Below are 288,358 nucleotides of genomic sequence, written 5' to 3' on the forward strand. Positions count from 1 at the left end.
AAATTTTATCTCTGCATTTCGTCCTGAAGTGAAATGTTCCCAGTCAATATGGGGATAATTGAAATCCCCCACTATTATTGGGTTCTTAATTTTGATAGCCTCTCTATCAAGTTTGCTGAATTTTGTGAATTATGTTCTTAGGCATCAAATAATCCCCAGGCATTGTATAGGGAGCCTGGGTGCCTAACTCAGGCCTGTGGATTCCACTAGGCAACAGGGTATCATATATGCATCCGAAGAAGTGGGTTGTAGCCCACGAAAGCTTATGCTCTAATAAATTTGTTAGTCTCTAAGGTGCCACAAGTACTCCTGTTATTTTTGAGGGTATCTAAAGTTAGGCATTGAACCTTTAAGTCCCCTTTGTGGATCTAGTCTTAAGGTGCCTAACTCCTATTGAAATCAATGGAACTTAGGCACTTTTGAAAATCCCACTAAGCACTCCTATCTGCATCTTTAGGTACTGAAATACCTTTAAAAATCTGGTTCTAAAGCTATACCTATTTGCTGTCACCTACTTTCTTGAGGCAGAGGCTGATATCCTGGGCCCACTGAAGTCAATAAGAGTGTGTTGCTTGCACTAATAAATCAAACTGGTTTACTAAGGCTTATAATTAGTGTAAGACCTAAGAACAATTTCCATGGCAATGGTAGAAACAATTGGATTTCAGTCCCCGGGGTGGTCTGCCCAAGCCTGCATTTGTCAAGTTTCAGACACTAGGCAATACTCATTAATTTGGTTGTTCATTTACATGATAGATTTTTTTCTTGTATCACTAATACTTGGTCTGTGTTGATAGTAGTTATTTTGGTGGCGGTGTTTGTACCACCATGTTAGCTACACTATGTATTTGTGACATTATTGGTGGGACTTAGCCTCATTTACTCCTAATGACCAGATGCCCCGTCTCAAAACAAGCATCACAATAATTCTAGTGCTTTTTCCCAATACATGTGTGGTTGTATTATTTTATTTACAGTGCCCAAAAGTGTACTGTGAACTTTAGACTAAATGGAAAGTGCACTGAAGAGTTTAGACTATAATTTCAAATATGACACAAGAAGTGAGAATAACAACCAAATTGGGATGATGGGGTGAGGAAGAATGGATTAACATGGGCTCTGAGACATGTAGCGTATGTTTCTTGAATGGCGGAATGGAATACTGTGGGAAGGAAGACTCAAATCATTGGCTAGTGCCTTGATGTTAAAGGCTACAGTCAGAGTTAGTGTAAATGGTGGTACAATTCACCATGTTGGTGGGGCAGAAGTGTAAAATGTCTGCATGGAATTAAGAGCTGTCATAAATTAATGGAGCCGGAATCATGCTAGGTATGGTAAAAGGGTGGAGTAGAAGGTAACAAGAGGGCATGGTATAAATAAAAGGGGGCATGTCAAGGGTGGAACAGAGAGGGTAATTCTGTGCTGATGAGCCAATGTTTAAAGGGTACTATAAAATAAAACTTCCCCAGGCTAATTTAATACAAGCAGAGATTGTACCAAGTACTCAGAAAATAGCATACAGTTATTATATCTGACATGCCTAACACCATATTACACCATGAGTTTGAGAATTAAAATACCTAACCCCCACTGTGTAAGGCAGAGTCAGTGGCATAATCCTCGAAGCCTCTGCCAAGCAAATCAGTCAAGTTGAGACCTCTAAATATTGATCTGCACCAAGAAATAAGAGCTGAATGGCTGAAGTCAGAAAAATAGTGCAAAAAAGTTGTGTACTCAGATAAGTCCATTGTGTTAGATCCACATAGGTTGTCACATTCCGCACAACTTACTAAAAATAATACTTTGAACATGTATAGCAACTGCCAACTGAGAATCCCAATTGATCAATTTAACTTCTCTATCCCCGTAAAAAAATGTTCTACAGGATGTCAAACAGAAGATTTAGGTATACTGGGCTTCTGTAGGACTTGCTGCTCTGCTAATCTCTAGGACGAGCACTGTGGCACTATTAATTCTGCCCCTTACTCTTTGTATCTCAGTTGTTTCATGAGAAGGCATGTAAACGCCATGGTAAAATCAACATTAATAGTCTAGTAGCACTGAGTTAATAGACTGTGAGACCTTCAACCTTAGCAGAAATTGTGGAAGATGCCTGAGCTGAAGTAACAAAAACTGATCTTATGTCAAGCATGACACCTTCATAACTGGTCTTGATTTAACAGATAGTACTGAACTATGCACAATGGTACTCAGGTAACTTGAAGCTCTGATTGCAACATATTTTGCTATGCCTCCCTTAGATCATTATCACTACAAAACACTTAGGATGGTTCAGAAATGGATTCCCCGTTCACTTCGCCTTGCTAATGTTAAACTGAAATGCAAAACAATACTGTAGCAAAATTCACTAAAAGAATTTATTTTTCTTTTAATCAGCTCAGTCTGGCTCCTCCATTAATTTCAGCGTGAGCATTACAGTTGCTAAAGTCACATGGACTATGATGCTCCACTAATACTGCAGGTCAAACCCAAATTCACAATTTTACAGTTTGATTCCAGTTTGTCAATCATGGTTATGTCTCTTACAGCTGAGGTTGTATTTCTGGCTAAACCATTCTCCAGGCTTATTTTCAGTATCTGATTTTTATCCCAAACATAAATAAAATACTGTTGTCCTACCACCCTTCCAATCAAATATCAGTATCAAATTTTGATTAAACCAACTCAACAAGTATCTCACAGAAAAATGGTTTCGAACTCTCTCTTCCTTTTTTGACTCCGTTCTGAATCATTGCCACAGCTTGTTTGGGATGCTGTCTTTTAATGCGACTTAACTCAAGGTTCTGATCAATTGTTATTAGAAATCCAATTATATGTTTAGTTCAAATAAAGCTGTTTACCTTGGTGTTTTGGCTAAATTCCAGTTTTGGTGATTATTCTGCCAACTAACATTTCTGTTCCAAGTGGATATTGTAATAAACTGTGGTGGACTGTTATGAAGGTGTATGGGCCTTCAGCACACTTGCTAGTATCAGACTACAGTCTACAATGTTGCAAGGATGACAAATGGAGCAGTCGTGTCAATAATGTGAATCGAGACTACCTGAAGACATTGGCTATGTCTATTTCTCTCTTTTAATGCCAGCTTGTAATCAATAGCAGTCACTGGTATGAGTGAATTCTTAAGGCCTGTTTTTTTATTCAAACCCTGGAAATTTAACTACTTTGTCACTTATTTGGTAAATAACATCTGCATGACTCAAGGAAGTGATGTAATAGAACTATAACTCTTAATTTAAATTAAAACTGTTACTATATTTGCCTTCTCATGGTAATTTTTATTTAGGTTTTTAAGTAGCCACCAAATTCTGTCATTCTTTCTAGCCTACATACCATGAGCCTTTTGTGGGAGGGGAAGCTGTGGTCTCTGGAGCTGATGCCAAGGGTGGGCCAAAGGGTCATTCAAAGAAGTGGTGCCAAGAGAGCCTTCTTTCTATGTCTTCTCATAGATCCTCTATGTCCTAATTGCTGACCTGCACCTTTACAACCCCATTGATCTCACCAGTTACATAGGTGGAACGGAGGACAGATTTTCTCATTTTAATGCCCTTCATGTCTGAATCTCAAAGCATTTTACAAATATGAAGGAAAAAATCACTGTGAAGTCTGACATGTGGGAATTAATTTGTCCATAACTGAAATAATAATACCTAGCTCTTATATAGTGCTGTTCTTCAGTAGATCTCAAAATGCTTTAAAAAGGAGGAAAAAATCATTATCCTCATTTTACAGACAGGGAAACTGAGGTAGTGAAACAGCTTGCCCCTGTGACTACTGAGCTGTTCAGCTCTGCACAGCAACCATAAAAAAGAATTTAGTTCAGAAGGTGAAGAAAAACAATAATCAACAGAAACAAACATTTAGCTTGGCAGCGAGCAAAGTTGGAATTTGATCAGGACACTGTGATTAACAGAGATTAGAGTAAACTGAAGGTGAAGGCAGAATGTGACCCTGCAACTACCATTGCTAATATCTTTTTTAGAGAAGACTGAATTTGTGATGTTTTGGGTGTATTAATTACTGTGTCCATCAGCCATCTCAATTCAGTGTGTTGTACTGCTCCTAACTGTAAAGATAATTAAGCAGATCAATGTCATTATCTGCCACAACACCAGCTTACTTTATGTACCATACCAAGGGTTAAAAGAACTATATTGTGTGTGTTCAAATTGCAGCTGTCTCTCCTCTTTTCTCCATAATTCTGTTGCATTCCATAATAATTAAAGAGGGATGGTTTTAAAATCCTACAGTGTATAATGTGTCAGGTATAGATTTCCAATGAGTTCCAGTCTGGTTGACAGCAGTCTTAGGAATGTATTGCTGCAGTAGATAAATACAAGAATATTTTAGTTAACAACCATCTGATGAGAAATCTTTAAGGCTCATTAGTAAGCAATATTTATAACAAGCAGGAAACATTCACCCATGAATGGTTCCCAAAGGAAGATGTTTCATTACCCAGATTGTGTATCCTATCTGCAAATTTTCATTTTAAACGTTCATTTTAATCTTGCAAGGGATTGGAAATCTATCCATTGATGCACTGGTAAAAGATTTAATTGCAGTTCACATTCACTCTTAGTAGATAGGCTAATCATTTATTCACTCACTACTTTTATTCCCAGTATAGTGCTTTAATTATTGTTGTGATTGGTCTATTTTACTTTGTAATCTTATTTATTTGCAAAATACAAAAGCATCAGAGAAAATGCTATAATCAAATGCATAACATGCATTGAAAGGCAAGGCCTACATGCATAGTTAATCAAATGGGATCTTTGAAGCTTCAGTTTGCAATAATATTGTAGTTGCCATAGCCATATTATTCAGCGTGGAGTACTTCCATCTGTGTATAGATAAGAGAAGGCTTACTCATTATAATTCCAGTAGGAAATTCAAAAATCTGGAAAGTAACCAAAGATACGCCAGCTGGAAGAAGAGACCATCTTTTTTAACTGTCAAATTATGCCTTTTAGATGCCAAACCCTCTTTCAAGTTAAAATAATCTTTGAAAATTATTTAAAGCCATTTTAAAACCATAATTCTGTTTTATATCTATATTAGAAGAAGGAAACAGAAACATGGGATGTCAGTGGAGTTATGCCTGTAGAGATTTTCCTTCCATTATGTTTTGCAGTGAACATGGATAGCTGTGTATCCAATATTAAGTCTTTTACAGTTGTTTCAGGTGACTGTAATACTCAGGCGGGGAGCCAAACTGACATTCCTGGAGACTGAGGCTTATCCACAGAAAAGGAACAGTATGGGCAATGGCAGTGAATGCTTCCACATGCTGCTCAGCCAATCCGTCTTCACTCTCTCCTGGAGGAACCAGCTCTAGGGAATGAAGGGTATTTATTTCACTCTTCATGCCTATTCTGTGCTTGGCTTCTTAATTAACTTGGAAGGTGTGGGGCGGGGTGTTCTATCCTTGGGCAGTGGTCTGAGACCACCAAATAGCCATCAGGTGATAACACTTTTCTGTCACTACTAACCTGGGTTGGATTTGACAAGTGAGAGGTGAAAGGCTCTGTCCTAGAGACAGCTAAATGATATATTGCAGAGGTTCAGATCCTCAGCTAGAGTAAATAAACACTGAAGTCCAAGAAGCTATGCTGATTTACTCCAGCTGAAAATCTGGCCAGAATATGAAACTCATAGCATCAACTATCTGTTCTGAGAATGCAAACTCATGTTTTACATACACAACTGAGGCACATGTTTTTAGAAAATTTAGCCTTCTGACCCAGTTCTCCTGAAATATTCCACACCACTAACACCTGCTCTAGCATGTTTTAACCTATACATTTGTAAGTTTTCAACATGCCACAATGTGCTATGCAGTTTCAATACCTTGAGTAGTTTTCTTAAGTACCAAACCAATATTTATGGAGAAATAAAGATATAAGTGCTGAGGAAACATATTCTTAAGCCCACAGTTGTGTAATGCAAAGTGACTGTCTTAGTACAAAGTTTGACATAGCACAGTGCATCTAAATGATACTTACGTAGTGTGAACATGAAGGAAAAACCAAGCAGTTTTCTCAAGCAGTTGCCTAAAGTAGCTTTGAGAGAAACACAGCATTTCAAGGGTTTTGTAAGCACCTAATGCCAAAACAAAACAAACATTTGAGTTCTCCTCTTGAGACTATTTCAAGTGTAAAATCTTCCTCTTGGTTCTGTGGTTTAACAGTATGACAGAACTTTATATGCTCAGACATGCTATTTATTTATTCAAGTATCAGAGGGGTAGCTGTGTTAGTCTGAATCTGTAAAAAGCAACAGAGGGTCCTGTGGCACCTTTAAGACTAACAGAATTATTGGGAGCATAAGCTTTCGTGGGTAAGAACCTGACTTGTATCTGAAGAAGTGAGGTTCTTACCCACGAAAGCTTATGCTCCCAATACTTCTGTTAGTCTTAAAGGTGCCACAGGACCCTTTGTTATTTATTTATTGTGATTTGCCTAAAGACTGCCTCTTCTGGTGATGATAGTTCAAGCTTCTATGAAAAGTGGCATTTTGAATATGCTGCTGGAGAAGGCTGGCTGCATAAGGTAGTAGCTATGCCAGAAAATACTCTCATTCCTCACCTGGATGACTGTCTCAAACCTTTTCTCCTCCCCTCACTCCAATGAGTCTCAATCTCCCCTCTCAAATGCCAATTAACCAGCTCCCTCCCAGTGACAAGCCAAAACACACTGCAACTGAACTAGCCTCCCCATTCCCACTGGGATACCCCATCCTCAATGACAAGATCCTTAGATCCATTTGCAGTTTCACTAGTTTGCTTCAATATCAAATAGCTTGACTCTCTTTCCCTAAATGCCAAACCTGCTCTCCCTCCACAGAGTGAAGCAATTCCATAGAGCTGTTCAGTCACATTCATTCAGTTAGGCACAGTGAGAGAACTGGATGCCATCTTTGAAATACAAATGGGAAGTGAGGGACAGTTGCAGGCAGTGGCTGCCCAAAGGCTATTCTCAGCAAGCTCCTAGGTGGAGAGCAGGTAGGAGCAGAGGGTTGGCCATATGGTGAAGGAGGCAGCTATATGATGGTTCCAAGAGGTCACCCGGAAGCATTTTAGGAATATAGATCTCCCCATGGTTGTTGAGTTAATGCTACTAGGTGTAACGTGCCTCTGTAATTCTTACTGGTATTGTAGGAGTGGTCAAATACTGTAATACAAATGTTTGTGTGTTTTTTAAAAAGATGCAGTACTATGGAATGAAATGTAAAATCATTACCATGAGAGTACCATCTTCCATGACAGATACTTGAACTGTATCCCCCTTTCTCCCCTTCATTTAATCATTCTCTATTATTTTAGTGCTATTAAACATTGATTTCTACCAATTTTCAAAAGTGTTTTTTTTTCCCGTGGTCTAGATTTTTCTCAAAATAGCAGAACTTCAATCAGAACTCAAACATCTCTGGTTTCTACACTTATTAATGTATAGAGTGGTATTATTTAAAATGCTAGTAGTATTCCTTTTTTCTCTGGGGAAAGCATAGTTGGCTGAAAGCAGATTCTTGGATTGATATTAACTATATGCAACTCTCCTGACACTTCGATATTCTCCAGTAAATCCTCCCATTCATTTTCCTCTGAAGTACAGAGATTAAGGGTTTTTTTTTTTTTTTTTCCCCAGGTTGTTTTAGGCTTATACTGTTTTAGTTCTCAAATCAATTTCATTGTCCTTTTTAAGTGCAGTTGCCTTCTAGTTTTATTCCTTTATTCTGTGATGGTTAGAACAAATATTCTACTGCAAGGATAGCTTTAGTGTAGAAATCTCTAATCTTTTGAAAGCTTCAATCCTGGGTTTTTTATTCCCCCACAGTTATAGATCCCATCATCCTGTGAGGTTTTTCAAACAGCTCTTTCTTTAAAACTTTTTATATAATTAGCATAGTATGTCCCAAGTTATCCATCAAGTCAGTTAAGATAAAATGTTAGTGAGAGCCTACAGTAAGCCACAAACGGCCCCTACTTTCAATATAGGGGAAACCTGGTTTGCTGTGCTTTTGTGATAATGGGTAAATGACATAGTCAGTGTGTCATCAATAATATGGACAGTGTAGTTTGTATTCTGTTTTAAAATCTCCATACCCTTCCATCACTCATCACATGGTACCAAACACCAAAAAAAAACATGTAACCATAACAAAAGCCCAGACTGTGAAATCTTGAGTGCCTCAGCTAGGTGTACGCCTATACCTAAGACCCCAAGCTCTGGGATCACATGGTAACATATCAGTGTGGAACCCACGGTGATTAGGATAGGGGCCCCCAAACACTGGTTCCACCGGTGTGCAGGGTTGGGGAATGAGCGGGGGGCCCTGTCTGCTGGTTCCCATGCTCTTTTTATGGCCAAGGGGCCATCCTTCCTAGATGCTTTTCCCACAGCTTTCTGGTGGGCCATGGTCAAAGAGCACCTGCAGTCTGTCACTGCCGTTTCTCAGTTCCCCGCTGAAGACCAGAGTAAAGAGTCCTGCATGTGGAGAGGTCCCCAGAATCCCAGTCTCTGGAGTAGAGGTCAAGTATGACCACGCTGTTCCACAGAGGGCTCTATATGTTTGGTCTGCATCCTGTTGCTGCTGTTCCAGCAGAGGGCTTTCTCTGGGGCCAGGAATGAGAAGTGTTGCTATCTCAGTAGCATCCTTTGTTAGGCTGCCAATAGGGTCCTGCTGGCTTTATTTTCTTCTTCTAGTTTCCAACTTTAGTTTGTTTTAGGATGACCTAAACTAGAAGAAAGCTGTATGCCAACAATAGCTATCATTAAGGCCCTTAGCTCTCCTGAAATCAGGGTAGCTTTGTAGTCTTATTGCCACCTCAGATGTCATACCAGGGCCACAGAATATCATGATGCTGTTTACACACCCAAAGCCATCACATACACTGCTCCCATTCTCACAGGCCACCCCTAGTTACAGTTTTTGTCTTAAGAAAGAACCCAGTCCAATGCCTCCGAGTTTTTCTGTGTGGCGGAAGGAGAAAGCAGATAAGGGCCACTGTACTTAAAATCCACAGCAACCATGCAATAACAACTGTGGGACTTCACTCTGATTGAGAGCTATCGGTTGCCAGCTCCAAGGTGCCAGCTGCAGTTGGAGAGTCTTTTCCCCTCTTCGTCTGCTACATGCTGGAGATGGGCCCTCGTAGTATTTGTCTTGCCCCAAAGAACATTTGAATGCAGGAGCAGCAACTCATAATGTACAACCTGCACTCTAACTCCTAAAACTTCAAGAGGGGAGTTCCCATCAGAGCCCCAAGTGGTGAAGTACATTAGGCTCCTGGAAGAACAAATATAAACAATTGTCCAGGACATCTAGATGGCATGTAAGATAATATTGTGGGTTGGTCTGAGAGAAGATTTTTGGAGGTTTATATTCTGTAGGCACTACCCCCTGTTAGTGCAACCTACAAGATCATATTTGTAAAACCCACACATAAACCTTCATGGGTTGTTCACCCGTACCCACAGCATCTTTTGTTAATAAAATTACAGGTATTAAAGTAATATCTATAAGGCCAGATTCTGGTCTGAGTCCAAATGAGTTGCACTTAGGACCAGCATGGTTCCTGTACTAAGGCACTTTTCTGCTCCCCTCATCCTTGGCTGGACTGGGATCCAGCCTGTTCCATGCCATACTTAGAGTAACTTTAAAAGCTGTTCTAAATTACACAGACTGTTTTAATACTGTAGGGATCCTTGTGCCAGCCAATACTCACTGGAGTTTATTGCACTCCAGCTCAGCCCCCTCTGACCTCTTGTCCAACTCAGTATTTGAATGGTGGGGTGGGTGGCACTGGCTTTGTCAGATGAATTCCCTGCTGCTCCATCCCTTTTGCATTGCTAGAGTAGTGCAAGGACAGAGGTGGGGGCCAAGAATTGCTCTTCTTATGATCTTACAATGGAATCTGCATCCAAAAGAGACTTACAAAAATGCCTGATCCTAAAAATTAAATGCAGATATCAGAGGGTTTCTTTTTAAAAAAATGTTTTCTCCACAATAAGATTCTGCCTTTCTATGCTAGAATCAAACCTAATTACCTATTGTAGTTCCAAGTGCAACTTTGGTCTATTTCATTCAATCAATAACATTTATCATCTACAAGTTGCACTAAGTGGTTGTAGAATTAACTTATCTGTTTGATAGTGATGCACTAGCTAATGTGGTTCAAGTAAAAGAAATCAGTATAAACAAATCAAGTATAGGGTGAAAACTCCGGAATCTTATCTTAGTTAGAACCAGATTACTTTCCACTTGGAAGAAAGCTTTACCCGTCAGAATGAGCATGCCAATAGTGTGAACTTCATCTCCACTGTATGAATGAAAACAGCATATTTTTATGGTTGGCTGTTTATAAAGATGTGTTCTTGTAGAAAAGGGAATGTGAAGGTGTCAGAAGAATGGAAATATGTGCAAATAAAGATGAGCCCACAACTTAGAGCTGGATCTGGAAACTCTTAATATTGGGTTTTTAGGATTTAGGATTTCATAGAGTTTATAGAGGTAAACAAATATCAGAAATTGAACTCTGATCTCAAGCTCCCCATCCTCAATGTTTCTGAGCTGTTCTTCACAGCCAGAGGCTTGATTCAGGCCCATCTCTACATGCAATGTTTTTTTGGCAGTATTGCTCAATCTTTGTGTAACATTCCATCAAAAAGTCTATGTTAAGAAGACAGTAAGATTGCACTTTTAAGAACTCAGGAAATGCAACTTTGACTCTCCCTCTCCCTTATCTCAGTGTATGTTACATAACTCCTAATATGCTAAACTATAATCTCAAATATTATACACTATTAAAAACATTGTGTGCCAGTTAAACTAATGGAATATTAGTGTGATAGACTTCAGGCCCAATTCTGTTCTCATTTTCCCAGTTTCACGCTAAAGTGACTCCACTCCCTTCACTGAAGTTAATCATGATTTATGCTAGTGCAAGATCATAATCAAGTCATTAAGGCTGCGTAGGTTCCTCTGAGCCAAACAAAACTCTGTTATATTAACTGAAGCATCCTTACGATGTATGCATTCATTTGCATCAAGATTCTGTCGTCTCCAAAGTAGCCTGCCAATGGAACAATTTCCCCCCCTTTCCACTTATGTTGAGATCTCAAAAATGTATTTAGTTTTTTTAAGATTTTTTTTAAAAGCTGTAAAAAAAAAAAAATCTGAATGAAAATGAAACCCCAAACTTTAAGGAAACTTAGTCAAAAGGATAAAATGCCTTCCTTAATGTGCTCCGTAGTGAAAAAGACTAGGGATAGGTGTAGGCTGTAGGCAAACCAGACATTTGTATTCACGTTTTTTTAATCCAACCAACTTTCTTATTTATTCATACATGGAAACATCATATTTATAAAAATAGCATAAAATCCCTAAAAGTAATCAAGTAAAATGGCAATAGTACAGTGTGGTGCTTTAATTAATGTTAAAATAATCTGAGGATACAGGGAATGGCAAAATCCATTGGCTACATTAAAGATGAGCCTGGCGTTGTAGGCCACAGGTGTGTGCAGGCCAGTAAAAAGTGATCATGATCAGAAAAAATTAAAATGGGGCACTTCCTACTCACCCAAATATAGCAGCTGTTTATGACAAAAGTTATTTTGCTGTTTCAGACATGAGATTGATCTGTGAAAGTCAGTGACAGGTTAATTTCCACTAGCGTACTTGACAACACTTGTGTTTGAAGCTTTGTGACCCTTGTAAAACTTTTTTTTTTTTTGAAGCATCCTGTGGGTATGATATACCCCAGGGGCTTCCCAGCAACCTGTATCACCAGCTGGAGGTTGTCAACTTGTGGATGTACAGTGCTGGGTTAAGTCTGTGTCTCCCACAAAGCAGCTACAGCTCCTGGACATCCAGTGCCAACTCACAGTCTTCCACTACTGAGAGCAGCTCCAACGCAACAGCAGACAGTTCTCATCTGGGCCACATGTAGTTCTCATGGTACTTCTGTGTGCAAGGGTGAATATACACAGCTTGCAAAGCATGCAATTGCAAACTGGAAGTGAACTTTGCAAACCGATCCGTCCCTTAAAATATGCCCTCAAAATTTTTCAAAAATCTAAATCTGCAGATCCCAAGTACCACATAAAATGAACTGGCCAAAAAAAGTTTCTTTCATGGCCCTGCAAGTGTACTTCCTTCCATGCCCTCTCGTGTTCTTTGTCTATTACTCAGACCACATTAGTTCAATGTATGTACCATCTTCATGTATATCTGGTTTATTAATTCATTCTACAGAGTGTTCTACATTCTACAGAGTGTCCTTTAGTTACTCAAGTTCATGTCCACTCTGGGCCCTGGTAGGTTTTCTTTCCCTCATTCAGGAGCCCTCCTAGTCCCCAACCCCCTTCGTGGGGCTGGGCTTGTACTTTAACAAACTCTCTCTCAAAACAGGAGGCTCAGTCCTCCTCTTTGGAGCTGAGTTGTAATTTAGCCAGTTGTTGGGCCTTAGCCACCATCTCCCTTAACTGGACCCTTTTCCCCAATTAGTCCTCAGGCTTGGAGGAGCCAGCAGGCAGCCTCCTCCTGCTGGTGTCTGCCCTGCTATGACAGAGGAAGCAGCATATATGCTAGTCTCCTGGCCTCATCTCCTCCCCAGTTGGCTGGGTGAGAGGGGAGCCTTGCCCCACCATCTCTGTAAGGCTCCTGGCCCTGGAGCCCAGAAAGAAACAATGATGGGATTTGCTTCCAAACACTACTTATCTCCAGGACTGCTTCCTCTCTGTCAATATCTCCTAGGTCCTTGTCAATACCTCAGACCTTTCAAAATCTTAAAGGGCCACATTACCTGATGGGGGTGAACTGATCCCTAGGCACTACTACCCCATCACAATTGCATTCAACTTTATGAAAACATCATCAGTTTCTTCTAGCTGTTTTATATGTGCTGCTCACACATGCCATTATATATTTGAAAGTAGGAGACAGCAGGCCTGCTCTCATGAGGCGCTGACTGTAGAACTAGTTGGACATTTTTGGATGAAATTTTGTTTTGCTGGCAAATGCCAATTCAGAAGAACAAAATGTTCTCCTGAAAAGGCATACTTTGCTTCTCTTCCCCCTCTTCCCCCCGTGCAGCTCCTGGGAACCCATAGGAAAGTACTGAAGTGCTCTGTCTCCCCCCATCCCTCCTCCCCACCCCCAGTTGGAAGGATGGAGAGTCAAAACATTCTGCCTCCCCACTTTGCAATAGGGAGCTTGCCACCTGGAGTCGGATCTCTCAGGGCTGTTAGGTTCCATGGCAGGGAGCCTGCTAGCCCCACAAGCCTGAACTGGAGCCAGGTCCCTGGGGACTGGTGGGCTGTGTGCTCTGTGGCAGGGAGCTTGCCAATCCCCCTGTCCCAAGTCTCAGCTGGAATAGCAGCCGTGAAATGGACAAGAATGTCAATTTCATTTCAAGAACACTACATTTTGGAGTTTCTGAAATGAAATTTTGGAGGTTCTTTGATTTGCTGGAACATTGCAGTTAATTTGTTTTTGTTCTGAACTGGAGCAAAAGCAAATTTAAAAAAAAACAACCCTGAAACATCTGAGAAACTGAAATCCCCAAGTTTCATCCAGCTCTAATACTGAGCACCTCCTGGGGCACTTCAGTGGGAAGTAAGGATGCTTTGGATCTTGCAGGAACAAACTCAGAGTTAGTACACAGGAGCTCCTGCATCACCTAAGGAGGCTGTAAGAGGTGAGTCACTCATTTGTAATTTCTTTGTTTAAAAAATTAGTGTTGCCACTTTTTGTTTGCGTGTTGTATTTTTACTTAGGCACATCTGGGCACCTAAAAGATGGTATTTCAGCACTTTACCTTCCTTTTTTGGGGGGTTGTTAGACTTTTACATTGTGCCTATCTAAGCTCTCTTAGGGTTCTATATTGCCACCCATCACCATAGTATCTAAGCACCTTCCAAATGAAATCAATGGCCATAGCAAATCCAGTGCTGAACACCTACTGCCAGATGCTGAGTGTCCTCAGTTCCCATTGGTTTCAATGGAAATTAAGGGCACTTAGCACCTTTCAGGATCAAGTATTTATTTTTTATCAAGCATTACATATCCATGTGATCAGTGTTTCATGATAATATGTATATAGAAAAAAACCATACACTAGCTATGTTTCCCTTAAGACCCATTATCAAGCATTCTTCTCTACTATAGAGTGCAGCTAAGCAGTTGAGAACCAGTGGGAAGAACAAGAAGGATTTTAAAAGATTACTGTAAATTAAATTTGTTCTAGCCTTTAAAATATAGTACCAGATAATTTAATTTGAGTCCAGGAAGGTAGCCCCTTTTATTGGAACATTATAGTGGCTGGGGAGAGGTTACAGAAGGATGTCTTTGAATTAGATCAATGCTACACTCTGGAAAAACAATAAAGAATGCAGTAGTTGGCAATGTGCATCTTTATGTATGTTTCAGTGGTAAGCACCCTAAGAGCCTGTTCCTCTCAGATGCTGAATGCCCCCATCCATATTAAGTTCAGTTGGAACTGATGCTGCTCATCAGTTCAGGGGAGCTAAGAGAGAGGTATAGAAAACTTCATTGCTTCCGAAGAGACCCTTCTTCTGAACGATATGACCTCTGTTAAAGCAGCTGATATACAATAGAGAGAAATGTGGCACATTGGCTCTTAAAATTTATGAGCAAGCAAAAAAGAGCAATGCTACCACAGTTTGCTGTTTTCTTTATCTAACTGTCATAATTTGATTACCTTATTTCGGAACCAAATTCTAGCCTCGATACATGAACAACCCCCCTCCATTAAAATAAATGTAAATTGCATACAATGAACATTATCTGAGAGTACAATTAATCCCTGCTTTTATATTCTTCCTAGAGTGTTATTCGTGGATACATTATAAACAACATTGTGACCATAAAAGTTGTGAAGTCCTATGACAAATCTTACTCAAAATGCTATGTAGTAGCAGCCATCGTAGTCAAGAGTTACTATATAGCAGGGGTCTCAAACACATGGCCCGCGGAGTTATTTCCTGCGGCCCGCCATAGGCACCGACTCCATGGGTGCTCCGGGGCTGGAGCATTCACAGGGAAAAATTAGTGGTTACTCTGCACCCACCGGCAGCCAAGCTCCCCGCCCCGCCCCCCGAGCGCACCGCATCCCCGCTCCTCTGCCTACCACCCAGCACTTCCCGCCGCCAAACAGCTGTTTGGCGACGCTTAAGACTTTCCAAGGGAGGAGGCAGAGAAGGACTGGGGCAGAGATTTGGGAAAGGGGTTGGAATAGGGGCAGGGAGGGGGCGGAGTTGGGGCGGGGACTTTGGGGAAGGGGTTGGAATAGGGGAGGGGTGGGAATAGGTGGGGCAGGGCCTCATGGAAGGGGTGGAGTGGGGGCGGGGCCAAGGGCAGAGTGGGGGACATTTATGCTCTCATTATAACAGGAGAAGGCGCTTGTTTGACAGCAGAGTTGGGTGAACTATTCAGTCATTATAGCCTTCTTCCTGTTTGTGAATTGTCTGCAAACATACTAAGATTTTTATTAATTGAACTTAAATTTATGCATTGGCTTAACTTCAGCGTCTTAAATAAGATACGTTCAAATTCAGGTACTCTATTGTACATACTTACATAGAAATCCTATAGGCTATAAAGGTCTTCCGGTTGTTGTTTTTTTTAAATACTGACCATATATCAGATCCTGAGATTCAGGATTTTTACTCAGGAAAAACTTCACTTGTGCAACATCCTGCAATACACCAAGTACCAGCTGAACATCCTAAATTCCAGTTGGGCATGCTCAGCTCCTCAAAGGATCTGTCTCAACAGGAGTTTGCCAGATTTGTCCCTAATTATTTAGAGTGAAATCCTGGCTCCACTGAAGTCAATGTATGGACAGTGAATATGGGGAACTTCTGTATCACACTGAAGTTAGATGGCTGAGTCATGGAAATGTTTTGGAGCTTTTTTTTGCACTTAGAGAAGAGATTGATTGTTTCATGAAAATGAAAAACAAGGAGGTTCCACAGCTTGCTGATTCCACTTTTATCTGCAACCTTGCTTTTCTAACAGATAAAAATAACAGGAGTACTTGTGGCACCTTAGAGACTAACAAATTTATTAGAGCATAAGCTTTCGTGGGCTACAACCCACTTCTTCGGATGCATCCGAAGAAGTGGGTTGTAGCCCACGGAAGCTTATGCTCTAATAAATTTGTTAGTCTCTAAGGTGCCACAAGTACTCCTGTTATTTTTGCGGATACAGACTAACATGGCTGCTACTCTGAAACCTTTCTAACAGATGTAACTGATCACCTGAATGCACTGAACTTGAAGCTTCAGGGTAGAAAACAGGTGATAATATAGATGTATGACAGTGTTAAGTCATTCAAAGTCAAGCTTACTTTGTGGGGGAAACAGCTGACTGCTGGCAATTTGGTCCATTTCTGGACTCTGAATTCCTTAGGAAAAGTTGAACCCAAATCCTTGAAAGAATATGCAGAGATCATTTCTAACTTACACAAACAGTTTGATGTGCGGTTCAACTTTTTTCCACACCATTTGCTGTGGAAATTGACAATGTTGCAGAGGAAATGTAGATGGAATTAGTGGAGCTTCAGTGTGATACCATTTTGTAGCAGAAGTATACAGATGTTGGAATTCAGGAATTCTACCGTTTTTCTTCCACAAGAAAGATTTCCCATGTTATTCTCTGCTTCCACAAGGGTAATGGCAATGTTTGGAAGTACATATATATGTGAACAGATTTTCTCTTCTATGAAGATTAACAAATCTGTGTTAAGGTCAAGGCTTACTGATGAACATTTGCAAGCAACACTGAGATTGGTTTCATCTCAGGATATCAAACCTAATATTGATGCTCTGGTTAATGCAAAACGCTGCCAGCTAAGTGGCCAAAAATGAAATGACTGTCAAAATTAGCACTGACTTTTCACATTACAGTTTTTAAAAAGTTAATACATTGACTTTTAATAGCATACTATATTACTCTTCATTTTTGTCTATACTTTTGTATCATTGTATGAAAAGGTTTCAGTGATGCAGCCCTTGGGCCAATGTACTAGTCCTCATGTGGCCCTCGTGGTGATTTGAGTTTGAGATCCCTGCTATATAGTGTTAGCTATGATAACATAGTATTTTCTTTGTGCTTAAACCAGGAGAATTGTTTTATCTCAAATGCTGCTGTCAGGTAATTGTCAATAAAAGCTTTGTTAGAGGTCAGCAAATCAGTAGAAATATTTTTTTAATGATTACATCTTGTTTAGTTGAAGCCCTCTGCAATTCCACATACGTTCTTTGGTTTGATTCCTAACCTGTTGTGTAATGCAACAGCATGCTGTTCAGAACACCAGATGTTACACCCCAGGGATGCTGCTCTTCATTTGTGAACAATATGATGCCTGTGCATATAATGACAAATTATGCCTTCTGTCACACCATGAAACTCCAGTACAGTCCTATTGATGTAAAAGTGATGTCAGTGTGCCATGGGAGTGAATGAGAGCCAGAATTTGGCCCTCATTTTGTACAATGTTGTTGAGATTTGGAAAGCATTTTGTATTCATGCACTGTTGTTCTAATGATTGCAACTGGCATAATAAATATTGATACTATATTAGAGACAAAATAAGTCAGAGTTGAATATTTGTAATTTAGCTTTGAGAGCATTACAGATGTCTTATGCTGGGAGCTACTGTCATGTGAAGTTATATGCAACTTGGATAGGTTTTAATTTGACTGCTCATACGATCTGCCATATGGCCATTCTGTCCTTGATTATGATCTTTTGGCACAGAAAACATGTCATACACCAGCTTTTCAAAGGAAACTTTCTCTGAGTGGGAGGAAGGGCAGTGGGTACTGTAAATTAAAATGGCTAATGATTTGTTTTTAAAATGGAAGTAGCTCTCATAAATCACTTAGATTTCTATGTTGGAATATATAGCAAACAATCTCAAAGGTTTTTTTACTTGTTTTATCACTGGAATCAAAATTTGCATTTTTGTTCACTTCTAATTTTAGATAGTATCTAACTTAGTTAAATCTAAAGAGTTCTCCATTCTTGGCCTGTTTTCTCACTCTGACAGAGTTGAACTTTCCTTATGCCTTGGATTTTTCTCCTCTCTTGGCTTAGATGACTGTACTCCCCTGGTTTTTCATCGTTCTCCCAATGTCTCCTTTGGTGGCTTCTCATACTCCCTTCTTCCCTTCTCTGTTGCTTTCATTCAAGGTGCTGTCCTTGGTCACCTGCTCTCGTGACATTCTCTCTCACATCTATCACCTGTGTCTTCAAGCAGAAATTCTGTGAGCTTGATTCCCATATCCTCTCCTGAACTCTTGTCCTCTATGCAGTCTGACATCATGTGTCTCTTGCATGTCCTGTTGCCATTCAAAACTCAGTCTTTCCATAATGAAACTTATCTTTCTCCTGATTGGCTGTTGTCTGTCTCCCTTCTCTAGCACTATTGTCAGTTCCCATGCTTCCCTTAAAATTTCCACTCTTTCTCTTACTCTCCTCCCTATTCAGTCTGTCAATGAGTCCAATCACTTCTTCTTTAATATCACCAAAATCAGGCAATTTCATTGCTATCCGCATTAGTGTTTTTTTTTCCCTTCTGAGACACTGAATCAAATATTTAAGGTTTGAAAATACCTGGAGAAGGAATCCCCATTTCTCCTTCAATAAGAAATCCTTTTCCTTTCCTGTTCCCTGCACAATTTTATCTGCTATGGCAGGTTGTCTGGGGAGTGGGAGGTCGGCCTACTAGATTGCCTTTCTCCTGTGTCTTTAGGTATTAGTTGGCACACCCATGCCCCTCCAATTCCTCTCCGAAGGATGACTTGCTGATCCATTTCCTAGGCTGATGTTCTTGGAAGGCCAGCTGATAAGCCCGCTTCATGTTCTAGGTAAAGCTGCCCTGATCTTACCTCCAGCTTCTTCAGTGAGAAACAGAGTCCTAGTGCAATTATTCCTCTTCCAAATTCCTTCTGCTGCTATTAGCTTCTAGAGGTGATTGGCCTGCTTCTTAACCTGTTCTAGAGCAGTTGGGTTCAGAAACTCCTCTGATGATCTTATTACTTTGGCCTTAATTTTACAAGCACTGTGTTGTTTAGTATGCCCTGAAGTGCAACTCCCAGCTGCCTCCCTTTTAAATAATAAGAAAAATATAAGCCACTGAGGGAATTGTCATTTGGTTGCCTTGAAGAGGAGACCAGATGCCAGAAGTAGAAAAAGGACACAGTTCAACCCTGAAAAGACCTGCCATTAGGTGGTGAGTTGCTAGTGAAGGAAATGATCATTTTAAATAATCTTCAGGTAAACATCCAAATATGTATGAACCAACTCTGAACCTGAGAGGTTTAACAATCACTAAACTAAACCTAGAAATATTAATACTGTACTGTTATATCCCAAGAACCTATGATGTCAGATTGTAAGTCACTTTCTGAACTTTTGATAGTTAGAAATAATATTGTTCTAAAGAAAGTCTGACACCTTCAGAGACAAATGAAAGCCAATGTATGAATCAGAAATCAAGGCTGGAGGCAGGAGCACAGAAACATGCACACACACAGAGAGAAACAGTTATGGCAGGACAGAGTCTGAAGAAAAAAGTACAGTGGCACTAAAACCAAGCAGAAGTAACTCAAAGGCCTACTGACAACCAATGGAAAATTTAATGTCAGAAGATGTAGGATTCAACATCTGTTTAGGGGGAAAAGAGCTTGTGTCCCTTATATCCTTCCTGTAAAACTTGAAGGTCTGTGTTTAAAAGGTCTTCTGTGTTATACTCAAGTAATGTAGATTCCTTTCCTTTCATATTGTTTCCTGTGGTAATGCAAAGAATTTCCTTTCTAGGTATCACTCTTTCATATGGAAACAATAGCTTCTGATTACTTTGGAGTGGCATGTCCTGGAAGGCAAATATCTGTTACTTTTAGCTAAGATCTCTAACAAGTGTCACGCTGTGGTGTATTGTATGTGTATCACATAACATTGAAGTACGGGTGCTCATTGTTGAATTATTTTTAGCATTTAGGCTCATAGACATAAGGCCAGAATGGACCATCATGATCATCTAGTCTAACCTCCTGCACATTGCAGGCCACAGAACCTCACCCACTCAGAAAAGTGACATCATGGACAACCTTTCTTTATTGAGGGAACATGTTGATTTCAACAAAACTTCAGACAGAAACCAGGCAGGTTTTCTGCCAGCCTACTGAACTCCCAGGCTGCTGGGCAGCTCACCAGGTAGACTGCCAAAGAGCCACTGCTCCCAGGAAAGCCTGAAAGTCTGAGAATATTGTTTCTGTAGAAAAATATTGAGGAATTTCAATTCCATGAAAAATGGTGAGGTTTGGGAATTTTGTCCTGATTCAGGATGAAAATTTGTCCAAAACCTCAAAATTATTCATAAAATTGAAATTCAATTTTCTGGCTTGCTCTAGTAAGCAAATTTTAAAATCGATAGAAGGAAATACCATTATACACTGTGCACAAGTAGCCTGTGGAACTCATTTCCAACAGGTCTTGCTCAGCCCAAGAGCATGGTGGGATTAAAAATGGATTAGATATTTATCTGGATAATCATAAGATCCACAATTATACTAGAGAGAATTAAAAACAAATTAGAAGGGATATCTCACGGGATCACAAGCCAAACTATACTGAAAGAAGTTACGAAGAACATTCCCCTGTGAGCATATTATTCCATAATTGCCCACTGTAGTTATGGGCTCCCATTCCAATAAACTACACCACTAAAAAGGCTAAGTACTAAACTACAATCTTCAAAAAAGTTATATGCAGAAATGAAGTTCATCCTTTATCTTTTGTGCCCAATAATTGTGGCAAACTGGTTAAATAAAATCACTCTTCAGAGTCCCTAGCAATAAAAGGCAGATTGACAAGTTTCAGCATGTAATAGTTATTTCCTGCTGTTGTTTTTTGGCTTTTGTTCCTTTGAGACAGCTGTTGTTTTTAATGTAATGTACCTATAATTTATCATATGAAATGTATCTTGACTCAATTACAAGCTCATAAATTCATAAAGCACAAAGTGAACTTTGAAATGTTATATTCTCTGCTCAAAATTTTTTCTTGATTGTTAGGATACACAGATCCAACAAATTTGGCTTTATTTCTGTTCTGTTTCATTGCCTGCAGTTCACTTTTAAGCACACTCATATTGAACTGTCTCTTCACAGTAGTTCATTTTCTTGATGCCTTTCAACATTTTCCCGGCACTTCAGTAGGTAGATACAATGAAACAAACTTAATTTTGGAGAAAATATTCTCTTAAAAGTATGAAAACATTCAGGCATCTTCAGCATTAGAAATATGGATTCCAAAGTGTTTTCCTATATGCTAGGCCACTTAAAGATTCTTACATCCTGTAGGTCAAAAGTTTATTTAACACTAGTATTGCTATAACTTGGATTTTAAATACCTTTTCAAAAGTAAAATGCAATGCACTGCTGTTGAATAATATTGTTTTAAATAGCCATAGTTTATTCATAATGTTGCAATATTTTCCAATCTATTGCTGCAGATCCAGCCAGCAGAGGGCACACAATTAACTGGTGGAGTAAGACAGGCCAATTTGGGTGTACATTCTGAGAGATGTGCTGATAACTAATGATATGGATGTGGCAAATTTATATCAGGCAAGGCAAAGTTATAATGACTTGTGCTTCATGAGGGAGAACAAATGCTCTTATTCCTAACTACTTAGTTAAAAATTGTGGGAGCAATTCAAATATAGAAACAACAAAGACTACCCAGGAGTAACTCACTAAAAAACTGTTGTATTTTTTAATGTTTACTCAAACTCTCAAAATTAGTTGTTCCTGCCAGAGCCTAAATTGGTATTATCACTTCAAGTGTACTATGCTGAAGTTTAATATTAGATTAAAAACCAATTCCACATGTAATTTACTTTATCTTTTTTTTTTTGTTAGAGGAGAAGTGTCTAGTTAATCAGCTTCTTTTGCAATCTGTTGGGCTGTAGGGGAGATAAAGTAGTTTTTTTCAAGTTTACTGCAAGCCTGTATTTTATGATTACCCATAAACTGAATTATAACTAGAGCCAAGATTATACAGAATGCCATTGTGATAGCTCACAGTGAAGACTGTGATTTTTAAAACCTTGTACTCTCCTATTTCAGGTCCTAAAGTGCTCAGAGGGGAAGGATTAGAAAAGATCTGTAGCACTGGATTAACAAATACAAAATATGGAGGTAAAGGGTGTCTGGAAAAGATGATTTTCTAAGTATTGACATGGCACATGGATTTTGATATTTAATATTGTTAGGAAATGAATATGCATAGGTTACTTGGTATTTTAGCATTAATGGTATACAAAATCATTCTAAACAACACTCTCCCCTTGTGTAGTAAATGGTTTTGTATGACTAAGAAATCTCTTGGATCATGTACTCTAGCTTATTCAGGAAGGACAGGCAGGGAAAAAAGGGAGGAGGTGTTTCATTGTACATCAAAAATATATACACTTTTTCTGAGGTACAGAAGGAGATAAGAGGTAGATCAGCTGAAAGTCTCCGGATGAAGAAAAAGGGGAAGATAGGGGTCATGCCATGGTAGGGATCACTATAGACCACCAAATCAGGAGGAGATGGATGAGGCATTTCTAGAACAAAAAACAAATATCCAAAATGCAAAACCTGGTAATAATGGGGACTTAAACTATCCACATATTTGTTGGAAAAGTAATATAGCAAAACACACAATCTCCAATAAGTTCTTGGAATGTATTGGGGATAACTTTTTGTTTCAGAAGGTGGATGAAGTAACCAGGGGGACAGCCATTTTAGACTTGATTCTGATTAACAGGGAGGATTTGGTTGCAAATCTGAAGGTTGAAGGCAATTTGGGTAAAAGTGATCATGAAATGATAGGTTTCATGATTCTAAGGAAAGGGAGAAGTGAGAGCTGAAGAATAAGGACAATGGACTTCAAAAAATCAAACTAACCAATTCAGAAAACTGGTAGCTAAGGTCTTATGGGAAGAAAATATAAGGGAAAAGGAGTTCAGGAGAACTGGCAGTTTCTCAAAGAGACAATATTAAAGATTAAACAGCAAACTAATCCCTATGTGAAGGAAAGATATGAAGGACAGTAAGAGGCCAATATGGCTCCAGCAGAAGCTCTTTTAAGGACCTGAAAATCAAAAAGAAATCCTACAAAAAGTGGAAACATGGATAAATTGCTAAGGATGAGTACAAAAGAATAGCACAAGCACGGAGGGACACAGAAATGCTAAGACACAAAATGAGTTACAGCTAATAAGGGACATAAAAGGCAATAAGAAGAGGTTCTATAAGTACATTGGAACCAAGAGAAAGACAAAGGAAAATGTAGGTCCACTACTTAGTAGGGAAGGAGAGCTAATAATGGACAACATCAAGAAGGCTGACGTGTTTAATGCCTATATTGCTTCAGTTTTCACTACAAAGGTAACTTGTGACCAGCTACTTAACACAATTAATATTAATAACAAGAGGGAAGGAACACAAGCCAAAATAGGGAAAGGAAAGCTTAAAAAAATTTAGATGAACTAGATGTATTCAAATGAGCAGGGCCTGAAGAAATTCATGCTAGGGTACTTAAGGAACTAGCTGAAGCAATCTTGGAACCGTTAGCAATTATCTTTGAGAACTCTTGGGGGATGAGTGGGTTCCCAGATGACTGGAGAAGGCCAAACATAATACCTATCTTTGAAAAAGGGGAACAAGAGGACCCTAGAAATTATAGACTAGTCATCCTAACTTCAATACCTGGAAAGATACTGGAACAAATTACTAATCTGTTTGCAAGTGCCTAGAGGATAAGTTTATAAATAATAGCTAGCATGGATTTGTCAAGAACAAATCATGCCAAACCAGCCATCATTCCTTCTTTGACAGGTTTACTGACCTAGTAGTTAGGGAGAAAGTTGTAGATATGATATATCGTGATTTTAGTAGGGCTTTTGACCAGTCCCACAGGACATTCTCATAAACAAACTAGGGAAATGGAGTCTAGAATAAATTATTATGATGTGGGTGTAATATTGGTTAAAAGTCCATACACAAAAAAATCAGCCAAACTTCAATTTGCATAAAGTACACCCTTCTGCCTAAGCACTGGCCAGGCCTTCCTCCCCTCCTCCCAGGGAAGGGGATTTACACTACAGAATTGAACTCTCATGCATGCTAAATGGAGACAGTCAATTTGAATTCTAGTCTTTTTTTTTCAAACAATGAATTAAATCATTTCAGGTACTCCACTTGCTCGTGGGTCCCCTTGCCAAGTGTTGTTCTTTTATAGTCACATTTCCTATATTTTTAAATGTTTTCTCTCCTGTATGAAAGACCCCCACAAATAGGACTGACTGACTATTGCAGGGGAAAGAGTGGCACTGACCTAGCATGTGGGAGACTGGGGTTCAGACCGCTACTTTGCCATGGACTTCCTGTGTGATCTTAGGTGTGCCACTTAGCCTCTCTGGGTATGTTTACACTGCAGCTAGGTGGTGTGATTCCTAGCATGGGTAGGCAGACTTGAGCTAACTTGCTGCCTGTGCTCAGACCCAGGAGGTCATGTGGACTTTGACGCCGGGAGCTAGCCTGAGCCAGTGTTGCAATGTCTATTATGCTATATTTAGTGTGCTAGCTCAGGCTTGGCTAGTGTAAGTCTGTCTATGTGCGTTGGGAATCAGACTTCCCATATTTAGTGTAGACATACTTCTGTGCATGAGTTTCCCATTTGTAAAGTTGGGATAATAATGCATCCCTTCCTCACAGGGCTGTTATGAGGATAAATCCATTAAAAAGATTGGGGAGCACTTTGAGATCTATTGATGACAAGTGTTATATAGGGAATAGGCTTTATTATTACCTGGCTATTCAAAGTACTGCCAAGTGCACAAAGTAAACAAACTGAAAAAATAAAGAAAAGTCACTATTAGTCTGTAATCTTTCAGTATTAGTAATCTTAGGTGTTGCTTGTAACAATAATAGGTATACAACTTTATCCACAAGTTTGTGAGCTTTTAATCTCCTATCACATTTTCACACCAAGTGACTATTTTGTCTCTTACTCTTTACGTGGCTAATGAATTGAGTCTTATATGTCCAAAAAGTAAAACATATATTTTGTAAACTAGGCAACAGAGGCCCCTTGAGAAATAAAAACTCCACTAGGTTTAGTTAATCAACTCAGTGTAAAATATTTGTTCTTTGACAACAGATTTTCTCATAAGGTTGCAAAGCGGTTCTCCTCCAGAATCCCTAATTTGCATATAAAAGCTAATCCTCCTTGTTGCAGAATACACACAATATGCATCATTTTACTGTTCACTTGTAGTATCTGTAGAAAGGTCTATTTAAAACATGATTATCCTCTTTCCCGCTGCTGAACCAGAACATATGCATGTAAGATTATAAAAAAGATACAGCTTTTGTAACAATGACAACATTATCAAGACTGCTGTTTACATCTGAATGCCTTTCACTTCCTGCCTTAAGAGTCTGGATGTGAATTTCCCTCCTGGAGAACACTCTGCTGCTAGCTCCCTCCTGTATAGTTATCCCAAGGGATTCCGGCTCCAACTGCTTTGTTGAAACCAAGTCTGGAAGAGACAGTATGTCTTTCAAATAGGCAAATCCCCTGCTTAATAGAGCTTTTAAAGTCAAAATCAACACCTTTAATTTCTACATGGAAGCCAACCAGTAACCAGTGTGGATCACGAAGCACTACTGTCATGTGCTTCAAGCAAAGTACCTCACTCACCAGGTAGGCAGCTACATTCTGCATCCATTTCAGCTTTGGAATAAATTGAAGATATAGCTCCATGGAGAGCTCATTGCAGACGTTTAATTTTGAAGAGGCTAAGACATGCTTGACAGTAGCAAAGATGAGGATTTGAAAGAAAAATCTGTCATCTGGATGACCTTCCTGCTCAAATATAGATTTTTTTTTTAAAAGGCCATCCTAGCCACAGATGGTATTGGATGAACAGGTGCTTTTAGATAACCAGGCTTTCTCACAATTTATGAAGGTATGTAACAAATGGTAGGTACATAACCTAAAGCAAGAGAGCAGATATAACGTCCAGTAGTCTCAAATCTGCCACTATCAGCTCTATTTTACCTGGATTGAGCCTCATCTAGTTTCTTTTCAGCCATGCCCCAACCACCATCAGACAATGTCTAAGTAGGGTGACCAGATGTCCTGATTTTATAGGGACAGTCCCAATTTTTGGGTCTTTTTCTTATATAGGCTCCTATTACCCCCCACCCCCGTCCCGATTTTTCACATTTGCTGTCTGATCACCCTATGTCTAAGAAACTCATCCCTACCTTGCTGCATCAGTCAAGATGTAGACCTAGAGCTGAGTGTCATCAGCATATTGAAAGCCATAGCCCATCCCTCCACTCTGATCCCCCTAACGGTTCTATATATGCATTCATCAGTGGGGGTAATAAGCTTGCCACATTACACACAAAAGAGCCCTCTGGGTCTATCAGCAATTTCCTAATACAGCCCTCTTGGATTTCTCAGCCAGGTAGGAATAGAGGCACTAAAGAGCAAGCATTCACTCCTTCATATAATTCAGGCAACTCAACAGCACCTCAGCAACAAGAGTATACACGGAAGCTGACCTAATTAATACCAGCATGAGCACCTAAACATTAAGAGGAAATCTCCAACAGCACAAGTGCAGTTTCTACAGCATATTCAGGTCTCTAACAGGATGACAAGAGTCAAGGAGAAATATGGCATTTAACCTTGCAAAAATAGGAAAGATTCAAAAGAGGTCAACATTTGGTCAGATTGCTGACATTAAGCAATGGTTTCTTCAGCAAAGGTTGCACACAAGTTTCCACCAAAGCCATCAGCATCTTGTTCTTCGCACTAGAAGTACTGACAATATCCATCAATAATGGATCCAGTATTTTCCTAATGGCCATCGCTAACTTGATGGACATATGAGCCTAAAGCACAAGCTGTGATATGTTACATGAGTGATTGTAGTGAGTCGGTGTGGCTCCCCTCCTGCCCAGCAGAGGGAGCACCCTTGCAGGCACCCAAGTGGGCGGAGCCACCGCCGCCTGTTCCCGCCCCCCGGAAGTCAAGGGGCGGGACAGGAAGTATAAAAGCCGGCCGCCGGAGCTCAGTCAGAGCCCGGCCACCGCAGGGAGCAGACGTGCTGCCGGGAGCTCGCGGCCGGGAGACCTCTGAGACCCGAGACCGTTGCCCTAACTGGCCGGACCTGCCCCGAGCCCACTATGAGGAGGAGCCGCAGGAGCCCTCCCGCACCCATTATTGGGAGGAGCCGTTGGGCCTGCCCCGCGCCAACTACGAAGGCGAGGAGCCCCCAGAGCCCCTCCGCCCCTGCTGTTATCCGGAGGAGCCGCCCAATCCAGCCGCCCAGTGGCTGGATTTCCCCGAAGAGCTGCCGGACCTGCCCCCAAGCCCCGGACCAGAGGAACCGATGCTGCTGGACTGGCCCGAACCTGGCGTCACCAACGAGGTAGGCCCTGAGGGGGAACACGGAAGTAGCCTGGAGGTAGCCGACCCCGGTCAGGCTGTAGACACATGTGAGCCGATGTCAGTGTGTTTCGGTCAGGACACCACACTGACCAGCAGCGACACGAGCCGCTGCTAGGGCCCCGGGCTGGGACGCAGTGGAGTGGGTGGGCCTGCGTCCCCCCCTGCCACCCCGCTCTCGGGTGGCAGGTTTCCCCCTCACCCAACGCTCAGGTGTAGGAACCGGAGTCTACCTACTTCACTGAGTGTTGCTCCGCCCTGCACCAAAGGGCCTGAGCTCCTTGTACTCTAAACTGTGTGTTGCTCAGCCCCTGTACCAGAGGGCCTGAGCTGTGACTGTTTGTGCCCTGCCCTGACCCAGGGCTTGGGCCCACTTTAAACTGTTGTATTGTTGCTCAGCCCCTGCACCAGAGGGCCTGAGCCCCCTAACTGAGTGTTGCTCAGCCCCTGCACCCAAGGGCCTGAGCTGTGACTGTTTCTGCCCCGCCCTGATCCAGGGCCTGGGCCTACCAAACAAACTAACTGTTGCTCAGCCCCTGCACCAGAGGGCCTGAGCCCCTTCACTGACTGTTGCTCAGCCCCTGCCTGAGGGCCTGAGCCCTGAAGTAACTGTTTATTTGCTCAGCCCCTACCTGAGGGCCTGAGCCCTGAACTAGCTGATTGTTTGCTCAGCCCTGCCTGAGGGCCTGAGCTCCCTGAACTGTGGGCCACTCAGCCCTGTACCAAAGGGTCTGGGCGTTGACTATCTGTGCTTGTAGTGAGTCGGTGTGGCTCCCCTCCGCCCAGGAGGGTCGAGCCCCGGCACGAACCTACTACAGTGATGCAGGACAAAAATCAAGAAAAGAACTATTATTTCCCTTGATATTTGGCTCTGCTGCCACAGAAGCAGATAATTTGACCAGTCTGAACAACATATTTTTAAAAAATCAGTGAACTGGTAAAGGCTCATTCTTACCCATTGGCCCCTGTAAAGGAAAATGTAAAATTCCATTTGATAAAAAGTGAATTTGCAGAACTATTAACTGTACAATGTAACCTATTACTGAAACAAGACTCTGTACCAACTGACTGGAGGGTAGCTAATGTAATGCCAATTTATAAAAGGCTCCAGTGGCGAGCCTGGCAATTATGGGCTCGTGAGCCTAACGTCGGTACCAGGCAAATTGATAGAAACTACAGTAAAGAACAGAATTATTAGACTTCTAGATAAACATGATTTGTTGGGGGAAGAGTCAACATAGCTGTTGTAAAGGGAAGTCATGCCTCATCGATCTATTGGAATTCTTTGAAGGGGTCAACAAGCATGTGGACAAGGATGATCCAGTTGATATAGTGTACTTGGATTTTCAGAAAGCCTTTGGAAAGCTCCTCACTAAAGACTCTTAAGGAAACTAAGTAGTCATGGGATAATAGGGAAGGTTCTCACATGGATCAGTAACTAAGATAGTTTAAAAGATATGAAACAAAGTGTAGGTACAAATGGTCAGTTTTCACAATGGAGAGAGATAAATAGTGAGGTCATCAAAGATCTGTACTGGACCTGTGCTGTTCAACATAGTCACTAATGATTTGGAAAAGGGAGTGAACAGTTAAGTAGCAAAATTTGCAGATGATACTAAATTACTCAAGATAAAGTCCAAAGCTGACTGTGAAGAGTTACAAAGGGATCTCACCAAACTGGGTGACTGGGCAACAAAATGGCAGATAAAATTCAACATTGATAAGTGCAAAGTAATGTTAATTGTGGGGGGGAAATAATTTCTCTCAATGATGATTTCCCATTTGGAATTCTATTTGGAGACATATCAGTTTGTAATTAATTGAATGTGTTCAATGTTAATTTTATATCATTCTAATTTATTAATCAAAATGCTATGAGGTACCAAGTCAAACCCCTTTCAGAAGTCTAAGTACATTACATTAATGCTATTACCATTATCAACCAAACTTGTAATCTGATTAAAACAAGATATCAAGTTTGTTTGACAGGCCCTATTTTCCATATACACATGTTGACTGACATTAATTATATTGTCCTCTTTTAATTCTTTATTTTTCATTATCTTGCCCAAGTCATCCCATTTACCCTTGTTAAATATTGGTACAATATCAGCTTTCTCTCAGTCTTCTGGAACTTCTCCAGTGTTCTAAGCCTTATTGTAAATCAATATTAGCTGTCCACTTAGCACTTCAGCCAGCTCTTTTAAAATTATTGGATGCAAGTTATCTGGACCTGCTGATATAAAAATGTCTAACTTCAGTAGCTGCTGTTTAACATCCTCCCGCGATACTAGTAGAATGGTAATAGTGTTATCATATTCTGTGACTACATTATCTGTTTTTCTCAACAAAAATTCCCCCTCCTCTTTGTTTGTAATTAAAATCATATGATTTAATTCTATTGTAAAATGCACACATCATCTGTGAATTAGGACAGATTGACTGGAAGATTGGAAAAGGGGGGGCAGGACAAGTTGGCACATGTAGGATAGGGGTAGGTTGGCTGATAGAGAGGTGGTGCTGGGACAGAGAGGGTAAGGAGCAGGGAGCATGCTCAGGCTAGAGGCCCCTGAAGAAATCCCACCTTGGAGCACCCAGGTGAGAGGGAGTCAGAGGAAGCCTTCTGGGGAGGGCAATAGCAATGGCCAGAAAAGGAGAGGTGTCCCCAAGGAAGCCTCCAGGCTGGGCAGCCTGAAATATCTCCTGGGGATTCTGAGGAATATCCAAGCTAGGGACAGAAATCAAAAGAACTATGAGGCAGGAAGGATACTGGCCTCTTCCTCCAAAACCTCAACCTCAAATATCCCATTCCACACCCACAACCACTCTTATGCCTAACTCATATCTCACTAGGTTGACTAGGGAGATGGTTTTTCAGTGATAAGCAAATCTAAAGTCTTGGCAGGGCCTCCCACAGACTCAGCTCAGTTTCTCACACTCTCTGCCTTCCTATGGGGGGCATTCCCCTCATGGTTCCTGTTCTCTGTGAAGTAGTCTTAAAATGAACTGAATGAATGAGTGGAGATCATAATCAATGATCTATTCTATAGATTAAGAATACTGTGCTGTTTGAGTGTAAGATGAGTGTAATAATAAATATCTAAATGATAAATACTTTGTAACTTGGAGCAGCAGGGACAGTGGCGTAGTCGGCAGGATACTGTGATACTGTGACACCCCTTACACACTGTCCTTTGTTCCAGTTTCTTTCAAGTATCCTGGGGGGTGGAGAGGCTCTCTCTTTAACCAGTTGAAGACCAAAATGGAGGGGGTCTCCCACGGGCTTAAATAGACTTTCTCCTGTGGGTGAAGACCCCCTCCTCTCTCCTATGCAAAGTCCAGCTTCAAGATGGAGTTCTGGAGTCACCTGGGCAAGAATTTCAGAATTCGATAATATTTTCCTTAAAATTTTAACTTTCTGTGTCTAAAATAACCAAGCTAGAGCAGCCCAGTCTGCTGGAATTTACTCCTTCCTGCACATAGTAGTTCCTGTGCATAATAAATTAAAATGAAAAATGTTAAACTTGCTGAAAACAATTCAAGATTAACAGTGGTATAAAAATAAACTATAACAAGACTTCCAAGATTTCAGCTTGCCACTGAAATATATTTATCTCCTGAAGGTTAGTGGGAGGGAAAGTTCACCTTGAAAATTAGACAATGGGGAGAAGCTGAAACACACCTTCTTCGGCAGAAATTACTTAGCAGCCTTGATTTAAGGGAAACAAACTAATCTATTACCATCAGTAGCATTTAGTACTGTATGTGTTGCAATGCACTGTCAGGTAATGAAATGAATCACCTTGTCATGAACCCCTCAGAGCTTAGCTTATCAGGAGCCAAGAGTGGTGCAGCTGACATCAAAGCTGCTGACTGAGAGTAAGAATCTAATGATGGGAATTTAAACGCAATTTGCTGTCCTGTGCTTGCCCAATGAATAGAGTGGGCTTGCTGCTGGATGAAACAGGACCACCCTTTGGTGCCTATGAATCCTGGGCTTCTGGTCCACAAAAGTTTGATTTTCTTTAATGTTGTGACATTACTTTTAGCCCCCCTTCTGCAAATAATGCACAGAATGCTGATTTTATATTCAATTTTACAAAGAAAAAAGTTTCTAGTCCCCATTCCCCAGGCTTATTGATAAACTAGCCTTGAAAACTGTATATTGATCACTAGGATGAAAAATTTACCACATTGTCATCTCATACCAATACAGCTTTATTGACTTGAACTGTGCAGGAAGGTTAGAGGAAAAAGGATATTGTATATTCAACTTAAAAAACACACTCCAAAAAACCGTGGAATTAGCAAGAACTGTATGTATCACTAACCTGATCACTATGCTTTTATGTTTTATCTCTTTCCTCCCGCCCTTCATCTGCCTTTGTCTTTAAACTGTATTCTCTCTGGGCAGGAATAGGTCATCTTCCACATTTGGAACACCAACTCCTAGTCACATAGTGGGTTTTTCTGCAATATACATTGTTGGTAGTCCATTGCTGACGATTATGACAATAGTGTTAATGAGATGAGTGTTGCAATAAAACCCATGTGGGAAATTTTTGAGTGAGACAGCCATTACACAGGGGCAGTCCCACTCTCTCAGCTGTGGAAGCCAGATTCCAGTGGCACAAAGAATCATAATAACTGTGGACTTTCTTAGCTGCAGTAGGTGACCATTGGTTACCCTCACCTGGTTTAGCCCGCTCATCAAAGAGGTTTACTGGGGTGTGGCCACTGTAGCATGCAAACAGCTACTTGGAACCACAGGTGAGAGCTGGGTGCAGGTAGGGACCAAAGCGGATGAACTACTCCCTAAGGAGCACAATGTGTTCCTGCAACAGAGGTACTAACTCTCCCTAATATCCCCCATACACCTCAATAATAGGGTTAGTGCTGCCACTACCAATTTTTAGTAGCAGTTATCTGCACAGGGGGTTCTGTGTGGGAATACAGTTAGAGCAGAATATGGACCTACATTTGATGTATTCCTGTCTACGGTGCAAAATTAAATAAGGGTATAACTTGGCTCTGTAAGTGGTTAACTATTACCAGAATTGTGTAATTTGACTTTCATTCTAACCAACTCACTGTAAGCAGGTTCCACTCTATGCTCTGCTCTAAATCCACTTCATTTGGGGACATTCTGCATATAATTCTGAAGATGGGGATTTCTCTACTGTAATTTGCAGATGACCTTTAAGGGAAAAGTCAAGACATTGTGAGTCAGTTTGCTGGCATTACTTTTTAAGGAAAAGTACTTTTTGTTTCTTACATTCATGTTTATATAACATCTATATTCTTTTTTCACTACTGATCTTTTTATCTTCAAGACCACTTCAAAGATACATAATAGAGAGAAAGGAGAAATCTATTAGGGCTTGTCTACACTACAAAATTAGGTCGGATTTATAGAAGCCGGATTTATAGAAGCCGGTTTTATGCAGCCGACTGTGTGTGTCCCCACATAAAATGCTCTAAGTGCATGAAGTCGGCGGACCGCGTCCACAGTACCGAGGCTAGCGTCGACTTCCTGCGCATTGCACTATGGGTGCCTATGGGTACCTATCCCACAGTTCCCGGAGTCTCCAGCGCCCATTGGAATTATGGGTTGAGATCGCAATGCCCGAATGATGCAAAGCAGTGCCGCGGGGGGTTCTGGGTACATTGCGTCACGCACCTCCCCCGCCGTCACAGCAATGGCAGACAATAGATTCGCGCCTTTTTACCTGGGTTACCTGTGCAGACAACATACCACGCCAAGCATGGAGCCCGCTCAGCTCAGCTCAGCTCACCCTCACCATATGTCTTCCGGGTGCCGGCAAACGTGTGACTGCATTGCTAAACAGCAGCAGCAGATTACTGCCTTTTGGCGGTAGACGGTGCAGCATGAGTAGTAGCCTTCATCGGCGCTCGGGATGCTGGTAGCTGTGGGGCTGGCAGCCGTAGGGCTGCATTGCACCAGCCCCTTGCCTTTTGGCAGTAGATAGTTTATTATGACTGGTAACCGTCCTGTCAGTATTGTCTGCTGAGCATCCAGAAGAGGCCGAGGGCAATCTGGGTGCTCAGCAGATCTGAAAGAAGAGCTTTCCTCAGGTCTGAAAGCAAGTAAATTTAGAGGTTGCCTGAAATGCTCATAGATTATTGTAGCCTGAGCGCCTTTACCGAGCCTTCTGGCTACTGTACAGCAGCAACCCCTTGCCTTTAACCGTCCTCGTTGGACAATGATGGTTACCAGTCGTAGTATACTATTTGCTGCCAAGTATTGTCTGCTAAGCACCCAGAAAAGGCCGAGGGCGATCTGGGTGCTGGCAGACATGTGGCTGGCACACGTGGGGCTACATTGCTACACAGCAGCAACCCCTTGCCTTTAACCGTCCTCGTTGGACAATGATGGTTACCAGTCATAGTATACTATTTGCTGCCAAGTATTGGCTGCCAAGCACCCAGAAAATGCCGAGGGCTATCAGTCATGCTGCACTGTCGTCTTAAGATGTAAAAAATAGATTTGTGTTTTATTCATTTCCTTCCCCCCTCCCTCCGTCAAATCAACAGCCCGCTAAACCCAGGCTTAGGAGTTCAATCTCTGGGGGAAGGGGAGCATTCTGTGTGACAGTTGTTTGTATTTCTCCCTGATGCACAGCCACCTTTCTTGATTTTAATTCCCTGTACCTGTACGCCATGTCGTCAGTCGCCCGCACCTCCCTCCCTCCCTCCCTCCCTCCCTTCTTCCCCTGGTCTTTAGATACTAGTTTCACGCCTTTTTTCAGACCAGACGCCATAGCTAGCACTGGGATCATGGAGCCCGCTCAGATCACCGCGGCAATTATGAGCACTATGAACACCACGCGCATTGTCCTGGAGTATATGCAGAGCCTGGACATGCCAAAGCAAAACCAGGAGGACCAGCTGAGGAGGAGGAGGCGATTGCAGCGCGGCGACGATAGTGATGAGGAAATTGACATGGACCTCTCACAAGGCACAGGCCCCAGCAATGTGGAAATCATGGTGTTACTGGGGCAGGTTCATGCCATGGAACGCCGATTCTGGGCCCGGGAAACAAGCACAGACTGGTGGGACCGCATCGTGTTGCAGGTCTGGGACGATTCCCAGTGGCTGCGAAACTTTCGCATGCGTAAGGGCACTTTCATGGAACTTTGTGACTTGCTTTCCCCTGCCCTGAAGCGCCAGAATACCAAGATGAGAGCAGCCCTCACAGTTGAGAAGCGAGTGGCAATAGCCCTGTGGAAGCTTGCAACGCCAGACAGCTACCGGTCAGTCGGGAATCAATTTGGAGTGGGCAAATCTACTGTGGGGGCTGCTGTGATCCAAGTTGCCAGGGCAATGAGAGGCCTGGTGATATCAAGGGTAGTGACTCTGGGAAACGTGCAGGACATAGTGGATGGCTTTGCTGCAATGGGATTCCCAAACTGTGGTGGGGCGATAGACGGAACCCATATCCCTATCTTGGCACCGGCGCACCAAGCCACCGAGTACATAAACCGCAAGGGGTACTTTTCAATGCTGCTGCAAGCCCTGGTGGATCACAAGGGACGTTTCACCGACATCAACGTGGGCTGGCCGGGAAGGGTACATGATGCTCGCGTCTTCAGGCACTCTCTTCTGTTTCGAAAGCTGGAGGAAGGGACTTTCTTCCCGGACCAGAAAATAACCATTGGGGATGTTGAAATGCCTATCGTGATCCTTGGGGACCCAGCCTACCCCTTAATGCCATGGCTCATGAAGCCATACACAGGCAGCCTGGACAGGAGTCAGGACCTGTTCAACTACAGGCTGAGCAAGTGCCGAATGGTGGTGGAATGTGCATTTGGGCGCTTAAAAGCGCGCTGGCGCAGCTTACTGACTCGCTGTGACCTCAGCGAAAAGAATATCCCCATTGTTATTGCTACTTGCTGTGTGCTCCACAATATCTGTGAGAGTAAGGGGGAGACATTTATGGCGGGGTGGGAGGTAGAGGCAAATCGCCTGGCCGCTGATTACGCGCAGCCAGACACCAGGTCGGTTAGAGCAGCACAGCAGGGCGCGGTGCGCATCAGAGAGGCTTTGAAAACTAGTTTTGTGACTGGGCAGGCTTTGGTGTGAAACTTCTGTTTGTTTCTCCTTGATGAAATCGCAGCCCCCCCCCCCACGCACCCGGTTAACTCTACTACCCTGTAAACCAAGCACCCCAACCTCCCCTACCCTCCCCTCTTCAAGCACCACTTGCAGAGGCAATAAAGTCATTGTTACTTCACATTCATGCATTCTTTATTAATTGAGCACACAACTAGGGGGATAATTGCAAAGGTAGCCCAGGATGGGTGGGGGAGGAGGGAAGGAAAAGGACACACTGCACTTTAAAACTTTAAAACTTATTGCTGTGGAAATCATCTAGGGTGGAGTGATTGGGTGGCCGGAGGCCCCCCACCGTGTTCTTGGGCGTCTGGGTGAGGAGGCAATGGGACTTGGGGAGGAGGGCTGGTGGTTACAGAGGGGCTGTAGCGGCGGTCTCTGCTCCTGCTGTTGGTTACAGAGGGGCTGTAGCGGCGGTCTCTGCTCCTGCTGTTGGTTACAGAGGGGCTGTAGCGGCGGTCTCTGCTCATGCTGTTGGTTACAGAGGGGCTGTAGCGGCGGTCTCTGCTCCTGCTGCCTTTCCTGCAGCTCAACCATACGCAGGAGCATATCACTTTGATGCTCCAGCAGCCGGAGCATCGACTCTTGCTTTATGAGTAAAAGTTGACGCCACTTCTGCTCTTCAGCCCGCGTTTCAGCACGCAACTTCTCCTCTTGAGCACGCGATTTCTCCTCTTCAGCCCGCGATTCAGCACGCCACCTCTCCTCTCGCTCATATTGGGCTTTTTTAAAATCAGTCATTGACTGCCTCCACGCATTCTGCTGTGCTCTGTCAGCGTTGGAGGCAGTCTGTAGTTCAGTGAACATTTCGTCACGCGTCCTTCGCTTCCTTCTTCGAATATTCACTAGCCTCTGTGAAGGTGAAACATTTGCAGCTGGTGGAGGAGAAGGGAGAGTTGTTTAAAAAAGATACATTTTGGAGAACAATGGGTACACTCTTTCACGTTAGATTTTGCTGTTCACATCACACAGCACATGTGCTTTCGTTACAAGGTCGCATTTTTACTCTTATATTGAGGGCCTGCCGGTTTGGTATGAGAGATCACTCACGCAGTGCCAGGCCACAGATTTCAGCTTGTAGGCAGCCATGGTAAGACACAGTCTTTTGGCTTTTTTAACCTTGTTAACAAGTGGGGATGGTTTAAAACAGTACTGCTCTCATTAACCATACCAAGCACCCGTTGGGTTGGCCATTTAAAATGGGTTTGCAATGTAAAAGGAGGGCCTGCGGTTTCAGGTTTAACATGCAGCACAAACCCAACTAACTCCCCTCCCCCACACACCCAATTCTCTGGGATGGTCACTTCACCCCTCCCCCCCACCGCGTGGTTAACAGCGGGGAATATTTCTGTTCAGCAGAGCAGGAAGGGGCACCTCTGAATGTCCCCTTAATAAAATCGCCCCATTTCAACCAGGTGACCGTGAATGATATCACTCTCCTGAGGATAACAAAGAGCGATAAGGAATGGATGTTGTCTGCATGCCAGCAAACACCGGGACCATACGCTGCCATGCTTTGTTATGCAATGATTCCAGACTACGTGCTACTGGCCTGGCGTGGTAAAGTGTCCTACCATGGCGGACGGGATAAGGCAGCCCTCCCCAGAAACCTTTTGCAAAGGCTTTGGGAGTACATGAAGGAGAGCTTTCTGGAGATGTCCCTGGAGGATTTCCGCTCCATCCCCATACACGTTAACAGACTTTTCCAGTAGCTGTACTGGCCGCGATTGCCAGGGCAAATTAATCATTAATCATTAAACACGCTTGTTTTTAAACCATGTGTAATATTTACAAAGGTACACTCACCAGAGGTCCCCTGTGTGCCCACAGGGTCTTGGGTGAGTTCGGGGGTTACTGGTTCCAGGTCCAGGGTGACAAACATATCCTGGCTGTTGGGGAAACTGGTTTCTCCGCTTCCTTGCTGCTGTGAGCTATCTATGATGTTCTCTCCATCCTCATCTTCCTCGTCCGCCGAACCCGCTTCCCTGTCTCCAGTGAGGGACTCATAGCACACGCTTGGGCTACTGGTGGCTGCACCCCCTAGAATGGCATGCAGCTCCTCGTAGTAGCGGCATGTTTGCGGCTCAGCCCCGGACCTTCCGTTTGCATCTCTGGCTTTGTGGTAGGCTTGCCTTAGCTCCTTAATTTTCACGCGGCACTGCTGTGCGTCCCTGTTATGGCCTCTGTCCTTCATGGCCTTGGAGATCTTTTCTAATGTTTTGCCATTTCTTTTACTGTTTCGGAGTTCGGCCAGCACTGCTTCATCTCCCCAGATGGCGATCAGATCCCGTACCTCCCGTTCGGTCCAGGCTGTAGCTCTTTTGCGATCCTGAGACTGGGACTGGGACTCCATCACGGTTACCTGTGCTGATGAGCTCTGCATGGTCACCTGTGCTCTCCACGCTGAGCAAACAGGAAATGAAATTCAAACGTTCGCGGGGCTTTTCCTGTCTACCTGGCCAGTGCATCTGAGATGAGAGTGCTGTCCAGAGCGGTCACAATGAAGCACTGTGGGATAGCTCCCGGAGGCCACTAATGTCGAATTCCGTCCTCACTACCCAATTCCGACCCCCATAAGGCCGATTTTATCGCTAATCCCCTCGTCGAGGTGGTGTAAAGAAACCGGTTTAAAGGGCCCTTTAAGTCGAAAGAAAGGGCTTCGTCGTGTAAACGTGTCCAGGCTTAAGTCGACTTAACGCAGCTAAAGTCGACCTAAACTCGTAGTGTAGACCTAGAAAGTGTTTGCTTTGCTCAAACATTATCTTATACTGAGGTTATTGCTGAAACTTAGTTCTTGAAGTCCTGTGGGAAATCTTGTAACAATTCAATTAGGAAATGCAAATGAGGTACTTTTTCTGAAGGATTCTCCCAAAGGAATGGAAGACAATTAATGACATTATTGAAACAGTATTATGTAGCTGACTTTGGACTTGCAAACGGAAACCTTGTATAGTATGGCTTCAACAAATAGATTTCCTTGTAATAGCATGGTTATAATTGAATCCTAAAAGTGATGATGATATTCGCTGCTATATTATCTAAATTTAATTCATGCATCATGACTTTGTCAAAATAATGAGAATGCAGTGACCAGAAAGTCTTAAGAAAATTAATGGAAATTGATCAAACACAGGTCTCCTCAGAGCCTATATGTGTGTTACCGTAGGATTTTGCAGCCTCAAATTTAACAAGTTCTCTGTTATGTAAACTAGAGGTAGCTGTTATGTTTCACAACTGGCTGGAAAAGTATACTTAAAGTAATTTTTTATTATGTATATCATGCCATAGCTATGCTTGGCACTTTAAGATATGTAAGAAGACCACTGCTAACCGGAAGAATTTAGGGCCTGATTCCTTATTCCCTTGCATCTTGTGTAGTCTTTTACATGTAAAATTCTACCATTCTAATTTAGTAGAATGCCACACTTACTTTGCACAAATGTAAATGACCACACCTATTGCCAGGCACCCAGAGAATCAGGCCCTTATCTAAATTAAATGGCAAACGCAAGTCAATGGACCACAAAGGAACTGGGAGAGAAGGGATCACACCACAAAGGAAAGGGAAATCATCTCTTCGGATAGTTATTTCCAAGGTGCAGATTGCTAAAAACTGTTTCAATTCCAAACTTTTTAAATTGTAACTGACTTATGATCAGGCACAAGAATGGGAGCAGACGAATGCCAGAATGGAGATTAAAGATGAAAAGCTAACTGCAAAAAGTAGTGTTTTATATAATCGTAGAAATTAGAGGGACTAGATCTATTAGGTCATCTAGTCTTTTTTTCCCTGTGACAAAGAGTGTTAAGTAGGGATTTGGAGGAGAAGAGAGGATGTATTTTTTCCATGTATCTAGATTATGTCACACTGAGAGCTGAAAAGCTCAGCACACACATAATGATTTAAACTTCAACCCTCTATGCAGCTAATAAGTATTGTGCTTGCATGAGGAAAAATAAGCAATTTTGCCAAGAATTTTAGGAAAATATATTATGCAGTGCTCATTTCAATGGAAATAACAAGTGGAGAGAAGTATATAGGAAAGACGAAATAATAGTGGCACTTTTTTCCAAAATTGTTAGGACCATTCTCACAGGTGATATACCCAGTGACATAAATTACAGATAAGTAAATAGGAACAGCGGAGTCTAAATTGGTATAATTCACACACTGAGCTGTAAATAGTGAGCGGGTGGGACTATTACTTTAACTCAATTTCTTACATCTGCCTGTTAATTACTTTTCCTGCTATTAGGTCTCTTCCCTTCTTTTCATGTGAGAGTTGCGCCAGTGTAGACTTCCAGTGCTTTAAATCCTCTGAGAAGCTTAGGAGAAAATTACTAAAAGCCATATATGTATTCCCCAAATAGAGCAGGAACCAAGTAATACAGGTAAATTCATGCACCAAACTATAAAAAAGTAGCTGGTACTTTTCCATTGAAGTATATATCATCCCACAGATCAACTTTGAACTTTAAAGACACTGTGTGCTGTAATCTCCAAATTGTATCTTTCTTTTTCATGTGCTGCCATAGGACAGTGTTTCTCAAACTGGGGTCGCCACTTGTGTAGGGAAAGCCCCTGGCGGGCCGGGCTGGTTTGTTTACCTGCCCCGTCCACAGGTCCAGACGATCGCGGCTCCCACTGGCCGCGGTTCGCCGCTGCAGGCCAATGGGGGCTGCTGGAAGCAGCGGCCAGTAAGTCCCTCGGCCCGCGCCGCTTCCAACAGCCCCCATTGGCCTGCAGCGGCGAACCGCGGCCAGTGGAAGCCGCGATTGGCCGGACCTGCGGACGGGGCAGGTAAACAAACCGGCCCGCCAGGGGCTTTCCCTACACAGGCGGCGACCCCAGTTTGAGAAACACTGCCATAGGAGGTAAGGTTGACAGATCACTTACTGTACCTTTATTAAATGAATTAATGAATCTACTATCCACATTTGCTCAGCACCTCTGAAAATCCATTAACTCCTCTTACTAAGTGCCTAACTTTAGTCACTCAATGTTGTCACTATTGACCATGTTGTCTTAGCAACTGAACCAGCAGGAAAACATCAGCATAGCTCTTTGCCCTAGATTTAAGCGACAAAACAAAATTAAATGCTTTTTTGTACTCTAAAATTCTGAATAAGCTATAAAGGAATTTTGAGGCAAACAAAAAGGATTTTACCTTCTCACTTCTCCACGAGATTGCAGCTCTAAGAATTTCCATGCAAAGAATGTATGTATTAGTCGCTCAATTTTCAAATGTGGGTATCTGATTAGGTTGTTAAAATCCTGTATTTTGAGGGTTTAAATCTGTACTAAGGCTTGTAAAACTGGAATTTGTTTTTATTTTCTGTGACTGCTAAAAGGTAGAATTCAGATGTTCTAGTCAGGTGCCTGTATTTACCCTGTGAACTTTTTAGTTGTTCATATTTGATTATTCCCCATTTAAACTATACTGCAAACACAGATATATGGGCAAAGAGGTGCTTTTCATTTTTTTTCACTCTATTACATTCACAACATACATACCACAGTATTTTAAAACAAAACAGCCAACATTTAATACACTGACTATAAATATTTGGACACTGTGAAGATCACATGCAGATGCATGCTCCAAGTAATTATTTAAGGTATCTTAATTTCAGAGATTTTCATTAAACTGCAACAGATCAATTTCACAGTATTCTAATAAAGAACAGAACAGGTCATTTCTACCGGTGCTTTTATGTAAGTTGTAGGCTGTACACAGTTTAGAATGGGTTTGCTAACAAGTTTTATATTCAGATCAAATACTAAATTGAATACATTGAATGCTGACTTAGACATTCAGAATTGGTTCTATATTCACCACAATGACTTTCATAAAAATGACACGTCTGAATAACCCTGCTTGGTAATCCTTATTACAGTGCAATACTTATTGTACTTTAATGAGAGCTTCAAATTAACCTGTATTCATCTGAAAAATACTCTAAAGCTGGATAACTTTGAAAATCAAGATCTCATTTAAATTCACAAAACATCAGCATCCGAAGACTCTTTACCTAAAATCTGAACATTTGCTCTCAATACTAGTCAAGAACTTTTAACATTACCAATATCATTCCTGTTTCTAGTTTTTAATCTCTTCTTGTTCACCTACTGCCAACACAGATTCTCCTCTGATCTGTTCCTAATATCAATCCTATTCCCTTCAAATTCACTCCGTCTAGTTCCACTCATCATCTAATCTATCATATACCAAACACTCATATTTTGCTCTGCAGATATCTCTAAATATTTCTTTCTTTCCCAAATAGTCTAGTATTCTTGCTCTTCTCCACATACCCACCTCCACCATGACAGTTTGGTAGATATATGAAATATTGCTGTGTATAAGGTTAAGAACTTAACACAATGGGGTCTGTTTCCAAAGATCCAGACCAGAGCAGTAATGTATTTAAACAAGAGAGATAAAGTTAGATGACTGCACCCTTCACAACTCATCATCATCATTATCATGGCAAATCCCAAAGGGACGTAGCCTCCTTGCAGATCACGCACCATCCAGATGGATCTCTAGCTAGATCCTTAAGGGTATGTCTACACTGCAAGGAAACACTTGTGGCTGGCCCATGTCAGTTGACTTGGGCTCACAGGGCTTGGGCTGTGGGGCTATAAAGTTGCAGTATAGCCATTCGGGCTCAGGCTAGAAACTGGGCTCTGGGGCCCCAGGAGGCCCAAGCCCAAGTGTCTACAGTGCAATTCTATAGCCCTGCAGCCCTGGCCCCGTGAGGCCAAGTCAGCTGCCATGGACCTGCTGGTGGGTGTTTTATTGCAGTGTAGAAATACACCACTGGGCCTTCACAGGTAGGACTGTGTAAAAGCTCTGATTCAGAAGTACTTAATTAAATAAGACAAAGATTTGGACATATACTTTAAAGCTGGGATTGCTCACACCACATGAAATTACTTTCTGTGAAGATAAAGAGACGACACTGAGGTAAAATCTGACCCTAACCTATGACATTATACTAGCCTAATTTTCCTAATGACAATGTAAAGTCCTGACTTCAGTGGCCCAGAAAGAAAAAGGCTAATGTCCTAAATATTCTCTAATTTTCCTGGCCTACCTCCTCCTAGCTCCAAAAACTGCTCCTACACTTACTGTGAGAATCAAATGACCCAATTAAGTGTTCATGACCCATTAGTGTACAATAAATTCATTCAATTATGGAACAGAAACAACTAACATAACCAGTTACACAGTGAGAGTATTGAAGACCTAATACAGTAGGACCTCAAAGTTATTAACACCTCAGGAGTGGAGGTTGTTTGTACTTTGAAATGTTCGTAACTCTGAATAGAACGTTATGGTTGTTCTTTTAAAAGTTTACAACTGAACTGTGACTTAATACAGCTTTGAAACTTTACAACGCAGAAGAAAAATGCTGCTTTTAACCATATTAATTTAAATAAAACAAGCACAGAAACAGTTTCCTTACCTTGTCAAATGTTTTTTTTAAACATTCCCTTAATTTTTTTTTTAGTAGTTTACATTTAACACAGTACTGTACTGTACACTATTTGCTGCTTCTTTTTTTTTTTTTTTTTTAATCTCTGCTGCCTGATTGCATGCTTCTGGTTCCAAATGAGGTGTGTGGTTGACCTGTCCGTTCGTAACTCTGGTGTTCACAATTCTGAGGTGCTACTGTACCAAATACACACTATGAACATTCTGCAAACAACTCATATGTTGAAAAATATTAAGCATTTCTGAATAATAGTCTAATCAATCTGTCTGCAAGCAATGTACAGGCAGAAGTGGGTCAACATTCATCCAAGAAAATGTTTACAAATAACAGTTCCTTCCCAGCTTTTCTGTTCAGTTTGCGGACAACTGGAAATTCCTTTAAGAAACCAACAAAAGTAAAATAAAGTGCTCTCCCACTTGTCAGAAGTTGTGTTCATGTTTCATCTGGGATTTGCTATTTATGATATATCAACTTTGCATATTAGCATAAAAGTTTTTGGAACCCTCACAGTATCTACAGTTTCTAGATAAGAGACCTGGTACGACTGTTACTCAGAGGAAATTCTTTTTTTAACAAACATCTAAACCTAACTCTCAGGATGGAAAATGTAATTTTTCTAATAAAATTTTGTTCCAGCTCAGAAATCAACGTTTTCTCCTACATCCTTTATTTTAAAAAGCTGTCCCTTGAGAAAAGTTTGAGGATGTGGAATGAGACCACAGATCAACACATAAACAAGAAGGGAAGAGAGAAATTATTGAGTGGGATTTTCAGAAGTGCTTGCTGTTGGCCTAACACAGTCCCCATTTACTATATATGTTTTCATGCAGTGTTCAGAGCAATGGGCCTCTGATCTATAAGAGGCCTTCAGGTGCTACCACAACACAAATAATAATAAACTAAAGTCAAAATTCCTGTTGACATCAGTGGGAGCAGAATAAGGCCAATGCTGAGTGCTTGTAAAGATCCAACCCAATGAAGAGATAATGAGATACAGTACTTGGGTGAAACTAGCAATATAGATTTGAGTTTGAGCAAGATGGCAGAATGAGGGCAGCCTTGATAGAGTGAGGCACGAGTGTTGCTTTCTTCTTCTTCTTCGTCATCATACTTTACATAGAACACAGCAAGTGCACTGGAATATTAATTTTTTTAAACGTTTTTATAGTGCCATGCACATTTCAGAGGATTTCATTACATTGCAAAGAATAAGTTACAGGATAACTTACATTTACCTAAATTAACTTCTAAAAACAAAGCTATTGTATGAGATGTCCAGTGGTTGTGATCTTTAGCAAAAACTTAGGAAAATATACTTTATAACAAAGATGCTGCACTTTGTAGGTTACTAAGATGGCTGTTCAAAATGTTTGACCTGAACTGTAAAACTAACTTTTGTTTGCATTCCAGCTGCATTAGCAAGAGCAGCAGTTTGTTGGAACTTACATTTTATAAACTATGCAGAGTTTTGGGGAAGATTTTTTTTCCCCTCTGGGTACCCGTGAACTTTTTGAGACTGCTGTCCCCTGTGCATTTCACATTAGATCTGGATTTAAGACAGACCACATGGGACAAATCCATAATTATTTCTCAAATGCACATCTGAAATTGCATATTTATGTGTATCAGAGTATTACAATTAGGGACACCTACAGGTAAAGAAAATATCATCCTAAATTACTATTAAGATGTCAGAGTCTATCTTTGTTCTTTTTGTAAATAACCTACTGATATAAATGGGGGGTTCTGTTCATAGAATCATAGAATATCAGGGTTGGAAGGGGCCTCAGGAGCAGGGCTCTGGAGCGGAGCCCAGAGCTGGAGGGCGGAGCAGCTCCAGAGCAGTGGAGCTGCAGGTTTTTGCTGGAGCTGGAGTGGAGCCGGAGCACAGCTCCAAAGCCCTGTTCAGGAGGTCATCTAGTCCAACCCCCTGCTGAAAGCAGGACCAATCCCCAACTAAATCATCCCAACCAGGACTTTGTCAAGCCTGACCTTAAAAACCTCTAAGGAAGGAGAGTCCACCACCTCCCTAGGTAACCCATTCCAGTGCTTCACCACCCTCCTAGTGAAAAAGTTTTTCCTAATATCCAACCTAAACCTCCCCCACTGCAACTTGAGACCACTACTCCTTGTTCTGTCATCTGGTACCACTGAGAACAGTCTATATCCATCCTCTTTGGAACCCCTTTTCAGGTAGTTGAAAGCAGCTATCAAATCCTCCCCTCCCCCCCATTCTTCTCTTCCACAGACTAAATAATCCCAGTTCCCTTAGTCTCTCCTCATAAATCACGTTCTCCAGCCACCTAATCATTTTTGTTGCCCTATGCTGGACTCTTCAATTTTTCCACATCCTTGTAGTGTGGAGCCCAAAACTGGACACAGTACTCCAGATGAGACCTCATCAATGCCGAATAGAGGGGAATGATCACGTCCCTCCATCTGCTGGCAATGCTCCTACTTATACAGCCCAAAATGCCATTAGCCTTCTTGGCAACAAGGGCACACTGTTGACTCATATCTAGCTTCTCGTCCACTGTAACCCATAGATCCTTTTTCTGCAGAACTGCTGCCTAGACACTCAGTCCCTAGTCTGTAGCAGTGCATGGAATTCTTCCGTCCTAAGTGCAGGACTCTGCACTTGTTCTTGTTGAACCTCATCAGATTTCTTTTGGCCCAATCCTCTAATTTGTCTAGGTCCCTCTGTATCCTATCCCGACCCGCCAGCGTATCTACCTCTTCCCCCAGCTTAGTGTCATCTGCAAACTTGCTGAGGGTGCAATCCACATCATCCTCCAGATCATTAATGAAGGTATTGAATAAAACCAGCCCCAGGACTGACCCTTGGGGCACTCCGCTTGATACTGGCTGCCAACTAACATGGAGTCATTGATCACTACCTGTTGTAGATTTGGGGGAGTATAGGTTCATAAACTTACATTCCTTCCCGTGGAATACCTAAAAATGGAATTGAAACCCCGGTTATTTACTGAATTTTGGGTAATGTATCCATATCTCAGTTTTACAAAGGAAAAATGTATTTCCTAGAACTCAAAATTCTCTGCTTATATCTGAAGCCTAGTCCCATTTGGAGTTCTGATAATCCAGTGAACTTAACCTCGCTTGTAGGTTCACAGTGGGAGCTGACTGTAGAAAACCGCTCTAACACACACAAATTACATAATATTTGGGAATTCATTTCCTGTTAAACTTGGAAGAGGTTAGCACACCTCTGATTACCAGACAAGGGCGAATAGTTACTTTGTTCCAGAAGAAAGAGACTTTGAACTATTAAAGCTGCTCATATGAAAGCAATATGTCGTGGGATGTCAAAAGGAGCATTATACTATCCAACCTTTTCTTTTCTTTTATCCTGTTGAAAGCCAGTCCCCAAGACAGGTCCACAGGCAAAGGTTGGATGCTTTTAAAATACATATATAAAAACTGTTGGACATGAGCTGGGAGGAAACTAACAAGACTGAATGAGAGAGATGCTTTCATGCAGTAACTGACAGTATTAAAGTCAGCAAATTATAACAGTGATGGCCTCTATGCCATATGACTAGAGACAAATACCAAGCTTTACTTTCCACAGTGTGCATTCAGCATTGCTGGAGGAGAGAAGCTACAAGTAGGGCTTATTTGCAATGTAGATATTTTTAACCCACCTGTTGGTATCTGACAGCTAGTGGCAATAAAATATACATTTCAGCTGTGGGAGCAGATTAATCTGTAAAGACGGCATAGTTTAAAGTTCAAGAGTCTGCAGTTTCATTTCATTCTTAATTCAATAATCTCAGTTACTTACAGTGATAACGTTACATTGACAGAATTTAGAAAAAAAATGTTCTGGCTTCTGAAATGACTCATGGATGCTCTTGCAAAGGTTGCAAGTTACATTGCATGTTTTTTAATCCCTGACTAAAACTTCCCTATGTCTGTTGGTTTGGAATGGTTCACAGTCTATTTCAGAATCAGTCTGCATGGCTTTGCAGGCTTTCAGATTTAAACATATTGTAATCAATTATGAATGTTAATGCTACCCGCTCTTGAGAATGTAGGTAGGGCTGGATCCTCAAGAAGATGAACAGCTTAAATTCCCGTTGAAAGTCACCCATGGTTGAGAGTATTCAGCACCTCACAGGAGGCACTTGTCAGATCAGACCCCAAAATATGCTCCCTTTTTGCAGTTGTCACCATTTAAAATCTTTATTTTTTTCTGTGCAATCAGAAAACCAATGCCATATCAACTTTTAGTTACTTGTGAAGGCAAACTTGCAAAGATTTTAATGGATACCGTCTGTATAATTCACCACCTTTTCTAGAATGGGTTTGAGCTGCAATGATTAAATTTGGATTCTAATCTGAATAAAAAAATTCCTGAAATATGGGAGCATTTATATTCAGGATTTGAGTTCAGTCACATAAGCCAAAGACAGATTTTAAAGATGGGGGTTCAGTCTTCAAATAAACTTGCGGTACAGAGGTGAAGGTGGGAACGGAGGCAATGGTAAAATGTAGGATGGCTCTGAGACACCTCCAATGTAAATATTGCCTTCTCCTCTCCCTGTATTGCATCTCTTGCTCTCTGTTCCAATGCATTCATCAAGTTGCAGCTAAACATATCACCTTTGCTGGTTTTCCCATTTCTAACACACACACATACATGTCCCCCACTAGATTCCTGTTTCATTCTAAATTAAATTCACTCCTTATTTTCATTTTGAAGGCCCTGCACAATGCCGCCCCTACATACATCTCTGCTCTTTTACCCTATCACACATCCCTAACTTGCCAGCTCTGCTGTGACAAGGAGGCTTGAAATGTCTCTGGCCTAAAAAACTTAGAATTTAGTTATTTGTCTTACAGGTTTTCCTCTTTGGGAGGTGAGCAGGCAGAATGGCGGGTGCACACTCTAGTTGTGTTGTGTCATTTCCTTTTCTTATGTTTTCTTTCTCTTTTGTGTTAAAACAACACACAAACACATTCTTTTATACTGTCTCACCTTTCTTTGTTGGTGCCTCTCAAATTCTCTTATCCTTCTCTAGGCCCCACTGACTCTCTTCCCCTCTATTTTTCAGCATCCCTGTGGGACTTGCCCTTCCCTCCCCTCCCTCTCTTACTTAGATTGTTCTCACTTTCTGGGGTACAAAATTGTCTTGATACCATCTGTCTCTTACCCTCTGTGATCTCCCCCCATGCCCAATTCTCTCCCATCCTCTGTAACCTGGTGTGAGGAACAGCTGCTAGGTAGGGGAACTACCAAGAGGAGTCTAAATGGGGTGTTGAGAAGGGGTCAGCACAGTGAGGCACTGGACTCAGTAGAGGGAGGAAGTTTCGATATAGTAGGAATTAGAAGGGAATGTAGAGCATGCCCTTGCTACTACTCTTCAAGCCATGTGGCCCCTGTGACATCCTCTAGATCCCACTGTTGGTCAGCTATAAGCTCTATAAACAGGGTGGCTACCACATTGCAAGTCACCTCACATGGCTCTTCCATATTATTTGGGAGCAAGATTTCAAGGATGCCAGCTTTGTGCACCTCTATAAACATAAAGGTGATAGGGCAAACTGTGATAATCAGCATGGCATTTCCCTTCTCTGTTGCTGGGAAAATTCTTGCACAGGTCATACTGAATAGACTTAACATCTATCTTGTGGTAATCATCCTCCCCTAGTCTCAGTGTGGATTTTGGTCTGGACATGGCACTACAGACGTGATCTTCACAGCCCACTAGCTTCAGTAAAAGTGCTTGAAACTTTTGTTCATTTTTGGAATCCCAGCAAAGTTGATTTCTGTCACTCTGTCCTTCTATGATGGGGTAATGGCCAGAATGGTGGAAAATGGTGAGATACTGGACCCCTTTCAGGTCACCAGTGGCACCAATCAAGGTTGTGTGCAGGTTCCCACACTCTTGTCCATCCTTTTCTTTGGCTGTGCTTATGGATGCATTTCTATATGTTGACAGAGGAGTATCTATCGAGTTTTGCATGATGGGAAGTTGTACAATTTGCAGTGCTTCTGTTCTTACATAAAAGTGGCAGATTAACTCCATAAGGAACTTTTATTTGCTGATGACTGTGCACTGGTTGCTCAGTCGATGACATTCAATGTATAACTGTTCACTTCACTCATGCAGTCATTTGCTTTGGTTTCACAATCAGTCTAATGAAAAGTGAAGTACCGTATCAATCTATGACGGGGATGCGTGTGTCTACCCAGTTAGTAAGATCAGCAATGCTCCTCTCAAGTCTGTGGAGCAATTCTGCTTCTTAGGGAGTAACCTGTCACAGAATGCCATAATTGATTGAGATAAGCTGTGGCATAACCAAGGCCAGCTCTGCATTTGGAATGCTGCCACACCACCTATGGAATGATAGGGATGTCAAAATAAGTACTAACCTAATTGTCTATCAGGTTGTCCTGCTCATAACGCTTCTGTATGGTTGTGAGATATGGACAACATATCACTCCCCATTTGGAAACTTGATCAGTTCCCTATATGTTTTCTTCAGTCTGTTAAATTGTGGGACAAAATTGTCAGTATCAAAATCCTCAATGTTTGTCAGATGTCTGGTATTCAAAATATGCTCCGAAAAACTCAGGTCATTTGTCTGGGCATCTCATTTACATGGCTGAATCAAGAATACACAAGGCATCTGTTTGCATGTTCACCAGTACAAACAGTATAAAGCAGAGGATCCCAAACTGTGGGGTGCCCCCCTGTGGGGGCATGCAGAGGAACATTTGGGGTGTGTGGCTGGGGACCTGGCCAGTCCCTGTGCGAAGAGTAGGGCGGGAAAGGCCACCACCCAGTTCCGTTCCTGGCCCCAGCCCCAGCTGCCGGCCCCATGCCTGGGGCCCCGCTTCCGGCCATGGGTCCCAGCTGTCGGACCTGCACTCCTCTGTCTGCCCCGTGCCCGCCCCCCATTGTGGCCCCAGCCTCAGCCCCATACACGCATCCATGCACACACACCCCCGGAGTCACGGCCCCACTCCCGGCTCCGGGGGTGTGGGGTACAGACAAGGGTAAAGGGGGGCATGAGGTAAAAAGTTTGAGGACCATTGGTATAAAGACACTGAAGTCAAACTTGAAAGCATGTCAGTTGACCCCAGCAACTGGGAAGCAACAGCCCATGACAGAGCAAGGTGATGGCAGATTTGTCATGTTGCCCTCAACCACTTTGAAGCAAGAAACAGCACGTTATGTGAAAAACATGAATAGTGCAAAGCAAGGACACAGCAGCCTGCATTGTTCATGGACAACTTTGTGTGTCCTACATATAACTGGGTTTGCAATTCTTGCATTAGTCTGACCTCGCATATATATGTTTATTTATAGTGTTTGCTGAATCCTCATATGTCAGCATGAATATGAGACTCCATTGTATCCCACTGTTGATGAGCTGTGGAGACTCCCTCCTCTATTCATGGAACCAGAAGGTCACTGTGTGTGGAGAAAGCCTCCCCGACTTCATTTCCGAGGGACTGGAGCGGGGAACACAGGTTCCACCCCTTGCAGAGAGGGTGGGTTTGGCAGGGTTGTCTTTCAGGAGATATATATGTAGTGCTTCACAGCTGTGGGGTCATGTCAGGGCACAGACCTCCAGCTAGCTCTGCACTGCACAGAACAAAAGAGCCAAGACAAGGACCATACGAGCCATAGAGTCAAGCCCATTGTATATTATAAATATGGCGATAATTACCCTTGAGAACCTAAAAAATAAATGGAAATTTGTCAGCTTCCTTGCAGCTGTAAGCAAGAAAGTACTGATGTTGGTTTGAAATCGAAAAATTATTATACTTTTTTTTCTGGATACCTGAACTAGAGCAGATGCTAAAGGAAGGTTAACTTTTTATTAGATTGTCTGAAGCCACAATATATTTGAAATGCAATTAAACACAGTTTTAGCTACATTTTACAGGGCACCGGTAGGTATTGAGTCTCACAGAATTCTTATTTCAGTGTGGGTGTTAGAGTGTTTAATAATGGCAGTGCAATACAAAGGATTTTTTTCATGCAGCACAGAGAGGTGATAAAGCAGTTATGTGAACAGCTAAACACACCGTGCCACTAACAGACTGAGTATACTATGTTACTGTCTCTGTCCAGCCAGACCCACTAGGGCTACATTAGTGCATTTTATGAGAATGCATAGAAGAGGACAGTACACGGACAGAAGTAATTTATCTTTACATTGTGATATATTCAAATATTTATATTTACACTAAAACCACTGTTTCAGGGGAAGCTTCCTCGCCTGAAGATTAGAATGTTGGAATGTGAAAGCCATTTCACAGTCTATTCTAAGTAACATTTCTAAAGATTTCATCATCCGTAATCTCACTTACTAATCTTCCTCTTAATTCCCTTTTCAATAGAGCACAGTAAAACTAAAAACCTCTATGGATTTCTGATTTACCAAGAACTGAATGGGGCTCAACGTTGCTTCTATTTAATTTTATTTGTGTTCATCCCAGTCAGGGCTGGCTCCAGGCACCAGCCCAGCAAGCAGGTGCTTGGGGCGGCCAAGGGGAAGGGGCGGCACGTCGGGCTGTTTGGCGGCAATTTGGCGGCGGGTCCCTCTCGGAGGGAAGCATCTGCCGCCAAATTCCCACCGAAGAAGAAAGCAGCGTGGTGGAGCTGCCGCTGGAGTGCCGCCGATCACAATTGCGATCGCGGCTTTTTTTTTTTCTGCCGCTTGGGGCGGCAAAAACCCAGGAGCCGGTCCTGATCCCAGTGACACTTAGTACCATAGTACAGATGTATTATTTATTATTTGTATTAGAGGAGCTCTAGAGGCCACAGGCAATATACTGTATATATTCGTTCATTAGCCCGTTCATTTATAAGCTGACCCCTCAAAATGGATAGGTAAAAATAGCAAAAACTGTATGACCTTTTCATAAGCTGACCCTATATTTCAGGGGTTGGAAAACTTTGGCTCCTGGCTTGTCAGGGTAAGCCACTGGCGGGTCGGGACATTTTGTTTATTTGGCGCGTCTGCAGGCATGGAGCCCCTCAGCTCCCTGTGGCTGAGGTTCGCTGTTCCAAGCCAATGGGAGCTGCAGGAAGTGGCACTTCCCGCAGCTTCCATTGGCTGGGAATGGCGAACCGCAGCCACAGGGAGCTGAGGGGCTCCATGCCTGTAGACACTCCAGGTAAACAAACCACAATGTATTAGATCAGGGATCGGCAACCTTTGGCATGCGGTCCGCCAGGGTGCTTACCCTGGCGGGCCAGGCCGTTTGTTTACCTGCCGCGTCCGCAGGTTCAGCCGATTGTGCCTCCCACTGGCTAAGGTTTGCTGTTCCAGGCCAATGGGGGCGGCGGGAATCGGCAGCCAGCACATCCCTCGGCCCACACTGCTTCCCGCCGCCGCCATTGGCCTGGAGCGGCGAACCGCGGCCAGTGGGAGCCGCGATCGGCCAAACCTGCAGACACAGCAGGTAAACAAACTGTCCCGGTCCACCAGGGTGCTTACCCTGGCGGGCTGCGGGCCAAAGGTTGTCGATCCCTGTATTAGATATTCAATTCAATGATTCCATAGAGATTAAAATCATCAAATTTTGGTGTAGACCCGTTTATAAGCCAACCCCCACTCTTTGATGCGTCACTTTTTTACCAAAAATATTTGGCTTATGAACGAGTATATACGGTAATACATAGACCAATTAAAAGACTTCATAAAGTAGCCCTTCCTGCATCACTGTCTTTTATAATGTCTTTCTCTAATGTTACCATTCACAGATAGTTGTGCCATTCAGTGTTTTCAGATCAAAGTGTATCTTATATTGTTCAGTGTTGACGGTGTAACTGACCATTCCTATTATTTTAAAATGTTCATTTCAATGTCCCTGATGTTCCATTTCCAGAGACCTGAAGAATTTAAGATATGCTTTCAAGACCATCTTTTTCAGTTTCAGATACATTTTGAGTTCAAGTATATTCATGTGTGGCCTGTACCTCAAAGGTCAACTCCTTAAATCATGGGAACTGATTTGTTCCCCAGCTGCCTTCTTACATTACTGAACTGTGGGAAACCTTGCAGTCAATATAAGGTAAAAATGTAGGTGGTGGAACTAACTGATGGACACTAGGGCCTTGTCTACACTACTACGGTAAGTCAACCTAAGTTACACTACTCCAACTATGTGAATAATGTAGCTGGAGTCGACATAGCTTAGGTCAACTTACTGCAGTGTCTACACCGTGTTGCATCAATGAGAGAGGCTATACCATCAATTTACCTTAATCATCTCATTCCAGTGGAGTACCAGTCGAGAGTGCTCTGCGGTCGATTTAGCGGGTCTTCACTAGACCCACTAAATTGACTCCCACTGCATTATCGCAGAAGCGTCAATCCCCGGTAAGTGTAGACATGGCCCAAATGACTTGTAGCTGAGCCTTAAGCAAAAATGCTTTTGATAGTGCCCTTTGCCATGTTTTGCTATGACCTTATGGCACAGCAAGTGAGACTGCTAACCTTGGGTTACTTTTATACACTTTACTACCTACTGTATTTAACTAACTGAGATCAGTCAATCTATTAGACTTATTAGCTGAGGAAATGATATATTAATGTCATCAGGAATTTGGAAAGATGAAGCAATGGACTCTCCATTGGATTGTTCCATTGTTATAACTACAGAGATGCTGTTTAATGTTTAAAATACTAATATAACTAATTAATACAAATATTTGAAAATAATTTTCAAATGTATTTACGCGTGCTGAAACAGCTGATCATGAGCTCACTAATCTCATTCCAGCCTGTTCCTAAAAGGACATTCTAATTATTAGTCAACAACCATCACAGTGTTCTGTTGATTATATTTTCAATACAGGGAAGATTTTCTTTGTTGTATTAGCTATTTCCAGCATACTGTGTTTGTCACCACCAATAAACAACATGTGCCAAACATGAAATATAAAAGTGCATTTAAATTGTAAATTTTTCAGGATAAGGGTTTGGTCATTTGTGAGTTTGTATAAAGCACCCGGAACATTTTGTGTGTTATATACAACCCAAACTACAAGAATAATATATATTTTATCTTGTGCTGCCCAGCCAAAGTGGTCCACAGATTAAAAAAATGTTAAAGAACCACCATCTTTAAGGCAGGGGTGAATACTCAGAGACTAAAGTTACCAGTAGCAGTGGGTCAATTCTTCTATTCTTTGTACAAAATAATTGAATACAATGCAAATTAACCCCTCAGCCATGCACCAGACAGCTGCAGCACTTTGTTTACATTCCAGCCAAAGAAATAGTCCAGATTGCCATCTAATTTTTCCATTTCAGCCATAAAAAAAACTTCTAGCATGTACATCCTGTGAGTTCCTTGACAATTGGGATATGGTCAGTGACCAGCACAGCGTTCTATGACACACAGCCATAAAACATTACACCACCAACTGATGCAAATAAAAATAGTTGGTGGCAGTTTAAGTAGCCAATTGTGTTTTGTGGAATTTTTAAAATATATTTTTAAATGTTCTGCAAAACTTTTGCAGTTTCTCAACTAACAACTAGAAACTGAATAGTGTTCCAAACCCAAAGGTTTTTTTGATTTTCAGTTTTTCATAAATAAACCCCAGAAAATTTCACATGAAATTAACATTTTGCCCAACCTTTCATTTTGGTCAAAAATTTCTGTCAAAAAAAAAAAGTTTAAATGGAAATTTTTCAACTAGTTCCATTTCTCACCTCTTTCAAATCATCCTTCAAGTCATTGTTGAGTAGAGTTAGGGGGAAAAAATTGGCAAAGAGTAAATTTTGCCAAAAATGCATTTTTCTGGGCATGGGCATTCAGGTTGAATTCAGCAAGTAGTTTTGGCCAATTTTTTTTAAGTCACAACTGTTTTGACTATTATAAAATGTTTTGATTTTTCATTTTAAAACAATGTTTTGTTTTGGAATTTAGCCATATTTATTGGGGTGGGGGAGGGGGAAGGCTAAAATAAAATCACCATGCAAAACAAAAAAAATGAATTTTTATTCCATTTCTGCTCTTTATTACACTTTGGGTGCTTTTCAATGCAAAATTATATGTTTTGTTTGGTTGGTTTGGTAAGAAACTGAAAAGAATCCCTTGTGGTTTGAAATTAATATTTTTTTTCCAGTTTGGCCTTGACCCCCAAAATCAATTATTCATTTAGCTCTAATGTTGAGGAACATTGACTGGATTGTGTGAGGAAGCCCATGCTGCTGCTGCCTGTGCCGTTAGCTGTTCTTCCAATAAATGGGACTCTGATAAAAGGGCAGGTGGACTTATTTATGAAACCCTGATAACTAAGGCGGGAATGGATTTTGAAATGGGTGAGCCAAGTGAACAGTTTCCTTAATTTTGGGCTGAATCAATTACATTCCCCCTGTAAGGATTTGATTTAATACTCTGTGGTGAGGCCCAAGTGTTTCTGGAGCACATAATGAGGAAAAACGGAGAGATGGTGGTGTCTGAAGACTTGAGAGGTGTAGTGTGTAAAAGCAAAGATACAACAGGAAGGAAGAGTGCCCACTCAGACAGTTCTTGTTTCAAAATTCTGCCTTCCTGGTAGGATGAAATTTACTGAATTATATTGAGTTTTTACAAAAGATAATCCCTTCCTGAAAGCAAGGGAGAACTTTAAAGAGGAGGAATGAGCAATGCTTTACTGAATATAATTTATATTATATTCATTATATTAATGAATATAATGCTCAACTAGAATTGATACGAGATTTCTTTTTACAGATGTCAAAACTGAAAGAAAAGTTAAGTGACTTGCTCAAGATCATATAAGCATTTGGTGTCAGAATTAAAACACAGGAGTTCCTGGTTCCTGGACCTAGTCACATACCATGGTTACTGCCGATATATCCTGTTTTCTTGTGTGATATTACAGTAGTTCAGATCAGCTATGGCACTTGAGCTAATACCCCTAATTTAATCAGAGGGGTCTGGAGGCAAGGACATTTTCAGTGAAGAGGTCTTAGACTCTGAAATGGGTTCACCAGAGCTTGACTTTGTTGACCTTCAGGTTATGCTGCAAGACCTATCTGTTCTCCAAGGTTGCTTCTGGAAAAAAGGGGATGAGTAGTGGGGTAGAGGAGTTGGCAGTTGTTCCTAATTTTTAAAACTTCACAAAAAGAATAATAAAAATTTACATGTGTCTAGTGCACTAGATATATTTTAATAAAATAAAACTAATTAAGAAATATAAATATGACCAACTAAAACAAATCTAACATAGCTCAGCTGTTCACAAACCTTTCCCTCCTTTCCCCAACACTCAATAAATAGCTTATAAAATGAGCAGTTAAACTCACTTCATGTCTTAAAAAAAGTCTTGTGTTCAAAACCGAAAGGGAAGACAAGAGGATAGTATATAATGACAAGGCAGCCTCTGCCTTTCCTGTAAATAGCTAACAATCACTGTTACATGCACACAAATTATTACCATTTTACTTGGTATAGCTCCACTTCTATCCCTTCTTGTTTATTTTATTGTATTATACTACTACATATTTTTCTGTGGAAAGAGTTGCCATTTAGTTTTGACATTTGAAGACCCTATTTTTGATGGCAGTTGTCTTACTGCAAATAACATTGGTTGTCTTCAAATCTAAAAATCCATGTACCAAAGCTGTTCCAACCTGCAGAGTGTATGCTTAATTAGATCAATAAAAGTCTTTCCAGATGAAACAGTGAGAGATGGAAAGGTTGAAACATAATTCCTAAGAATAACATTCTGACTCCTCACTGGGATTCATATTAATGTAGCATCACATCTACAATTTCTGATTTGCGTGGTGTTGGAGGTCTTCAACATAATCAGTGCCTACAATTCAACAGAAAGAACAGCTTTTAATATGCATTAGTATATATACTATAGATTTAATCTGTATTCCAAATATGTCCATACCCTTTATCCTTGATGGCAAGAAACCTACTCAGTTAGAACATACCTACTCATCCATTCCTCTTTTCTGTTGTTGGAGTCCAGGGGGAAAAATCTATATCATAATGTCTGCCATCTCCACCCCCTGGTCCTGAGAGGTACAGCACAGTATCTGGCTGCTGGATTCTATTTCCACATCTGTTGTTGACTAGCTCTTTGACCTTGGGCAAATCAGTTCACCTCTCTGCCTTACTTTCTCCCTTTGTGAAGTAGGAATAGTGATATTTACCTCGCTTTAAGATATATGAATGAAAAGCACTGTGTAAATGCTAAGTATTACTGTATATGATTTAAAAAATTGAGTCCTTGTGTATTCTTGTACAAAAAAATCACCAGGATTCCAAAAGGCAAAGGGACAAGTGTATTATTGCAAATGAAACAGAACTGTGTACTGCATCAATAAATATTGTAGCTCTCAAGGATGCATTTTAAAGGGAAAATTGTTGCAAGACCATACTTTTTTTGCCTTTTTCTAATGATCAAACAGAGAAGGAAGGGTCAGTTTGGAATTACAATGTGTTATAGTACTAGGTTAATGTTTTAACACCTAACATAGTATTGCATCCCTAGAAATTTCAGAAAATAATTCCCTAAATTCTACAGTGTCTGCTGTTTTAAAGTACTGCAGAGAGGGAAGCTCAAATTGCTATGGCTGTTAACTGCAATGCCAGAGCTCTCCCAGGAGTATTTCTTGCACAGATACTTAACTCTGCTTTGTAATAAAGAAATTAAAAATCTAGTTCTCATCAGTGTAATCTGAAATCCAAATTTAAAATAGAAGGTCAAGAATGTTCAGTTATTTCAACTCCTTTCCAGTAAAGATGTAATGCAACATTTAAAAGACAAGCCAGCTGCTATGTCTTTTCCCCCCAGAAATAGACAAAGGCAAAAGCAAACTATGCAGGAGTTCTCCACAATGGCACTTTTCTCATCTTTCCTGGGTATCTTTGACAGTGGCCATTTCACTTAGACTGAATAATGCAGCATTGAGGAATAGAAAATCCATCTCTGGCAGTCTGTAATATAGCCACAGTTATTACATGAGGTAGAGCACTATACAATCGGCTAAGTGCATTATGGTTTTTTCCAACTTCTTCTGAAGCATCATTTGTTGACCACTGAGAAAGCGGGATAAACATCTTCATAGAACAATGGTGTGAACTAGTTCAGAAAATATGTTCCTATGTATTTCAATGCTCTTCTAAGACCTTTTTCTTCCAGCTCTACAATCTATTATCTTTAGGGATGTTTCTTTCTGTTTAGCTGCAGGAACAAATCTCCCCATAAAATATCTCAGTTTGTGATACACTGTCTGCCACTGAAAAGAGTCCCATTCATGCAGACTGCCGCTCATTACAGAGCTTCCATCAGAACAAATAGTTCCATTTTGGAAAATGTGTCTCAGAAAATGTTCATATGTGCCTTATTCAATTTCTTCTGACACTGTTATAAATTGCACAGTATTCCTTATGAACTGCAGATGAAATACTGGAAGAAAGTTTTCCTCTGCTAGGTCACTGTTTTTGCTATGTTGTTCTGTATAGTAAGGGGAACAATTTCTCAGTACTGTGTTAATTTCTCAGTGCTAATTGTTTTGTCTTGAATTTCTTCCTGCTATACCTCCAAATTCAACTCTAAATTTCTGAGATTATGGCTCCAATGTATCTTCAGTTATTACAGATTCACTAGGCACAAGCTCCTATAGCCTGAAAACAGGGGTTGGTGATATAGCTCCTACTCAAGCAAAACTTTGAGCAATTTTGTTCAAGTAAATATTATTGGATCAGGTCCGAAAACTGATGCATTCTTTCTAATATAGTGTATCAGATTCTTCATATGTTAGAACCTGTGTTAAAATCTTGGTCTCGTGGAAGGTAATGGGAGATTTGTCACTTACTTCAATGGAACCAGGATTTTGCCACTGATGTTTTGGGTATGTGTTAGGGGTTTGGGGGAAAGCATTATGCTCATGTTATGTATAATGTTCCTTTCCTCTTTCCTGTACCTCAGCTTCTCTCTCTGCTGGCACAGACCAGAGTTTAGTCTTCTCAGGACTTTGATATATATCTTTATATATTATACAGAGTCAAATCTCTAATGGAAGGAGTGACACAATCTCTAAAGGAAAACATTTGCTAAAACTCTATATGTGCCTAACCATACAACAGTTTATTTATGCCACTTGACACAACTGTGAATATTGTCAATAACTTCTCTTGTTTACAAACAACACTTTCAGGTGAGTATCCCAAAGTTTTAGTACATGTTATCACAAGTTCAAATGCAAAATATAATTATGTGCATGTGTAATGCCAACAGACCCTGGTCATTGGCAGGCAGGATCAAACCTGGGACCTCTGAAGCTTAGTGCATGAGCTAAAAGTCACGTGGCTCTTAGCTAAGACTGTGGCAGACTCATTCCTCTCTAGATGGTCTAGGTCTAGAAGGGGGACAGAGCACCACACCCAGGAGGCATGGGTTAAACACGTGCTCACATACACTTTCCTACGGCTCTTCTTTGGGTTTCTTCTTAGTCTCTGTGGAATGGTGTTCAAACTCTCTGTAAGGCATGCCAGCTCCTTAAAGCTGAGAAACAAGTTCCACAGTCTCCTTCAAACTCCACTTGACTCTTTGCAACAACAGCCTGCAGCAAATTGTAGTTGTGTTCTTCTTCCCACTGGGGTGAGAGAGCCTGTAGTCTATAATCCAGCAAAAAATGATGAAGTCCCTGAAACCAATCCTTACAACAGACCCTATTGGTCCTTGTGCTGTTCCACCACTGAGTCCTCCAGTGTGGCTTCCACTTGTTCTACTTATGAAAACTGCCTCCTTCCCTTGAGTTCCCATTGGTTCCACTCTCAGAGAGTGGCCCTGGATGTGTCATGCCAGGCTGCATGTCTACAGACACAAGTAGTTTTGAACAACTAATGAGTATGCCTAGTACCTCCCATACCCAGTTCCTAGCTGGTCCATCCAGCAGAGTCACCCCATCTGGCTCTGGCAAATCTATAAGTACAGAGTCTCCAAACCAAAGATAAGAAACTTTGTATGCTCCTCACTGTTCCTTCCCTTATTTACACCACCAAATTCTGCAGTGCAAACATGTGAGTTACATACATAGAACAGCTGAATATGTATGTTTTTTATATATGCATAGCTTGAGCTGTGAGAATTACACATGCAGTTAAAGAGAGTTGAACGTTTTAGCAGCTATCCAAACATATCTTGAGTTGCCTATTTGTGACATTAAAATGTTTTATAGCTGTTTTCTGTTAAATCTCAAGACAAACTTTATTTCACATAATTTAATTGCAACCCCTTAACAAAATAAAACATTCCCTTTTCATAACTCTGTTCACAGTGTTTTTTGCTGGAAAGTTTTACACACAGCAATTATTTTGGTAGAAAAAAAATCCATTAGGCATGTCTAATGATGCAAGACTATCAAGATACCGATACCCCCAAGTGTAATATAGCACTTTAAGAAAGCAGAAGCTGTGTTTAATAGCCTTCTGAAATACACTAGAGAACTCATTGTTGAGAGAGCTAGAAAGCTGAAAATGAAGGCTTTGAGTCACTTCTTTCTGCTTTTCACTGTTATGAAATGGAGAACAACAAAGATATTTTTTCTGAAGGACTGAGGTAAAAACTTGCACATTATGCTCAAGAGCTGTTTCTTTCATGTGTCTGCAGGAACATGTAAGAATTGACCAGAATATATTATGTTATGGGGTCAAAGGCAGGGATTAAGATGTGGTTGCTTTTGGTTCCCCTGCCCTTTGACTGTGCACTCTTCTCTGAGAGGGAACAATGCTATTGTGGGGGGAGTTAATTAGTGTTGTTCATTTCAGCATTCCCATCTGGATTTCTGCTTCAAAACCTACCAAACTTCCGTGATTGAGCTGAGTGGGAACCAGTTTTCCCATCCCATGAAAATTTAAGATTTTATAATATTTCCTATTTGGCCAACCTGGAGATCTTTTGAAATTTTTCACAAAAATGAGACAGCTGTCCCCCACCATAGGATACTCACCTGGGATGTGTGAGATACACATTGAAGCCCAGGTCTGCCTGATTCAGCACAGAGAGTCAAATCTGGGTCTCCTCCATCCCAGGTGAGTACCCAAACAACCAAGCTATAGAGTCATTCTCTCTCTGCTCTGATGTATATTTAATTATTTATACCAAATAGAACGGCTCCAACAAGAGAAATTGAGAGAGACCTGCCCCAGAATAGCCAATATCTTCATTATTAAGATATTTACCTTATTCTTTGATTCAGACAGAGCAGGGTCTTGAAGCTGGGTCTGTCACATCCCAGATAAGTACTTTAACCACTGAACTGACTCTCTCTCTCTCTCTCTCTCTCTCTCTCTTTGGCCCCATTGTCCAAAAGTCCATCTTGAACCTTTGCCAACAAAAGTTTAGTGAAAACTTTCCTGCAGAAAGCTTTGTTTTCAACAAATTGGCATTTTCTGACAAAAAAATGTTTTGTCAAAAAATTCCTAACCAGCTCTGTTCAGGAGATCATATGGATAGGGAATAGTCTCTTCCCTGGTTCTACTCTTTTTTTTTTTTCTTTTCTTTTTTTTGCTTTCATTTCCCCATAGCATACCACACTCATGGAGCCTCACAAATGAGGGGAACATTTGAACTGAAGAGCTACAAGGAACAATGCTGACTTCTATCACCTGACCCTAAATCTTTACAGTTAAAGGTTGGGTCATTGTGATCAGAGACTCCAAGAAAACAATACAGGCTTAGGCTCTGACCCAGAAAGCATATAAAGTTATGATTTAACTTTAAGCATCTATGTAGGCTGACTGCAGTGAAAGGACTTGATTCAGTGGGGCCTTTCCATTAAGTTCAACAGTCAATACAATATTTAACGTTCAGCATATGTTTAAATGTCTGTTTTGCTGACGTGAGGCTTCCCTTTTTTTAGTTTTAACAGAAAGAAAGACCAATCAGCTAAAATATATATATACTTATCTCCTGGAGCAAAAGCTCCTTAAACAACGGGATTTATTTTTCACATGGATCCAGTTCTGAATAAGGTAAATTCCTTATTTATGAGTTGGTAATTAAATAGCTGAAAAACAATAGGTACTTTTTATAAAAAATAAAAATAAAAATTATTTTAGCTAGATAGCTTGGGGAATATCAAACTATGAAAAGAGAGATTTCTCAGAGTAGAAATATTACAAAAACAAGGTGAGGGCTACATTGGGTGATAAATGAACTCTAGTATTGCTTTGTTTTTTGAAACCTGTGCAATAAATATGGCTTTATAAAAATTGTAAAGGATCTCATTCAATTTTGGTGAAATCAATAATAATTCCTATAGGCAGTCTTTGCAAGAAGGTGAAATAAGCAAAGGTTATTACTATATAATAATTCCTTTTTTTTCTTACTTCCATGTCAGAAGTGAACTTTGCAAAAATTAACTTATCTGTCTCCATATGTACTATATAATTATATTAATTCATTTACTCTTAATATTTGGAGGAAAATGGCTTTCTTTGGAATGCTCTTTGAGAGCAGGTATCCTATACAGACCAGCTGGCTGAAATTTCCCCTAAACGGTGGTTATTTGACAGCAGTCTACTACAGAGTTTCTTACACCTTCCAGCACCTTGTACTAGACTTCATCAGAGACAGGATTCTGAACTATATGGAACGCCTCTTTTGCTGCAATATGGCAATTCTTGTATTCCTAAAAACTATGGATTACACACTCTCCTTGAGTGATTACCCCAAACTCACCCTGCAATGTTTAATGCAGGACAGATGGGCCAATTAACCCATTAGGCAGCTGATTAAGGAGGGTCAGCTGGGCAGGAATAGGCAAGGCCCATAAAGCCCAGGAACTGAAAGCAGAAGAGGCTGTTGGGGAAAGGCAAATACTCCCAGGAGAGAGGGAAGCGTGAATGGAGACTATAGCCCCTCTCTGGGAAGAGGGAGGAGGCTTTTGAAAACTAGTAGGCCTAGGAAGAAAAGGGGAATCAGTAGAAGGAAACAGCCCAGGGATAGAGCAGTGAGGCCAGAGAGAGAAGGCCCAGATTGCTGAGCTAAGGGAACCTGTGCTAGCGCCTGGAGACTAGGGTGGGCCCAGGTTCTCCTAACACTCACTGGGTGAGTGGCACAGAGACAGTGATAGTGCAGGCCAAGGTATGTGTGTGTAATTTTAGCTTTTTGTTTGTGAACCAACCATTGCTCCCAGTCCTCCAATGCACTAAATCTGTTTCGTATTACTCCTCCAGAACTGTTGTGATAACTGGGCCTACAAATTTACTCTATTTGTGAGCTGAATTGTAAAAAGTATATGAAAGTTCATATGATGTTACAAAACTTTCTATCAATTGTCGATAGACAGTAAGTCATTTTCAATAATGAATTATATAAGTGGGTGCAAGAGAACCAGACAGACTAAATTAGTTCAAACAAAAAAGGCCACTTCAATATGATTCAAGGACTATATTGAAATTATGCTTGTGGGGGGGGGGAACAGAATATGTGGAACCAGACATTAATAACAAAATTGATGTGTCTGATTTTAGGCCTAATTGGTGGACAAAATAATGAGGGGACCTTTTTGGGTTGTTAAAAAAAGAGACTTGGGGAAAAAATAAGGAAGAACAGACAAAGGCTGCTGAAGCAAGTTTCACCAGCATGGCTGCCACCCCTTGGGACCCTGAGTCTTTGTCATCCTGATCCTGAGATGTCATGACCAGACTAGTCCAGAGAGAGGGATCCAGATGACATCGCCACCCCTATCCAGCTGTGATAAAATGGAATTGGAGTTTAACAGCAGCAGCAACAACAGCTCCAGCCCATTTCAACTAACTCCTTCTCTTTTACCCAAAAGGATGGTTCTACCCATCTTCGATACCCTCTAAGACTGCCAAGCAAGGGTTTTTTCCTTCTAAAAATGGTCTTCATCTAAAGAGAACAAGAAATGTTGGTAAAATGAAAGCCTTACATTTCAAATGTCTTTATTGTTCCTTTATATTTTTAATAACAGGTTCGAAGGATTTCTAATGATGTTTGCCATAGTACTAAAGCAGGCTGTCTCTTATGCTAAACCTCAGACTTTAATACTGTTTAATGTTGGGCAGTGATTGGATTATGTTAACACCTTTGACTCCTTTGGGCCCATTTATTCAATCTAAATTTATACAGCAGAGCCAATGTAGTGCTGCTACACACCACCACTAGCCCTGTTGCAGGACACATGGGCACGGGAAAGGGGCTGTAGCCCTGAGGGCCATGGGCAGCCAGCCTAATGTTAGTGTCACCTTTTGGTGTTGGATTGGGTGTCTACAGACCAGACTTACAAATACACACATTTTGCACGTCCAGCTTCTGCTCACCTTACTAAATCAGTCCCATAATACTTCCAGATGTCTTCCCTGAGGTGTCAGGTCTTTTAATATTTACAAATAGTCATAGCTTTAGGTAGAATAAATAAAAGGAAAATATACTATATTTATTACTATACTAAACAAGAGATTCACTAAACATACTATAACAAGAGTTGTTCTGGGCCAAGACATCAAAAGCTATCTTGATTTTCCCAGGACTGAGGCAAACATATGTATCAGTATGAACATATCTCTGTAACCATAAGCTGAAGCTATACTAAACTCAAATTAGGAGCTATACTTTCCTGACAATATTATATTTGAGCTCATAAAAGGGATTGATGACTGAGCTGTGTGTGTTCATTGTAAGGAATTATATGGCATTATATTATATGGAATAAGGCACAGACAGAAAAATCTGTGCAAGTCCAACCTGCATCTCACAACCAAAAATAATATCCCTGAGGTCTGGGATACCTTTAATACATATTATTCTGATAATGGCTAAATTGCAGTTGTACATCATCCTGAGCATTAAATAACTGGAGATCAAGTTCAATGAGTAGTGTTCAATGGCAGCATTAGCTGCTAAATGGGACAAGTATAGGTAGCCAGAAAAACCTGATTCAGTCCCTCCCGGCCATTAAATAAATAAGGGGAAGATGCTTAAGTTCATTTTGTAGTTGTATTAGTAGATGTTAGGCCACCAATTAAAATGGTTAAAATACATCTATAAAGAAAAGATGCCTTTTCTTTTCCGCTTCCAGTCAGATCTGAAGGGGGGAGTGCCATTAGCTGAAAGAAGCAGTTCCTTGAAGAAATTGATGTCAGAGTTTCATTCTCATCACAGCTCTAGGTCATTCTCCGTACATACTGAAAACATGATGGCAGTATCCGGATGATTTTTATTTTGGATTAAGAATGACAAAGAACAAAAGCAAAGTCTCCACAGGAGGGTGCACTATGTGTATCTCCTATGTTAAGACTGATACTTCTGCCTGTGTGCAGAGACCTTTGGTATTTAACTTTAGAACACAGAAAAGAACATACTGTCATAGCTCCATATGCTACAGTACCCTTCCCCTGCTGGCTCACAGTAAGATAGGGTATACCCAGGAGTCAGTATGTTACAACTCCATAGAGCACCTTTCAAAGGACAGAGTCCAGCTGGGTTCCAAGACACACAGGCCTTCAAGCTAGCTGTCCCACCACCAACTGTCAGACATTTTAAATGCCCATTCAGAGAACCTGAAGTGTTTCACATAAACATCTCTGGTTCTAACTTTTAGTGATTCAAAGGCAGGTCTCTGTGGTGTATTAAAAACTCTGTTAAAATTGTAGGTTGTCACATTAAATTTCAGAGGATTTTCTTGTTCCTTCTTGAGGTCTAGGAGGATCTGTAGGTAAGTGTGCGATCTTGGCCTAGCACTGCAGTAGTTGGCAGACAGCCTACCTACAGCAAGGTTGGGTGAGGGACCAGCCTGCTTGTTCTGTCTCTGTGTTTGTGTTCTTATGTGTTATTGTTTGAATTCTGAGAAATAATGTAGTTTTATGTTGCAAACCTTTCAGCAAAGAGTTTGTTTTTATCTGACTTTCTGTGTGTATGCCAGTTTCATTTAGCTGACTGACTTCAGGCATTGAGACTCAATCTTGAAAATTTTGGACTGACATTTCTTATAAAAAAAGATATACAAAATCTGAAGATTATATAAACAAGGTACTTACAAATGACCTGGGACAGTTTGACTTGGGAATTTATAATCTATTAAACTATATTATAATTCATTCAAATAAATCCTGCATCACAAGCTCCTTCATATATGTATATACACACACACACACCAGGGGTCGGCAACCTTTCAGAAGTGGTGTGCCGAGTTTTCATTTATTCACTCTAATTTAAGGTTTCGCGTGCCAGTAATACATTTTAACATTTTTTAGAAGGTCTCTTTCTATAAGTCTATAATATATAACTAAACTATTGTTGTATGTATGTAAAGTAAATAAGGTTTTTAAAATGTTCAAGAAGCTTAATTTAAAATTAAATTAAAATGCAGAGGCCCCTGGACCAGTGGCCAAGACCCAGGCAGTGTGAGTGCCACTGAAAATCAGCTCGCGTGCCGCAGGTTGCAACCCCTGATATATATACACACATACATACACCCTTTTGGTAAAAGTATTCTACATCGAGACACATAACACAAAATGTAAGTATAGAAATACAACGAATTATTGAATGTGTAATATTAACTAAAAGGCTTTTTAGCATCTTATTGGCATTCATACGTGGATTTCTTTTCCCCAAGGTTACAGCAGGCACCTCCTTTATTCTTACTGCCTATGTTAAAGGATTACACATTCAGATTAGTTGCTGGAAAATGAGAACAGGATCAATATCTTCTATACTGTGACAGTCTCATTTTTAAACTAGGAAGGCTATTTGTTTAAGTTAATGTTTATAAACAGATTCTTTGGAATACATGTGACTTTAATGTATGTTTTAAAATAGCTGTCAATTTCACTCAGGCTTGAAGGTTTTTTAATCACACTTCATCAGTTTACAAAGCCCAATATTTAATTTCCTTCTATTTCCTGCTATAGTGTTCACCACACTATTAACATTGTAATTTCAACTAAAATATTATTTTGCACAATAAAAATAATGTAAGACTAGGATTACAAGCGGGATTGGTTGATAAAGGTCTGACAAATTATAACTGGCTCCAAAATTTATACTTCTGCTACATTTAGAGTCAGTCCATAGCAGGTCAGCTCAGCTTTGATTTTCATTAGGGATGAACACGTCAAATGTTTTTGGCTTGGTTGATACTCAGTTTTGCAATATCCAATCTATAATGACCTGAAGTAACACTGAACCTTGTCACCTTGAAGAAACATCAACAAGGGCAGTGATATGTAATAAACAAATATAATGATGATTGGGTAAACCTGGAGGCATCCAACTCTGGATTAGATACAGTCCTCCTACAGTTTAACAGGTGTACCTCCACATTGGTTTTGGATCATGACTGGATAGACCACTATTAAAACACTTTCTTGTTCAGACATTTTAGGCATTTTCATGTTATGCAATAATCTTTACTTACTGTATTTGTGATGGTTGGAACTATGCATTGTGTGTGTGTGTGTGTGTATATATATATATATATATATATATATATACACACAATTCCAGAATTTAGCCTGAAGTTTAGTGTGTGTGTGTGTGTGTGTGTGTGTGTGTGTGTGTGATATCTCTCTCTCTCACACACACACACACACACACACACACACACACACACACACACACACTAAACTTCAGGCTAAATTCTGGAATTGTACACAGTTGCATAATGACAGCACAAACAGGTGCTCAGTTATTCAAACTTTTCTGGGTATGTTTAAGTTGAGTGCTGTGCTTTTATCTGCATGTTCTTAAACAGTGGCTATTGTCCAGGAAAATGACCATGTGTAAGTGACACCTTGTTAATTAAAGGAACAGCTCCATGTGTGTATTTGGAGTCTCATCTCCAAACTTTACTAACTAAAAGTATTATTTTAGTCATTTTAATTCTGATGAACTATACATCTACATCTATTTGGTCATCTTGATGGAGATAGTTTTTTCTCCCATGGGACAAGCCGGCATGCCAGCAGTTAGTTTTATAGTGGAGTCAAACTTGACTTCTTTCCCTAATCCTATTGCAGTGTTAGATGGGCTTGCGAGATGCTGCTGCAAGCATGAGTGTGCAGAGTACATACACAGTTTGTTTTTGTTTTAACCAAGGCAGATCTCAAAATTGTCACACACAAAGGTGGTGTATAATAACTCATGTGCATCCCTTTTGAACCAGTGTTTGTGCTTGCCTCAGCGTGTGCACGCTTTCTTTTTAATTAACAATCCATATCAACATCCCTTTCTAGTATTACATTTTTGTATAAGAACTATTGTGCATCTGTCTCCATGACTCTTTGAAAATCTGGTCCTTGAGTTTTGGCTTCCCATAAACCCTTTCCTCCATGTTATAGGGTTACAACTCTGTACATGTTTGGTGTACAGAGTCATTTGGCCTCTAGTTCATATGCTTAAAAGTCAAAGTTACTCAGGAAATGCTCATTTGCAACATGTCTATCCTGATGTAACCGTCATTAGCACTGATATTGTAGAATAAACTGTTCCCAGCATAAGCAGTATATATGTTTCTTCAGTAGTATGGGTTAATAAAGCAACCAACTAGAATTAGGGTTTAAAAGCTTGTATAGATTAAGGAGCAACTTATGCTGATGTGTTTATGGAGAGGAAGAAGGCTGAGTTGTACTAGAATCAGATCATCAATCAAGAGATGAATCAAAGAATCACCTTGGACAAGCATCCAAACTGTTCCCCAACAAACTTTATTTTAGATAACATTTTTCATACAATTTTCCAAAATACTCTGTGGAACTAAATTATACATTTACAGTGTTAACACTAAAAATAGCAGTGAGCATGAGCAATTAAGCCCAGTCCTAGTGTAAGCAAGGGAGAAAACATCCTCTCTACTTCCCACTGAGATACGAAAGTATAGGCAGAGCTCATTAGGAAAATAGAAAGAGAGAGGCTTTTCCAGATGTCAAGAGCAGCTGGATATAAGGCCTCTTCACGAACGGGGCTAAGACTGAAGGGAAGGAGAGGAAGCCAGTTCTAGCCAAACATGCAGCAGGAAGTGGAGTAGAGAGAGACACGGACTATGAAGTTTTCTGGTGCGCCTCTGTGGAGTCTTTTAGAAACAGTGAAGCCAACTTTGAAATAGGGAAGATATCACCTGTGTATGTGTGAGAATGCAGGTATTATATACAGGATTTTCTTTCCACCTGGTTGTATTTATTACCCAAAAGATAGCTTCTGTTTGTTTACACCATCTAATGTAGGTCCACCCTCCTAAATTCAAGAGCAAACCTCACCACTTCATAAGTCCCAGTGTTTTCCTTTTTTTTTTTTTTTTTTTACTTTGGGATGCATTCCATGAAAACAGCACAAATCATTTGCCTTCTAAATAACAGAAACAGTTAGCTCAATGAACCTTTACAATGTTTTGTATCTCATTTATCCCAGCGTACACTGTTACTGGAGTTCCTTTCCAATGTACAGCACATGTGGCATTGAAAGTATTTCAGAATAGAAGGGTCAGCTTGCCAGTTTCATGACATTTAATGCAGGTCTTGACCAAAAAGTGATGTCACATGTAAAACATATACAAATGAGAGACTCATGAAGGCTCAATCCTGAAAGAAAAAAAAAAGATGTTTCAAAAAGAGATTATGTAAAATCTATCGGCCAGTATATTTCATATATTTTGTATTTTCCTTCTATTTCCTCCTTTCCCCCACGCCCCAGCAGCAGGTCTCTTCCTTCTGCAATGAGCGAGGGGGAATGGGGATCCAGACCTTAATTTAGAGGAGAGAAGATGGGTAGGGGGCTCCCAGCTAGTGCACTCCTCCTCTCAGTTGGTGCCGCTGTTCCATCTACTAACAGGGAGGCTGGGACTTCTAGAAACAAGCACCAGCTCCTCGGCCTTTCTCGCATCAAATTATCCTGTCTGGTGCCTCCTCATCTCATCAACCAAGTAGAAGGCCAACCCCATCTCCCAAGTGAGGGAGAGACAGGGGAGGGGCTTTAGCAGAGATTCTTATGCTTCCCTTTATTTGTATCCCCTGAGACTGATTCTTCACTAATGGTGGACCAGAGCTACAAAGTCCTTTCTGAACTTTCCCCTCAGTTCAGTGGGTGTTCAGATCTGAAGTTCTGGTTTGAACTAATCTCTGTTCTTCACATTCTGTTCTCTAATCTCATGTTTTGGGACCTATTTCCAGGCTCTCTGTGGCAATCTCTCTTTCCATCACTTATGTGTTAAAAAGTTTGAGCATACCCACATCGTAGACCATATGTTAGATGACTCCCATCTTTTGAGGAATTCAAAAGCATTGGATAAATACATGCAAAGATTTTTTTTATATATATAAATGGAGGTAGCCTATCTCCTAGAACTGGAAGGGACTTGAAAGGTCATTGAGTCCAGCCCTCCGCCTTCACTAGCAGGACCAAGTACTGATTTTGCCCCAAATCCGTAAGTGGCCCCTGCAAGGACTGAACTCCCAACCCTGGGTTTAGCAGGCCAATGCTCAAACCACTGAGCTATCCCTCCCCCATGTGCAATATGGGGAAGCTTGCACAAAAACCTGTCAGCCGTTACATATGTCTTTAGCTAGTATTACTAATGTCACTTTTTGTTCTCTCAACAATGAAACATAATGTCTAGCCGTGACTGAATTAAACAAACAAACAAAAAATCAACAGTGTTGTAAATACGACCAAAAAAAATCTTAATGTTGTAACAGTACAGGACAAAGCAAAACTAGTTTGCTTTTACTATTGCATAGACCTGTATATAAACTGCCTGTTCTCCCTTTCCCTAACCTCTGTCTGTCCATCTTTGAATTGTGAGCCCCCTGGAGCAATGTAACGTAATGTAATGTAATGTGTAATCGTCATAGACAAGATTCTCAGAAGTGACTGATTTTGGGTGTCCCACTTGAGACATCTGAAAGGGGGAGCCTCATTTTCCAAGACGGGTTCTAGTGAGGTTCTTGTACTGCCATCAACACTGTAGTAGCTGAGTGCCTTCCGGTCGTGACAAGATATGTCATGAGAAGTTTGTTGTTTCTCTCATCCCCTTCCCAGAAGTGCAGTGTAGGGTGTTTGGGGGAGAGGGGAGAGTTAAATGTACACACTGCTCTGTGTTTATATTTGAAAAGGCAAGGTTAAAGAAATGCATCTTGGAGCAGAAAGTGGTGACGTTTGTGATGGTCCTTGGTTCCTCTGGGATTTTGTTCCATAGCCTTTGACTGATCCTTGAGGAAGCTCTGTCTCCTGCACAGCCGAGTTTTATCCTTATGGTAGAAAGTATCATTGCACCTGAAGAGCAGAGTTATTGACCATGGTCTTCATCCCAGAGTTTTAGGCAATCCTTTAGATATCCTGGGTCCAGGCCATTGACCATCTTGAACTTGACTCAATATTCTATAGGAACCAGGTATAGAAAGGGTAGAACAGGTATGATTAGCTTGTGATGGCCCATGTTATGGGAAGATATGCTGCAGCATTCTATACTAGTTGGTGTCTCTTAAGGGCTGATGGCTTCATGCCCAGGTATATTGCACTGCTATAGCCCAGATAAGAGGCAACAAAGGCATGTATAACTGAGGCCAGGTCATCATCCCCCAAGAGGGGACGGAGTCTCCTAGCCAGGTGGAAATGGTAGAATGTGGATGCTACTATGTGAGAGCTTAGCATCAGTGAGGAATCCAGAAATAGGGCTGGCCTTAGGGAAAATGGCACCGTGGACAAACTTGTATTTTGATCCCCCTGGCTGCTGTCTCCCCCCATTGCCCCAAGCTCCCTTCCGCAGCCTTGCACCCCAGGCCTTCTCCTTGCCTCTTGACCACAGTGTCCCCCTGACCCAGGATGGTCACCCACATCGCCTACCCATAAGGCCAGCCCTGTCCAGAAACACTGCTAAACTATGGATTGAATTGACCAATTGTGGGTGTGTGCCTTCAACCAAAGGGGACTACTTAGCTGCAAACTCTTTTTTGCCTATTCTGTCTGGTTCAGCTTCAATCAGCTGTTCTTCAACCATAAGCTGAACTTGTCCAAACACTGGGATATCTTGATGGTTGTCGTGTGGTCATATGTGATGAAAGATAGGTAGAGCTGTGTGTCATCTTCTTAGAGCTGGCACTTAAGTCTATGTTGTTTTACCAGATTGCACACTGCTATCACATTGGTGTTGAATAGGACTGGACAGATAATTGATCTTTGTGGGACTCCACAAGTGAGGGGTCTTGTGACATAGGTGCACTCTCCTGTCATTATTCTGGGTATGTGCCTCCAAGAGGGACTTCAAACATTTTATTGCATTCCCCTGAACCTCCACCATTTTCTCAAGTGGGGCAGTAGTATCTCATGGTCGACAATGTCAAGTGTTGCAGAGAGATCCAGGAGGATAAGAATAAATGTCTGCCTCACCTCCCATCCCATGGCAAAAGGAGATCACCCATCAGTGCCATTAAAGCTGCTTTATTCATCCTTTTCTGTAAATAATGCCTCTGTTTGTGGACCACAAGCTAAATATGAGTCAACAGTGTGATGCTGTTGCAAAAAAAGCAAACATGATTCTGGGATGTATTAACAGGTGTGTTGTGAGCAAGACACGAGAAGTCATTCTTCCGCTCTACTCTGCTCTGGTTAGGCCTCAGCTGGAGTATTGTGTCCAGTTCTGGGCACCGCATTTCAAGAAAGATGTGGAGAAATTGGAGAGGGTCCAGAGAAGAGCAACAAGAATGATTAAAGGTCTTGAGAACATGGCCTATGAAGGAAGGCTGAAAGAATTGTGTTTGTTTAGTTTGGAAAAGAGAAGACTGAGAGGGGACATGATAGCAGTTTTCAGGTATCTAAAAGGGTGTCATAAGGAGGAGGGAGAAAACTTGTTCACCTTAGCCTCTAAGGATAGAACAAGAAGCAATGGGCTTAAACTGCAGCAAGGGAGGTCTAGATTGGACATTAGGAAAAAGTTCCTAACTGTCAGGGTGGTTAAACACTGGAATAAATTGCCTAGGCCTAGGGAGGTTGTGGAATCTCCATCTCTTGAAATATTTAAGAGTAGGTTAGATAAATGTCTATCAGGAATGGTCTAGACAGTATTTGGTCCTGCCATGCAGGCAGGGGACTGGACTCGATGACCTCTCGAGGTCCCTTCCAGTCCTAGAATCTGTGAATCTATAAAATGTCTTAAATTGGGCACCCCAAAACTGAGATACCAGTCACTCCTGGAAATCTTGTAAGTATCAGATTATAGAATCATTGGATAATTTGTTCACATCTACAAGTGTATGCTACAGTCACTGAGGCTTTGGGACAACTATGGCATCATTCTTGCTTATCTCATTCATTATGGTTGAGGTTAAGATTTTGTCATGGTTATTTTTAGTAAAAGTCATGGACAGATCACAGGCAATGAACAAGACTTCACGGAAGCCACAACCTGTCTGTGACTTTTACTAAAAATAATGGGGGTGGGGAGTTGGCAGGGGGATGACTGAAACCTGAGCCCCAGGCAGGGGGATGAGAGCCAGAACTCCACTGTGAGAGGTGGCGTACTCCAGCACCTGCTGCCCGGACTGGCTGACAGCTGCGGGGAACTTGGCTGAAGCTGAAAATGTTAGAGATCTCTGAAAGTCATGGAATCCATAATCATGGTCCTGATGCAAAAAAGCACTTAGCTTTGTGTGCTTAACTTTTAAGCATATGACTAGTCCCGATTGAATAATAGGACCAGTCATCCTTAAGATTCTTTTTTTCCTTTTCCTCCTTATCAGTATGGATGACAGAGTGTTTCCTGATGAACACATTAAGAACAAACATACGTGTTTGTGTTCCCTCCGTTTCTCCTGTTTCAGGGACAAAAAATATTTCCTCATTACCTTCCAAACACTAAATTAGAGTTGTTCTATTGCCAAAGAACAATTAATGTATAATCTCTCTGCAACATACTCTGCCAATGCCAGTTGTTTCTGCTCTTTCAAGGATGTTACTGTTTGACCCTTTCGCTATGTCTACACTTTGAGCTATGAGTGGGATTCCCAGCTCACGTGCACATATTCACACTAGCCCTCATGTGAATTCACACAATAAAAATAGTAGTGTAGCTGAAGCAGCACAGGCAGAGGCAGCACAGGCTAGCCACCCCAAGTACAAACCTGCCTGACCCCATAGTTGCTGGAACTAAGGATTTGGGGAGTACTACCGCACCCCTGGCTTGAAGTCATTCCCATTATATAGAGGCTTTACAGTTTGGTTCAATGGCTCTCAGCACCCCCACTATAAAAATTGTTCCAGCACCCCTGCTTGAATCCCATAGGTATGTACTCAGAGTGGCTTGCCAATACCACTGCCACTGCTACGCATGCTACCTTGGCTACACTCATATATTTAAATATGCTAGCTTAGATGAGCAGAAGAAAATCTACCTCTCACTGGTGGCAGGGCAATGTAACTCTCAGTCCTGGGTAGCCAAGCACTGTCTCAAACCCATATTACAATTTTTCAGTTAGTCCAATCATCATAACATATCTACCTTTCAGCTAACTGTCTAAGCAATTAGCTGCAAACTACAATTAGGAAGGGCAAAAAAGAATCTGAGGAACAGTTAGCCAACGACTCAAAAAGTAATAGCAATTTTTTTTTAAGTATATCAGAAATAGGAAGCCTGCTAAACAACCAGTGGGGCCACTGGCTGATTGAGGTGCTAAATGAGCACTCAAGGACAATAAGGCCATTGCAGAGAAACTAAATGAATTCTTTGCATCGGTCTTCATGGCTGAGGATGTGAGGGAGATTCCCAAACCTGAGCCATTCTTTTTAGATGACAGATCTGAGGAACTGTCCCAGATTGAGGTAGCATTAGAGAAGGTTTTGGAACAAATTGATAAATTAAACAACAATACGTCACCAGGACCAGATGGTATTCACCCAAGAGTTGTGAAGGAACTCAAATGTGAAATTGCAGAACTACTAACTGTAGTCTGTAACATATCATTTAAATCAGCTTCTGTACCAGATGACTGGAGGATAGCTAATGTGATGACAATTTTTAAAAAGGGCTCCAGAGGTGATCCCAGCAATTACAGGCCTGTAAGCCTGACTTCAGTACCGGGCAAACTGGTCAGATATATAGATGAATATAATTTGTTGAGGAAGAGTCAACATGGTTTTAGTAAAGGGAAATCATACCTCACCAATCTACTAGAATTCTCTGAGGGGGTCAACAAGCATGTCAATCAAGGGGCTATAGTGTACTTAGATTTTCAGAAAGCCTTTGACAAGGCCCTCACCAAAGGCTCTTACGCAAAGTAAGCTGCCATGGGATAAGAGGGAAGGTGCTCTCATTGATTGGTAACTGGTTAAAAGATAGGCAACAAAGGATAGGTATAAATGGTCAGTTTTCAGAATGGAGAGAAGTAAATAGTGGTGTCCCCCAGGGGTCTGTTCTGGAACCAGTCCTATTCAACATATTCATAAATGATCTGGAAAAAGGGGTAAACAGTGTGGTGGAAAAATTTGCAGATGATGCAAAATTACTAAAGATAGTTAAGACCCAAGCAGACTGCGAAGAGGTACAAAAGGATCTCTCAAAACTGGGTGACTGGGCAACAAAATGGCAGATGACATTTAATGTTGATAAATGCAAAGTAATGCACATTGGAAAGCATAATCCCAACTATACATATAAAACAATGGTTCTAAATTAGCTGTTACCAGTCAAGAAAGAGATCATGGAGCCATTATGGATAGTTCTCTGAAAACATCCACTCAATGTGCCGCGGCAGTCAAAAAAGCAAACAGAATGCTGGGAATAATTAAGAAAGGGATAGCTAATAGGACAGAAAATATCATGTTGCCTTTATATAAATCCATGGTATGCCCACATCTTGAATACTGTGTGCAGATGTGGTCGCCCCATCTCAAAAATATATATATATATTGGAATTGGAAAAGGTTCAGAAAAGGGCAACAAAAATGATTAGGGGTATGGAACAGCTTCTGTATGAGAAGAGATTAATAAGACTGGGGCTTTTCAGCTTGGAAAAGAGATGGCTAAGTGCAGATATGATTGAGGTCTATAAAATCATGACTGGTGTAGAGAAAGTAGATAAGGAAGTGTTGTTTACTCCTTCTCATAACACAGGAACTAGGGGTCACCAAATGAAATTAATAGGCAACAGGTTTAAAACAAAGAAAAGGAAGTATTTCTTCACACAATGCACAGTCAACCTGTGGGACTCCCTGCCAGAGGATGTTGTGAAGGCCAAGACCATAACAGGGTTCAAAAAAGAACTAGATAAATTCATGGAGGATAAGTCCACCAATGGCTATTAGCCAGGATGGGCAGGAATGGTGTCCCTAGCCTCTCTTTGCCAGAAGCTGGGAATGAGCAACAGGGGATGGATCACGTGATGATTACCTGTTCTATTTACACCCTCTGGGACACCTGGCACTGGCCACTGTTGGAAGACAGGATATTGGGCTAGATGGACCTTTGGTCTGACCCAGTAGGACCATTCTTATGTTTGTATGTAGGCAGTTACATTTTCATTATGCCATAATACACTCCAAATTTCCAGCATAGAAAAGGTCACAACAGCTTTGACCTGCTTTAATGTATGTTATATTCCGCAATCTGCCTTTTTCATTGTTGTTTTCCTTTTTATAATGGTTTTTATCTATTTATCCTTTCTTGTGGTTTCCATTACAATCTATAATCAGGACTCTGAGGTGGCACCAATAATTTTCTCTTTCAGGTGTTTGGCTGGTTCTTGCTCACATGCTCAGGGTCTAACTGATCACCATGTATAGGGTCGAGAAGAAATTTTCCTCAGGTCAGATTGGGGGGATTTTCGTCTTGCTCTGCAGCATGTGGGTGATCTGAGTATCTCTCACTTGATCATTTCCCTGCTTTTGCAGGAGCCTTGGGAAAGGGGTGCACCTGGTCCCTCCTATTCTCTGTCTTTGGTGCATAATTTACTCTCCTGTGGGCTGTAATACTTCATCTAATTTCATTGTTTGGTATAAAGTGTGGGGGATGGATGGTGTTGGCGGCGCGTGTTATATTGAGGAGGTCAGACTAGGTGATCCCTTCTGTCTTTAAACGCTAACTCTAAGTTGCTTAGCCAATCATATTTTACCTAGCAATCACATATGCAATTAAAAACAGTCTTATGAAGCTATTACAAAAGGTTGTGCTCTTTAACATATTTCCACTTAATAAGCAGTTTAGCTCTTATTTGCTAATAATTCTATATCATCCTTTTAATGTTGCTTTTTGCAAAGCTTTCTGGGAATTCTTTAGGATAGTCATGATAAATGCTAAGGCTTTCATGTGCCAGCACTATTATCTGAACAAGTAACTGCTGTTGCTAGCTGAGTAATTATTTATGACTTACAAGATAAGGCATGTCAAAATTGCCTTGGCAAAAATTATTATAAAGTATAATTAGATCTTCTATTATTGACGTTTGATGCTGTAAATGGTGGAGAGCATAGAACATAATTTTCCCACCCAAAGTGTGTATCAATTAGTCAACTGAATTGTCATGAACAATATGCTATAGACCATCAGTAGTAAAAAAAAAAAAAAAGGAGACACAATGTTTATATTGAATGTTCATGAATTTATGTAATGTTCATGAAAATCCATCAATTTTTTTGTTATATCGACAGAGCTCCCTTTTCTTTGCAACAATATCTTGCTTTTAAAACATTAATCTCACGTAATGATTGTGTTCCCACAGTATGCTGCTTATGTCATCCTACACATGGGTTCCTTAAGACTTCTCTGTTGGTGACAGTATGTAATTTTAGATTTTTTTTTCTGATATAAAACAAAAATTAAAAAGAAAAGACAAAGGCTAGTAACCCTTGTGTGGGCGACAGATTGCTAGTTGTCTGCCTATACTGAAAGAAGGACAGGAGACACTTGATACTGATTTTATCAGGCCGCAACTTTATTATTAGATGTCTGGGACTACCCGGCAGATAAAAGTGTATACAGTGCAGGCAACTCCATGTTCATTCAAAAACTGTGCGGGTGCTTCCTCCAGCCCCCTTCATTTTCCATCCAGGTCCCCCAGCCAACCCATGGCTGTGACCTTAGCATCCACCTCCACTTGTAGGAGGATTAAGGTGTGCTATAAGAAAGGGCGCTCCCTGCTGTACCAATCATAGGAGCCCCAACTCTCACTCCCATTCTGTTCCTTTAACCAGCATCTCCTTTCAAGTCCTTTACCAAACCATTTACACAGTCACTGTATCCCTTCCCTATGGAGTACCTGCACTGGACATCTGCCCTCACACTTACAAAATAAGTTGCGACCTATAGACTAACCCCTTTCCTCCGCACACTAATAAGTCCTCTCTGAAACCCGCTGTGGGGAAGGTGAAAAAACCCCATTCCACTTCCTAAGCCAATGTGGTGGTGAGGGAAATATTCCTTCCCAGCCCCCCTAGAAAGGAGCGACTAGCAAAATGCTCACAGCAAGTCCTAACCAAACCTGGTATTCAACACCTCAAGAGGAGGAATGATGGGTGCTGCTTTGCCTGCTGTATGAAGAAAGGGCTTCTAACACCCAGGTGTGCCCCTTTTAAAGCCTTCTGCACCTATGTTTCTAGGGGATGTCAGCATTGCCACACTGACCCCCACCCACCTTTTTGCATCAGCTTCTGACCTCCTTCTCCCACCCGCCCGTAAATCACTGTTACCTTCCTCCAGCAAGCCCGGACAATGTGCCTCCTGCTTAAGGTACAGTGCGGTCACTCTTTTGGCAGTTTACCGTCAAACCTTATATGAAAAGAAAAGTAGAATCTTATCTGAGAACTGCACTAAGATGTAACATCAGTTTCAAATCCTCTATCCCATTTGGAATGAGCTACATAAATCAGCACCGATTTATTTTAATGGAGAGAATGCTTATGCTTCACCGGTTCTGAGCTCAGACATTTTAATTAATATATTCATAGAATCACAGAGTCATAGATTACAAGGTCAGAAGGAACCATTGAGATCATCTGATTTGACCTGTATAACACAGGCCACAGAATTTCCCCAAAATAATTCCTAGAACATGTCTTTTAGAAAAAGACAATCTTGATTTCAAAATGTTCCGTGACAGAGAATGTGCCATGACCATTGGCAAGTTGTTCCAATAGTTAATTATACTCACTGTTAAAAAATTTACACCTTATTTCTAGTCTGAATTTGTCTAGATTCAACTTCCAGCCATCAGATTGTGTTATATCTTTTTCTGGTAGATTGAAGAACTGGTTATTAAATATTATTTCTCTATGTCGGTACCTATAGACTGTATAAAAAGTTACCCTTAATATTCTTATTGTTAAACTAAATGGACTCAAGGAGCTCAGTCTATCATATAAGGCATGTTTTCTAATCCTTTAACAATTTTCTTCGTACTTCTCTGAACTCTCTCCAATTTAATCAAAATCCTTCTTGAATTGTGGACACCAGACCTGACTGGACATTATATTCCAGCAGCAGTCACACCAGTGTCAAATACAGAAGTAAAATAACCTCTTAACTCCTATTCAAAATTTCCCTGTTTAGGCAGCCAAGGATTGCATAACGTTTTTTTCCACAGGAAATCAGCTGAAAGCTCATGTTCAGCTGATTTTCCACCATGACCCCCAAATCTTTTTCAGGGTCACTGCATCCCAGAACACAGTTCCCCCATCATGTAAGTATGGCCTACGTTCTTTGTTCTTAAATGTACACAGTCACATTTAGACATATTAAAACCCTGCTGTTTACTTGAGCCCACTTTACCAAGCAATCCAGAACATTCTGTATGACCTATCCTCTTCGTTATTTACTAGTGCCTCAATCTTTGTGTCATCTGCAAACTTTGTCAACAATGATTTTGTTTTTTCCAGGTCATTAATAAAAATGTTAAATAGCATAAATATTAAGATAGGATAATAAAATGGATTTTTTCCTATTATCCTTCCTAAATAAGTTATAACCATTGGTTAAACATTCCAAATACATGAATTATCCCACTACATTTCAGTAATACCAACCAGATGAAAATAATGCTAATAAATGAGCAATTCAAATACTTTGTGTGTGTTACCCAGGCTCCTAGCATTGGTGCAGAGGCAATTATAGCTTTTCTCTTCATGTCCCTTGGTTCCTTGATTAATTTTGGTCTCAACATCTTGATTTTGTGTTCATTGAATGCTCATATTTTCCCTCTTCTTACCCCCCCTTTTGTTGTTAGTTTAATGCCCTCCTGACTACTCTAGCCAGTCTGTCTCCAAGAAGAATGGTCCCTCTTCTAGTGAGGTGGAGGCCATCCAAATTATGTACCCACACTTCTCAGAGAAGGTGAGCCAATGTTCCACAAAACCAAAACCTTTCACTCTACAGAAACTTTCCTAGCCAGTGGCTCACTTCCAGACTCATCTGCTTTCTGGAGGGAGGAGGGATAGCTCAGTGGTTTGAGCATTGGCCTGCTAAACCCAGGGTTGTGAGTTCAATCCTTGAGGGGGCCACTTAGGGATCTGGGGCAAAATCAGTACTTGGTCCTGCTAGTGAAGGCAGGGGGCTGGACTCAATGACCTTTCAAGGTCCCTTCCAGTTCTAGGAGATAGGATATCTCTATTAATTTAATTTAATTTAATTTATTCTTTTGATTGTGGGATAGGAAGGATTTCAGAGAAGGTGGCTTGGACATTTTTCTTCTTCAGCACATTTCCAAGTTCCTAGAAGCCATCTTCTATCTGCAAGATATCCCGCAACACATTGCCTTTAGTGCGAATATGAACCATCAACCTCAAAAGCCTATCCAGCCTTAAGGTGAGGTCTCGTGTCTTGGCTGTGGGAAGACAGCACCCTGTCCTGTTGTCTGCTTGTCCCTTGCAAAATGTTCTTTCGAGTTTTCTATGTACTGAATTCCCAACAAGGATCGTCTATCTTCCTGGGATAGTTGCAGAACTCTTGGTGGACAAGCTTGAATTTCTTACAAGTTGGGACCGGGTGTCATCCACAGGTGTGCCCCATACATCTCTCCATTCCCTGGGACCAGCTTGCTCTTGAGCAGTATCTTCCACAGTTTCCACATAGAGGTATCTCTGGTATTAATTGATTGCAAACTTCTAGCTGTGTGGAATTCCTCCCGGTCCTTTTCTCTCTGGTGGCCAGAGCCTTGTCTATCTCCAACCATGTGGAATGCAACCATGACCTCCTGCCTTTGGTGGTTATGAACTGCCAGACTCTCCCTTTCTTTCTCTCTCAATCTGACTTTTTGATAGCCAGCTCCTTTCTTCCTTGAACCTTGAGTATTGAGATTTCCTGAATCTGGCTGTCTACAGATTCTCTCTCTCTCTCAACAAGTTTGTTGCTAAAGATATGTCTTTATAACTAATTATTTTTATGCTGAAATTCTTATTTCAAAAGATTTGTCTTTCCAGCATATGATTTACAACTATAGCAGTTCAATAAATATCACTGTGGGCACAGTGGTAAATAATGAAGAGGCCAGGTCACAGACAGTGATCTGGATCACTTGGTAAGCTGGGAAGAGGCAAGCAATATGCATTTTAATAAGGCCAAATGTAAAGTTATACGTGTAGGAATAGAAAATGTAGGCCTTACTTCCAGGATGGGGATGCTATCCTGGAAAGCAGTGGCTCTGAAAGAGACTTGAAGGTCATGGTGGATAATCAGTTGAATATGAGCTCCAAGTGCAATGCTGAGACTAAAAGGGCTAAATGTGATCCTTATATGTATAAAGAGGTGACTATCTAGTACGAGGTTATATTACCTTTGTATTTAGCATTGCTGTCATCATTACTGGAGTAGTCTGTCCCATTGCAGTGTCAACACTTCAAGAATGATGCTGATAAATTGGAGAAGGTTCAGAAAAGGATTAGAAGGATTAAAGGATTGCAAAAATGGTAGACACTTAAGTTGCTAAATCTATTTAGCTTATCAACCAAAAAAAGGTGACTTGATCACATTGTCTAAGTACCTACACGGGGAACAGAAATTTCATAAGAGGACTCTTCAATCTAGCAGAGAAAGGTATAAGACGATCCAATGACTGGAAGTTTGAAGCTAGATCAATTCAGACTGAAAATAAAGTGCAAATTTTTAAGTGAGGGTATTATGGCACTACTCTATCAGTTCCCGGGAAAGTTTTTGGTTGTGTTTTGTTAGTCCCAGCTGCTGCTACCTTAAGGAGCAAGAAAAGCCACAACAAGCTAGCTTAACTCCTGGCAGTTCCATGACAGAGAAGATCTTCAGAGTGCGACATCTTATCAAGAAGACGCAAAAATTCAGAAGGCCTGATCTCATTCCATTTGTTAATATTGAGGTTGCATTTGACTCTGTTGACAGGCAATCACTTTGGCTGATCTTAAAACTCACAGGGCTCCCTGACAAGCTCCATGACAAAGTCTTCTATGTGATGACTCCTCAAGCTGCATTCTTGTAAATTGGGGGAGAAAAAGTCATCTTCTGAATTCGGTTGGGGTTTGATAAGGATGTGTTACCACTCCAGAATTTTTCAATGCCATCATAAACCTTGTGCTTCACCAGACATTACGTAAATGCATTTTAGGCACATACATTGCGGATAATGTCACCAATGTCTGCTGATGACCTAGAATTAGCTGTTGAATCAATGGACACGCCAGTTGTAGCATTTGAAGCCCTGAAAAGCTCAGAGGCAAAAGTGAGCCTGAAGATTAATTGGGGTACAACAAAATTCTCCCAGTTGGTGATTTAGAACATGCTGCAGGCTCTAGCATCTTACTGGGCACCCATCCAGTCAAGATTGTATTCACTTACCTTCACTCTGTTGTTGAGAACATGGGTGACATCAAGAAAGAACTTGAGGTCTGCACAGCAAAAGTGTTGTCAGTAATGGGGTGCCTCATCAAGAATGTCTTTTGCAAACCAAACACCTTAATAAAAAACATGAGGGCTACTGTAGGCCTTCACTTGGTAAAATATTTCAAAGGAAACTTCAATATACTTAGATAAGTTGGCCATTCGGTGGTTTTTTTCCCCCTTTCCTTCTTCATGTTTCTTTTCTATTACCCTATGGTGATATGCTGATAATATTATCTTGGTCAGAATGTATGGTCCTCTGTGAACTAACTGTACTTTCAAGTGGGCTATTGTGGAGAATTGTGTGTCTGAGTCTTCTGTTTAATTTCTCTCTTGATGTATTGCTAGATGTTGGTGGGAAAATATACTGTGATATTCTGTGTTTAACACACAATTAACTTTTGAAAAATGAACCCGTCTTTTACAGCCTGTCAGATTCTCTCTGAATCTGTAGTTAGATGTGCTTTAAGTGTGTAGGGTGTATAGCTATGTAAGTATATATCTTTTGTAGATGATAAATATATACAAGAAGGCCCACTGATGGGGGGGCAATTGCCCAGGGGCCCGGACGATTTAAAAGGGCCCGGGCGCCCCCGGCCGCCACTGCCAGCAGCACAGTGGGGCTAAGGTAGTGAGGGTGGGGGAGAGCGAGCGACAGAGGGAGGGGGGGATGAAGTGAGCAGGGGACGGGGCCTTGGAAAAGGGGCGGGACAGGGCATGGCCTCAGGGAAGGGACAGGGCAGGACAAGAGTCTTTGGGTTTGCCCAATTAGACAGTTGGCAACCCTGCCAGGTGGGCATGTGGAATCCCTGGCCATGCCGGAAGAGTGCACCCAGCAGCGTAGCCGGCAGCTCGCTGAGCACCAGCCAGCGCAGGTGCACCACCACCCAAATGTCAGGTGGACCGTGTCTGCACAGGGGCGGATTGTGCGTGCATGGGGGCACATTGACTATTCTGCCCCGGGGCCTGCAGTTGCAGTCGGCGGGCCTGTATACAAGTATAAAACAACAATGTAAAAAGCAGTTGCTAATGGAAAATCATGCCATATTTAAACCGGGAAGAGCAGAATAAAGCCATATGCCTACATCATCATTTTCTCATGCAAGCACAACTGACACTCTCAAAAAATGCACACCATCCATTCCCCTAGTAACAGGGCCGGCTCCAGGCACCAGCTTAACAAGCAGGTGCTTGGGGCGGCCAAGGGAGAGGGGCAGCATGTGCGGCAATTGGGGGGCGGCAGGTCCCTCACTCCCTCTAGGAGCGAAGGACCTGCCGCCGAACTGCTGCCGCCGATCGCGGCTTTTCCCCCCCCCCCCAATTGCCGCCGCCAATCGCAATTGCGATCGTGGCTTTTTTTTTTTTTTTTTTTTGCTTGGGGCGGCAGAAATGCTGGAGCCGGCCCTGCCTAGTAAACCAGCCCTATTCAACCACGGTCATTGCTCTGACAATCTTACCTCTGACCACTGTTTTGATGCCAGTGTTCCTATGGGATTAATTTTTAATTCCCCATTGTTCATGATTTTGAGGCTGGTATTATTTCTCCTTAGGAATCTTAACAAATGTGCGTGTGCAGTATTAGCACTGTGAGCTCTAATACGTTGTTGTTAGTAATAGCTTACCACTGAGCTGCCTTTGGCTGTGTGTTACTGGCAGTGTGGGGGTAGTGTTCTCTGGTGGGAATGTTATTGGATAGTATTTATTTTTCAGTAAGTTTGCTTGATTTTTTTTATAGCAGTCAGTAAAAGTCTTCTATAGCCTGGGAGTTTCTTCAACCCACCACCTTCCCTGGGTTCAGGCAGTGCTGGGAACCAGAGCAGATGCTGTAAAGTGTGTACTCATTCATGGCTGTCTGTCAGTACATAGAATCACTCCCAGCCCTATAAGAGGTGGAAGGGAGAAGAAAGTACTGGGGTCTACACATGCTGAGGGACCAGGCTCAGTGAGCTGCATGGACTGGCTGTCCTTCTCTGGGAGATGGAGTTTGTGCACAGGTTGGTAAATTTGAACACATTTTGCAAGGCTGTTTGGTTTCCTGTGTATAATGAGTTTGACAAGGTGGGTGAGGTAATTTTATTTATTTTTTTTTTTTACTGGGTCAGAGTCTGATCACATTTGTCAGAGCTGAAGAAGAGCTCTGTGGAGCTTGAAAGTTTGTCTTTCACCAACAGAAGATGTTCCAATAAAAGATATGACCTCATCCACCTTGTGTGTCTCATACCTTGGGACCAACATGGCTACACCAACACTGCAACCATATAATGAGTTAGTCAGTTTCCTCTTGTGTTTTGTGAGTCACACTAACAGGAGAGAGAAAAACACTTTAAAAACTAGGTAAGTGTGATTGTAAAATCCCAGCAATTGGCAAGGGGCTCTGGGATAAATGTAGTAAAACTGCTTATAACTCAATTTTAAAAACTGAGTTAGATTCAGTTTATGTCCCTTTAAATTTGTGTTTGAGCAATGTGGATTTTTCCATGGACTCCAGAAGGAGCTCAAAAGACTTCTGAAACTGGCTCAGTAACAGGAGTGAAGAGCATCTCTGTGACTCTAACATTAACCAGATGATATGGGACAGTCTGAATGATCAGCCGAGTGCATTGGTCATCTTAGGTTGCCAGTGTCTTCCAGAAGGCTTTGTCAAGGCTGAATTATGTTAAACCCTACTTCACTGAAGCAGGGTTTAAGTCTCTCACTTATTATGCCTTCACTGTAACATACTGAAACTTTTCCCCTATCTAGTTTATTGCTTTCAATTTGGCAAGTGTGGAATTTGTTTGTTTAGCTTAAATTTAACAAACAGGAGCAAGACTTGGTTTTGGTTGATCTTCATTTTATTTCTTGTGAATAGCCCTGGATATGGCATTTCATACCATTTGTTAGTTATTTACTGCTGCAGAGACAGAGAAAGAAGCTCACAGAACGGACCATGTTGTGCCATCCGTTTTTAAGCAGCACTCCCCATTGAGTGATCAAATATTTGGATATTTGTATCCAACTAAAATGGTGGCTATATGGGGTTTTGCGGGGGGAGGGGTCGTCACTGCCAAAGGAGTGAATTTTTTAAACTAAATAGAATTCCTTATTTAATACAGAGCTCTCCTTGAGACCCCATACAGTGTTCTTTCAGCACTCACGCACATGTGACGACCTGAACCTCTATGATACGGTCAATTTTTCAATGTGGTGGTATCTCCCTAGTTAGGTTTGCAATGACATACCCATTGACACAAGAGCAAAACATCTCCATAATGGGCTAGTTTGAATTCAGTTAATATGCCTCAGATACTGTGAGTAGGTAAATATGGTATAGACTTTAAGGCCAAAAGGGACCACTGTAATCATCTAGTCTGACCTCCTGCACATTGCACAGGACACAGAACCTCAACCACCCACTCCTGTAATAGACACACAACCTCTGCCTGAGTTACTGAAGTCATCAAATCATGATTTACAGACTTCAGATTACAGAGAATCTACCATTTACACTAGTTTAAACCTGCAAGTGACCTATGCCTCAAGCTGCAGAGGAAGGTGAAAAAGCCCCAGGGTCTCTGCCAATCTGACCCAGGGAAAATTCCTTCCTAACCCTAAATATGGCGATCAGTTAGACCATGAGCCTGTGGGCAAGACCCAACAACCAGACACCAGGAAAGATTTCTCTGTAGTAACTCAGAGCCCTCCCCACCTAGTGTCTTATCACTGGCCCACTGGGGATATTTACTACTAGCAGTTGGAGATCAGCTACATACCATGGTAGGCGGTCACATCAGACCATCCCTCCATAAACGTATCAAGGTCAGTCTTGAAGCCAGTTAAGTTTTTGGTCCCACTACTCCCCTATGAGTAAGTATGACTATGATATAATAAAAGAGAATTATAATTGTACCATTTATTCACACAATTTTCAAAGCTAAAAATCATATGAGAGACTAAATAGAAAATACAATAAATCTCATTACTAAAGTCCATCAGATTTCTTCATAGTGTTGAAAAGCTTTGTATGTAAAAATAAAGATAATAATAAGGAAATTTATTAAACTCCTATTACAAATTATGGCCTAATTTCTTTCTTTGGAGCTGCTAGCCAAGTTTAATGTGTATATGTGGTGGGAACACCCTAAAGAGCTAAACTATCCCCAATTTCGCAAAAAGCTCCATGCCGCTTGTCCAGGTGGTTTTATTATGTCTGCGTAGCAGGAGAGTTAAATCGGTGGAAGGAACATTGCAATGTGTCCACCTCCATTGTTTTGTTGACAAAAGCTGGCTTTTTTTTTTTTTTACTTAATGGCCTTAATTTCAGTGCTAGATTACACAAAAAGGTAGCACTGGGAAAAGGTAGCTAGATCCTACAGACAAATAGGTTTGGGTACATAATTATTTATGCAGTTTCTTGCACCTTCTTCTGTAGCATTTGGCAATAGCCAATATTGAGGGTAGTATATTTGACTCATTGGACCAATGATCACATCCTGCATGATGGACATATCTAGGTTATAAAGATAGTATTAACAATGAAGTTTTAGCAGCTGTCCTGAGATACAGAGAGTGGTCTTGGAAACATTACAAATAATGAAGACTAAGAGAAGCTTGTAGCAATGACTAGCAGATTGAGAAGCAGTTGATGGTTTTGAGAAATATTGCCCAATGCTAGAATGTAAATGACAGGTTTTGTGAAGCTTTCTTCCCCCCTCCCCCCCCCCCCCAGGTAGCTAAGAAACAAATATCAGAGTAGCAGCCGTGTTAGTCTGTATCCGCAAAAATAACAGGAGTACTTGTGGCACCTTAGATTTTGTTAGTCTCTAAGGTGCCACAAGTACTCCTGTTATTTTTTTTGAAGAAACAAATAGTGTCTTGATTGTCATATCTTAGTTGTATAATATTAGCAATTAGATTTTGATTACATTAATATATTACTCTTTAATAAAATGTATTTGAATTAATTGAATGATATTAATTTCACAATTTCCTCTTTAAATGAGCTAATTCATAATTATACTACTGTCCTTCCAGTTTATTGTACATTCTATCCATTTTATCAACTCTGATTTTATTGAAGAATTTGAGCATCCCTAGAGTCCTCTGTAAAAGCATGTATGTTTATAGAGTGCCTCAGATAAATTAAAGGGATTTGGGGACTTGGAAGGGGGGCGGGAAATTTCTAGTTACAGCCTATACATTGTAATATTGTCTCTGACTCTGAGAAAATGATCAGATACAGAAACCAAGAGAAGAAACAAAGCAGCAAATAAGTGGATGGAAGAAAATACAGATAAATATTCTGAGTCAAACAGGAAAATCCAGTTGACCATTTTGGTCACTGTGTACAACGAGAATGAAATCTGACATGGTAGTCTACTGCAGCAGGGTTTTTTTAACCTCTCCAGGTATGTTTAGCTATATTCTGCATGTTGTACAAGTTAGAGTGAGAGAGGACGGAGGTTAACACATAGCGAAAGCACAGCAGCACAGTACACTAGCAAAAATGTACACTAGCAAAAGAAGCATATGCTAAGAAATGTATCTCCTAGGATCCTCTGCGTAAAGTTGCTATCTGGAATAAATAACACTACAAGTGAAAATAGCTCATAAGCATGTGATCAGAAAACTGATTCTGCTTTGAAAGAGGGCTCGGATTAGGTCTGTCAAAAGCAATACAATTGCAGTCCTATGTCAGTAGTTTGAATTTCTTTGCCAACTTGTGACAGGATCAGAAATGCATAGAAGAGTGGCAACAAATGCATTAACTGCCTTCATGAATGGCTGTAAAGCACCATGTACTCTAATGGCCTTATGTACAAATGCATGTTAATGAAATGATATACCATGTATGCAAGTTAAGTGAAAAGAGAAAAGGATCTTCCTGTTTAACAGCACTGTGGAAAGCAAGAGATGGGGACAGAAGAATAAATTAAATTTACTAAAGTACACAGATCAAAATCCTATACAGCTCAGGGTGCCATTCAATTCAAAAAGAATGTCATCTGTAATATCAGAGAACAGTTTGGGTTTTATAAATTGATAAATACCTTAGTCAAGATTATTGAATAGTACAGAGGGGAGAGTACTGAGCAACAGGCTATGGAGTCATTCTCACTCTGACCCAATCTCCTTTATTTATCCACAGGCAGAGGGGGGAATTGAACCTTTGTCTCCCCCATGCCAGGTAGTGCTCTAACCACAGACCTCATTCCACCCCACAAGAAATAACTTAGATGCCTAAGTTTTCCGACTCTGGGAGAGGCGTTCTCTACTGTGTATTGCAAGTAGAGATAGGCTCCTCCCTATCCAGCCCATACTCTGCACTTAACTCTGTGAGAGGAATGGGGCTTGAGAGAGACACCTCTCATCAGTGTCTCCTATTGGCTAGATTGAGCAGCTCCCTGCCTAGTGTGCTAGCTTTTGTGGACTCCATTCTTAGGTGCCCGTCTCTCCCCATTATTTGTATATGGAGCCTAGGTGCCTAATTCAGGTTTTGTGGATCCCAGTGTCATTTCATTGGTTTCCTAAGTGCCTAAAAGTTAGGCATCACAACACTCAACAAGTCTCTTTGTGGTTTTGGACTGAAGAGGCGTTGTCTATTCTAGGAAAAACTAGACATCATTCAGTACTGGCAGGAACAGCCTGAAAACACCAGGGTAGCCAGTGGTCAGGTACTTTTCATAGTATTGTTGATTAATTCTACATAGAGTTAGATAACATGATATTACATCTTCCTGCAGTGGAGAACTTATGGGTCTGATTTTTGCCAGTTCAGATGCAGCTATTGATAAAAGTTTATAGAGAGGTAGCAGATAAACAGGATTAGAGATTATAAAAAAATTATCCACACTTCGCTTGGGACATATTAACATAAAACTTCAATAAGAACATGTTTGCAAGGTTTCCAGTAATGACAGAGAAATATTTCCAAAATAAATGAATTCAGTAATTTAAGTCCCTTTTATGCACACGCACATATCTTATTAGAGCTTCTAAAATGCTAAGGAATGATTTATTAACCTTGAACATAGAAACATGGCCCCATTAACTTGATCTTTGAAGAATTTAATCTGTGTGGATGCAGATTTTCAGAAATAGAAGTCCCTGTCCCCCCCAAATACATATCCTTCTAAGCATTCATTTGGCTGGCAGTCTTTAAAATGTCAGTGCTCTCTAAGGACTAGAATGGACACAAGATATATAAACAGCCAAACCACTACAGGGGGAATAAAACCAGAAAGGAAAGACGCCACAGGTACTTATACAAAGGCATGAAGACCACTCGTGTTTCAGATATTGGATACCAGCTCGCAACAACTTTATTCATAAAATCTCGCTCCATCTGTTCTTAGACTATCCTCTTCCAGAATATGTACTGGAGTGCTAACTGAGGAGCAAATAGTGTGGTGTTATATCTAGAGATACCACTTCCTGCAGACTATAACCCAAGCAATTAAATCAAAGCACAGCAGGTTTGTGGCTACATGGATAATGTGCGAATTAATGTCCACCTATTGCAGTGGTTCTCAAACTTCTGTACTGGTGATCCCTTTCACATAGCAAGCCTCTGAGTGTGACCCCCCTTATAAATTAAAAACACTTTTTAATTTACTTAACACCATTATAAATGCTGGCAGTGAAGCAGGGTTTGGGGTGGAGGTTGACAGCTCACAACCTCCCATGTAATAACCTTGTGACCCGCTGAGGGGTCCCGACCCCCAGTTTGAGAACCCCTGACCTATTGCTAATATACAATAAGGAGCAACGGTGGCAAATTAATTGATAGTTATGTATGATCGGATCAAGACCTAACTTAAAGTGCCTGATTTCACAAAGGTAAATTCTATGTGGCACGATATCATTTCAAATGCAGATACAGAGTGTATATGTGTATTTTATATATATGTATTGTGTTTTCATTTTAAAAACTAGATTACATCACAAGTTTTTTCTTTTTCCCATTAATTCCTGAAAGAGTGTTTATGTTTAATTGTTGCTCTAAAAGGTTACTTGCTGTCTGATGGAAAGACTCTAATACCATATTTGTTTTGAATAGAGCAAGATGGTTCTTTAACTTACAATTAAGTAACTATGAATAAAGTTGACTATGAATCATCACCTTCCCTAAATTCTAAAAATGAACTGTACACCTTAGCCAAATATATCTTTCTAAATATTCAGAATTCATAATTGGTTTTAAAAGAAGGACTAAATTACCTATCAAACTACAGTTCTGTTCACATAGAAATGCCTTTCAAAGCTGAGCTTTTCTGGTGATTCTGTGTATGGATAATTTGCAATTTGATATATTTATACTATTAAAAATACATGGGGAGGAGAAATGTCTTGTGTTGATTGAACTAGTGAAAATTAGCAAAGTTCTACTAGAGCTAGGTGAATACTGCAATATTCAGATATGCCTTCAGATATAAAGCACATTTGCTTTCCATGAAAATTGTTTGCAAAAATATTTCTGGGAACAAACAATATTTGTGTAAATATTTGCACATGGATACTCATGTGAATGTGAAGTGATCATGTGGCTATTCTGAAATCTTTGTCAACTTGGGAGTCAGCCAGTCAGGGGACAGAAACAATACTATGTAATTTAGGCAAACAATTGAATAAAGAATTACAAACAGAGACTAATCGAATCAATAGTCACAACTAATAGTGTGTGAGCAACCTATAGTCTGATACAAGTGTGCAAATTATCGGATAAATTAGAATTACATACTTGTAAAAACTGATGATTGTTCACAGCTAATTCACATTCATAAAAAGGGGCTAAGCTCATGGAATAAATGTTTTGCTACACGTAGTTTGCTCATTACTAAATGCTACACAGTAGTTTAGGCCAGAAAATGAAGAAGAACATAGTTTTCCCATTGAAAGTGCAGGGAGAATTCAGGTAAGTGTTATATGCTTTTGATAATGAACAAAGGCTCTTAAAGATGGGCATATTATTTAAACTTCGCATTGGACAAGCTAGGAAAATGGAGTTCAAAGGGTCAAAAAGAGATTTTTCCCCCTCAGTAAAGGATTGCTTTGGTGCTAGAGTCATTTAACAATCTAAAACTGGGAGCAAAGAAAATGTGTGACATATCATATAGCATAGATCACAGAGGGTATATTTGATCATTCTATTTTGAGATGAGAGAGAGGCTGATATCATGCAGTAGACAAGGTATGAAATGATTTTGTGGTTCTTCAAGAAAATAGTTACAATCACTGCCAGATAAAATGTGCTGAGCTACCCAGAGGCAGCTTAAGCAGACAGCTAGCAGGTATATGCACCAGATATATACACACACCTTACAAAAGAAATAGTGATGAAATAATTGCTGAAAACAAGCAGCTTTTTGTAATCTTGAATTGATGGTCAGTTGGATTTCCTGAGAGATCACACACAGGTAAAGAATGTTATCAGCATGAGACTTTGACAGAAAGGACAAAGCAATGAATATTTTCCTATTTTAGACAAAGTACAAGGAAGTGGCGGGGATGAGGAATGTACCACTCTTCGTGTTTTGCTTTGTGTCTACAATGAATTTTAATATAGCATGAAGCAATGGTAAATATACAACCTCTCCCCATCTGGCTTCCGTTCCCCTCTCCCCTTTCCTCCTCCTTTACTCTTCCCCCGCCTTCCATCAGGGTCCCTCTCCTTCTCCTTTGTCTCTCTAACTACAGGACCTTCTCCTAACAAAACCCCATTCAACTCTTTTTTTTTTTTAAAGTATCATGGCACTTATATGACATTTTCAAACTATCATTCTGTTCTCTTTGCTTGTTATTATAGGCCTTTTCCCCTACCCTGTGTCTGTCTCGACTGTTTAAATTGTAAACTGTTTAGGGCAGAGACTTTCTTTGTTCTGCCGTCTGTACAGAGCTTAGCACAATGGTGTCCATTACTAGGGCTCCTAGTCAGTATGTCAATACAAATAATCATAATGGTAATAATATGTTAGCAGCTTGCTCTCAAACTGGGAGGGTGCATCTCATAGGGTCCCACGGGGTTCAGTCTTAGATCCCGTACTATTCAGTATTTTTATTAATGACTTGGCTAATGGAGTGGAGAGTATGCTTATAAAATTTGCAGATGACACTGAGGTGGAAGGGGTTGCAAGCACTTTGGAGGACATGATTAGAATTCAAAATGTCCTTGATAAACTGGGGAATTTCTTTGAAATCAACAAGATGAAATTCAATAAACACAAGTGCAAAATACTTCACTTAGGAAGAAAAAAAAATCAAATGCACAATGGTCCAGTTTCGGACACTGACTTAAAGAAAGATGTTGACATACTAAAGAGTTTTTAGAGAAGAGCAACAAAAATGATAAAAGGTATAGAAAACCTGACCTATGAGGAAAGCTTAAAAAAAGCTGGACATGTTTAGTCCCAAGGAAAAAAAGATTGAGGGGGGATCTGATAACTGCATACAAATATGCTAAGGGCTATTATAAAGAGGACAGTGATCAATTGTTTTCTATGTCCAAGGAAGGTAGAACAAGAAGTAATTGGCTTAATCGGCAGCAAAGGAGATTAAATTAGATATTAGGAAAAATTTTCTGACTGTAAAGATAGTTAAATACTGGAAGAGGTTACCAAAGGAGGTTGTGGAATCCCTGTCATTGGAGGTTTTTAAGAACAGGTTAGATGAACACCAGTCAGGGATTGTTTAGGTTTACTTAGTCCTGCCTCAGTGTCTGGGGGATGGCCTATATGACCTTCCAAGGTCCCTTCCAGCCGTACATTTTTACAATTCTATGATTATGAATACTCTGTATTTATACAGTACCTAGCACAATGGGAATGCCAATCTCAATCTGTCCCTGGGTACTACCATAATGACTGTGTTTTGCTTATTTCTTTTATATACAGAACAGAGTAGGAACATTAGCAATTTTTTTTAACTCTAAAGTCTAGTTGTGCTAATGGAAACTTTCAGACAAAAGTACATTTTCTAAATGATGATCTATGTGGGAAAGAAGAAACCTGTCTTTTAGACCTAGGTGTCTGTTTAGCAAAAAGTTACCTCTGTGCAGCCATGAAGGCTGTACCCTATTCTAAAAGGTTCTCTCTTCCTTGGAATACTTTGCCATAGACTTCCAACATATGGGAATGATGACAGGGAAATTGTTTGCCAAGCCCTAAGAGAAACATTACCATTTTGAATACACTGACACTATGCGTGCAATATATATGATTTTGTAAAATGGGCTGATAAAAGGGAGTAACCAAGGTCCAGATCTATGCTAACATGAGGCAAGAAATTGACAGGTCAGCCATTGTTAGCCACAAACGTCTCCTAGACTTAAAAATAACAACTGCAGCACTTTCCACCTTCAGATTCCTAGATATTAAGGCCAGAAGAGACTGTGCTACTAAGCTTGTGCTCCCCACTTACCTACAAATTCTCAACTTTCATTATAATCCAAAGTAGAACAAATAAAACTAATTTCTTTACCTGCTAATTGTTTTCTGTGACTTGGCAGCACTAATACACATGCCATAGTCTTGATTGTCTATTGGAGCCTGAAAACTTCTCACTGGTGCTCTGTAGCTCTTCCTAAAAGCCTCCTGAGTCCAACAGAGAGACTCTCTCATGATGTCATTCCAGGACTGGGACTCACGAGAGGGCCCTGGTGTAGGTTAACTTCTGTCTGTCACCCCATAAGACCTCAATTCACAGGAAGAAGAACTGTACTGGACACAAAAGATTTCTCTTCAATTGACTCATTGACAGGATTAAGAAAACACTTAGAGCTGAGTGAATAACTGGGAAAAATCCTTGAATACCAATTTAAATTTAAAACAAACGCACTGCAAATTGCGTACCTGACTGTAATATTTATAACCTAAGTTGTCTGGGTGGCTGACGCAAATTACACCGTTAAATGCAAATTATACATTTACTTTTGATAATCATAATTCCAACGATTTACAGGGCAAGAAGTACTTGAAGAAATTAGTGAATATCTTTGAACAGGGAAGACATTTGAAAAGTTTACAATCTCTGCCTTCACTCTGCAAATGAAACAAACAAAGGTGACATTTATTAAATGAACCGCTCATTGGAAATTATTTGCTCGTTTCCTGGAAATGCCCATCATTTGAAACAGGGATGGCTATATCACAGAAATAAATGGAGTGGTACACAAAACTTGAGACTTTTGAAACCATTCCATGTACCCTGGGGTTAGACAGGTATGTGTGTTTGGGGGGAGGGGGAGTAGTGGTATTTTTCCTACTTCCATTCAAAAGTATAAGTTCTGCCTCTAATGGTTCTCTGTGTACCTGGAGCTGAGAGTCACCTTGTTACCTCCTGCCACCAGCGTGACGGAGTCTTACTTGTGCTTAGCTGGGTGTCAACTCCCTAGCACCACCAGACTCTCAGCTATCTCAAGCACTCTCCTCTGGGCTATGCTAGCTCTATCTTTGCCTTGCAGGTTGACAATAGCTGCACCCCAGTCCCTGAGTCCCACTGAAGTGTTGCCCAGTGACATCCAGCCCCTGAAACTGGCTACTCACAGAAATACCAGGTCTGCTGTCCCCAAAGGAACAGTGTAAGATTCAACTCAGGGACAGCACAAAACTACAGCACAGATATATTTACAGTGAAAACAAGAATAATTGTATTCTTATATTCACGGTCACTTTGGAAACAAACTTATCAAACAAAATCATAAAACACTTTCTAGAGACTAAATTTAACTGTCAGGCTAAACTCCTGTTTTAAGTTTATCTCATCCAAAATTGTTTTCAGCGTTTTCAACCAACGCTTACTGAGATCTCATTTTCGTGAATATAAACGTGCTGTCCACTTACATCATAGATGAACAATGAGGGCTTCTTTGCTGCTACATATACCTCCCAAAGTTGTCATACTCAGACAGGATAACCACCGATGGCTTGTTTTTCCTGTGTGCCACTTCCCTGTTGACTTCACATCTCTTCATTAACATTTGACTTTGTAGGTAAATGAGATTCTATCATGTTAGCTTACAATGCTTAATTTACATTCTGCCAGAGAAAGACACATTTCTTACATCCTGTCTGGAGGAAAGCCTGTTTTACCTCTGCCTTGATACAGACTTTAAAAAACATATTTTATGTATAACTACCAAATTCTTTACTAATACCTGTACACACATTTCACAATGTTATTAAGGACCAGTGTGACACTGGCTTTCATTAGACACCTCACATGACATTCTTTGGCGAGCTAGAATGTACTCACCAGAATCAGAATATTCCTGTAACCCCTTTGCCAGTTGGCAGTAAGGGATTCTTGGGTCACACTGCCCATATGAGATGCCATTTTCCATAGTTTCTGCAGATGTTTCAAAATCTGATCACACAAGCTCTCTAGCCTCCCCAGTCAGCTCCAATTCAATAGAATCCAAATACACTCTCAGGCTGTGCTGGGTTCCTTGTGCTTGGTTTCACCTAATGAGGCTTGTATGCCCCACTGGGCTTCTTGAACTTAGCTCCTCCTTGGTGCAGAGGGGCTCAAATTCCCCACTCAGCTCTCCTAGATTCCTGGTACTTGGCTCCTTCTTGATTGGGGATGATAAAAAAAGTGACAGTACTCTCCTAAGTCATGTCAAAATGAGCTTTTGTTCACAGTAGATTGTGCAGATCTTTATAATTTGATCTTCCCTCTCCTTTCAGCAGTACTTTCAAGGGTAATGAAATTGTTAATAATTTTGTCATTTGAAGTATTAGCACAGAGTATCTGAATTAGCCTCCACTGAACTAAATGGGTCTTCTCAGACCTTTCAGAACTATTGTTTAAGATTCTGCAAACTCCAGCAGGCATTACTATAATAGTTACAGTCAGTTCTTGTTTTCAAGGCTCTCTCAGCAACTGTAACTACTAGGGAGTTACCATTTTAATGAAAGCTTATTTTTTAGAGAACAAGAAGTTGGTGTGAAAGAGGTGCTGTTACACCATACCCCCATGTACCAGTAGAATATAAGCCCTGCTTGTACCTTTTAGAAGATATGACTCGTCTCAGGGCCAGAATAGCCCTTTTCAGATGTAATAGAACAAAATGGAGAAGACCAAAGCAATCTACATCTGAGTCCTTGTACTCAATCTATTATCTATTTCTGACTCTGCATCTCTTCATGTCAGAAGTTGTTCTGTCTGTCTCAGCTGTCCCATCAGTAACTGCTGCAGCTGACGGTTTCCAGTTCAGGTAGTCTTAACCACAAGAAAATTTTACTGGCAATTTTATAGAAATAGTAAAGTATGGTATTTAAGGGCCTCATCCAAAGCCAGCTGAAGTGAGTTGAAAGATTCCATTAAATTAAATGGGCTTTGCATTAGGCCCATGAGTAATCTTGTGGAGGTCAAGGGGACTACTCATGATTAGTTAGACGTATGCTAGGAAACTTGCTGAATCAGGGCTATACAGAGAAAATAATAAAACAGAAGATATTTCATACATAGTGATGTTCGATTGCCAAATTTGTACAATGAAATACTAAAAAGTCTGGAAATGCTAACATTAAGGTTTCCTTAACTCTATCCTCTGTACATATGCATTGTGATACAATCTTTGATTACATTATGACATTTTTGTGTAGAACTTCTGCTTCATTCGGGGTGCAATTTGGACAGGTGTGCAGTAAATGAGGAAGCTATTCATTATTTATTTTGAATGGGTTACGGTGTTCCTCATATAAGCCTCTATGGTTTATATTTTTATCATTTAAAATTTGTAAACTACAGTACTCTTTTTGAGCAGGTGTTTCTGTCTTTTTATACATTTGTTGCTGTAGAGTGTATAAACAAAATTATTTTTGTTCAGAAATGAATGTCTATTCTTCAGCAGCTGATTTGAGTAAGTTTCTTTTATTTAGCTACTGTACAGGGTTTTTGAACAAAATACTGTTACCATAGTTACCACATTTGCAACATAACTAGATAAAATCACAACACTACGACTTTTTTTTACTGAAAATTACAAATAAACTCCAAACAAGTTCATAATTTTAAAATGTAACTAACTGTTCTCAAATACTTTCCATGTCATCAGATTAGGGTGCTTTGGTCTACAGTTAAAAATCCCAGTGTGTGTGATGCTACATGCTGCTGTTGGTGAAAATGCCAACATTTTTGCCTTCCAGTAGGAGCCCTGCAGATGGTGTTTTGCAACACTATTGCTTCCATCACAGGCAGGTCACCAAATAAATTATGTTCATAATTTTAAAAGCATAACAGTTGCCAGCTGCTACATTGATCCCTATAACTTCTAAAATCTTTCTATGTTAAAACAAAAAATGAGAGAGAGACCTAACAACATTCAGATTGGCATCAAACCAAACACTAGAGATTGACTACCTCTAAATTCTGCAGTATTTAAAATTAGATGGGACAAACTACTCAAGAATATGATGTAACAAACCCACCGTTCTAGTAAGAATAACAAGATCTTAAAATATCTTTTCCATCTTTAATTTCTGATTTGTTCAAAGCCATATTCTGGTTGGTTGGTTGGGCTTTTCCCTTGCTGATTACAGTTTACAGATTACAGCTGTGAACCAATTCCTAGTAGTGGGTAGCAGGGACCTCATCACTGAAACACATGCAAAATCCCAGTGAAAATTGTATTAAATAACTCACTCATGCTAGTAGTTCCACTGTGTTCAGTGGGACTATACAAGTGAGGTAAGTTACTCACATTCATGTGTGTTTGCAGGATCAAACAAGTATCTATGAAAACTACAGAAAATAAAGGGAATAGATTATGCTGAATTTTTACTTCAATGTCTTGCATGATTTTTTTTGTACTTATAAATGTATCACATTTATTTTTGAAATTTAACAATAGCTTCTAAAAGTATTTTGATTTTCTCTTTAATTTTATTGTAATATAGAGTAGAATTCTTCACGTCTCCAACTGTTGTCATACACTGCCATTTTGTATAAATGTATAGTTAAAGTTAAAATAATCCAAGATAAATAGGAAAGAAAGAAACATTTCAGTATTATAGGCAGATACAAATGTATTTATTAAATTACTTTAGAAGTTCTTAAATATGATCACATTTCACTGAAATATTTAGGCATCATTATTCTTTTGATTTGGATGATGATAGGATTGTCTTTTTTGTTCTGTGTCTGAACAGTGCCTAGTACAATGGGATCATAGGCTGTGACTGGAGATCCTAGGTATTATTGCAATACAAATCAATAATAATCAATGAGTAGTACTGTTTTTTGCTATTTCAGGGTTTCAAAAGCTCCATCAGCTGAGCACATTTATCCACCTGTAATGCTCCAGACTAAATGATTTTTCCTAACATTTCCCAGATGACAAGGGTGAACTAACAGTGCCTAGAACATACATATTGTTTGCCCATGAATAAAGCCTATTTGCTTACCTTCTCCTGAGAAAATGAAAAATTCTTATTGTAGATCTGCTGGGATAAAGGGTACTCCAGAGCTAGGGGAGAGGGTCTCATACCACACATATCTTTAATTAGGCAAAATCCAAGAGGATATTGTGACAGACCCAGACCAGTGGGGTACAGGAGTCGGGTAGAGGGCAAATATACTGGTCACTGGATGAGTAGTTTTCTGTTCCCTGAGTGACCAGAGCAGGGGCTGCACTAGAGTAATCAGGAACCTGCTAGAACCAGTTAAGGCAGGCAAGCTAATTAGGACACCTGGAGCCAATTAAGAAGAAGCTGCTAGAATCAATTAAGGCAGGCTAATCAGGGCACCTGGGTTTTAAAAAGGAGCTCACTTCAGTTTGTAGTGCGAGAGTGTGAGGAGCTGAGAGCAAGAGTCTCAAGGAGCTGAGAATGAGAGGTTGTGCTGCTGGAGGACTGAGGAGCACAAGCGTTATCAGACACCAGGAGGAAGGTCCTGTGGTGAGACTAAGGAAGGTGTTTGGAGGAGGCCATGGGGAAGTAGCCCAGGGAGTTGTAGTTGTCATGCAGCTGTTACAGGAGGCACTATAGACAGCTGCAGTCCACAGGGCCCTAGGCTGGAACCCGGAGTAGAGGGCGGGCCCGGGTTCCCCCCAAACCTCCCAATTGACCTGGACTGTGGGTTCTTCCAGAGGGGAAAGTCTCTGGGCTGTTCCCCAACCCACATGGTGAATCTCTGAGGAAAGAAAATCCGCCGATAAGCGCAGGACCCACCAAGCTAGAGGAGGAACTTTGTCACACTGGTGTCAGAGTGGGATCTTGGGGCGCACAGCGCGGTGGAAGAAGGAGGGTGATTTAAAAAAAAACAACCAACAACAACAAAAAAGGGAGAGGGTTTATTTTTTTTTTCACCACAATGGATGATGTAGTGCAGGCACTGATACAAGCTATTGCGGCCTAGCAGGAGGCTACCCGTGTCCAGGCAGCCGCCTAACAGGAGGCAGTGTGGCTGCAGCAAGAGACTAATTGCCTGCTGATGGACCAGGCTGCCCAAGACCGAGCTATGTTGCGGGAACTGGTAAACCAGGTAAAGTCCCTTACAGAGCTGAATCGCGGCCATGATGGGATGCGGCTCATACGGGCCAGCCATTGGCTGCAGAAAATGACATGGGAGAATAATGTAGAGGCATACCTTCTGGCCTTTGAGAGGACAGCCCTACGGGAGGCCTGGCCTCGAGATCAGTGGTCTGGCATCCTTGCCCCATTTCTGTGTGGGGAGGCCCAGAAGGCCTACCATGATCTGCCTGAAGAGGCTGCGGCAGACTACCCCCAGCTGAAAGCAGAGATCCTGGCCAGATCTGGGGTAACGACAGCAGCGCGGGCCCAGCAGTATCACGGTTGGAGGTTTCAGGAAGACAAAACCCTGCAGTCCCAATTGTATGACCTCATCCATCTCGCACGAAAGTGGTTGCAAACAGAGTCCTGGAGTCCGGAAGAGATACTAGCGGTTCTGGTCATCGACTGATACATGAGGGGACTACCACCAGACCTTCGTGCCTGGGTAAGCCAGAACGAACCTTCCACCTATGACGAGGTTGTCGCCCTGGTAGAGAGGCGAAGGACAGCGAGGGAGCTGACCCGACCAGTTAAGGAAGAGGCACCCCGGGTTAAACTAGCAGCACCAAGCCCTAAAGTTCGGGTGACTGGGCCACCAAGAGGGCCCAGGTGGAAAAAGAGAGGGGCTGAAGGCCCACTAGAGGCCACAAAGAGTCGGAGCACTGAGGGAGACGAGGTTCGGGATGTTAGACTGCCCAAACCAAGAGACCTGGGAATGCCGAGGGCTCCATACAGATGTTATGCCTGCGGGGAGTGGGGACACATAGCTGCACAGTGTCCCAATGCTGAGGAGCCTATGCCGTGTAACCTGGGGAACTGGGCAGACCCATGCTCCCTAATCCACCTTGTGGGGGTCTCACTAACCCCACATATGTATACCAGACCAGTGAAACTAAATGGGGTAGAGACCACAGCACTGGTTGATTCGGGGAGTGCTATCACGCTTGTCTCGGGGAAGCTCGTGAAGCATAGTCAGCTGCTGCAGGCTAAATGTACGGGGATAACATGTGTCCATGGGACAGTTAGTTACTACCCGACCATCCCAGTAAAAATCCAGATCCAAGGGAACACTACTGAGGTAGCAGCAGGTGTAGTCCCTAAACTCCCATACCCGGTGCTCATAAGGAGGGACTTCCCAGGGTTTGGAAACTTACTCCCAGTAGGGGGACTGGAGAAAGATGGGGACCCTAAAATTGATGAGGCATCCACAGCAGACTGTCAACCCCCAATCTTCTCTGAAATATCCCCAGATTTGTTCTCCACTCCCAGACAGGGTAGAAAGACAAAAAGGGAAAGAAGGGCAGCTAAGGCCTTGGGAACCCGAATACTGACCCAAAGCCAGAGGGTCACTCTTGTAGGTAGGCGGATCCGAGCAGCTGAAAAGGAGGCCACCCAGGAGGGAGAAGCACCCGAGTCTGACCCCCACCCTAATGCTTCTGAACCAGTAGAGGCAACAGAGACTGGGCCCCTAGATCTTGGACAGTTTAGCCCCAGGAGAGGAAAATTTGGATGGGACCAGGCAGAAGACCCAAGGTATGACAACATTAGGAAGGAGGTGACTGAAATAGATGGGGTCCCCGTGGAAGGGAAAACCCAGGGACCAGGACCCTACTTCATAATGAAGAAGGATCTCTTATACCGGGTTGCACCAGTACAGGGGCAAAAGGTACAGCAGATCCTAGTACCTCAGAAACACCAGAACGCTGTATTAAGTCTTGCTCATAGTCATCTTTTTGGGGGGCATTTGGGGGTAAAGAAGACTTTGGCACAAGTCCTACGACGGTTCTTCTGGCCCAGAGTACATGAAGAAGTGCGGAGGTACTGTGCCTCCTGCCCGGAGTGTCAGCTGCACAGTCCCCGTCCCCACTTGAGGGCACCTTTAGTTCCCCTTCCCATTATAGAGGTCCCCTTCGAGCGAATAGCCATGGACCTAGTGGGACCCCTGGAGAAGACGGCTTGGGGCGACCAATATATACTTCTTGTTTTGGACTATGCTACTCGCTACCCAGAAGCCATCCCCCTGCGGAACACGGCCTCTAAAACTATATCCAAAGAGCTGGTGGGGATCTTTGCCCTAATGGGGCTACCGAAGGAGATATTAACCGACCAAGGAACCCCATTTATGTCGAAGCTAATGAAGGACCTCTGTACGCTGCTCCATATACATACCCTGAGAACTTCGGTCTACCATCCGCAGACTGATGGGTTGGTAGAAAGGTTTAACCGAACCCTCAAGGCTATGATAAGGAAGGTGGTGAGTCGGGATGGGAAGGATTGGGACACCCTGCTACCCTACCTTATGTTCGCTATCCGGGAGGTACCACAGGCCTCAACTGGGTTTTCCCCCTTGGAGTTATTATACGGACGTCACCCCCGTGGCATACTAGATATCGCCAAAGAGATCTGGGAAGAGGAACCCAATGAGGGGAGAAATATAATAGAGCATGTAATGCAGATGCGAGACCGGATAGCCCGGGTTACCCCTATTGTACGGGAACATTTGGAGAAGGCACAGGAGGCCCAGCGAACCCATTACAATCGCCAGGCAAAAGTGCGACAGTTCCAACCAGGGGATCGGGTTATGGTGTTGGTACCCACGGCAGAAAGCAAGCTTCTGGCCCAATGGCAGGGGCCCTATGAGGTGGTTGAACCCGTGGGGGAAGTAACCTACAAGGTGCGGCAGCTAGGATGCAGAAAAAAAGAACAGATTTATCACGTTAACCTTCTGAAACCCTGGCATGCACAAGAGGCATGCACAAAGGTCCAAAAAGACCTAACCCAGGAAAACAAGCCTTCCAAACAGGTGAGAGTGTCTCCTGATTTAACACGAGACCAGAAGAATGAGGTGTCTGAGATGATCTTCCGGAACCAAGATGTGTTCTCGACAAAACCGGGTCGAACAACCGAGACATATCACCACATTGTCACGAATCCTGGGGCCAGAGTAACAATGAGGCCCTATCGGGTGCCAGCAGCAAAAAGGGAGGAAATAAAAGCAGAAGTAAAAAAAATGCTGGAGTTGGGGATCATCAAAGAATCCCACAGTCAGTGGTCCAGCCCAATCGTGCTAGTGCCCAAAACCTGATGGCACCACAAGATTTTGCAATGACTTCCGGCGACTAAACGAAGTATCCCAGTTCGACGCGTACCCCATACCTCGCATAGATGAGCTAGTGGACCGTCTGGGTAATGCCCGGTACTTGACTACCCTAGACTTGACAAAGGGGTACTGGCAGATTCCCCTTGCGGAAGACGCAAAGGAAAAGACTGTGTTCTCTACACCAGAGGGTCTTTTTTCAATATACTGTCCTTCCTTTTGGACTACATGGGGCCCCAGCTACCTTCCAGCGCCTCATGGACAAGCTATTACGTCCGCATAACAGTTATGCTGCTGCCTACTTGGACAATGTGGTCATTCATACCCCAGACTGGGAAACCCACCTGGAGAAGGTGGAGGCAGTCCTCGATACCTTCAGGCGAGCTGGCCTTACAGCAAACCCTGCCAAGTGCGCTGTAGGGTTTACAGAGGCCAGATAACTTGGCTACATTGTGGGAAAAGGTCTGGTAAAACCCCAAGTGAACAAGTTAGAGGCCATCCAAAATTGGCCCCGACCAAGTCGCAAGAAACAAGTCCGGGCGTTCCTAGGTGTGGTGGGGTATTACCGAAGATTTATCCCCCACTTTGCCACAAGGGCAAGCCCCCTGACAGACCTAGTGAAAGCCCGTGGACCTGATCTGGTGAGATGGTCTGACGCAGCAGAGGAAGCATTCACAGACCTACGGACTGCCCTCTGCAGTAACCCCGTACTGATAGCCCCTGATTTCACCAAGGAGTTTATCCTGCAGACGGATGCATCGGAAGTAGGGTTGGGGGCCGTTCTATCACAGATGGTCGGGGAGGAGGAACACCCAATTCTATACCTCAGTCGGAAACTCCTTCTAAGGGAACAAAAATATGCAGTGGTGGAGAGAGAATGCCTCGCTGTAAAATGGGCCATGGAAACATTGCGCTACTACCTGCTCGGGCGCAGATTTGTCCTCGTGACCGACCATGCCCCTCTTCAATGGATGCAGCGGAACAAGGAGAAGAACGCAAGGGTGACCAGAGGGTTCTTATCCCTCCAACCTTTCCAGTTCCGTGTGCAACACAGAGCAGGGAGCCGTCATGGCAACGCCGATGGCTTGTCACGTGTGCACTGTCTGGCGTCCCAAGCTGCCCAACCCCTTGGCGTTGAGCAGGGGGGAGGGATATGTGACAGACCCAGACCAGTGGGGTACAGGAGTCTGGTAGAGGGCAAATATACTGGTCACTGGATGAGTAGTTTTCTGTTCCCTGAGTGACCAGAGCAGGGGCTGCACTAGAGTAATCAGGAACCTGCTAGAACCAGTTAAGGCAGGCAAGCTAATTAGGACACCTGGAGCCAATTAAGAAGAAGCTGCTAGAATCAATTAAGGCAGGCTAATCAGGGCACCTGGGTTTTAAAAAGGAGCTCACTTCAGTTTGTAGTGCGAGAGTGTGAGGAGCTGGGAGCAAGAGACGCAAGGAGCTGAGAGTTAGAGGGTGTGCTGCTGGAGGACTGAGGAGCACAAGCGTTATCGGACACCAGGAGGAAGGTCCTGTGGTGAGAATAAGGAAGGTGTTTGGAGGAGGCCATGGGGAAGTAGCCCAGGGAGTTGTAGCTGTCATGCAGCTGTTACAGGAGGCACTATAGACAGCTGCAGTCCACAGGGCCCTGGGCTGGAACCCGGAGTAGAGGGCGGGCCTGGGTTCCCCCCAAACCTCCCAATTGACCTGGACTGTGGGTTCTTCCAGAGGGGAAAGTCTCTGGGCTGTTCCCCAACCCACATGGTGAATCTCTGAGGAAAGAAAATCCGCCGATAAGCGCAGGACCCACCAAGGTAGAGGAGGAACTTTGTCACAATATATTTAGCTGTGTAACTGTTATTCCTTTGTTTTCTCCACACTGCTCTTTTAAATCTCTAAGGATTCTCACAATTGTAGAGAGAGGCAACTATTTTTAATTCGGTTTAGTGCTGTCAGAGGTGAGACAGGTACTTTTGTGCTCTCACATGGAGCATTTACTTGTTCACTATATCTAAAATAAAGGTCATTCTGACAGAATAGTATCTGTTTGCTCTGTGTATGAATAATTCAGAAAGATGTACTATATGCTATATTGAATTCCATCATATTCCAACTATTCCATGAAGGAACTATTTCCTCTGCATATTTTAGTCACATTTTACATTGAGTATATTTGTAAATGGCTTATTAAGGGTTAATGATTAATGGATGTTATAAAGATGTGAGTAGTATGTGTGATAAATGGTTATAAGCACTGGTGTTTGATTTCCACCAGAATACTCCAGGATGCCTTTCTGGCACTTTTTTTAGGAGCCAGAATGCTGTCTTCTGGTACTTTTCAAGGATAGCACTCACCCACTGTTACGCACATCCATAAAACATGTTATAGATGGCAATAAGCTACATATTTACCTGCTGGACACTATAACAATCTGTAATTATAGATGTTTTAATAAATGGTAAATCAGTTAATCAGTTGGTAACTACCATTAACTCTTTATAATTGCACTCTTACTATAAAGGGGTTACCATCCTTTCATAGCACAACACAAAATCAGAACTGTTATGATTTTAATTAGACGTATGCCAACACCATAGCAATTCCATGATCCTTCTGTACTTATCAAAGTGCAGTATAACACTGTGCTAAAATTATTTGTTTGCCAATGAGAAATTGTGGATAATGGGAGTAGGATTGAGCCCAAAGAATTTTAGTTCATTAAAGCCTCCAGATAAAATGACTTTCTAGTGTGATAGTTTACATTAAGTTCTTTTAGATATAAAAATCAACATCTGCTTTTATTGTGTCACTTCTAAGTACCTGCAAAAAGACTGTGGTTGAATCTTTGTGACTTGTGTTTCATCCTTCTCCAAACATGTTCTGACAAGTTACTCCATTTTTCTTCATTTGATTTTTATAAGGGGCTAGAAAATATTCTCTCCCCTACTGATTTTTGACATTCTCCATTTGATGAGAAGTGATTTTCATTTTTGTTTGTGTTTTATATAGAACTCAAAAGAAGATGGCTATTTTTATTCAAGAGTATCAGCCTGTACCCAGCCTTACTCACACAGCTAAACTTCTTTCTTTTGAAAACCAGCAAAAGAACCTAGAAAGCCATTGAGATAGTGCATATTTGATAATGGGGTAGGGAAAACATTGTATGTAAGTTGTGTAAAACAGTGTCCATTTAATTATTTGTCTGTGATGTAAAGATTAGATTATAAATGTATTTAGTCCCCACAGCTTTTCCAAATGGATTTTAACCACTTCTGGTTTTTTTGTTTGTTTGAAAAAAGCAACTCTAAGATCTGAATTTGGGTTAAAATATTTAGCAGTCAGAACATGACTATACTTTTTGCAGATGGGCAACTCTGGCATATGCATGGGCATTGGGTGTTTTGCAGGCATTTAAAATGCTGAGCCTTTTCAGTGCCTTCCTGGGAATTGGCTTCATAATTATAAGTACCATTTTTAATAGATTTAATTTTCTAAACTCTTGATCTGTTTTTAGCTGGATTTTATTTATGAGTCAGTCTTGTTGTATAGAACAGCACAGGGCCTGTCCATAAATCTGTCTGTGTCACTGTGCATAAATGTCAGTAGTATTGTTCTTTAGAAAATCCTTAGATGGTGCATAACAGCAATTAATCATGCCTAAAGTGGTCATTTAAATAGAAAGAATAGCATTATTGTCTGCTGCTAGTGGGGAAAATGCACTCCATATTAAGGAAAAAACTTATCCCTGTGCAAAAAGTGTCCTTCAACTTCTATCTAAAAAATCATAAGTGGTTTAGACTGAATGAAACCTTATGAGAAAGAGAGGAACTCAGCACCACTTGTCTGAATAACTCCCATCTGTCCTCAAACAACAACATATTGCAGCCCTGACATTGGCATTCATAAGAGGCTATCCTTCACTCTTGGCAGATGCTGTATCATTTTGGAATTGCCCAAAATGGGGTCATCCACAGTGCAATAATAACCCGCCATATATTTTGGGTCTTTTAAAATGTCTTTTAAGATATACTTTTCTTCTGCCAGTTATACTAATTGATGCTTTCCTTAGTAGCATGTAATGAAATAGAAATGTGACTGCAATCTATTCTGTTCAGTTTCTTGTAACCCACCCATCATTCTGGTATCTGAGAACCTACACTATGTCAATGCAAAGACACTGACAGCATGTATAGTCCTTGTGATGTAGGTGGAGAGCTGAAACATCAGGGGAATGGATTTAGAAAGATGGCATTGTCCATTTTCTTTTCTTTTGGGAGACAGAGGGTGGTAACTGTAGAACAAGATGATCTAGCCTTGAGACCATTTTTATATTAAACTTGTATAGTAGGGTGAGTTGTAAACCAGTCTTGGCTGTTTAGGGAGAATAAAAGACAAAAGGACTTGCAGCTAGAAAAAACAGGAGGAAGGCGAGAGAATCACACCATCACCAGGAAAAGGCAGGTCCATGTGATTGGAGACTCCCTACTAAGAAGAACAGACAGGCCTGTCACCAGAACTGATCCGGAGAACAGAAAGGTGTGCTGTCTGCCAGAAGCTAAGATAGGGAATGTGGACTGAGGCTGAAGAGAATCCTAATGGGAGCAGGAAAGAATCCACTGATTGTCCTTCATGTGGGAACAAATGATGCAACTAGACGCTTAAGGAAATGGAGGCCCAGGTGATCTTCAGTGGGCTTCTACATATCTCTAGAAAAGGAGAATGAGGGTGAGACAAGATTATGATGATCAACAGATGGCTCAGGCAGTGGTGGTATAAGGAGGGCTTTGGGATGTTGACCACTAGGAGGCATTCATTCATGGACAGAAGACATTCTCATGGGATGGACTTCACCTGAGTACAGAGGGAAAAAGACTTCTGGGATGGAGGCTGGCAGAACTGATTTAAAAATCTTTAAATTAGAAACTATGGGGAGATGGTAGGGGGATGCTCATGTAATTTTCATGCCTTATTTTAACATGGAGAGGGAGGAAAAAGAAACAGCAGCAGGGAGGAGAATGGACATTAAGAGGAAAGATTAGTGCTGATACCAATAAAGCTAAGAGTAAGGTAGGCAATACTGGCAGAAGAATGGCCGTATCCAATCAGACGAGGAATGTGGACAAAGCCAAGCAGCAACAATTAAGATGTTTGTATACCGATGCAAGGAGCTTGGATAACAAAATGGAGGAACTAGAATGACTTGTGCAGGAAGTGAAACCAGATATTATAGGGATAACAGAAACATAGTGGAATAGTAGTCATGACTGGAGTACAAGTATTGAAGGGCACATGCTGTTCTGGTAAGACGGCTATAAAGGCAAAGGTGGTGGAGTAGCAGTGTATATTAATGATGAGGGAGACTGTAAAAAACTTACAAGTGATGGAATGGATAAGACCTAGTCTGTTTGGGCCAAAATCACTTTGGGGAAGAAAGCTACTAGAGGTTCCCCTGGGTAAGAGCTTGAGGTATGCTACAGACCACCAGGATCCAATTTGGATATGGATAGAGACCTCGTTAATGTTTTTAATGAAATAACTACTACTTGGAATTGTGTGATTATGGGAGACTTCTAACTTCCCAGATGTAGGTTGGAGGACAAGTGCTACTAATAACAGTAGAGCCCAGATTTTCCTGGATGTGATAGCTGACAGATTTCTTCACCAAATAGTCACTGAACCAACAAGAGGTAATGCCATTTTAGATTTGGTATTGCTGAGTAGTGAGGACGTCCTAGAAGAAGTGATTGTAGAGGATAACCTTGGTTCAAGAGATCATGAGCCAATTCAGTTTAAACTAAATGGAAAGATAAACAAAAATAGATCTGATACTAGAATCCTTGAATTCAAAGGGGCTAACTTTAAAAAAAAAAATTAAGGGAATTAGTTAGGGAAGTGGACTGGACTGAGGAACTCAAAGATCTCAGTGTGGAGTAGGCTTGGAATTACTTTAAGTCAAAGTTGCAGAAACTATCTGAAGCCTGCATCCCAAGCAAGTGGATAAAATTCATAGGGAAGTTTGCAGACCAAACTGGATGAGCAAGCATCTCAGACAGGTAATTAAGAGACAGCAGAAAGCCTACAAGGAATGGAAGATGGGAGGGATCAGCAAGGAAAACTACATAGACTCATAGACTTTAAGGTCAGAAGGGACCATTACGATCGTCTAGTCTGACCTCTTGCACAACGCAGGCCACAGAATCTCACCCACCCACTCCTCTAATAAACCCCTAACCTATCTCTGAGCTATTGAAGTCTTCAAATCATGGTTTAAAGACTTCAAGGTGCAGATAATCCTCCAGCAAGTGACCCATGCCCCATGCTGCAGAGGAAGGCAAAAAAAACCCAGGGCCTCTGCCAATCTGCCCTGGGGGAAAATTCCTTCCCGACCCCAAATATGGCGATCAGCTAAACCCTGAGCATGTGGGCAAGACTTACCAGCCAGACACCCAGGAAAGAATTCTCTGTAGTAACTCAGATCCCACCCCATCTAACATCCCATCACAGGCCATTGGGCATATTTACCGCTAATAGTCAAGGATCAATTAATTGCCAAAATTAGGCTATCCCATCATACCATCCCCTCCATAAACTTATCAAGCTTAGTCTTGAAGCCAGATATGTCTTTTGCCCCCACTGCTCCCCTTGGAAGGCTGTTCCAGAATTTCACTCCTCTGATGGTTGGAAACCTTAATCTAATTTCAAGTCTAAACTTCCTGATGGCCAGTTTATTTCCATTTGTTCTTGTGTCCACATTGGTAATGAGCTTAAATAATTCCTCTCCCTCCCTGGTATTTATCCCTCTGATATATTTATAGAGAGCAATCATATCTCCCCTCAGCCTTCTTTTGGTTAGGCTAAACAAGCCAAGCTCTTTGAGTCTCCTATCATAAGACAGGTTTTCCATTCCTCAGATCATCCTAGTAGCCCTTCTCTGTACCTGTTCCAGTTTGAATTCATCCTTCTTAAACATGGGAGACCAGAACTGCACACAGTATTCCAGATGAGGTCTCACCAGTGCCTTGTATAACAATACTAACACCTCCTTACCTTTACTGGAAATACTTCGCCTGATGCAGCCCAAGACCGCATTACCTTTTTTCACAGCCATATCACATTGGCGGCTCATAGTCATCCTGTGATCAACCAATACTCTGAGGTCCTTCTTCTCCTCTCTTACTTCCAACTGATGAGTCCCCAGCTTATAACAAAAATTCTTGTTATTAATCCGTAAATGCATGACCTTGCACTTTTCACTATTAAATTTCATCCTATTACTATTACTCCAGATTACAAGGTCATCCAGATCTTCCTGTATGATATCCCGGTCCTTTTCTGTATTGGCAATACCTCCCAGCTTCGTGTCATCCACAAACTTTATTAGCACACTCCCACTTTTTGTGCCAAGGTCAGTAATAAAAGATTAAATAAATTTGGTCCCAAAACCAATCCCTGAGGAAAACTCCACTAGTAACCTCCCTCCACCCTGACACTTCACCTTTCAGTATGACCCATTGTAGTCTCTCCTTTAACCAGTTTCTTATCCACCTTTCAGTTTTCATATTGATCCCCATCTTTTCCAATATAACTAATAATTCCCCATGTAGAACCATATCAAATGCCTTACTGAAATCGAGGTAAATTAGATCCACTACGTTTCCTTTGTCTAAAAAATCTGTTACCTTCTCAAAGAAGGAGATCAAGTTGGTTTGGCATAATCTACCTTTTGTAAAACCATGTTGTATTTTGTCCCAATTACTATTGACCTCAATGTCCTTAACTACTTTCTCCTTCAAAAATTTTTCTAAGACCTTGCATACTACAGATGTCAAACTAAAAGGTCTGTACTTACCCGGATCACCTTTTTTCCCTTTCTTAAAAATAGGAACTATGTTAGCAATTCTCCAGCCATACGGTACAACCCCTGAGTTTACAGATTCATTAAAAATTCTTGCTAATGGGCTTGCAATTTCATGTTCCAGTTCCTTTAATATTCTTGGATGAAGATTATCTGGGCCCTCTGCTTTAGTCCCATTAAGCTGTTCGAGTTTGGCTTCTACCTCGGATATGGTAATATCTACCTCCATATCCTCATTCCCATTTGCCATCCTGCCATTATCCCTAAGCGCCTCATTAGTCTCATTAAAGACTGAGGCAAAGTATTTGTTTAGATATTGGGCCATGCCTAGATTATCCTTAACCTCCACTCAATCCTCAGTATTTAGCGGTCCCACTTCTTCTTTCTTTGTTTTCTTATTTATATGGCTATAGAACCTTTTACTATTGGTTCTAATTCCCTTTGCAAGGTCCAACTCTACATGGCTTTTTGCCTTTCTCACTTTATCCCTACATGTTCTGACCTCAATAAGGTAGCTTTCCTTGCTGATCCCTCCCATCTTCCACTCCTTGTAGGCTTTCTGCTTTTTCTTAATCACCAGGGGAGGGATAGCTCAGTCGTTTGAGCATTGGCCTGCTAAACCCAGGGTTGTAAGTTCAGTCCTTGAGGGAGCCATTTAGGGATCTGGGGCAAAAATCTGACTGGGGATTGGCCCTGCTTTGAGCAGAGGGTTGGACTAGATGACCTCCTGAGGTCCCTTCCAACCCTGACATTCAATGATTCTCATCCAGCTTGGTCTACAACTCCTGCCTATGAATTTTTCCCCTTTCTTGGGATAGTTTCTGCAACTTTGACTTGAAGTAATTCCAGGCCTCCTCCGCCTTTAGATTCACAAGTTCTTCAGTCCAATCCACTTCCCTAACTAATTTCCTTAATTTTCCTTAAAATTCCTTAATTTCCTTAATTTCTACTCACCAAAACCAAATCTAAAATGGCATCCCCTCTTGTTGGTTCAGCAACTACTTCTTGGAGATCAGAAAGTGTCGGGATAAAGTGAGAACTACCAAAAGCCAAGAAGAGTTGGACCTTGCAAAGTGAATTAAAATCAATATTAAAAGGTTCTATAGCCATATAAATAAGAAGAAAACAAGGAAACAAGAAGTTGGACAACTAACCACTGAGGATGAGGTAGAGATTAAAGATTATCTAGGCATGGCCCAACATCTAAATAAATACTTTGCCTCAGTTTTTAATATGGCTACTGAACAGCTTAGAGGTAGTGGCACTGTGGTTAATGGCAACGACAATATGGAAGTAGAAATTACCACATCTGAGGTGGAAGTCAAACTCAAACAGCTAAATGGGACTAAATCAGGGAGTCCAGATAACCTCCATCCAAGAATACAAAAGGCACAAGTCGTGTTCTCATCCATCCTCCCTGTTGAAGGAAAAGGCCCAGGTAAGGACCATCGAATTGTGGAAGTAAATGCATGGTTGTGCAGGTGGTGTCGGAGAGAGGGCTTTAGATTCTTCAACCATGGGATGTTCTTCTGGGAAGAAGGATTGCTATGAAGAGATGAGATCTACCTAACGAAGAGAGGGAAAAGCATTTTCTCAGGCATGCTTTCTAATCTAGTGAGGAGGGCTTTAAACTAGGTTCACTGGGGGATGGAGACCTAAGCCCTGAGGCAAGTGGGATACCGGGAGGAAACACAAGGAGGGGGGTGCAACATGGGAGGCCTCCTGATTCATACTGACAAAGTAGGGCAATCAGCTAGTTATCTTAGGTGCCTGTACATGAATGCAAAAAGCCTGGGAAACAAGCAGGAAGAATTTGAAGTCCTGGCACAGTCAAGAAACTATGATGTGATTGGAATAACAAAGACTTGGTGGGGTAACTCACATGACTGGAGCACTGTCATGGATGGGTATAAACTGTTCAGGAAGGCCAGGCAGGGGAGAAAAGATGGAGGAGTTGCACTGTATGTAAGAGAGCAGTCTGATTGCTCAGAGCTCCAGTATGAAACTGGAGAAAAGCTTGTTGAGAGTCTTTGGGTTAAGTTTAGAGGCGAGAGCAACAAGGGTGATGTCGTGGTGGGCGTCTGCTATAGACCACCGGACCAGGAGGATGAGGTAGATGAGGCTTTCTTCGGACGACTAACAGAAGTTTTCAGATCACAGGCCCTGGTTGTCATGGGGAACTTCAATCACCCTGACATCTGCTGGGAGAGCAATACAGCAATGCACAGACAATCAATGAAGTTTTTGAAGATTGTTGGAAACAACTTTCTGGTGCAAGTGCTGGAGAAACCAACTAGGGGTCATTCTCCTCTTGACCTTCTGCTCACAAACAGGGAAGAATTGGTAGGGAAAATAGAAGTGGGTGGCAACCTGGGCAGCAATGACCATAGGATGGTCAAGTTCAGGATCCTGACAAAAGGAAGAAAGGAGAGCAGCAGAATATGGACCCTGGACTTCAGAAAAGCAGACTTTAACTCCCTCAGTGAACTGATGGGCAGGTTTCCCTGGGAGGCTAATATGAGGGGGAAAGGAGTCCAGGAGAGCTGGCTGTATTTTAAAGAAGCCTTATTGAGGGCTCAGGAACACACCATCCCGATGTGCAGAAAGAATAGCAAATAGGGCAGGCGACCAGCTTGGCTTAACAGAGAAATCTGTTGAGCTTAAACACAAAAAGGAAGTTTACAAGAAATATTACAAGACAGATGACTAGGGAAGAATATAAAAATATTGCTCGAGCATGCAGGGGTGTAATCAGAAAGGCCAAAGCACAATTGGAGTTGCAGCTAGCAAGGGATGTGAAGGGTAACAAGAAGGGTTTCTACAGGTATGTTAGCAACAAGAGAAGGTCAGGGAAAGTGTAGGACCCTTACAGCAGTCCTGATTCTATCCAGTAAAGGGCAGTAGTACATAAATACAGTCAGTTCATTGTTCTATATATATTTCTGTTTTAATGCCTCTGTCTGTTTTGTTCTTTCTTCTAAGTCCTAAGAAGCACCACTACCTTATGCTTATAACAAGCAGGAATCTCCTCCTGCCCTTTCCTCTTAATGGCTGTACAAAGATCCAGCTGCCACCATAGATTAGAGAGACTCATTACTGCTATGCAGTCAATAGGGATCATGGGATCTCAGAAGTCATTAGATCAGTTTTGTCTAATTTTAGATGCTGTCACTTTTCTGCAACACAGTGTCCAAACTGTTACAAAGTGTTTGTGATGTTTTTGTTGTTGCATCTTCCCACCTCCTCAGCAGACATCTAAATGTTGTTGTGCAAATACTGACTAATGAAACAGTGATTTTAAACATGTAAAGTACTATATAAGTGCTAAGTTATCCTTGACTCATAGGAAAGAAATCGAATGCCATCAGTTTCTGCCAAAGGAGGGTAATGAAATGAGGAAATCAACAGGAGACTCCACTTACTGTACTCACACACAGGCAAGGTTTACAAAGTAACCAGTCTGTCTAGCCAGTAAAGCAATCCACATCAGCAGTTGCTCCCTGGCTGACTGATTTAAAATGCTAATGCCACTTGTGATATCTATAAATCATGAACTGTTGATGGGTGTATACAGAAAGCATTTGTGGGAAACTTTTTACACAGAAAAATAAAGGATTCTGCAAATCAATTCATAAAGGATCAAAACAGGTAACAGATTAGCATTACAAGGAGTTATTTTCATAAATCCCATTGCATTTGGTAATAGGATAGAATGTATCTACAATTCCTTTATATCTGTCTAGAAACACCTAGAACACAGTGGGCTTAGTATTATTAGTAAGTACTCACCAAAAATCCAATCTATAAATTCACTAAGGCAACTAGTTTAAGAAAAGATGGATAGAGAATATTCCTTCTTTGACCCAGTAGATCATAATCCAGTCCACTTGGAGCTACAATTTCCCACAAATGTGCTTCTGTAAGCATGCATTTCCATGATATTTTCAGAAATATGTATTTGCAAATAATCCCTGCTCATTTTACAACAAGTATATTCCTCACAGACAATACAAAGAGCAAATAGGAATAAGTATGACAACATTTAACTACTAATAGAATAAAGCAAGGCAAAACAATTTAAAATTACTTGTGACATTGGGCCAAATTCAATCCTATACAAACTCTATTGACATCAATGGAGTTGGAACAGGGATGAATTTGGTCCACTGTTTTCTTTATGCCTTGCTAGAGGCAGTTTTTCTAAACCATGTAAAAAGAATGTCTACAGGTATGTTTCACCTTAGGCTATAACAGTAGCTCTCAGAATAATACATAATGGGTTATGTTTGAGTCAGCTAGCATCATCATTTCTTTTACCAGCATGTTTATTATTTGCAAGTCTGGAAATCTTTTCGTAAATCCCTGTAAGGAAATCTGTCTATTTGTTTAGTTAACAATTTTCTGTAGTGCCCATCACTGTAGCATCTAAGCATTTACCAGATACCTTTACATGGGCAAATCTGCACTTCTTACTTTCTTGGAAGAGGCGGCTCAGTTTGAGAAGTAAGGCTATGATTTTCAAAGGTGCATAAGGGAGTTGTCTTCCATTGAAATCAGTGGGAGTAAGACACCTAAGTGCTTTTGAAGATCCCACTAGACGCCTATATGCATTGTTAGACACCTAAATACCTTTAACAGACTGGCCCTAATGTTGCAAATCCCAGTTTAAAAAAATGATACCTTTTTACTTTTGTCTGTTGGTCATAATATTAATGTTCCTTAAATATACTTTTATCAGTTTAATGTATATTTTTAGAAGGACCTACCACAAGAAAGTCTGACACAATAACATCTCAAAAAGAGCCTTTATGAGATACTATGTCAGTCTGTGGCATGGAGCTATTGTGATATTCATGATGGCTTAAAGTTATTAAAAAATATAAAGATCTTGTAGCTACTTGGAAATCCTTCAGTTGATAGCCAAGATTTTCAAAAATGTTTGCATAAACTTCAGTTCCTAAATTCTTATTTAGGCTACTAATTAAGTGGCCTGACTTTCAAAAGTCCTGAGCCCCTGGCAGCTCACAGTAGTCAATAGGAACTGTCCAATGTCCAGAACTTTTGAAAATAAGGCATTTATTTAAATGCCTAACTATAGCCATAAGATCCCACTCCAGGAACCCATTTTTGAAAATCACGGTCAATTTCTTTAAAGCTCAAACTATATTTAATTTTAGGTATTTCATTTTGACTTTTAAATCCTCATTTTTTGACAAACATTAAGATACATGCTGATCAAGACTGCATTATATGGCATGCATGCATTTTCATTTCACAATGCTTCCTCTAAAATGTTACAATATCTATTATTATAAAAGTACAATAGTATCTAAACCAGTGAAATTATAATTATCCTTTTCCAAATAATATATGCCTAAACAATATTTTCAGCTTATGAAAAGTCACACTATTCCTGGGAATATGCAATATGAAATTTTATTCCACAACAACATTTTTAGTTAGTGATATGACTAGAGCTGGTCAAAAGAAGGAAGGGGATTAGGGAGAAATCATGAAAATTTCCATTATACCCCTTCTACAGGTTCTGAAAAGAAACCATTTTACACCCCTCCAAATTTTATTGGAACATTTTTGTTTAAAGTCTTCATTTTTACATTTTTTCCCCTCCCTCCCACACATTTCCCCCCTTTTTACCTCTTTTTTTTTTTCTTCGGTCCCCTTTTTCTACTTTGCCAGTGAGAAAGGGGGAGCAGGAAAAACAATACTCAAAGCCCGCCAAAACTAAAAACTGAACACACACTCAATTTTTCATTTTCTGGTTTCATCCCAGAAATGGAAAATTAAAAAAAAAAATTTTTGCTTAGAAAAAACTTTTTTATTTCAAATATGGTCTAACTCTTCAACCAGACTAAATACAGCTGTATGAAACAGTGTGAATCATATGTTCCATCCACTTGCACAACATGGAAAGAAGAACAGCCCTTGTTGCACAGAGGAGATACTGGGATCAGGGAGTTGTGCAAAGCAGATTGGTTGCTACACATCACGTTTCCTTCTACTGTGTAACCATCTCTCTTCCTATCTGTGGTCGCTGTATGGGAGACCTGCTCAGCAAAGGAGGGTTGTATCTGGTAGACTCCCTTCAATGGCTGTATGACACTTGTGAAAACCACCATACCATTGATCCAAAGGATGACTGGAGGACCCTGTTTATCACTGGAGATTCTTGAGAACTTTCCTGTGTATTTCCAGAAGCCTAAGGGCTAGACTCACAAAAAGGTCTTAGGCAACTAACTGCCACTTTTGGCACCTAAATTCCATACTCAGCCCCCTAGGATTCACAAACCCCCTGATCAGCTGCTGCTGAACCCGATAGGCTCCTAAACTTGCTCAGGGCCTACATTTTTCACTGTAAAAGGTCCCTTGGTGTCTATGTTTCTGCATTTGCTCATGTGCACTGCAGCCTCACTTCAGGTGTCTGGATACCTAAGCGATGCACAAACAGGGAGAAGATAGACATTCCTCCACCTAACTCACTGGCAGCACCCAATCCAGCAAGCAGGCTCTGAGTGTCAGCATCTCACACCGAAGTTCCTTGGTGAATCTATCCCTTTTGAAAATTGCATTTTTGAAAATTGTTATATTTAGTGCTATTGTGTTATTAGTGAATCCCATGTTTTATAAAATACTCCTGGGCTAAAGGTTTTTATTGAATAAAGCAGGTAATTTGTTCTATTTAATACTTTAGATGAGAAAAAAAGTTAAAATTGTGCATTTTCCACACATTAATATTCAATATCATATTTTGATGCTTCCCTACACTATAAAGACAATGAGAGAAGAATTTGACTAGAAATGCTTCTGGATATTTTCATCTTAAATTTTGTAATGAAGCAATCACTCTTGTACTGTCATAGCTTCTTGAACTATCTAATGTGTAGTTTATGGCCATGTAAAAATAACACCCTCTCATGCAATAGTTATGATCTCTGTATATAGTCTGAGTCATATCTGATTACTTAAAAATAAGCTTTCACAACTTTTTACACCCATCAGTTCAGAGCCCAACCAGGTAACGTGAGGGATCCATGTTCTTTTCTCACTTATGCATCACCATCAGAATCTACCTTGTTAAGGGTTCAACTGAGTTTCCATTTTGAGCCTGATTTTGGTTCCCTTTCTAAAAGCCTTACACAAAGGAATGTTGGCATTAAGGTATGTGTATACTGAAATTAAAAATCCATCACAGCCCCATGCTCATTGGGCTTGGCCTAAGGGGCTGTTTAATTGCAGCGTAGACATCCTGCAAGCTGGGAGGGTCCTAGAGCACAGGCTGCAGCCTGAGCCCAAATGTCTACACTATAATTAAACAGCCCCTTAGCCTGAGCCCCACAAGCCCAAGCCAGCTGGCACAGGCTAGCTGCAGGTGTCTAATTCCAGTGTAGACATACTCTAAGTCAAGGGTCAAACTCAATTTTTTCTACAGATCTAAAGTGGCTTATCAAAGGGATCCCTGAATTACGACTACATAGAAACAGAGGTGTTCACCACAGTGCCAAAAGTTTAACATATTTTAAACTTTCAGAGTTAAGATTTTAAATATTAACATCAGAATGACCTTTTGGATGCTGTGACCTAAAAATAGGAGGGAAAATAACTGATGGAGGCATAAACTTTCATTAAAAACTGTAAATCTGTAGCCCTTTTCCAAACAGGGAGACTTCTTAGTATCAACTCATAGCTAGAGAGGCTTCTCAGTGGAGAAAGGAGATTTTCCCACCAAAATTGAAGTTAAACACATAAACCATTATTATATTGAAAATGTCTAAGTGACCACCAGTAATGCAATTTTTGTCTAGAACTTTTTTGCCAGATCCTAGCTTGAGAATTAAGAGTATAGTGGGGACACAATCACAGTTATGTTTATTAGGTCCATCTATTCTATGGGGATGGGTGAAGAGAAGGACTTCTGTGGTCCTAATCCTTGAAGTCATTTGGTAGGCTCTTAACCCCTCTGTCTTGTGGAACTCACTTGTTGTGGGTGTTAGGAGGTGTGGTGTAGCTGGACTGGGAAGAACATAGAGTTTGGCATGGTAGCAGCAAGTGTTCTTGGGAAATGCCACCATAGCTGGGGCAAAGAGGGGTTGCAGTGGGGAAGAGGAAGCAAAATGGGGAGCACTGAAGAAGGGAAATATGGGGGTCAGGGGGAAAATGGGGCATTCTACCCCTCCTGCAGACCTTAAGAGGCTCACTAGTCACCCAACATGTATACTCCGCTGCAAGCCTTTGGATGCTTGTTGCCTTTACCCCATGCAAGCCTCTCTAGGCTCTGTAGGACCCACACTGTCCACAAAACCAACAGCCTCATTGGAGTTCCTTATAATCACCCCACTCACTGGAAGCTTTTCTACACTTAGCAGATCCTGACTAGGAGACTGATGTTCCTGTTTAGGCTTGTTAAGTGACCAATGATTCAGTTTTAGCTTGCTGTGGATAATAAATACATTTTCTATGGTCTGCAGGGGGAAAGAAGTGGTGTGTTTTAGTTTGGCCCTGAAGATTATCTTAAGGTTCACTGGTGGATGAGTTTTGGACCCTCCAACCCTGAAAGCTTGCAAGGCATGGGGGCTATGTCAGAACTAACCAGTCTCCTAATGACCATGGGAGCTGGAGGTGCCGCCAATGGCCACAAGTATTCTTTGAGAGACTTAAGTTACCCTGATGGAGCCCTGCTTCTGTGCATCTCCAGACAACTGGGCTTCCTCATTTGAATCTCAGGAGATCCACCAGAAGGGAGTGGGGGGAAGGCCCAAGATGTGCTGCACACCCCCATGATCCCTCTGAAATTTTTATAAGTTGCCTCCAGACAGGAATTTCATTCCCTGTGCTTCTTGAGGCCCCCTCCCTGTGATTCTTAGGGGATATACAAGAGTGGGGCACCCTTCCTGCAGCCCTCAAGATGGCAGCTCCATAAAAAGCTTCTTGCAGGATAGAAGCCTAATAGTCTGATCTTGTGAAATGCTAGAGAAGCTCAGTGACTTTCAGGATCAGGGACTAAGATTCCAAAGGCCAGCTAGTTATCCACATGAAATTAGACATTGAGCTAGTTTATCTCCCATATACAAATGTTCTAAGCCCAGATCATGAAATTATAACCATTATGAGATGAGAGCAAAGCTTAGAGTAGTGAAAAAAGCATCAGCCTTAGTATGAATGTAACCAATGCTCTCCTAGGTATGCTTTTGATAGTTCACTCACAAAGAAGATGCGGGCTAGGAGAAAATTTAAGGTAATTTGGATTAACTGTGAATGTCCATACGTTCAAATGATTTGGTTTCTTTAAGCTTAAACTAACTAATTTTTTTAGCTTTTTAATGGCTGTTACTATTACTCAGTACAGCTTTCTTGTAAGGAACTTTAGATTTTTGTTGTTGATACAGTACGTACTCTTAACCTTGGTGTCACCTTAACAAAGGTTTTGACCGGGAATTTTTAACTAAGTTCCAGTTGCAAAAAATGTTACTTGTGGTAACGTGGGAGCTAGAAATAAATGTAGGTTGACTTTCAGATCCCAGGCTGAGCTTGCAGGGTTGGTAGTTAGGAAAGCTAACGTTTTACTCATAAACTGTGCAAATATGATATGAGAACCATACAGAAACAACAAACACGGAGCCCTCAGGTGCTATTTTCATAGTAACTTTTCAGTATAACCACAATTTAAAGGGGTTACTATGAGAAGTTAAGAGGATCAAATGTATATACAGCAGCCTCACTTTTTACTTTTGTTACTGTTTATGTTAAAAACAAGGTTTGCAAAATAGCAAACAATAATACTGTAATATTGAGAATGTTTCCCAAGAGTGCAGTTACTTACCTTAGTGGACATGCCATAGTGAAATTTTTCTGTAAATGGCTTTTGTTTTACCTTTCCCATTGAAATTATTATGATTTGAGACCACTTTGGCAACTGGATTTATGTCTCAGCTGTTCATTTTGCTGGGAGAGAGTTTAATTGAGCTGTAAAACATTCAGCATAAAGCACAATAGGAAATGACTTTAGCCATGCCAATTGCAAAGGGAAATTGAAAAGTGGTACTTCAATTAGCAGGATGACTCTCATTGAGTTCAAAGTTGCAATTCTATTAGTGCAATTTGTTTACATAACTATTATATTCTTACTATATGAGGTTTAATTAGCACGTACAAATCTTTTTCTAACCCTCCTGGGAAAGGCATTTATGAAGAGCTTATTACCCAATGAAGAGAATAAGATATGGAGGACAGGTCCATCAGTGTCTATTAGCCAAGATGGTCAGAGATGCAACCACATTCTCTGGGTGTCCCTAAACCTGACTGCCAGATGCTGGGACTGGACAACAGAGGGTAAATGTTCATTCCGTTTGAAGTATCTGGTGTTGAGAAGACAGGATACTGGGCTAGATGGACCATTGGTCTGACCCAATGCGATGGGGTGTTTTCATCCCACACTAATCTTGAAAGGGTTAATGTAGGCTAAGAAGGGGGCCAATTAATCTGATAGGCCAGATCTGAGAGGAATCAGGTGGTTTAGTTTATCCCCTGACTGAATGAGGGAGTCCAGCTGAGGGGGAACGATCTGGGATGGGTTTATAGAGGTAGGAAGCTCATAGCAGAGGGGGCTGCAGGAAAGCAGTGTTTGGTGCTACAGAGACAAATAGCCCACAGTTACTCCCTAGGGAGGAGGGAGTTCTGAGGCTGGCAAACCCAAAGAGTGGGGAGAGCCAGAAGACAAGGAAAGGGCTCAGGGATAGGCAGTAAAGTCCAGGAGGAAACAAACTTTGGCTGATGATTAGAAGGATCCTGAGTTGGAACCCAGAGTATGGGCCAAAGTTCCCTTGCCACTTGCTGAGGAAATGGTACCGTGGGGCAGTGAATGGGAATACTGCCAGAGATTGCTAGTAAAGAAAGACTTTGATACCCCAGAATTGGAAAACACATATAGTGACCCGGCTAGAGGGCCACGTCCTGAAGAAAGAGCATCTGGAGTCACAGAGAGGAGAGTGGCAGTAGGGATTGTAGTGAGCAGCAGATGGCATCCCCAGATCCAGAAGGACCTAATCCCTAGAGCAGCTAGGAGGAGGTGCCCCTAGTGATGAGTAGACCCCATGACACCCAGTATGGCCATTCCTATGTTCTTGAGAGGATTTAGCCCCTTTAGCGTAAAATCTGCTCTTAGAAAATTGTTGATATTATGATTAGGAATGTGCAGAAGAGTTGGGATAAAATAAGAGAGACACCTGACCATGAGTGGTTTGAACTAGTTTGGAAAAGATTTTTTGTGGTTGTTTTGTTTGCTTTTCTGTTTTGGTGGGTGGTGCTGTGTTTTTGTTTTTTGTTTTTGTTTTTTAAATGTTCTCTGCACTGCATGGTTTCAGCCAGCACCAGAGGCAAAAGAACTACAATTCTTGGCATTTCTGACCTGGCTAGGATCATGGCATAGTATACAATTAAATTTGAACAATAAACCTGTTCTTTTGATTTCCAGTTCTGATTACTAGACCAAGGTAAATTGAATAAACATTCAAAAGGTAATGAATGGGTCAAGTCAAAAAGTATGAGCACTCTACCAATCGCCAAACTTGATACTTACCCATCTGTGACTCTGTGCTTGTACACTGTATACAGTATATAGTGGGGCTAAAGACTGCAAAAAATATATATATATACAGATTCAAGCACCACTGCAGAACCATTACTCACTGTTGGGAAATATAAACATTATCTGAAATCTCAAGGGCAAAAGTCAGCATCCAGCATGTGTTGCTTATATAACCTGCTCTTCTATGGCAGCCACTCATAGCTGACACTTGCACAATTCCTTGTGAAATCCATTTGTGAGGTGGGACTTTTATTGTAACTTTCCTCAAACCCCTAAGACCTGGAGAACAAGATGACAAATGAGTCTGGAAAGATCTCTGGTAACTGCTTAAAAGGAACGCTTCATAAGCAATGGATCGGTGGAGCAGAAAGACAATGCTGACCCACTGAAGAAGTGGTTTGGTTCCTGCTTAGAAGGGCTGTGGCTGTCTGAGACAACCCCCCACTCCTTCCCCTCCCCCACTTCACATGAGCAATGGATAGCATAAGGACAGGTTTCTCAGTGAAATCATTGACCAAGAGTAAGATGCATGATGCAAGCCATGGTCAGTGGGGAAAACCCAAACATCAGCGCTCAAAGTGAACTAGACTGTGTAGTTTGCTCTTTATACCAGGGGACTTGGATTTATGTAGGTAGTGAAGTCATGAAATCTAAGAATGTGAGTCTCTTAAATGAATGAATTCTCCTATGATTAACTGTATGTATCTCATGGCTTCTACGGGCTCTAGCCATGCAATAAAAGCAAATGGGTGGAGGAAATATATATTTTCATATTTTCAAAATGATTTAACTCCGTTGTGGAATTGGTTATGTTCCAAAGGTCTCTGATCACTTCGCTATTTCTCCAATTTAAGTTTAAATTCATGCCAGAACCAGAAGCAGCCAACAGAATCAAGTGAGTGGGTAAATGGGAGGGGAGAACTGCTAGCTGCCTGCTTGTAGGTACACAAAGCCAAGGGTAATGGTTTTAGTCTCTGCTGAGGGCAACAAAATGGATTAATCTGTCTTTGCCTGTACTATGGAAATAGGACTGCTTGGCTACTAAGACTATGAGTTAACATAGAACTGCTTTTGTTTGTTGTACTAAAAAAAATGCTGTTACTGGGCACAGTAGCTTAGAAAATCCTGCCTGCCATGTCCCAATGTAGTTGTGCCAATATTAAATCTAGTGAATCATAGCAGCTGCTGTAACAGCAGTGCAGTAACTATGGCAACCCTTAAATCTGGTTGTACAGCAGCACATAAACTGCATACCATATTACACTTCAGATTCTTTCTTTCCACCTCCCCTTCCCAAAGCACATCTGGCTGGCAGCTTCTTTTTGAATGGATATTTCCTACATTTCTTGTTCAATTGCTGTGTTTGTCAGTGGTTGCTCTATCACTGGAGGACTTGGGTATAGTAAAGAGAGAGAGCCTGGAGCACAAGGACTGATGTGAGGCCTGAAGGCCGTGTATTAGAGTAGATGCTTGCAAGTTCACTGTCCAACATATGACTTTGGCAAAGGTACTGCTAGTGTTGCTAAAACACAGGCACTCATAAGATGCAACTGATACTGGGTATGTGTGTACACATTCCAGAAGATTAGCCCAGGTACATCCTGACATAACACCAGATAAGAGGGTTTGAAAGGAGTGATAAATAGGGATGTTTTGCCTGAGAGAGCTGGAGCAAGGTACAAGGGGAGGTAACAAGCAGATGTCATGACTGAAACACATTAGGTGGTACGTACGTTATTTATCTCAATCTATAAATGTTGAGGTACCTTGCCTTAACCCTTTGTCCAGCCTAGGGGGCAGTGGAGAGTCCCGTCGCTGACTGACTGGTCTATTGTAATGGGCGTACGTGTGTTAGTGTATGTGTAGAATCTATGGGACACTAGTACCATGCTTTGTTGACAATAAACCCAGCCAAGTGCCTTCACTACTGAACTGAGTCTGGTCTTCCTAGGCAGTTCTATCGAAGTCTTCTGAGCCAGCTCGCTGTGCAGAGCTGGGACAGCACACAGAGAGCACATACATGCACACCAACTGACAGCACTGGGGTACGGCCTCATTCAGAAAAATGAAATCAAAGTTAGAACAAATGTGCTTTCATGCTGTAGGCAAGCGTGGCCATCCCTCCTGGTCTATCTCTGAGGGATGCTATACCTCGTCACTGTCACCCCCTTAGCATGGCAATCAATCTTCCATATGAAAGATACAGGCAGGACATTCAGATACCATGTTTTTGAGTGCAATATAAATACCTAGACAGAGTAGCTGCTCTAATGTGCCAGGCTTGTAGTGCACATTCCTGTAGGAGGACCTATAGCAGCAGAATTTTTGAGAAGTCCCTGCACTTTAGGAAACAGATCAGAAACTACAAGATACTAGGGTGGCTGGAGCAAGGCTTTTTAAAAGAGGCCCTAATGTATGCATGTAGCTAAAGTAAAAAGGGGGAGAGTGGCCTACTACATATTTGAGCAAGAGTTGTCACTTCCCCTACTTATGTTTGAAATCAGCTAATGGAGAATTTTAAAAGGTTTTAATTATTTACATGCTACCTAATTTATTTTAAGTGAAGTTCTTACATTAGGCTGGATTCTGCCATGCCTACTCATGGTGCCTATGGCCTTACTCCATGAGTACCCCATTTAAATCAATGGGATTACTGGTGAAGTAAGGCATTACTCAGCATGAGGAAGGATGGCAGGATCTGGGCAATAGCATAGTTCCCAATATGTTTCATAGCCATTGACTAATTCTCAACCCACCAACAGGTCTCCATGTGGGAAAATTACAGGATTAGACACAGTGTACAATATTTGGAACTGTATTCTTTAATAGATACATTGAGTTTCCTGAAGATACAGAAACTGGTGAAAGGATACTTGGTAGACATTCCAATACACTTCTTTGGGAGGGAACAACATGCATAATGAAAAGAACGTGACAGGACTAGCCATTTTCCTATCAAAAAATACTTGTGCTATATTTCAAAATGATAGCTTGCTTAAGACACTTGTTCCTTCAAAAGCAACAGAGGGTCCTGTGGCACCTTTAAGACTAACAGAAGTATTGGGAGCATAAGCTTTCGTGGGTAAGAACCTCACTTCTTCAGATGCAAGTAATGGAAATCCATTACTTGCATCTGAAGAAGTGAGGTTCTTACCCACGAAAGCTTATGTTCCCAATACTTCTGTTAGTCTTAAAGGTGCCACAGGACCCTCTGTTGCTTTTTACAGATTCAGACTAACACGGCTACCCCTCTGATACTTGTTCCTTCAACTAATTTTAACTTCAAAGGTCAATTAATTTTACTCTAGCTCCAACAGACATTGTAACCACTTACCAAGATTTATTTTCATGAGAAATAATGGTAGTAGATACTGCTTGAATACGTTAGATAAAATTCACCCTCACTTCCACCAAAAAAGCTGACTAAAGCACCTTTGTGCAGGCACCTAAGCATCTGGGTAGAACTCAGCCATGCCACAGGACTGTATCATTATGGCCTCCTGCCTTCAAAGAGGTCCCCACCCACAGCAATGATCTCTCCACACCACCCTGAAGTGGGATAGAGCGCTTTGTAAGTGCCAGCTGAGGTGAAGTTACGTTTAAATGGAGGGCCCCACTACACAATTCTTATTCAGGCAATATTCCCATTCACTTTAATAGGAGCTTGAAGGATGTTCACAAAGTACATTAATAACATACATATATTAATATGTGTGTGTGACCTGTCACATGCACTTACTAAAGTTAAATACTCTGGGAGGTCTGTGCAGTAATCTAATACAATTGGGTTAAACCAAATATCCACTTAAGAGGCTTGTGAAATGTCACTTTATGCTGAACCAACTACTGAAGATTGTAAACAAATGGTGCAGGCACTTTGTTGTTCTGAAAATATGCTTTTAGGACCATATTCTGGGAAGACGCTGCATGGGGGCAGAAAGATTAGGGCAAAAGGAACTTTTCTCCCACCGGACAGCTCTCTTGAAGAAGCTATATAGAATGACATTGCATTCCTCAAAATCTGCTCCATCCCCACCCCTCCCAAGGGTGTTACCTGTCTGAAAAGGGTTATGCTGAGAACAGGGCCTTGATCCTGTGCTTCCTAAGCATCAGGTATCTGGAAGCCCCCAAAAGGATTTCTGAGTGACACCACCTGAATTCCTTCCAGGAGGTTGGGAGGGAATTCAGCCACAGTGTGGCCTCTTCACTTTACAGTGCAGAATCTTGCCTTTAATCTTGAGTTAATAAAACAGTTACTATGTATTCATAGACTAGAGCCTGATCCAGCTCCAACTGAAGTCAATAGCAAAGTTCTCAATGGAAAAAGGCTTAGATATGGAGTTATTAAAAACATATTCGTTCAAGTTAAACAAGTATGAAATATACAGAAAAGTATTGCATCATATTAGTTAATTCTCAAGCCTTGCTAACTTAGTCTCAGTATTTTCTCCTGATGAAATGGAATTTCTTTAGGTATTAATGTATTAGTAGTTAAACACTATAGCTATTATCATATTATGTCAAACATATTTAGAAGCCTTAATAAAAATAATTAAGACCACTAAAATTCTATACACTAAAAGTTACATAGTTAAACAATTTAAAATATATTTGCTTCTAATTTCAAATTCTTTTAAAAGGCTATTACTAACAATAAGTGTAAAAACTAATAATCCACTAGCAGGGTTTGATTATCTTCCCCATGCAAATTCATTGTGTCCTTCCGGGAAGGCGTAAGTAGCAGTCCCTCAGGTAAATAACAGTGGAGTGGTTGAATTAATTAAGTAATAAGGGATAAAGTTTTTATGAACTAATTCTACCTCAGAGGGCTCTAGGACTAAAAGAAAACCTGAGTGTCCCCAATTCCTGAATGATTATCTTATATCATTTCATTACATCTCTAGATTTGCTTATTGGCAATCAAATACTTTCCCCAGTAAATATATTTATCTTCACATTAAGCAAAGGAAATGGCAATTAAACTAAATGTATTAGATTATCTTGTATTCTGTCTGCTCACTCATAGCCAGATGTAAGAGCGAACAACCAAGTGACAGTGTGCAAATGCTGCACACAACCACAGCTGAGTCTCAATCTACAGTGATTCCATGCCCCTTCCCCCACCCCCCAAAAAGGAACCATCTTTGGCTAACCCAGGAGATGTATTACTTGTGTCTCAATTGAAAGCTGCCTCTTGTATGTCCTCCAATTTGATTGGCTAGAAGAGTGCCAAACCTCAGTGTTCCACTTAAATTGTGATAGAATTCCTTTAAAAAAAAATCTCATCCATAGAGTCTTCAGTTTGCTTCAAGTCAAAGCATGAGATGCTAACGTTTTAAAACAGAGGAACAACCATCAATATGCTCCTCCTCTTCAGAGATCCTTTAGCCTGTCTTGGCCAGAGAGGACTCCCTAAGATCCTGTGACTGATCACAGGTTGAGGCACGTGTGGTATTTAGTATCTCAGCTGTTCTTAATTCCATATACTATAAGCAGAGCTGTTATTGACACCTGTAGCTAAGTTTCCCCAACACTTCCCATTATAAGATCCAATTTTCACTAGCACCCCATTCTCTCTCCCTGCCCCATCTTTAGAGCACTGGAAATTTGTCCTTCCTCTACTAGAGCACAGTCCTTTGCTGTCCCTCCTCCTGACGTGCAATCCGTCCTCCCTCTATGGTGCATGATCTGTCCTCCTCCTGCGGCACATGATCCTACACAGTCATTCCTTGTCCTCCTGATATACGATCCCTCGTGTTCCCTCCTCCTCTTCCAGTGTGCAATCTCTTGCAGTCCTGCTCAGTACATCCTCCTCAGGCACATGATTCCTCATGGTCCCTTCTCTTCTGGCACATGATCCCTTGCAGACCCTCCTCCTTTCGCGTGTGAATCCCTCTCCCTCTGATGAATGATCCCACGCAGTCCCTCCTCTGCATCCTCCACAAGCATGTGATCCATGATGATCCCTACTCCTCTTGATCTGGCATGCAATCCGTTGGTGTCTTGTCTTCCTCCTTCTTTCTCATGTTATCCATCAAAGTTCTTCTTCCTCCAGCACACATGACTTCCTGCTCTGGCTCATGATCCCTCAGTGTCCCTCATCTTCATGCTCTGGCACCCAATCCCTCAGGGTCCCCCCATATCCTCCAGTTCACAATTTCTCATGGTTCCTTCTGCATGCAATCCCTTGTGATTCCTCTTTCTCCTACATGATTCTCTGTGGCAATTACTTTATTCTTCTCCCTTGATGCTTCTTTCTCTGCTGTTCATCTGGGTCCCTTTCCTCTTTCCATAACTTTGTCTGATGACCCTGATCCAGTTCTTTCAACAGCTTTACCTGCCTATGCTGCTCTTGGAGATGAGAATGTTATAGGACTGCCAAGCAGCAACTGGACATAAGCTACTGACGTCATAGCCTTATTGTGTCATCTCCTGTGATGAAGTATGTCAGAGATACAGGAGGGTCCCAAATAGTCTTGATAACCGTTTTCCTCCATAGTACCCTGCCTCAATCAGTGCACAGGATGGAGGTGGTCAGTAAATGAGGCATCTGTTCAATATTACTTTTTATCCTCATGTTTCACATAGCACAGATAGAAACTGAGTAGACTTGAAAGTGTGGCTTCCAGGCCTTATTTATTGCATACCATACAAGACCTGCATGTAATGCAGAATTTGGGGAGCATTCTACAGCTCAGACATTCTTTTCTTTCTCTCCCTCCTCTCTCAGCTGAGGGGAGAACATTTCCCTCCCACCACAGGCACTTAAACAATGGCAGCCGAAGGCATCAAGGTTAGTTTGAACTCCCAGTTAGTTATCTTTCTGATGTAGCTGGTGTATCTCCTACAGAACTCTGTACCTTCTCCAGAGGGACTTCAGTACTGAGAGAGACTTTATGTTCCCTCCTGTGTCAACAGATATGTTTATTTTTTCACATGATTTGAAAGACTAGTTGAAAAGGCTATTAAAACTAGTGGGGTTTTTTTAAGCAAAGGTCATTTTCTTCCCTTCTAAACAATTGTCAGATGGGGCAGGGGGGTTGGGGGGCAAAGGTGGTGCAACTCTCCCAAACTCTACTCATAAAATAACCTTTGACCATGTGAGCTCTGAAAATAGTGTAGATACTCAAACTATGATTGCATGCCGTTCTTCCCTAGCATTTACCTCAAACAACTAACATGGGTTAAAACTACAGCAGCCTCATCTTTAGTAGGACTTGAACATGAGCTAGTTTTCACAGGTTTGCTCAAAACATATTTAAATTCACTTTTTTTCCTTGTGAAGACAAGGCTATGGGGATTGTCTACACTCAAGTTCATTTATTAACAGTTAATTTGAGGGAATTAACATGTGTCTAAAGACTCTCCCCAAACATTTGTTGCAGGTTGAGCCCTGTGACCATATAAGGGGAGACGAAAAGCAGGGAGGCAAAGGGACCTATGACCTGGTGAGGGGAAGAAGACAGGGAGCAGAGGAGAGCTGCTAGATCAGTTTCAGGAAGAGCAGATGAACTACGGTGGAAGTTAGCAGAAGAGCTAATTTGGGAGAGGAGAATGTATTTGTTGAGGGAAGAGAAAGACTCCACACTATTTAATTGTCTGATTTTATTTGGGAGATCAGAAATTATTTCTCACTTCCCCATCCCATAAATCATTTGCTGGTTGCTGTTATCTAATTGTGAGCCCCAGATCTACCCCTTATTTTGGGCACCAGCTGCCAATGTTGCAAAGGTGCCTGATACACAGTATGGTCCTGTGGAAAAAACATTGTGTGACTAAAGATTATCATAATGCAGATGCACAAGCAGGCTGAATTAAGGTTGCACAATTATTGTGATTCTTTTAATGTAGTTTTGAATATAATTGAGTCTGCATATTTATTGGTGGAAAAAGAGGATTTCATGTTGTGTAGTGCAGTGCATGGCTCATACTCCTTTAAGGAAGTTAGGCAATTTATAAACCTCACTTAATAAAGTGGTATTTTGTTTGAAAACAGGCAGACTTTGTTGATGCTTTTAGTAAGAAATGTGAAATACAGAAAGAAAGATTAAATTCTCTGCAGACCCTAACTCAAACTTTAACCAACACAATACTCATCAGGGAGAATACAAACCTAGAACATCTTATTAAATAATAACTTGAGAATTTTGCTCTTCCGTAATCATAATGTGATTGATTCCCAAGTTACTTTCAAATATATATGGTAAGTAGCTTTGATTTGACCAAAGAGAATTAGTCATTAGTATCCCAGGCTTATTTTCCTCCAGATACACTATCTTCTTTGAGTGACTTAATCCTTAATTCTCTTGGTTAACAGCACTGTGCGTTTCTATTCAGTGTTAAATGTTGGAAGTGCTAACAAAAATGGAGTATTTTTCCCTGGGACACTATTTCCTCTGGACTGTGACTAGGTTTTAAATTTATGTATGCAAGACAGAAATAAAATCACTGAGGACCAGCTCATTTTAATTCCCTGCAGTGTCTTGCCACACACAGTTTCACCTGCATGAGTTTTTACTTTGCAAACAGGAAATTTCGCCTCTTCAGCTTGATTTCTCCATATTGTTCTCCTGAAAGTCTAGAGTCAAATTTCACAGTAATGCTTAAGACTTTTTAATTAGGCACATTCAACTTTCTACAGTTATTGAGGAAAAATCATGCCAAGTTTCTTAAAATTGTCTGCCAGGAAACTGGATTACTAAGGAGATGCATTAGTGGGTCCGTAGCTCAGGTTGTGATTTTTCTATTTTTATTTCCTGTGATGAGATCTTTACAGCTTCTATACTTATTTTGGAAAAAATCAAAAACAAATTATTTCATACTTTGTGAATTTTTGGGGAACTCTTTTTAAGTAAGGTTTCCAGTTTTTATTGGGTGGTATTTTCTGGATGGGGGCATCTCTGTTCTCCGCTCACTTGCCTCCATTAATCCATATTCACTAAGGGGGGACTGGTGGTTCTCCCTCTAGGTTAATAAACCGACTGTGGTGAGGCACCGATTCCCTTCAAAACTGCTCTGTCTCCCTTGATCAACTGAAAGGTGGATGGAGCCAGGATTCCCAGAGGCAGGGAAGCTCCTGCCTCAAATCCACAAAGAAGCCTACCCATTGTTCTGGCTTCCTCCCTGAACCTGAGGTGGTTGGAGAAGGCAGGCTAGGGGAGCATAATAAGCCGGCCTTGTGGAGGCACCAACTCAGCTACTAAAACCACTGATGATCCACAACAGAATCAATACATGCAGGACCCTTGTGAGCAGTGAAGTTCATATCTCCACTTTATAAACAGGTCCAGCAGTTGTGCTTCCTCTTTCCCTGCCGCTGGGTGCACAGCAGGTGGACAGAACCTGTATTAATAATTTACCTAATTACAGTAACTCCCCACTTAACGTTGTAGTTATGTTCCTGAAAAATGTGACTTTAAGGGAAATGATGTTAAGCAAATCCAATTTCCCCATAAGAATTAATGTAAATGAGGGGATTAGGTTCCAGGGAAATTTTTTTCACCAGACAAAAGACTATATTATATATATATATATATATATACACACACACACTATAAGTTTTAAACAAAAAAATTAATACTGGTACACAGTGATGATGATTGTGAAGCTTGGTTGAGGTGGAGGAGTCAGAGGGTGGGATTTTTCCCAGGGAATGTCTTACTGCTAAATGATGAACTAGCAATTGGCTGAGCCCTCAAGGGTTAACTCTCACACTCTACAAGGCAGCAGGAATGGAGGGAAGGGAGACAGCATCGCAGACAGAGACACATACCATGCGTGTGTGAGAGAGAGAGGTGCATTTCCCCTTTAAATATGCTGACCCTACTCTTAAGAACACTGCCTTGTTAATTAGATCAGCTTGCTGAGACCGCAGCAGCTGCCAGGAAGCTCCCTCCATCCTGAGTCCTGTCGTGTGTCCCCCCTGCTCTATGGAAGATGGGGTAAGCAGGGTGCAGGAGCAGGAGGGAAGCGGACACCCTGACAGACCCCCTCTTCCTCCCCTCCTCCCCGCACAGCAAGCAGGAGTCTCAGGGAGCAGCTCCAAGGCAGAGGGCAGGAGCAGCACATGGCAGTGGGGGGAGGGACAGCTGAACTGCCAGCAATTGATAGCCTGCTGGGCAGCTGTTGCATACGGAACTTAGGGGAGCAGGGAGCTGATAGGGGGAGCTGATAGGCAGGGCTGCTGGTCCACCCTGGTTCCAAGCCCCCACCAGCCAGCTGCAACGGGCTGCTCTTCCTGCAAGCAGTGGACAAAGCAGGCAGCTGCTAAATGACGTTAGAAGGGAGCATTGCACAACTTTAAATGAGCATGTTCCCTAATTGATCAGCAATGTAACAATGAAACAACGTTAACCAGGACAACTTTAAGTGAGGAGTTACTGTAGTTCCTTATGGTTTGAGGGTAAGAATAACAAATATCCTTGTGGCCCTTCCTCCATTGTGATCTTACTCCCTTCAACTCCCCCTCTATGATGAAAGAGGGAAATCTGCCTGTGCCATCTTCAGGATGTGCTCCACAAGTGGCTCTTTGTGGAATAACCAGATCCCCCAATTTTCACTAAGTAATAATCTCACAAGAATGTCAGGCTTTGGTTCAGAGCGAGGACAGAGATATCCCAACATAGGCTGAGAGAACTGATCAAACAGATCACACATTATTCCAGAAAATGTACCATTCTGGTTGGACAATAAAAAATTCTGTCAATTTCTGCTCTCACTTACACTGATATAAATCTGAAGAAAGTCCCCTGAAGTCAGTCTGGATTTCTACTGGTGTAACTGAGCAAAAAATGGCCCTAATTAATCAGTCATGTAAAGAATTAATATATTAACAGCGTATATCCAACATCTAGTTTTGCACCAACAATTATCTGTGGGTATAAAATTCAGGACACAGTGAATTTGGGGTATTAATGATTGGCTTCAGATGTGTGCCTGATTTCTGAGCACAATCAGGTAGGTTCAAGTTTAAATCCTCTCCAGATTTTTAGCTCTAGATGAGGTTTTTGCAGGAAAGACTAGTGCCTAGCACAGTGGCACCTCAGCCCTCAATTTGTGCACGAGGTAATACCTCAATACAACAAATAATAGTAATAGAGTCACTCTTTAAATATTTGGTCTTAATTTGTTTTTTTTTTTTATAAAATCAGAACAGTCCCATGTTAGACTGACTCTCAACTACTTAATGTTTTAAAAGTCAGCTTTTTTTTTTTACCTGAAATAGCAACGAGTGCTCTCCAAAGCCTTTATTCAATGTTTTCCTGTATTTAAAACAAAATCTTGGTATATAATTTCTCAACCTAAATCTCATCCCAGAGACAACCGTTATTGTAGATCTAAACTTTGAAAATTGGTGACACAAGCTGAGCTATATTTTTCTAACTATGAATGAACCAATGGGCCTGATTATCTTTTCACTCCCATTAGTTTTACACTGGTTTTTCGCCATTGACTTCTGTAGACTAACTCCCGATATACACTGGTGTAACTGAGACGAGAATCATGGCTTTTATATGTACTTGGAACTGTTCAAAACTCAGTGGTTTTGCTTTGCAAGGTTTCTTCCACTGGAGTTCTATGCTATAAGAACCCCCTAAATGTGTGGTTCCAGGGACAGCCATAGGTTGGAAATGTTGTCAGCATGATTTCAACGCAGACACCTCTGTCTTTAGCAGTAGTGAGAGATCCACTGAATTTGAAGTCTGAACTTGTTCTGTTCTGTGGAGTGTGGGGAAGGGTATCGTGTTAGTGATCCTCACAAAGTTCTCCATCCTGACAGGGTGTGTTTTTAATTTTGGTTGGGGGTTTTTTTGGTTTGTTTGTTTGTTTTGTTTGCAAGACACAATCTGGCCTGTTAATTGAGATGTTAAGATTTGTCTTGAAGAATTAGAAAGTGAGGTTTGTCATCTTTGGGAAGAATGCAATTCTGGTTGGGTGAAGTAAAACAAGTTCTAAAATGCTGCATTTGTTTGCTTAATGGCAATGTATTTATTCATTTATTTATTTATATGGAAATGCCATCATTAGTCCCAGAGTTGGCTTAATTCTATAAGTGATTAATTAACTTTGTACTCTGGTCCATTAGCAAGAAATCTGATAGCCCCTAGAGAATGCTGGTCACTGTGTGACCCAGAAAATGTTACAGTATGAACAGCTCTAAATGTTAATTACTTGGTTAGAATTATTTTCATTCCCATTAACTCTTCCTTTAAACTGTATTAGAGCACTGCTTTGTCGATAGAAGAGGATGGCCACAGAGTACTGCTGAATATGTTAAATGTCAGAGGATGTGTTCGATCACATTCATTAACAAAACCATCATTAAAAACAAAAATTCAAGCTCACCAAATGTCCATAAAACAATCCAACACACCCCCTCCAAAAAGTAACATTCTCCTATCCACCTTACTTATCACACCAATGCCAGAAGAAAAACCACTGCCTACGTTTAGTTAATTGGTATTGTCATCCCTTATGCAAACTATCCTGTCATAAAGAGTAAGTAGCTGAAGCCAAAGCCTACTGTATTCACTAGAGGGACTCCCATTGACTTAAATAGCTTTTGGGTCAGGTGAGTGGATTTTATAAATGTTTACAGCTGTTAATCTGAAACTTCCCTTGTAAGAAAAAAAATGTAATAACTGTTACATACTTGTCATCTATGAATAATAAAGCACAGGACAGCCCACTTGCTACATTTATCAGTCTCTCATGGAACAAGTATTCATCTATCACTCATTTTTCTAACAGACATCTCCCAGCCACCCGCCTCAGGTGGTGGTACCACAGGGTCTGGTTTTCAGAAAAGATGGATGCTTCTGTTGAATTCATTGGGAGTTGTGGGTGCTGGCTGATGTGTGAATAAGGTTTGCAATAAATTTGTAATCGTTATATTGAATTATTTGAGCAATAAGTGATCGTATAATTGAAAAGTATATTTTAATACATAGGCCACATGGAGGCAAAAATAAGTTTTATGTGCAACTTTAACTGTTACATTTTCTGTATTCTGAATGCTTAATAGTATGAGCCCTTAATTTCACAAGCTATATTAAATATAGTTAAATTTTAACTGGGCCCATCTTCCTCCTTTCTTTAACATTTTTAAATGAATGAAGAAGCAGATATGTGCAAGGAATACCATTTGGTAATATTAACTTCTGCTCACTTTTCAGCTCTGGTGCCATAATTGAAGATCTTTTAATGTCTAAATCAAATTATTATTTTTTAAGAATATTGGCTATACTATTTCATCTAATAGTACATGAGTTAAATTGTAGCACCTTAGCATGCACTTATATGATAGTACTAATAGAGAGAGCAATAATGATATCTCTCTCTCGTACACACACACACACACACAATGGGGTGTCTGTCCCACACAAGGCCTGGAGGAGTTAAGGTGACTAGGGGGGACCTATTAACTGCCTAGGCTACACCTGGAGGAGCATCCAGTGAGCAAGGACTAATTAGAGATGAGGATCAGCTGGACAGGAACAGGAGAGACCTGTATAAAGCCCATCAGCTGAGAGCAGAAAGTGGCTGCAGTGAGGAAAAACAGCAATCATTCTCAAGGCAAGAGAAGATAAGGTAGGAAGTAGCCCACAGATACAGCAGTCTAACGAAGTCTAACAATATTCTCTACTTTACATTTTTTTAATATCATTGTTGTTTGACCTTTGAAACCAACACAGATATAATACTGTGCAAATAAGACTCTTAATTTACCTTTTGAACTTAGCAAGAATACCCCACAGCTCATGCCAATATTGACTTTTAAAATATCCAAGATCAATATTGTGACACATCAAATCACCAATCATATGAAATACACCATTGTAATTTTTTTATTATTATTCATCAATAAGTAAACAGCAGAGTTAACTTTTTATAATCACAAATTACCTCTCTGTGGATCCTGGAGGATAGTTCTGAAATAAATTTAATGCTTCAGGGATGCTGTAATTGGCTTCTGATAAAGTCCTTCATTATCAATTATCTAGGTCAGCTGCAAAGGTAAAACAACTAGATTGTATTTGCCTCAGTAAGCATACTTACACCTGCTATTGTGATTACTTTGGCACTTCATACCACATTCATTGGCATTACATGTTTTTAGAGAATAGGGTATCTAAGGCCCACTAAAGGGAAGAAATGTTACTTTATTGTAGCAACTTTTTCCCAGAACATAAGAATGGCCATACTGGATCATTTAGTCTAGTATCCTGTCTCTGACAGTGGCCAATGCCATATACATCAGAGGGAACGAACAGAACAGGGCAATTTTTAGTGGGCCATCCCCTTTCATTCAGTCTTAGCTTCTGGCAGTTGGAGGCTTAGGGACACCTGGTGCATAGCAGCATGTAGCTTTTATATTTGTATTACAATAGCAGTCAGAAGCCCAATTCAGGATTGTGGGCCCATTGTTTTAGGTGCTGTACATACATATATGAAACCATGATCCTAGCCCCAATGAGATTAGCATGAGGGGCACAAGGAAAGTTACTATCAAACATGCACAGCTTCTATATATACTTGCAAAATCAAAGCATATTAAAAATAATGTGCCAACTATCCTTATCCTGGGCTTTTAAACTAGCCTTTTTATAAACATTGCAGCAAGGGTAAGTCCTGAAGAGAGATTTGAAGAAAGAGGGGAATGACCTTATGGATCAGTTCAGAAAGGGAGTTTCAAGCTTCAGGGGCATCACTAGGTATCCAGACTAGACAGGAAGGTTAGGATGACCTCACTGATTGAATGCACACCATCCCTGTCAAGGCAGGTAACTCTGACCGGCCAGTGTTAAATAGCTAGATAAAGCACACTGTGTCTCCATCCTAAACTGCCATAATATTGAATATTCTCTTAGTAGGGGAAGAGCTGCCCCTCCCTACTCATCACATACATCCTATTTTGATGAAAGAAGGAACTTCCCCATATCATTTTGCAGGAAGAGCTGTCTTTGGAGCCTCCTTGCAGGCCAGTTTTGTCAAGGAGGTATGTATGCTAAATGTTGGGCGAGGGGTAATCTGTCTGTGAGTTATACAACCAATAACATTGTTAACAGTTGAGGGAGTGATTTACTCTATTCAGGCATTTACCTATCACTGACAGAATGGCTGATTGTGCTTTCTGGGGGTCTATTTCTGCATGCAACCACAGGTAGATGAGGTTGAGTGTCCTAAGTGCATATTTGGCAGCATGAACAGTTTATTCTCCTAGGTCATTAAATCTTGGGCATTTTGAACTTGATGTGACACACACAAAACCCCAATGCTTTGCAAAGACTGATTTTTTGCAAGAGTATTTGGACATCTTTCTTAAAAACTCTTACTAAGGAATTTCATGTCTTGCAAAAAAAGATTTCAGATGATAAATATCCAGAATGGCAGGAGTTTGGGGCTTTCCAAAAAAATCACCACATTTCTCAGTTTGCAATATTGCAAGGGAAAAGTAGAAATTAAAGATTCCTTAAGTTAGTATTTCTCTGACAAGTGATCTCCTGCATAAACAGTGTGTGTGCTTAGAAAATGTTTTGGTAAAATGCCAGCTTGTGACAGAATCCTCTTGGAAACCAACACAGCTATGGGGGGAGGAAGGGAGAGGTATTGTGTTCCATTAACAAGTTGTAATCTTGGTACTCTGCTACCTACAGTACATTCTATTGGTTTTTCAATTTTATTCCAGCAAAACATGATCCACATTTATTCTGAACACCCCAAAATTAAAATATTTAAAGCAAGCAGCAGCTAAATCTAGGACACACCTTTTCATCACCTATTCAAAAACCAAGTTCACCTTTGATTTAGTACTGGACCTGTGTTGTATTATATTTCGTTGTTCTAAAGGACACAGACTTAGGCAGCTTTCCTTATCTATGACTTCATGAGAAACTTGCAGAGTGTAAACCCCTAACATTGTTTGAGATGTTTAGGGGAAAAATGACTCTCCTTTTGCTAGTGCCAACTTCATGCTATCTGGTGGATGTTCCCTTCAACATGGTTACAAAAAATGCATATTTTCACTATTGATCCCTTCCCCGACTTCTTATTTTAAGTAATTGGATCTACAGGCCTGCAATGAAACTCCAGACATCTCCACAGGGAAGCAAGCATACTTTCTTCAAGATTTGCAATGTCCTTATTCACCAAGGGAAAAATCTTTAAAAGATTAGTTTTGGTAGAGTTTAGAACAGCATGCACCTGTCAGACTGTGCTTTTGAACCTCCTAGCCAAACCCAGTTTCATGTATAAAAAGACCTGGTTATTTTGCATTTTAGACATCCAAGTACAGCTCTCAATCCTTAACCTGAGGCCAAGTTTATTCAGTTCTGTTGCAGTGTATGTACAGCCCTCTTTTCTACATCTTTCACTTTTTATTTTAATCATGCTGTAAACTAACCATTTTCCATGTGTTTCACACAAATGCTGGTCTTCTGAGAGAAACAAGCCATTGTTTGTGTCATCATGATGAAAAGCTGAAGAAATTCACATTTCAGATCATTACATGTACACTCAAGAGATAGTACAAGTGCAGCACTAATGATTTAGCTTTCTGTTTCTCATGCAAAAGGAGCTATACAGTTTTTGGCAATATGTCTTAAGCCATCAATAAAACCAGTGGATTCTTTTGGACAACCTGGTCCATGGCAGTAATTTCTAGGGGTCTGATCTTTCTCTTCTACTGAAATTAATGGGCTTTTTGGTATTCAATTCTGACTTCATTGGTAACAGGCTAGACCTGAGGCTTTAATCTGCACAGAAAAAAACACTGTATAGTATCTGTAAAATGGGGGCTCTAGAATGGATTTACTGTAAAAATTTCTTACACTGCAAACAAGATTCTGGATTACATTCAGGGCCACTCGAAACTATGGCATCAAGAGGCTTACATGTATTAGATATTAGAGGCTTACATGAAAACTCCATGTAGTAATTTATTTTGAAACATTTTGTAGTATAATCTATTTTCCATAAACAAATGAAATGATGTAAAATTTATATTAATATGTATTATACTTGTATTAAATATTATCAAGAAAAGGAAAAGATATATGAAACAGCTATTTGTCAAAATATAGGTCTGATTCATATCATTTCTATATTGCGCCCACAAACAGACGTTCAGAGTTCCATTTTACATTAGCTGGCTCCTGTATATGCTATTGGCCACTTCAATGTTGTCTGCTATGGTGTGAGTATAGCTAAAGTGGTGGAGTGGATGCTATTTTAATTTACTGTCTCCTATCAGCTACTTTTTATCTGATTGAGCACTGCAAGATAAGCTTAGTGAGACTTCTGCTTGGTACATCCACACTTCATCATTTGTACGCCCTCCCTCCCCAAGCACCTTGGGCCCCAATCTTGCAAAGAATTAAGCACATGATTAACTTTATGCAGTCTCATTGCAAACTGTTTGCAGGATTAATACTTTGATGTAGAAGTGGAATGAAAGTTTTTGGAGAATGCCAGTTCTGTCCAATTTAAAGTAGCTTGCCAATGAAAGCCAAGATCCTGAAAACACATGATATCGATGTGATAATTCACATGCTTAAAGTTAAAGCATTTTCAGGATCAGTAGCATAACGTTTTCTGGCCAACTTGCACAAAGGGTGGTATTTTCAAAAGTGTTTAAAGTAGGAGAATATTATGTAAGAACAGGAAGAATTTTACATAGTAAACCCTACTATTTCTAGTCTCAGACAACATTTCTCCATTTAGACAATGAATGAGTTCGTGCATTCAAACAAATTTCCATAAAGGTAAAATATTTTTCTTTTTAAATTACTGGAGTGGAAAATTGCAAGCATTTAAACATTTATGAGTAAAGATGTAAGGCCCCACAGTCTCATATAACATTCATGATATGAAACCATATTTACTCTACTTGTTAAATTTGCTTTACGTGCCCACTATGATCTATTTGGCAGAATGTATGTACTTATTTCCACACGCCCCCTCCAAAAAAAGTCCTTTCAATGCCTCAGTGTTGACATACCAAGGAAAGATAAGATTTCTGAATATTATTTTCTTATCCTTACCAGTATAGCATAAAATCTGATTGTGTGTTTCAGGAAAGCACTTTCAGTTATTCAAGCCAGTTTAAATTTGTAGAACACCAATTAAACACATAGTAATAATGTGTTGACTTGTATTAATTGCAGCTGACACCTTAAGATGAGATTTTTGTGTCAAGATGTAAGAACACAGGAGCAAAGATATTTATTCAATTTAATTATAAGGTCATTTGAAATCAATTTTGAATGATTAATGCTTGATTTTGTTGGGGGGCGGGGACAGTGTGGGAATTAAAGGATTTTCAATACGAAATATCAGTCAAAGAAATCTTACCTCTCTCTGGCGTGGAGTACAAAATATTTTATATTAATATATTAACTTCAGCCTTATAGTAATCATTTTGTGTAGCATTCAGTCTGACATTATTAATATTCAGCACAGTGCTCAAAAGAAAAGTCAAAGGAAGGAAAACAAACTTTAAAAGCCAAATCATTTTTTAAAAGAAATGACATTCTACTTTGAAAAAGTCAGAGCAATTATGATATTAATTTCATTTTACCATGAAGTTATTCATTTCAACCTTTTATCTAGCACAGTAGAATAATCTGAAGTGAATGAGTCTTTAAAGTGGACAACATTGTTCTGTTAAATGATATAACCCATTTCCTGCACATTATATTGTTTCAACTAAAGGATCAAGAATCAAATTTAATTTCCTGTTAAGAGGTCCATATTTCTGAAGTGACAGAAGAGATGAGTGTTTGTTCATTGAATGGGCAAATGTGCTTTATTTCAGACCAACCTTACCTTCTGCACTGGTGACATTGTAATTCTATTTTAGAGAGCTTTAATCATATTTTTCTATTTAAGAAAATTTACTGCTCAAAAAAAAATAGTAGATTGACAACCCTGGTCATTGTTGCCAGTTTCTTGGATCTCTTGGAGAATCTTTTAAAGGAGTATGCTAAATTTCACCTGGTCTTGCATTAAGACATTCTCATAGATTCCATGCCATACCTGAAGTCAAACCACATGTGCTTAAAAAGTTCATAGCCTTTCATTTTAAACCCTTTTGACAAAACTGAGCTGAGTTTCAAGTTAGTAACAACATCAAGAGATCTGTGTGGCTTCTGCTTAACATTTAAATTACAGAGATTTGTGGTAGGCACTACACACACACACACACACACACACACACACGGTAAACAGAACCTCTGCCCCCAAAACCTTGTAATTTAAGGCCCTAGTCCTGCACTTGCACAAATTTAACTTTACACACTGTGTACTCCCAGCCTCGTTAAATTTTGTGCAGCTCCAGATCATGAGTTGTAAAATTATTATTGTATCTGATATTCATATAGCATCATTCATCCATAGAACCCAAAGCACTTTTCAGATTGTCAAAATGATTTTTCTATATTCTCATAAAATGTACAGATTGAAATGATTTCATAGTCTGGGCTCTTGGGGGTTTGCTTGGCGTAGCTGTAGAAATATAAATATTATCTGAATTTTGTTCCTTATTTTTTCCAGTAATTATGGAGATCAAATGCACTATTCCCAAATATACCAAAACATTATGTATATATGTGATGTCTAGAAAGCCATGAAGATGAGATTCCCAAAAATATTGATACTGTATGCACATTTTTTTCTCCTACCCATGTTGGAAGACTGTTTTCATCACTGTGTACACTGTATATTGTGGATGAAGCCATAACGTCTAGATACATTGTTTTCATCCAGGTGCTCTGTCAGTGACAAGATTAATGTTTCTGAACTTTGTTTGTGTTTAAAATTTAAGGTATCCTGTCATAATATTAAGGCCCTGGAAAAAACAATGTTTTTTCCTGATCAGTAATTACCAAACCATTATTTATAGGAATTGTTACAGCTGGTAAGTGCCAACACACAAGCTTTCAGCAGCATGGCTACACATTAGTAAAATTTTGTTCCCTTTGACTATTATGACACCAATCCATATGCTTTACATTATATCATCCCACTGCAGTAACATACCCTACAATATGTTCTGCTACCACAATCCTCTTTCAATAATCATTGTTCTGCAGATGTTTTCCTCTGAAATATGGAGTAAAATGGGACTCAGAACCTCAAAGGGTTTAGTGGCTTGGGTGAAGTCAGATTAGAGTTGCAGCACAGCAATTAAGCCATCTTTATGCTTCTTCGATTGTGGGCTACTATAGAGGTCACAATGGTTCTCCAGCCTAAATAAATTAGTTCTAACCTATGCTCTAATTTATACCACTTACCCACCAGCAGCATAAGGCACTATCAGGCATAAGCTATGGGCAAGCCCACAACATGCATGCTAGGGCTTGAGAGGGGTACTCAGAAGTCAGCCTGTGGCCATCTTTCTCAGTTCATGCACCAGAGATTTGTCCCCTGGCTGAAACCAGGGTTTTTAGATCCCCTTTACACCACTCCACCCCCTTTACCTGATAAAGGGACCAAAGAGTACATGAAAATCTCTCCAATAATAATAGCAAGTAGGCAATGCTTCGTTTAGCTGATGATACTTCCTTTAGGACTAGGTAGGACAGAGTTGTTGGACTAGTAAATTGTGCAGTCAATCATTTTGAGTAAATATCAGTAGGAATGTAACTAGGGCTTTTTGAAAAATGTCCACTGAAAGTGTTTTAATGGAAAATTGGGGTTTTGACTACATACTTTTTGGGGAAAGTGTCTGCTCTCTGTGGAGAACTTTGACTTTTTGTCAAACCAAACACCACTTCTTGTTTTAGAACATTTCCAGTTTGCATTAGTACATAAAATTAAATCTGCTGTGCTGTCCCATTTCTGCTTTCTGAAAGGAATCCCATTAAGAGCCTTGGAAACCTCTTTCTATTCACAATCCTTGGATTTTATTGAGCCTATCAGAGGTGCCAACTAGAGTTTTATTTCTCCCTCCCCCCATATGCCCAAATAAGCATGGCTATAGGGTTGTTTCATTTATGTATTTTTTGCCCATACAGTTTCTCACATACTGTACTTGGTGTGCATTTGGGGAAGGGTACTCCATAGTAACACGGGAACTCACAACAGTGAAGCAATTAATACACTATGCTTATACATCAGAGCTAAGGAGTAATTAAATCTTCTAAGACTGACACGCTGAAGACCCAAGTACCATTAAATCACCTGCCAGCATCCACGTTTAAAGGTGACAATTTGTTAGGCATTGTTAAATATAATTAGGCTTAGATGGATTCCCTGGAAGATGTCATGATTAACTTAATCTCCTGACGATGAAGCACTTTACAACTAAGTAGAATGTAACATGTTAATAAAAATTAGCATGCCGAATAGTCAAGAAAGCCAAACTTTTTTGAGAGTCATCATTTGGCATTTCTGTACTGTACTTCAGTGAAGAGGAGAAATTATAGAGGACACTGGATGATCAGAGACCCAAGGAAAAGCTCTTCCTTGTAAGCATGTTACTATCTGACTAGTGCCATATGCAGCTTTCAATCACATCTATTTTTCCTCATTCTTGGAATCTAGTGGTAGCTTGTGGTCCCCATTTTCACTCTGGCTGCTTCCCACTCTGGCTCAGGTTACAGGAGTCAAAATGAAAAGGAGAGCCCCAAGCAAGTTTTGGAGTTCCAGCAATGAGGATGGATGGATAGATAGACTGATATGACTGAAGACTGCCACCCAGCTCACAACTTCCCTCCCCCCTGCTGAGCCCTTCAATTGGTTTTCTCCTCTCCTCCACTTAAAAAGCATCCCACACTTGATTCTATAAACTTGAAAAATTGTCACAAACGTACCAAACTAGGTACAAAATCTACATGCTTGTCCTTAGTCATGATGACTGATACCAAAATGCTACTTGCCAGTTGAACAAAAAATTAGTGTGGTCTAATATGTAACTAGTATTCTGCAGGTATGTTTCCGTTGGCACATGTCTTGTCTTATTGGTTTCTTCTACCTGAGATTTTTCCCAATGTATAATCCTATAATTTATAGCTGAATCACTGACTGTCAGAGCCAACTCTCAAGATGGATTAAGTTCTGTGTGGTTGATTACTTCAGCTAGAAACAATTTTGTCCTCGTGAAAAGCCAGGAAGTCACATCTGTCACAAGCAGCTAACTACTGTACCTGAAGTACAACACTTTCCTATTCCCGCTGCAAATTCTGAGATGATATAAACAGTCCAGTCACACTTCTCTCCCTGTGCTTTTTCTGGCATAAAAACCCAGACTGTAGTAAATGAGGATTAATAAATCGGTATGGGGCTTTCATCTGAATACTTCGGTAGCATTTTGTGTTGTAAACAGATTTTTCTTGCTTTACTCTTTAGGATTACTTAAATAAATATATTTTCCTTGCATTTTTTTTAAAAAAAACCCTCATTCCCACAACCATTCTACAGCACTGAATTCTCTTAACAAAAGGGAGGAAACTGTAAAAGAGGATCAAAGAAACCAATATGATGACTTTAGCTCAGGTTTTAGGTGCTCTAATACCATGGTATTAACATGATAGAAATGCTTAGATAAATACTTATTTCTTTGATATATTACAATGTTGTTGTTTTTTAACCACAGGCATTTATGTTGTCATACTAATTATGTATTTATGAGGAAAACATTTCAGTTAACCCTGACTCCAGGATCTGCATTTGCTTTCACCTGCATAGATTGTGGAGACAGTTCCCAGTGGCAGACTATCTGGGAAAGAGCAATGTAAAGTGCTTGCAAACTCCTCTGGTAGGAAATCTACATCTAGTCAAAGCCCTGACACTGGCCCAGGGTGAACAAGGCTGCTATTTCCAATTACATCTGAAATTGTGAAAAGATTTTTCCTTTTTTATATTAAATACGATTTCCAAGTCCCAAGTTTTTTTTAAAGAACTGATTTGCTTCTTTACAGCCTTACTTTGCATGTGCGCACTGTGTGTGTGTGTGTGTGTGTGTGTGTGTGTGTGTGTGTGTGTGTCAGATTCTGCCACTCTTATTCATACTGAGTAGTACTGTACTTCACAAGTAGTCTCATTGGGCTAGATAGTGAACCCTTTACTCATAGTGGTAAACAGTTATTCCCCAAAATAGCCCCACTGCAGTCAATGGGATTATCTATGGGATATGCTCTACTCTTACATGCAGGAAGTGGACAATAAACATTAGCACAATTAAGTTTCTCAGAGTCCTGCAGAAGAAAGATAATTGTAACCGTACTGTGTGGTTCTTTCACTGCAATTTTTTGAAAAGTATTTACAAAAATTTACTGGTAGTGTGTGTGAAAAGCTTGAAGGAATAAAACATGAGCAAGTATCATAGTGCAATCTTAACACTGATGTTCTGTATCTAAATACCTACAAGCAGTGAACCATAATTCAGAATGAAAAATTAGTTGTGATACAGCACACATGCTGATTAAGACAATATATTACAACATTAAGCAGCACAGTGGTTGACTCCTCTTACTCTAGTCTCCATTATGATTTATATCACCAATGTGATTTAAAGCACCTAATTTATATCAGGCTCTTAATCTAGGCGGTGATCTTCATCTCTTTCCTCACCAAGACTTTGGCAAAATCCTGCCACTTTATACTCTTCATCACCCATAAAGTTCTCCCCTTTCTTACTGCACTTTATAGCCAAATAGCTAGTCCATATCTAATCTGCTGCCACTACTGCAACTGCTTCCTTGTGAGTCTTGTTGATACTAGCCTCCTTTTATGCTACTGCCAAAATCATTTTTATCACCTTTTGCTTTGACTATATTCATATGCAGAACAACAGAAAGCCTCAACCCTTTCTCCTCTGAGTCACTCACTGGCTCCCTATTGTACTGTATATCAAGTTCAGACTTCTTGTCTTTGCCTTCAAGGCCCTATGCCATGCAAAACTACTCACATCTCTTGACTTGGTAGCCTTTCATAAGAACGGCCATACTGGGTCAGACCAAAGGTCCATCTAGCCCAGTATCCTGTCTTTCAACAGTGGCCAATGGCAGGTACCTCAGAGGGAATGAACAGAATAGGTAATCATCAAGTGATCCATTCCCAGCTTCTAGCAAACAGAAGCTAGGGACACCATTCTTCCCATCCTGGCTAATAGCCATTGATGGACCTATCCTCCATGAACTTATCTAGTTCTTTTTTGAACCCTGTTATAGTCTTGGCCTTCACAACATCCTCTGGCATGTTACACCCAACTGCTCTGCTCTGCCAGCAATGCTAACTTCAATACAGCCTTCATCTCCTTCTCCCAGGGGATCTCTGCTCCTTTTGCCATGCTTTTCCTCACTATTGAAACACCATTCTCTAATCAGTTCAATAAGGGTGCATCTACACTGCACGCTTTTTTCAGTGGTGTGTAGCATATGTAACTGTGTATCCCCCCACCACAGGTATAAATAGTAGTATAGATGGCTGGTGAGCTATGGCTTAGGTGAGTAAAGACACACCTGAAGGGTGAGGGTACATACTTGAATACGTACCTTAAGTGACTCTCCACCCCAAGCCCTGCCTCCCTGTCTACACTGCTATTTTTAGCAATGTGGTGTCCTGCTGCCTCCTCACTGCTGGAGCCACTCCATGCCACAGAAAAGAACTCCAGCAGTGGGAAAAAAGCTTCATCCATTCCCCGTTGCCTTTCCTGTGTTGAAGGGAAAGGCTCAGCAAGAGCTCCCACTCTGCCAGTGCCTTTTACTGACACCCGCAGCAGTGTGGACATGGTGTGCTTTTCACTACAGTATTTAGCTACACCTATGCTACAGGCTGCTGCCAGTGGTGTGTAGTGTAGACAAAACCTTAGTTATCTCCCTCATTCATTCATATGCTCCCTCAAAGCTAATGCCTGCCACCAAGTTTACTACAAGTGAGGATGATTAAAGTATTTTTAAAAATGCAGTCATCAAAATGAACAATAGTGTGGGTACTTATGAGTACAACTATCTTCACGGCTAGTTCTAATGGTGGGCAAGGAGGGTGGTGCCAACTTCCAGGGAGAGTCAAACAGCTTTGCCACTTGGCATTTTTTGTGTGCTCTGCTCCCCATTGGGCTGGTCTCTCTCTTTTTTCGTGGCACAGGGATTCAGCTGTTTGGGGGCAGAGCACCAAACATTTTCCATCCTGGCCTACAAAATGTGTAGGACTGCTCCTGACAATATTCTTATTACGACCCTTCAGTCCCAGCACCTACCCATGTTTTGGTTGCTTGTGAGCTTTCAGAGCAAGGATTGTGCCAATATTTATTGCTGTGGGGCCCCTAGGATATTTTTGCCTTCTCTAGTAAATAATATAAATAATGGGACCGAACTCCAAGTCGCCACATTCAAGGGGTTCAGATCTGGGTTCCAGTTTCAATCTACTGCAAAGATAAGCCTCAGACACAGAGTTTGGATCTGGAATGGAATTTACCTAAGTCCAGATATCTGGGTTCAGATTTGGAGTTCTGGTCCTTCTGCATCATTTACTTTATCATGAAATTGATTTTTGGCAATAAATTTGGCACTACAGAAATAACTTGTGCTCCTCATTATGATTCCACTAATTATAATTATATATATATATAATGAAACAGTTTCATATTACTGTGATTAAAAACACATATACATAATGTTGCAGAGATGGTTTTTAATCACAGTAATATGAAACTGTTTCCTTTATACTGATACTCATTTTGGCTACAGTTGGCACATAATGCAGTAGTAAAATTTGGGTCTTCTCCAAGACCAGTAAGGTTCTCGAGTTCAATATCCATATATTCCTCATTCCTGTCTTTCTTCAAGAAACCTAATGCATGTCAAAGCTTGATCCAACATTGATAATCCTTATCTACTAAAGAAAGGAGACAAAGCCCAACCCAAACCTATTTTTGGGGAATAAACTATTCATCCAAAAATCTTCACCCTGCTCTACTTGCTAATCACTGATTCTTGACTTCATATCTTACATTTGTAAGTGTAAATCAGAGGGGAAAGAAAGCATGTATTGCTTTATTTAGCTGATCAAATGCCACATTATACATATATAAGTTACCACAGCTGAAGGAAATATGCAAAAACAAATGATTTTTCCATATGATTTGTCAAATGTTTACTTGCTGGACATTTTGACATTTCATTTTAGATTGAAGGAAATATTTTGTTTAATCTAAAACATTTTTCCCAAACTTTTTGATTCAGAAAAAAGTCATTTTCAGGTTGACCCAAACTGAGTTTTTTGTTCTGATTTTTGTGGAACTTCCAGCAAGGTGACAAATCAGTTATTTGCCCAGGACTAGTAGCAATAATGAGAGAGAAAAAAATTCAGTATACAAAATATTGAGGCAAATGTCAATTGTTAGGAGACATCCTCTCAGACTTTCAATCTCAGCTGATGGGAATATAATCAAGCAATTGAGCCTCCAGCATAATCAAAGCCAATGGCATTTTATGGTGATCAATATACTCTTATGGCTCCTGAGTCAGTCCTGCTATTAAATGCTCAGTGAATGACAGATGTGCTACTATCATATCCCTTTCTCTGCAATGCCATTGACTCAATATGCTGCTCCTGGAACCTGTTTTCCAGATGTAGAGTCATGATCTTGGATGTGATTCATCCTTTCATAATAAACATTAACTGACAGGAGATTTTCTAGTGTGTCTTACTTTTAAAAAGGGGAAATGGCACTACAACATCATACAAAATCCATTTATTTTTACTTTACAGATGTGAGGAGGGAGTGTTCTGATCAGGATTATGGTGGAGCTTTACACTGAAAATATTTTGTGCTAGCACTTCAGTGAAAATCTATTAAAGTTTACAACAACATGGAACTGAATCCTACAGTGTTCACAGGTTGGTATGGTCCCAGCTTGAAATGGTCATAGCAGACTTTGAACATTCTATGATGAATTCTGTAGTGCTATTTGGAGCTGGGCAAGCCTACCCCACTAACTGTGGGAAAGTGGATAGAAGTTTATGAAATGTTATAACCACCTATGACAAACGTTAATGGGAAAAGGTGCAAAAGGGAGACAAAAAAACTGAATTAGTCCATACAAGACTACTGATGTAAGTGTGTTAAAATTATGCCTGGTAAACAAAAGACATGTGTGGAACTAGAAATTAATGGACCAAAATTGGTGAACAAAATAACGAGATGGACTATTGCACCCATCACTCACTTTTGGGGTCCTTAAAAAAAATGGCAGAGGACTTGAACACAACAATTACTGACTAAAAGAAAGGGAAGAAGCAAGCTTTGCCATCCTAGGTGCCATTTCGATTGGTCTCCTGGGATCCACTGTAATACTGCTGAGCCTTTATTGCTCTAATCTGAAATTGTCCCAACCACCACACACACATTTCTTCATTCCCATTTCTCCTTTTTCTTTCTGTCTAATAGGAGTTTGGCTTAGCCAGCCAAGACTATGTATTTTGCAACACTGCTGTAAGCCTGTTACCAGAGAGGCAGGAAATAGCAATGCCCTTAATAGCTAAATACTGGTACAAGTTTGCCATATCTCAGAGTGGCTAATAAGTATAAGACACGTTCTGTGCCTGTGTTTTTCCATTAGTGAGACTGCAAGTGAAAGTCAACACCAGAAAGAGGCTGAAATTTCTATCTTTGGGGTTTTTTATTCCCATCTCATTTTATTTTGTCTTGTCAGAAATGGGATCACACTTTAACAACAGAAACAGCGACAGTTCCAGCCCAGTTCAACTAACTTTTTCTCTTTTTCCCAAAAGGACAGTTAACCATCTTTAATATCAGCTAAAAGATTGTCAAATAGGGGCTGTTTCCTCTTAAAAGCTCTCTCCAGCTAAAGGGAACAAAATAAAAACCTTAACTTTCCGTATTTAATACTTCACATTTCAAATGCTTTAGCTGTTTTGCCTTTTCAGGGCAGCCCTTTCCCGTATAGTTCAGAGAGCCTGAACAAACTAAAGCTACAGCCAGAGTTACACATTTCTGCCTCCATCTAACTCATATCACAAAAGAAACAATCTCACCAGCAAACAAGAACGCCTCATTTGTTAGTGTCACTGAGAACTTGCAGGTATTTAAAGAAATAGATATGGTAAAACAAAAGACTCAGTATGATTTGGGGTCACGAGAGCTTCTACCACTTCATGAAAATGATGCTGTGTGGCTCTATGGAATGTGAAACCATGGTCGCAAACAGCAGTGGAGTCCCAAGTAGCAGCCCCCCATCATGTGAGGTAGTCACCCCAGAGACAGTCTAAAAAAATAGGCAACACCTTCTCCAGATCCCAGAAGGGAAGAAGATAAGGGGCACTAAGTCTGCCATTCTGTTTGAGAAGGGTTCAATGAAGCCCCAGGACCTGGAACAACCAGAACAAGTGGACTTATCTCCTCACAGCAATAAATCTGATGTTCCAAGGGAGCACACCGTTCCAAGTCACAGTGCACTGCAGAGACTAAAAAAAACGTAGTAAGTTTAGTTAGATTGGTTATAAGTTTTTGTATTTGGGTGGCATATTAATGTTAGCTTTTTAGGTATTTTTGTTATTAAGCTTTGGCTTGGAAGGGAAGATGTGGTATTGGGGACTGTGCTTTTAAAGGCTGAGCTTCCCAGATGGAGAGTCTGGATAGGGCACTGTGAAGCTCTTCTTGTTAAGCCCAGCCAGCTGGAAATGGACACAGAATAGAGCAAAACTCTTTCAAGCATGGAATGATTGTTGAACACCACAGAATCCAAATGCTGATTCCAATGTGCTCTCACCGTGCTGAGGCTGGGCAGTTCATGTAGTGCCCCTAGCTTTGGGTCTTTAGGCATGCCTTTCAGGTGTAGACCTCAGGTCTGACACACCTCCCAGCAGCAAGGACCCCACATGGTCCAATTGCCTAGAGCCTGAAACAAGTATGGCCATCCCCAAAATCCCACCAAAGAGTTTACCTTTTCAGTGGCACAAGACAATGAAAACCAACAAACACACAGACAGCCAGTACAGGATTCTAATCCCCATTGCTCTTAACTTAGCTTGTGATACACAGATCTACACAAAATAATGAACACACCTATACACATTTTCCCTGCCTGAGTTTCCTCACCACTCTTGAGTTCTCAGGTTTAGATCAGAGACATCTAAGAAATCCAGGATACTTCCTCTCCTCTTGCACTCCTGCACATGGCGGCTTAGCCAAAACATGGAATTATTTTTTCTTCCCCTCTCTCTAAAATGGCTGCTGAGAGATGGCTCTTTTATAACCTTCAGCCTCCTTTATCAGGTGACCACCTGGTCAGCCTCATCAGGTGATCAAAATCCTCTACCAGATGATATGTTGCTTAGTTACCAGCCCAGATGAACAGACTACTACTTCTAGGTAGGAGCCAGCCTATTGTGTAGGGTGGTTTCATTGGTAGGAGAGCACGTAAGTTAACAACACTTTATCATTAGCCCTATGCTGCTACCCCTTGGAATTCCAGTCCAACATGGAGGTAAAAGGACAACAGACAAGGGAAACAAACCCTATATTCAACATGAGGCTGCAGTCTGACAGATGCACAGAAAGAGCTCCTTCCTCCCCCACCAAAACAGAATTTCATAAGATGTACATAGCTTCACCAAATTGTCACACCATGGATTCATAATATTGTCTACCTACATTACTACAATTCCACATTACCCATCAATGTCTTTGATGTAGTCATAAGGCACGATATATGTAGGGGCGGGAGGGTTGTTTTGTTTTTAATGCACAGTAATGACACAGATGTGACTGCATAGAAAGAGCTTGGCAGTGAAGATACTAATTTCAAGAAAACCAAATTTTCAAGCAGGTGCTGGAGCTCTTCCTTCTCAGACTATTATAGCCTAGTTTTCCAGCAGATGTCACACTGAAGGCTTGACCACACAATCAAATAGTTACCATGTTGATCCATGATCCACAGATTAACACTTTGAACAGGTCCCATTCGTTGATGTTGGTCCTTTCTCATCTTTATGCTAGTAAAGGTATAAGAGGAGAAGGGCAGACTACAGCTGCTGGAAATATTTCAGTCATTAGGAGGAAAAGCAGAAACTGACACTAATCTTGAGAAAAAGCAACCAGTGATATAGTAAAACACCAAATACCTGAATAACTGCTCTGGGATACATGCAATAGAAGCAGCAACATCACTTCCTCTACCATTGTCCAAGAACACTTTGTCTTGGCATATTTTACTAATGGCCGAATGAATGTGCTGGAAGGTCAAGATTCAGGTGCCTGTCCAAGGTTCTTTGGGTCACCTGAAACTCAGAATATTGCAGATGCAAGACTTTCTCCGTCTTCTTCAGTACATACTCCTTTTTTTGGTACCTGAGAGAAGTTTGTTGGCGTTTCCAGTTGCAAGACATGCAGACTGAGTGTAGCTGCTTTTAGGGGAGTTCTTGTGGTAGGAATTAATTAATGACCAAAATAAAGTGGTATAAATGAGAAAAAGTGGAACTAGTTATTTCCAGATTGCCTTGGAAATGTACTTCAAATTATTTCATCCCATGGTAGAGAAATTGGTCTAAGGAAAAATATGCAGTCACATACCTTGCTAGGACATGTAGGCATTGAGTATAAACTTTAAATTGGCTGTATTTAAATATTTTTATTTATAAGTAGCTTTGAAGCAGCTTAACTTTAAGCCTTGATAGCCCACTATCCCAGATGTGGTGACAATGCCACAAATTCTTATTTTATGTATGAGGTCTTGTCTGCCTTGAGGAAGTATAGGCATAAGATGCGTGAAAGGGTAAGTAACTACTTTTGTATTTTTGTACTTTTGTAAGTCAAAGGGCAATGGGTCATAAGTTATGACCAGGAAGACAACAGGCACTAATAGTCAAGAGGCTATTAAAGAGTCTCAATTGTTCACCTAAATACAAAGGGTTGAGATCATCTCACTAGAGTCATCACCTCCTGTTATTCACTCAGTGCTATTTATCTGGGAAAAACAGACTCGTGGCCATGACTCAGAAGCAGTACCCTAAAAGGAGAACCCCAAAATTGGACCAAGGGTCAGAATGACATTGCCTAATCATGACTGGCCAATGCAGTTGGGATGAGAAATGTGTGATCGCTTTATTTGATCAGAAGGTCACAAGAGGAGGTCTTGTGGGCTGATACCACCCTGAGTTTCACCCAAAAAGTAAATGAGGAAGAGATGTGCTCTTCTCGAGGTCACCATATGACAACAACTTGATGGCTGATACTGCTACTTCTCATTCCAAGGAAAGTAGAGACAAAGACATTGCAGACCAGCCAACCAACCTGAGAATGACACCCACTAGCATGATGGTACCTGAGCCAGAAGACATTATACAGTTCCTAACTGACTCTGAAGCTCTACAGACAACCCAACTAAAGAACATACTTTTTTCCTAAATAATTATTTGTTTTGTCTTCTTAACAGGATATTTGAACTCCTGTGCAGGGATGTATGCCAGGAAAAGACCTGTCCTAGCCTTTTTTAGATATGGATGTGTGTGGCCATTAATAGTAATAACACATTCATATACACCAAACTGTGAGCTATCATTGGATAGTAAATAACCTAGGTTCAAAGCAAATCTTATTATAGACCTCTAAAAGTCACCTGGGATACATAAGCGTTTAAAACTTTAAACATATTAAACCACAGGGGAAAGTATGAACTGCTACGTAAACCACATAGGGATAGAAAGATTAAATAAGTCACGTAATCATTGGTGTTATGTTAACTTTGTGATTTGATTACTGGTTGCACTCATGTAATAACTTGATCAATTGTTGGTCTTAAATTATGCTTTTTGTAGTTATCCAATTTTAAGTTGTATTATTGTTAACGCCTCAATTTGACTAACTCAATTGTGATTGTAATGCCAATATTAATTATCATATTGCTTAATACATTAGGGAAGTATAAGAAATTATCTAATGCTGTAGTTATTAGTGTTCTTGAATAAAAATTGTAATCAAACGCCAAACTGGTTTTTGCTGATCAACTGGTAACAAGGTTAAAAATAACCATAAATTAAAGTGACTTTACAGGTCCTAAGAAAACCCTTATCATCATTACACCTTTATCTTGCATATTTGCAAAACCTGTTAAATTCTGATAAAACTGGTATCTTGAGGGCTACGTCAGTGACAAACAAAATGTCTTTAATCAGAAATATTTAATTTTTTGAAAATCTATATCTGATACATCAGTTCTAATGAGCTTAGACTTTTGTTTTGCAGTGTACACACACCCTGAAAATAGTTACCATATTAGGCTGTTCAGTGACCTGTATGAATTGTGGGGGAGGGATAGCTCAGTGGTTTGAGCATTGGCCTGCTAAACCCAGGGTTGTGAGTTCAATCTTTGAGGGGGCCACTTAGGGATCTGGGGCAAAAATCAGTACTTGGTCCTGCTAGTGAAGGCAGGGGGCTGGACTCAATGACCTTTCGAGGTCCCTTCCAGTTCTATGAGATAGGTATATCTCCATATGATGCCGCTCTCAGTCCAGTGTTTGCTGAAAAAGTCTCCATTTCAAACTTCCATTGGATACTAATTAGTACCTTTGCTCTAAGTTTCAAAAACTCAGTGGAGCTGGAGAATGAACAAACTTCCCCCTTAATGGTGACCTGCAAATGGATGGAAAAAATTGGGCTTATGCCCATTTTGCATTCTCTATGATGTATAAAAAACACCTGACTTCTCCAAGGTTTAAAAAAAATGCAGCTAAGGAAACAAATTTATAAAAACAAACAAAGCCATTTTTGTATGAAGGCCCTATTGTAAAATAATTATTTTAGTCTTGTAGACATTAACAGCAACCTGTAAATTCATTTAATCTAGTACAAGGTATTTTTTTATATGTGTGTGTGTGTGTATATATAATACAAGTAGAATACATTAACAGGACAAAACAACAGAGAGTCCTGTGGCACCTTTAAGACTAACAGATGCATTGGAGCATAAGCTTTCTTGGGTATATCCCATGAAAGCTTATGCTCCAATGCATCTGTTAGTCTTAAAGGTGCCACAGGACTCTCTGTTGCTTTTTACAGATCCAGACTAACACGGCTACCCCTCTGCACTGCTCTAAATCCAAAATGCTTCTGAAATAAATGTAGTCAAACTTTACTAATTCTGGGTCACTGAGAACGAAAATGATGCTTAAAATTGTTGATTGGCTCTAGTTTTCAAGATATGCTATTGGGTCAGTATATACGACCCTTGACTTGGGAATGGCGGAGGATAAGTGAGTTATAAAGGGAAGGGATTTCAATTTAAACCAGAAATGACTAAAATACATCTTTGACTGGATCTATGAATAAATCTATGACTGGGTTTGGACAGTACTTGCTTTTTAGGCAAAACAATGAATGATGCAATCTGAAGCTGGTATTGCGTCATACATGATATGAATTGCATCATGTTATTCCTAGAAGTCATGGATGATGCAATCATAACGAAGCTTACATCACTGTGCTGAACAAATTGCCCTATATCAGCTCTAGAAATCATACAGTGTTGTGCTCTCTTATTTGTCAGTGTTTGATTTTTGCAAAGGGACACATTTCTGTTTAGCCAAAGTGATCAGAAACGCCTCGTACTTGTGTGAGCAGTGCAGATAACTTCTGCTATGTTTGTGGTGAAGTGACTTTTGCATCACAAAAGCGCAGTATAACCACTCTGGTTAAGAAAGCCTATCACCTTTATTTTGGCTGCAAAATTGGAGATCAGGACAAGAGGTGGGCCCCACACATATGCTGCAACACTTGTGCAACAAATCTTCACCAGTGGTTGAACAGGAAAAGGAAATCTATGCCTTTTGCAGTGCCAATGATTTGGAGAGAGCCAACAGATCATACCAGCATTTGTTACTTCTGCATGGTGCCTCCAGTTGGGAAAGGTGTGTCAAAGAAGAAAAAGTGGACTGTGCATTATCCAAACATTCCATCAGCTATACGCCCAGTACCCCACGGAGAAGGACTGCCGGTTCCTGATGCACTTGAGTCAGATGAGGAAGAGGATGAAACTTCTGGTCCTGAACCATCAATGTCACAGGACCCACATTTTTTCCCATCCTCCTCCTCTGAGCCACACCTCATAACACAAGGTGAACTGAATGACCTTGTCAGGGATTTGGAACTATCCAAGAGTAAGGCAGAGCTGTTGGGCTCCAGACTACAGCAGTGGAATCTCCTGGCAGGTGATGTTAGGGTTTCCATGTTCCGTGACTTGTCCCATTCTTCTTCATGGAAGGTGATCTTGTAGCCTGCAACAACATCGATGGTGTGATGGCAGCCCTCAACATCGTTCACGATCCAGATGAGTGGAGACTGTTCATTGATTCATCGAAGACGAGTCTTAAAGCTGTTTTACTGCATAATGGCAATGTTTTGCCATCAATTCCAGTTGGTCATGCAGTCCATATGAAGGAAACCTATGACAACATGAAACAACTTTTGAGGTGCATAAACTATGACCAACATCAGTGGCAGCTTTGTGGCGATTTGAAGGTTGTTGCTCTCTTGCTTGGTCTGCAGACTGGATACACAAAGTACTGCTGTTTTCTCTGCGAATGGGATAGTCGTGCAAGAGATTCCCACTACATCAAGAAAGATTGGCCACTCCGACCGTCATTGGAGCCTGGGAGGAAAAGTGTTCAGCATCCACCACTTGTTGAATCAAGGAAGATTTTGTTACTACCCTTACACATCAAGCTGGGTCTGATGAAGAACTTTGTCAAGGCCATTGACAAAACACAAGCAGCTTTCAAGTACCTCCATGGAAAATTTCCAAGCTTAAGTGAAGCTAAGATAAAGGAAGGTGTCTTTGTTGGTCCTCAGATTCGTGAACTTCTTCGAGATGATGCATTTGACCATGTACTGCATGGCAAGGAAAAGACGGCCTGGAAAGCCTTCCAGTTAGTGGCAATAAATTTTCTCGGAAACAACAAGGCAGACAACTACAGGTTGTTGGTCGAAAACCTCCTCAAGGCATACAAAAGCCTTGGTTGCAACATGTCACTAAAGATACATTTTTTGCACTCTCATCTAGATTTTTTTCCACCGAACTGCGGAGCAGTGAGCGACGAGCACGGCGAGCGATTTCACCAGGACATTGCAACAATGGAGAAACGCTATCAGGGCAAATGGAGCCCATCAATGCTTGCAGACTATTGCTGGACAGTGACAAGAGATGCTCCATTTAATGAATACAAGAGACAAGCCAAGAAGCGCCGAGTAGACACTGAATAGGACTAAACTATGTACAGAATAGTTTTTTGCCTTTTGTTTCATAATAAATTTTATTTATATAACCCTTTTGCTGATTTTTAAAGGGTTACATAAACAGGACAGGTGAAATATTCTCATGTAAAGCAACCATAAACACATGAAAAGACCTAGGTTTACAATTTATGATTAAAACTCTACTATCTACACAATATACATAGACATAAAATGTAAAAACTTAAATATCTTAGAAACAGTAGCCAATCAGTTGTTTTTAATTGTCATATTTGAATTCAGCACATCAAAATACATAATAAATAGCACATTTTATCTCTGAAGCAGACGACTTCTCAAAAATTGTAGACCAGTTAATTAATTAACAGGACAATTGACCTACAGAAGTAAAGGTCTGTATAGTCAGAAGCTAGTAATTTGTATTATTTCATAGAAAGTTCTTTAGAATAATTCTACTAAGCTTTCAAAACGAGATTGTAACCTTAGAATTTACCATATGTAAGAGGGGAGCTGTGACAGGGCGTGACTCACCACTGCAGCGCTCCTACTGGCTGTTTTAAGAATTAGCTCTGAGCTCTCTTCTGGTGGTGTCCTGCCCATCATCACCTCTGCTCCTGGACACATGTCACTCCCAGGACCGCAGCATCCTCTTCATGACACTGCCCTCTGGCTGTGCCCCACACTGTGTTCTCCCCTTCTGGGGGACCTGCAATCTCCACCCAACCACTTCTCTCAGTGGCAATTGCAGTCCATTGTCCTGGGGCCGCTTCCCATGCAGCTCCAGCACCCTCTTCTGCCCTTACCTCAGGGGCTCAGCCTGCAGCTCTCTCTTGCTCCCCAGTCCCTGATTGCAGCACTGAATTGTCCCAGGTGCTGGGGCTTCTTCCCCCTGCTAGGAGCCTGGTCTTCTCCCCTCAAGTTCCAATCAGCTACCAAACTCTGCTCTGCCTCTTAGCCCCTTTCTAATCGTCTGCCTACAGTGCAGCCTCCGTAGGGCTGCTTTTCTGCCAGTGAGTGGGAGTCACCCTATCATAGGAGCATATAGCTGCACCAAAGCAGGAGCAAATAATGAATTGTGATTCAAAGTCACAATTCCACTGATGTGTCCCTTTGTAGTGGGGAATAAGGGTTTCTTTACACAGTAATTGTAGAGGCTGGCCTGGGTCAGCTGACTTGTGCTTGCAGGGCGTGGGATGCAGAGCATAGGTGCTGGAACTGGGGGTGTTGCCACACCCCATGGCTTGAAGTGGTTTCCATCATATACAGGGTTTACAGTTTTGTTCAATGGCTTGCAGCAACCCCACTATACACACTGTTCCAGCACTCCTGCTGCAAGGCTGTAAAATCGCTGTGTAGATGTTCTAGCCCAGACATTAGCCCAAGCTCTGGGAATCCAAGCAGGGAGGGTCCCGGACCTGAATGTCAACAGAGCAATTTTTATCCCCACTGCCTGAGCCAACTGACCTGGGCCAGCTGCGGCCATGCTGCAGGTCTTTTATTCCAGGGTAGACATACCCTAAGTTACTTCACTCCTTTTTGCGCCACCCAGTACACCGATACAGACAGCTTCTCTGGCAGGCAAGTAGGAAGGCCATAGCCAAGGCTCCCCCCACTCTCCTCCCTGGCCACTTGCTCATAGTGGAGAATAGCAGAGAAGTAGCCCCTTCTCTTCCCACTGCACACAGCATCGCAATCTAAGCAGCTCTAAGCAGAGGAATATCGTGTTCCTATGCTGTCCAGTTCCAGTTGTGACAATCTAAATGTCAGTTCTGATGTTTCTCATCATTAATGAAGCATACACTAGAAAAGAACATTCAAATCTTGACAATTCTGCTCGAATGGCTTTCATTTAGTCTCCTACTTTACTGAGCCCCCCCCTCCTCAATTTCCAAAAAGGTACCTTTGGGCTGTAGATAAAATAATTCAGTAATTAAAAATCATGAACCAGGCCCAGTGGCTCAGCTGCACACCCCCAAGCATACATCTGTACAGAAGGCTACATGGACATGGGTAATTAAAGGATCATGGATAAAATTAGCCCAACACGAAAAACTTACAACACCCTTTAAAAAAGCTGTGAGGACAGACAGTCTCAGGGAAGAAGTTCCTATACAGTCTAATCCTGGCTCAATCCAAACTGAATTTTAGGAGCGTAAACGAGGTCACTTGAGGTTCTCATTTGCTTGTCCAGAGCATATGGTGGAAAAAATGGGCCAGTAAGGAACATTTTTGGTATCTAAGGGTTTTTACCAGAGTTCAGTGGCAAACAATTAAAAAAAATTAAACTCCTCTGCCCTTTTCATTTACCCAAGTCTCGGGTCTAACACAGTAAGTCCAATAGCTTGGAGTTTTTGGGAAGGTCAGAGAAATGTAAATTTGTTTACTTGCTCTTGTCAATCACTAACATAGGATGAACAAAGAGAAATGAAATTTTAATTTAAAAATAGCCATTATTATATAGCAATACACAACGTTATGTGTCTTAATATCCATTTATTGTTTTGTTCAGAAGAAAGGGGTTCTGTCTCCTTCAAATTGCTGCTTTAATACTTTAAATTTAGTAAAATATGTATCCTTGAGTATGCCTAAATGTCATCTAACCCTCCACATTTCAGACCAGTCCAGCCTCGGTCCAGGAGCCATGCAATCCCAAAACTTTCAGGTCTTTATTGTGAAGCAATATTCTAAGCTATATTGTCTAAGGGAAGCAGCACCTGGATGCAGATTGCCCATGATAAAAGTGGGGCACATCTGTAAGTGGCAGGAGATAATGTATATGATGGGCATTCAGGTCTTTGTGCACCCTTTGGATGGGAACCCCAAAGTCTTACAGCACCCCTCCCTACTCTAGTTGGTCCCTTAGGAAAAAGCATCACTGAGTCAGATCATGGCCTGAAATTTCAGGGTTAATTTCAGAGGAAGTTCAGGGAAGTATGCCCAGCTGGAAGCTAATTGGGTGCAGCTGAGCCTATTTAGGTTCAACATTTTAAATGTCTGTTACTCTAAAAGGGGAAAGGCTCAACTGAGTTGTGGTGACCAAAAGTGAGGGCAGTAGAGAAACCATAGCACTACTTTTACCTTTCACATTGTGACTACTTAGGCCTGGTCTAGCTCTAAAACATAGGTCAAACTAACTAAGTCACTCAGGAACATGAAAAAGTCACACCCTTGACAGACATAGTTAAGCTGACCTAACCCCTGGTATAGACACTGCTAGGTCAATGGAAGAATTTTTCCATCAACCTAGCTACCACCTCTTGAGGGCATAGATTTACTTCAGATAGAAAAAACCCTTCCATTGCTGTAGCAATGATGTAGCTGCAACACTGCAGTTGTACCTCTGTATTGCTTAGGGTTGTCAGGTGTCCGGTTTTCGACCAGAATGCCTGGTTGAAAAGGCACTCTGGTGGCTCCGGTCAGCACCAGTGATCGGGCCATTAAAAATCTGGTTGATGCAGGGCTGGCAGGCTCCCTACCTGGCTCTGTACGGCTCCCTAGAAGCAACAACATGTCCCTTGGCTCCTAGGTGGAGGAATGGCCATGGGCCTGTGGGCTGCCCCTTCCCTGAGCGCCAGCTCCGTAGCTCCCATTGGATGGGAACCATGGCCAATGGGAGCTGTGGGGACAGCACCTGTGGGTGAAGGCAGCGCGCAGAGCCCCCTCCCACACCCATACTTCCTTCCAGAGCCTGCACCCTGCACCCCCTCCTATGCCCCAACCCCGTGCCCCAGCTCAGAACCTCCTCCTGCACTCCAAACCCCTCATCCCTGACCCCACCATTAGCAAGCCTTTAAAAAAAATAGGTTAAACATATGCTGCCTTCTAATATTATAACTGATTTTTATGGGGTTATATTTTTTGTTGACATCCTAGCCACTTCATTCTTCGATTCCTTCAAAAATCTTGGATGAATGCCATTGGGTCCTGATGACTTGCTGATATTTAATTTGTAGGTTTTCATGTTGCTATTTAATTTATTAGTAGCGATTAGCTATTTTAGTTTATTCATGTAATTCATAAAAATGTCATCAATATATATAAGAGCCAGCCTGAGGGGTGGGAGCTCCTCTACATAGAGCTGGTCAAAACATTTTAATAAAAAAGAAAAACAAAGAAAAAGTTGGTGAAGTATTTTTCCCTTTCCTGATCACCTCTGTGTTCTATAGGGGAAATTTTCAATCAGCACCCATCTAATTACCTAAGGACTTCTCTACAGAAAGAATTCATGGGGAACATTAGTGCAGAATAGGTAGGGTGTCAATTTAAATCTCAATAGCTATTCTACATTAACTCCCCATAAGGACATTCTTATTCTATGTAATGAGTAGCTTTTTGTGGTTTTAGGTTAATCCACTTCCAAAAGCTCAATAACCATTCTGCACTAGTTATCACAGACTTTTTTTCCATGTAGACAAACTCTTAGGTCTTGATCCGTCAAAGACTTACTTGTGTGCCTAACTTTATGCACTGTAATCACAAAAGATAAAGTTAAGCACATTAGCAAGTCTTTGCATGATCAGGGCCCTAGGGATTTGTACAGGTGGTGGTGATTATCACCATACTATCTGATGTCCACTTAGATCACTGGCTCTTGTTTTGAGGTATGATGTCGCAGCACATACTAATTGGTTAAGTCATATAACTCTCAAAAGCCAATTGGAGCATGTGTATTTGTGGAGGTGTCAGGAGACTTTCTTTACAATATATTCAGGAGCACTGGACCTATGGGTTTTGGGGTGCAGCAGCACCCCCTGGAGTGAAGTACTAATAGCAACTAAAGGCCTGGCTTTGAACATATACAGAGTCTACAGTTTTGTTCAATGTTCTTCAAAATCCCCACTCTAAAAGTTGTTCTAGCATCCGAGTGTATTGTATAATTTTGCAAAGTATTAAGATATTGAATCCTTTGTGAGATGATCTAATGCATTTGTTTGATACAGTTTAAAAATGTTACCAACCTTGTAAGCTATTACTTGTTTAGCACAGATAATATGCTATACTATGCACAAAGATGAAGTCAGCTCCTAATAGTTTACCATCTTTCCCACATAGGCCTGACAAGTGCAGGGTTCCATGAAATTCTGCTCTGTTCAGGTTCTCATACTATGGCCATCATTGTGATATCTGAGAGTGCCTTCCAACAGTGCAATAAGCATCATGAGAATCTATCACATGAGGCTTCTTCCTCTCCCCAGGAGGAAAATTGTGTATGGACTATTACTATTTATTTTGTAATGTATGCTTACAGTATATTATTAATTAAAGCAAAGTTAAAGAAGTGCACTTGGATTGGAAAATGGTGAGTTTTGCGGTGGTTCTTAGATCCAATGGCAGTTGGCCACTGAGACACAACCAGCTCATGTTTGGTATTCCAATACAGCAGGCACCAGGTATCACAGTGAGGCTGAATGTTAGGCACAACCCAAGTGGGTGGGGGAGGGGGAGAAGTGAGTTTTAAACTACTGACTTTCTTAAGGCTGGTCTACACTACCGCGGTAAACCGATCTAACTTACGCAACTTCAGTTACGTTACTCACGTAACTGAAGTTGACATTGTTGGATCCACTTACCGCAGTGGCTACACTGCGCTGTGTCGATGAGAGAGCGCCTCCCGTCAACTTCTCTTACGCTTCTCGGGGAGGTGGAGTACACAAATCGATTGCAGCAGTGCAAATTTACCAGCAAGTGTAGACATACCCTTAGCCTGCCTGCTCTGAGAATTCACCTCATGTTGCTCATGGCAAATGAGCATGTTGCCAGTGGATTAGCATCTTCTCTTTTGTAAGGATAAATAAATAAGATGAAGGTTTCTAACCATCAGAGGAGTGAAATTCTGGAATAGCCTTCGAAAGGAAGCAGTGGAGGGAAAAGACATATCTGGCTTCAAGACTAAGCTTGATACGTTTATGGAAGAGATGGTATAATGGGATAGCCTAACTTTGGCAATTAATTGATCTTTGACTATTAGCGGTAAATATGCCCAATGGCCTGTGATGGGACACTAGATAGGGTGGGATCTGAGTTACTACAGAGAATTCTTTCTGGGTGTCTGGCTGGTGAGTCTTGCCCACATGCTCAGGGTTTAGCTGATCGCCATATTTGGGGTCGGGAAGGAATTTTCCTCCAGGGCAGATTGGCAGAAGCCCTGGGGTTTTTTCACCTTCCTCTGCAGCATGGGGCATGGGTAACTTGCTGGAGGATTCTCTGCACCTTGAAGTCTTTAAACCACAAGTTGAGGACTTCAATAGCTTAGACATAGGTCAAGGATTTGTTACAGGAGTGGGTGGGTGAGATTCTGTGGCCTGCACTGTGAAGGAGGTCAGACAGGAAGATCATAATTGTCCCTTCTGACCTTAAAGTCTATGAGTCTATAAGGGCCTGATAATAGCCCACATATTTTTCTGGACTCAGTGCTAGCAAATACTGTTATGTGTATTTTAAATCACAGGCATATGCTATTCTTTCTGGTAATACATTAACAAAATGCTAAGCATGAAATATATTTGATTGTTTAAGGATGATATTAGAAAAAAAATAAAGTTGAATTTCTGTCTTCTTTAGTGTGAATTCTATTTAGTCTATGCTGACATAGCATCAAATGTAAGGCCAAAAAAATGAGTATTACATAAATCAGCCTCCATTCGCTATTAATGAGTAATTGTTGCCTTTTGGTTCTTCTCGGCTCACTACAAGAAATTAACTGCATGCAGTTCATGTTTCAGGGCAAAGGAGAGTTTCTCCTTATCCAGTACATAATCTGAAGCAATTACTCTGTCAATGATCCCAGCAGGGCCATTTGTTTTATATGCCTAGTCCTATTCAGCCACACCAAGGCAGTATGGGAGTGATATACTAAATTTGAAGTGGTGAGCTGAGGAGTTCTGATGGGTGGGGTGATGTCTTGACAGAATTCTAATCAACAGTAAAATAAATGGAAGGCTGGGGAGCCTTTCTGAAGTACAGTCATGAGTCAATGAAAAAGCAGCCTCCAAATTTCTCTGAACACAAGAGCAGCAGATGTGGAATGCATGGATGCTATTAAAATCATTGTGAGAACTGGTAGTGGATTTGGTTCTTTCATGAATATTTAAAGACATTATTATGTCATTCCTGATCCTGACCTTTCAGCTGGTATTTTGCCTACCAACACTTTGGAAAACATATAAAGCTAACCTTAACATAACCTCAGCAATGACATGCAATCATGTAGATAGCTGATTAGATTTTACCTTAGTTGGATTATGAAGTAATTTATCCCTGATGCTGCCACTGCTTCAAAGTGCTGCTAACAAATGCTAATGTAATTAACTATATAACTCCATGATATGCAAGTGATTTGTACGCAGGCTATTGGAATAACATGTCTGCTCTGTATTCTAGTACCATACTTCCTCTTAGATTTATTCTCTATCCAGCAAGCCCTATTCATTTTTTGGGTTTTTTTAAGTATGCACTTTGTCTCTAGTGTAAGCTCTTACTTACTGCCTTGATCTTCTCCAACACTAACTCTGACATTAATGTAAAATATTTCTAGTGTGGCACAGTGACTTGAATGTCCTGGCAGCTAAAAAGCATGTAACAATTTGGAGAAGGGGGACCTCAGACAAATCTGAAAAGATTTGATCTAACTTAGAAATCTTTGATTAATTCTAGCAGATGGAAACTGGGACATTGCTCTCCTTTTCCCTCCCTTTCCATTCCTTTCCCCCCCTTTTGTTGTTGTTGTTCCCTTATTTTTTTGGAAGGGAGAGGGGAATCAATAAAATATAAATTTAATAAAATTATACCTAGAATTTGGTTTTTAAAAGCCAAAACGAAGCTCCAAGTCTCACTTTATGGAGCAGAGGTTGACTGTTTAATACTGAAAATTGAGGTTTCTCAGGCTTTATGCTGCAGACAAGATTTTGGCCTATATATTCCAAATGCACATCCTGTCTTGAGTCGCTTTGCTGACTTCACTTCTGTTTCCATGTCAAATTCAAACTGTTCATCCTCCCTTTAAAGACTCTGCACAACAACTTTGTCCCTGCCTCACCTTTTGCCTTATTTCCAACCACTTACAAATTTGGCCTGACTCTCTGCCACATTCTCTTTGTAGTCTTCTAGAAATACACTCAAGCTTTTGCTTATGCTGCTCGGAATATCACCAGGGATTTAGTAGTGATATGGACAGCAAATTGGACATCAGTTTGCAAAGTGATATGGTAGCATAAAAGGCCAATAAAGTTTTGGAATACAACATGACTTTTGCCATTTCTGGGCATTTAGGGTAAACTCAGTTCACATTTTCTCCATAACCAAGAGAGCAGAAAAGTTACTTTTTAATGAAAGTTGAGATTGAGTTATTCACTTTAAGAAAAAATAGCTAGTATAGCAAGACTCATGGTAAAAATCACAGGAGTTGGCAACACTGGATATATATAGTTTGGATAAGCAGCAACTAAGATGATATGTGGCAATAGTCTATAAGGATATAAACACTAGATCTAGTCCGGATATTATTTTTGTTTGAAAGTTTTAGATTTTCATTGAAAAAAATTAATTATTTCCCCCTGTTTTAAACTGAAAAAATTGTTGCCCCAAAACTGAAAATTTATGTTTTCAGCATTTTGGTTTTTTGACAAAGACTTTTGATGAAATTTTTCTTGAAAATTTCCATTTAGTCAAAAAAGGCAGTTTCTATCTAGAAACCATTTAGATAAAAAACTGTGACCCACTCTAGTAAACAGCATAGGGGGAGATCAACTATTTAGCATAACAAACGCATCTATAACTTGGAACAATGAGAAAATTATGAAAGAGAACATTTATGCAGACTATAAGGGAAAACATGAATTTGCTCCATAGAGTTTAAGGCCAGGAGACACCATTAGATTATCTAGTCTGGTCTCCTGAATATTGTAAGCCATTAAATTTTACCCAGAGACCCCGGTATTGAGCCCAATAACATGTGTTTAGGTAAAGCATATCTTCTTAATCTGAAAATATTCAGAGATGGAGAATCCACCACTTCCCTTGGTAGTTTGTTCCACCTTCAATATTTGTGCCTAATTTCTAATTTAAATTTGTCAGGTTTCAGCTTTCAGCCACCGGGTCTTGTTATGGCTTACACTGTTAAATTAAAGAGCCCTTTAGTACCTGCTATTTCCTCCCAGGAAAGGCATTTATATACTAATCAAGTCACTTTTCAATCTTCTATTTGCTAAAGAGCTTGATCTTTTTATTTTAAGTCTCTCACTCTAAGGTAGCTTCTCCAGCCTTTAAATAATTTTGGGTTTGTTTTTTTTCCTGCACCCTCTCCAATTATTCAACATCCCTTTAAAACTGTGGAGAGCAGAACTGGACACAGTATTCTAGTATTGGTCTCACCATTCCCATATACAGAGGTAAAATTACCCTCTTATTCCTGCTCCCCACTTCCCTATTTATACATCCAAAGAGAAGTTAAGCCTTTTTTGTCACAGCATTGCATTAGGAGCTCATGTTGAGTTCCTGTCTCCTAAATGACTCCTAAATCCTCTTCAAAGTCACTGCTTTCCAAGCTACAATCCTCCATTGTGTACGTATGACCTGCATTCCTTCTTCCTAGATGTAAGAGTTTGCATTTGACTGTATTAAAACATATTCTATTTGAATGGGCCCATTTTATCAAACAATCCAAATTGTGGTGTGTGACTGCCCTCTGACCATCATTACTCCACTAATGTTTGTCATTTGCAAAATATTATCAGCAGTGATTTTATATTTACTTCCAGATCAATGATGAAAATGTTTAACGGCAGCTGGCCTCCTTTGGAAATCCTGAGAGCTGGAGCCTGGAGGCCCTTCTCATAACTACCGCTGTAGAAATTGAATGGGTGGCAGTATCAGTAGCATCAAGGGAGGCTTGCAAAGATGTTCTGGTGAGCAGCTGGCCTTCTACAAAAATTGCCTGGAATTGCTATGTTCTGCTTATAGATGCTCAATAAATGATTCAGCTTGGTATAATTTGTATGATTGTATTTCACCACTAAAGCCTAGTAAATGGTGATTCTGAATTATACAGTAGCAGATGAATACAATTTTCTACCAAACAGGTCAAGGCTCTTATGATCCTTGTCACAGGGTGTGGATTTAGCATGGGCATTTGTTAACCACATCGACCACCAAAGAATTAGGAGAAGAGAATAAAAATTCAGAGTCCTTAGATGGTACATAATATTCTTATATCCTCTCTTGCATGTAGGCGGAATTGTGGCCAGGATGTGTCAGATAATCTTTGCAGGGTCCAGTAGACCCTCATTAACACACAAGGTAATACAGGCAGATGAAACTCTATGAAGAATGTCTAGCAGATTATGATGCAGTTCTTTGACTTCAAGAGGGATCTGTAAATAATCTACAATTCTCTTGCCAAGGCCCTGAAACTGCTTGAAACCATCATCAATCATAACTGCTTCATCCAGGGATAAGGAAAAGATGTTGGCTGATGAAACTAGGGCTGATGAAGACATCTCTCCTTGTTCCTCAAAGGTTTTTTCCTGAGGTTCTGGTATTCTACAAAGGAAGGGTGATGAAGGCTGTCTATCTCTGTGATTGGTGGTGCTCGAAGCCCTAGAGAATTGCTGGTGACATGACACCCAAGGGTCCCAGTATGGCAAAGGAGGTGATGCATATGGTATGGGTGGAGGCATCCATGGTTGTTCATACTAGTGAGATGGTGTTTGTGGTCATCTCTTATGAGTGACACCAATCTCCTTTGAGACTTCTGGAAAATAGCCTCTATAGGAATGGAGAAGAGAGCCTTGCACTGATATTCGGGAGACTGATTCATCATCAGAATCCTCCTCTTCCAAATCACTCTGTAGCAGTGGCGCACTGGAAGAAACATGAGGTGAAACCATTGGTACTGGGTGATTATCCAGAGACCTAGAAGTCCTTGGTTCCAAGAGTATACTGGAGCCGAGCAATGGTGAGTCAGGCATCTTGGACACATCAAAGTCTTGGGGGAAAACAAAACTCCTGTGGTACAGAGAGTGTTGTTGGTATTGTGTCCATGGCCTACACTGAAGTGATAATGGATGAGGGAGCTGATGGCGCCGTGAATCTTGCTGCACCAAGGAGAGTCCAGCTGGAGCCCAAGCAAACTTCTTCAAAACTGGATGAGAAGAGGTAATGCTTTTCTTGCCACCTTGCTCTGTTAATGGTAAGATGAGCTCTTGGAGCCTGGATCTTTACAGTCTTTAGGTTTGGCAGTGGCCTCAGTATCTGAGGAACCTGCAACCTCATGGAGGTTGGAGACCAGTGAGTGCCAAAGTGGCTGGAGGCATTGGAGACCACAACTTCTTTGAAGTAGATTCCCTACCTAGACAACTCAAGGGATATTCTTTGGGAGTCTTATGAGAGGAATCTTGGTCTGCTTCTTAGATGCCCTTGAGGAGTGCATTTCAGAGACCATGGAGGTAGTGGACTTACTGGGAGCCCAGTGTATGGGGATGGGTCCCCCAGTCCAAGGTCAGAGGCCAGGCACAGCGAGCTATCCATGAGAAAGGCTACGTTTTAGTATTTTTAGTAAAAGTCACAGACAGTAAACAAAAATGGGAAGTAAACAAAAATTCATGGCCTGTGACACATCCATGTCCATGACTTTTACTAAAACTACCAGTGAATAAAACTTGGGAGCCCCATGTGTACTTGGGGAGGGTGGCGTGGCTGCTTGGGTGGGGTGGCAGAGCACGGCCCGAAACTGCCCAAGCAGCGGCTGGTGTGCCTGGTGCAAGGGCTGCCTGAGCTGCCCCTGAACCAGGCACACTGGCCGCTGCAGAAGTCACGGATCTCACGTAAAGTCACAGAATCCATGACTTCCATGACAAACTCGCAGCCTTAATCATGAGGAGTCAGAGCTTGATCTCCCTGTCTTTTCTGGCTCTAGATTTTAATATAAGACAGAAGCTGCACTTTTGGGAAATGTGAGATCTCCCAAGGCTACGGATGGACCGGGAGTGTATGTCACTCACAAGGATTGCTTCCCAGCATGACAGGCAATGTTAAAACTGGAAGAACTGGGCATGCCCTCCCAGTAAAGTAAGAACTCCCAGGAGGGGAGAAATTATCTATCTAAAAGATATATATATTATAATAAGCTAACTACTAAAAGAGCTAAAGGGACACAGTTGATGTAAAACTCAATGAGGGAAGCTGCTACTGCTCTGTCTCAGACTAAGGCAGTTGAGAAGAAACTGAGGGTGGTTCGCCTACACGGTGCTTCATAACAATGGCATGGAGCATGAGACTGAGTAACATTCAAGTACGGGACGAATGGACATGGCCATGAGAAATCTCCTATCAAAGGCACAGGAGGCTCAAGCACACCAAGAGTGGAGCACTCACAGGGACACTACTGGAAGAAGAACCCTTGTTGCTGCTGTGTAGTTTTATCCCATGGAATTTAAAACTTGGATTAACATATTCTAGATACTGACAAACCACAACATATTAAAATATCTCATTTTATATTCTAGGTAATACAGTAATCTTTCTATTCCTTTTAAAAGTTACACTGAAGGGTAAATTCATCTCTAATATAATCCTGCAAAAGACTTGGAGTTACACCAGGGATTAATTTAGCCCCATGTTATTGCTTTATTTTTAAGCAATCTGTAAGTAATTTTGAAGACAAATACGTTCTTAGAAGCAACGGGCACCAAAGGATTGACTCTTGTTGTGGTCTCTCTCAAAATCTTCTCTCTCAATTCTGCAAAGGAGGATTAATCATCATGTAAAATATCTCATCAATAATGAAAGTTTCTGGTAGCATCAATACCAGAAACTTTCATTATTTATTTAAATTCACTAACAGGCAAACTAAAAATTCAAATATTCTGTGTTCTGTTAAAATAATGTGTATACACACACACACACACACACACACACACACACACACCACACCACACCGATCATTAATTTAGAATTAAGGTTGCTCAAGTGCATTTTGTATCAAAGTAATCACTGAAAATCAAGGAAATCACTAGTTGGAGCAATATTAAAATTCATATCAGCCTCAAGTCACCTGCTTTACCACTCAGACATTATAATGTTCACAGACACTTCTGCTCCACAGTTCCTTCTCTGTTCTAGGATATAATCACTATGCACATGCCTAATCATTTCCAGTACCTCAAATCTGACCTCATCTAGATTAAAATGAATTCCTTATATCTATAACGTGTTACTGTACATGGTGAAAAGTGAGAGACCAGACTGTTCATTTGAATGTGACTGAAAAGCTAGGTTCCTGCAGTGTAGGTATGACCAAAGGGAATTTGTTGTGGAGCTGAGGAGTTAGTGAGTGCACACGAGTATCATGGTATCTGTGTTATAAGGTATATTAAGTAAGATTGGTATGGATGATAATGTTGTCCTAACTAGTGATTTCATGAACTATTATTGATTGCATTGATAGAAATGTACTTGAGCAACCTTAACTCTAAATTAATTGTGTGTCTGTGTGAGAGGGATGGAATTTCCTTTTTTCATTTAATCCCCAGTAAAATGAAGTCTTTCCCACCTACAACATACCCTCAATCCCCTCCCATTTCTGTGCTCCATTCTGTTCTCTACAGTGTATTTCTCTAGGCCCAAGGTTCCATTCCTTCCCTTCAGTTTTTCCTCCCTCTCCCTTGAGGTCTCCTTGTCCCCTTGTATTTTTCCTTCATGTTCCCTTGATGGCATACACCCCTCTTCCATGCCCCTTCAATGGCTCCTGTTTATGCTCGCTCACTCTTGTTCACTTTTGAAAGTTATGCCACATATGTGGCACCTGTGAATGGAGCCTAACCTTAGGCAGCCATCTTGGCCTGCCTTCCTTGTGATGATAACATCAATCAAGAGAGCCAGTCAGTGAGTTCTAGGCTTTAATGGAAGATCCACCTTACAGACTTCAGTACAGATAAGATAGTATTACATCCTCCTCCCAAAATCATCCATAAAACCATAAATAATTTTTAAACCCTCAATTGACCTGTCTTCTTCCCTGAACTACATTCACTGGCAGGAAAGGTCAGTTTATACAATCTAGATGCTAGGAGAGCCCTTAACTACTACATGAATATAACAAAAACATTCTGTAGATCCCTGAAATCATTTGTGATTTATCATGGTTAGGTTAGAGGATAGGCTATTTCTTAGTTCTGAACTCTTGTCAAAGTGGATTAAAACCTGTCTGAAAACATGCTGTGAGCTAAAGGACCCAGTCCTACAAGCCAGAGAGCACACTTGACTAGTCCCAAGGAGCCCTTGAAGGCATGAATTTGGAGTGCCCCACTCGTGGAAATATATAAGGTCACTTCTCTGACCTCAGATCATATCTTTACACAATTCAAATATCTTTGAACTGGCCTTGAGATCTGATACCCAGTTCAGTAAACCATTTATACAATCCCGGCTGGTAGGGATTGAAATAGTTAACATTGGTGGTCTAACTACGCTTGGAAGTAGTACTGACTCATCCGAATCACTTCCAGGTTATCTTTAATAAAGTACCTTCCCCTATCAAAACTCCTTGCTCCTTGCTCCTGCCTGCATCCATGATATGCCACAGTCCTCCTCATTCCCACTTCCTTAGAAATTTTGTATTGCTTGTAGGTATCCCCATACTGGAGTTCTGTACTGACAATACTTGAAGATCAAGCTAGAGACAAGGTTTCAATGGCTAGAGACAAGGTGAACATGCCCCTCAAATCAATAGATTTCTAGAGGATTCCAGGTTTGGTGTGGAGAGCACAGTTAGTTACATTCCCAAATTGTGGCTTTGTATTGATAATCTGCTGCAGATAGGGCTGATTAATTTTCTTTCTTTGCTATTCTCTTAATAACCTTTATGAATAAGTAATTCTCAGAAATCTATAAGTGATCAACATCTAAGTTCTGAGAACAATGTAGTCAAGACTTGAGGCTCTCTCACTGCAAGCAAACTGCAGCCCCACATGCTCATTTACAGTCTATTATTGCACAGAGATCATTCCAGTTCCATTTTTTTAGATGCCTGTTTGAACAGTTTTCTGCAGCAGCAATTTGTTACAGTGTGTAGACTGTGGCGACCTCCTTCTCCAATAGTCCAATGAATCAGACTAGCGTCAAGATAAATTCATACTAGTACCAGAAACTCCCCATAAATAATGATGTGGAAGAAACAAACAAACAAACAAAACCAACCAACGTTGCTTGCACCTACTCTTTGATAGAAAACATAATTCCAAGATTTTATACCTCAGAAATATTAAAGAAAGAAACTGTAAGATATAGGAGTACTCAGGAGCTTCAATATGAAGGCTTATTCAGTTGGCATTCTTCTTTTTGTCAAAAATGGCTTCAGCCAATATTTTTATTACAGCTGATCTCAATGGGAAGAATATTGTATTAGGAAGAATAATTAGAATATTATTAATTTTAAATACTGCCAAGTAACACACCAGAGAAAGTAATATTGCTATCCAGTGACATTTCCTAATGACAAATCTTTGCAGTGTTTTGGAAGTCATCTATCTTCACTTGTATACTACATCAGAGGCTTTGGGGGACAGGTGAAATGGACGACGCATTAATTTCTCATGTAATTTGTGTAACTCAAATGGTATTCTCCTTTTGTAGAAATACCATCATGCAGATAGATCCATGTAGGATAGGAGAAAGAGGGATGGAAAGGTTGTTAAAATGCAGTTTCTCAATGCAGTTTCAAAATTAAAACGGCAATGTAATTTAAAATATATTGCTACTACATTTTGTTTTTCCGTGACAACTGGGATCCTCGGATGAAAGATGTTAAAAAATATTAATTAACTCACCTAAGGTTCCTTGTTGACATTAAGGTTTTGTATTAAAGTGCAAGTTTGATGAAGTTGGGGTACATGTTGCTTTTGGGTATCCGTTGGAGACTGCAGCAAGGCCTATATCTATCACTGGTGGTATTCATGCTTTCATTAATATTTCATTCTACAGTTCCCTTACATAAAATCAGGTGTGTAACTGTGCTTACAACTGTAATATGACATGTGTCACATTTGCAAGACTGAAGTACCTATGTGTTGGAATGAATATGCATATGTAACTGCACACAGTTTATTACAACTTTACTGATTATTCTATCAAAAATAATTTTAAAAAAATCACAGGGCAGAAATACTGAGCATTATTTCCTCACAAATGGAAGTGTGTGAAATCTTTAGTGATATCACAGGCTGAGTCCTGGCAGTTAATGAACGGAACATGACCTATAGGGTCTGATCACCCTCAACTCCCACCTCTATAAGCTCTGCTACTTTACACCTTGTGCAATCACCTATATCTATGTAAAGTGGATATAAAACACAAGTCACTGTCTTCAGGTGTAAATGACCATACAGATGCAAGGCAGTGGAGAACTGGATTCTATATGTCCATCACAATGAATTCTTTTCTAGACAGTTCCCCATCTTAAAGAACTGTGTATTTTTGAAACCCTTATCTACTCAGATACTCCTTCTAGCCACAGTGCTATATCACTATAAATGTGGAGAAAGAAAAAGCGCAGTGCTTTCAAATCCAAAACCAGCACATTAACCTAGATTTGTTAGTGTCCTGCTGCAACACAGAACTTGCCAGTCTGGATCAGAGCCATGATCCTTCTAATCTAGGATCCTGTATCCAAGAGTGCACAGCATGAGATGCTTCAGAAGAAAGTGCAAGAAGCCACACAGTAAACTGATGTGGGATAATCTGCCCTCCCCCCCCCCCCCCCCCCCCGTCCCTCCCGGAAGGTCTCATACTAATTCCTAAAAGTTAGAGATCGGCTTAAACCCTGAAGCATGAAGATTTATATCCCTTCTAGAATGTTGGTTATGCTGACAAATATAATGCTGAGTATTCTTGTAATCTATACAAAAATCCAATGCCTCTTTTAACCTTGCTAAAGTCTTGTCCTAAACACAATCCCAGTGTAGAGGGGTTTGGCCAGGGCTCATCCCTCTCCAGGGCAGTGGGGGACCACACAGCCTCAGTACTTCCTTCCAGTTGTTGACAGGGAATTAGCCTAGCCACGGGAGTCTCTCGCTGCGGCAGCAGTAGAGGCAAACACAGACAGTAATTTACGCCTGGCCTGTGGTCAGCAGGCGATAGTGAGTCCAGGGCTCAGGTACTCAGGCAGGGGCTGAACAAACAGTTATAATTAGGAGGCCCAGGCCCTGGGTCAGGGCGGGGCAGCAGAGAGTCAGTGGCTCAGGCCCTCAGGCAGGGACTGAGCAAAGGCAAGTAAACAACAAGCCCAGGCTCTTGGCTCAGAGGGGCCTGGGGGAGGGGGAGACTGCCACCCACAAGTTGGGTGGCAGTGGGGATATACCCACTCCCCTACGTCACAGCCCAGGGCCCTACCAGTGGCAGATGAATCAGTGGCCGCAATACACGGACATAGGCTCTGACAGTGCTGCAACCAGACTAGGGTCAGCTGCCCCCAGGCTACTTCCAAACTCCCCCCTGGAGCTACCTGGGTCTGGACGGTGTCCTCCTGGGGGGTCAAGCACCATGAGCTCTTCAGGGTAACTGGTGAGGGTTAGGCTTAGCAGCTCCTCTGGGTAACTTGTGAGGGGTAGGTTTGGCAGCTCCTCCGGGCTCCCGTCAACATCAGGCGTTGGTTGGGTGGGCCAGTCTTCGGGTCTGCCGCCGGTTGCCGGGGTCTCCCAACCGGGAGCTAGACTACAGGCATCTAGCCTCTCCGGAGGCTGCTCCTCCAGTGAGCTCTGGGGTTGGGCTTTTATACTTCCCGACCTGCGCCTTGACTTCTGGGGGGCTGATGCAGGACTCGCTGGGTCCGCCCACTTTGGTGTCCCTCTCCAGGGCGGCAGGGGACCACACCGCCTCACTACACCCAGTCTTTTACAGCTCTCTTTGTATGAGGGTTTTTCCATGCCCCTACTCATTCTCATCACCTTTCTCTGAAGCGCCTCTCATTCTGTAATTTTTTTTTTTAAGATGGAGTGAACAGTACTGCACCTGCTATTCCAGATGAGACAACATTGTTGATTTACACAATGCCATTATAGTAATCTGTATTATTTTCCATCCTAATGTTGTTTGCTTTTTTGACTCCAGCTGCACATGAAGCAAACATCTTCCATTGAGCTATCCACAGTGACATCTGGATCCCTTTTATGAGTTGACACAATTAAAGTAAAGTATAGGTGGAGTTCCTCTGGAGATCTGTTTGGTTCCCATGCTACCAGTTTTGCAGATTTTTGTTTTTAAATTTACACAGCCAAATGATCATACAGCCATACAAATACGGTTTGGAGCAAAGCCAGTCTGGGACCCAAGTCATGTCATGACACAAAGCAGAAGATTTTGGTTATGCTGAGCAAAGAGCACAACTGGCCCACCTCACCTACCTGAGCAGATACTCACGGGCTGTTGGGGTAAGCACTATGGGGGCCCCATGGCTCCACCATCATGGACTCATTTCTGCTTTGTGGCCCCACCCTCATGCAGAGTAGTAGTGGTGTGGCCCTTCCCCTCAGAGGTGCAGGAGCAGCACCATGCAGCCCTGATAATCGCTCAGGAGTGGTGGCAAGGGTCACCCCTTCCTCCCAGAGCGGTGTCGCATGAAGGGGCTCTACAATACTAAACCCTGCTCTCCAATACTTTTTCCTGCCTGAGTGGATGAGTCCCATCCTCTCACACACAAAGCAGTGGATTTTGGGGTTAACACCCCATTGATTTGTATGGGGCATTTCCTCTTCTCAGAGCTGTCGTTTCAGAGTGACTGCAGACTCAGGCAGACATCTCAGTATTGGTTACATTCAGGTCACACCTTCAAGCTTTTCTTCTCAGTCATGAGGGCGAAAAGTTTATTTTATTTTTTTATTTTTAATATGAAAGCTGATATTCTGCCCAATGATTTCCCTACACCCCCCCTGAATTTCCCCAACAACCCCCCCCCCTCCAGTTTTGTGAACTAGTTACATGCCAAACCTGGTGGCTGAACTTTGCGACTTTGTCCTCACCCACAACTATTTCACATTTGGGGACAATATATACCTTCAAGTCAGCGGCACTGCTATGGGTACCCGCATGGCCCCATAGTATGCCAACATTTTTATGGCTGACTTAGAACAACGCTTCCTTAGCTCTCGTCCCCTAACGCCCCTACTCTACACTGATGACATCTTCATCATCTGGACCCATGGAAAAGAAGCCCTTGAGGAATTCCACCATGATTTCAACAATTTCCATCCCACCATCGACCTCAGCCTAGATCAATCCACACAAGCGGTCCATTTCCTTGACACTACTGTGCTAATAAGTGATGGTCACATAAACACCACCCTATACCAGAAACCTACTGACCGCTATACTTACCTACATGCCTCCAGCTTCCATCCAGGACACACCACACGATCCATTGTCTACAGCCAAGCTCTAAGATACAACCGCATTTGCTCCAATCCCTCAGACTGAGACAAACACCTACAAGATCTCTATCAAGCATTCTTAAAACTACAATACCCACCTGCTGAAGTGAAAAAACAGATTGACAGAGCCAGAAGAGTACCCAGAAGTCACCTACTACAAGACAGGCCCAACACAGAAAATAACAGAACGCCACTAGCTGTCACCTTCAGCCCTCAACTAAAACCTCTCCAGCGCATCATCAGAGATCTACAACCTATCCTGAAAGATGATCCCTCACTCTCACAGATCTTGAGAGACAGACCTGTTCTCGCTTACAGACAGCCCCCCCAACCTGAAGCAAATACTCACAAGCAACCACACACCACAGAACAAAAACACTAACCCAGGAACCTATCCTTGCAACAAAGCCCGATGCCAACTCTGTCCACATATCTATTCAAGTGACACCATCATAGGACCTAATCACATCAGCCATGCCATCAGGGGCTCATTCACCTGCACATCTACCAATGTGATATATGCCATCATGTGCCAGCAATGCCCCTCTGCCATGTACATTGGCCAAACCGGACAGTCTCTACGCAAAAGAATAAATGGACACAATTCAGACGTCAAGAATTATAACATTCAAAAACCAGTAGGAGAACACTTCAACCTCTCTGGCCATTCGTAACAGATTTAAAGGTGGCAATTTTGCAACAGAAAAGCTTCAAAAACAGACTCCAATGAGAAACTGCTGAACTTGAATTAATATGCAAACTAGATACAATCAATTTAGGCTTAAATAGAGTCTGGGAATGGCTAAGCCATTATACACATTGAATCTATTTCCCCATGTTAAGTATTCTCACACCTTCTTGTCAAAGTGTCTTAAATGGGTCATCTTGATTATCACTACAAAAGTTTTTTTTTCTCCTGCTGACAATAGCTCATCTTAATTAATTAGCCTCTTAGAGTTGGTTGGGCAACTCCCACTTTTTCATGTTCTCTGTATGTATATATATCTCCTCACTATATGTTCCATTCTATGCATCCGATTAAGTGGGCTGTAGCCCACGAAAGCTTATGCTCAAATAAATTTGTTAGTCTCTAAGTTGTCACAAGTACTCCTGTTCTTTTTGCGGATACAGACTAACACCGCTGCGACTCTGAAACATACCAATTTAGTGACTGTTTGGAAATTTGAATTGAAATTGAAACATTAATACACACTTTAAAAGCATATACAGTGTATGATAAAATACATATATCTGCAAAAGTATAATAGATTTCAAAAGTATGAACATAGACTAGCTTCCTTATGCAGTTGTTGTTTTTGATGACAATGTCAGTGCATTCATTTCGGTGATGTTGGCCAACCTAATAATTTCAAATGATGATTTGTAAGCGAAGTCTAAATGAGCTCTCCCTGACAGCTAGTGATGAGCTGGGGCTGGAGCAAAAGGCTTCAGGACCAGATTGTATTTACATTCACACCTAATCTACCTAGGTATCCAGCAAACAGAGCTATATTGCCCAAGTGATAGATTTTGGTTGGGGTTGGGTTACAAAGCACTTGAATGTGGGGGTGCTGGGGGGTGGGGAATGAAATGTTGTTGTTCTTATTGTATGAGTAAAGGGCAGTAGAACTGTACTTAGCCTGTGCTGATTGAGGGCATCAAGAGAGAGGGTGGGGACCTGTCCCTCTCCACTGTTTAAAAACAGAGCTAATTAGGCTCCATAGATAGTCTTTTGTTCTGTTAAGTGACCACTGCAGCTGAAAGCACTGATAATCAGGTCTAAGTGCTTAGTCCTGCTGTGGGGACAGTGTTCCTGTGGGTAGAGTGTTTTTGTGTAAGAGACAGCCCAGACTGCACTAGCAGCGAGGTTCCCCCACTGAGAGCTCAGCTGAAATCACTGAGAGCTGGTGGAACCTCAAGAGACCAACTCACAGAGATCACAGTGGCAGGTGGCAGCAGAAGGTGACTGCACAAGGCCATTGGCAACAGAGTGGTGGAATGAACAGTGGCACAACGAACAGCCGTGGCCAGAGCGAACAGTGAGCAGCTGGAGGAACGAGCAAGGCACCTTCTTGCCCTCCACCTGGGAGGTGTACTCACGTGAAAGCACCTCTGAACTCTGAGTCTCCACTGACCAAGGACAACACCAGTGAGTGGGGTGCGGTGAAGGGAAAAGTGAGGGGCACGTTAAATAAACATTTGTTTGTTGGACTATATTTTCTCCTGTTGCCCATTCCCAGCTTCTGGCAAACAGGCTAGGGACACTCAGAGCATGATGTTGCATCCCTCCTCATCCTGGCTAATAGCCACTGATGGACCTATTCTCCAGCAATTTATCTAGTTCTTTTTTTAATCCTGTTATAGTTTTGGTCTTCACAGCATCCCCTGGCAAAGAGTTCCACGGGTTGACTTTATGTTGTGTGAAGAAGTACTTCCTTTTGTTTTTTTAAAACCTGCTGCCTATTAATTTCATTGGGTGACTGCTAGTTCTTGTGTTATGTGAAGGATTAAATAACATTTCCTTAGTCACTTTCTTCACACCAGTCAAGATTTTATAGACCTCTATCGTATCCCCCCTTAGTTGTCTCTTTTCTAAGCTGAAAATTCCCAGTCATTTTAATTTCTCCTCCGGTTTCATACCCCTAATCATTTTAGTTGCCCATCTCTGTACCTTTTCCATTTCAATATCTCTCTTTTGGGATGGGGTTACCAGATCTGCACACAGTATTCAAGGTGTACACATACCATTGTCTTTATATAGAGGCAATATGATATTTTCTGTCTTATTATCTATCCCTTTCTTAATGATTCCCAACATTCTGTTTGCTTTTTTGACTGCCGCTGCACATGGAGTGGATGTTTTCAGAGAACTATCCACAACGACTCCAAAATCTCTTTCTTGAGTGTTAACAGCTAATTCAGACTCCTTCATTTTGTATGTATAGTTGAGATTGTTTTCCAGTGTGCATTACTTTGCATTTATCAACATTGAATTTCATCTGCCATTTTGTTGCCCAGTCACCCAGTTTTGTGAGATCCCTTTGTAACTCTTCGCAGTCTGCCTGGGACTTAACTATCTTGAATAGTTTTGTATCATCTGCAAATTTTGCCACCTCACTATTTACCCATTTTTCCAGATCATTTATGAGTATGTTGAATAGTAATGGTCCCAGTACCGACCCCTCTGGGATACCATTATTTCTCTCTCTCCATTCTGAAAACTGATAATTTATTCCTACGCTTTGTTTCCCATATTTTAACCAGTTACTGATCCATGAGAGGACTTCCCTCTTATCCCATGATGGCTTACTTTTCAAAAGTCAATTGAAATTAAATACATTTTTTTAAAAAATTTATATTTTTTTAGAAATCTAGACCTTTTATGTGTTTTGGTGTAACTTGCATTATCCTTATGTTAAATTTGCATTATCCTAACAAAACATTTACTTTATTCATATCTCTTTTATATATCTCATCGGCCCTGACACCCCCCCCTGTAAACTCGAACACCCCCCCTAATTTCAATTCCTGGGGAAACTACTGATTCTGCGTCATGTTGTGACACCAGGAACTAGGGCTCTAGGCACTTGCCTTTAGTTGCTATGCATTAATCCCACCCTGGTTGGGAATGATGGCTGGCCAGGATACCTAGGCTGTTTTATTTTTTTTTATTGTATTTCAATATATAATTCTCCAGATAAAAGCACACTGAGAGTTTGTCTATTTTGAGACATTTTCATAAGTTTACTTCTTCTAAGAAATATGTTTTAAAATGTATCTATTTGACCTCACTGAGCATCAGGTGTACGGCAAACTGGAAGTTTTAAAAAGTACCCATTTGAATAAACTGAATCTTAATAACTGGCCTTGGAAAAAATATTTTAGGGCCTGATCCTGCAAACACTTACACATATGCATAAGGTGTTTGCATGATTTGGCCCAGTATATATCATCACTTAAAGGTCCAGATCTGCAGACTTTAGTAATTCAATGCGAATTTTTACTGAGTACATCTTGTGTAAAGGCTGAAAGTCCCATTCATGTGCTGATGTCTCAAAAGACCAATCAGAATTTTATCAAACTTGCAAATAAAATCACCTCTGAACTGAGATTAACAAGAGAAACATCAGCCCAAAAAGTTGTTGTTTTTTTTAAATAGAACACACTTCAAAATAGGCTTAGGGCAGGATTCTGCATCCCGTGTGCACAAAATAGTTTATTGTTGGGGCTGTAGGATGAAAGTGCTTCCTTAGAACATAACTTGGAGTCTGGTCCCACAAACACTTACTACAAAACATAAAGATACTCAACTCTACGCATTTCAAGTTATTTTTTAATTGGGTTCTTGTGACACGCTCAGACAAAACCCCAGTTTCACATAGTGATTGGTTTTGTTGTCACCTAAAGCCCTTGATAGAAGTACAGCTTTAAACCATACAGCTAGCATAGTTTGTGCTGATATTTATCTATATATAGCTATACACCTTTTTTCTTTTTATCTAGCCATCCATAGATACATAGAAACACAAGTGACCACTGTGGGTCTTATATTTTCACCCCTCCCCCCTTTTCATTCTCAGTCCCATTTCAAATGGAACCCCATGCTTTATTTGTGTGTGTGTGTGTATGTGTGTGTGTGTGTGTGTATATATATATATACACATACACACACACACACACACACACACACTATATGTGTGTGGAGAGTTGAGCAATTACATCACCACACTGAAGCTGTTGGGTGCAATAGCTGACTTCCATTCAGGCTAAATGAGGGAATAGTTAAATGTCTCTTTGGCCTTGTTGACATTTGTGGCAGTGTGTAGGATAGGTATAGCTACATGATGTAGTGAAAAACAGGCTGCAGCCACTCTTCTGTGTGTACCTACCCATGAAGAAAATGCTCTAGCAGAGGGAAGGCAATAGAGAAAATGTCTAGTATAATGGTGGGCAACCTGAGGCCCATCAGGGTAACCTGCTGGCGGGCTGCCAGACAGTTAGTTTGTTTACATATGCAGGGCTGCCCGCAGTCCCAGTGGCTGCGGTTCGCCATTCCCAGCCAATGGGAGCTGCGGGAAGCGGCAGCCAGCACATCCCTGCGGCCTGAGAGAACTACGGCCACTGGGAGCTGGGGGCGGCCGTGCAAATGTAAACAAACTGTCTGACGGCCTGCCAGCAGATTACCCTGATAGGCCACATGTGGCCCGCGGGCCGCAGGTTTCCCACCACTGGTCTAGCAGTTCCCCGCTGCCAGACCCTTTCACTGCAATGAGGAAAGGCTGCAGCAGCAGGCAGGCCATGGGACACTACACTGCTTAAAATAGCAGTAGATCTGGGAGGCACTGTTTGGGCATGTAGGGAGCTATGCAGGCTATATACCCTATGGTTCTTGCATGTCTGTACTCTACTCACCTAAGGAGTGCCTCACTGTCTACACTGCTATTTATACCCATTCTATCTGGGCATGCAGTTTCTGTACTCTACATGCTGCCACAAGTATAGACATAGCCTTTGTTTAGTGATAGCTGAAACAATGGAAGGACACTGCCCAAGGTCTAAATTTCATGCAAGCCTGGGCAGTGGCTGGGCCATGCAATGCAAGGGATTTACCAGGTGTCTGATGACAAAATGCAGGGATGGCAAATTGTGTGTCTGTGTGAAAACACCACAGAAGCAGACAGAGAAAGCAGCAAGGAAGCCCCAGAGACAGCCAGAGAAGGAGTGGTAATATGATCCTAAGAAAAAGCTAAAATAGACCATTTAGATAGTGCTGACAGGAACTGTGAGCAAAGAAATTCTCTCCTGTTGTTTGATTCCTACTGCGTTCAAGGATACAGGACATTATGTTCATTCTTTATAAATAAACAGGATTGCATTAAAAAAACCTGACCCATGATCAATTTCTCCTTCCAATGGAAGCTACCCACAAGACCCTGAATTTTGGCTAACCACTTGGGTCAAAGTAGTATTATAAGAGTTTGTTTTTTTCTTATGGTTTTGTTCTTAGTTGTGGTTCAGTTGCACAGCACAAAATTATTCACCATTTATAGTGAGTGCAATGGATTTGGTAATAATGAAATACTGCAGATACTCTGAATGTGCAAATAATGATAGATACAATAATAAAACTAACTACACTTTGTATAATTTTTGTTAGGAAGGATAAGAATTTTCTTTAAAAATAGCTTTACAGGTAGAAGCCTGCCAGTGTTTCATTCAATTTGCATTTAATGATCTGTTGGAAAATTGCTTTCTCCAAAGGTTATGAGTAAAGAAATTCACTGAGCTTAGGGGGGAAAACAGTAGGTTGGGATGCTGACCTACAGCAAAAATAGGCCTATTAATTATGAAGTAAAAATAAGTGTAAGTAATCTGGGGAAGTTAGGCAAAGAAATCAAAAGGCCCAAGGCAATGCCATAAGGTGAATTTCTCTGTAGGCCAGAAACAACGAAGTCTAGAGATACAAGCTTTTTGTAGTCAAAATATTTCCCCATAGGTTATTCAGAATCCTATTAAAAGTTTTAACAATTATTCAGTGCAATGGAGAATTCATGTAGTACGCTGTGAATCAGATGTGATAGTTAATACTGCTGTGTTTCTGGTGTGAAATATCTATATTCCCCAAAACCACAATTGTAGGAAGATAAGGACCTTTAGAAAGAAGGTCAGGTCTGAGAAGGGATCTAGTTTGGTATGACATCAGAGGCTCTAGAATGCAAGCTGGGGCCAGACTGCTACCAGAAAAAAAACAGGGCTCACAGCTTGTTGTCTCTGGCTTTTTTGCATTCTTAATAAAATTTGCTTTGCTACATTACTGCCTGCTTGCAACATCACTTTCCTACAACACTGCCTACTTGTGGCTAATGAAACACACAGATTCATATCCTAGAAAAATGTAACTCATTATCTCATTCTTCCAAGATGCATACATTAAGTTTTATGCAGTTAACCCATGGGGGTAGGTGTACAAGTGTGACTCATAATGCGCCCCCTTGTGACTGGGTATTGCATAGCATGGTGTCCTCATCTCATCCCCATGCTAACAGCCACTCCAGCTCTGGAGTGATCTGCTTCTTCTTTCAACTTGGCCTTCTGGCCTGGTCACATGGTAAACCACTAGTCCATCAACCTTACATTGACCCTTGGGTCCAAATCAGGGCTCACTATTCCTTGTCCCTGTTATCAGGGGACCTTAAAGACTAACAGATTTATTTGGGCATAAGCTTTCGTGGGTTTTTACCCACGAAAGCTTATGCCCAAATAAATCTGTTAGTCTTTAAGGTGCCACCAGACTCCTTGTTGTTTTTGTAGATACAGACTAACACGGCTACCCCCTGATACTTGTTATCAGGGGGTTTCAATAGTCCTTACTCCTTGTCAGGGAGTTTCCACTACACTTTCCTTAGTAGGGAAACCCAGGCCCTCTCTCTCCAATGTGTTCCAGTCCAGGCACCCTTTAATATGTAGTCAAAACCTGCCTACACAAAACCCTCGCTGCCACCCTGGGTCACTTCCTGCCTTGGACCTTTCCCACAACCTCTTCCCAGGCTCACAGTATATCAGTTCCTCTCTCTCTAAGCTTTTTTCCCCAGACTCACTGCAGACCTTCTTAGCACTTTCTGCCACCAAGTTGATTCTGCTCAGGAGAGTTTTCTCCACTCACCTAGCAGGGAAATTCCCTGACCCCACAGGAGTCTTCCTTCTCCCTGCAGCTCCCTCCAGCAGCACAGAGAATCCTGGGGGGACTCATTCCCCCTGCTTTCCTGCAAAACTGCCTCCCTGTTGCAGGCCTGCCTTCCTACCATTAGAGATGCTCTCTGTTTGCCAGCAGTACAGTACAGCTCAGCAACCTGATGCCAGCCAGGCGTCTCTTGCTGAGTTCAGCCCTTTTAACTCCTCTCTCCAGGTTTGACACCTATTGCAGGTGTAGTAGGGTCTGGCTGATTGAGTCCACAGGCTCACATTAACCTCTTCCAGCCCAGTGTGGGGTTGCTGTCACACACCCTAGAGCTTGCTGCATTTCAGGTGTGCTGAACTCTATATGTGCTTTCATTTGTTTATTTAGTTTTATATTGCAATGCACATGCCAAGCTCTGGGCATCCTTGGAACAGTACATATAATAAAATATACAGACTCTAGCAATTACTTCCAGATAATACTGTACACCAGTAGCAATATATACAACCAAAAAATTAATAAAGCCCACTAACAATGTAATCACCAGAGCCCCTCACCCATTATTCCCTAATTTTAACCATCACTCTTGTAATTTTGAAGCACTTTTGGGATCCTTCACTCTGAAAGACCCTATTTATAAATGTATACTATGGTTTGTTTAGTACAAGACTTTCTGTACATTTTTTCTGATATATCTATTGCTATGTCTGCTGCTATTGAAATGTCATTTGAAGTGGGTGAGTTTCTTGGCAATCTCTCCATCTTACCAACACCCCCCCCCCCAAAATAAAATACAAGGAAAGTGTGAAAGGTAATAAAATACAAGACAGTGCGTAGGCTCCCCTCCTGTCCACACTGGAGGGGAGCCTACACACTGTCTTGTATTTTATTACCTTTCACACTTTCCTTGTGTCCACACTGGAGGCTTTTTGGGTTCTGGTATAGGGACTTCATTTTAAAGTGAATGGCCCTTTCTGGACTACCTCTTTGACAATTATTGCTGCATAAGTATAGTAGTGAGTTTAAAGAGCAAATTTCTACTACAGCAAATCACCTCGGATGTAATGCCAGGAAATCGCATTGCTAGAAATGTGATTTAACAGAGCATAAAGGCAAGAAACAGGAAGAAAGGAAGTGTATGTCATATTTTTGAAGGAAACTAACGGCATTGACTATGGAATTGACTTTATCTTGCAGCTTTTTTCAGCTCTTTAAAGTAATTTCCCCAAAGATCAGGCCTTCCAATGTTTACTTGAAGTTACCTTAAGAACAAGTTGCCTAGAACTAGTCACATGTATAGCAAGTACTGAAGAACAGCACAGATATTCCCAGAGATCTAACGGACTTCCAAAACCTCCTGTCCTGCTGGCTGTCTGATTGCTTGCAGATATCCAAGCAGATTAAACCAATAATTAGTTTCCTCTCTCATGACTGGACTAACTCATGTGCAACCTGCACACCAGCTCAACTAGCATATTCTAAAACATTCATAATCTGCATGTGGGGTTATAACTTGTAAATTGAAAACTACGTATAGGTATTGTGGAAAGGCATAGTTAAGGTTGCAACTTCCATTATAGAGTTGATTCAACAAAGTTGATGGAGAAAAAGAAATATGGAAACAGAATATTTTCATAAACATTCAAATGGGCAGGGTCTACTATTTGAAAGTTAAAGGAAACTCGTGGGTCTGATGTAAAATTATTCTTCCTGCAGTACCCCTCCAAAATATTTCTTCATAAATATGCACAGCTGAGAAACAGAGAGGTGAAATCAAACCCATGCCAGAGGTGAGGCGAGAGGGTTCCTTTAAAACAGGGATGGACAACCTAAGCCTGAGAAGGAGCCAGAATTTACCGATGTACATTGCCAAAGAGCCACAGTAATACATCAGCAGCCCCCCACCAGCTCCCCCCCACCCGCTCCCAGCGCCTCCCACCTACCGGCTGCCCCACCAGTCAGCACCTCCCCCTCCCTCCCTGCACCTCCGGATTAGCTGTTTCGTGACATGCGGGAGGTTCGGGGGGGGGAAGGAGCAAGGGCATGGCAGGCTCAGGGGAGGGCATGGGAAAGGGTGGTGTGGGGGCAGAGCCTGTGGCACAGCCAGGGATTGAGCAGTGAGCACCCCCCAGCACATTGGAAAGTTGGCGCCTGTAGCTCCAGCCCTGGAGTTGGTGCCTATACAAGGAGCCGCATATTAACTTCTGAAGAGCCGCATGTGGCTCCGGAGCCACAGGTTGGCCACCCCTTCTTTAAAAAATAAATGTTTGCATTAGCTGTTGAATGCCCAGTCATCATGGTGAGTGGGAGCATTCAAAGCATATTGCTGATGGAGCTTTCTTATTATCTTTGCAGTTTATCTTCATACTATATAGAAAACTCATTTTTCTGGACATTTACAAATTCCTCTTCCCACTTCAAGCATCTCTACACTGGTTTCTTTCTTTGCTACACTACACTATATCTCTGACTTTTGCCTGTTCTACCTGCAGGTTTCTCCAGCTTTTAGCTTGTCAGAGACCTTCAAGAAATAAATTCATTGTCTGCTTAAACATTGGGTCAGGTGAGCAAGTTACACAGCCAAATTAGTTCATTGGAACTAAGTTATGATAGATGGAGGAATTCAGGGAGAGACAGGCAAACACAATAAAAGGAGAAGAGGTAGAATATTTAACAGAAAAGGGATGGGAAGCAATAAGATGGCTATAAATTCATGCCAAAACCACAGTATCTGGAGAAAGTCAAGAAAAGCACTGTGAAGCTCGAAAACGTGCATCTTTCAACAACAGAAGTTGGTCCGATAAAAGATATTACCTCATCCACCTTGTCTCTCTAAAAAAATAACAGGAGTACTTGTGGCACCTTAGAGACAGACTAACACGGCTGCTACTCTGAAACTTGTCTCTCTAAGATACATATACAGTATTTTTTAACAACTAAAAAGTTTAATAAGCTTTCAACAGTTGTTAGGTAATTATTCTGTCTTTATGGTATGGTCAGTCAATGGGAATTTGTTCTGTTGATATAACCCTTCTATTTTGTGTTTCATTGGTTATGTGTTGTCACCCTGCTGAGAGAGCTGCGTGGGTGGAGGAAAATAGAAAGGAACAAGTCTAGAAAGTCAAGTGAAAAAGTATAATTAGGCAGGCCAAAAAAGAATTTGAAGAGCAACTAGCAAAAGACACAAAAACTAATAGCATTTTTTTAAGTACATCAAAAGTAGGACATTTAGTGGGGCCACTGGACAATCAAGGTGCTAAAGGAGCACTCAAGAAAGACAAGGCCTTTGCAGAGAAACTAAATGCTTTCTTTGCATCAGACTTCACTGTAGAGGATGTGAGGGATATTCCCACCCCTGAGCCATTCTTTTTAGGTGACAAATCTGAGGAGCTGTCCCAGATTGAGGTGTCATTAGAGGAGGTTTTGGAACAAATTGATAAATTAAACAGTAATAAGTCACTAGGACCAGATGGTATTCACCCAAGAGTTCTGAAGGAACTCAAATTGCAAACCTACTAACTGTGATATGCAACCTATGACTTAAATCAGCCTCTGTATCAGGTGACTGGGGATAGCTAATTTAACACTGATATTTTTTAAATGCTCCAGAGGCAATCCTGGAAATTACAGGCCTGTACGCCTAACTTCAGAACCAGGCAAATTATAGTAAACAACAAAATTATCAGGCACATAGATGGACACAATATGTTCGGTTTAGAGTCAACCCCGCTTTTGTAAAGAGGAATCATGCCTCACTATTCTATGACAATTCTTTGAGGGTGTTAACAAGCATATGGACAAGGGGTGATCCGGTCAATATAGTGTACTTGAACTTTCAGAAAACCTTTGACAAGATCCCTCACCAAAAGCTCTTATGAAAAGTAGACAGTCCTGGGATAAGAGGGAAGGTCCTCTCATGGATCAGTAAATGGTTAAAAGACAGGAAACCAAGGGTAGAAATAAATAGTTTTCACAGTGGAGAGAGGTAAATAGCAGGCTCCCCCAAGGAGCCATACTGGGGTCAGTGCTGTGCAACCTATTCATAAATGATCTGGAAAAAGAGGTAAACACTGAGGTGGCAAAGTTTGCAGACTATACAAAACTACTCAAGATAGTTAAGTCCCAAGCAGACTGTGAAGACTTACACAGGGATCTCACAAAACTGGGTGACTGGGCAACAAAATGGCACACAAAATTCAATGGTGATAAGTGTAAAATAATGCACATTGGATAACATAATCCCAACTATACATACAAAATGATGGGATCTAAATTAGCTGTTAACACTCAAGAGAGAGATCTTGGAGTCATTGTGGATAGTTTGCTGAAAACATCTGCTCAATGGAGAGCAACAGTCAAAAAGGCTAACAGAATGTTAGGAACCATTAGGAAAGGTATAGAGGATAAGACAGAAAATATCATAATGCCACTATATAAATCCATGGTATGCCCACACCTTGAATACTGCGTGCAGTTCTGGTTGACCTATTTCAAAAAAGATATATTAGAATTGGAAAGGGTACAGAAAAGGGCAACAAAAACTATTAAGGGCATGGAATAGCTTCCCTATGAGGAGAGATTAAAAAGACTGGGTCTGTTCAGCTTAGAAAAGAGACTAAAGGGGTATTGATAGAGGTCTATCAAATCATGCATGGTATGGAAAAAGTGAATAAGGAAGTGTTATTTACCCCCATCAAATAACACAAGAACCGGGGTCACCAAATGAACTTAATAGGCAGCAGGTTTAAAACAAACACAATGAAGTACTTCACACAATGCACAGTAAAGCTGTGGAACTCATTGCCAGAGGATATTGTGAAGGCCAAAAGTATAACTAGGTTCAAAAAAGAAATAGAAAAGTATATGATGAATAGGTTCCTCAGTAGCTATTAGCCAAGATGTACAGGGACACAACCCCATGCTCTGGATGTCCCTAAATCTTTGCCTACCAGTAGTTGGGACTGGATGACACAGGATGGATCACTTAATAAATTGCCCTGTTCTGTTCATTCTATGTGAAACATTGGGCAACGGTCACTGTCAGAAGACAGGATACTGGGCTAGATGGACAATTGGTCTGACCCAGAATGGCCATTCTTATATTCTTATGTGGAGCTGTGTGAACACTGGTCTGATATATCTCTCACCCAGCTTTCTTGTATACAACAGTTGAATATAACTCCTAATAAGACTCTTATTTTTCCACTTCAACTCCCGACTCTAATAGTATTTATTCAAAATACAGCAATAAGGAAGTTAGAAAATTTGCAAAAGAGGAAATGTAATAATGTATGTAATGCCACAGAAAATACATTGCTATATCAGAGTAACATTGTTGTAAAGTTAAATTAAATTGGAGTAAGTGAGAATTATTAAAAATAAATATACTGGACAATAACTTCTCTTTACACTCTTATCTTTGGTCTTTTTCTTTACCTCTTGTTTCCCCAATATAAGAATTACCATCTAATTTTTACATCTGCTCTAACAGAAAAATTATTGAAGACGTCAAAAATCAAGAAAGTGTGAAAGAGGTCACAATCTTCTTCACTAAATTTCAGTTTAGAAACCACAAATTTCCCCCACCATTCCAGAGGTTATATAAAAGTCCTCAAAATGAGCAATCTCTTGAAATTATGCTGAATTTAGAAGTACTTTTATGCTGTCCACAAAACACCTCATACTGCTCTTACATTTTTTATGTAATAGCTTTCAGGACAAAATTATTCAAATCATTCTCTGTGTTCCTTCCGTGCCTGAGTTTTATTTTTAAACTAATGCTTCTGAAGTATTTTCAGGAATATCATGTACAATCACAAATGTTGTGATTAAATCCAAGTACAAGGGATATTATTTTCAGTGTAATCACATTGAAGAATTCCATAATCTTTCACTAAAGTGTTAAAACTGGTATGAAAAACAAGGAGGTTTTTTGGTGTCATAAATAACCACTGAAAATAGTTAGCTTACAGTTATGTTTTACCTCAAATATACACTATTCTTTAAAATAATTGTGCATATGCAATGGACAAAATTTGCTTTCAGGTATAATTATAGCATATACTTTAAATAAAAAGTCTGGGATCAATAGCAGAAACTGTACTTTTTGAACAAATTCACGAATTCTAGTGAAAACGTATGTTTCTACACAGTTTCATGAAGAAGAAAATCAATAGAGCTACAAGCGATTGTCTGACAACAATGAAATGAAAAGGCAAACTTCTAAAATTTCATCATATAAAGAATATTGTGATGAGGAGTTAATCCATTGCTCTTCAAATCTGCTTTTATCAGAGAAGTCACAAATCCTTTGCCCTATCCAAGGTTTGGCCAGCCACACGCTGGATTTCCAATAATTCACTGACACAGTTATTTCTCATATCTTCCTTCTTAGCACAGTTTCTCCTTTTTGTACATGATGAGGTGCCTACTAGGCAATCAGTGAATTTAGTCTATTTTTTCATTAGTTCTTGCATCTGTTTGTGACTATAGCAACTCTTCCAAAGTTACAGTCTTTTTCTCCCTGATCTGCAGGGATTTTCTGCCCTGCAGAGTGAAATCCATTCATTAACATTGATTTAATGTATTTTTTTAAAAGGCATTCCCTTCATGCAAGGCAGCTGGAATTTTGAGGTTCCAGGTTTGTAAATTATCTTGTCTGATATTATGCTCTTCTCACTGTCCTTATCACTGTTGTACTTATGGCAGAGTCCCACAGGCAAGTTTTGCTCCAGTTTTTTTTCAGCTTTTATTACCACCAATTATATATTCAGATTCTTATGCTCCCCACTTTCTCTCCTCATGCGTTCCTACAGGGACTCTCTTTATACTGTTCATTTCCTGACATGGTTCTACTTCTTCACTTGTACTCTCAACCCCCTAGATGCTCTCTCTGTCCCCAAGCTGAACTCCCAACAGCATTAACATTTGAAACACTTAAAAACAGATTACAACCAGAATTTTTCTTTCAGCAAGTAACATGCCATTTCAATACAAAGCTCACTGTTCTAATTTCAGAATTTACACTTGTTTCTAAATCTCCAAGAACAATTACACAAGAAAAGTCCCTGTTTGCTATTCTCTGGCTGCTGAACTCCAGGAAACTAGTATAATTAACTGGAGTGTAAAATTAATTGGGAAGAAAATACAATCAGCTTTCTGGGAATTGATGAGCAGTATAACTGTAGATTACAATACCAGATACAGTACTGTGAAATCAATAGAGGAAAGGGGTTTAGAGCCTCAGGCAGTGCCATAGTAATATAACATTTGTATTATCTATGTTATACCGAGAAACCATGAGATTTAGTGCATTTAAATCCAAACCAGCTAAGAGACCAAAATAGGAATACATGGGGAAATTTATACTAGATCAATTTTCTGACTTTGTTCTGCTTTTAGAAGTGTAATTAATACACACAGTGCTATATGGCTAATCCATGGAGTTCTTGGACATCACAAGCAACTATTTCGTTATAGCTGCTTTGAGTATATTATATATATTTAATCTTAATTAGACTTCAAATGAGGGACACATTTTCAAAATTGGCCTTTAAATTTGTGTGTGAAAAATTGTACAATGGGCAATTAATTTCCAAATGGTTATCTGATAGGGATTTATTTTGTATGCCGTTTGAACAATTGTGCCTATAACCATCCAATTTGCATGTATACACAATTTTTAGAGCACCTAAAACAAAGTCTTTGATTTAAAATGTAGTGTTTTGGTATACAAATGAACTTTCTTGATAAGAGAAAAGATTTAACTGGAGCATGTTTCTGTGGGAAATTGCAAAAAAATCATGTTATTTTTTCCATTATAGATATCTGTTCTGAGCTACTGTATCACTCTTGGAGACATACCTAAATCATCTATTTTCCTTGCAACCCTCAGACTGATTGTTGATCAGTTTAAAATTGCAGTCAACATGTTTGTTTTATGTGCAGAATATATATTTTAACAGTAGAGTCTGGCGTGCTTGAGGTGAAATCTCCTCTCTGATCCACTTACTAGGTTAGTCTACCTGCTATATCTAGTCATGGCGGGTACTTCTTTGCAATTATTTAACAGAAGGATGAGAAGAATATTTCCAGTTTTGGGGTGGGCTCTAAATATTTAGTGAGGATTTAGGAGTTATGATGGCTAACGAGAAACATGCCCATCTTCATTAACTGCATGAGCACCCACTTAAGTCTCAATCTGGTCAGGCTTCTAGAAACAACTAACTCAGATTGAGCATGCTCAGAAGCTTAACACATGTATTAGCACAATGCCTTCAGCTCCCCATCTCAACTGGGGGGAACATTTGATTGGACCAGCAGGAGATAAACAACCACTGAGGCCCTGAGAGAAGAGGTTGCTCCAGAGCCTCCCCTTTCCCCAGAATGCCTGGGGATGGATTTCTTAGCCTCGCCTTGCTGACAGTGGCTGAGCTGTGAGGGGCAAGAGAGAGCTGATTGTTACTGGCAGCCTTCTGCCTTCCTATTTGTGAAGCCCTCTGAGCTAATAAAGTTGCAGCCTTCTGCTTTAAAATTCAACTGGGTGTACGTGTGTGCTTCATGATCCTGCAGGTCCTGGTCAATCACTCTCATATTAACATTAAACTCTCTCATTTGCATAGTCATCCACTTCTATGCTAGTAACTTATGACTCTTCTTAAAGGTTCTGAATTTTGTTTTAAAAGTATTTGCAGAGTACTAAATTAAATAGCAATTTATAAAAAAGGCACTTCTGGTCAGTCACTGGCCAAAAACTGGCTCTCTGTCAGATCACTGTATTAGTTCATCCTAGTTTGAATAGGTCTCATGGGTAATCACTCTTACTGTGTAGCCAAAGAAAGCATACTGTGGACAGTGAACTTATTTCCAAGTGAGCATCTGAGGGGAATATATTTCTGAGAAAGAGAAAGAGGAACAAAATTATAATAAGAAAATTGGAATTACTAAATTTGACCTTGCAAGAGGCATTTACTGTATTAAAGGAGGAAAGAAAATGATGAGTTACTGCTGACATTCAGAGAAGTAAGACAATGGTTCTCTAAGCTTCTAATAAGCTCATTTTCTCTCAGATGCCAGAGCAAATGACTATTTAAGGGACCATCTTTGGCACAGAATAAAAGGTTGTCTGATTGACAAATTAGAATCTTTCTTCTTCATCACCTCCTGTAAAATTCTCAAAATGTCCTAAGGCTACACCAATATGAGGTCCATTCAGGTACATATTGCATCGTAAAGATTTATATACTATGTAGGAGAAAAACATCATTCCTGTTAATCCTAAAATGACTTATATGAAACCAGACACAGCTATAGGGGCTGCAGGCTGAACAAATCGCGTATTTATATTCATCAAGAAAGTGATACACTTATTGAACTCCTAAAAAGATTAAAGTATGCAAAATAAAAGTTCAGTAGTGTCCTTGATGCCACAGCAAGTGGAAAGAAAAATCAACTTCATATTATTGTTTTGGTGTACAAATTCTATTGTCCTGAGTGTTTTCTGGCCATTGGGCCATACTGCCTTGAGCTGCCCTGAGCAGAAGGACAGCCCTGACACTCTGTGATGGAGTGTACCTACTGCGCAACAGTTACATGCATAGAAAAGAAGAGTCATAAAGTTCTACTAGATAGAAAGTGATAAGAGCTGCAATTGAGGTCTTGAAGTGAGGACTTTATTTGTTCTTGGGGAAGGTTAGATTCCTTAGATTTGAAACATGAAATTAAAAAAAATCAGCGTAACTTAGATAAAAATGTAACAATTGCTTTAGTCAAACTCCCAAAGAAAACATTGAGTCAAACTCCTCAATATTTCATTCTATTTAGTTTTATAGAGATGAGATAAGATTCTGGTGAATGTTTTTGCCACATACTGCTGCAAAATCTGTTATTAAGATAATGGGTTGCATTGGGAGTTATGCATCCCTTGTCAAAAGCGGGGCACATAGATTCCATGGTTTGAGTAGTAGATACTGCAATAAAAGGAAACTCTTGTTCTTTAGTCCTGAAAGATAATAGAAAGTTTAAAAATGCTTCCTTATCTAACTAATAAAAGTTTTTACTTACCATATTTCTTTCAGTGCTTGTAGACTAGAGCTACATAAATAATTCAGAAAGAATAGCACATTCAAATTCCTCACATATTGCCTAATTTTTACATATTTTGTTGCAAAATGCCCAAATGTATTCATCAGACATTATTCCTGAATTTCTGCACTCAGTATTTCTTGGTATGCAGATCATTCATATAGTCAATATTAAAGTTGTGTGGTTACATACGGATGATATTATTTTTGTTCTCTGGCTAACAAACTGCCCAACAGAGCATCAATAGCGAGTTACAGATCTTGATATGTTTTACCATCAAACGCAATTCAAAGTTCATTTTTGAGAAATAGTCACTCAATTCAAAAGCATTCATACTAATGATCTAGTGCTCAGTTGTGTGTAGGAGAAAAATGTGTAGCTATTCTGTTATGTGAGAAATAGTGTGTGTTCTCATAATTAAACTGTATCGTAATGCATATGCAAATAGGAATATGGTTCATATTGTGAATACCACCTTGAATGTCCTGTTTTGAGTGCATAAATATACGCCTTAATATTCTAATACTATAGGTTTTATGGGAGTGGAGTTGGTTATGGGGTGTTTTCTCTTTTTTTAAAAGAGAACATAGGGAAGGCAGAAATTCCATAAACCGGAACTATTTGCTGGTCACTGGAACACTCATGCATCCCTTAGTGAATGAAGCTCCTACTGAGGCCATTCTTCATCTAATTCACAGATTGTCATATCCACAGGGATGGAAGTAAGGGGTCTGTTCTAGTCTTTCCATACATTATGCGATCTATGTTGACTAACTTCTACAAAAAAGGAAGTTAATAGAAAGTGATATGATGCATCATCCTGTAGGGTTCTGTTCAGTTCCATAGCCAGGAGCTGCAATGTCTCTATTAATGTTGATTCTAGAGATGATAAAGAATACATAGTGATAAGGCAGGTTGTATAATCCAGGTTTAGGAGTGAGTGACTGATTGATGTGTTTCTCTGGAAGCAGTGACTGTTGAAGGTGAAGTTCATTGTTAGTTGTTCAGGCATTCTTTCTAGACTGAAGATGGATGAGGTTCCAAATAAACTGAAATTGCCTTGGATTGAAATCAGGCAAGCTGGCTGGATAGGACACTTCCATTGCAAACTCTCAGTCATATTACATTTAATGAAGTCCTGCATAACCCAGCAATCATGATTTGCTCTTTTAGTGCTGAATTTGAGGCACAAATTTTCAAAGGGGCCTCAACTTGGTCTATGTTTGCATCACAGTCCTGAGGGGAGTAAAGTCAATGAGCGCTTCAGGGTGATCATAGAAGTGTAGGGCTGGAAGGGAGCTTAAGAGGGCCTCAAATCCAGCCCCCTGCGTTGAGGCAGGAGAAAGTCAATCTAGACTATCCCTGGTAGGTGTTTGTCCAACTTGTTCTTAAAAATCTCCATTGGTGAGGATTCCACAACCGTCCTTGGAAGCCTATTCCACAACTTAACAACCTTTATAGTTAGAAAGTTGTCATAACTATAAAGGGAAGGGTAACAGCTCTCCTGTGTACAGTACTATAAAATCCCTCCTGGCCAGAGACTCCAAAATCCTTTTACCTGTAAAGGGTTAAGAAGCTCGGGTAACCTGGCTGACACCTGACCCAAAGGACCAATAAGGGGACAAGATACTTTCAAATCTTGGGGGGGGGGAAGGCTTTTGTTTGTGCTCTTTGTTTAAGGGGTTGTTCGCTCTTGGGACTGAGAGGGACCAGACATCAATCCAGGTTCTCCCCATCTTTCCAAACAAGTCTCTCATATTTCAAACTTGTAAGTAAAAAGCCAGGCAAGGCGTCCTAGTTTTACTTTGTTTTCTCAACTTGTAAATGTACCTTTTACTAGAGTGTTTATCTTTGTTTGCTGTACTTTGAACCTGAGACTAGAGGGGAGTCCTCTGAGCTCTTTAAGTTTGATTACCCTGTAAGGTTATTTTCCATACTGATTTTACAGAGATGATTTTTACCTTTTTCTTTAATTAAAAGCCTTCTTTTTAAGAACCTGATTGATTTTTCCTTGTTTTTAGATCCAAGGGAGTTGGATCTGTATTCACCAGGAGTTGGTGAAAGGAAGGAGGGGGGAAGGGTCAATTTCTCCTTGTGTTTAGATCCAAGGGAGTTGGATCTGTATTCAGCAGGAGTTGGTGAAAGGAAGGAGGGGGGAAGGGTCAATTTCTCCTTGTTTTAAGATCCAAGGGGTTTGGATCTGTATTCACCAGGGAATTGGTGAAAGGTTTCTCAAAGCTTCCCAGGGAAGGGAATTAGCTTGTGGGAAATGGTGGCAGCGGACCAGATCTAAGCTGGTAGTTAAGCTTAGAAGTCTTCATGCAGGCCCCCACACTTGTACCCTAAAGTTCAAAGTGGGGATACAGCCTTGACATGGTGGCAGAGCGGTGGAGATCATTTTAAACCCAAAAGCCAGTAAGATTTTTTTTTCCTTCTAGCTGCTTAGAAAGCAGAGCTGAAGGTAGATGCATATCTTATCTCTCCTTGCCTGAAGGCAGAAGTGTTACGTTTTTTTAACAAGAGCCTTTGTTAAGAGAAGGGTTCAATTAATGAGCAAACGACTGGTAAAAGGAATTTACAAGCTGAATTGTTTTTTTTTCTTTTTACATCCTCGGGAGTAGCTAGTTAGAAAGTCGCTGGCCTTGGCTACACTTGCAGCTGTACAGCGCTGTAAGGTAAACCTGTCTTCGTGCAGCTGAGTAGGGAAAAGCGCTGCAGTCTGTCCACACTGACAGCTGCTACCGCAGTGGTGTGGCCACACTTGTAACATTTGCAGCTGTGTTGGAAGCAGTGCATTATGGGCAGCTATCCCAGCATTCATGTGGCTGCAACGTGCTTTTCAAAACGGGGGGGGGGGGCGTGGATTGTGATAGGAAGTGTGGGGGGAGAGAGAGTGCTTTTTGGAGCATGTCATCTCTCTATTTTGCAAGTTCCGAACTCCCGGCCCCCTGCTCATTCATTCACTCACTCAAAGCAAGCTGCAATCTGTTTACTTTTCTCTGTAGTACGAGCTTTGAAACCGGCACTTCCGCATTCCTGCAGCCGGTCACAACAATGGAGAGGATTGGCCACTTGACAAGGTGATTAGTACAGCGCTGCAAGCCGTTTACACTCACACCCGTGAGTCGTAGCCACTCCGCTGCAGCTGTTATTCCTCTCGGGGAGGTGGAGTACCTGCAGCGGTGTACCCAGGGAGATACAGCGCTGTAAGTGCCCTGCCAGTGTGGACGGGGAGTGAGTTACAGCGCTGGGGGAGGCTTTACAGCGCTGTAACTTGCAAGTGTAGCCAAGGCCTAAGTTAACTCAGCAGCAGCCTGAGCTAAGTGCATCCCAGTTTCAGTCAACTGCAGAGGGGTGTGACCCAGCACAAGAAAACAGGAAAATGACTACAAAAGAAGAAAAAGCCAAAGAGGAGGCCCACAAGAGAGCTATGGAGCTGAGAGAAAGAGAAGAGAAAGCCAAAGAGGAGGCCCACAAGAGAGAGATGGAGCTAAAAGAAAGCCAAAGAGGAGGCCCACAAGAGAGAGATGGAGCTGGAAAAAGCCAAAGAGGAGGCTCACAAGAGAACTATGGAGCTGGAAAAAGACAAAGAGGAGGCGAGAGAAAAAGAAAGGAAGCATGAACTGGAAGTAGCAAGGGCTAGGCAGGATGCACCAGCCCATCCTAGCAACTCCTCTCCAGGTACCACTTCCCATCCCAGGAAATTCCCCACCTACAAGGCAGGCGATGATACTGAGGCCTTCTTAGAAAATTTTGAAAGGGCCTGCCTTGGATACAGCATCACTCCAAACCAGTACATGGTAGAGTTGAGGCCGCAGCTCAGTGGACCCTTAGCAGAGGTGGCGGCTGAAATGCCTAAGGAACACATGAACAGTTATGAACTTTTTAAAAACAAGGCCAGACTCAGAATGGGGCTAACACCCGAGCATGCCCATCGGCGGTTCAGAGCCTTAAGGTGGAAACCAGATGTGGCATTTACCCGGCATGCCTACCACATTGACAAAAATTGTGATGCCTGGATATCAGGAGCAAATGTTAAATCTCTGGAAGATCTGCTTTCCCTAGTAAAAATGGAGCAGTTTTTAGAGGGTGTTCCTGAGGAAATAGAAAGGTACATCCTAGATAGGAAGCCCAAAACTGTAACCGAGGCGGGGGAGATTGGAGCCAAATGGGTGGAGGTGGCAGAAAAGAAAAAAACTAGTAGCAGTTGGAGCGAATACCAGAAGGGGCAAGCCGAAACAAAACCTTACCACCGGGGACAACCCAAGGCCCCACCCACATCCCAAGGGAAACCCCAGACGCCTTCTCACCCCACCCCACCCCACCAGTCTCCACCAACCAACATCGCCCCGGTGATACCTTAGCCGGGCGATGTTTTAAATGTATTGAACTGGGACATATAAAGGCTCACTGCCCCAAGAACCCCAACCGATTACAGTTCATTACACCACAATCACACCAAAGATCCCCAGACCCAGATGCCTCTCTCATACCCTCGGAGCGAAGGGAAACCTTGAGAGTGGGCGGAAAGAAGGTTATCGCTTGGAGGGACACTGGGGCACAAGTGTCAACTATCCACCAATCCCTAGTGGACCCCAAACTCATCAACCCGGAGGCTCCAGTGACACTTCAACCCTTCGTGTCACAGTCTGTAACCTTGCCTACAGCCAAGTTGCATGTCCAGTACAAGGGCTGGTCAGGAATGTGGACTTTTGCAGTCTATGACAATTATCCCATTCCCATGCTGCTGGGGGAAGACTTGGCCAACCATGTAAAGCTAGCCAAGAGGGTGGGAATAGTCACCCGCAGCCAGGCTAAGCAAGCTTTCACCCCCATCCCTGTTCCTGAGCCGTCCACCAGGGCCCCGTCTGTGTTACCGGAGACCCAAACAAAGGTGGGGGAACCGGATCCCCTGCCAACGACTGCAATAGCCGTAGTGGATTCAATCCCAGAGACCCAGCCACAGCCAGTCCCAGAACCGGAACTGGCAACGCAACCAGCACCAGAACCATTGCCAGCACTGAGTCCAGCGCTTGCAAACCCGTCTACAACTCCAATGCCAGAGGGCACCAGCGAGCCTGAACTGGCGGAAGCAGCAGATAACCCTACCCAAGAGGCTCAGCCAGAGCCTGAGATACCACATAGTGCACCAGCGGACAGCGGTTCACAGTCAATGGAAACAGCCCCAGCACCTGCATCACTTCCAGAGGGACCAAGCCCCAGTCCACAGTCCAAGGAGGAACTGATGTCTCCAGCATCAAAGCTTGGGCGGCGGCACGGAGCACCCCACCGCCTCTCAGCTCTTCTAACCGATCCCGGTTTGTTGTAGAACAAGGACTTTTATACAAGGAGACTCTTTCTGGTGGGCACCAGGAAGACTGGCATCCTCAAAGACAGTTGGTAGTTCCCACTAAGTATCGGGTAAAGCTCTTGAGCTTAGCCCATGATCATCCCAGTGGCCATTCTGGGGTGAACAGAACCAAAGACCGGTTGGGGAAGTCCTTCCACTGGGAGGGAATGGGCAAGGACGTTGCTAATTATGTCCGGTCTTGTGAGGTGTGCCAACGAGTGGGAAAGCCCCAAGACCAGGTTAAAGCCCCTCTCCAGCCACTACCCATAATTGAGGTCCCATTTCAGCGAGTAGCTGTGGATATTCTGGGTCCTTTCCCAAAGAAGACACCCAGAGGAAAGCAGTACGTACTGACTTTCATGGATTTTGCTACCCGATGGCCGGAAGCTGTACCCTTAAGCAACACCAGGGCTAAAAGTGTGTGCCAGGCATTAGCAGACATTTTTGCCAGGGTAGGGTGGCCCTCCGACATCCTTACAGATTCGGGAACTAATTTCCTGGCAGGGACCATGAAAAACCTGTGGGAAGCTCATGGGGTGAATCACTTGGTTGCCACCCCTCATCACCATCAAACCAATGGTCTGGTGGAGAGGTTTAATGGAACTTTGGGGGCCATGATACGTAAATTCGTAAATGAACACTCCAATAATTGGGACCTAGTGTTGCAGCAGTTGCTTTTTGCCTACAGGGCTGTACCACATCCCAGTTTAGGGTTTTCACCATTTGAACTTGTGTATGGCCGCGAGGTTAAGGGGCCATTACAGTTGGTGAAGCAGCAATGGGAGGGGTTTACGCCTTCTCCAGGAACTAACATTCTAGACTTTGTAAGCAACCTACAAAGCACCCTCCGACACTCTTTAGCCCTTGCTAAAGAAAACCTAAAGGATGCTCAGGAAGAGCAAAAGGCCTGGTATGATAAACATTCCAGAGAACGGTCCTTCAAAGTAGGAGACCAAGTCATGGTCTTAAAGGCGCTCCAGGCCCATAACATGGAAGCGTCGTGGGAAGGACCATTCACGGTCCAGGAGCGCCTAGGAGCTGTTAACTATCTCATAGCCTCCCCCACCTCCAACATAAAGCCTAAGGTATACCATGTTAATTCTCTTAAGCCCTTTTATTCCAGAGAATTAAACGTTTGCCAGTTTACAGCCCAGGAAACAGATGACGCAGAGTGGCCTGAAGGTGTCTACTACAAAGGAAAAAAGGATGGTGGCGTGGAAGAGGGGAACCTCTCCACAACCCTTGGACGTCTGCAGCGACAGCAGATCAAGGAGCTGTGCACAAGCTTCTAACAAAGTGGCTGATGCACTCTCCCGGGAAAGTTTCCCAGAGTCAACTGGTTAAAAATTGTTCTTGGACTGGAACATATTGTTAGGTTTTATATAATCAGTAGTATGTCTAAAGGTACATGTGTCTTATTAACTCTGTTTTCTCCTAGAGCTCCAGGAAGAAATCACAGCCAGTGTGGAACCGGACGTCCAACACTATCTGTGATTTGGGGGGCGTGTCATAACTATAAAGGGAAGGGTAACAGCTCTCCTGTGTACAGTACTATAAAATCCCTCCTGGCCAGAGACTCCAAAATCCTTTTACCTGTAAAGGGTTAAGAAGCTCGGGTAACCTGGCTGACACCTGACCCAAAGGACCAATAAGGGGACAAGATACTTTCAAATCTTGGGGGGGGGGGGGGAAGGCTTTTGTTTGTGCTCTTTGTTTAAGGGGTTGTTCGCTCTTGGGACTGAGAGGGACCAGACATCAATCCAGGTTCTCCCCATCTTTCCAAACAAGTCTCTCATATTTCAAACTTGTAAGTAAAAAGCCAGGCAAGGCGTCCTAGTTTTACTTTGTTTTTTCAACTTGTAAATGTACCTTTTACTAGAGTGTTTATCTTTGTTTGCTGTACTTTGAACCTGAGACTAGAGGGGAGTCCTCTGAGCTCTTTAAGTTTGATTACCCTGTAAGGTTATTTTCCATACTGATTTTACAGAGATGATTTTTACCTTTTTCTTTAATTAAAAGCCTTCTTTTTAAGAACCTGATTGATTTTTCCTTGTTTTTAGATCCAAGGGAGTTGGATCTGTATTCACCAGGAGTTGGTGAAAGGAAGGAGGGGGGAAGGGTCAATTTCTCCTTGTGTTTAGATCCAAGGGAGTTGGATCTGTATTCACCAGGAGTTGGTGAAAGGAAGGAGGGGGGAAGGGTCAATTTCTCCTTGTGTTTAGATCCAAGGGAGTTGGATCTGTATTCAGCAGGAGTTGGTGAAAGGAAGGAGGGGGGAAGGATCAATTTCTCCTTGTTTTAAGATCCAAGGGGTTTGGATCTGTATTCACCAGGGAATTGGTGAAAGGTTTCTCAAAGCTTCCCAGGGAAGGGAATTAGCTTGTGGGAAATGGTGGCAGTGGACCAGATCTAAGCTGGTAGTTAAGCTTAGAAGTCTTCATGCAGGCCCCCACACTTGTACCCTAAAGTTCAAAGTGGGGATACAGCCTTGACAAAAGTGTTTCCTAATATCTAACCTAAATCTCCCTTGCTACAGATTAAGCCCATTAGTTCTTGTCCTACTTTCAGTGAACATGGAGAACAGTTGATCACAGTGCTCTTTATAACAACCCTTAACATATTTGAAGACTGTTATCAGGTCCTCCTTCAGCCTTCTCTCAAGACTAAACATGCCTATTTTCTTTAACCTTTCCTCTTAAGTCAGGGTTTCTTAACCTTTTATCAGTTTTGTTGCTCTCCTCTGGACTCTTCCTAATTTATCCATATCTTTCCTAAAGTGTAGTGCCCAGAATTGGACACAGTTCTCCAGCTGAAGCCTCACCAGTGTTGAGTAGAGCACGACAATTATCGCCTGTGTCTTACAAACAACACTTTTATTACTGCATTAGCCTTTTTCACTACTGCACCACACGGTTGGCACATATTCAATGTCTGATCCACTAAAAGTCCCAGATCCTTTTCAGTAGTACTACCGCCTTGTCAGTTATTCCCCATTTTATAGTTGTGCATTTGATTTTTCCTTCATAAGTGTACTACTTTGCGCTTGTCTTTATTGAATTTAATCTTGTTGATTTCAGATGTGTTCTCTGTTAGCATCAGTCACTGTTAAAAATCAAGTCACTTACTTAGAAGCTTAAATATTAAATTACAACCTAACTTTAGGCACCCAGTTTAAAAAAAAAAAAATCTTCCCCATGCTGTGTCATCCCTCCCGAGTAGATAAATTTGCATAGCAAAAGAGGTAACAAGAAACCATATTAGAAGCAGCTGATCTTATGCACTCCTCATGCCACCAGAGCCAGTAATAATTAAAGCATTTGGGAGATTTTTTTCTAATTTAGGCTCATTAACCTGGGAATAGGTTTTGGGGTCATGGGTGCAGACTAAAAAGCTACTCTTGGTGCCAAGAGCAAAAGCAGTTATTTCCTGTTTGAGTCCTTCTGCATTCAGAGTCACAGGACTCTGTATATTCTTTGTAAATAAACAAAACTGCAACAAAGAAAAGACCAGATGCCATCAATTTCTACTTCCAATTGGAACAGCCTACTAGACCCTGAATTTTTGGCTAGCCGATCAGACCAAAAGAGTCAACATTACCTTTCTCTTCCTGACCCCCGGGCATGTCATTGGAAGTTGAGAAGGTTATAGGCAATTTTTTATCCAAGTTAGACCAAAACAGGGGGAAAAAACCACACAAGGTCAACAGGCAGAGGTCTGCAAGAGCTTCTTTTAACAGCTTTTTTTTTTCTCCTTCCCTTGTCCTCATCTGTGTTGGAGATTGGAGCTCACTGTGAGGAGGCTCATGAGTGGCAAAAGCAGAAGTGAGGATAAAACTCTTTAATTATTATTAATATTTATTATTTTTATTTCAGCTGAGTTTATAGTGTGCTAGGTACTCCCCCCAAAAGCTTAGTCTAAGAGGAAACGCAACATGCCAAGGATGAGGGGGAAAGGGATGAATAATCTTAATTGGTTAAATTGGTGCAGATTAGTTAAACTGGCTACCTCCTGAATTTTTAGTGATTGTGTTGATAGCACGCAGCATAACCACTCCACAAATAACAGAGGCTTTTTGGTGGTGGTCATATATATAGCTATACACATCTTTATTTAATCAAACATTTTAGAAAACAAATGAAAATAAAAAGAGAATTCTCTCTCATAGAGAACACTTTTACTAAAAAACTTCTTCCTCAGATCCTATTCTATAATGAATTTGTTACTGTATCAAATATCTTATTTCTCTGTCTTTTACAGTCATGTCTTTAAAACTAGTCTCGTCACATTATTTGACATTTATAATAGCTCAGGCTTGGTAGGGGTTGTGTTGTTATACTTTGTTTTAATCAGGCAAGCATAGTCATTTCAAATACACACATTTTTGCAAGGCAAAACTACAGACAGCTTTATAGAAATATGACTAATTACCCAGATAAAATTTTTCTACCATGCACAAGTGGCATATTTATAAATTACTGTGACCAAATTAATTTGCCTTGCTATTTTTTAAAGTAATATATCTTATGTTTTCAGAAAAGCATCAGTTTATTTACATTCAAATACATGTTGATGCAGTATTTATTATTTTATTGCTATGACTGGGAAATTCAGTATCAGGTATGCCAAAATTTATATCTGAGCTGACTGCAGATTTGGAAGCCTTGAAATAACACCAGTACTCTTCCCCATGTACCTCACAAATATTTTATAGGTCATAAAAGAACATTTGTGTTTGGGATAGGCAAAAACGGACACCTATATAAGAGGATAAGCCCTTAATTTTTATTTTCAGCTTTCTAATTATGATCAACTTTCATTTCCTTATGACAGTCTGCATGGAAAACAAAGACTAGAGGTCATTGCTGATAATTTTTCTGACCATTTAAGTAATATAATCATGACTTCAGGATCTAAAGGAAGTCTGATCTGCCAATTTCTGTTTATCCAACATTCAGCATGGATAAAGATCAGTTTCTGCTGTTTGCCATTCAAGACACACAAAGTTAGTAATGAAAAATAATCCTGATACAGTTGTTCCCAAATATAGTAGTGTTTTTGTTTGTTTTTTTCTGTTGTTGTGTGTTTTGGTTTGGTTTGGTTTGTTTGAATTAAGCTCCATTGAAGACATTACTCACTTGGAACATAAAAAGTCAGGAAGCTTCTCATAATTATTTCACATGTATTCTCACATTTACAGAGGCAGTGAAGAGTATTAGAATATTAATTTTATGGCTGTGCCTAAAGGTTGAAGTATGTACAAAAGAGATTAAATCCCCAACAAAACAGCAGTTTTCCACTTCATTTTTCTGTCTATTTCAGCATGCAGTGTGAATTTAAAATGGACACATTACTCTTTGACAGTATGTAGGCATTCTATCTTGTGACAGTGTGTGTGGTCTTGCAACTGTGCCACATTATTCCACCTAGTCATGATCTTTCAATGCCACCTGAGTAGCGTCATTGTCTTTAATGGGGCTACTTAGGCAGAGATCATTCAATTGAACTTCCGTGAGATTACTCATGTGAATAAGGACTATCTCTGAGAAAGGGAACAAAATCGGGCCATCCTTTATAAAATTATGACCTGTGAAGCTGGAAGACTAGACTTCTTTTCTCTTGCTAGGAACTGAATATGGAATGGCCAGTTCTATTATTTACTTGACATTTCTTCTGGAAGCTGAAAGACTGAATGTTCCATTTATCATACAGTACACTATTAGTCTTAGTGTCCTCTGCTACAAAATGTCTGGGTCATTTATTAGATCAATCTTAGCTCTGCAAAGAAATGTATCCTCTTGCATCTCTTATAATTTTTTTTGTCAGAGTAAGGTTTTTAACCCAAGTTTACCCAAATTTTAAAAGGTGACCTATTCATTTAAGTGCATGCCTTATATTTCAAAGATACATATTTCAGGTCATAAACTCAAGATTAACATAAACATGAATCTGTAAAACCTGTGGCCTGAAGCTCTAGAAGATAATATATGCTCTCTGCTCCCATCTATTAGTGAACGGGGGAAGAAAAGCCATAGAGTTGCTTTATCTGCATAAACTATTTACCCAGAACTTTAGATGACTGAAGCTTCAGAGGGGAAGGAGCTCTGTCCCCAGCTGTTGGTGACCGGGGTGGGGGGATGGAAGGGGGGAATTGCAGCTACAAAGAGACCTTCATTTGCATAGAGTTCCTATACAGATATTTAGAGATCCCAGAAATGATAGGTGAGTACTCAAGCTAGGGACCCGCTCCTGTTTGAACTAGGCCTTATTGCTGCCAACAATACCCAACAAAAGGAAATGGTCACAGCTAAACAAACAATCCACCCCCATCTCCCCAAATAAATGCTAAGGAAAATATGTTTTGTTCTGTATGGTACTGAAATACAGAGTTTAAGCTCTGTTGGTCTTCCAATTTAAGCAGTTCAGTGTTGGTGCAAAGGCACCGGCATCACATTAAAGACTGTATGGCAGGAAATGAACTACATCTAGAATACTACAAACACGTCTGGGCACTATACTACCTTAGATATATTAATAATTTAGAAGTAAGAAATGGCCTGCTCCAAAGCCCATTGCAATATTTTGATTGACTTCAGTGGACTTTGAATTAGGGCCTTAGAAAAGCCAATACAAGTGAAGGAAAAAGGGAAGATTAAAACAACAACATATGTAAATGTCAGGTAAATGGGAGTAAAAAGCAGCAAGAACAGCATTGAATGCTTGGTCCTAATGACATCTAATAAGAATGCATTGGAGCTAGCAAACTACACTTTACAGTCCATCGGAGTTTCTAATCAAACCGATGTAGGTTATATGCAGCTAATGGAGCTGGAATTACACAAATTTGGGATTATATTCACTAGAATTCACAGACATGATAACCATGTTAGAGGGAGGTGGTTGGATTATTTCATGTGGTTCCAAGAGCTATAATAATCTGTGTACAGTCCTTTTCAAATATACAGAACTGTGTAGCAGCTAAGTAATATTATAACTAAGAGTAACAGACTGATTATTAAGCAATAGCTGAATATCAAGCAAAATGTCCTAACAGTGAGGATTGAGGAATAGATCCCCAGTAGGAGTGGTGAGAGCCCCCCATGGCTATTCCAGATTAAATTGTTAGATGGGTCTCCGTTAAATTTATTTACTTGCATATACACATTAGTTAAGGGCAATTTCTGAAGTGAACCACAGTGTTCTGCTGTGATTGCCAATCTGTTCTGTGCTAGGCAGGTATCCTTCATGAGGTCTTATGGCTGCTGCTACTACAGAGCCCACAGTGGGATGTGCACTAATGGAGCACCAGAGCTGCTGACTTCACATTGATCCTTCATCCAGAAGAGCTATTCTGGTACAAAAAGAGGCACGAACAAGCACAGAACTAGTGTGAAAGTAAAATTGCTTTGATTCTCTCCTCTCACTTCTCTAACCTGGGCAATGTGGCTAAACCATTGCACTAGAATGCACCACTGCACTTTTAAAACTAGAATGGACAATACACTGGCCAAGTACAATTCTGCATTGTTAGGGAACAGATTAAAAGATTTACCTAGATCTTTTTTTTAAAAGAAAAAAAAAGAAATACCTCCAGGCAGTATGCCTTGCTTAGATTGCCTCCATGCCCTATAATGCAAAGGCCTCCCAAGAATAAGCATTTTGTAAGAATAAGGTAGAATGCCACACCAACTAAACCAAACTACTTAAGAGGTTAAAACTATAAATTAATATTCCCACACACACAATGACAGTTATTAATCATATTTGTGCCTGAATTAGATTGATACTTAACACATTTCACATGTAAAAGGAATAATTAGAACAGGAATACATCTTCACATAGACATGTACTATTTGTAAAAGCAGCCCCGATTTTTACAGGATTTTTAATAACTAAATTAAAATGAGACAGCTCAGGTTAATCTAGGCCCTCATGTGAGTTTATTTGGGGCTTATTAGATGTCTCCTAAATGTCATTTCTGAAGAAAGTCTCCTTATAAAGCAGAAACCTTCACAGTGCACTTTAATCTTTTAGCATTTATTTCAGACAAATAATATTTAAATGTTTCTTTAAACCATTTTTTCCACATAAATCATTCACAATATGCATTCAATCTCCTGGCCATGTCTGTAATAATAGAGGTAAGTGTTATAAATTTAGCCTCAGGTTTACATATGAGAATGAGGACTTTAAGGAAGATGAAAAACATGAATGCTCTAAACAGCAATGGCTTGCAGAGCCATAACTAGGCTGGGGCAAGAGGGGCACCTATGCAGGGTGCAGAGCTAGTGGGGGCACAAAAATGGGGCAGCGCAGCACCAAGCCCAGCAGCATCAGCTCCCCCACCCCTCACAGGATTGGGCCCAGCAGTGTCAGCCAGAGTTCATGGATTTCCTTCCCCACTCCACCCAAAAAAAAAAAAAGGCCTGGGCTAGGAGCGGAGGAAGTATGGTGCTGCTTCTCCTGCGGACGGTGCCACTGCAATTGGATACCACCTCCTGAGTCCTAGTACTCATTGGCTTCCCCTTCTACAAGTGCTGGGCACCCTGCGTGGCCAACATCCTGTCTTCTGTACAAGGGTGAGTGCTTGCAGGGGGAGGGGGAAATGCAGGGAAAGGGGGATGAGGTGAGGGGAAGAGGTGGAGGGACAGGAAAGGGGATGGGGAGGTGGGAGTGGGGAGAGGGAGAAAGTGGCAGGGGACCATAGGAAAAGGGATAGGATGGGTAAGAGAAGGGGACAGGGAATGGGGCTTGAAGCATCCCCTTGGCAAGCAGCAGCTGGGACTCCCCCATTAAGCCATTCCATCCCCCACCAGCACTAGCAACCCACCTCCAGTGGGTCACCTGCTGCAGGTACCCCTCCCAGCACTCCTCATATATCCCTCCCAGTACACAGACACCACCTCCAACACTCCCCAAATACCCTCCTTCCCCCAGTAGTGTCCTCTAGGGGTTGCTCTGTTCTTACAGCCTTGGTTTTTGGAGCTGGCAGGAGTGAGTCCGCCCTGCCAGGCGGCACCTGCCCTCAGAGACTGGCAGGAGTGAGTCCGCCCTGCCAGGCGGCACCTGCCCTCAGAGACTGGGCGGGGCATTGGGCTCAGACTGTGTCACCACGAGCCTGAAAACCATGGGGCTGGGGCAGGGCAGCCAAGGGGTGGTTCTGCTCTGCATACAGGGAGTGTGGGAAGAGTAATCCAACTGCAATAGCAGGTCCCTGGGCAGCAAGCAGGGTGTGACCAGGCTGCTGAGATAGAATCAGAGAATCATAGAATATCAGGGTTGGAAGGGACCTCAGGAGGTCATCTAGTCCAACCCTCTGCTCAAAGCAGGACCAATCCCCAGACAGATTTGTACCCCAGTTCCCTAAATGGCCCCCTTAAGGATTGAACTCACAACCCTGGGTTTAGCAGGCCAATGCTCAAACACTGAGCTATCCCTCCCCCAGGGAGATGCAGTGCCCCAGGGGGATGAGTACTGCAGGGAGCACCTTGGGGAGCATCTCACGGCAGCTAGGCTCCACGTGCAGAGCCCGGCTCCAGGAGGTGTCACCGCCAGCACCAGGCTTCTTTGGCACAGAAGCAACAGTGTGTCGGGGCGCAGCTTAGAGTTGTGGCACCTGCCCTGCCTGTGGAGCACCCGACTGTGCAGAGGCAGCCAGCTTAGGGAGAAGGGCAGGGAGGGCTGCCAGGCGGCCAACCAGCAGCCTGACTCCCACAAGAGAGAACCAGCGTCCCGAGCAGGCCGGGCAGCTCCCACCAGCTTTTGATCTGCCAACGGTTTTCAAAGTGTGGGACTAATTCCCTGAGGGAGGCCCACCCCACAGTTTGAAAACTCTGTGCTAAATGGGAGGCAGAAATGGGGGAAGGGGGATGTGACCCCATGTGCCCCCCCCCCCACACACGTCACCTCTAAGGGGCGCAAATATGATTGCTTGCCCCAGGCGCTAAAATGCTTAGTTATGGCTCTGATGGCTTGACCAGATTTAGCCCAGGGACGCTAAATGCGATTTATGAAGTGTTTTCACTGAGCTTGAATCAGTCCCATGATAATCTGCTTGAGGACAGTGATAAAAGTTATTTTAGTTACTTTAGATAAATTATCTTTTTATGAATGTGTTTACCTCCTTTGTTTTGTGCAGAGATATATCAGTATATTGTAAATTGTTAGCAGAAGAATGTATTTACCTGTATATTATACTTTGTTTTATTGATAGATGAATCAGTACAATGTAATGTTTTAAATCCTCCCAGACAGTGCTAGTTTAAGTATTCTGAACTGGTGTTGTGAACTGAAGGCCATGACTAACATGAATATTCATGACTTGAAATTCTAATATCTGGTGAAGTTTGTTTACGTCTCTCTCAGTTCCAGAGATTAATTTAGCATTGCCTGTACCACTGTCATTTCACAACAAATTGCACAGGAAGAAGAGGTTAGAGGGAAGGGAGTGACGGAAAGCAATTTCATTTTAAAAGCAGCACTTATACAGTTACCTTATATGCTACAGAAATACTAATTGCATAAAGTGTTGGTGAAAAGGAAGGGAGAAGAGAAATATTCTCTAGGAAGGTAAAAGGGAAAGTCATTGTCTGCAGAATTTGTAGCAATCAAGTGGTCTTTTTTATCTCCTCCCCACCAACTTCCTTCCTCCACCCTTCAAAAAAAGGCTAATGATCAACCAACATTTTCTCTAATAAGACAATTTGGCAGACAGAACTGGAGTGATGGGGTAAGAGATTAGGTGAGACATTTATTTATATTTAATATAGTTACAGGCAAACAAAGAAAACTGATCACACTATAGCATCTGGCAATAGCATGAAGAAAAAAGGGTTCAAATCTCAGTCACCTGAAGTATTGGAACATTGTGCTCTCATTTGAGAAAAAATAAATCTGAAGTCTTCCAGCTTCCCTTCTACCTCTACTTACCCCTGTATTATGAGCGGGGGAGAGCCATGAAGCATGTTATTTTGTTTGTGTGGGAGGGAGCTATCTTACTGTATACTGACTTAGAGAGGGGGGAAACTAGGAATTCAAAATATCCATTTTCATTCTCATACTCTTGGATGAATCTGGTAGCTACAGATTTGGTAATCTGAACAGTTAAAACCTATTTTCATTCCCTATAATTTCTCTGGGCCTAATGTTACCATTAGTCACACTCCTATATCTTCACTCACTCCAGTGGAATTTCATGAGTGTGAGTAAGAGAAGAATTTGGCCTCTCTTTGTATTAGTGTATTCTTGTTACTTCAGACTAGAAATAATACCATATGATTTATATAACTAACCAATGCATTGGGAATTGCAAATCATTCACAATGAATTTGATACAAATGATCTCTGGACCAGGAATTATTCACTGGAGAAAGTGATGAATTTTTAGTAAGTGAATAAATTCAAGAATATTGTATCTGTACCCAGAGAATTTCCAAACAGGGCAAAAAAAAGATAAAATTAATTAAACAAATTTATTGTGTTCTAACAAGAGAGATTACCTACACAGCCCTAGAATCACAGGACATGCAGCAGCACAACTATAAACTGTCTATGAGAGGGCAGGGATGACCTTTTGCAAAATTCTTTGCTAGAAGGCCACAGAGGATGGCATTGCTGTCCTCTCTCCTTCCTGGAAAAAGCAGGATCATAGAATCAGAGGTGTAGGCTGGAAGGGAGCTCAAGAGGTCATCAACTCCAGCCCCCTGTGCAGAGGCAGAGCCAAATAACGTAGACCATCCCTGACAAGTGTATGTCCAACCTGTTCTTAAAAACCTTCAGTGATGGGGATTCCACAACCTCCCTTGGAAGCCTATTCCAAAGCTTAACTACTCTTATAGTTAGAAAGTTTTTCCTAATATCTAATCTAAATCTCTTGCTGCAGATTAAGCCCATCACCTTTTCCTGTAGGACTGTATCAAAAGCCTTACTAAAATCAAGATATATCACATCTACTACTTTCCCCCCATACCCATCCACAAGGCCAGTAATCCTGTCAAAAAAGAAAATTAGCTTGATTTGACATAATTTGTTCTTGACAAATCCATGCTGGCTATTCCTTATAACCCTGTTATCCTCTAAGTGCTTACAAATTGTTTTATAATTTGTTCCAGTATCTTTCAGCCTAACTTCAATGCCTGGAATGGTTTATAATTCCCTGCTTCCTCTTTGTTCCCCCTTTTTAATGAGAGGTACTATGTTTGCCCTTCTCTAGTCCTCTGGGATATCATCCATCTTTCAGGAGTCTCCGAGATAATTGGTAATGGTTCCAAGATTGCTTCAGCTAGTTTCTGAAGTATCCTAGGATGAATTTCATCAGACCCTGCTGACTTGAATACACCTAATTTTCCTAAATGTCCTTGTGATGCTGGCAGACCAGCCAAGTTGTATATGACCCATAACTTAACAAGAGACATTGCAATTGTAATCAAGACAATCCACTTATGTATAGGTATCAAAGAATTGTTAATTAGATTAGCAATCCTTAACTCATTCACTTTGATTGATAAGAATCAAAGAATAGTTGCTAAATGTATTTGTCTGTGTTTACCTTTATCTTGTTAGAAGTTTACCAGTGTAACCCATTAGATTTTAGATGCTAATTCCCTTTCATGTCTTAATTGCATCTGTGGTCAGTTAACCTTAAGATCAAAGATGTGAAATACTGCAGGAAACTAATTTTATCTACATAGTCTTCAACTTAACTATCTTTGTTATAATGAATGACCAACTGTTGTCTTATAGTGTAACTAGTTTAACCTGTGTATGCATAGGAAATAGAAGATTAGCTTATGGACATTTGCTTTGAAGTAACCTGTATTGTCTAGTCTTCCTCAGAGGAAAGCTGTGACAATTTCTGTGACAATTTCTCTCAACCTGTTAGAGAGCTATAAAAGAGAAACCTAGGTCCTGATCCTTTCATCTACAGTCTGCTGAACTTTGAACAGGGAAAGTTTAAGCTGTGAGACTGCGATCTTCCAAATAGTCATTTGGAATACCCTGGACAATGTATAGAAAGACTTTAGCAGACTTTACATCTAAGCTGCCTTTGGATTTTGACCTGTTGGAATAATTCCAAAGAAACTTTTGAAAACTAGCAGATATAACATCACTGCTATGATCCTGATCTATGAACTATGAAAAACACTTGTATGTATGATTCCTTAACCATTAATAACTCTTATTTTGTTAATACATTGTTAGATAGTTTACTAAGGATTTGCTGACAGTGAGATATTTGGTAATAACTGAGATTCATATTGACGTGAGGATAAATGTCTGATACTTTGGGATTGGTAGAACTTTAAGTATGGTGAATAGGGTTTTCAGTAACCCCTCACTATATTAGATTTGGTTGTGTAAATAGGAACAGAGGGCTGGAATGCCTAAAGGGGACTGTGTTTGGCTTCTTGTTAACCAGTGTGGTACTATAGAAGCTTTTGTTACGGGCTTGGTGAAGCTAATTATAGAATAAACGACCAGTTTGGGGGAATTTTCCCCCTGAGTCTGGCATTTTCAGTGTGGCCCATCCAGGCACCTGGTCACATTTAGCATAGTTGGCAGGATACACATTACCACAGTTCAATTGGGTTTGGGTCAGAACCCTCACGCTACTTGAAATTTAATTTTGATATTGAGAGTTTTAAGGGTTAAAGATTAACTACTATGAATGAGCCACAAACATATGAGGGTCTTGACAGAAAAGCACTTGAAGATTTATGGTCACAAAGGAGGTTATCCTTTAAGAAGAGAGCCCCAGAGCAAAAACTGAGAAATTTGCTCATGGACAGTGGCCAGAAAGCAGGGCCTCCATCTTCATCTGCCCCAGATGCATCTGTGGCAGAATAAATCAGAATGCAAGCGCTGAAAGACAAGCAGTGTCTTGAGCATGAGAGAGAAATGGCAGAACTTTGGTTGAAGGAGAAACAAAAGATTGCTGAGATGGAACAGGAAGAGCATAAGAGACATATGGAGCAGGTGGATGCCGAGGAAAAGGCTCATTGGAGGTGAATGGAACAGCTAGAGGCTGAAAAAGAAGCTTGCCTAAGGCAGAAAGAAGCTGCTACAGCCCAACTCCAGGTGATAGAGGAGCAAAAGAAGATTTATAGCCTGGAAGTCCATCTGATCTTGATAGCAAAAATTGGTAGTGAATATGTCCCATTTATAAACATTCTGAAGATATGGAAGAATTTCTGTCTATCTTTGAATGACTGTGTGATGTTCCCCACCAGATATGCAGCAGATGCCTGTCCTATTGACCAGGTTAACTAGGAAAGCTAAAGAGATTTTCAGTGAGATGGGGGTTGATAAGGCTTTGAATTACGTAAAGTATAAGGATACTGTGTTAAAGTGATTTCAGGTTACCTCTGAAACTTACAGGTTAAAATTTAGAAATGTTAAGATGTCTAAGGATTATTCGTATGTGGAGTACGCTCATAAACTATTATGTTTTGTTAAGAAGTGGGTTACTGGGGGGAAAAGCTTATGGTGATTGATAAACTGTTACAATTACAATTGAACAGTTAAGGCTACCATATGTGATTAAAAACCATGATTCAGTTTTACAAGCTGCTGAAATTGCTGATCAATATATTGTAAACAAAGCTATAAATAAATAAACCCCAATTTAAAAGGGATGAAGGGTTTAAGGGTAAACCTAACCCAACTTTGTTTTAAAAAAAAAAAAAAAAAACCAACGGAGCCCGGAGTTTAAAACTTCTTAACATATAACTGGCTTCCATTTAGGCTATCATTGTGGAAACCCAGGTCGTATAAAGCCAAATTGTCCCAGTATTTAATATTATACAACCTGTAACCACAAATTCCACATTGGATATTAATGATTATATATAGATGCGATGCAGATGCTAACCATGTAAGCAGTAACACTGCCACCTTGTGTGAAAATGTGCTAGTGTAATCTCAGAAGAAAGTCCGATGACTTATATTAATGTTAAGTAGGATGGTAGTAATAAGGAAATAGAGAATGCAAAAGTGACTGGTTTGAAATGTCAGGGTTAGTGCGATACAGCATCTGACTTTACTTTGGTTAAGTCCCCCCCGGGAAGGGGACAAACTAGCTGGCAGAAACATAAACATAAACCTTTTGGCCCTACCTGAATTTCTTGTAACTGTCTAAGATCCACCTGGAGTATGAAAATTTTAGTGGTAAAATTGTGGTAGGCATTAGGGATCGACTACCCACTGATACTTTAATTGGTAATGACATTACAACAAGGTTTAATTGAGTTAATGTCATTAAGTAGGTCCCAGGAGTAGTATGGTTCTCCCCATTTTGAACCTAGTTTAAAGCTCTGTTCACTAGTTTGGTGAGTCAGTGCATGAAGATGCTCTTACCCCTTTTGGTCAGGTGAACCCCATCTCTTCCTAGCAGACTTTCTTCCTGGAACAGCATCCCATGGTCAACAAAGCCAAAGTCCTCCAATCAATATAATCCGTGCAGCCATGCATTCATTTCCTGGATGTGCATGTCCCTGCCTGGGCCTTTATCCTTAACAAAGAGGATGGACAAAACAGAGGCTTATTCCTCTAAACTCTGAAGGTAGCAGAATTATCAATGAGATAGCACCTGAACACAAGGAAATCTCTCAGCTTTACAGAGTTCCTGTTCCTTCTGAATGTCTTTGCTTTATTCCAGTAGACAAGAAATGGGGTATTTTAATTTTGCCTCTGAGTGTTAATTTAAATTAAGTTGATAAATGTGAAACCCTATCTTATGCAGTTAGTAAGAAAACTTTGGTTCTGTTTTTCTAGTGCAACATTCAGGATTGGAATAATCTTTAGCTTTCTTGTTCCAACTTTCAAAATGACACACAATCCCAGGGCTACATCTCATCCTTCCTAAACGCTCCTTCTCCCAATCTTTCCTTCCATACTGCCCTCTCTTGTCTCAATACCTGATTTTTGTTCCTTCTAATTGCCCCTAAAACCCACTTCTTCTGTGAATCTTTTCAGTGATTATTTTGTGTCCTAGACATTTGTACAGCTTTAAGCTTGAATTGTTACCAGTTGAAACATGTGGGGCAAATTTATCATGGGCGTAACTCTTGAGTTTGTCTGAACTACTTGTAGCAGGTGCTATGTATTTTAAACAAAGGGTGAAGTACAATGCTGGCACTCAACAAATAAAGAAAATAAAAATATTAAAGTACAGCTGGGTTGTGGTGTCTCCGGCTCCCACTGCCTCTGGCTTCTGCTGATCCTTCGCTAGAGACATAAGCATAGAATCATAGAATATCAGGGTTGGAAGGAACCTCAGGAGGTCATGTAGTCCAACCCCCTGCTCAAAACAGGACCAATCCCCAACTAAATCATCCCAGCAGGGCTTTGTCAATCCTGACCTTAAAAACCTCTAAGGAAGGAGATTCCACCACCTCCCTAGGTAACCCATTCCAGTGCTTCACCACCCTCCTAGTGAAAAAGTTTTTCCTATTATCCAACCTAAACCTCCCCACTGCAACTTGAGACCATTACTCCTTGTTCTGTCATCTGGTACCACTGAGAACAGTCTAGATCCATCCCCTTTGAACCCCCTTTCAGGTAGTTGAAAGCAGCTATCAAATCCCCCCCCCCTCATTCTTCTCTTCTGCAGACTAAACAATCCCAGTTCCCTCAGCCTCTCCTAAATCATGTGCTCCAGCCCCCTAATCATTTTTGTTGCCCTCCACTGGACTCTTTCCATGGGTCCTTCCTCTTCAGCAGTCAGCCCCAACTGAGCTGAGCTGCTCCCTTTTATACTGGTGCATTTGGAGCATGCCCAGTAGAGTTTAGGGGCGTGGCTTCCTCAGCCCATTCCAGTGCGGCTCGAGAGCGCACTTTCACACAGGTCCTGTAGCAGTAATATGGCTCTGCATCCTTGCCAAGATTGCCACAATTGCATGACAACTCTATTTCTCCCAAAGTTTCAGAGAATATTTAAAACCTATGGAAAAGCAGAGGGTTCAGTAAATGAGAGATCAGTGCTGTGAAGTGACATTAGGGAACATGATCAAGCTTCTTTTAATTGCAGTTGAGTCTTTAGAACTCTGGAAACAAAACTGGACCTCAATTTTGTTACCAAATCCCTAGATTTCTGTGGCACAACAGTTCTGAATTGTGATGCTGCCTAAGACACAGACATTCAGGAAACAGTTGTTTTATCTGAATTATTTATCAGACTATTGATTATATTTAATATTTACTTTCATAAATATCTGTTGTTGAATTTTTTCAACACATTTCAGGGTACTGCCTTATTTCCATTTTGCTGGTGGATCTCAGTGGTACCTTACTGCTTTAGCGAGTGAGCAGAGCAGGGGTGTTTGCTGCAGCTTTTAGGGGCAGTTTTATCCAGTCCTACTGCTTAATGAGATAGTGATGGGAGGGAATATTGCCCCATTTTTCTGCCTGCCTGCTGGAAAAAGAAGGACTGTCTGACAGATACAACAATACCCTTGAAACCCTTTATTGAATTAAGTTTAAGTATCTTTGAGGTCCATTGTATTTAATGCAAAGGTTCTGTATTATTGCAGACTGGGATTGTACATACCCTCTCCCGGGAGGGAGATGTGATATGAGGTCTGGGAGTTCAAAGATCTATATTGAACAATGAACCAGGCAAGAATAGACTTTGGGGACAATACATGTTAAGTGGTTTTCCTGGGAAATATCTAGGGGCAGATGAATGCAGATTCCCCACCTCCTGTTAGGTAAAAATGCAGCCTGAGTGGGCCTTTGTCTGCTGATTACCTATTACATGAGGCCAACATCAAAGGCCCAAGCTGTGTAAAGGAAAGACTGAACTATTCATGGTGGTTTTGGTTTAGAATCTGAGACATTTATGAACTTGTAATCACAGGGAAAACCCAGTTATGAGCTTTGAAGGACTGACACCTACCAGGAGCCCACGATTGGAGTTGGGGTGACCTCTGGGAAACTTTTTAGCATGTGTAGATTCTTTTATTGTTTTTCATATGTTTTCTCTGTTATGCTTTCACTTTGAGAATAAATGTCCTTTCTTAGAAAGAGCTGTGTGGTAACTTGTAACTGCTGCCAATTACAGCTGTTCATAGCCTTCAAAGAGAAAACAAAGCACAGACACTTGCCTGTTTAGGCAGTCTGGCTTGCTGGGGATATCACAGTATAGGCAGGTAACTGTGCAACTGGAAAAATACCCAGAGGGAGAGAAACCCAGATTCGTGCCCAAGAGAGGTAACATCTGAGGAGCCAGAAGCCTAGAGTGGGTGCCCTTGGTGGACAACAAGATGAAAATACAGAAACAGTTGCCCTGAACTATGACAGGCTATACCTTCAAAATCCTTTTGACACTTGGTATGTGGGGAGCGGGAAGATTGATCTGTGGAGACAATGCAACAAGTAGGTGCAGAAGGGGACCAAACATAGCACAGGTTTAGGAGACCAGTAAGGGACTGAATACAGGTAGGGGTACATGAAAGGCAGTAGTTGGTCAGGTGTGAAAGTGCCATGGGCACTTAAGAAAAGGAGATAACATCATGTGGAAAGACTACCAGGCATTCAGTAGTAGGGGAGAGAGCAGAGCTGATTTCTATATGTGGGTGTGGTTGTCTCTTCCATGGTAGTTCCAGAATGTCACCAAAGTTGGGATCCCAAGAAACAAAGAGCTTAGGTTCAGGATAGATGGTCCACAAATCTTCCACAGCCAAGATCCTGGGATTCAGAGTTGTTCTCAAAGAGTGTCCCTAGATAGAAACTTTTTGTACCGAATTAGTATTACAAGCTAAACAGATTGCAGACAAATTGTTTCCTGCTGTTTAGGAAAGAGGCAGTTGTAAGTTCAAACAGCAGGGAACGTCTCTGAAAAATAAAACCAAGTAGAGCTGGAAAAATCCAACTCAGTTATAATTATCTGTAGTACATAAGGGTAATAAGACACATTCTGTTGATAAATATTTCAGAATCTGCTAATGCACCATAGATGTAAGTAGTGTTAGTTGTTGTTAAGAGCACCTATTTGGTGCCTAGTGCTGTGGTATTATAGGCCCAGATTTTTAAAGCTATTTAGGCATTGCTGTGCTCAGCAGCATAACATTCAACTGACTTAGGAGCCTAAATCTTATTTTCATAAGGGACTTAAGCAACTGTTGATGGAATTTAGACTCTTAAGGCTTAAGTCTGTTCTGAAAAATGACATTTAGGCTTTTAAATCAGTTAGAGCACAGCATCACCCCAATAGTTTAAAAAATCTGGGCTATAGTGCTAAGATCTTGACTTTATCAGCTTAAGCAAGGCTGAAGACCAGGTTTTCCTGCTGTTTGTAGCTTTACCAATTAGTAAGGAGATTCCAGGATTCCACCAATTGGAACAGCCTGGGCAAAGAAATGTCCTTGCAACTCTTACTGAAACTGGCCAAGTTTGCCAGAAGTGTTGTTCTGCTACCAGAAGAGCTTAGCAATAATCATATTCAGAACACCGTGCACTGGTACAGAGGCAAGTTTTTTTTAAAAAGACTATAAATTATCAAGAAGAGCAGTTGGTCATCACCTCTCTGGCTCTTTGGAGATGAATGACTGGAACTATTGTAAGGTTTTCCCATCTGCACAGTAGGGTACATGTCACCTAAGCAGGTCAGCAGCACCTTGAGTTTTGAATGCATAGAAAGCTGCAGACAGGGTGAGTAGTCTGAAATATGGCCTCTGTCCATTGCCAGGAGAAGGCTGTTTATTAGTAGCATTAGGCCAATCTTCATGCTGTACGCTCACCTGCAGTTAGCTGGCAATTGTTGCATGTTTTTGGAGCTTGGTTGTCATTACTTTGACATACCCCTGAGAATCAGGAGCTCTATAGTAATCATAAATTAAGGAACACGGGGTATGATCAGATTTTGAGCTCTAGAGGTGGCAGGTGAAGAAGCATATCCCTGATTCAGCTGCACTGCTGGGGATTGGTCCAGGTAACCTCCAAAAGATAAATTTAGGATTAGATAGGTAGATAGGCAAGATCTTCACAGAAGTTGTATCCATGCCCTATAAATCCCAAACTATCACATCTACACTACTTAGCACTTCTTGTATATCTGGAAGAGGTGAGAAGCAGTCCATCTAATTTCAAAAAGCAAGAAAGGAGGGTTGAGGTGGCAGCTGGGGAAAGGCACCCTTACAGAGAGCAGTAATATGGGATAGAGAGTTATGCAAACTGGAGCAGCAACCCATTTTCATGAACTATTTATTAACCGTAATGCAGTAGAAACCACCTTAAATTAAGTGAATGCCAGGTTGAGTGCAAACATGCCACAGAATCCTACTATTTACCTGCACTATTGTCAGAGACAGCAAAGCCATAACCTAAAATAAAAGCCATTTTCCCTCTAGTTTTGAAATAATACAGCACAGCAAACTAAAGTCATTGAGAACACAATGAAGAATAATGAAGGAAGTTTAAGATCCCACTCTTCACCATCAGCGCTGTGCTATCATTCTGGAACTGCACAGAAATAAAGGTAATCTCTGATGGAAAAGTGGATGGCTTATTGTTGGTTACAGTGTTTAGTACAGAGCAGCCAATGGCAAGCACAAGCAACTCTATCATGTTCTCGAAGGCTTTCACAAAACCAAAGTGACACTAAAATTTATGCCTTCATCGTACAGCCTTTTATTTTGTCTAGATTCATTTCTTCCACAGAGACCCAGTAAGTCTCCTGAAATGTGTCTGAAAGAACATGGCAGAGGGACATGCTGTAAGTCAATTATCTGAGGAAACAGCTTATGAGATGTGCAAAGTGCTTTCCATATTGTCTTGCAGGGTACAACAAAGTGTTGCACCCTGGAAGGCAATAGCACAGGAGGGGGAAGGACTCATGGAAAAAGAGAGAACCTCCTTGTACATATGCATTTTGATACAGTCTTAATTACATATCACATACTATTTTTTCCACATGACTCCAGCCTCATTCAGTGCAAATGATGGTCACATATGGGAGCAGAATTAAGACTGCATGGGAATTGTAAAACTGGCATTTCCTAACTAAACTTTCTTTAAACCTATTTTTGTATGTATTATTCTTTATAGAGATGAGTTCCTATATCACTAGGGCAGTAGAATATTGTGGTCTCCCTTTGAGTGCTTTCTCCCCTACCTTCCCCCTCCCCCCGGACCTCACTGTTATCATTGTCCAAATTCCCAGTGCATTACCTCTGCACTATCCGTCAGCTAGTTGTCTAGAACGCTGGCAGTGTTCTCACAACATACATGTTGTGGAATAGGAAACACTATTTCACTAGGAGGGTGGTGAAGCACTGGAATGCGTTACCTAGGGAGGTGGTGGAGTCTCCTTCCTTGGAGGTTTTTAAGGCCCGGTTTGACAAAGCCCTGGCTGGGATGATTTAGTTGGGAATTGGTCCTGCTTTGAGCAGGGGGTTGGACTAGATGACCTCCTGAGGTCCCTTCCAACCCTGATATTCTATGATTCTATGTTGACTGCCTGCCTTCCTGTGTTATCAGTTTCGAGCCACTTTGACATCCTCCTGGCCACCCTCCCTTTACTAATATTTGGAAATGCTGTGTTTCTTTTTTCTGTGCCCACAACCTCCTGCACACCATGTTTTGCTGTCTAGCCGAAGGTTCATGAGAAGACGGTAGTTTCTCACTCACACTCACACACACACACACACACATATATTTTTGGTGCATTTCCAACACTTACTTAATTTTCCATGAGTTAAGAAATTATCTGGCCTCTGAATTTAGTGTTTTTACTTCCTTGATTTTTATTAATATTAAATTTAGATTGGTTGAATGTATTTGGCAAAAAACTTTCTTGATTGTCTCTTCGTTTTTATAAGTATTTTCTTTCTCTCTGATGCTTGTTTACTTTTGGCCATGACTTTTCACACCCATCTTATTTTTAAAATTTCTTTCCATCCATTATAGAAATTCTACATTTTGCAGCATGACTGAAAGAGGGAAGCAAAGTACAAAGAATGCAAAAAGTGGGGGCTGCTTCTCCAAAGGCATTTTCTGTTAGTTACAGGGGTGGTAGTAAAGCATTGGCAGTAGCAATATAACTAAATGTGTCATGTCCCTGCAAGTTAAGTCTACAGGAAGAAATCCCCAAGGTTTCCAAGATGTTTTGCTCCAGTCATTCTACACTAAAGTATTTTGGGAGCAGGGTTATTTGTTTATTTTTTATGACTTTACAGTCAGCAGAACTGAAGTGGCAGCAGCTCAGTCATTGCCCAATTCACCCAGGCATAAACACTCCAAACTTTCACAAATTGCAAAGTTTTTCTTTCTTATCAACAGTTTCTAAAGTCTACTAATGTTTTCGGAATTGCAGCAGCAGGCTGTAAATGATGTATGAAATGAAAAATTCCTGCCTAGCCAGTGCACTGACAGATTATAGAGATACCACTTTAAAGTCACAGCCATGCCTTTTAATCCAATATTTACCTCTGACATGGAGAGGAATAAAGCCTACTAAGCAAAGAAGAATCGGCCAAAACAAATACATATGTAACCTACATAGACCAGAATAAATCAATTTACTTTCCAGTTCTGTGCTACAGAATTCTATCTGATCTAAAGTATTTGCACAGACCTTGAATTCGTATCCTTGCTAGAGATTACCTCTGAGTTTTTTATAGGAATGGTCTAAATACTAAAAGTGAAAATTATACCAGAATTCATTTTCTTTTTCTTTTCTTCTGGGAATCTAGTTCCAGTCTTTACCATAAGATAGTTACATACACAATTAGCAGTTTCAAATTTCTTTACTGAACAACACTCTAAAGATAAAACCATTATAGCACAGCAGTTACAACGTACCCTAGCTAGACTAACATCACTAACTAGAGATTTATTTCTCTTTAAAAGGAAAAATATAACACAGGGCCTAAACCCTAAAATGTGTATATTTAAACCTCACAAAATCAACACAGGGATTGGGACTTCTGACAATTTGCTTTCACATATGCTCACCTTGAGTAATATGTCGGCAATTAGATAAAACATTTAGTTGTAACACATAATCAATTGGTTCAGCATCCACAATTTTGAATATGAAAAGCTGTCAATTACAGAAGCTGTTTGGCTCACACAGTGGATTTGGTTCAAAAATTTAATACAATCCACAAAGACATTTGACCTCCAGTCTGATTCCTCCTTTATGGTATTTTTCCAGCCTCAATCCCACTGATTTGTGTAAAGTTACAGAAAACTGTACTGAGATTCAACACAGCTAGAGCTGCTGGGGGTAACCCAGATTGTATCTTCTCCCTGCAAACCTGGGTTGGATCTGAGTGATGCTTAACATGGCTGCCAGTTTTGTACCCCTGACAGAACTCACTGCTGACTGGTCAGGAGCTACCAGCTTCTAACTAAGGGGGTATGTGTGTACACGCAGGAACATCTGCACTTAATGTACACCAGCTTCAAAACAGCTAATGAACATGGTTAACAGCTTCCTTTACTCCTTCTAGTGTGCTGAAATAGCAACTACTTCTGTGCAGTCACTCAAGGCTCTATACTGCCACCTTGTCTGGGAATGTTTTCATATCAACTCAGTGCAGGTAGAAACAGCAGCTGTAGTTACAGCAATAAGGTCAGGATTTTGGCTGAACACCAGAAAATAAGAAAAATAGAAAAGTGTAGGTGGTTGGTTAGTTTTGATCACTGGAATGAGAAGGGAGATCCCCCTCTTCCTTTCAGTCCTCCCCCTACTCAGAAAACTAGCTGCAAAGACACCTAATGGCTTACTTTGTGTTTTACAAACCTGGACTTTGTACCTGATGCTGTGGCTTTGAAATCAGTGGCAGCAGGATCAAACTCTGTCTGTAAAGAATAGTGGAGATATAATATATTAGGACATCATGCAAACAAGCACACAACATCCATCTCATATCAGCAAGCACAGGGGAGAAATCCACAGTGAAATGTATTGCAGTGGAGCCAGTTTTATAAACTCTGACAGCAGTTAGCATAAAATTGCTAATCAATACAATACCTACCTTATTTAGGTCAGAGCATGTAGAGATGGAGTGAGAAAGGCCAAAAGCCGTGTAGAGTTGAACCTTGCGAGGGGAATTAAAACCAATAGTAAGAGGTTTTATAGCCATATAAATAGGAAGAAAACAAAGAAAGAAGAAGTGGGACCGCTGAAGACTGTAGATGGAGTGGAGATTAAGGATAATCTAGGCATGGCACAATATCTAAACGAATATTTTGCATCGGTCTTTAATGAGGCTAATGAAGAACTCAGGAATAGTGGCAGCGTGACAGAGGGGAATAAAGGAGGGAGGGTTGACATTACAGTACCCGAGGTAGAAGCCAAACTTGAACAGCTTAACGGGACTAAATTGGGCGGACCGGATGATCTTCATCCGAGAATATTAAAGGAACTGGCGCAACAAATTGCAAGCCCGTTAGCGATAATTTTTAATGAATCTGTAAACTCGGGGGTGGTACCGTTGGACTGGAGAATAGCTAATGTGGTTCCTATTTTCAAAAATGGGAAAAAAAGTGACCCGGGTAACTACAGGCCTGTTAGTTTAACATCTGTAATATGCAAGGTCTTGGAAAAAATTTTGAAGGAGAAAGTGGTTAAGGACCTTGAGGACAATGGCAATTGGGACAAATTACAACATGGTTTTACGAAATGCAGATCGTGCCAAACCAACCTGATCTCCTTCTTTGAGAAAGTAACAGATTTTTTAGATAAAGGAAATGCGGTGGATCTAATATACCTCGATTTCAGTAAAGCGTTTGATACGGTACCGCATGAGGAATTATTGGTTAAATTGGAAAAGATGGGAATCGATATGAAAATCCAGAGGTGGATAAAGAACTGGTTAAAGGGGAGACTGCAGCGGGTCGTACTGAAAGGTGAACTGTCAGGTTGGAGGGAGGTTACCAGTGGAGTTCCTCAAGGTTTGGTTTTGGGTCCGATTTTATTTAATCTATTTATTACTGACCTCGGAACCGAATGTAGAAGTGGGCTGATAAAGTTTGCGGATGACACAAAGTTGGGAGGTATTGCCAATTTGGAGAAGGATCGGGATATCCTGCAGGGAGACTTGGATGACCTGGTAAACTGGAGTAATAGTAATAGGATGAAATTTAATAGTGAGAAGTGTAAGGTGATGCATTTAGGGATGACTAACAAGAATTTTAGTTATAAGCTGGGGACGCATCAGTTGGAAGTAACGGAAGAGGAGAAGGACCTCGGAGTCCTGGTTGATCGCAGGATGACTATGAGTCGGCAATGTGACGTGGCCGTGAAAAAAGCTAATGCGGTCTTGGGATGCATTAGGCGAGGTATTTCTAGTAGGGATAAGGAGGTGCTGCTTCCGTTATACAAGGCGCTGGTGAGACCTCATTTGGAGTACTGTGTGCAGTTCTGGTCTCCCATGTTTAAAAAGGATGAACTCAAACTGGAACGGGTACAGAGAAGGGCCACTAGGATGATCAGAGGAATGGAAAACCTGTCGTATGAAAGGAGACTCGAGGAGCTCGGTTTGTTTACCCTAACCAAAAGGAGGCTGAGGGGGGATATGATTGCTCTCTTTAAATATATCAGAGGGATAAATACCAGGGAGGGAGAGGAATTATTTCAGCTTAGTACTAATGTGGACACGAGAACAAATGGATATAAACTGGCCGTCGGGAAGTTTAGGCTTGAAATTAGACAACGGTTTCTAACCGTCAGAGGGGTGAAGTTCTGGAATAGCCTTCCGAGGGAAACGGTGGGGGCGAAAGACCTCTCTGGCTTTAAGATTATGGAGGGGATGGTTTGATGGGATAATGTGATTTTAGTCAATAAGTCAATAACGTGCAATCACTGGTAATTAGTATCAATGGTCAATGTGGGTCTGGCTGGAGAATCTTGCCCGCATGCTCGGGGTTCTGCTGATCGACATATTTGGGGTCGGGAAGGAATTTTCCTCCAGGGTAGATTGGCAGAGGCCCTGGAGGTTTTTCACCTTCCTCCGCAGCATGGGGCAGGGGTCGCTTGCTGGAGGATTCTCTGCGACTTAAAGTCTTTAAATCATGATCTGGGGACTTCAACAGCTGAGTCAAGGGAGAGAATTATTCCAGGAGTGGGTGGGTCAGATTTTGTGGCCTGCATCATGCGGGAGGTCAGACTAGATGATCATAATGGTCCCTTCTGACCTTAAAGTCTATGAGTCTATGAAAGTTCTCAAATTGGAAGTTGCAGAAATTTTTCAATCCAGATAATTTTCACTGGTCAACCTGACAATGTTCCCACTCTCCACTCAGTCATAGAATCTGGAGCTAGAAGAAAAAGCTATTAAGCCATTGAATCTGTCTTTGTGCCCATGCAGGATGATTCCCTATTGTATATTTAATAGTGGGTTCTCTTGCGTTGGTGGTAGCATTGTCACTAAAAATGCAGCCTTCGCAGGCAGTTTTGTCACAGCTACACTTCCCTCATGCTCTCTGGAGTTTCTGATGCCCACATTTCTTTTCAAAGAGCATTATTAAAAACATTTTTAAAAATTAGCTTCATGGGGGTGTAGGCTCTTGTCCTCTGATGGACAAACAGGGACTTGGAGGTGTTCTGCAGTAGTTCTTGAAAGTTGGGTGACCTCCCCATGCCTGTTATCACTGCTTTTCACAGAGGGTTTGAAACCTGGTTTGCCTGATTAATTTATAGTGAACTATCCTTATCACTCTCTATACACCTAAATAGGGTTCTTTTCTACGCCCTTACAGTGGACTCTTACAGAGCCCTTACAGAGAATGATAGCATGGAATACCTGTATTTGTACTGTATTGCAGTGGTTACCAGCTATGTCTATTGTGTGTGTCTCTCTCTCTCCTCCCATTACATTTGTGACAAAAATATATTTGTTGCAGAGAGACTCCCTCTTAGTCCTCATTAGGCTAATAACAAATTTCATTTTCTCCACAGTGACTGTTGGAGTGTGACTGTGCAGTTAGTTGCTGCTCCTCATTATACAGCAGAATAATAGAGATTTCAATCTTGTTGCTGGGTGATTGTAAACGTGCTTGTTATCTCATTGTGTCTACCCTCAGGGTCGAAGAAGTTCAGTATATGTAATCTACCTGTTCTGACTGACAGTAGGAAGTGGATATCTCTTGTATAATAAACTAAAGGCCAAACTGAATATTAAACCATAGCCAATGCTGGAGGAAGCTTCAGAAGGGCCTGCTTCAGAAGGAATCCCAGTAGGCATTCTGGCAGAGAGCACCAGAATTTTTATTGGGGATTTGGTGAGTGCATGCTGTAGCCACTGCTTCCTCACGGTGTCAAGGAGTGCATTCAGTTCCATGTTTGATCTCCTTTGCTGCTGGTGTGGAGTGGAGAAGAGGCATCCACACACCTCTGCAACTTGTTTCCTTTCAGGAAACTAGCACCTGCAAGGGCACACGCAGGAAACACTGTTTGTACTCTCCAACAGGCTCTTTGTGTCCTCTCCTTCCTTTGTACACCAATGTAGGAGTAGGCCCAGTGAAGCCACTGGATGTTTTTGGTGAATTGTAGTGAAAATACAATGTTCAGCTGGCTGTATGTAGCTTTATTTAGTTTGTTGTATTTGACTTATTTATTGTGGGGTTTTCTGTCAGGTCAGGTAAGGCTATGCCTGCTACCATAATGAGAGTAGACGGTACTATCTGTGGCTCATCAAATCCACTGCCTTGTGGGTAGCCCAGGAGGGTGTAAGGCTAAGGGAGCAACCCCTGACAGAAAATCCCCACTATCCTGTGAGTGAATTCAGGAGAATGTAAGGCTATGAGAGTAAACTCAGACAGAAAATATGGAGTGGAGCCCCAAAGGTGGTCAGATATTTTAGTATCTTTCCGGTAACTCCTGCAGCGGATCGGGTAACAGATATATTGGTTTTTCCTCTCCTCTGGATTTTGCCAGTGAAACTGAGAGGGGGGTCCTGATGCATGGGCAACTCAGGGCCTCCATATCATCTGCCCAGGCTTGGACCCTGGAGAGGTACTCCAGCTTCACCTCAAGCATCGACACAACACGGGAGGCAGCAGTCACCGGTTTAAAGGTCTTACTCGACTGGCTCAGAGCTGAGCGCCAGGGGCTGTCTCCGATGGTGGAAGAGATCACTGTATCTCACTGGACAACCCGCAATAGAACAGGGCAGCCCCCAGACAATAGGGTGTTGTCCCCAGGGCCGGCTCTAACTTTTTTGCCGCCCCAGGCAAAAAAGAAGAGCGCTGCCCCGCCGTAACTCCCCCCAGCCTGAGCGCCGCGCAGCCGACCCCCCCCCCCGCCGCCAGCGCCGCGCCGGGCCAGCCAACCCCCCGCCCTTCCCCCAACGCCATGCCGCGCTGGGCCGCCGAAACCCCTGAGCACCACACCACGCCGCCGAACCCCCCGCCCGCCCCCGAGCGTCGTGCTGCCCAAACTCCTGCCGCGCCGGGCCGGGCCGGCCAAACCCCCGCCCGCCCCCGCCAGCGCCGGGCCAGCCAACCCCCCACCTCTCCCAGCACCGCGCCGGCCCGGGCCGCCCAAACCCCCGAGCGCCGCGCCACACTGCCGAACCCCCCGCCCCCCCGAGTGCCGCGCCGTGCCGCCGAACCCCCCGCCCCCGAGTGCTGTGCCGCCCAAACCCCCGAGCGCCGCACCGTGCTGCCGAACCCCCCGCCCCCCCCGAGCGCCGCACCGTGCCGCCGAACCCCCCACCCCTCCCGAGCGCTGCGCCACCCAAATCCCCGAGTGCCGCACCAGGCCGGGCCGGCCAAACCCCCACCCCCCGCAGCGCCGGGCTGGGCCGGGCCTCCCAAACCCCCGAGCGCCGCACAGCCGAAGCCCCTGCCCCCCTCCCCCAGCGCCGCGCCGCCGAAACACCCCTCGCGCTGCCCGGCTGAAACAAAAAAAGAAAACCCTCGAGCGCCGCCCCGCCAAACAAAACAAAAAAAAAAACACCGCGAGCGCCCCCCGCCACCCCAACATTGGCCGCCCCTTCTAAGGTGCCGCCCCAAGCACGTGCTTGGTCGGCTGGTGCCTGGAGCCGGCCCTGGTTGTCCCACCACAGTCTGCCTGTTTCAATGGGTGCTTGAAGCTTAGAGTTTTATAACTTGACAAGTGGACTGTAACCAATGCACCAGGCAAATCAAGTAAGAGAAAGAAAACATCCTTAAAGATAGGATGCTGGTATGTTCGCACCACGACAACTGGATTATCTGAGGACCTTCAACAGATCAACAATGCACGTAAAACTGCCATAATCAATGATCAGCTGAAACATGGCTATCATCAAGTGGGTCTCTCAGAGAAAAAGACTACACATTTTTCTGGCAGGGGAAAAGCGCAGAAGAAACACAAGAGCATGGAGTGGGATTTGCCATCAAGAACTCACTTCTGGGGATGACTGAGCCATCTACAAATGGATCAGAGAGAATTTTGGCACTATACTTGTCCACATCTGAGGGCCCAATCAATTTTGTGAGTTTGTATGCCCCAACACTCTCCTTGTCTTCTGACATAAAGGACCAGGTCTATGACCAGTTGAACACCACAAGTGCAAGATTCTGAAACACAAATATGTTTTCCTGCTAGGGGCCTTTAATGCAAGGGTGGGAGCTGATCATGAAGCACAGACCAACTGTCTTGGTCAACACAGAACTGATAAGATGAATGAAAACTGTCAGAGACTGCTATAATTCTGTTCCTATTACGACTTCTATGTAACAAACTCATTCTTCCAGACAAATTCGAAACACAAAGTGTCTTGGAAACATCCCAGAACTGGCCACTGGCACCAACTGGATCTTATCATCACAAGGCATGCCAACCTTAACTTTGTGCTCATTACCCGCAGTTATCAAAGTGCTGATTGTGACACAGACCACTCTCTTGTATGCAGCAAGGTTAAACTTAAACCAAAGAAAATACACAGATCTAAAGTAAAAGGATGTCTTCTTATTAACCTCAGTTCCATAGTGGACCAAGAAAAGTCACAGCAGTACAAGAACATACTATGATGCAGCTCTGTTAATCTTTGGGAAGAAGGAAAACAAGACCAACGACTGGATTGACGCATATTCCAGTGTGTTGACACCAGTCATAGATGCCAAACCAACTACAAGCGAGACCCAAACGAAAAAACCTTACAAGAATTGAGAGTGGCAAGAAACAAGGTACAACAAACTGCTCAATGATGCACCAATGAATATTGGCTGTACTTATGTGAGCATCTAAGTAGCAGCTGATGCAGGCAACATCAGAAACATTTATGATGGGATCAAGAAAGCCAACTTCAAAGAAGAGATCACCATTGAAATCAACAACAGGGGAAACAATCAACAACTGCATCAAGCAGATGGATCTCTGGGTAGAACACTACTCTGAGCTTTACTCTCATGAAAATATTGTTACAGACGCAGCCATCAACACCATCAAAAGCATGCCTGTTAAGAATCAACTTGATGATGAACCGACTGTCAAGGAGCTTAGCCTTGCCATCGAAGGCCTTCTCAATGGAAAGGCCCCCAGAATAGACTGCATACTGTCCGAGGTCATAAAATGCGTAAAACGTATTCTACTGCAACATCTTCATGAGTTGCTCTGCTTTGCTGGAAAGAAGGCGAAGTACCACAAGAAATGGGAGACACCAACATCATCACTCTCTATAAAAACAAGGGTGACAGGAGCGACTGTAACAATTATCATGGCACTTTCCTTCTTAGTATTATGGGAAAAGCCTTTGCCCAAGTTGTCCTGAATAGATTTCAGACCCTTGCAGACAGTCCGACAGTGTGGCTTCAGAGCTGAAAGGCTTCTATCGACATGATCTTCTCACTGAGACAAGTACAAGAGAAATGTAGAGAACAAAAAAAGCCCCTCTACGTAACCTTCATCGGTCTCACAAAGGCTTTGGACTTTGGCAGTAGAAGTGGACTATTCACGCTTCTAGAAAAGATTGGATGTCCCCCCAAGATCTTAAGCAAGACTCGATCCTTCCATGAAAACAGGTATGACACAGTCCAATACGATGTCTCAGTGTCTGAGGTTTTCCAGATTCATAGCAGATTTAAGTAAGGTTGTGTAGTTGCCCCAACTCCATTTGGGATCTTCTCCTTGCTACTGAAACAAGCTTTTGGTTCCTCAACTGAGAGAATATACTTGCACACAAAATCTGATGGAAATCTGTTCAAAACTTGCAAGACTCAGATCTAAAACCAAGACTCAGGAGGCTCTCATCCAACACCTCCTCTTCGCAGTGACAACCCACACAGAAGCCCATCTCCAAAATGTCATGGACAGTTTTTCTAAAGCCTGCCAAGACTTTGGGCTTACCATAAGCCTAAAAAACACTAACATAATGCACCAAAGAATTGAAGAAGCACTCTTCATCAAGATCAGCATCTATGAACTTGAAGTGGTGAATGAGTTCACATATCTGGGGTCCACTATCGCAGTTAACCTCTCACTTGAAACAGAACTCAATATCCTCATTGGAAAAGCCTCCACAATAATATCTAGACTGAGCAAGAGGGTATGGCTAAACAACAAACTGACAGAACACACAAAGATCTGTGTGTATCGTGCATGTGTTATCAGCACACTTTTGTACGGAAGCAAGACATGGACCTTATACTTTCATCAGGAAAAGAGGCTGAACAGCTTTCATATGTGTTGCCTTTGTCAAATCTTTGGAATCTCCTAGAGGGACAAAGTCACCAGCACTGAGGTGCTCAAATGGACCAGCATACCCAGCATGCAAACACTCCTCAAACAGAGACACCTCCACTGGCTTGGGCATGTGTGCCGAATGAATGATGGGCGCATCCCAAAGTACATCCTCTACGGCAAATTGGCATCTGGAAAAAGACCCAAAGGACACCCAAAATTGCATTTTAAGGATGTGTGCAAGTGAGACCTCAAAGAAATGGATGTGGACAAATGGGAAGATCACACTCAAGACCGCAGCCTTTGGAAACAAGAGCTTAACCAAGGTCTCCAGAGTTATGAGAGGAAGCAGAGGCAGAGCCCAAAGGGTTGAAACATCACCTTTAAATGTGACAGATGTGGCAGAGATTGTCTCTCTTGAGTGGGTCTCTTCGTGGCTGCCATAAAACCAACTGAGTAAATTCTTTACCTCTCAGGAGCGCATACCCATGGTCTAATGAGTCTGAAGTATGCCTACTAAATTGAGAGGTCTTATAAGCATTTTGAATTCATGTGCTCTGATTTTTCCAGAATTGTCTCATCAAATAGCAGGATGAACCATTGGATTACTTCTGTATTTAATAATACTGTTGCTTAATGTGAGGCTGCGTGGCTGTGGGACGAATCTCTGTAAGGACTGATAGTAGTCAACAACAGTTTGTTTTCAACTCAATTAATAGGGGTTCAGCTTCCAAGTAACAGTGATCCTAATAGACAGTCTGTGCACTGAAAGACACTATCTGGGCCTAGTTGGATCTCTAAGTTTAAAAAAAAATAAAGCTAGAGAGCCAACTATATTTTATGGAAACAAGGCAGGTAAGGTATTATCTTTTATAGGGCTAGCTTCTGCTGGTGAAAGAGACAAGCTTTTGAGCACCACAGGCTCTTCTCCACCAAATCGAAGTTGGTCCAATAAAAGGTATTACCTCACCCACCTTGTCTCTCTAATATCCTGGGATGAACCAGGCTACAACAAAACTGCCAACTATATATTTTGTGCACACCTATACTTTATACCCATTTTTTCCAGTGATCACCTGGCTCACTATACTGACTAGTATGAAATTATACCCAGCACCCTTTCTCCAAGCCATAAAAGCTGAAGGAGTGAGCCCAATGTGTGTAACAACGGTTTGGTTGGTGCAACCGGAGCACCATACCCAAGTAAACAGACAAAAGAATGACCCAATCAAGAAGCTATTGATAAACTGCCCTTTTCCACAGCAATGTATCACAGACGTTTGATAATAATCATAGAATCATAGAATATCAGGCTTGGAAGGGACCTCAGGAGGTCTTCTAGTCCAACCCTCTGCTCAAAGCAGGGCCAAACCCCAACTAAATCATCCCAGCCAGGGCTTTGTCAAGCCTGACCTTAAAAACCTCTAAGGAAGGACATTCCACCACTTCCCTAGGTAACCCATTCCAGTGCTTCACCACACTCCTAGTGAAAAAGTTTTTCCTAATATCCAACCTAAACCTCCCCCACTGCAACTTGAGACCATTACTCCTTGTTCTGTCATCTGCTACCACTGAGAACAGTCTAGATCCATCCTTGTGGAACCCCCTTTCAGGTAGTTGAAAGCAGCTATCAAATCCCCCCTCATTCTTCTCTCCTTCAGATTAAATAATCCCGGTTCCCTCAGTCTCTCCTCATAAATCATGTGCTCCCGCCCCCTAATCATTTTTGTTGCCCTCTGCTGGACTCTTTCCAATTTTTCCACATCCTTCTTGTAGTGTGGGACCCAAAACTGGACACAGTACTCCAGATGAGGCCTCACCAATGCCGAATAGAGGGGAATGATCACGTCCCTCGATCTGCTGGCAATGCTTCTGCTTATACAGCCCAAAATGCCATTAGCCTTCTTGGCAACAAGGGCACACTGTTGACTCATATCCAGCTTCTCGTCCACTGTAACCCCTAGGTCCTTTTCTGTAGAACTGATGCCTAGCCACTCGGTCCCTAGTCGGTAACAGTGCATGGGATTCTTCCGTCCTAAGTGCAGGACTCTGCACTTGTCCTTATTGAACCTCATCAGATTTCTTTTGGCCCAATCCTCTAATTTGTCTAGGTCCCTCTGTATCCTATCTCTACCCTCCATCGTATCTACCACTCCTTCCAGTTAAGTGTCATCTGCAAATTTGCTGAGGGTGCAATCCACGCCATCCTCCAGATCATTAATGAAAATATTGAACAAAACCGGCCCCAGGACCAACCCTTGGGGCACTCCGCTTGATACCGGCTGCCAACTAGACATGGAGTCATTGATCACTACCCGTTGAGCCCGATGATCTAGCCAGCTTTCTATCCACCTTATAGTCCATTCATCCAGCCCATACTTCTTTAACTTGCTGGCAAGAATACTGTGGGAGACCGTATCAAAAGCTTTGCTAAAGTCAAGGAATAATACGTCCACTGCCTCATCCACAGAGCCAGTTATCTCATCATAGAAGGCAATTAGGTTAGTCAGGCATGACTTGGCCTTGGTGAATCCATGCTGACTGTTCCTGATCACTTTCCTCTCCTCTAAGTGCTTCAAAATTGATTCCTTGAGGACCTGCTCCATGATTTTTCCAGGGACTGAGGTGAGGCTGACTGGCCTGTAGTTCCCTGGATCCTCCTTCTTCCCTTTTTTAAAGATAATGGCCAATGGCTCTGCAATCACATCCGCCAACTCCTTTAGCACCCTCGGATGCCCTCTACAAGAGATCATAAGTGCAATTTATAAAACCAAGGGATTGGATGGGAAACAAAATGTAGGCTTATTCACTCCTACCCTTTCAAAGATGTTTTGTTTGCATGCAGGAGCTTCTAAATTCAGAGGTTGTTCAGCTACACAAAATAAGAAACGCAAGACAAAGGCAGATAGGCCTGGTATGCTAACTCATACTGCAGCTGGCAGATTTGTTGTCCTTTATGCACATACTGACTACTTGTATTCCCAGTCCCCACATTCTTAGAACACAATCTTGTATTCTGTTTGCTTTTTTTTTTTAAGCAGTATTTCAGTAGTGCCTAGAGGCTATAGAGATCAGAGTTCCATTGTGCTAGGAACTGTGGAAACATGTAGTAAGAGACAGTCCCAGCCCCAAAGAACCTACAATCTATGTTAATGACAGGATGCAACAGGATGATAAAACAAACAGAGGGAGGCAGAATGAGGTAGAGTTAGTAATAAAAACACGTTTTTACTTACATCAGCATCATGTACAATGTAGATTGCCATCTGCCTAGACATTATGAACAGATAGCGTTCCGAGTCTTAAGGAGGGACAGGAAGGAGCAAACTGTTGGTGGAAGTTGTTGAATTAGAATTAGAAGGGGCCTCAAGATATTATTTTCTTCCTTCCTCGCCCTTCTTATGCGTGCTTTGGCCATGCTTCCATGCTAGCAAGTGCTTGTTAAATTAATTTTCATAAGGGCGAGCCTCTATGTTTGTGGTGGAGAGGCAAATTTCCTTATCGCTTTAGCACCTGTCATCCTATATATCCACTTGGATATATACGAAATAGCAGGCAGTTTAAAGAAAGCATAGTTATTTGAGAAAGAACAGGCCAAAAATCACTTTTGAATTGTCAGCACTAGAGCACTTTTGTGTTGGCAGACAGAGATATGTCTGGAAGATAAACTTTAAACATTTGCCTGCCCCTTTATCAAATCAAATTCCTTCAGTTATAAAACTCTAAACTAAGTGTGAGTCGATTAAAAATCAGTAGATTAAAATCCCATATTCAAACATTGCTGAAGTCACATCAGAATATGGGTCTTTAACAGTAATTTTTAGGACTACTACTTGTGATTGATATCTATTTTTAAAACCAGCAACTCTAATAAGTTTAGGATTTTTTCTAGTAGAGACTTTCATTATGAACTATAACGAAGTTCAAGGCCAGAAGAGCCCTTTAGATCATCTAGTATGACCTCCTGTGTCTCATAGGCCATTAAATTTCACCCAGTTATTCTTGTACTTATCCCAATAACTTGTGTTTGGCTAAACGATAGCTTCCAGAAAGGATCTGAAGACATCAAGAGATGGAGAATCCCCAACTTTCTTTGGAAATTTGTTCTAAAGGTTAATCATTCTCACTGTAACAAATGTGCCTTATTTTTAATTTGAATTTGTCTGGCTTCAGCTTCCAGTCATCAGTTCTTGTTATGACTTTCTCTGCTAGTTTAAAGAGTCCTTTAGTTCCCAGTATGTTCTCCCCCTGAAGGTTCTTGTACACCATAATTATAAATTATACTTTTTCTTGCTCTCTTTTAATTAACTAAAGTCATCAAGCTATACATATACATTTATTTTATTTTATTTTCATGTGAAGGTACTGGGTGGTTATTTTGTCTCACTTTTTAAGAACGCATTTGTGTCTGTTGTCATTGGCCAACATCTGTTCTAATAAGTGCACAGTGATTAAAAGTCCAAATCTGAACTAAAAAGTGCAACACATCTGTTGTAGCTGCAAATGTAATTTACTACCCACATTAATAACATAAGGCCAAAGAGTGCCTGCCCCTAACACAGATGTACAAATTCTCTTTCCCTCTCACTCTTCATGGCTTGTATAAGGGGCAGGCCTCGTAGTACTCCCTGCACTCTAAACAGTAAAAAATACTCTATGGACTACAGAGATTGCTCCCTCCCTAGTTTTCCAGGAATATTCAGTACCTCACAGTGGAAAGGAAAGAGGCAATGCCCTAGCCTCACAAATGGAGTTTGGGGAGTAACCTGCACCCAAAAATGGACATAGCTGTGTGTATACTTCCCTTTCATATGGTGTAGCTATGGGAGGTAGTCTGCCTTATTCCAGAATGCCTCCAGGTACTTGCCTGGAGTGCCACAGGTCAGCACCACCTGTAACTATGGGCTGTGCCTTAAGGATATGCAATGAATTCTGAACTATTCATCCTTAAGCGCTATGCAAACTGTTTGACTGGACTACAGCATCCTGAAAAGTTACCAATTTATGCATGAGCACTTCACTGATTACTTTGCATTCTAAAAAAATGAACATGAATAGTGCATGGGCAGTGATGTGCTGCACAACTTAATGCAGTGTGCTCTAGGGTAGCATAGTTCTTTTTACAGGAACAGAGATGGTAATTAAACTGAACCATGAACAAGGGCTGGGATCAGAGTTGCAATTCACTTTCACATAGGTAATAAACTATTTCAATTTCTAAAAAGATTGAGAAAGAACTATATTTGGCAGAAGCATGGCTTTGACTAGACTTCTGTAAATAACTTTTATTGTTTTGGTTTGTTTGGACAAAACATTTATTAGAAATGTACACGGTTTCAAAGAATAAAAGTATTTCTAAAAATATTCTGAAAATTAAGAGTCAAATTCTGCCGCCAGTCCCCCTCGGTTAAAACCAAGCAGTAACTCTTCTTTCCCCAGTGGAAGTACTCTGAATTTAGACTAAAATTTCTCTCCCACTTTAACCTCAAATATCATGAATCGTGTGTTCACTTTCCTTCTCTGTATAGCATGTCTGATGAAGCATTAAATACTGTTAGAAATCCAAACTCTAACTGTATTTCAAACCTATTACACTGCCTTTAACTGCACATTACATTATTTCTCCATGAAAACTTAGCTCCTACCATTGAGTAATACATTAATTCCTTTGTGCATGTTAAAGATCTATTGAGTTTCAGCTATAATCTTCCCTTTTGGCATAGAATGAACTGCTAAAGCTTGCATTTAAAGAGGAATGCTCCTGTATTTAACAGAATTATTAGGATGATTTTTCCCTCTTGCATTATGTTTATTTTATTCTAGGACTGTCCAACAATTACAAAGATAATTGCAATTAATTGTGAGATTAAAAAAATAGTCCCAATTAATCACAGTTTGTCACACTAATAGAATACCAATTTAAATTTGTAATAAATATTGTGGATGTTTTTCTACATTTTCAAATACATTGATTTCAATTACAACAGAGAATACAAAGTGTTCAGTGCTCACCTTATATTATTTTTATTACAAATATTTGCACTGTAAAAAATAAAATAAATAGTATTTTTCAATTCACATTACACAAGTACTGTAGTGCAATCTCTTTATCGTGAAAGTGAAGTTTACAAATACAGAAGATTGCACAACAGTACTTGTATGCAGTGAATTGAAAAGAAAACTATTTTGTTTATCTTTTTGCAGTGCAAATATTTGTAATAAAAATAATATAAAGTGAGCACTGTTCACTTTGTATTCTGTGTTGTAACTGAAATCAATATATTTTAAAATGTAGAAAAACATCCAAAAATATTTATAATTTAAATTCGTATTCTATTGTTTACCAGTGCAATTAAAACTGTGATTAATCACAACTTTTTAAATCTAGTTAATTTGATTTGCGTTAATTGCTTGCATTAACTGCGATTAATTGACAGCCCTATTTTATTCCAAAATCCTCCGTCCATTGTTTACACATTTACATACACAAGCAACAAAAGCTGTCAACTAAATTGCAATAGATGGGAACACTGTGTTAGGAACATCATTAAATTGAAAATCAGAGGTGTTTTTGATGTAACAGAACCAAGTTTGTCACATTGCAGAGCGTCTTACTTTTATTTACAGACTGAAAAAAGCAGATCACATTCACACTGCATCCTTATCTAAGAAAAGAAGGAATCATGAAATGGAAGTGCAAATAGGTTGGAAGCTTACAGCAGTCAATTCTGTTTATAAGAACTAAATTCAGTCTACTTACAGCTAATTCCCTGCGACACCATTATGTTTCTGATATTTACATATGGAAATTCTGTAGTCCAATGTATTTCTGAAATTTCTACACATTACAGGAAAAAGCATCTGAATTTAACTTGTTTCACACTTTTTTTAATGGAATCTCCACTTAAAATAATTGAGATAGAATATTAAATACGTTTAGTTTTCTAAGGCAGAAAAGCAAATGTTTTGTTCAGTTTTCTTTTATAACTGAATTCATTGTTTGTGTTCATATTTTTCTTGTGTGATTAGATGTTGATAGATGTTTAAAATGGAGTGGGCAATTAAGGGTTAGTGAACAGTGGGGTGTGTTACCGTGAGCCATAAAATTGGTGTTTGAGCCCATGGTTATGTGTGTTCAGCAGAGTTATGAATTTAAGGTTATGTCTACATTACACACCACTGGCAGCAGCATGTAGCATGTGTGTAACTACATGCCATAGTGAAAAGCTCAGAGTCCACACAGGTGTGTAGCTACACATATAATGGAAAGGTTCTGGCAGAGAGGAAGTAGAGGGGACAGGCTGCAGCAGCTCCCCTCTGCTGGAGCCTTTCACTGTGGTGAGGAAGGGGGGCAGCCTTTCCCTGCTGCCAGAGTCTTTTCCTCCAGCAGGGAAGGGCTCTAGCAGTGGGGAGGCAGTGGAACATTCCACTGCTAAAAATAGTAGTGTAGACAGAAAGGCAGGGGCTGGGCAAGTAGAGATCCACATATGGTATGTACTCAAGTATGTACACACAACCTTCAGGCATGTCTTTACTCTACTTGGCTAAGCCCTGCCTCACCATCTACACTGCTATTTATATTGGTGCTAGGGGGACTATGCACTGCCAAAAGAAGTGTACAGTGGAGATACACCCTAAATGCTCAGGGTCGCCTTTTGAAGGTGTTATGCTGGTTTCCTTTGAGGATGAGTACTGAGAGATCAGATATAGAGTGATCGCTTTGTGAAAAGTGGTTGCCAATGGATAATATGGTGTTTTTGTCTTTTATCCTTTTTTTGTGTGAGTTCATTAGAGAGCATAGTGATTGTCTGGTTTTAGACACACAATTGTTGGGTCATTTGATGCACTGGATGAGGTACACCATATGTTGTGATGATTCATGGATCCTACACGTTTTTGAAAAGTTTGTTGTTGCAAGTATTGATCATCATAGCAGTGGAGATATGTCTACAGGTTTTGCATCTGGTGGAAGGTCTGGTGCTGCTTTGAGTTGATGTGTCCTGGTCCATGGGGAGCTTGCTTCTGATGAGCGTGTCGAGACTTGGGGTTGTTTGAAGGCCAGAAGAGGGGGTTCGGGAAAGATTTATTTCAGGGTGTGGTACCCATCAAATATGGTAATTGTTTGGGGATATCCCATATAGGTTCCAGTGTGAAGGGGTAGGTGACAACTGGGGGATTGTGTTCACTGGGCAGGTAGATTGTCTCTTATGCCATCCTCTACTCTATACCTATCTCATAGAGCTTGAAGGAACCTTGAAAGGTCATTGAGTCCAGTCCCCTCTAAAGCAACTTTACAGCGGGACCAAGTACCCTCCCTAAGTTCTGTTTTGAAGCAGGTTTTCCTGGAGTATATGGGTGGCCCTTTCCATGATGCAATCTACTTCTCTGGTAGGTGGTTTTAAGTGTGTTTAGGTGTGTATCCTAGATTTTCTCTTTGAAGCAAATTCCATGGTATCTAAGAAACAATGGGGAAATAAGGCATGCAAGTGTCTGCATGAGAAGCTGGCAAATAGGCAGACTAGGATAGCATTATTGCCAGAGCTGAAGTGGTAGAGGATGGCATAAGAGACAAGTGCAGTGAAGTAGGTTAAGGCAGAGTTGTGAAGGGTCATGATAGTGATGACAAAAATTTGTGGGGAAAGAGAGGGAGTCATTGGAGTGATTTGGATGACCTGATTAGAGCAAAAAGAAGAAAATATGATCTCAGCAACTGAATTTTGAATGGATCAGAGGTGGGACAATGTGGTGATGGCAATCAATCTGTGAAAATAATTAATTTTTCCACCACTGGCAATGCTGAAAAGAAAAAAAAGGAAAAGAAATTTAGATTGAGATTTTAACAAAATTGAATTAAAAAATGAAAAGTTTGCCTTTTGGAATTTTGGGGGCTTTACATGAAAAAGTCAACAAAACTGACATGAATTAACGAGGCATTTTGGTATTCATAAATATGCATTTTTTTGCTGAAATGAAATTGATTGAAAAGATATTTAACCAATATCTAGTTAGGCAGACCCGAACAAAGACTGCACTATTGTGAGGGATTGTGAGGGACAGTATGGGAAATTTAGGCATCTGATCTGAAAGAAAAGGGTGTATCTTAGAAGTGTTAAGGGAGAAAGAAGGGCCAAGAATTAGACACAGCCTGGATTTGAACTGTGAAGTTGAGAGAGAAATTGATGATGCCATGCAGGTTATAGGCCTGAGTGACAAGGAGTACAGCAGTGTTGTCAACAATGACATAATGGAGGAAGCAAGGAGGGTTTTGGAGGAAAGATCAGGAGTTTAACTTTGGCCATGTTAATGTTTAAGCTGACAGCAAGACATCCAGCTGATATCACAGACAGGCTGATATACAGACGTGAAAGGAGGGAGACAGATATGTGAGTCAATCAAACATAAGGATGTTGGCTGGAACCATGAGTGGATACCATTGCTCAGAGAGAAGAAGAAGGGAATGAGAGGGCCAGAGGCAGAGCCCAATGATACTGCCATGGAGTGGGAGATAGAGGAGCAAGACCCACCAAAAAAAGATACACTGTGAAATCAAAGAGGTAGGAGGAGAATCTTTACCACACAGTTCTCTCAGACTCCATCTTTCATCCCATCTAGTTTGAGTTCCACCCTCTGCACTTCACCAAAACTGCTCTTACCATAATTTTCATTTGACATCTGCTTGTCCAAATCTGAGAGCCCCTACTTTATATTTATCTTCCAGGGCCCCTCTGCTGCTTTTCACACCATTAATCACACTTCTAAAATCTTTGCCAATCTGGCCCTTGCAAAGGGTTTGGGGGGGAGGATGACTATGGACCCAATCACTGCTCTGAATCAGCCAAAGCTGGCCAGACATGGAGACAGGGTGACCAGATAGCAAGTGTGAAAAATTGGGACATATTTTTTCTGGGGGAGAGGGGATGGTTGCATATATAAGACAAAGCCACTAATATCGGAATCCTACATGGAGAGGCCTTTAAACAAACAAACAAAAACAAAGGTGGCTTAAGCAGCAGCACGTCCTGGCAGCTTCAGGTTGTAATGCACTGTCCACAATGCCGTGCTGTGGCTTAATGCCAAATGTAGTCCTTAAATTAAATTATCCATGTCTGTTTCCCCATTTTTATAAAAATGGGATAATACCAAACTCATATGGGTGTTGCCTGCCTTAATTCATTAATGTCTGTAAAGCTCTTTGAGATCCTGATACGGAAGTGCTATAGAAATGGGGGGTGGAAATTATTCTCAATGGCTAAAAGCAGGTTTGTAGGTTGTAGATACATACTGATCTACTATTAGCTACTCTATTAACATATGTATGTAAATGAGTGAATTTGTTTTGCAAAGTAACTATTCTATTTTGATGTTTAACAGGAGTAAAATGTGCAAACCACAATGCTAAATAATACAGCATTTGTTTTCTAAGGCCGAACTTGACTTGGTATGTAAAAGGATTAATATAATCCATGTCTTGTCACTTAAGAGAAGATTGATAGGCACTTAATTGACTGGTAAGCAGCTTGATGTTGTTCATGTTTGTTTTTTTATGTCTTTATTAGAAGAACTTTTTCAAACTCAGCAATAAATTTAATTTTCCTATATAAATGCAGAAGTGTAACAGAGAAAAATAGCAAAATATTCTTCTGCGCAATAAGTTGTATGTATTATTCCTTCATGCGCTGGCAGTGATAGTAAGTTGATTTTATGACATATGGCCTTTTGGTTCCAGATGACCAAGCCACTGTAACCTTTTGCTATCAAAAATAAGTTTTATTTTGCACTTTGTAACTAATAACTTACTGCCTGGGTAAGTAAAGTAATCCATTCAGCTTCTGCCAGGACAAAGAATCTTTCCAATATTCAGTAGAATGTTTCATATTAAAGCTGTTTTCGGTATGTCACAGATATATTTAATAAAGATGAAATATCATTTGAAATACACAAAGGTGAAATCTTATGTTTTCCTTTCCTGAGATGTTCCCAAACCTTCTTCAGAATCATCGTTCCAAAAACTTTGAATGTAGGTAGAAGGCAAATCAGCTGGGGGCCTGATTCTTTGCTTAGATTGTGAGCTCTTTGAGACAGTGACTGTCATTTTGTTCAGAACCTGCCATGGGATCCTGGTTCATGAGTAGTACTCCTAGGCGCTATTATAATACAAAAAATAATTCACAGCTTTGTACCTTTTGTAGCCACAAAGTGGGGGTAAAAACTGAACATCTTCATTATTGAGCACCCACTTTGGAATCATTTATTTATCTAGCTTTGCATGTGTTTGTGTATAATTTCTTCTTCATAGTCTCCCTTAAATGTTACTGAACAGAATGGCTGCTGTCCGCCCACCACTTCCCCCCCCCCTCCAAAAAAAAAAACCACCCTAGGTAGTACTTACTACAACTGAAATTGCCTCTCAGGTGGAATTCAGCAACCATTTGTAACCAGGGAAAAATTAAATCTAAGGCCTGGTCTACACTACGACTTTAATTCGGATTTAGCAGCGTTAAATCGAATTAACCCTGCACCCGTCCACACAACGGAGCCATTTATTTCGAAATAAAGGGCTCTTAAAATCAATTTCTATACTCCACCCCGACGAGCGGAGTAGCGCCAAAATCGATTTTGTCATTTCGAATTAGGGGTAGTGTGGCCGCAATTCGATGGTATTGGCCTCCGGGAGCTATCCCACAGTGCACCATTGTGACCACTCTGGACAGCAATCTGAACTCGGATGCACTGGCCAGGTGGACAGGAAAAGCCCCGCGAACATTTGAATTTCATTTCCTGTTTGCCCAGCGTGGAGAGCACAGGTGACCACAGATAGCTCATCAGCACAGGTAACCATGCAGGCCGATAATCGAAAAAGAGCACCAGCATGGACCGTACGGGAAGTACTGGATCGGATTGCTATATGGGGAGAGGATTCAGTGCTAGCAGAACTTCGTTCAAAGAGACGAAATGCCAAAACTTTTGAAAAAATCTCCAAGGGCATGATGGAGAGAGGCCACAATAGGGACTCAGATCAGTGCCGCGTGAAAGTCAAGGAGCTCAGACAAGCCTATCAAAAAACAAAGGAGGCAAACGGTCGCTCCGGGTCAGAGCCGCGGACATGCCGCTTCTATGCCGAGCTGCATGCAGTTCTAGGGGGGGCCGCCACCACTACCCCACCTCTGACCGTGGATTCCCAGGCGGGGATAATCTCATCAGCTACACCTGAGGATTCTGTGGACGGGGAGGAGGAGGAGGAGGAGGAGGACGATAACGAGCTTGCAGAGAGCACCCAGCACTCCGTTCTCCCCAACAGCCAGGATCTTTTTCTCAGCCTGACTGAAGTACCCTCCCAAGCCAGTATCCAAGACCACGACCCCATGGAAGGGACCTCAGGTGAGTTTACCTTTTAAAATATAAAACTTGTTTTAAAAGCAAGGGTTTTTAATGATTACTTTACCCTGAGGACTTGGGATGCATTCGCAGCCAGTACAGCTACTGGAAAAGTCTGTTAACGTGTCTGGGGATGGAGCGGAAATCCTCCAGGGACATCTCCATGAAACTCTCCTGGAGGTACTCCAAAAGCCTTGCCACAAGGTTTCTGGGCAGTGCAGCCTTATTCCGTCCTCCATGGTAGGACACTTGACCGCGCCATGCTTGCAGCAAGTAATCTGGTATCATTGCATGACAAAGCCTGGCAGCGTATGGTCCCAGTGTTTGCTGGCATTCAAGCAACATCCGTTCTTTATCTTGCTGTGTAATCCTCAGGAGAGTGATATCGCTCATGGTAACCTGGTTGAAATACGGGAATTTAATTAAGGGGACAGAGGTGGCCGTTCCTACTGGGCTGTTTGCCTGTGGCTGAATGGGCTGTTTGCCTGTGGCTGAAAAGAAATCCTTCCCTGCAGTTAGCCGAGCGCGGGGGGGGGGGGGCGGGGGGGATTGGCCCAGAGCTTTTCGCGTTTGGCTAGCAGGGATCTTCCCTGATACCAGCCACGCGGTGGGGGGAGGGATAAAGCGATCATCCAGAGAATTGGACGGGGGGGGGGGGGGGTTAGTTTGTTTTCTGCTGCTGAAGGTTAACAGGAAAACCGCAGCACTCAACGGGCTTTGCTTGGTATGTGGGAAAGGAGGGCGCAGAAGCCAAAAGACAATGGCTTACCATGGCTGCATGCAAGCCGAATTCTGTTGCCCGGACCTGCGTCTGTGATCTCTAGCAGCAAAGCCACAGGCACTCAATATTAAGAGGCAAAATGCGACCTTGCACAGAAATCACATGTGCTATGTAATGTGAATAGTGTTGGTCACTGTGAAAGAGTATAAGCATTGTTCTGCAAAATGTATCTTTTTAAAAAATTCTCTCCTTTTTTCCCTCCCTCCAGCAGCTGCAAATTCTTCAAGCCTCCCTCCTCCGTCCCGAAGGCTATCACAGATAAGGCGTCGGAAAAAGAAGACACGAGACGACATGTTCGCAGAAATCATGGAATCCACCCGCAGTGACAGAGCTCATCTGAATGAGTGGAAGGACACGGTTTCAAAGTATAGGAAAGAAGCCAGTGGACATGAGGACAGGAGGGACCAACATGAGGACATGAGGGACCAACGTGAGGAGAGGAGAGATGCTCGAGATGAGAGGTGGTGGCAGGAAGATCAGAGGAGGCAGGATGCAACGCTGGGGCTGCTGCGTGAGCAAACAGACATGCTCCGGCGTCTGGTGGAGCTTCAGGAACGGCAGCAGGATAACAGAGTGCCACTACAGCCCCTGTATAACCCCCCTCCCCCCTCACCATGTTCCATAGCCTCCTCACCCAGACGTGTAAGAACGTGGGGCGGGGGGAGGCTCCGTACACCTTCCCATTCCACCCCAGTGGACAGCCCAAGCAAAAGGCTGTCATTTTTTTAACCTTTTTTTAGTGGCCTTTTCCTTCCCTCCTCCCAAACCCCACCGGGTTCCCTCCCTCTTTTTATAATCTATGAATAAAGAATAAATGATTTTTAAACGATAGTGACTTTATTTGGTTTGAAAGCAAGCTGGGGGAAGGGGGAGGGTGGGTTCCTTACAGAGAATGAGTCAATAAAGGGGGCGGGTTTTCATGAAGGAGAAACAAACAGAAATTTCACACTGTAGCTTGGCCAGTCATGAAACTGGTTTTCAAAGCTTCTCTGATGCACAGTGCTTCCTGGTGTGCTCTTCTAATCGCCCTGGTGTCTGGCTGCGCGTAATCAGCAGCCAGGCGATTTGCCTCAGCCTCCCACCCTGCCATAAAGGTCGCCCCCTTACTTTCACAGAGATTGTGGAGCACACAGCAAGCAGAAATAACAATGGGGAGATTGGTTTGGCTGAGGTCTGAGCGAGTCAGTAGCGATCGCCAGCGACCTTTTAAATGGCCAAATGCACATTCTACCACCATTCTGCACTTGCTCAGCCTGTAGTTGAACAGCTCCTGACTCCTGTCCAGGCTGCCTGTGTATGGCTTCATGAGCCATGGCATTAAGGGGTAGGCTGGGTCCCCAAGAATAACTATTGGCATTTCAACATCCCCAATGGTTATTTTCTGGTCCGGGAAGTAAGTCCCTTGCTGCAGCCCTTTAAACAGAGTAGTGTTCCTGAAGAGGTGAGCGTCATGAACCCTTCCCGGCCAGCCCATGTTGATGTTCGTGAAACGTCCCTTGTGATCCACAAATGCTTGCAGCACCATTGAAAAGTACCCCTTGCGGTTTATGTACTGGGTACCCTGGTGCTCTGGTGCCAAGATAGGGATATGGGTTCCATCTATCGCCCCACCACAGTTAGGGAATCCCATTGCAGCAAAGCCATCCACTATGACCTGCACATTTCCCAGAGTCACTACCTTTCGTAGCAGCACCTCAGTGATTGCTTTGGCTACTTGAATGACAGCAGCCCCCACAGTAGATTTGCCCACTCCAAATTGATTCCCGACTGACCGGTAGCTGTCTGGCGTTGCAAGCTTCCACAGGGCTATCGCCACTCGCTTCTCAACTGTGAGGGCTGCTATCATCTTGGTATTCTGGCTTTTCAGGGCAGGGGACAGCAAGTCACAAAGTTCCATGAAAGTGCCCTTACGCATGCGAAAGTTCCGCAGCCACTGGGAATCATCCCACACCTGCAACACTATGCGGTCCCACCAGTCTGTGTTTGTTTCCCTTGCCCAGAATCGGTGTTCCATGGATAGAACCTGCCCCATTAACAACATGATCTCCAAAGCACCGGGGCCCGCGGTTTGAGAGAATTCTGTGTCCCTGTCCATGTCCGTGTCCATGTCCTCATCACGCTTGTCGCTGCGCTGCCGCCGCCTCCTCGCCTCGTTTTTCTGGTCCTGGCTCAGCATAAACTCCACGAGAACGTGCGAGGTGTTTACAATGTTCATGACTGCTGTCTGGAGCTGAGCGGGCTCCATGCTTGCCGTGGTATGGAGTCTGCAGTGTTCACCCAGGAAAAAAGGCGCGAAATGGTTGTCTGCCGTCCGTTGCTTTCATGCAAGGAGGGAGGGAGGGAGGGAGGGAGGGGTGAGGCTGTACCCAGAACCACCTGCGACAAGGTTTTTTGTCCCATCAGGCACTGGGATCTCAACCCTGAATTCCAATGGGCGGGGGAGACTGCGGGAACTATGGGATAGCTATGGGATAGCTACCCACAGTGCAACGCTCCAGAAATCGACGCTAGCCCCGGTACATGGACGCACACCGCCGAATTAATGTGCTTAGTGTGGCCGCATACATTCGACTTTATACAATCTGTTTCCCAAATTCGAATTATATAAATTCGGATTAATCCCGTAGTGTAGACATACCCTAAATGAACCCTAATGTGCCTCTCTGTTTCCCTTTTACAGGTACAGGTTCTTGGATTTGCTATCAGGGTCTATCACCTGAGGAAGCAGCTTCTGTGTCCCATCCTCCTTCACAAGTTTGGTGTAAGAAAGAAGAGGAGAGGACAAAAGTTATGTTTGAAACAGGTAAGTATTGTATTAAGGATTGATTACATAAAAGGGGTAAGGGGAAAACTATTAGCAAACACATAAACACTTAGCAAACAGTAGACTGCAACAAAGGAGCTTGAAGCTCAGACCCAATATACCCCTCCCTTGACAAGAAGAACAAAACAAATAGCCTACTGCTAATCCGATGTCATCTATGGACAGGTCAGACGGTAGTGAGCAGTGGGTCCAGGACCTTCTAACCTCAGGCCAAACGCTGGCCTTTGGGGAGGAACACTGGATCTCGGCTGCTGGAACTGAAGCTGCTGATGGACCAAAGGACCCTGGATGGCAGGTAAGTTGTTGGTGTCACAGGATCTTTCACAGCTCTAGATCCGGAGACCCGTGCAAAGCCCGACTGCACACGGCTGCCTCCTGAATGGACAGCACTGTGGTGACGTGGCACAGTTGCTTATAAGGAGTGAGTGGTGGGAAAGTTCTGAGGGGATGACAGTTCCAAGCAGTTCCAACTGATTTGAACCGGCCCTTCGCGCCACAGCTTTGGCTCCTTAATTTTCCTGCCTTTGGGGACAAAATGGAGATTTGACTCCATTTTGAAAAGTGCCAAAGTCCATATTGCTGAGGGGAAACCATATAAAAATCTTATCCTAAACATTTTAAATCACTTATTATACAAAACCACCAACACATTCTGTGGCAGGAACAGTTTTTAGGTCAGAATATGAAGAATATTTTCTCCAACCAGGGTTGATTTTTAAGATAGGTGAATATAATTACAGAAGATGTTTGGCAAGACCACAGGGATCAAACACTTCTGATATTACAAAATGCCATAGAATTCTAACAGCCACAAGTCATCGGGGCCTTTATTCTCACTATTTTATTAAGAAATCGATTTATTGTGCAGTAGCACCCAACATGTGCTGGGCACTATACAGGCATAGGGGAAGTTCTACCCCAAAGAACTTCCTTTTAAACAATGTTTCTAAAAGATAACATGTCCTGCAGCACTCTGTCCTCTAGAGCTTTGCTGAGACATTGGTTCAATGCCTAGTCAAGGTTAGTCCTTATTCAAGTAACTATCCATTTCTATAAAAACCAATTCCATAGTTGTGGTGAAAATATTGATATTTTAATAAGTTGCATTCCGCTTAAAAATAATTTCACAGCTCTGGTCATGTTTATTCCTTCTGTTCATCCAAGAGCTTATGATTGTCTGAGTTTTGCCTTTTCCCAGTCTGATTTCACAGATTGCATTTTGTGACAGAAAATGTTTTTAGCATTCATTCTATGCATTTTATTTCTGATAATGCTTTGCAAAAAGCTGCTATGAAACTCTAGAGCAAAGTTTTCTTTCATAAATGTAAACCTTTTTCGTTTTGTTGCTATGATCCGATATACGGATTGTGCGTGGTGTCCTGCAAAGTTGTATATGGGCACATACCACATGATTATACATATGTGACGTATTTATTGGTCTGCAACTTAGTTTGTTCTTTGGGACTCAGATGGCTAGTAATTGTTAGCAAAACTTGGCATAATGAAAATTCAGATACTATAACATTATCTAGAATACATATAATCTTTGCAGGGGTTGGAGGATAAGAGTCAATGTCAGTCTCCCATTGACTTGAGTGAATTTTGTTTTGGGACGTTGGAGAGGAAAATGATGTACAAATGTAGTAATTTGCAGAAATCTGTAAGGAAGACGACCTTAGGGAGAAAACAAGATATAATGTTGGTTGTTGCTAAGTGATCTTTCTTGGTGAATTAAGGGTAGGGTAACCAGATGTCTTGATATTATTGAGCTCGTCCCGATATTAGGGACTTCGTCTTATATATGCAACTAAACCCTCCCTCCCCTGAAAAAAGTGTCCCAATTTTTCACACTTGCTATCTGGTTACCCTAATTAAAGGAGTGGAAAGAAGCTCAAGAAAATGGCTCAAAAGTGTCATGGTATTTAAGAAAATTAAAGGAGTTCATAATTCAACAAGTTATAGTAGAACAACACTGTACTGCATCAGATCATTGTTGCCTACTGCAGCACATTATGCTATAGCTCCCATTTTTTAAAGTCTGAACTACATCCTTTCATATAGCACTTCCAGTTTTTACACTTCATTGTTTAACAACCAAGGAAGAGATTCTGCACTTGGCTCTCTATATTTAGTTCCAAGAGCACCATTTTCTTGCAAGAAATTAAATTCATTTCGACTTTTGGTGAAAGTTAACATATCATTCTGATAAGGATATCAACGTAAAGATGGTTATCTATCTCACTAATCTTTTTATTGCTATCCCTATTCTGAACTTTTCAGTGTCCTGTACTAACTCTTTATCTTTGCCTCAATTCCCAGATCCATCAGTTCTTCTCCAACAGCATATTTGTAACTTCGTTCAAATGTTTCAGTTTTCAGAACAGTTTCTCCTAATAATTATATTAATTTGTCCACTATCACTCGTGATTATATCATATATCTTAGGTGGAATGCTACTTGCTTTCAGAACTAATGTTCAGTTGAAGAACTGAAGTTCTTTTATACCCACTGCATTCTGCTCAGTCAGTGGTATAGGACATGTTTTATTGATCTGTGAACGACTTTGTTTTGTTGCATTTTTAATAGACTATTTTATGCAAGACTTTAATGTGGAGCTATTCTTTATAGGTGCAGAGATGTCTTGTATTTAATTTTGTCCCATTAGCAATTCCCTGTAATTATTATGGCACTACAGAGTGAGCCCATAAAACTAAATATGGCTGTGAGTTATTGTAGGATGGCTACTCCTTTCCCCCACCCCAGTCATTTAACAGCCTGTACCCATTTTCCTGTATTACCATTTCACATAGGGAGATTAAATAATGGTGTGTGTCCTGGACACTGCAGGAAGACAGACAAGACACCAGGAATGTGGTTTAACTTGGCCACAATTTAAATGTTTAGTAATTCATCTGGGAACTAGTTGGCAATAAGTCATCCTGTGCAGGTCCTCCTTTCTTTGTAATCTATACCTCCTGCCGGCAGGGGGGTATCATTTGATTTCCCCACCTACCCATGCCACATGGATCCCACACCATTACTGTGACTCCAACCACCTCCCCCACTCCTTATGTAGTGGTTAAGGGGGAAAGAAGCTCCGGCCCCATTCTGCACCTTCTGTAGGAGATGCTTTTTCCTAATCCTCTTCCAATTCCAGTTTGTCAAGAAGCAGGACCTCCTACTGAATGAGCACCTGTACCAGTCACCTCCTACGTTGTAACAAAAAGAATTTTAAACCTAACCTATCCACCAAGCCCCTGCTGAGAGGAAGGTGAAAGATCTCCACCCAGACAATACCTTTCCAGCTGCAAAAAGTTAACTAGCATGACACCCATGGAAAGGCCCCCAAACCCATTTCTACTCTAATTCCAAGTGGGGGTGAAGGGGAGCTTTTCTTCCCAGCACAGTGGCACCCTGGGCATGAGGAGGAGGTTATAAGCCCTCCCCTAGGGTGTGTGAGGGCCAGTAAGCTTATGCTGCACCCTTGTGACCAACCAATCAGCCACAGTGCCCAACCCCTCAAGTCCATGAGGAGAGGATGGGGACTGAAATCCTTAAAGGGACCAAGGGTTCTCTTTTCCCTACTGGCCCAGACAAAGCCTCTAAAGGTGGAGGGCAGTATTTACTTGAAAGTGTGCATTAATATTTTACAATAGCCAAACTTGTGGAAGCTGCAAAATGCTGCCAAAGATTTCATGACCATCAACCACCCCATGAGATTCACTAAATTTCAAAGCAGTCTAAGTAACCATGGGGATTTTAGATCACTTACAAGAGTCTAACTTTAAAGTATATAAAGTGGCAAGAATGAAAACCTAGGCATTTTTCTGTATTGGCACATGCACACTGTAAAAACTGTACATTTGTTTAAATACCGTTCTCAGTTTGGGGCCCTCAACATTTTAATGGGCACCATGCACTATCTTGGGTAAAACTCAACAGACAGACCATTGACACTTGTCACATCAATAGTTTGATCTCTAGCTCTGTGCAAAAAACAACTAGAAACTTTTTTGAAAAATGGCTATATTTTCCTGGACATATATCTTTGCTACGATCTAGCTCAAATGACTCCAAATTCGAGTCACTAAGTCTACTCTGTTGTGACAGGTCAGTGGGTCAGAGTCATAGGCCAGTTCACTTGTGTGTGAATATCAAATGTTGTGTACTAATTAACTCAAATGGTTCAAAGGAAATGTGAATGATATGGTCTTCATTTATCTGTAACCTGTTGAATGCTATCACATTACATTAGGTATATCCCTGTACTTAATTAACCCTAGATCAAAAGTGTGTGTTAGAATGAAGATGATTATTTACTTGATGAAAACTAATGAAGGATTGTTTCAGGCTATTACATTGTGTTTACATCACATTTACCAGTCACAGGAGGCTGAAGCCTTGGAAATGTAAAAGATTGCTATCTTCAAAGTCTGGGTCGTTGTGTTTGACAATGGAAATTCACAGACTGTTTGCATTTAATCAACAAAGGAAAAGCCCATGCTGTGAATAAATATGCCTGGCAGATTGCCTTCTGTGGAAAGACGCTATAAGAATGGATCCAGGTATCAACCCTGTATCGCTGAACTGTTTTGGATTCTTACAGAGTGGGATACTGAACAAGTGGCTGGAGCTCCCCAGAATTACCATGGGTAACCCTGAGAGATTTATGGAAAACTAGCAGATCACAACATCTCTGTCATTTTGGACTTACAAACTTGGACTCAGCTGTTAATGTATTTTACCTGCTTTAACCTCTCAATAACTTTCTTTTTCTTAGCTAATAAACCTTTAGTTGGTTTGCTAGAGAAATTGGCTTCAGCATTCTGTTTGGTGAGATCCAGAGTATCGATTTGACCTGGGATAAGTGACTGGACATTTGAGAGTAATGTGGTGTGGTATTTTGTATAGTGACCAATATCAAAAAGTCCAGTTTGTCTGGGTGGTAAGGTAGGAAGGAGAGCCTAAGGGAACTGTTTGTAACTCCATCATAAGACTAATATAGTGATACAGGTGTGTACATTTGTTACTGGCTTGGTGAAATCTAATTATACCACCAGTTTGGGGTGTCTGCCCTGTTTTCTGACTGTCTGACCTCAGACACTCCAGACAGTGTGGCACCTGCATCCCCCTGAGGCACACCAGATTTCAAAGGAATCTAACATAGTATGTCAATTTTAGAGACTGAGAAAGGTTTGACCTTTAAACAGAAGCTGTGATGCAACTTAACTATAGTGGTGCTGCCATCCCACCATAACGAAAGAGCCACATGGGCACAGTGGGGACCAAATATCCATGTTTACTAACTATACACAACATGCAAGGAATAGCTATGTATACACCACTGCTCTAGCAGGTTTCTAAACATAGAACAGTCAATGCCATTAGAGGGTTCACAAAACTATTTAAAGGGATACTACCCAATTTCACACACCAGTCTTCATTCACATAGACTCATAGACTTTAAGGTCAGAAGGGACCATTATGATCATCTAGTCTGACCTCCCGCATGTTGCAGGCCACAAAATCTGACCCACCCACTCCTCAAATAATTCTCTCCCATGACTCAGCTGTTGAAGTCCCCAAATCATGATTTAAAGACTTTAAGTCGCAGAGAATCCTCCAGCGAGCGACCCCTGCCCCATGCTGCAGAGGAAGGCGAAAAACCTCCAGGGCCTCTGCCAATCTACCCTGGAGAAAAATTCCTTCCCGACCCCAAATATGGCGATCAGCAGAACCCGAGCATGCGGGCAAGATTCTCCAGCCAGACCCACATTGACCATTGATACTAATTACCAGCGATGGCACGTTATTGACTTATTGACTAAAATCACATTATCCCATCAAACCATCCCCTCCATAAACTTATCAAGCTTAATCTTAAAGCCAGAGAGGTCTTTCGCCCCCACCGTTTCCCTCGGAAGGCTATTCCAGAACTTCACCCCTCTGACTGTTAGAAACCGTCGTCTAATTTCAAGCCTAAACTTCCCGACGGCCAGTTTATATCCATTTGTTCTCGTGTCCACATTAGTACTAAGCTGAAATAATTCCTCTCCCTCCCTGGTATTTATCCCTCTGATATATAGAATAGAATAGCACAAGGCCTGCAAAACTCTGGAGCCACCGCATCCCTTCTCACGTAGAGTACTTAACTCCTACAAATTCAAATGAAAGGTGAGTATTTTTCAGACATATTCTGATCTGATGCTATATCCTGGGATGGGAAATAGAAAACCAAAATCTGACAGACTCATTTCCCCTATCATGTGTGTGTATAAGCCTGCTGCCAGCGACACCAATTTAACCTGTTTAGGAACTCTGTTCTAAAAAAATAAAACTATGGCTGAAGTCCCCACCTAGAGACATATGCCAGCTTCTGAATCAGGGAATTTGAAATAAAACCTCCCTGTTCACCTTCCAGGCATTTTCCCTGCCTACAAACACTCAAGAGTCCCCTGGGAACATTGAACATGAGTATCTTTTTGTTTGGGTCCAAAGACAATCAAAAGAAACAAGAAAACCCAATTTTGAATAGAAGAAACTGAGAAAGCCACGTGAAGATACCAGCAGTTTTAACACACACACACACACACATATCCCATCATGCCTAGCTTAGAGAAGCCCAGAACTTTGTCTCACCACAAATCCCACCTACCTAAGGCCCCACTCACAGGTCAAGTCAGTCAGAGTCAAGGGGCATCTATGGGTGGCTGTTCTCCAGTCCTGATGGAAGGGATAAGCCAGGTCCTGCTCCACTGTACAGCTATTTGGTGAAGTTTAGTGATTTCAGCTCTGCTTCCACAGTCATACTGAATCATGTTTACTCATCATCGTCATCCGAGCCAAGCACATTGCAAAGTTAAAAAATAAAGCTTTTGTTTCATTTACTACCTCTTTCCTCCTCTGCTCTTGTCTCTGAAGCCAGACAAGGTGATTTAGTCATTTTGAAAATACACAAAGAAAGCATGGTTTCCTAGCAACAGGAGTTGCTTGAAGGCTCCTAGATGGAGCATTCTCCTTGTTGTTTTCAAGATGCTTCCCATTTACCAATAGTAGAATAAAGATACTCACATCACATTCACATTAATGAAATTTGTTTAAATAATGACAACTTTTACTGCTTCACAACACTGAATACATAATAAGGCAGGACGTCAAAAACTCAGATGCTTTCAAGGGGGAAATTAAAAACAAATAGCTTGTAACAGACAAGATGTGAATAGCTTCATGTGGCCCAACAGGGTAATCTGATTGTGGGCCGCGAGACATTTTGCTGATATTGATACTGCCTATCATCCTGACTAATATTGTCTCATTGTTTCCTTATATCCGCATTTCTATCCATCCATCTGTCATCTTATACTTGGATTGTTATCTCCTTGGAGCATCTATGTTGTTGGGTGTTTGTATAGCGCCTAGCACAATGGAGCCCTGGTCCACTACTATGGCTCCTAGGTGCTACAGTAGAACAAATCATTTATTATTGTCAGCTAGAAATCTGTCAAACTCTAGCTAAGAGGGAAACTCATGAGTATTAGGTACTACATATGAACCAAAGGAAGTGACCAAAAATTAAGACTCGAGGACTCCTCTTGCAGAGGGAGGGTTTAAGAACCCTTATATATATATATAAATCTTTTTGACATACTGCACTCTTCAAATGGATGCTTCTACTAAATAGTTTATTTTATAATACCTCTCCTGAGCTCACAGCATCCTTGCACAGACAACATGGGTAGGACCAAAGGGTTCTAAGCAAAGATAAATGATTCTGTCTTACCCAAACTAAAAATGTTAGGATGTTCTTCTATGAAATAAAACATTGCTGGGTCCATATATTGTTGTTAAAAAATACCACCACCATTTTACATTTTGCAATTTTAAAAACTGCCTACAAAACAGTCATTCCTTCATCAGTAGTAAAAATGGAACAATTCATTTTATTGCTGATTAGAGCAATAGACCTTAAAAAAAAAAAAAGAATTGGAATACAAAGCTAATCACTGGATAATCATGCTTAGGAATTTATAACCAAATAATTTAGCAGTTCCTGGTAAAATAAATGCAATTGATAGAAAACGGTCTTCAAAACTTGTCTCATAAAATGTTGAGTCTGAATTTTGTCAAATCTGGGCTCGTACAGAGCTCTCTCAGGGAGGCCAAAAGAGAGAATTTTTATATTGAAATGTGACAGTGCTTTGGTTAACAGGAGAGTAAAATCCTCTATTTTTGTTATTAATGTGTTTGTGCTAGTACCCCGTACATGCTAAGTTATAGCTGGTTGAAGTTTTTTTGACAGTGTATTAAATTTTAATGAAAAAATTAATTTTCATTGATATTTTTCAATTTCATTTCCAAAAAAAAGTTTTGAAATGTTTCATTTCACTCTGAAAGAGCATACTCCCTTTATATAAAAAAAAATCCACTAGAAAAAGGTGGCAAGATTTGGAAAAAAAAAAAAAAAAAAAAAGGATTTTTCACATTAAAACATTGAGAAACTTTGCAGATTTCTGTTTAAAAAAAAATTCACTTCAATCTTCTTCAAAAGATGAAAAATTTTGTGAAAATTTTTTCAAACCAACCATTTTTGTTTCCTTTCACTTCTTTGTGTGAAATACTTACCTTTTCACTTAGCAATAGTGCTAGACACTTTCTAGATGTACAAGAAAGGATGATTTCTTGTCCACAGTATATGGGCACATAGATAAGTGCAGGGATAATAAGGGATTTTCCATACAAATCAAGATGCACCATACACAGCACAGCTGAGGACTCTAACCTTATCCCAAATTTAGGATAGGAAGACCATCTCATTTCTATTGGAGACTGTCAATTCTTCTGAGACTACATATATCAAACTTTACCAGTCCATGACGATACTGTATATCTGCATGTTGGGCTTAAGAAGAGTGGTGAGAATGCAGGTTATAGAGAAGGGAAAATCTAGCTGCAGTGGCAGGAGGGCAGAATTTATCCCTCAGTTGCAACATATCATCATCATCTGCTAGCTGAAGATCAGCAAGCATATGTACTATATATCTTCATTCCTTGCTCTCCTGTGTTGGGGTCCCATACTGCTAAACAAGATTGTAATAAGAGACAACTCTGTAATAACTAAAGTATCACCAATAGTACTCAAGGAAAAAACAGTGTTGGACCTGCCATGAATATGTCCTGAGCATGACAAGACACAAAGTGCTACATCACCTGTCCTGGGACTGGTGTAGTGCTGTTTTTACTTAATTTGGAGTAGCATCTCTGACCTCTCAGATTTTTCAAATGGACTGAAATTGTGCATCTTACATACCAGAGAATTATGATAGTTTTACTTTTCATTGACGGAAGAAGATATGAGTACCATTGATTAGAGCTCTATGAAAAAAAAGTCACACAGCTGGGGAAAAGTGATTGAAAAAGCATGCTTTTGTCAGATTTGCAAACAAGTGAAACATTTGACAGTTTTGCATCACATTTTCCTCCAGAGTAAGACACATTTTTGGAGGTGAAAACTGACTGCCTGAATATGTTGTAGAGAGACAAAGTGGGTGAGATAAAAATCTTTTATTGGACCAACTTCTGTTGGTCAGAGAGACAATATGTTTTGGCGTTCTAGATGGGCAATCCCCTTGCAGCCTCTAACAGAACTGAAATTTGGATGTATTACTACTATATTTTTATAAAGGCTAATTAAACCATATATTGTTTCCTTTAGACAGTTATTTTAGCTTTAGTTCCTTCAGTTCCATTGGAAATGTAGACCCGGGCAAACATACTGCTCAAGTACTGTACTCCTTGAGATACAGTAGTAGCAAGGAATAATTTCAAGTTAGCATAAGAACTGACCTACTGTATCAGTTTATTGGTCCCACTAGTCTGGTATTCTGCTTTTAGCAATGGCCAATTCTTGATGCTTCAGAAGTCCAATAGTGGAGCATCTACTCAATTGTGAAATTCTGCACAGGAGGGATAAACTCTTTCTGAAGTATCTCAGTACCCGATTACTCATATCATTGTATCAGTGCCCGCTTTTAGTTACATGGCCAAATGTTACTAATGTTTATCATGTTCTTCACTCTTTTAAAAAAGTCAGTCACAGTATTTGTCTTGACAATCTCCTGTTGCAAGGAACTGCACAGACTCATTATATGTTCCATTAATTTTTGTTGTTGTTGATTCTAAAAGTACTACACCTTAAACTGGCAATAAATTACTAACAAATACAGTAATCACATTAACGTACTCCACACCAGCAGGAGAGTTGTTGAAAAGACATTAATTAGTGCCTCATAATATCTCCTCCTTTGGTAAGCTAGATAAATTTAGATAATGTGTCTGTTAGTCTATGAGCACGTACTGACAAATTACAATATAATCTTGAGGACTTTATGATATTTAACACTAATGGTAACATGCTGGAAACAGCTCTGCTTACTAATTATTTAACGAGTCTACTATATAGGGCAAGATCACACAAATAAATCATCCAGATTCTAAAATCAGTATAGCTGATTTTAAAATAAGTTTGAGCATTAAAGTAGTCAAGTCTCTGTTGGACACAGGTGACAAAAAGATGGTGTTACTAAACTATCATGAGGTGCACTGGTTATAGAACCAGTTGGAATTTTTTTAGTCGGGTAGTCAAGGTTTCAGATGCATATGGCAAGTTTTGAATGCATGTCTGTTTCCACTAAGGTTATAACCTCCAACCAGATATTTATAAGCTGGAATTGAATTCACTCCTGCAGCAGCAAAATTCTACTATCAACTATATGATTTTTTTAGCAGATACTCTAATTCTCCTGTCTAAAAGATAGGACCCATAGAATAGGTTGCATATTTTCCCCTTCCAGCTAAAGGATGAGTGATGTAACAGCTGCACACTAGGGAGAAAGTTGGGAAATAAAAGTCAATGCATATCAGAATTGCCTAGAAAGAGAAATGGCTCACCCTTCAGGAGATTTGATAGGATCTGCCAAGGTTTTCAAAGAACAAAACCATACATAGAGGAGCCATCATGAATCTGAACAATGTACATGCATAGAACAGCCGGTGAGAAATCCAAAACCAAATCTGGCAAATACTATAGCTCTAACAGCCCCTCTACACTAACTGGCGGACTGATGATTTACCTGTCTGCCTAGGTCTAATGTAAAATCAAACTTTGTAAAAGCCAAAACATAATGGGAGTTGCATTTGCATGCCAGCCAACAGGAAAAGCTAGGTTGATATGGGGGAGGGAGGGGGAAAAGATGTGAAATCAGCATGGGAAGACACTGGATACTAAAACCATAGAGGCAGTTGCCTTGTCTCTGGCATCAAAACAGAGTTTAGGGGAAATATTAGAAGCAAAAAGACATTCTAGGATCCATCACTGAGGGAGCAAAAAAGGACAGCACTTTTTGCATGCATGAAAGCTGGATCCTGGTCACAGGGCCTGGTGGTTGCTTTAAGTGAGATACTTATCTTAGACAAAAGTTTTTAGCCTGTTAAAGTTGTTCAGTCTTAGAAGTGTTATATTTTTGTTTTATTTGTAACCATATCTGTTTCCATTATTCCTGTTTTATATCACTTAAAGCTCTATCTTTGCTAATAAACTTCATGTTTTATCATAGTACATCTCAGTACTGTGATATTAAGCAAAGAATGAATTCTTAATTGAATCAACAAGCTGACATGTACCTTGTCTCTTTGGATATTGCAAACTTGCTAATTTCTGTGGGTGTCTACTGACAGGGGCAGGATAATCCAGGGGAATGCTCTTCCAACAGGCTTGGCAACCTGTAAAGCAAAGTAAAGGCTGGCAGAGCTTTGGAGGGGTTTGTTTGGGTTTCTAACTGACTAGGAGTGTCAGGGAACTGACACAGTGTAACACTAGCATGTATCTTGTGCTTAAGGCAGAGGAGTAACAAAAAGTGTTTCACAGCTCTAGGTGTCCCAAGAAAGCATCACCAATACCTGTATAATTACTGTATATAGAGATTTACCAGCTCATGGCAGTCATGAGAAATGAGCCCATATATAATTTTTGAATATTTGCTATGAAGTATCTAGCAAATAGTTAGACAGATGAGAACAGGAATGCACCACTCTCCAATGTCACTGTTTCCCCATCTTCATTAAAATGAAGCTTTATTACAGAAGATCCTCATATTTTGGCTCTAGAACAATTCAAAAGTAAATATTGGGGAAATGTTCATGAGACACAAAATCAAGTGAAAAAGCTTACCAGACTTGAAGTTTAGTTCCAAATTCAGAACCAGTTTATCAAATGACTTGGGAAAATACCAACTTGATCCTGGGTCAATCTACAGTTTGCTTGGACACCACATGAAATTCAGTTTTGAAGCAAAACCAAGTGAAACTCAGCAACTCAAAATAAATGTTGCTTTGAGTTTTTCAGTTTCTGAAATGCAAGGCAAAACTTGAGAGTGGAGTTGGACTTCATTCAGCAAGTATCATGGATTTTTATAAGGCTGCCTCTAACAGTATCTGAGCACCTCATACACATTTAAAGGTAGATATAGTAATGCTCAGTCTCGCTCCTCCCTTCCAGCCTATAAAGTAGATAGCCTACTCATTTCTAGAGGGTTTTTTTAGTGGGTGTGTGAGTGGACATGTGTGAAGTGTATATTGCAAAAAGACTTGTGTGAAAAAGTTGAAACTATTTTTGCATTTAGTTCTGGAAGTGGAAAGATTAGTGGTCACTCATTTTCTGGCAGTGAGTTCCAAATGTTAGATCCCATTCTTGTTCAAGTTCTTTCTGCACTTCTAAGCTTCCAGTTATTGGTCAATTCTAAGTTCAGTCAATGGTTCAGTCTAAGAGCATTGTGAGGGACAAGCTACCCATTCCACTGATATTGGCTTGGAAAAACTAAAGAACAGCAAGACATGTTGAGCTGCAAGTAATGTATTTTAATAATGTTCCTTAGAGAGAGAGAGAGAGAGAGAGAGAGAGAGAGTGTTCAAAGAAAATGATGTACATGAAAGACATGCTGGTTTCTGTGATGCTGTTGACATATGCTGCTGAAGCTGCTGCAGAGATTTACTCAAAGCTGAAAGAGAACTCTTTGAAGGTGGATAATACAACAGTATGCTGCTAATGCATCAGTAGCAAAACTATGGAAAAACCTTCCTTCACCATTTTTAAATTATTCAACCCAGTCTGCAAGCCAACTTCAATTGTCATGTATTGCACAATATGACCACACATTCATGCATAATTCTATTATATTGAAGGATTAATCAAATGTCTTAATGAATTTTCTACCTCACATAGGAGATAACAATTTTAAAAGCACTTTTATTTTGTAGAACAAGAATACAGTAGCCGATTGCATTGCACTCTGATCCAGTTGCTGTCAAAAACTTACTGTAAAATTAAATGGTATGCACCTCACAGAATAAGTAGTTTTCAATTCTTTGAAACAGCTTAATTATACAAGTGTATAGATACTTTTCTTGTTAATGAATTCTAAGACCATAGTCAATGGAATCTTTGAATTCTTCAAACCTGTCCTTACCTCTTTGTCTTAAGAGTTGGCAGCCCTACATGTGTGCACTCTCATTTCCTCTGAGAAGTTCTTTCCTGAACAGACTTGTCTTCATGTTACAGCTCCCCACTCTCAGAGTTATGGTACCTGATGTGAATTACTACATGCAGCACAGACTGAGTTCTCCTTCTGCAAGTTAGAAAGTATTTATGATAAATCTGAAATCTTGCCATTGGGTCAATAGGAATTCTATTTAGGATGGAAAGCATGTGCCTAACTTTCCCCGGTAGTGTTTTTAAAATAGGTCTCTATGCTATATTTTTCTTCTCATAACTTATTGAGAAGAGGAATCGTGATAGGGATCTAGGAAAGAAAACTGGTACTGCACTAACTGATGACAGTGAAGAATGTGCTGTTGTGATTATAAATGGATAATTAATACTTTCTATGCTATTTGTCATCACTTTTGCAAGTGATGACAGCATCTGTTGCATACAGATATCTTTGTGGACCTATTTAAATTCAGAGCTAGAAACAGAGATAAGGGGATTTAAAAATCCCCACCTGCCATGCATAAATCTACCTTTACCCTGTTCAACTTTGCTCCCAAGTTTTAATATCTCTCTATGGTACTTCTAATAACAGAGTGTTCTCCATGTAAGCAAATTGCATGAATAGCAAAATACCAGCTACAGACAAAGGCCAGACATCCCATTATTTGGAAGTGAAGCCCACATCCTATCTGATTAGCAACTTTTTGCTTATGCTGAAGTATCTTTGGGCTCCATGTGAAATTGCAGGTGCAGACTAATGACATAAATGTACATTGTCAGATTGAAGCCACTCCTTGCTATGCTCAGTTGGGACAGCTTGAGGAAGAGTTTGGTTTATTGCTTTCAGTGTACATCAAGCAATAGATATTGTTCACGGAGAATTACATGCCCAGTTTTACATTAGTTGTTCAAGCATATAAGAATTCCAGTAAGGCACACTTGTGCTTCAGCATATTTTTTACATGTTCTTCTGCTTCTGAGGAGAGAGGAATGTATTATCTTAGCCAGGGAATCTCAGTGAAAGTAGCCAAGGATGTATATGCAGTCCCAATTTATTTTCAATTTGCTGATGTCAGCTGAGAAGTCACTTAAACCAAACAAGCACTGTTCAGAACATGCTACAAGTAAATAGCCATCACCTTTCAGAGGCTGCATATATAGTTTAGAGGCTGAAGGTTGAGAGTAGGAGGGTGAACCACATATCAAATTCAAATGACAGCCCTCCTAGCACAATGACCAAAGTTTATTGTGGTATAAATCTTGATAGAAATATAACTGTCTTGTTATGGTAGACAGAATGTTATATGACCATTGCATTGCTCACAACTAATCAGTTGTTTGCCTTCTAGTCTACACTATGGTGAGAGATGTAATCTCAGGCTCTGTTCTTTTCCCACTTATGATTAATTTTCACAGTTGTGTGTCACATAATTCTATATTTTGCTAATATACATCTTTTGATTTGAAAACAGTTTTTTCAAAGCCCTTTAGTTCAATAAGTTTTTCAAGAACAATGATCTTTAATTTTTTTCAGAACACAATATTTCAGCCATATTGTTCTCTAGTGTCTTGTGTAATGTGTGTACTGTTGTTTTATTTGCTAAAGAATGGTGGAATTTTTAAACTCAAGAGGTCATGATGTGAATGCTGATAGAAACTCCTAGAAACCAGTGAGATGAAACATGAGATGAGAAAACATTTGCTGTAATCATGTAAAGGTTCTGAAGAAATAAATTCTCCTCACCACTGGGAGAGTACCAGCATACAGCTATATTATAGCAACATAGGCAGCTCTGATTTCATGTAATACTTTTTATTGTATTGCACAGTAGCATGGCAAAGCACACAAAAGATGAAAATCTGTAATAAGTCTTGAAAACACTAAAGTTACAGTCTCTGTACTCATAGAATAACAGAGAGATTAATAAACAGGAAACTTAAGAGGCACTGTAAATATCTAGCAAGCCCTGAGTAAATGGATGCTGTGGATAATACTAGGTCCTTTTGTGGACAACTGGCTACAGAATAACTTAGGGAGGGAAAAGTGTTTTATGTGGAAGAGTGGATGATTGACTACCTGTTGAATGCTGTGATCATTGATAATTTTAGGCCCAGTCAGAGCAGCACACTGAAGGTGAGTAAAGAGATGAGTTGATGTAACAGTGCCGCTTTCTAAATATAGAAAGCAAGTGGAGGCTAATATTTCTTTTAGGAGGCAAAAGAACCGGTTAACCTTTCACGTCACAATGGCAATAAGTTTAGAGACAAGTTTTCAAAATATCTGGTGCATCCTCAAAAATCCATTTGTAGTACACTCACTGTAACTGGGAAACCCTGACAGTCAAGTTCTTGCAGAAGTGCCCATGTACACATGCATACAGTTTCAAAAAGTGTGTGTACAGGTGGGTGTGTTAGAAATTACAATGGTTTATTGCATGTTTTTCTGGGTGCTCCAAATACTTTTTAAAAAGTATTTGGAGCACCCAGAAAAAATATTGTTGTATTACGAATATGGCATAACTAAGATATGTTTTATGCAAGATGGGTCATGTGAGATATCATTGGAAAGGTTATGATTTACTGAATGTGTTTATCCAATTTTTATGCATGTATCATTTTTGCATCTAAAGTTAGGGATATTAACTATGTAACAATTACAACTGTGTGTGTAGTTGGGAAACACCCCCCAGAAAGCAGGCCATCAGTCTTGATGAGCCATTAGGAGGAAACAATAAGACTTTGAAGATACTAATCTTTCTCCTTTCTGAGAAGCCTCCTGGGACCTTGCTTTGACACTACAAGGTCAAAGCAAGGTACTAAACACCATCTTGGAATTCTAGTAATTTTTCACTAAAAGGAAGAGGAGGTCAAGACTGGGGGAAAAAAAGTTCCCACCTTATGTAAATTCTATTTAAGGCTGGGGAGTAGGTTGATCTTGGTTCACTCTTCACTGAATCCCCATCCAGGATGATACTGGAAAGATCTGAGAAACAAAGACACAGGCAGCGAGGAGTTGAATCCAGGCTGGGAAAGGGAATATGTGAATATGGTGAAGCTGAAATCAGGGTAGCTAGCCTTCAAGAATTTCTGCAACCTGCTCAAAAGCAACCTTTGGGGTGAGAAACTACTTCTTGAAACCAGTCTCTAGGATCTTAAGTTTAGTATGCATGTTTTGTTTTATTTGCTTAGTAATCTGCTTAGTAATCTGCTTTGTTCTGTTTGCTGTCCCTTATAATCACTTAAAATCTGCCTTCTGTAGTTAATAAACTTGTTTTTGTTTATTATAAAACCCAGTTTGTGCAATTTATAATGGGGGGTGGGGTGGGGTGGGATGGGCAAGAAGTTGTGCATATCTTCTTCCACATTGAGGGAGGGGGCAAATTTATGAGTTTACGTTGTATAGATTTCTCTACAGTGCAAGACAATATCATTTTGGGTGTACTTTCCAGAGGTGAGCTGCAGTTGAGTGCTGGGCAATTTCCTAGTTGACTCTTTCCATAGAGAACTGTTTGCAGACTCTCTGTGATTCTACTGTTGGTGCGTCCCTACCTCTGTCTGTGTGCTGCCAGAGGCCGGAGAGCCTGATTCAGCAAAACAGGGAGAAGGAGCCCAGGCTAGTGGAGCAGGCAGGGTCAGTGAAACCCTAGTACATTAGGTGGCACCTTGGAAGAGGGGGATCCAACTTGACACAGCCAGTTTTAGCAAAAAAAAAAAAAATTTGCTGGGAAAGTTTTATGCTGCAGGTTGGATTTTCTAGACCAAATAAATAAGAAAGACTGCCACCCCCTGATAGCCAGAGTCAGAGCACTCATGTAGGATATAAGAGATCCAGGTTCAAGTCCCTGTTCTGTCGGATTCAGACCAGCAACTTGAAACTGGGTCTCTTGCATCACAAATGAGTCCTGACCACCAGGTTACTGGCTATTCTGAGGTGTCTCACTCTCAATATCTCCTATTGGATTGGCCCCACTTTGTACAAATGATTATTATGCCAGAGAGACACTGACTACAGCCCAGAAGAATTTACACTGGAGTTCGGGCCAAATTCTAACACAGACAGTAACAATCAGGCATAGCAGAAACTTGAATGTGGGACTCCCACATGCCAGCTAAGTGCCCTAACCATGGGGCTATTAGCTAGCCTGCTGTGGGTTGCTCTCCAAGAAAAACTCTTGGTTTCATCCCCATGAAAAATAGGAAAAATTTTGAAATCTCAAAAAGCTTCATGAAACTGGTAGTTAAGTAAAGCTGGTTGGGAAACTAACCTCATAAGTTTCCTGTGAAGGCTTGTGAAGATAAATCAAGAGTTGGCATGCTTCCTGCTGAGCCAGTGTTGACCACTACCCCAAGCTCATGTTAGATGATCCTATGTTGCTTGAGGATCAGGGCCAGATCCTCAATTGGTATAAATTGAAGTAGCGCCACTGAACTCACTGTACTTCATGTGGAATGTAAAATAAAGATTCTGTCCACTTGTGTAAATTGAAGCTCCCACACCACTTTTTTAAAAGAGAAGAAATATTTACATTGTTAGAATTTGGCCAGAACTCCACAGATACATTAACTGCATCTCTACCACACCCAAGTTCTGCTGATAGCTTCAAGTGTATTCCTCACTTCCTCTCCCAAAGTGTTGTGGAAGATTCTCTGTTCACCTTTAAATAGCTGCCATATTTTATTCCATATGGGATAAAGTGTGATTTGAGTGATTTCTGTACTGCTGATAGCAGGTATAAAGATACATTATTTTATTGCCTAGCATGGTCTATTTACTTTTAGTGTCCAAGAATGCAATGAGGAATAGTTGACTATTCCACTGGAGTAAATCACTGGTTTGAGGCCCCTGAGAGAAATAAAATGTACTTCTGATGGGAAGAACAGTGGAAGTAGAATGATGGTAATGATCTAGATCTAAAGAGTCTTTTTCTAAGGCAAGAGGAAAACCTAAAGACCAGGAAAAGTGGCTTACAACATACAGTACTGTCATCCCACCCAGCCCCCAATCCCTCCCCTCAAAAAACAAATCCCAATGCTCCAAACAAAAGATAGAGGTGGAGAGGAGAGTAAATCTGTGGTTTTCTGCAATTTCAGAATAAGTGTAGAGAGACTTGCAGCAAGTAAGATGAAGCATGAGAATCTGTAACAAGTGCAGTTCTAGGAGCACTACAAAAATAGGTCTTAAATCTAAGTATTTTAGCACTGAATCCATCTCCCCAGTACAGAAAAGGGTTTTCCCACTTTATCCCCATTCCCTTTTATTGTGAAAAAAGGAAGACTGTCCAGTGCATATAACCTTATTCTGAGGCTGCTATTACTATGTTAAAAGTATCTAATTCTTCTCCTGATTTGGAACTTAAGAGTTTTTAGTGGATTAAAAAGGTAGGCAAAATTCATTCACTTGTTCCTGGAATAAACACATGTGTAGTACATGATTTGGTTTAAATGTATATTAAATAAAGTATACTCTTCTGTAAATGGATTGAAATGCTGTCTTCTGTGAAGAATGTAATGTAGACTCTTCTTCCTACTCCAGGAAGATGGAGCACCACTTCTGCCTTTATCTGACATTTTGAAGTCAGATAGCCTAAGAAGTTTGTGGAAGAGAAAACAATTCACCTTACTGAAAATGATCAGTGGGAAAAGAATTAGTTTGTAAACTGCTGCTGTTTGAGAAAGGGAAATCTTTACGTGCATCCATGAAATGTATTGTTACGTGAAACTTCCGCTTCTCCATAAAGTGGAAAAATTTCCAAGCACTTACTTGTGGAACTCTAATTACACTAACTTATTGGTTTAGAACTCAGATATGCAGTAAGATGAAAGGGTTTAAAATATGTTTATGAAAATCAGTAATAAAAAAGAAATTCTAAGAGTTAATGTATTGTGACCATATAAGTCAAAACAGAATTATGTATTGATATTGACAAAGGAATTTTTCAGAGTAATTAGATTGTGTGTCCAGAAAATTAATCTTTTTAAGGCACTGAGCGATGTAGCAAAGGAAAGCTGCAGGCAAAATAAGGCTGTGCTCAACTCTAAAGGTCACACAGAATGCATCAGTTAGCAGAAATTACTTGACTAATTACTTTGCTTTTAATGAAGATCAGAAATTCACCTTTGTTGCAAAGAGACAGGCACATTAGATAATAAAGTTTGAAAGCTTTAGCTTTTTGTTTAAATACACTAAAGCAGCAACTTCTGACCTAAGCCAGCAACTCTACTGCTTTATCACATCAAGAACCTGACTGTTGCACCACTGAAGTCAGTGGGAGTATAATGAGATCATAAGACTTTAGAGGAACAAGCCACTTCCTGCTGTATCCTATTCATCTGCTCTTGGTGAAAGTTGAGGGCACTGGTGCCACATAGGATTGGGCTCATGAACAGCAGCTATCACGGTGGAGGCACCTTTAAAAGGATTTAATGCAGGAAATTCTGGCCTGTGTTATATAGGCAGTCAGACTAGATCATCACTTCTGGTCTTAAAAGTCTATGAAGAGGGAGTGGACAGGGAGGACAGCATGTGCAGTTGGAGGCAAGATTGTGTTGCAAGTTTGTTTACATTTGAAGTTACCATTTCCAAACAAATGTTTCTTTGAAGAGAAGACGGAGACAGAAATCTTTATTTTAAAGATAAATGGGATAAGCCAGTACAAGAAGTAAGGAGAAAATAAAATTCTCATGCCAAATAAGGCTCAAGCATTCTTGGTGAAATTGTAGCTAAGAGTAAGAGGATGGAGTGTCTTCTCCCAGCTAAGCACTTCACTCATTCATCAGCAGGTGCATCTCATTACTTCATTGGAATTAGTACCAGAGTTGAAGAAGAATCAATGGGGAGGGGGAGAAAGTAAGAGCAAATATGAGATAGAGAAGCGCACCACTATTTATGGCCATGTAAAAAAACATTGGGGTCATCCTAGGTTGGCTGAGTGGATCTCAAATCCCAAGCCATGTGCCTGAGAGAACTTGGTTTACCTCCTATTAGGCCCAAACCTCAGTTCCCTTCCACAACCTTCGGAGAGACAGAAATTAACACCAGAAATAAGTGCTGACACCACTTATCTGGGCAGAGACAAAACCTCACTTGCCACAAGGGACTGTTCAGGGGCCCCTATGAAGAGTCACACATACCTTCCTCCCAGCAATTGCCAATGTAATGACTCCCCAGTGCCTAAATATACCTATAACTACATTCTAGCACAAAAGTCCAGTCCAAACAGCCCCCCCCCCCTCCAACCTCTGGCCTTAGTCCCAAAACAGAGTACCTTCTGCCCCCTTTGGTGAGACCTTAGACTTAAGACAGTCTCTGCTGTATTGCTCGGTGACCAGGGCACCTCCGCTGCATCTGGGACTCTTCCAAATGTGGCTGTGAATGTGCCTGGACTGCACCCTAGGCTGATCCCATCACCCAAGTTCAGGCTGAGTTTGGGTCTGCTCCTCCTCCCAGTAGCAGCTGCCACATGTGCTCTCACTTAAGCTATGTTACTTTTCTCTCCAGCCTCATCCCTGTACCTGCTGATTGGCCTAGCACCACAGGCCATCAACGAGTTCCCTGTCTCCACTTGAGCAGGGCTGAGCTCCTGCTCTGGAGTGGCTTTCCTTTCCCCATATTGAGGTGGTAGGAGCAGGAAGTCAGAGGTGGAATTTTCTCCCTGTCTTCTAGCGACTCTGGGGCCATATCAGTAAATTCCATCACAAGTTTCATCAACGTTTCCACACCTCTGAGTGATGTAGTTATACCAACATACATTTGTAGTGTGGACCAGGGCTTAAAAATATGGCTGAGAGTTGCTTACGTTAATGGGTGGCTATTCAAATCTGAGGTTCTAGCCTTAGATTCTACATATGAAACATCTATCTTAAAAGACAGTAGTCTATTCCACAGACATTATTGCTGGTGAAATATCATGATTACATGTCTTAGTGCAGGAAAGACTGGGAAGGGGAAGGGCTGGGACATTGGAGAGCCACCAGGAGACAATCCTTGCCTGTGTTGCTGGTATCTGTTTCCCCACCTAGCCTTAGATATTGTGTCGTCCCCATTGAGACCTCCATGCTGATGTGACTCAATCAACTATGCTTGGACAGAAGGGACTCCTGGAATCTGAGGAGCACCTCCTTGTGGAGGGCTCAAAGGCAGATGCTGGAGATGGGGAAGAAGTATGGGTTGGATCTGACTGGGACTGTTGTTAAGACTGTGGAAGCTGCTGAGCTTCTAGCTATGGCTGAGGGTGGAACTATCCAGGGGAACAGGATTGTGTGGTGCCAGATGGTGGCTTCAGAGACTGCAGGCTGTTCCTCACCCTGCTCCTGGGAGGAAGGATGTGATCAGTGTGTCACCCACTTTCCCTAACCCCATCCCCTACTTGAGCAATGGGGATGCTGCAGCCGGAGCCGAATGTTCTTCTGTATTGGTGGAGTCCAAGCTGGGTGAAGAGGATGGCTATGACCTCTCTGACTCCTTGCTGGTCCCCAGTGTTCCAGCCAGTTAGCTGGGCAGTATTAGCAGCTCTGGCAGCTTCCTGTTGCAGGAGTCTTTCCCTATGGCCGGGAAACATTCCAGCAGCTCCCTGAGAGGGGAAAGGCTCCAGCAGCAGGGAGGAAGTGAGACTCTACAATGCTAAAAATAGCTGCACAGATAAGGATGCACAGCTTGAGCAAGCAGAGAGCCCTGTAGGATACATCCACAGAGTTCAGTAGTGTTTTTACTCTGCCTTACTAGTGCCTCACCGTCTACACTGCTGCTTACATGACATGACCCCTTAGTACTCTACATGCTGCCAAAAGGAGTGTGCAAGGTAGCTGTACCTTTTGTAGAAAATTTTTAAAGGGAGGTATTTTCTACCAAAATATAAAGGAGAAAGCACCAAAATGTAAAGTTAACATAAAATGATTTCTGATAGGAATTAGAAATGCCAGAACTTTTAAGACTAATCACTGAATTTCTTGTAACTACATGTAAAGATGTCAGTATTGGAGCACTTTAAAATGCTATAAACCTACCCATTACAAAATGGTTGTTTGAGATTCTATTGGAATTTCCCCCCATTCATTGTATACTTTCTCTGAATGTTGCACAAACAGTGCAACAGTTATACCAAACTAACCCCTGGTATAGACAGCACTGTGAATGGGAGGGCTTCTCCCGTCAAGATGGCTACCACCTCTCAGAGGTGGAGTACCTACACTGACAGGAGAAGCTCTCCTGTTGGCATAGGTAGCATCTACACTAAATACTCTAGCTCTGCAGCTGCAGTGCTGTAAGGGTAGACAAGCCCTAAGTGCACTCTTAGTGCACTACTTCCATCTTGTGAATGATCCATTATCCAGTACGCTAGAAGATCAAGGATGGAGTTTAGAGACTTAACTAGTTACATTATCAACTAATTTCAAGATATCTGTATGCATCATTTAATTGTACTTTCTACAAAGATCTTTACAACTAGCATAACTTTATATTAGGACAGAAGATGTACCTAGTTAGTGACCATTTACACAGTATTTCCATAAATTAGACATTAAAACAAAGAACTAGTGCTTCTCTCACAAATGGTTAATGCTTTCCTAATGAAAGGACTTAAAAATAAAGGAAAAACCCATCTCGCCTGATTTTTGTTGAACTGTATAATGAAAACAAGTTTTATCCTGCTGTTTCTGTTGTGTGTCTTGAAATGTCATCACAGAAATAAGGTCTTTACAGTTGTACTACGAACATTAATTGACTTGCCATCCAAGAGGGACTAAATTCATGATGGAATCCTCTCATCCTTTACATGTTGAAAATTAAACAGGTTACTTGCCATAGTATGCTTCTGAATAGTTTCCTGTATGTTTTTGATGCCTAAAGTTTAAATGTTAGCTAATGTAAAGAGCTGTGTTTAATCAGTTCCCCTGATTTCCATTTTAGTAGCAAAAGTAGCGTACACACAAAATGTGATACGTTGTAGAGTAACATAAATTGGCTTCCAATATCTTCCCTTTCCATTTTAATTGCTCTCATTGTAAAAAAACAAGTCACCTTCATAGAATTCTAACTATTCTGGTTCCCAAGGATGGTACTTAAGGATGCCTAACAGTTAGTATTGTAATCCCCTGTTTTCGTATTTCTTGCAGAAGCGTTTATGTTGGGTGTGAATGTGTTCGTTTTTGCACATCTGGAGAAAAATATTTGGTTACTTTTTATTAAGTGAAATTTCAATGCATATACAAGAGTTATCTTGTGACTTTATTTAAATTTCTACTGCCCAAATGACTGAGGGTCAATAGTTAAAATTTGCTATGAAATTAACTCTTACTGAGGAGCAGTGCACATTCCTTGTCCTGGAGCATATTTGTTTTGGAGTTGGTTAAATTAGCTATATTTGCAAATCCTAACTGAGCCCTACATTGCTCTGGACTAACCAGGACTGCTATCCAAATGCTTCAGACAGACAAAGGATTTGACAGATGTTCATCTTTCCTGCCTCTCTTCCTAGCCCTCACTCTGTACCAGCCACATTGTTTCGCAATGTAGAGGAACATCCATGGGGTTGAAGTCAAGAAAATCATGAGTTTGGGTCCCTTCTTTTCCGCTGATTGTCTTTAATCTTCTGCACTTCATGCCTTTTATGAATGAAGTCCTGCCATCATTCCTTTAGAGTCAGGCAGATATTATTCCCATTTTACAGACAGGAAAGGTGAGGCACATGGAGATAATTTTTCCATAAAGAAACACAAAATATAACTTTCAGTCAGAATAAAAACCTTTATTTGACAAGCTCTACAGCTGGAACAAGTAAGATTTGAAACTTGGAATTTTGCCTGAGAATATTTGTAACTGAGGAACATAGGAATTGCCATACTGGATCAGACCAAGGTCCTTCTAGTCAAGTGTGCTGCATCTGATAATGGCCAGATAATCTGAGGGAAGTGCAAGAAGTAGGCAGATGTGGGATAATCTGCCCCTCCCCATATGGGCTCATTCTGATCACAGACAGAGATTGTGTTGAGCCCTAAATAATGCAGTTTAATAACACTTCTGCAACATTTATCGTAATTATAACTTCAGATTATCTTTACATCCATATAAAGTCACTGGAAAAATGGGTTTGAGACTCCTTTTTGTTCCTCTTGAGTTGCACCCTTTTGGGGATCTTCCTAGTTACCTTTACCCCTCTCCGGGCACAAGCACACAGTTCAACACTCTGCCATTGCATCTCTGGACAGCAGCCCCCACTATTTCCCAACCCAGTTAATGTGACAGGGCCAGCTGAATCTGGCACCTGTACAAGTTTCCCTTTGGGAGCCTCACATAGGTTAAGTTTGCAGTGACATAGAAACAGTATCTTCAAAACAAAGCATTATTCATTCATTCACCCAATGGTCTAAAGCACACAGAGCAAAGGGTAAAAACAATAAAGACCTATTCACATATTTCCTCTTGCATAACTGTCAAAGCGTCCACTTACCATTAGGGCTCCTCCTACCTGCTCTTGGGATTGGCTCCATCCAGGGCTGATGCCTCCTTCCTTCATTTGCTCTCACCACAGTATGTTCCCTTTTCATGGCTTGGCCCTCCAGCCAGGTCATTATGTGTTTTCTCTCTTCTAGGGAATTAAAGTCCCACAGGATAAGTCATCCCAGGCAGTCTTCAAATCCACTGCCCTGACTGTGTCGCTTCCCCAGTGGCAATAGGGGAACTGAGGCCTGCCCTTTACTCCAGGTTCCAGATCAGCGAACCTCTAAATCAGTGGTGGACCACTGGGATAATCTGATTGTGGGCCACGAGACATTTTGCTGATATTGACCATCTGCAGGCACCACCACCCGCAGCTCCCAGTGGCCATGGTTCTCTGTTCCCGGCCAATGGGAGCTGTGGGAATCGGCACCTACAGGCAAAGTGGCCGCAGGGACATGCTGGCTGCCGCTTCCCACAGCTCCCATTGGCCGCTGCACATTGCAACATCCCATTTTGCACCATCCCATCTGCAACATTCCATCTTGCTGTCTTTTCCCTGAGCCTTTTCCTACTGCACCTCTCTCAAGCTTCCAGGTAAATCCTTCCTTCAAAGCCCAGATCTGCTCAGCTCTCCCACCCATAGGTTTCCTCCGATTCCCCTTTAATACCCAGAGAGTGACTGCAGACTTCCTCCTCAGCTGGGCTCCATCATCAATCAGGGGTTGTGTAGGCCACCTAATTCCTCTCAGGTGTGGCCTATCCAGTTAATTGGTCCTTTCTCAGCCTCATTAACCCTTCCAGGCTAGTGTGTAGTGAACACCCCATCACACTAAACCCACACGAGCAGCACATCTGGGCAGAGTTCATGTGCTCCCCCCATATGCTGTTGTCATCCCAATACTTCAGATTAATTGGGGCAGCCACAAGAGACTTCACCCCCTTTATAGTAGGTCTGAACCATGAATGTGTTGAATGGAGAAGGGGTCCCCATCTTTGGGTGGGATAGAATCTCCCCACCTTATTAAAGCCCGATTTCCTTCTCTTTCCCACCTGCTGATGTGACACAAGCAGCATTTCCTTCCCCAGAACTCTCAGATTCATTTCATTGACCAACATGCAGATACAGATTTTGGGGAGTTATGTAAAGTGCTAAAATTCCTACTGTCTGAGGTCTGCAGGAGCCCTTGAAACTTACTCCGTGCACCTTAAAGTCTGCAGGTGTCCTTGCCTCAACCCCAGATCTATGTGACTAGCCAATTCACTACAAAGTTGACTTAAATGTAAAAGGCCTGAAGTAAGCTGTGCAGGGGTAGGGTTCCTTCCTATGCACTTTGGCATAACCATTAGAGTTAGGATGTGTAAAATAAGCACTCCTTAAACACCTTCAATTCAACTGCAGTATAAACTAGCTGCAGAGACTCAAGCAAGGGAATTGGGTTATGAAATGTATATTCACCACTCACAAACATTTGGAAGCCAATAGAGCTTCATTGTCCTGGAATATGAAGCGCCTTCCATTGATCTTTTTTCTTTTTCCATCTAAATTTTATGAGCCTGATATTGATCTCTACTGATTTTTTACCTGTGTAACTCTATTCATTTCAATGGAGTTACTTCTGCTGTACACTGATGTAAATGAGAGCAGAATCAAGCCCTCAACTGTAATGCATATGCAGAAGAGGGCAGAGCTAAGCATGTAAAAGCAGCCTTAATTCTGGTCCTTTATGATTTGTGAGTGTTCAACTGTGCAGCTTTAACATTTTGTTAATGTAAGTTTCTGTATAAAATTATAAAGAAGTTGAAAAACATTGTACATTTGCTTCCCAGGGTGCTAGTAATTAAATCAGACTAGCTGAGGCAACTCAAATCTTTATATTAGCTGAAGTACCTGAATATCCATTTTAGTTAATTCAAGTTGACTCAGAAATGTCTGACGTTTACTTTAACTCCCATACAAGCGGAAGGCCCTCTAGCCTACTGGGCCCAGTCAGTTTCAGTGCAACACTGTTATGGAATGACTGATATTAAAGATTGCATTCACTTTTCTACAGCCAGTAGTTACCAAAAAGCCCTGTTCCCTTCATATTGGAATGTGAATCTTTACATTTAAGTTCCACAGACAGATTCTGCTTAACTTTACTGACACTCTTTTGCTTTGCTTGAAACACAATATCCTTCTCAAATGCAACATGTAAATGCACAAAAACATATGCAAAGTCTTCCCTGCTTTGAAAGTTAATGAAGAAAAAATGCCAGGTCAAGTCAATATTGCATGTCCTCCTTGTCTTCTTAGCAGGTAGCATATTGAAACTATCTTTTAGTGGCATATTAGTCTGTCTTGCATCTTTATACTTCAGTATGCATCTTTATCTCTACTCAGATGCAAATTGGATTTCTGTAGTATGAGAGATTATATATATAAAATTTGAAAGAGGTTACAAATTACTTGCCTGAAGTAACCAAAGAAAATGGTATTGGCAAAAATACAGAGAGCAGTTTATATATGAGAATGAATTATAAACTGATTTTATATATATATATAAACTGCTCTCTGTATTTTTGCTAGTACCAATACAACTTAGCCTTATAATGAGCCATCTACTTTTTGGTGGGGGATCTTCTTCAGGCAGGTGAATTATAACCTCTTTCAAACTTTTCATTAAGTAGCCTATTATTCTTTGAAATAAAGAATACTACATGCATTATTCATTACAGGAAGCAAATCTTCACAGCAACCACAGAGGGTGCAATATCACAGCACTACTTAAAATTCTGTGGCTTCTTTCTCCCTTTCTGCCAAATTCAGCTCCAGTCTAATCTCCATGTATAATGTAATATCTCTGGCCAATTCAGGTATTGTAACACTGAAGAAAATATGTGGTTTAGTTTACAAGAGCTGAAGAGAAGATCAGCTTTTATTTATCAAGTGTTTTCAGCTCACTGTGGGTGCCTTTCTTTCTGATGCTAGTGTTTATACACATATTCAGATGCAACATAAGGTCAAAAGAAACAGCATGCTTTATTCTATTGACACTTCCCATCTAACTTCCTAGACTTCATATTTTTTAGGACTTCCAACTGTTACAGGTGTAGTTCATAAAATCTTTGCATACATACCACCAGGAACTACTTGTGTGTGAACTGGGTGTATTCCTCACAGCCTCCTAACCAGCCAGTGTGGGAGTTCATGTGGATAAAATATCCACTGTTCTTTCAATGCACAAAAAAATGATGCTGCATTTCACTAGCCATATTGAAAGTGATTGTGAACTAATAAAATATTTTTTCAATAATTTCATGTATCTCTTCCTTTCTGTCTCTTCCCCCTATATATTTTTCCAATCCTTTCAACATGTAATCTTTAATAATGGTCACAGGTAGGTTCTATTCCTGGCTGTGCCAGTGACCTCCAAGTGAATATCTATACCTCTCTTACCTCTTGTCTGTATAGACTGTAAGTGCTTCATGGTTTGGGCTGCCTTTTGCTATGTATATGTACAATGTTTAGCATAACAGGGCCTTCGATGAACATACAAGCAGTTAAAACACCCATATTAAAGCTGGCACTGTGGTCCTGTGAGAGATAATAGCCCATATCCAAGTAACTAAAAGCATAATAAGAATTTAACATTCTGAATTTTTGTAGTAAAGAGAGACATCAGCCTTGTCACAAATGTCAGCCACTTAACTTAATTTCAGCCCTGTTACTATGTTTGTCCCTTGCCAAGAGAAAGTAAGTGTCTAGGACTTTATCTAGATCAGATATATTGTTCAGTGGCTCCAAATTTAAATCTTTTGCATTTATGGACATTATTCTTGGGTTTTAGACCACAATAAGCTTGCAGCTGTAATGGGATCATTCTATTTACATCCCTCTGAGCTGCTGGGGAAGTAAAAGGGCCATTTAGCAAGTTATTTTCTGTCATCTTTCTTGATATAGAACCTGTAGTACAACACCAAAGAAAACAAGTTATCTGACAGCAATCATAGCATTTGTTATGAGAATGTGTTACATTTTTAATGCTTCTTAGACCCCTTCATAGCACTGTCAAGTGATGTAGTACCATGGACCTCATGGATTTTGTAAAAGCTGGATGTAAATTGTACTATTTTGACTTTACTAATGTTCTGTTGCTTAATTCATTAGCCATTCTGGTTGTCTACTCTTAAAAGTATGAATAGCTTTTGAGAAAAGGGAGAATGGTCAGCCAGCCACAATACTAAATATTTAAACTAAATGAGGCTATGTTTGTATTCTAATGATTTTATTCAAAGCAAGATATTCTTATCAAGAACTGAAGACATTACAGAATAAATTTATTCTCCTTGTGTAGATATAGAGGTATCCATTCCTTTGATAAATGACTGTGACAAAAGAGGGGAAGGCAGAAATAGAAGCAATTCTTTTTGCAGTGATAAGCCCCAGTTCTGCAAAGTGAGCTGTGTAGCTATAGGGGTCCAGCCACATGGATGGATCCCTTTGCAGGACCAGGCCTTCATTTGAAATCTGACTGTAATCGTTTGATCTTCCTCAGTTGCTTTACATCACAGAGAATGAAGAAAGAGAGACTGCCATGGTATTTCATTTTACCAATGTACATGTGATCCTAAACTACCTATTCCCTGGTTGGAGGAATGGGAGTGTGCCTGCGCCATCCCTATCTCTGAGGACCATTGGTACACAGCAGAAAATGGGGACTGGCTCATCATCCAGCAGTCTCAGAAAAAAGGAACATAAAGGTGATTTATTGTCACTTTTGCCTACCTCCATCCAACACCAAGCACAGATTGCCTGGATCAGAAAACATGGCCCACTCTCTCTCAGTTTCTTGATCTGCAGAGCATCCATATTCTATTTGTATTTTTTATAATTATCATTATTTGTATTGCAGCATTGTCCAGATACTCCAACGAGGGTCTTGGCCCCATTGTCTAGTACTGTGCAAACACCTAGGAAGAAGACATGGTTCCCAGCCAGGCAGTGCTAGGAGTACTCCTAGAAGCTTTTCTGATCCATGGATTCAAAGGCCAGAAAGGACCAATATGATAATTTACTCTGCCTTCCTGTATAACACAGGCCATAGAATATCCCCCAGAATGATTCCTGGAGCATGTCTTTTAGAAAAACATCCAATCTTGATTTTTAAAAAATTGTCAGTGCTGGTGAATCTACCACAACCCTCACTGCAGCAGAGGTTGTACCAGTGGCAAATACAGAGGTAAAATCAGGGGCGGCTCCAGGCACCAGCGCAGCAAGCGTGTGCCTGGGGCAGCAAGCCGCGGGGGGCGGCCTGCCGGTTGCTGTGAGGGCGGCAGTCAGGCGGCCTTCGGCGGCGTGCCTGCGGGAGGTCCACCGGTCCCGCAGTCTTGGTGGTAATTCGGCGGTGGGTACCAGGGATCTGCTGGTCCCGCCGAAGCCGCGGGACCAGCAGATCACCCGCAGAAACGCCGCCGAATCTGTGTGACTGCGGATCGCCTGCAGGCATGCCATGCTTGGGGTGGCAAAAAACATAGAGCCGCCCCTGGGTAAAATAACCCCTTTACTCCTATTTCAGTGTCCCCTGTTAATGCAGCCCAGGCTTGCATTAGCCCTTTTGGTCACAGCATCACACTGGGAGCTCATGTTCAGCCGATTATCCACCACAACCTCAAAATCTTTTCAGTCACTGGTTCCCAGGAGAGAGTCCCCCATCATGTAAATATGGCCTACCTTCTTTCTTCCTAGACATATATATTTAGCCATATTAAATCATAACAGAGGAAACTGAAAACTGTGCCACCAATTGTGTGGCTGTGCTAGAGGTGGTAGAGGGTGAAGAGAGTCTATCTTCTCCCCTAGTGCATAAATGTATCAAACCAATTCAGGAGGCAGCCATAATTTGGCTGTCTGTGCTACAAGCCACATGGGGTGACACTACCCATTTTTCAGAATTGCATATTTCTCTAGTGGGGTTGTGCCTGCAGGGGCTTGATCAGCCTCCATCCTCAGTGCATCAGCTTGTGCTTTGGAACATTTGTAGCAAGAGCCCCTTCTAAGCATGTTTCCCCTATTGTCCCTTGAGGTTTTTGTTGTGTATTTGGTTGTTGTAGTAATAGAATCTTGTTGTTGCTATGGCAACTGAGTTAGATTATTAGGGAATAGCCCAGCCAGTTTTGGCTAGTTTTTGGCTAGTGTGTGGCAATAAATGGCTGCTTTTCAAGGTCTACAGCTCTCTGCGTCTCAAGTGATTTCTTCCTAAAACCACTACCCCCAGGGATACAACAACGTGGCAATGAGAATGGGATCCTTGTGCTGCCCCAGGAACAGAAGAAGGTAGAAGTCAAGGTTAAAAAAACAAACAAACAAAAAACCTTTTTGCTGTTGGAATGGGGTGCGAACTGGCTGGTTTGCACTGATGATGCAAACTGAAACTTAAACCATGGCTACACTTACGGTGCCGCTGGAACCTTCTGAGGAGACTACCGTGCAATGGCACATATATAATGAGCATGTTGAGCTTTTGGTTATTGCAAATGACATTGCAGAATAGAAGAAGGTGCCAATATTCTTAAGTAGGGGCTAAGACCTACTGTGACGGGTTGGATCACAGAAACCCCCTTGGGAGCTGCCACCTAATGTACCAAGACTACCTCTGCTTCTGTTTTCCCTGCCAGCTCAGGACTCTAGCACCCTATCTTGCTGAGCCAGACACTCCCGTCTGCTCCAACAAAGACCCAGGGTCTGAATTACTTGCCCTAAAGCTGCAGGTTTACCTGAAAACAGCTCACAGAAATGTGCTTGTCTTTAGCACTCAGATGCCCAACTCCCCAATGGAGTCTAAACCCAAATAAATCCGTTTTACCCTCCATAAAGCTTATGCAGGGTAAACTCATAAATTGTTCGCCCTTTATAACACTGATAGAGAGATATGCACTGTTGTTTGCTCCCCCAGGTATTAATACATACTCTGAGTTAATTACTAAGTAAAAAGTGATTTTATTAAATACAGAAAGTAGGATTTAAGTGGTTCCAAGTAGTAACAGAGAGAACAAAGTAAGTCACCAAGCAAAATAAAATAAAATGCGTAAATCTATGTCTAATCAAACACTGAATACAGATAAGATCCTCACCAGTTCCAGAATGCTCCCTTTTACAGACTAATCCCCTTTTAGCCTGGGTCCAGCAATTACTCACACCCCTTTGTTCCAGTTTCTTCCAAGTATCCTAGGGGGTGGGGAGGCTCTCTCCTTAGCCAGCTGAAGACAAAATGGAGGGGTCTCTCTTGGGTTTAAATCTCTCCTGGGTGGAGACCCCCACCTCTTCACTCCTATGCAAATCCAGCTCCGAGATGGAGTTCTGGAGTCACCTGGGCAAGTCACATGTCCATGCATGACTCAGTCTTTACAGGTAGAAGCCATTGTCCACATGGTATCTTGTATGTCTCCAGGAAGACTTCTTATGTGGATTGGAGCATTCCAAGATGCATTGTTCCCCAAGTGCTTCCTGATTAGGTACTTAACCTTGCGAATTCCTTCCTAAAGAAGCTGACCAAATGCCTCACAAAGCTTACTTAGAACTTAAGCCAGTATACAGACAATATTCTTAACCTCAAGTACAAAATGATATATGTGTACTTAGAAATTAAGCCAGTATACAGACAATATTCTTAATCTCAAGTACAAAATGATATATGCGTACAAATAGGATGAATAGATATAGTAGACCATAACCTTTACAGAGATATGTTACATGGCACAGGCAGCACAAAACAAATTCCAATTATGTCATATTCCCATAAAGCCTTATCGGAGGTACCGTCACACCTACTCCCTGCTACGCAGCTTACTACACCCTGTTAAGCCAGAGACCAAATCTTACAGTGACATTGTGAAAATCCTGGGGTCCCATTTTTCTCCAAAACCACTGGTAATTGCTGAAAGATATTGGTTCCACAAAAGGGACCAAAAAGAAGACAAAACAGTTGTACAATTTGTAGCAACTTTGAAAAAGCTTGTGGAACACTGTGAATTTAAGGAGATGTTAAATGACGCCCTACGTGACAGGTTAGTGTGTGGCCTGCACAGTGAAGCTATACGGAAGCTATACAGAGGCTCAGCTTACCTTACAGAAGACCGTTGATATTGCGGTATCCATAGAACTGGCTACAAAGGAGGCACAATACATTGGTGCATACCCTAGAGTGCATAAGGTGTCACAAGAACCTACCCACAAAACTGTGGGGAGTCAGGAATGTTACCGCTGTGGTAAGCCAGGTCACCATGCATCAGAATGCTGGTGTAAGGTCCTGGTGTGTCGACACTGTGGCAAAAAGGGACACATTGAGTGTGCCAGTAAACAAAAGTGTCAGGGTGTGAGGAATGCACCCCAGTGGGCACCCCTACACCCATGGGACTGGCCTGAAAACCCGTGGCAGCGTATTCACTTTGACTTCGCTGGCCCACTAGAAGGAAGCATGTTCTTGGTGATGGTAGATGCCCATTCTAAATAGCCAGAAGTCTCTATAATGCAGTCCACTACTGCAGAGAGTACTATCCAAAAACTACGGGGACTCTTTAGTCATTTCAATCTGCCAGAACAACTTGTGAGCGACAACAGACCGCAGTTCGTCTCTCAGGAGTTTGGAAATTTTATGAAGGCAAATGGGATACACCACATCACTTCAGCACCATATCATCCATCCACCAACGGATTATGATTTGTGCAGATAATGCAACAAGCTTTGAAATCGGCAAGGGGACAATTATCCATTCAAAAGCATCTGGACATCTTCTTACTATCCTACAGAAACACACCTCATGCTATGACCAAGGCATCCCCGGCCTTCCTAATGATGGGACGACAGCTGCGCACTTATTTGATCTGCTGAAACCTTCTGAACCTCGACAAATTGTGCAACATCAGCAACAAGATCAAGTCATCAGGCATGCACCCAGAGCAAAAGACCGAACCTTTAGCCCAAGACAGCTGGTTTTGGCTCAGAATTATGCTTCTGGAGCTAAATGGATCCCTGCCACTGTCATCGCTCAAACAGGACCTGTTTCCTACATTGTCCGGACTGCCGAGGATCTCAGCTGGCAGTGACATGTAGATCAGCTGTTGCCAGGTCATACTAGTCCCCAGGACACATCTTCAGTTGAGTTGCCTGACATCCGGCGAGATACCGAATCAAGAGTCACCTGTTCCTGACTTTCCCCCTCTATTACTGCCTGCTGCGGAAATACACCCCTTCCCTGAGTGAGCTGATACCACATCCTCATCCGTTCGCACTATGAACCCTGAGCCCATTGTCAGGCCTGTGCCCAAGATACTTTTGGGTGCACCAAAACCAGAAGTCTGCCATAATCCACCTAGAGACAGAAGGCCTCCTCAATGGCTGGATCTTTAGCTTGGGCGAGCCCACAGTTATGGGGCAAAATAATCCCCAGGGTTTAGGAGGGAACAGAGGCAGCCTCCTTCTCTAGTTTAGTGTTTGTTTTATTTAGGGGATGTTCTCATTAAGAGGGGAGGAATATGTTGTGTTTGGTTGTCATAGTAATAGAATCTTGTTGTTGCTATGGCACTGGCAACTGAGTTAGATTATTAGGGGATAGCCCAGCCGGTTTTGGCTGGTTGTTGGTTAGTTCAGTGTGTGGCAATAAATGGCTGCTTTTCAAGGTCTACAGCTCTCTGCGTCTCAAGTGATTACTTCCTAAAACTGCTACCCCCAAGGATACAACGGTTTTATTCTTCCACTGGGTCTCACACACAATGCATCCAGAAACCCTCCCTGGAGATGTGCACTTTTCTCTCATCTTACACAATATAACGCTGACTCTTATAGCATTTAGATCTTTTTTCTATATCAGATATAGTTAGCAACCTATCCAGGACTGTACAAGGAGAAGCCTGGAAGCCTCATGAGCCCTGGCTCCAGCAGAGGCTCTCACGGTCAAGATTCTTGATTTTGCAGCAGGTAGTCTGGCAGCCATGGAAGCCCCAGCTGCAGCGTGGGCTTTCAGGGTTGCTAGGAAATCCTATTCTGTGGTGGACTCCTCCCGTTGCTGGGGAATTCACAGGCTGCCCCCAACTCCCAGGGACCTGCCGAGGGACTCCCTGAGATATTGGGCAGTATCAGGGATCCCCAGAAGTCAGGGCAGCTCTGCTCCATTTTTTTTATTGAAAAAATAAATTTGGCCAAACTGGTTTGATGTTTCCAATGCAAAAGTGATTGTGAATTTCTGTTCCATGGGAAACTTCAAAATGTTGAGGTTTTGTTCAAGAGCATAATGAAAACTTTTTTCAAAACGTCAGAATTTCCCATGGAACAGAAATGTCAAATTTGGACCATCTCTAATCTGACGTTTAGAACTATGCAGGAAACAGTTTTCCTATCCCAGAAAAAAAAATTAGATTTAAAAAAAAAATTCCTGTCCTGAATTAGGTTGAAAAGTTGAAATCTCAAAATTTCATGAACCAACAATCTGGGAAAAAATGCTTCAGGTCGAGCAAAGTATTCCTGCCTCTTCCCCCCACCCCCAATAATTCCAAAACATTTTGCTTCCAACCTTTTTATAAATTTTTTACTATAATTAGTTATTAAAATTGTTTTGAACAGAGAACTTTTTTAGAAAAGGCTGAAGCAGGATGCAGAACCAGGCTGTTTGAGAATTAATAACTTGTTATGAGACTAGTTTTATTCTAAATTATACTCTTCACTAGTGCTTTGAAAAGAGTAAGAAATTGTGGCATTTGGATGCATAAGGCCAATTTTTAACATTTTAGCTTCCCTAAAAGAAAGTAGATACATTTATTAAAAGGAAGGAAATTTACATTTTCCATCAGCCAAAGACACTACAATGACTGGACTCATTTTTCAAACTAAAAAAAAAATTCTTCTTGAATACTAAATACAAAAATATTCAGCACAAAAGAAGAGGGTTTGGGGTTTTTTTGGTTTCTGTTTGTTTTTATATTGGGGTTTGTTTTTGTTTTGGGGGTTTTTAAGCTGCATTGGAGTTGTAAAGATATTGGAAGCTTGATTGTATCCTTAAGTGTGGGGCCATGACTATGGTCCCATGCTCTACAAAGCAGTTTCAATCACTGGAAGTGTGATAATGCAAGTTTCCTCACAACCTAAATAATGTGCCACAACCCTGACTTGGAGAGAAATACCACTTAAACGTAGCTCAGTCCCTATTTTTAGTCAGTCCTTGAACTCTCTGATGAGGAAGTCAATTGGGATAGTTTCTGATGTGGCCAGCTTTCTACTAGGAGCTAGACTGAGACACCAACTCACCTAAGCCATCAAATAGGTGTCAGATTATAACATTTGGACATTCAACCCAGTGATCTACAGGAAAAAGATTCAGAATTTATTCTGTGTGCCAGTCACACTCCATATTTCATCCCCTTGAGGCTCTTTATCTAAAAATCCTCATCACATAGTGTTCGACAAAATCTAACCAACTATATCATAAACTTAAACTTATTATATTCTTTTTATATTACTGAATGGAGATGACTAAATTGCACTGAGTTCTAACATTCTTGATACATGTTACTATGTTTCAAAATTCATTTTTATTGACTGGTTAATATATTCATAGACTTTAAGGCCAGAAGGTACCATTGTGATCAACTAGTCTGACCTCCTGCACATTGAAGGCCACAGAACCTCACTCACCCACTCCTGTAATAGACCAATAACCTCTGGCTGAGTTACTGGAGTACTCAAATAATGATTTAAAGACTTCAAATTACAGAGAATCCACCATTTACACTAGTTTAAACCTGCAAGTGACCCAGGCCCCATGCTTCAGAGGAAACCCTTGGCAAACCCCCTCTCCCCCCGCCCCCCAAGTCTCTGTCACTATGACCTTGGGGAAAATTCCTTCCCAACCCCAAATATGGTGATCAGATCACGGGTCAGAGAATCAGCTAGGTAGGTGACTCACATTATCACAATTCTATATATTTTATTATCCTGCTCCTCAGATATATATTAACATACCAAAGTTTTATATTTTTTCATTATGCTCATTTGTCATGGTGTAATACCTTTGATGTTAGATAAAATGGCATGATCAAAAATATCCCAAGTGTATATGTAGGAAGATGCAGGAATAGGTCAAATGATCAGTCAGTACAGAATAATCTATAGAAACATAAAAGGGAATTAGATCAAACCAGTTCTGAAATTCAGAGACTTCACACCCTGACCAATGTCAGGATGTAAAATATGAAACAACTGGAAAATATGGAGGGTTTCATTTGACTTTTATTTTGTCAAGAGAGAGACAGGATTATCTACATCTTTGATTTGGGAGATAAGGGCTTGAACTGAGACAATTGATCAGTATTCATATTTTCTGGAGATAAGTTTTCACATTAATAATGCAGACATTCATGTATACAGAATGTCACTGGAGATTAGCATATTTCCTTTAGAGATGCTAGGTTATCAAACTGAGCTATACATTCAAATGGCAAAGAGTGTTTCTAGCACTGATAAGCGCACACACACACACACACACACACACACACACACACTCAACAATAGAGAGTTGAAAGAGTTGTCTGAGCCAAAATAAGACTTGCATGTAGGGGGAAGTATTTAGGGTTGAAGTGGGATGGTAGAAAGGAGTGAATAAGGGAGAAGAAAACTGAGAGGGAGGAAAGAAGAAAGGAGAGAGAGAGTGAGAAGCATAATGGGCAGACATACAGAGGGTGGGCAGCTGAGGGGTTGGAGAGGCAACAGAAGAAGGGGGACCATAACCAATCACAAAACAGCAAACAGGAAACCCAAAAGTCCAAGTTGAATCAATGGTGTCTGGGCAAGGCTGCTGCTGCTTGCCATGTGTAGGAGAAGGGTAGGACACTTGGCCTGGTCCTGTCCTGTGGATCCAGTGAAATATATGAACAGCTACCATGATTCTTGATAGCGTGCTCTCTTCCTGTCTCCTGCCAGTAACAATGGAATTATGTAGGCAACTCTGCTCTCCGTGTTGAAACAGATTAATTTAATTGATGAAAGTTTTGATAAAGTGTTTTTCAGTGCTCAGCTGAGTGAACTGAACGCCACATGCATTTCTATAGACTTTACAACCCATGGTAACATTCCATACTTTTATAGCACAAGATTAGCCAAAATGCTGGCAGAAAGTATAGACTTAATTAGGCAATACTTCACACAAACGAACATTGTGATGTATAAATTACATACATCATTCAAATGCTCACTAGTCTCTCTAAGACCCTGAAAAGTTGCAGAACAATATATTTGATGGCTTTTCCTGCTGTAATGCTTTGCTTTACAGAATGGCGAGGCAACATCAGTGAATTTTTAACTGTGTACAATACACAATGCTAAGTGTTGAAGAAATTGTTTAATGTCATTAATCAGAAAAAGTTAGTCATTAAATTGTTTACTCACTTCATGAGAACAAATCCAGGGTATGAAATACAATCTGTTACAACATAATACAGGCAAGTAGCCATCAGTCCACTGGATGAGATGCAACTCATGGCAGCCTTTAGTCTAAGAACACAGGCCTTTACCAAGTGTGTTAAATGACCAGCTCCACTACTACTACACCTAGGGGATGGGAAAAAGCTCCTGCTTAACCCTCTGTACTTTTTTCCTTCTATTGCTTTCTTCACCCATGTAGCTCCTCTCATTCACAGCCTTTTTTGAATCCCTCCTTCACATCTTCTTCCATGTGGCCCCTTATAGGTAGAACTCCTCCTCCAATTGGTCTGTCATAGCTTCAGTCTCTCTTATGTTAAGTCCCTCCTTAAAACACACCATTTCCAACAAGCCTACAAACCTTATTCCTCCACTGAGGGAAGTGTTCTCAGCATCTAATAACAAAACATCATGGAAGTTACAAGACGTGTTAGCTAGCTGCTTTTTCAGGCTCCTTCCCCCTGTGCTTCCCTGCTCCTTGGATTCTTAGATAGTGAGCTACTGAGCAGTATGTCTATTCTTAGATAGTGAGCTACTGGCAGTATGTCTAAGGGACAGTGCATTGGACTGGGAGTTAGGAGACCCAGGTTCTATCCTTGATTCTGGTACTGACCTGCAGTGTAACCTTAGGCAAGTCACTTCACCTCTGTTTCCAATCCTGCCCTTTTATCTGGTCTAATCTCACTCTGTTTGTACAGCATCTAGCAGGTTGGCTCCTCTAATCTTGGTTGAGGCCTCTAGACACAACTGGAATACAAAAAAATAACAAACACTTCAGGGCCAGACACGTGATTTTATTAATGTTTATAAAATGCTCTGCACACAACTTGTGCTGTATTGATAAATAATAAATCTTACTCTACTTTTACATCCTATGGATACATCTTTCTAAACATGATTAGTCACAAGTTTCTAGAGTTCTAGTCAATATACTGATAAGTGAGCAGTACCATGCTACCAGGCTTACCCTGGGTGTTACATAGAAACCTTCCAACCTTGAGGGACAGATTTTCAAAGTTAGGTGCACACACTTACATTCATTCATTTTCCATACACACACAGCTTGTATAACACTAATACCTGATGTGCACACAAACATTAGGTCCATGGTTAAGCATTTACATGGCCACTTGAGAGAATATCTGATTCCTGCACAAATCATATCCAGATTAGGCATACAGAAATTTGTGCCTGAAATTGTACATACTCAGAAACTTCTAGTTCTTGAGTCTGTGGAAAAATACATGGTGACTGCACAAGGTCTATGTACAGAAACCATCATCATCATCATGACTCATTCCACTCTGTAACAGGGCAGAATTTTGTAATGCTGAACACCGCTTTTCTGATTTGTTTGTGTTGCATGAGCACTTCTTAATAACTTCTTGCCAGTATTTTGCCCTTTTCCCTGGGAAAGTCCTTTGCAAGATTATTTCCTCTAATTGGTGTTCACTTTTTGCGACAGGTCACAGATTTCCTCTCCAGAATCAAATGCTCCTCTCCTCTTTTCTTTAATATAATGTTGCCAATAGCTTTGCTCCCCATGGACAATAGATTGATTTACCT

The sequence above is a fragment of the Emys orbicularis genome, chromosome 5, assembly GCF_028017835.1.
Source record: "Emys orbicularis isolate rEmyOrb1 chromosome 5, rEmyOrb1.hap1, whole genome shotgun sequence".
In the NCBI taxonomy this organism is placed as follows: Eukaryota; Metazoa; Chordata; order Testudines; family Emydidae; genus Emys; species Emys orbicularis.